At 35.7% G+C, this 288,358-nt stretch overlaps 8 protein-coding genes across 9 annotated transcripts in view; 3 read left to right on the forward strand and 5 right to left on the reverse strand.

Annotated features, from left to right (window-relative positions):
- Positions 1 to 14,455: 14,455 nt before the first annotated feature.
- Positions 14,456 to 180,334, forward strand: LOC132547674 (transmembrane protein 135-like). Its single transcript, XM_060211463.1, has 13 exons — positions 14,456 to 14,602; positions 16,898 to 17,025; positions 30,470 to 30,562; positions 46,082 to 46,115; positions 63,995 to 64,060; positions 120,760 to 120,806; positions 165,656 to 165,694; positions 169,029 to 169,230; positions 172,348 to 172,515; positions 173,723 to 173,863; positions 174,091 to 174,189; positions 175,985 to 176,052; positions 176,463 to 180,334. Exons 1-13 carry the CDS (start codon positions 14,456 to 14,458, stop codon positions 176,593 to 176,595), a joined length of 1,365 nt encoding a protein of 454 aa, XP_060067446.1. The 3' UTR covers positions 176,596 to 180,334.
- LOC132547678 (uncharacterized) lies at positions 64,945 to 102,848 on the reverse strand. Its single transcript, XM_060211468.1, has 5 exons — positions 102,837 to 102,848; positions 102,055 to 102,638; positions 101,372 to 101,875; positions 100,760 to 101,114; positions 64,945 to 65,112 (listed from the first exon to the last, which is right to left on the reverse strand). The coding sequence occupies exons 1-5, from the start codon at positions 102,846 to 102,848 to the stop codon at positions 64,945 to 64,947; spliced, it is 1,623 nt and encodes a 540-aa protein (XP_060067451.1).
- A 1,865-nt stretch (positions 180,335 to 182,199) lies between the features above and the next one.
- LOC132547682 (protein FAM228B-like) lies at positions 182,200 to 198,271 on the reverse strand. 2 transcript variants are annotated; one of them, XM_060211472.1, is made up of 9 exons: positions 198,140 to 198,271; positions 197,414 to 197,563; positions 194,622 to 194,681; positions 193,051 to 193,128; positions 191,896 to 192,093; positions 188,758 to 188,838; positions 188,374 to 188,442; positions 183,548 to 183,780; positions 182,200 to 182,871 (listed from the first exon to the last, which is right to left on the reverse strand). In XM_060211472.1, the coding sequence occupies exons 1-9, from the start codon at positions 198,245 to 198,247 to the stop codon at positions 182,505 to 182,507; spliced, it is 1,344 nt and encodes a 447-aa protein (XP_060067455.1). In that variant the 5' UTR covers positions 198,248 to 198,271; the 3' UTR covers positions 182,200 to 182,504. The 2 variants fall into 2 exon arrangements, with proteins under 2 accessions (XP_060067455.1, XP_060067457.1); XM_060211474.1 differs by lacking the exon at positions 188,374 to 188,442.
- A 372-nt stretch (positions 198,272 to 198,643) lies between these two features.
- Positions 198,644 to 225,091, forward strand: LOC132547703 (profilin-4-like). Its single transcript, XM_060211506.1, has 5 exons — positions 198,644 to 198,690; positions 221,037 to 221,165; positions 221,586 to 221,724; positions 221,880 to 221,972; positions 224,721 to 225,091. Exons 2-5 carry the CDS (start codon positions 221,049 to 221,051, stop codon positions 224,747 to 224,749), a joined length of 378 nt encoding a protein of 125 aa, XP_060067489.1. The 5' UTR covers positions 198,644 to 198,690; positions 221,037 to 221,048; the 3' UTR covers positions 224,750 to 225,091.
- Positions 225,092 to 227,354: 2,263 nt separating this feature from the next.
- Positions 227,355 to 237,967, reverse strand: LOC132547752 (chloride intracellular channel Clic-like). Its single transcript, XM_060211554.1, has 5 exons — positions 237,952 to 237,967; positions 237,259 to 237,452; positions 236,084 to 236,440; positions 231,045 to 231,221; positions 227,355 to 230,773 (listed from the first exon to the last, which is right to left on the reverse strand). The coding sequence occupies exons 2-5, from the start codon at positions 237,334 to 237,336 to the stop codon at positions 230,321 to 230,323; spliced, it is 1,065 nt and encodes a 354-aa protein (XP_060067537.1). The 5' UTR covers positions 237,337 to 237,452; positions 237,952 to 237,967; the 3' UTR covers positions 227,355 to 230,320.
- A 12,615-nt stretch (positions 237,968 to 250,582) lies between these two features.
- Positions 250,583 to 278,023, reverse strand: LOC132547743 (uncharacterized). The gene is made up of 9 exons (XM_060211544.1): positions 277,924 to 278,023; positions 276,870 to 277,006; positions 275,643 to 275,789; positions 275,310 to 275,437; positions 270,882 to 270,948; positions 270,081 to 270,457; positions 267,616 to 267,887; positions 266,822 to 266,978; positions 250,583 to 251,126 (listed from the first exon to the last, which is right to left on the reverse strand). Exons 1-9 carry the CDS (start codon positions 278,021 to 278,023, stop codon positions 251,009 to 251,011), a joined length of 1,503 nt encoding a protein of 500 aa, XP_060067527.1. The 3' UTR covers positions 250,583 to 251,008.
- Positions 278,024 to 281,789: 3,766 nt separating this feature from the next.
- LOC132547693 (U7 snRNA-associated Sm-like protein LSm10) lies at positions 281,790 to 282,987 on the forward strand. The gene has a single exon (XM_060211494.1). The coding sequence runs from the start codon at positions 281,822 to 281,824 to the stop codon at positions 282,290 to 282,292; it is 471 nt and encodes a 156-aa protein (XP_060067477.1). The 5' UTR covers positions 281,790 to 281,821; the 3' UTR covers positions 282,293 to 282,987.
- A 2,080-nt stretch (positions 282,988 to 285,067) lies between these two features.
- The window catches only part of LOC132547667 (cytochrome b-245 heavy chain-like), a 35,453-nt gene continuing 32,162 nt past the window's right edge, over positions 285,068 to 288,358 (reverse strand). Inside the window, exons 15-16 of the mRNA XM_060211454.1 lie at positions 288,203 to 288,330; positions 285,068 to 287,630 (exon numbers count right to left, since the gene is read on the reverse strand). Coding sequence (XP_060067437.1) covers positions 287,507 to 287,630; positions 288,203 to 288,330 — 252 coding nt within the window. The 3' untranslated portion in view covers positions 285,068 to 287,506. The remainder of the gene's footprint in view (positions 287,631 to 288,202; positions 288,331 to 288,358) is intronic.

Raw genomic sequence — 288,358 nt, forward strand, 5'->3', positions numbered from 1 at the left:
GCTGTAGTATTTTTGTACAATTTACTTTGAGCTGTAGTAATTTTGTATAATTTACTTTGAGCTGTAGTAATTTTGTATAATTTACTTTGAGCTGTAGTATTTTGGTATAATTTACTTTGAGCTGTCAGTATTTTTGTATAATTTACTTTGAGCTGTAGTATTTTGGTATAATTTACTTTGAGCTGTGGTATTTTTGTATAATTTACTTTGAGCTTTAGTCATTTTGTATAATTTACTTTGAGCTGTAGTATTTTTATATAACTTATTCGTACCAATTCCCTGCGGTATTTAGTAACATACTTTGTGCAGTAGTATTTTTTATAACTTATTTGAGCTGTCAGTATGCTTATTGTATAACTGACCCCGAACAATAGTATATTGTAAGTTAATTTGAGCTTAAGTGTTTTTCTTTTTTTTCTTCGCGCTGATAGTATAATTTTTGTAAAGCAGACAATTTTAGTATTTTGTATTAGTTATTTTCATTTGTTTATATCGCTTTGTATCACTGACCTTGAGCAATAATACTTATAAAAATACTTTGAGCTGTAACACGTTTGTATGACTTAGAGATGTAACACGTTTGTATGACTTTGAGCTGTAACACGTTTGTATGGCTTTGAGCTGTAACACGTTTGTATGACTTTGAGCTGTAACACGTTTGTATGGCTTTGAGCTGTAACACTTTTGTATGGCTTTGAGCTGTAACACGTTGTATTACTTTGAGCTGTAACACGTTGTATGGCTTTGAGATGTAACACGTTTGTATGGCTTTGAGATGTAACACGTTGGTATGACTTTGAGATGTAACACGTTTGTATGACTTTGAGTTGTTTCTCGTTTGTATGGCTTTGAGCTGTTATCCTTTGTAACAGTTTTAGCCATAATACTTTTATATAACTTTGAGCTGTATTACTATTGTATAACTTTGAGTTGTAATAATTGTGTATAACTTTGTGCTGTCAGTGTATAACAGACTTTGATATTAAAATACTTTGAGCGGTAGTAATTCTACATAATGTTACCGTGAGCTTTGGTATCTTTGAGCATAACAGAACGTTTAACTGTTATGTTTTGATATAAATGAATTGATCTGCAGTTTTTCAGTCGTTCTTTTCAAAACTGTTGTATATTTTGTGATCAGCAAAATTGAGTTGTAATGTTTTTTGTATTACTAATTTTGAGCTGGAGTCTTTGATATAACTAATTTATGTTGTAGTAATTAATATAACTATTTAATTGTTAGCTCTAGTCAATCTGAGTTGCGGTATACTGCACATCATCGTCACTATTTGTATTTGCTAAACCTTAGCTGTAGGGCTCGCATCGGATTTGAAATTTGACACTTCGCTACAACGTTAAACTATATTGATTTTGTTTAACTAAATTTGAGTTCAATTAAAGCATTTTGTAAGACTATTTGAGCTACAGTATTGAGAAAAGCAATAATTATATAATTATAATATGAATTCTTTAACAAAATGTGTAATCATTGAGCTTTAGTATTTTTGTATAAATCATTCTTTAACAAAAGCTTGACTTTAGTATTTTGTATCATAGTATTTTGTATCATCAAGCTTGACCAGTAGTATTTTATATCATCAAGCTTGACCAGCAGTATTTTGTATCATCAAGCTTGACCAGTAGTATTTTATATCATCAAGCTTGACCAGCAGTATTTTGTATCATCAAGCTTGACTAATAGTATTTTGTATCATCAAGCTTGACCAGTAGTATTTTGTTACATCAAGCTTGACCAGCAGTATTTTATATCATCAAGCTTGACCAGTAGTATTTTGTATCATCAAGCTTGACCAGCAGTATTTTATATCATCAAGCTTGACCAGTAGTATTTTGTTACATCAAGCTTGACCAGTAGTATTTTGTTACATCAAGCTTGACCAGCAGTATTTTATATCATCAAGCTTGACCAGTAGTATTTTGTATCATCAAGCTTGACCAGCAGTATTTTATATCATCAAGCTTGACCAGTAGTATTTTGTATCATCAAGCTTGACCAGCAGTATTTTATATCATCAAGCTTGACCAGTAGTATTTTGTTACATCAAGCTTGACCAGTAGTATTTTGTTACATCAAGCTTGACCAGCAGTATTTTATATCATCAAGCTTGACCAGTAGTATTTTTTGTTCATCAAGCTTGACCAGCAGTATTTTGTTACATCAAGCTTGACCAGCAGTATTTTATATCATCAAGCTTGACCAGCAGTATTTTATATCATATCATCAAGCTTGACCAGCAGTATTTTATATCATCAAGCTTGACCAGTAGTATTTTGTATCATCAAGCTTGACCAGTAGTATTTTATATCATCAAGCTTGACCAGTAGTATTTTGTATCATCAAGCTTGACCAGTAGTATTTTGTATCATCAAGCTTGACCAGCAGTATTTTATATCATCAAGCTTGACCAGCAGTATTTTGTATCATCAAGCTTGACCAGTAGTATTTTATATCATCAAGCTTGACCAGTAGTATTTTGTATCATCAAGCTTGACCAGCAGTATTTTATATCATCAAGCTTGACCAGTAGTATTTTGTTACATCAAGCTTGACCAGTAGTATTTTGTTACATCAAGCTTGACCAGTAGTATTTTATATCATCAAGCTTGACCAGTAGTATTTTGTTACATCAAGCTTGACCAGTAGTATTTTGTTACATCAAGCTTGACCAGTAGTATTTTGTTACATCAAGCTTGACCAGTAGTATTTTGTATCATCAAGTTTGACCAATATCCGATGCAAAATATTAAAAATGTTTGTATGCCATGATGATAGACTCTATATGATCGCAAAAAATCAATAATATGACATATGTTTACATCATGACTATTTTTACATAAAAAATGGCACAAAGCATATAATCTTAACACCTTTCATTACAATTTCCGCTTGTATTCAAATCTTATGATATAAAAATATTGTAAATTGTTTCATACAACTGTATGATTTTAAAGAGATAACCAGTGTCTATTTATGAACATTTCAGATTTGAGTATATGTATATCTTGTCTGATATAGGCGTTACGTCACTTGTCAATACATTAGGTTTATGGTATATTTCTCCTTCAATAACTGATAGTTAAAAAGTGTTTACGGCCGTTCAAGCAGTTTGCATTGAACTTAATCGAATTGTTTACTGCTGTGCTTGTGTTAAATGAAGCGATTAATAAAGTTTCAGAACAAATAAAAAAACTGAATTGTGTTTTTATTAAAGTATGTGGTTGCTGAATGCAACGTTTCAAGCTGTTTCAAGATGGATAACGCTATTGTTTGTTGGCGTTATTGTTACTTTTCGACTCAGCAGCGACGTTAGTAACATCAGCTATGTAGCCAGCCGAAGGGAGAGCGACATAATAAACTCATGTTTTAAGATTTTTAATTTGTAGTATTCCTTATATCTTCATTTGAGCAGTCATATTGTGTATCAACAGATTGAAGCTGTGAGTATTATTTTTAACCAAAATTTGAGAAGTAGTTTTTTTTTTTATAAAATTAAGATTTAATATTTTTTTATAATGTTTGGGATGTGGTATTTTTAAGCTGTAGTAATTTATATAGCTAAACTGAGCTGTAGTATTTTGTTTGGTTATAACTGAGCTGTAGAATTTTGTATGGTTAAAACTGAGCTGTAGTATTTTGTATGGTTAAAACTGAGCTTTAGTATTTTGTATGGTTATAACTGAGCTGTAGTATTTTGTATGGTTAAAACTGAGCTGTAGTATTTTGTTTGGTTAAAACTGAGCTGTAGTATTTTGTATGGTTATAACTGAGCTGTAGTATTTTGTATGGTTAAAACTGAGCTGTAGTATTTTGTATGGTTAAAACTGAGCTTTAGTATTTTGTATGGTTAAAACTGGGCAGTAGTATTTTGTATGGTTATAACTGAGCTGTAGTATTTTGTATGGTTAAAACTGAGCTGTAGTATTTTGTATGGTTAAAACTGAGCTTTAGTATTTTGTATGGTTAAAACTGGGCAGTAGTATTTTGTATGGTTATAACTGAGCTGTAGTATTTTGTATGGTTAAAACTGAGCTGTAGTATTTTGTATGGTTAAAACTGAGCTTTAGTATTTTGTATGGTTAAAACTGAGCTGTAGTATTTCGTATGGTTAAAACTGAGCTGTAGTATTTTGTATGGTTAAAACTGAGCTGTAGTATTTTGTATGGTTATAACTGAGCTGTAGTATTTTGTATGGTTAAAACTGAGCTGTAGTATTTTGTTTGGTTAAAACTGGGCTGTAGTATTTTGTATGGTTATAACTGAGCTGTAGTATTTTGTATGGTTATAACTGAGCTGTAGTATTTTGTATGGTTAAAACTGAGCTGTAGTATTTTGTATGGTTATAACTGAGCTGTAGTATTTTGTATGGTTATAACTGAGCTGTAGTATTTTGTATGGTTATAACTGAGCTGTAGTATTTTGTTTGGTTAAAACTGAGCTGTAGTATTTTGTTTGGTTATAACTGAGCTTTAGTATTTTGTATGGTTATAACTGAGCTGTAGTATTTTGTATGGTTAAAACTGAGCTGTAGTATTTTGTATGGTTAAAACTGAGCTTTAGTATTTTGTATGGTTAAAACTGGGCTGTAGTATTTTGTATGGTTATAACTGAGCTGTAGTATTTTGTATGGTTATAACTGAGCTGTAGTATTTTGTATGGTTAAAACTGAGCTGTAGTATTTTGTTTGGTTATAACTGAGCTTTAGTATTTTGTATGATTAAAACTGATCTGTAGTATTTTGTATGGTTATAACTGGGCTGTAGTATTTTGTATGCTTAAAACTGAGCTGTAGTATTTTGTATGGTTAAAACTGAGCTGTAGCATTGACTCTGAGTTTAAGCATTACTTCATCGCTAGCTTTGAGCTGTGATATTGATGAAATTACTGAACTTTTTACTCTTGATTAACGTCATGGAAAAGAAGGGAACCGTTTATCTATTTACTTATGTGTATGATATATATAAAGTAAAATTAATAGAAAGCTATAAATCTACTACTAGTATTAACGATTAAACAGAGACCTAGATACGTGTCTTTGGTGTCAAACTAAATCGCCAGTCATATTCTTTATAACGAATGATCAGAAAAAAACACAGGAAAGGTATTTTCCCGATGTACAAATTCGGGATTAGAAGATATTTTCTTACAGAAAAGTAGACCAAAACACCGAGAGAATGAGTAAGTGCATTGAGGGGTTTTAACCTCACCGTTCTACACCTAGATATTTAGTCAAATTCTTTTACTGCTAAAGACGTGGATGTTTACGTAAACTAATGATGTACCTACTGTAAACATGGCACAACTTCCCTGATGGGTCACAGCTACTTCTGCTATCACATAGCCGTTATTACAGAGAAATTCTGCAATGTCGACTGTTTGACACCGGGTACTTGCATGAGGAAGGGAGTTCATACACTGCTGGAGGTATGGCTATATTGACGAGCCTACAATAAGATGTAATTTATAGTTTTCAGGAATTCTAGGTTCTTAATACACGGCTCACAGAGAGGGGTTGTACATACATAGAACCCTCCAACTCTTAATTCCACGAGCTTCAGAAATAATAACGTAGCACGGCGAGCCGCCCGTCCCACGCTGCTATACAAATAGACACATAAAAAACGAAGGCATTTACTCTTCTAAAAACTCCTATTAAGTTTATGTTAAGGTGCATGTGCGATTGCACGGTAATTACACCAATATGCGCGGCTTAGCCTTTTCGATGATTGACGTGCGCGCGTACTGGTTAGCAGCGGGAGGGAGTTGACAGGACTGTGTGTCTGCGCCCTTTCCTCTTCCACCTCCCCTCCTCACGGCACTCACCCATGTTGAAGTCATGCCGTATGTTACAAAAAATCACGGGCATTAGTACGTGATAATTTCTATCTACGCGATACACTCATTACACTGTTATAGCTCATATTTGCATGCCATTTTATCTTTAGCATTCGTTGCTTTAAAATGGATTGACTCGAGGTAAGTTTTTCTCACTGTTTCAGTAGATCCGCAGCAACGCTTGAAAAGACGCAAATAGAAAGAATATTAGACAATGGGAAAATATGAAACTCAACCTGTGTGGAAAGTCAGAAAAACATAAAAAAAAAACCCCAAAAAACGGGGAAACAAAAAGATGGAACTCCACGTGTGGAAAGTCAGAAAAACATCAGAAAACGGGGAAACAAAAAGATGAAACTCACCTGTGTGGAAAGTCAGAAAAACATCAAAATACGGGGAAACAAAACGATGGAACTCCACCTGTGTGGATAGTCAGAAAAACATAAAAAAAACGGGGAAACAAAAAGATGGAACTCACCTATGTGGAAAGTCAGAAAAACATCAAAATACGGGGAAACAAAACGATGGAACTCCACCTTTGTGGATAGTCAGAAAAACATAAAAAAAACGGGGAAACAAAAAGATGGAACTCACCTGTGTGGAAAGTCAGAAAAACATCAAAATACGGGGAAACAAAACGATGGAACTCCACCTGTGTGGATAGTCAGAAAAACATAAAAAACGGGGAAACAAAAAGATGGAACTCACCTGTGTGGAAAGTCAGAAAAACATCAAAAAACGGGGAAACAAAAAGATGAAACTCACCTGTGTGGAAAGTCAGAAAAACATCAAAAAACGAGGAAACAAAAAGATGAAACTCACCTGTGTGGAAAGTCAGAAAAACATCAGAACACGCGGAAACAAAAAGACGAAACTCACCTGTGTGGAAAGTCAGAAAAACATCAAAACACGGGGAAACAAAAAGATGAAACTCACCTGTGTGGAAAGTCAGAAAAACATCAGAACACGGGGAAACAAAAAGATGAAACTCACCTGTGTGGAAAGTCGGAAAAACATAAAAAAAAACCGGGGAAACAAAAAGATGAAACTCACCTGTGTGGAAAGTCAGAAAAACGTCATAAAAAAGAAAAACAAAAAACAGAATAAAAAATTGTACTCAGTGAAAATCAACGTTATTTTTCGGTTTTGTTTTTTGAAATAGCGTATCAACTTTTAACGTTTAACAAAGGAGATATTTTAATCTTGGTTAAAAACAAATGTCACCAAGAATTCATGTTGAAGAACATTTATAGGTATTTGTCAAAATGAATATGAATCAGTGTTGTGAAAATAAGTTTTAAGAAAATATCATCGACCTAATTATTTGTACATTAAATTGTTAATTCAAAAACGTTAACTGCAGCTTACCGAAAATTTAAAATAAAGGACTTTACAAAATATATCAGTCAGTTGGATTTGTTTGTACTATCGCGACAAGTCTTACAAGTGGTATTTGCCATTTATAGATGAAGCTGTAGCAGGTAATGACACTTCACTGGAATAGCACTTCAACATTGGAACGATTCAATCATCCGCGGACACCACTCTCCTATGAATCTACACAATACAATGACGTACTTCGGATGATCATGTCCACATGTGGCTTTAGCCGTGTACAAATGTAGCATCTAAATAATTATATTTTATAGAAGGCAAATCAAAATGACATTTTTAAAAAATGACTAATTGCATATCATACACATTGTTATTCGATAACTTTGGGCCCAGTTTATAAGAAAATATTTCGATCTACGGAAGTTGACCTTCAATACAGATCTGCTTCATAATCCGAATACCTGTGATATAACACCTACCGACTGTCACACTGAAGCAATCCTCCTTGTCAATTATTCATCGAAAATGTTGTTGATCAAAGTCGTCATTCGTTTAAATTTAGCTGGTATTTAATGTGGAGCCTGTTGTCCTTTTCGACAAGACCACAGAGAGTTTGCCAATCAAACCTATCACGTACCAGACACCATATATTTCGTTTAAAAAAAACTATTCATGTTTAACACAGTCTAAAAACAGTCTGCTTTTAAACAACTTATGTAGTAATATTTCACCCGAAAAGAATGAGAGAAATAAGAAGCTGACACTAAATAGGTGTTTTTTCGTCACCCCCTATACTGGGGCGGTAAGGGGATCCTTGAGTAAGGCGACACCAAAGCATTGTAGGGATGGCCTAGGGAGCGAGATTGAAAGATTCCAGAACTGGATGTACGGATCGAATAACAAAAAAATATAGATGGCCATGTTTTACGTAGTAGATATAATGGACGGTTTCTGTCTGCTATAACACCACTAATTCAGGGTGGATTGATTGATGTACATTGATGAAATCATCCCATTAAAGGTAACAACGAGAGATAATTCGAATATATTTAGAAAACGACTGGGACAATTACCGACTCCAGTATCCGGTTTACGGAGAACGTTTGGGACCATTACCGACTCCAGTGTCTCAGTGTCTGGTGTACGGAGGTCGTTTGGGACTATCACCGACTCCAGTATCCGGTTTACGGAGAACGTTTGGGACCATTACCGACTCCAGTGTCTCAGTGTCTGGTGTACGGAGGTCGTTTGGGACCATCACCGACTCCAGTATCCGGTGTACGGAGGACGTTTGGGACAATTACCGACTCCAGTATCCGGTATACGGAGGACGATTGGGACCATTACCGTCTCCAGTATCCGGTGTACGGAGGACGTTTGGGACCATTACCGACTCCAGTGTCCGGTTTACGGAGGACGCTTGGGACCATTACCGACTCCAGTGTCTCAGTGTCTGGTGTACGGAGGTCGTTTGGGACTATCACCGACTCCAGTATCCGGTATAAGGAGAACGTTTGGGACTATCACCGACTCCAGTATCCGGTGTACGGAGGACGTTTGGGACAATTACCGACTCCAGTATCCGGTATACGGAGGACGATTGGGACCATTACCGTCTCCAGTATCCGGTGTACGGAGGACGTTTGGGACCATTACCGACTCCAGTGTCCGGTTTACGGAGGACGTTTGGGACCATTACCGACTCCAGTGTCTCAGTGTCTGGTGTACGGAGGTCGTTTGGGACTATCACCGACTCCAGTATCCGGTATACGGAGAACGTTTGGGACTATCACCGACTCCAGTATCCGGTGTACGGAGGACGTTTGGGACCATTACCGACTCCAGTGTCTCAGTGTCTGGTGTACGGAGGTCGTTTGGGACTATCACCGACTCCAGTATCCGATGTACGGAGGACGTTTGGGACAATTACCGACTCCAGTATCCGGTATACGGAGGTCGTTTGGGACCATTACCGACTCCAGTATCCGGCATACCGAAGATGTTTGGGGGGGATTTCAGACTTCCGTGTCCGGTGTACAGAGGACGATTGGGGCGATTTCAGACTTCCGTGTCCGGTATACGGAGGACGATGGGGGCGATTTCAGACTTCCGTGTCGGGTGTACAAATGACGTTTAGGACCATTACCAACTTCCGTGTCCGGTGTACAGAGGAAGTTTGGGGCCATTACAGACTAACGTGTCCGGTATACTGAAGATGACTTGGATTATTATGTGTACGCGGGCAATTTGGGTCCATTGCCCACCTCGTGCCGTTTGAAAGAAGGACGATAGCGCTCATATTCCAACACTAGATTAACACACCGTGACAAAACATACAGATTTGACAAGCTTTTATAGATATCCAAATCAATCAGCATTAAACTAATAATGGATATTTTGACAACAGCTGGTGGGATGTTGAAAGGCGTAACTGAGTACAGGAGGAAGGAGTACAAGGATGGTGTGTGGGAGGTATGTCCTACCGTATACCTCGCACTCTGTCACCCACGGATCCTCTTACAGTGCATATCCGACAATGACTGTCATCTATTTGGAATTATCCACAAAATTGCAGACGACAAGGGCGCACTTTTACTTACCTATAACACACACAAAAACACATCATTAACACATCCACCGCTAAAATCGAGGGACCGTTCAAAGATCTATTCAATTTATTTTAGACTTTAATAGTTTTATTTTGATTTTTTTTGTGTGAAAGTAATCGCATTTCGCCTGTAACACGTTCTACGTTGTCCCACATGCGTCTGTCCTGATTGATAAGCTGTGAGACTCATATTTAAGGGTTTGACTTTTGGCGGACATATTGTATTATTTTTCAATAAAATCTCCTTCAGTATTTACACACTTTTACCAGAGATATTTAAGGGCCTCAGTACCACTTTTAAAGAAGAAGTACAAGACTCTAAAAAAAAAGGTCTTTTTCTTCACCTTTCAGAAAATCCTCCACTGCATGTATGACGTCATCATCTGACCGAAAGTGGGTACCGGAAATGGCCGTTTTCAATTTAGGCATTTAAATGATCTGATGGAAAGAGAAATCAGGCGAATAGGGCGAATGCTCAATAAATTCAAGGCTACAATCGTTAATGGCAGCCATGGCCATGACAGACTTGTAAACAGGGGCATTGTCCTGGTGGAACAACACACATTTACTGAATTTACCGCGGCGCTTGAGTTAAATATCTTCTCTTAACTGCCTAGGAAGTGATGCATAATACATGTATATGCCATTGATTGATTGTCCCTTTGCAGATATTCTACCATAAGAATATCATCAACATCCCAGAGGCCACTTTCCAGCTGAAGGAACAGTCCTTGCCTTCTTGGCGGGGTAAACCAGTGTGCTTCCATGTTCAGACTGTTGTTTAACCTCTGGGTTGAAATGCTTTACCCAAATTTCATCTATAGTCACAAACCTCTGCAGAAAGTTTGCAGTATGTGTCTCTAAAAGGTTCAGATTAGCACGCAACAAAGTTCGCCTGGCGTGCTTCTGATCAACTGTCAGAATTCTTGGTACCCTACAGACTGGGAGCTATCTCATTGCTAGATCTTCCGTAAGAATGGAATGTACTCTTTCCTGTGTAGTCGTCAGGAAATAGTAGAGCTGTAAAAGGACATCCCTGTTTACTTTCTTCAATAAAAGGTTCACAACTTATCCATCAGTCCTCGCAGACGAGTAAAGTATTCGGTCATTTTGTTTGAAATGCAGTTTATGAAAAACCGATAGAAAAAAATCGAACCGAGGTCGCGTTTAAGCACTCGTGTCGACGGAACCATAGATATAATCCAGGAACTCGTTGTATATTTTATAAAACAAACGCTATAAATTTACTAGGTACAATCATGTCGCTTTGTCTGGAGGAAAGCACCCTTGGAACTTGATTTGTACATTACACAAATATGAATGTAATGTTTATGAAGTTGTCATTTTGCAGCATTGGGATGTCATATTATGACATTTATAGCCTATATAAACTACACATTTAGCAGGCAAACATCATACGCTGGTACTAACTACACGTTCCAGTATATTCTAATTCGACTGTAACTATAGTTACTCCGCTAGGGTGAACGTCTGACCAGCGCAGTTTGCCGTAACTCGTTATAGTCCATAAAAAGTCACCAATAATCAACGACGTTCGTCGTCTTGGTATTTTCTTCTGTTTATATAAATACATGTATACGAATCGTGTGTGTTGTTTTTTTAAATATCAGATATTTAATAATGACGTCATGCTTGGATCTCTGGCAATTTAATTTATAATTCTTTATACTATACTTCTTTCTGGCGGCATTTCCGTGCGAGTTCAAATATATAGACAATATATACAAAAATTACAAATTCGAATAGTACGTGTATAAACCCGCTGCCAGTTTAAACCAGTTTTATTTAATGAAGACATAGATCAACCATTAAAATGTTCAGAAATAGCAACAAAATTGAACCGATCTCATTAAAACAATTAATAAAGGAAAAAAGACATTTTATTTGGTATTTTTGAAAGCTTCACTAGATATTAAAAATCCTTTCAAAATTTGTCATATAATTTGCGTCATTATGAGTGCTGACGGTAAAATTAAGTCGACAATATGACGTCGTTCGATGCACATGTTCACGTATGTATGAGGCATGTTTACACCATGTGATAACGATTACGGGACTGCCATTTAAAGGTGAAGAGCTTTTTCTCTACTCATTCAAATTTGTGTGAAAAAAATGTGTATTACATAAAAAAATATCATATTATATGAAGTTTAAATATCAGCAATAACTCTGGCGACTTAAATATCCTGTAATTAAAAATCCTTTGAAAACATCGTCACCAGATCGACCCGTAAAGTGTCATAATTTGAAACCAAATAAAAGATTACTGAAAACTAATATACCCGCCCATCCATTTGCATTTAGTTCATGCAAAGCGGCTGAAATAGAATACAGAATTCACAGATGTAAAGCCTTTGTGTCGTATTTAGATTACGCGGCATTAAATTGTGACACTTAATCTGTGCTATTCTTACAAACAACTATTTTGAATGTAAGCCGGGTCGTGAATCTGCCTAAATGTCGGAGACAAAAATGTGTATCCTCAACCAACAAAATTATCAAATAACGGGATACTTTTATTTGAAATAAAATTGCCTCGGTAGTTCGAAAGTGGATAAATGGGAATCAGATGGGATAAATAAAAACACTACATCATTTACTTTATTTCTAAAATGAATCGGTTTTCGGGACTTGATCGTATATACATGTATATGTATATTTGACGATATGTTTGCTCCACAAGAAAAATACAGACCCTGTTTAAATCGATCACATTCGTGTGACTATAAGAATGCCTAAACAGTACATTTCTGGTTTAAACAGTATATGGGCGGTTTAGATAGTACACACCACTTTAGACCGTACATGTCCGTCAAGACATATACACTGTAGTACAAATACTGTTTAAATCGTGCTTGTCCGGTTTATCGGGTTACACATTACATATCCGGTTGAAATAGTATGGCTTACATGACCGGTTTACTGTGTACTGTCAGTTAAGACAGAACTTGGCATGTGGATGATTTCATTCTAGTGAATATATCATGAAGTTTCATGAAGTTGTAGCTTGTACAATTTTTAGGGAAAAAGCACGGCATGTGCTTTGGTCAGCGACCTGTTAACGAAAACTTTCCAGACTGCAAATGGGTTTATGCAAGTATATATTTAATATGCCTGTTGCCATTGCACATGAACGTAATGTGCGTGTTAATGGGAATATATGGAATAAAATGTCTTTCATTACAAGGAGTATATACAAACTTAATTTGAACGCTTACCGATTTAAGGAAACTATGACTGGACGGAAATCAATCGAACTGTTTTGTTTTAATTGAGTATGAAAAAGAAAAACGCACATGATTTCACCAATGATTTAGGCATTGTTTAAGGCACAAGTTAATCTTGTGATCTAATGCAGAACAAGGAGGGCTGGTACAAACAGGTGATAAAGACGGAGTAAACTGGGGGCTGTTCGATAATTACTCAGCTACTGTGCTTTTATTATTTGTATTATCAGATTAGCACGTAAAATAAATTGATTATTATAAACACCTTTATTCCAACATTTGATATTTTTGTGAGATTTCTGAGGGTGATGGATGGTCTGTCAATGATAAGCGCCCAGAAAACAATTTCATAAATATTCCTGGAGAAAGTTACAAGGGGTCTCACATTGAAAGTACAGAAAAAACGGCACTGACTGTATACCAACACCAACGACGAATTAAAATACTATCTATCCATCAATAATAATAATAAAAAAACTAGTATGACAGCTACTGGCACGAGACGTAAACAAAAGATAATAATCTCTACGTCGATAATTTCAATAACGAATTTGGAGTTATGATCTGTAATACTCAAAGGAAATTGTAGTGTTTTCCTATTCGTTGGTTAAATACACAAGTGTCAGTAGGTCGTCATTGATTACAGACAAAGCACCTGTCAGACGAGAACCAGCGCCATTCGAACGCACCGCTGCTCGATCATTACTCTCTCATTACCGCCTTTACACAATCACCAGTAGACCGAAAACACAAGATGCTATGTCAAGATAGCTCCCTCAGATTTATACCCCCGACACGCTACCAAGTTCGGGAAAGAACTATTATACATAGCACGTTTTGCATAGACATTAAGCAATACTTCGTGTAATGGTATATGAAAGTTCAGGAAAGATTACTTAAACTAGTCATTTTTCACATTGGAAACTATACTGATAGACTTAGTCTCTTTAAAAAATATCCGGTATACCATGAAAAATACTACATTAGATTTGAGAGGAATTATATATGTAAACAAGAAACATTAACAAGACGAATATTTCACGACGTTTTCGAGTATGTGGTATCTCTTCTAGAGGTCAAATTATATATCGTTCATATCATGTATATACAAATATATTTATTGATTGAAACACTGGCTAAGATATAGATTTAAGTCCGTGTTTGAATATTTCTCATACATTGATATTCGTAGAAATTCATTGAAGTCTGATTAATTACACACACTATTAAATTTCTAGTTCATCAGTCACGTGCAGAACAAATATACACCTGCTTGTCAAGTCCAAACACGTGCTCGTTTGTTTACAATATTCACTTCCTGGATATTTTGTGCAGAGGTTCACATCAAATATATCGAGGGCGCTGATTGGATAAAACTCCAAACCGGAAGCGGATAAATGAGAATTCAAGATGGTTGTCTTCGGCAAACCGACGAGTGTTCCCTACAGTTGCTATGAACTTGGACACACATGGACACCCTCTTGTACAAAGGCATCTCTCGGAGTATCTCTTGATGTCCTTAAAGAAGCCCTGAAAATATATGGCAGCCTCTATTTGGTACGCTACTAGTCACATAAAGCAAATAAACTTGTACAATCGAATGATTTTATGTCGACAGCAGAAGTCTCAGAGTCCAAAGTCACTACTTTTACCACCACACACCATACAGAATATACACAATAGAATGTTAGACAGAATAAATGTCATGTAGGAATTTCCTAACAGTTAACGAATTATGATCAATACACTGAGATGAATATTGATTGATATTAGCACATCTAATCACGAAGAAAACTTGTGTCCTGTGTATTTATTTTTTATCTGTTTCGGACCCCATAAAATCGTTTGTCAAAAGCTATGCTACGTAGATGAACTGTGAACAAAAATATGCATAAATGTAAAAGTGGATACATGGTTAATACATTTCCCTTGTAGTTCACCATAGTTCTTTGTAGATTTATATTACATTCACTCTTCCGTTGTTATATTCACATCTTCATTATACTATATTGTTTAAAAACAGCACATAGTGCAGCATTGAAATATATCTGTACTGTTTTCCAAAAGCAAAAAAGAACTATTTTTTGCGAATTTTCTGCATACAGTTTCGTCAACAAAGTGTTGACTGTCTATTGTTCCTTTGAATAGGGTCGCCATATAATACTCCTCTGCCATTTGTGCCATACTCTTCTGCCATTTGTGCCAACAGTAGATACAGCTGAATACCATAATAGTTTATTACTTTGTCCATAAAAGTGTCTTCCAAGGCAAATATCACATGAGATTCCCTGACAAAATATCAGATTATGTCATAGAAAGTACACATATGATACTGCTTTTCTGTCTGTGTTTTGAAATTATGACATCTTATACAGCTGACTTTATGTCCCAAACACTGGTACCTGAAGTTGAATTGATGGGTTATTTTATTGTAGCTTGCAGGATATTGTGTAAAAATGTGTAAAGAGGAAAAACACACAAACTTTGTCAACGAAATATATACTCATATTTTTTATGGTAAATGGATTCAATGAGAGCTATGTTTTTCTCCGTAAGTGCTACATGTTACTACATCCATAATCATCCAGGTGCAAGGTAATGCAGGTCAATATTTTATAAGGTACATTTTGCCAAAATGGCTGCTATGCAATGTATAACAGTAAGGAACTGATGTCCAGGCAATACATTCTGTAACTAGTGACATCAGTGGATACATCAGTACTTGTTAGTTTATTGCCACATTGAATGCAAGACATACTTGGTAACACTCAAGTTGGTTAGCAATGATAGCTCTTTATATGGACTGCAATACTTACCTTTAATTAGTACAACATTTCTCCATTTTGTATTGTAGTATATTTTTGTTCATATATTGTATCAATGTGTGTATAAGTATTTCTCATGTTTTAAATAAGAAATTTATAGATTCACAGAAGATTAAATATGTTTTTATTCTGATTGGTTTTTGTCATTGTCATATGAATTTTATATTTTTTGAACTCCACAAGAATGTTTGAAGGCATATTTGGTAGGTGGATATAAATTTTGAACATATCGATTGGTCAGAAGTTTGCAGTCTTCTCTTGGAGAAAGTTCAAGTGAGATAGCTGTCCAAGGCTAATCATATATTCAGTTTGTTGGTTTTTACTGGATTTTATTTTGAGCCACATACAACACCATGATGTGTTGGCTACAAATTAATGTTAAAATGTTTTCCTGGTTATCTAGAAAATATTAACCCAAGTGTACCGAAAAGTTGTTCTAGAACTGTTCCATAATTATATTCGAACAAAAGTTTAAAGGTGCCCCTTGACAATAAACGTGGGAAAGAAATGGGATGTGCATCTCGGAGTCATATAAAATTTTACTGTAAATATTCAAAAAGTGTTCAGACAAAAGAATCCTTTTGTGTTAAGTAATTTACATGAAAAAAGCAATATTGGCTTTTAGAAAAACTAAAAAAGCTCAATCTCCTTACCTACAAAATAAAAAAATTGGCTAACAGAACAAAAAGCCAAGTAGTCTTGATCATGTATTAAAAACCTTCTAATAACTGACAGTGTCTTAAACTGCTTACATTTTATGGACCAACCTCCCATTTCTTAAAGACCAATAATCATCATGACTGATGGATTGTGAATAAAAATGTTAAGAATAAAATTTAATACTTTGAGAAAATTGACTGACATTCTGTTGTGTATGACCTTGGTGATAGTGATTCTGATGCAGCATTTTTTCTGTCTCCTTTAAAGCCTTTACATTGACAGAGAATGTTGTTTGAAATCTATTACAGCTGTTCTGGTTTAAGCAAAAGCAATGCTTTATTTGATTAAGTTTTTTCTTATCCATTAGATTGCTGGAATTGTAAAGAAAAGAGGCAAGAAATATTTTCAGCATAAATGGTTAGCAGAGACCTTTCAGTCAACCTTGTTTCTAACAACAAATGGAACCTTATTTTTGACATTCTTCTGTCTATGGAGGTAAGATACATATATAGCATTAACTAATAGCATTATGAAAACTAATACACATACACTGAGTAATATATCTGGATTGAATATGTATAGCAAATATAGTAAATTCAAGGGTCTTAAAGTATATAGTGAACCCAGGGGACAAACAGTATATAGTAAACCCAGGGGACAAACAGTATATAGTTAACCCAGGGGGTATACAGTATATAGTAAACAGTATATAGGAAACCCAGGGGGTATACAGTATATAGTAAACCCAGGGGACATACAGTGTATAGTAAACACAGGGGACATACAGTAAACCTAGGGGGTATACAGTATATAGTAAACCCATGGTACATACAGTGTATAGTAAACCCAGGGGACATATAGTATATAGTAAGCCCAGGGTACATACCGTATATAGTAAACCCAGGGGGTATACAGTATATAGTAAACCCAGGGGGTATACAGCGTATAGTAAACCCAGGGGACATACAGTGTATAGTAAACCCAGGGTACATACAGTATATAGTAAACCCAGGGCACATACAGTATATAGTAAACCCAGGGCACATACAGTATATAGTAAACCCAGAGGACATACAGTATATAGTAAACCCAGAGGACATACAGTATATAGTAAACCCAGGGTACATACAGTATATAGTAAACCCAGGGGGTATACAGTGTATAGTAAACCCAGGGTACATACAGTATATAGTAAACCCAGGGGTACATACAGTATATAGTAAACCCAGGAGGTATACAGTATATAGTAAACCAAGATTACATACATTATATAGTAAACCCAGGGTACATACAGTATATAGTAAACCCAGGGGGTATACAGTATATAGTAAACCCAGGGTACATAAACCCAGGGGGTATACAGTGTATAATAAACCCAGGGGACATACAGTGTATTGTAAACCCAGGGGGTATACAGTATATAGTAAACCCAGGGGGTATACAGCGTATAGTAAACCCAGGGGACATACAGTGTATAGTAAACCCAGGGCACATACAGTATATAGTAAACCCAGGGTACATACAGTATATAGTAAACCCAGGGGGTATACAGTATATAGTAAACCCAGGGGACATACAGTGTATAGTAAACCCAGGGGGTATACAGTGTATAGTAAACCCAGGAGACAAACAGTATATAGTAAACCCAGGGTACAAACAGTATATAGTAAACCCAGGGGGTATACAGTGTATAGTAAACCCAGGGCACATACAGTGTATAGTAAACCCAGGGGGTATACAGTGTATAGTAAACCCAGGAGACAAACAGTATATAGTAAACACAGGGTACAAATAGTATATAGTAAACCCAGGGGGTATACAGTGTATAGTAAACCCAGGGCACATACAGTGTATAGTAAACCCAGGGGGTATACAGTGTATAGTAAACCCAGGGCACATACAGTGTATAGTAAACCCAGGGGGTATACAGTGTATAGTAAACCCAGGGTACATACAGTATATAGTAAACCCAGGGTACAAACAGTGTATAGTAAACCCAGGGTACATACAGTATATAGTAAACCCAGGGGACATACAGTGTATAGTAAACCCAGGGGACATACAGTATATAGTAAACCAAGATTACATACAGTATATAGTAAACCAAGATTACATAAAGTATATAGTTGTTGGAGAACAGGTTATATTTAATAGATTTCAATGTGATGAAAATGATTTTTATTGTAAAAGATGATGAAATTTGTTGCTTTTTACATGCTTAATTACTTAAACACAATTGCCATATTATAATTAGAGAATAACTGGAATATTCCAGTAAATGTGGTATACATAATCATTTTATGCTTAATAGATATTGTGAAGTCTTCCTGGTTCGAACATGGCTAGAATAATGCTTATAGTATAGATAAGTTCCCCTTCTTGTTTCATGATTACTTACATTCAATGCATCGATAGTCTGTTTTCCTGTCTGTCGTTCGTCCTTCAACAATTTTGAGTCCGCTATCATCAGGTGTTGGGCTACCCATAATGTCCTATTTGGTGATTTACCGGTCTTCCACCCATCATCTGTCTTTCTTCACTCTTTAGATGATTGGTTTTTCAAATTACTCCTTATCTATTCTTAAACATTTCTTGTTATTGCAAGGATTTCAAACCTAGAAGGCATTGATTCAGTGGTCAAAATTAAGGATTCTTTTATGTCTACTTCATTACAAGCATCAAAGTAATAAAAGTAATCCTGGTGGATATTTAGAAAAAGGATAAACTGAAATTGGGCACCATTTTCTGGACATACCTGATAACTCAAAGTTAACACTGGAAGGACATAGCAGGAATCACATAAACTTATAGAAAATTATCTTTGTCTTTGGATATCCTTGTAGTAGGTCAGTAACGAAGATCAAACATCCTTGTCAAATGTCAACAGGAATGGCACTGTTTGTTCACAAATTCAAATTGAACTTTTGTATCAAATCTGTAAATATCTATGCTGTATTAAGATCAGGAAGACTTTACAATACACATTATTTGGGAAGCATGCTGGGTAATATTGCATTATTGGTATTTAAATATATGTGCATTATTGCAACTAAAAATGCTTTTCATTCTGAAAAAATGCATGAGCTGATCTGACATTGCACAAGTTGATGATACTAAGCATATGGCATGTAATACTATCATACTTCCCAGTTAGTGATAATCAGTAATGGTTGTATGACATTGGAGACTAAACTTGATACCTAGTAGTGATGAGTGTGTTATATTTGTAGTATGGCTTCGTTGTATAGTGGTAATTAGTATGTAATTGATAAAATTATTAAGTGGCTGTATAGTTCAAACAGAAAGCCAGCTGATGGAACATGAAACAACCATCTTCTCAACCTTTCATCTGTAAAGGTAAAAAAACAGAAAGAGTTTATGACACTGAGATCAACCTTTCAACCTGTAAACAATTTAACATTTTCGACTTCTCCTCAATCGTAGCCTAAGATAAACCAAAGTAGTGAATTATATGGTTCCCAGTCCATAGGGGCCTGAAGGGCAGGGCAAAAAGTTGTCAAATTGACTACAAACTTAGAAAATCTTCTGCTCAACACCAAAGTATTGTAGAATCAATTGCTCTTCATGAATGGAAGCATCTTACGGTGCTTTGATTACCAAAATGGGTCTTACATTTCTTTCTGGGGAGGAAGGGTGTTAGACTAAAATTTTTATAGAAAAATTGTATTTTTGAGTATAAAGTTGTTTATTTCCCACTGGAAATAATTTAATAAGAATTATAAGTGAAGGATGACAGTTTCGATGGTATGCAGGTATTGACACTGGCTTACTATATTCAATGTCACAATTTCTTTTTCATGACACTTGAAAGCTACTTAACCTATAGGCCTTTTGTCTTTCTATTTGTCCATCATTTGTGCAGTAACTTTTGTTACCATTACTCCTGATGGTGAATGGATGTTGATACAAAGACAGAACTAGTAAGATGGTTGTGGTCCATATATCACTATTCTGGATGATGAATTGATGTTGATACAAAGACAGGATCTTTACTAGTAAGGAGAGTGTGTCCTTGTAGTATCTGTTGGTCTTCTCACTGAACAATATGGAGGAAGTCTGCCAAATACTGTCCTTCAATGCAAATAAGTGTCTGGTCAAGGACACAGACATAACTGCACTGAAAGTTTGATCTTAGCTTCCTGTGAAACACAAACCTGCCATGGCGAGGGTTTGAACCACAGTTCTTCTCTCAGATCTTCACTTGAGAAACACAAACCTTCCACAGGGAGGGATTGAACCACAGTTCTTCACTCAGATCTTCACATGAGAAACGCAAACCTTCCACAAGGAGCGACTGAATCACAGTTAACCTCTCAGTTTTTCAAGAATGAACCACAGTTCTTCTCTCAGATCTGCACTTGAAAAACACAAACCTGCCACAGGGAGGGATTGAACCACAGTTCTTCACTCAGATCTTCACATGAGAAACGCAAACCTTCCACAAGGAGCGACTGAATCACAGTTAACCTCTCAGTTTTTCAAGAACGAACCACAGTTCTTCTCTCAGATCTGCACTTGAAAAACACAAACCTGCCACAAGGAGGGATTGAACCTCAGCACATTTCTCAGATCTTTACCTGAGAAACCCTAACCTGCCTCGAGGAGGGATTGAACCACAGAACTCCTTAGACCTTCACGTAAGAAACACATACCTGCCATGGGGAGGGATTGAACCACAGAACTCCTTAGACCTTCACGTAAGAAATACATACCTGCCATGGGGAGGAATTGGACCACAGTACTCCTCTCAGTCTTCACCTGGATTTGAAATGCCTCATTTAGCTAATCCAGCACTCTGCCCTCCCCTCCGCCCTCACCATTCAAATGATATTTTAAGATAAGTTGATAATAAGTCATAAAAGTATAGTTATTTTGAATGCACTGTTTAATTTTGCTCAAAGATTGACATTTTATAATGGATAAATTCAAAATAAATTAACTTTTTATTTTTAATTTGTGTGAAAAGATGTATAATTGTTGGCCATTAAACTGCATGGCAAATATTGTCTATGTGGTATTCAGATACATGCAGAGATAAGAATGGTTTAATGCCAAAACTAGATTAAAAAAGGCATTTAAATCAATTAGTGCAGCGCCTGTGTTTGTCTTAATGTGAGTTAATTGATCTGGTGTACAGGTAGGGTGATCGCCAGTGTGTCTATGATTTATGGGCATTCTATAGGACACCATTATGACAGGGTGTAGCGCGAGTCGATGATGGTGTTAGGGTTTAACTACCACCATTATATCATTTTTTTTGTTTTGTTTAATGATGATTGTAGTTATAATCAGAATGTTATCTACAGGTAAAGGGGACATTTTCAAGTGTCTTTTTTGTAAGCAGTCTAATGATTAAGTAATCATAAATCAAAACAACATTCGCAGATATTCTCTGTATTGTCATCACTGTGATAACGGGAGTAAATGGGTATTAATCGTGTGTTGGTTCATCGTACCCTTTGGCACAGTTAGTGGACCATCCTGGGTTACGGGATGGCTGTATAAATAGTGGTCTGACAAAAAAAACGCGCAATTGGTTCTGATCACCAGATACACTCACCAATCTATACTGATCTATATTATTTTTTCATACTGCACTGACTGAGGTCACAGTACCAGGCAATGTCAGTAATCATCACTAATTTGTAAGGACAATTATCAATCAGCACTGTCATTAGGGAAGGCTAACAAGCGGCCACTACAGCTGATCAATCAGCATCAGGTGAGAGATGAGGCTCGGGGCAGGAGAAAATAATCCCAAATGAGAGAAATGAGGCTAGGGTGCGAGGAAGTAGTCTCTAGGGAGGGAAATAAGGCTCAGGGGAGGAGAAGTCATCCCCAGGGAATAAGATGGGGCTCAGGTGGGGGAAGTAGTCTCTAGGGAGAGAAATAAGACTCAGGCGGGAGATGTAATCCGCAGGGAAAAAGATGGGGCCCAGGTGGGGGAAGTAGTCTCTAGGGAGAGAAATAAGACTCAGGGGAGGAGAAGTAATCCCCAGGGAATAAAATGGGGCTCAGGTGGGGGAAGTAGTCAATATAGGAAGAGAAATAAGGCTCAGGGGAGAGGGAGAAGTCTCAGAGAAAGAGATAGAACCCAAGCGATTGGAGTATTTCTAAGGGAAAGAGGTGGAGCTAGCCTAGGTGAAGGGAAGTAACCTACAGTAGTTCCCTTCGAGAGAGGTGGGGCCTAGGTGAGGGGAAATATCCTACAGTAGTTCCCAGGGAGAAAGGTGGGGCCTGGGTGAGGGGAAATATACAGCAGTCCCCAGGGAGAGAGATGGAGTCTAGATGAGGGGAAGTATCCTACAGTAGTCCCCAGGGAGAGAGGTGGAGTCTAGATAAGGGAAAGTAACCTACAGTTGTCCCCAGGGAGAGAGGTAGGGCCTGGGTGAGGGGAAGAATCCTACAGTAGTCCCCACGGAGAGAGGTGGAGCCTAGGTGAGGGGAAATATCCTACAGTAGTCCCCTGGGTGAGAGGTGGGGCCTAGGTGAGGGGAAGTACCTTACAGTAGTCCCCAGGGAGAGAGGTGGAGCCTAGGTAAGGGGAAGTATCCTACAGTAGTCCCCAGGGAGAGAGATAGGGCCTGAGTGAGGGGAAGTGTCCTACAGTAGTCCCCAGGGAGAGAGGTGGGGCCTAGGTAAGGGGAAGTATCCTACAGTAGTTCCCAGGGAGAGAGGTGGGGCCTGGGTGAGGGGAAGTATCTTAAAGTTGTACCCAGGAAGAGAGGTGGCACCTAGATGAGGGAAAGTAACTTAACAGTAGTCCCCAGGGAAAGAGGTTGAGTCTAGATGAGGGGAAGTATCCTACAGTAGTCCCCAGGGAGAGAGGTGGAGCCTAGGTAGGGGAAGTAACTTACAGTAGTCCCCAGGGAGAGAGGTGGAGCCTAGGTGAGGGGAAGTAACCTACAGGGATAAGATGGAGCCCAACTAAGGGGGAGTAGTTCCCATGGAGAGAAGTAGGGCTCTAGTATGGTAAAGTAATTTTCAAGAAGAGATAGGGCCCAGGTGAGGGGAAGTTGATCTTAGGAAGGAAATGGAACCTATATGTGAAAGGAAGTTGTCCAAGGAAAGCACTGAAAGAGTAAGAGCTGAAATCAGCAGGAGTATGCCCCAGGGAGGGAGATAGGTCCAAAGTAAAGGGAAATAGGCTTTAATGAGGCAAATTGAGCCAAATAGAATGAAATTATTTCCACAGAAAGAAAGAGAGAGATAGTGCCCTCAACAGGGGTGTACATGTAAACCTAATGGAGCAAAAGGGAAACTATGATCAGAAAGAGGAATAAAAGTGATGGGGTACAGGTAAGGGAAAGTAGGTCCCAGGAAGGGAGATGGGGCTCAAGTGAGGTGAAGTAGACCCAGTGATAAATATGTCAAGGTATAGTGAAGGAAGGCAAAGGGAAAAAGCTTCTAATACATCGTGATGGTAGAGAAAATGACCAGGGTAGGGTTGTAACTGGTACACCCAAGGCTGGGGCTGGTGTCAGAATTGACCCAAGGAAGGATGGGCTGTCATAGGCATTAATTAGGCTAACAGGAGATACTGAGTGTCATATAATGTGATTAGACCCTAGAAAAAAAAATGGAGCATTAGCTGAGGGTAAGATTTAGACCCCAGGGAACATGGTGTCCATCAGGTGGTGCCTATCAGTACAAACAGGAAGGATCACCAGGAAAACATGCATTAATAAGCAAATTGGCAGCAAAACCATGTACATGTATTTATTTGTGGTGTCAATTAAAATAGAATTGAGGGAGCAGAATGCACTGGTAGTGCAGCTGTTGTTATGGTTAAAATGCCACAGCAGCTGTAACCCTGATTAGGGCAGACACAGGCATTGACACACATCACCTGGAGCAGTACTAATTATACATACTGGGGTGGAGAAAGACAGGGGCATTATTGAGGTGAGGAAGAAGGCTGTGCTGGGGTGGCCATGGGGGAAAGACAGGAAGGAGACATTATTGTGCTTGGGGATGGATGGAGGGTTTAGAAATAGGGGGGGGGGGGCATCAAGTTAGGAACAAAAGGTTTAAATGTACAAGGGTGGGGAAGGGAAATCAAGAAGTCCAAGGGTGGGACATCATTTTGGGGCTGGGGACTGGAGGTCATGAAGTAGAAAAGACAAGTCGACCTGAATGTCATTAGGGATGTCTGTAAGGAGATCATTATCTCTTTCAAGGTCAAGTTGTACAGATGGGAGATGGTCACACTTAGCATTATTATTGGGACTAATGATTCATGCATATAAGGATTTGTAAAAGCATAATTTTTTTTCCATTTGTAATTAGATCAATGATATAGAGGCACAGCTAGAAAACAAAATCAAGGAAATTATTGATTATCAGTGTGATATGTAGATTTACAGGACGTATACACATGATGGGAAACATGGCTGACTGCAATTTGTAAATAAACATTGAAGGAGCTTGTAAAATTGTAATTTGAAATTATTATATAGTAAAAAAAGGTAATGACTGATGTTAGACTTGCCAAGTCAAACTTGGAACATTTGTACAAGCAGGAGATGGCAGATAGGTGATGAAAAACAGGTAGCTAAATGTACTGTTAAAGACAAAAAATTAAGGAGACAGAAAGAAATGATTATACTCTATCAATTAGGAAGATGTATAGAGGTAGTGGGTGGACACATTGGCAGATAACACTGATAATAGGAAAACATTGGAAGGAATGGAGAGTCTAAATCACTATATACTCCCACAGCCGTACTCAGGGCAACAAATAAACATTCACATCTGAATATGTGACAGAGAATGGGGTAAAAATGATCGGGGTGGGGGAAAATGATCATCAAATGGTGATTGCAGTAAACAATTACATATGGGGTAAAAGTACATCTGTATACTCTGTGCAGTTGGTAGTACATAGCTGACAGTACGTGATATAACTACAGGTAAAGTGTACATAGCTTACAGTAAAGTATATATAACTACAGGTAGAGTCTACATAGCTTACAGTACAAGTTATATAACTACAGGTAGAGTCTACATATCTTACAGTACAGTATATATAACTACAGGTAAAGTCTACATAGCTTACAGTACAGGATATATAACTACAGGTAGAGTCTACATAGCTTACAGAACAGGATATATAACTACAGATAGAGTGTACATAGCTTACAGTACAGGTAAAGTCTACATAGCTTGCAGTACAGTATATATAACTACAGGTAAAGTCTACATAGCTTACAGTACAGTATATATAACTACAGGTAAAGTCTACATAGCTTACAGTAAAGTATATATAACTGCAGGTAGAGTCTACATAGCTTACAGTACAAGTTATATAACTACAGGTAGAGTCTACATATCTTACAGTACAGTATATATAACTACAGGTAAAGTCTACATAGCTTGCAGTACAGGATATATAACTACAGGTAAAGTCTACTTAGCTTACAGTACAGATATATAACTACAGGTGAAGTGTACATAGCTTACAGGACAGGATATATAACTACAGGTAAAGTCTACGTAGCTTACAGTACAAGTTATATAACTACAGGTAGAGTCTACATATCTTACAGTACAGTATATATAACTACAGGTAAATTGTACATAGCTTACATTACAGATATATAACTACAGGTAAAGTCTGCATAGCTTACAGTACAGTATATATAACTACAGGTAAATTGTACACACCATATAATACAGGATACATAACTACAGGTTAAGGGTGTATACTATGAGGAAACTGTTCATGTTCCAGCTACTTCTAAATTTCCACTGGTGGAATTTAGCTTAAACTTGCCTGAAGTCATCCTAAGATAGTCTTAACCAATTATTGTTGTTATTTTTTGGGTCAGTAACATAACCTTATAAGGAAAAATCAAATTATAAGGACATATGTAAACAAGAAAGTACATGTATGTTGGACCATTTATATAATTATTGATCCTCTTGCCCCCTGTCAAATCCATGGCCACATCATGTTTTATTTTTGTACTTTGGCTAGAAACAATAATCAATTAATGGTGTGTAAGATTTTGTGATAGTTTGTTTTTGCTGCCTCAGTAACGTGTATTTGAAATGTTGAAATGCCTTTACAAAAAATGATTGAAGGGTTTGCACTGGTAATTAGGATTATTTGTTGTTCTGCAATGTCTCAGGGGATGTTACAATTGGCTAAAGGTCATCAGATAGATGATAATTCCGTCAGGCGAGTTCAGTTTTCTGTACCTTGTCAGGGGTTTTAATTCGAGACGCAGTATGAATAAGATTTCATAGATTTCTACGTTAATAATTAATTACTGCTTTCATTGTGCTATTTACCGAGCACTGGATAAAGTTGATTGATTGATGTTAAAATCAATGACTATAGATCGTTCATCATAATTAACACACAATGGTGTCACGATGATCCCTCGTCTTACTTGGGTAAATAATACTTGATGTGATACCAAATACGGGCCAAACATTGCCTACAACAATGATAAATGTATTTCAGGTAGAAGAGATTAGGTGCTATACTATTATATGTAGTATAGAATTTTCAATGGGTGCACCTTCTGACCAGTACTAGTTTGAACAGATATGAATGCCGAGTGAAGTTTACATAGACTGTCAATGCCTGGCCGTAGCTGTCAAGATTAATCAGATGTCTTATGCTTTGAATTATATTTCTTCTTAAAGGAATCAATTGTCATATATGCATCCCACCAATTGTCTAATCAACTGTTTCTTTCCTCTTTGGTGTATTGAGTATCTGTTTCCCCTTATCAGAATTGATCTACGAATAGGTGAAGCAGAAAAATCCTTTGGAATGATGCATGTTTGAAATGTATTTAAATAAGTTGTTTGCACAGATGACAGGGACCTATACTATTAGGGTAACATCTGTTTAACATAAAATCTATAATTCTATTCATATAAAGAAAATTAAGTTGCTTATAGTATATTTGAGGGAAAAAAATATATTATTGATTTTTATTGAAAAGAAAATTGATGTTATCTAAATAAAATCACAGTAAATGATATACTTTGATCATTTGACCATACATTCAGTTTTATTTATTTTCTTTCATTCCAAAAACCTTATATTCCAGTACTGTGTGTGTTGGTGAGATGTAGAACCTTCTAGTCTGACATACCAGACAGTCGTGTTATTGATGTAACCATATCATGTGTGGTACCAGAAACAGCCGTGTCATAAAACCCACATTACTCAAGTACTAAACTAACTTTTTCAGATTAAAAAAATTTAAATATGCTGGAAGTGCAGTTATAAAATTTAATGGATCTGTTTACATTATGGTTTAAATCTATATATGGATGTTTGTCTGGTTTCTCTTTCATTTCTGATCACTACTACATGTATCCCTGATCAAGTTGATCAAGTAGGGTAGTGGTGGACACTGATGTAATATTGGTGGTATGTACAGGTAGTGGTAGACACTGATGTAATATTGGTGGTATGTACAGGTAGTGGTGGACACTGATGTAATATTGGTGGTATGTACAGGTAGTGGTAGACACTGATGTAATATTGGTGGTATGTACAGGTAGTGGTGGACACTGATGTAATATTGGTGGTATGTACAGGTAGTGGTGGACACTGATGTAATATTGGTGGTATGTACAGGTAGTAATGAACACTGATGTAGTATTGGTGGTATGTACAGGTAGTGGTGGACACTGATGTAATATTGGTGGTATGTACAGGTAGTGGTGGACACTGATGTAATATTGGTGGTATGTACAGGTAGTGGTGGTCACTGATGTAATATTGGTGGTATGTACAGGTAGTGGTGGACACTGATGTAATATTGGTGGTATGTGTTTGTTGTCTTCAGATGTATATGGATCTAGTTTATTGTGTCAAAAACTGTACTCCATTATACAGAATTAAATGACTTTAATAGTTTTTACAGTTATTTCCATCAGGAATGTCACAGAAATCAAAAGTGTAATCCAAGTCTACCTATTCATTTTCAATGTACTGCAAAGTCATTTATTTTTATTAATGTTTAAAAAAAAAAAAAAAATACTTTTGAGAACACTTGAGTTTCATGAATAGCACAGTATGTCTTCTTATTCTAAGTAAGGCCAGGTGATTTCTGAACATTTCACTGCTTTAACAAATAAATACACTTATAACAGATAAGATTAAATATAGAGATCCTACTTTAAGAATTAACAAATAAACCCAGTTAATGTAACACATGAAATTAAATAGTGTCATCCTGTTATGTATTTCATCTTCCAAGTCCTGCCTTTGATGAGGATAAACAGGCAAGGAACACAAATGTGTATCATGATGTACTTTAGGGGTCACAAAAGAAACTTTACATGTTTACTGTGATGACTCCAGACACCTTAAAGTATACAAGAACACTATTCTGAGATATCCTAAGATGTCATGAGTACAGAAAGAGTTACTGCTGAATACAGTTGGTAACAGTCACCTTTCCAGGAGAATGATATATATGTTACAGTATTTAAGGGTAGGTAATGTTTGTAAGAACATTTGTGCTTTTACTTATCTTTGCTTTTAAGGATCAAACTACATAATATCATTAGGACATGCATGATACTATATCAAAGCATGTAACTTTTACTGGGTCATTTGCATGACACAATTAACTACTAAATGATATAGTGTGGAGATTAATTATCCTGTATGTCATTAGTTTGATATAGCTATAATGATTCTCTACCAGTCTATACACTGATATATTGATGTAACCAGAAATACAGTTAGTGTGTGATCATCACTATAACATGACCCTGTTTAGTCTCCAATCATAGGCTTTCATTATGTTGAGTAATAGGGCCTTCTTGTGGAGTACACATGTAGTTCCGTGTTGTTCGGTTCAGGTAGTATTCTGGTAGGTCAAAAAAATCCAAATATAAATGAATCCATTTGTTTCAATTTAATATTGAAATGTCATTTTTATTTCAGAAAGTTAACAGGAATTTACATATTCATCAATGCATTCCTGTGTGGAATTCCAGCTTGTGCAATGTCAATTAGCATAGAGAGGAAAGACAGGTATACATATCTCTACAGGGTGTCACACAAGGGAGATAATCAGGACTCAATCCACATGAAATATATAGTAATTACTACATTCTAAATTGAAGCTCAACATTTCTAAAATATTGTATGTTGTTAAGCAAATAAAAAAAAAGATGAAATTTGGTATCTGAAATTTACTTGGTTACTGTATTGATAAATAGTATGTGGATTTGTCATTTTCAACATTGAACATGTGTCATGATTATCTCCCCTTCTGTACTTTTACTCTACTCCCTGCTGCTTTGTGTTTGTATCACTGTATTACACACTAGAATTGCCACTGATCCAAACCTGAGGTACATGTTTGTGTGCTGGACATTTCTTGGTTCTGATTATGTCTGGAAGGAAAGGGATGAGTTCTCCTATTTTATACTCCTCAATCTGAGACAAGCTGGGGTGGTTTTTCAGATGAGATCTTGGATAGGGTGTAAGATCTGACATGAAGCTGGGAAGGGATTGGGATTCGTCCTGGCTCCAGCAGACAACATGCTGTACTGTATCAGGCTTGATCAGGTGCAAGTCACATCTTACATGTCATTCATGCTCCAGGTTCCAAGAGAAGCCTTTCATCCCTCTGTAGTCCAAACAAAAACACATCTTGTCATGGTTCCCTAATCATGATACATAATACAAGTCTTTATCATGTAGATCAGGAAAGTACAAGCTTGGCATTTCTGCAGATTAGGATGAAGGGCTACTCTGGAAAATCTGTGATTGCTGAATATTAGTTGTTTGTCACATAGTAATCACAACAAAGAATTTCTTGATTGACAGAAAATAATTCTGTTGTGGGTATTATTGGCAAATGTTTAGGAAAACTAACCATATAGAATGGTAAGATAAAACTTGACATCCAATATTGTTTTTTGTTGACAGGAAAATCCTAGGCCGATTCTATTTACCTACCTTGTCATTTATTCCTGCTGCAACAGCTTCGTTTGTTGGAATCCTTGTTGAGAGGGCATCCAGGTATTGGCCCTTTATTGTAATGTAACAGTGAGGAAGATTTAAATCCACCAATCATTGATAGTTTATCATTGACCAATCATAAGAAAGGTTACATTGATGCCTTCACAATACTGGTGAGCTGTAGTATGGTATAAAGTGACAATCCATGCTTCAATCTTTCTGTTTGTCCTCCCTTTGGTTTTTACTTGTTTAATAAGAATTAGCTAGCATGTACAATCTTGAATTAAGGCTTAATTCAAAATCAAACAAAATCTACACACATTTAATCAAACAGTTACCATTTAAAATCTATGCATCATAAATTAGCATAACAAACTTATGAACTTCAATAGTTCCAATGGAGCAATTTCTTTAGAAATGTTGTGATGAAGCTTTATAAATAAAATGGCCACATTTTTATGTAAATACCAATTCAGTATGAATTTGTGTGGAATTTAATATTTAGAAATTTATATATAGCTGTAAAGTTTTGAAATGAATTTGAATTTGGGGTAAAAAAAGAAGTTGGGAAATCAGGAGAGAAATTGGAGACTGATATCAAGTATGTGCATTTGTTTATTTCATGTGTGTAAAATTACAAACAAACAACAAGAAAACCCCACAGAAATGGAATACTATAGTGCTAACACACATGACACAATGGATAGGAAAAAAAACAGGTGGACATTAGACAAATACTGTAAATAAAGAGACAACAAAAACTCCTGAAAACATGAAATATCACACATAAAATCAGGGGGTCTTCCCTGAACACCAACTCTGCCAATGACAACATATTTACATAGGAGGTCAGTTGTGATGACAGTGAGTTACAGTCTGGTGCAGAATTGTTTTACAGGTAACTGGTACAGGTAAATCATATCATCAAGTTCTGATAACTGTTCAGAAAATTGTTAATAATTGGAAAATAGATCAATCAAATATATTTCTTAAAACTGTTCCAATCCCAAGCTGTTTAATAGGAAATGTATAAAAGCCCGTACATTTTGGAGAATTATCATATTTCAATCTGCACTTTGAAGCATCAATTTCTCATTGCTTGATTGATTACTTAACTTTTGTCACACATGTAATAATTAATCTGGTACTTATTTCAGTTTAGTGTAAATTTTCATAGCTTTTGTCATATATGTCAGTTATTCTTGTACTCTTTTCAGCTAATGTAAAGTGTGCTTAATTTGAGTGATATTATTATCAGGAGTGCCAAACTATTAAGCATCTTTTATATACCTTTAGGTGAAGGACGAGAGGGGGTGGGTATTGTGATAATCATTGTGACATGCAACAAACGTGGGTATAAGCCTTTCTTTAATCAACATTTGGTGTTTAAGAAGTCAGTGTCAAAAGCAAGTAAAGGTTATTAAGAAAAAAAACATCTACAAACCCTGTTTTGTTCAAACAGAAACTGGATAATGGCAGATGTTTTTTCCTGATCCCTAAACAATTTAAGATTTTCTATGCAGTTAATTGATTTAAATATGCAATTTGTATAATGTTTACATTAATAGAGTTTTAGTTTTCCCCTTCCACCATATTTTAGATATACAGTAACTAGCATATCAAAAATGTAGTCTTTCTTCTAAAAATCTAACAGTATATAGTCTAGGACAAGGCCATATTGATATATTATTTTCACTTGTTAGTTTGTTTTGTTTTTTACCCTTTAGTCATTAACATGTTTTGTATGCTTACTAATGTTTGACAAAATCTTTTGTGATTTGTTAAGATTTCAGATGGTGGTCGGGGCTGTTCTGATCACCTTGTGTATGTGGTCTATGGTCAGTAGTCTGCTGTATGTCCTTCTGTCCATCCTTCTGTCCTTAAACAATTCTTGTTATCACTTTTTCTGGAGAAGTTCATGATGGATCTTTTTCAAATTTTATATGTAGGGACTCTTGGTTCCATAGTTGTCACCTCATTAGACTGATGTTAAAAACATGAGTGATAGAAAACCATCTTGGATTTTGACAGTAATGGTTCGCTGTTGCCTTTTTTGGAGAAGTACAAGATGAATCATTCTGAAACTTCATATATAGCTTTGTGTTTGTCCTTAGTACTTCATAGTCCATTTTGAGGTTGAACAGAAAACAAAATGCCAACAGGTGGCCATTTATGATTTTGATAGAGAAAGTTTGGTATCATTCTTTCTTGAGTAGTACTGGATGGATCTTTCTTTATTTACAGATATAGGGTTTTCTTTAGTTTTGCACTTTTGATTTCGAGACTGATATATTAAAAAAAAAATATGACTGAAGGACAGTCATCTTTAATTGCCTGGTGGTCCTTTCTCAGATTTTATGTAAGTTCCCTTAGGTCCCTAGTTGTAACTTTTTGATGTTAGGACTGATCAGAAGAACAAAATAGTTGACAGGTGGCCATCTTGGGATTTTTACGTTGAAAGTTTGTTATCACAATTTCAGAATTACTGGATGGATCTTTCTCATTTTATACAATCCTTTCTCTTGGTCCCTAGTTATGCCCATATAATTTTGAGACAGACATAATAACAAAATTCCTGACTAATGACCATATTGGATTTGGCAGTTAAATGTTACTTTCACTGTCTCTTAAGAGGAGTTTTCAAATTTCATAAAAACCAACAATTGAGGAGAGAAGAAAAAAGAAGGGATCAGATTCCTAAAGATCAAAAAATCATCTTCAGGTTGTGGCTTAGGGAATCATGGTCATCTGATTGCTATGACTTAGGGAATCATGATCATCTGATTGCTATGACTTAAAGAATCATGATCATCTGATTGCTATGACTTAAAGAATCATGATCATCTGATTGCTATGACTTAAAGAATCCTGATCATCTGATTGCTATGGCTGAGGGAATCATGGTCATCTGATTGCTATGGCTGAGGGAATCATGATCATCTAATTGCTATGACTGAGGGAATCATGATCATCTGATTGCTATGGCTGAGGGAATCATGATCATCTGATTGCTATGACTGAGGGAATCATGATCATCTGATTGCTATGACTGAGGGAATCATGGTCATCTGATTGCTGTGGCTTAGGGAATCATGATCATCTGATTGCTATGGCTGAGGGAATCATGATCATCTGATTGCTATGACTGAGGGAATCATGATCATCTGATTGCGATGACTTAGGGAATCATGGTCATCTGATTGCTATGACTGAGGGAATCATGATCATCTGATTGCGATGACTTAGGAATCATGATCATCTGATTGCGATGACTTAGGAAATCATGATCATCTGATTGCTATGACTTAGGGAATCATGATCATCTGATTGCTATGACTTAAAGAATCATGATCATCTGATTGCTATGACTTAGGGAATCATGATCATCTGATTGCTATGACTTAAAGAATCATGATCATCTGATTGCTATGACTGAGGGAATCATGATCATCTGATTGCTATGACTTAAAGAATCATGATCATCTGATTGCTATGACTTAAAGAATCATGATCATCTGATTGCTATGACTGAGGGAATCATGATCATCTGATTGCTATGACTTAGGGAATCATGATCATCTGATTGCTATGACTTAAAGAATCATGATCATCTGATTTCTATGACTTAGGGAATCATGATCATCTGATTGCTATGACTGAGGGAATCATGATCATCTGATTGCTATGACTTAAAGAATCATGATCATCTGATTGCTATGACTGAGGGAATCATGATCATCTGATTGCTATGGCTGAGGGAATCATGGTCATCTGATTGCTATGACTGAGGGAATCATGATCATCTGATTGCTATGACTGAGGGAATCATGATCATCTGATTGCTATGACTTAGGGAATCATGATCATCTGATTGCTATGACTTAAAGAATCATGATCATCTGATTGCTATGGCTGAGGGAATCATGATCATCTGATTGCTATGACTGAGGGAATCATGATCATCTGATTGCTATGACTTAAAGAATCATGATCATCTGATTGCTGTAGCTTAGGGAATCATGGTCATCTGATTGCTATGACTGAGGGAATCATGATCATCTGATTGCTATGACTGAGGGAATCATGATCATCTGATTGCTATGACTTAGGGAATCATGATCATCTGATTGCTATGACTTAGGGAATCATGATCATCTGATTGCTATGACTTAGGGAATCATGATCATCTGATTGCTATGACTTAGGGAATCATGGTCATCTGATTGCTATGACTGAGGGAATCATGATCATCTGATTGCTATGACTGAGGGAATCATGATCATCTGATTGCTATGGCTGAGGGAATCATGATCATCTGATTGCTATGGCTGAGGGAATCATGATCATCTGATTGCTGTGACTTAGGGAATCATGATCATCTGATTGCTATGACTTAGGGAATCATGATCATCTGATTGCTATGACTTAGGGAATCATGATCATCTGATTGCTATGACTGAGGGAATCATGATCATCTGATTGCTATGACTGAGGGAATCATGATCATCTGATTGCTATGACTGAGGGAATCATGATCATCTGATTGCTATGACTGAGGGAATCATGATCATCTGATTGCTATGACTGAGGGAATCATGATTCATGACTGAATCATGATCATCTGATTGCTATGACTGAGGGAATCATGATCATCTGATTGCTGTGGCTTAGGGAATCATGATCATCTGATTGCTATGACTGAGGGAATCATGATCATCTGATTGCTATGACTTAGGGAATCATGATCATCTGATTGCTATGACTTAGGGAATCATGATCATCTGATTGCGATGACTTAGGGAATCATGATCATGATCATCTGATTGCTGTGACTTAAAGAATCATGATCATCTGATCTATGATTGCTGATTGCTATGACTTAAAGAATCATGATCATCTGATTGCTATGACTGAGGGAATCATGATCATCTGATTGCTATGACTTAGGGAATCATGATCATCTGATTGCTATGACTTAGGGAATCATGATCATCTGATTGCTATGACTGAGGGAATCATGATCATCTGATTGCTATGACTTAGGGAATCATGATCATCTGATTGCTGTGACTTAGGGAATCATGATCATCTGATTGTGATGGCTGAGGGAATCATGATCATCTGATTGCTGTAGCTTAGGGAATCATGATTATCTGATTGCTATGGCTGAGGGAATCATGATCATCTGATTGCTATGGCTGAGGGAATCATGATGATCATTGATTGAATCTATGTACATTTTCTGTTTATGATCATCATCTTTTCTGATCATGTTACTGTTGAATCTAGGGAATCATGATCATGTTGTTGGAAACTCTGATTGTCATCTTTGCTGATGTGATTGTTTGAAACTCTGATCTTACTGTTGTTGGAAACTCTGATCATCTTACTGTTGTTGGAATGACTCTGATGATCTGATCATCTGTTACTGTTGTTGGAAACTCTGATCATCTTACTGTTGTTGGAAACTCTGATCATGTTACTGTGTTGGAAACTCTGATCATGTTACTGTGTTGGAAACTCTGATGATCTTACTGTTGTTGGAAAATCTGATCTGACTGTGACTCTGATGATCTTACTGTGTTGGAATCTTACTGTTGTTGGAAACTCTGATCATGTTACTGTTGTTGGAAACTCTGATGATCTTACTGTTGTTGGAAACTCTGATGATCTTACTGTTGTTGGAAACTCTGATGATCTTACTGTTGTTGGAAACTCTGATGATCTTACTGTTGTTGGAAACTCTGATGATCTCACTGTGGTTGGAAACTCTGATGATCTTACTGTTGTTGGAAACTCTGATCATCTTACTGTTGTTGGAAACTCTGATGATCTTACTGTTGTTGGAAACTCTGATCATCTTACTGTTGTTGGAAACTCTGATGATCTTACTGTTGTTGGAAACTCTGATGATCTTACTGTTGTTGGAAACTCTGATCATGTTACTGTGTTGGAAACTCTGATCAAGTCACTGTTGTTGGAAACTCTGATCAAGTTACTGTTGTTGAAAACTCTGATCATGTTACTGTGTTTGAAACTCTGATCAAGTTACTGTTGTTGGAAACTCTGATGATCTTACTGTTGTTGGAATCTCTGATGATCTTACTGTTGTTGGAAACTCTGATCATGTTACTGTGTTGGAAACTCTGATCAAGTCACTGTTGTTGGAAACTCTGATGATCTTACTGTTGTTGGAAACTCTGATCATCTTACTGTTGTTGGAAACTCTGATCATGTTACTGTGTTTGAAACTCTGATCATGTTACTGTTGTTGGAATCTCTGATGATCTTACTGTTGTTGGAAACTCTGATGATCTTACTGTTGTTGGAATCTCTGATGATCTTACTGTTTTTGGAATCTCTGATGATCTTACTGTTGTTGGAAACTCTGATCATGTTACTGTGTTGGAAACTCTGATCAAGTCACTGTTGTTGGAATCTCTGATCAAGTTACTGTTGTTGGGAACTCTGATCAAGTTACTGTTGTTGGAAACTCTGATCATGTTACTGTGTTGGAAACTCTGATCAAGTCACTGTTGTTGGAAACTCTGATCAAGTCACTGTTTTTGGAAACTCTGATCATGTTACTGTTGTTGGAAACTCTTATGATCTTACTGTTGTTGGAAACTCTGATCATGTTACTGTTGTTGGAAACTCTGATGATCTTACTGTTGTTGGAAACTCTGATGATCTTACTGTTGTTGGAAACTCTGATCATGTTACTGTGTTGGAAACTCTGATCATGTTACTGTTGTTGGAAACTCTGATCATGTTACTGTTGTTGGAATCTCTGATCATCTTACTGTTGTTGGAAACTCTGATGATCTTACTGTTGTTGGGAACTCTGATCATGTTACTGTTGTTGGAAACTCTGATGATCTTACTGTTGTTGGAAACTCTGATCATGTTACTGTGTTGGAAACTCTGATCATGTTACTGTTGTTGGAATTTCTGATGATCTTACTGTTGTTGGAATCTCTGATGATCTTACTGTTGTTGGAAACTCTGATGATCTTACTGTTGTTGGAATCTCTGATCATCTTACTGTTGTTGGAATCTCTGATGATCTTACTGTTGTTGGAAACTCTGATGATCTTACTGTTGTTGGAAACTCTGATCATCTTACTGTTGTTGGAAACTCTGATGATCTTACTGTTGTTGGAAACTCTGATCATCTTACTGTTGTTGGAAACTCTGATCATGTTACTGTGTTTGAAACTCTGATCATGTTACTGTTGTTGGAAACTCTGATGATCTTACTGTTGTTGGAAACTCTGATGATCTTACTGTTGTTGGAAACTCTGATCATGTTACTGTGTTGGAAACTCTGATCAAGTCACTGTTGTTGGAAACTCTGATCAAGTTACTGTTGTTGAAAACTCTGATCATGTTACTGTGTTTGAAACTCTGATCAAGTTACTGTTGTTGGAAACTCTGATGATCTTACTGTTGTTGGAATCTCTGATGATCTTACTGTTGTTGGAAACTCTGATCATGTTACTGTGTTGGAAACTCTGATCAAGTCACTGTTGTTGGAAACTCTGATGATCTTACTGTTGTTGGAAACTCTGATCATCTTACTGTTGTTGGAAACTCTGATCATGTTACTGTGTTTGAAACTCTGATCATGTTACTGTTGTTGGAATCTCTGATGATCTTACTGTTGTTGGAAACTCTGATGATCTTACTGTTGTTGGAATCTCTGATGATCTTACTGTTTTTGGAATCTCTGATGATCTTACTGTTGTTGGAAACTCTGATCATGTTACTGTGTTGGAAACTCTGATCAAGTCACTGTTGTTGGAAACTCTGATCAAGTTACTGTTGTTGGAAACTCTGATCAAGTTACTGTTGTTGGAAACTCTGATCATGTTACTGTGTTGGAAACTCTGATCAAGTCACTGTTGTTGGAAACTCTGATCAAGTCACTGTTTTTGGAAACTCTGATCATGTTACTGTTGTTGGAAACTCTGATGATCTTACTGTTGTTGGAAACTCTGATCATGTTACTGTTGTTGGAAACTCTGATGATCTTACTGTTGTTGGAAACTCTGATGATCTTACTGTTGTTGGAAACTCTGATCATGTTACTGTGTTGGAAACTCTGATCATGTTACTGTTGTTGGAAACTCTGATCATGTTACTGTGTTGGAAACTCTGATCATGTTACTGTTGTTGGAAACTCTGATGATCTTACTGTTGTTGGAAACTCTGATCATGTTACTGTGTTGGAAACTCTGATCATGTTACTGTTGTTGGAATCTCTGATGATCTTACTGTTGTTGGAATCTCTGATGATCTTACTGTTGTTGGAAACTCTGATGATCTTACTGTTGTTGGAATCTCTGATGATCTTACTGTTGTTGGAAACTCTGATCATGTTACTGTGTTTGAATCTCTGATGATCTTACTGTTGTTGGAAACTCTGATCATCTTACTGTTGTTGGAAACTCTGATGATCTTACTGTTGTTGGAAACTCTGATGATCTTACTGTTGTTGGAATCTCTGATCATGTTACTGTTGTTGGAATCTCTGATGATCTTACTGTAGTTGGAATCTCTGATCAAGTCACTGTTGTTGGAAACTCTGATGATCTTACTGTAGTTGGAATCTCTGATCAAGTCACTGTTGTTGGAAACTCTGATGATCTTACTGTTGTTGGAAACTCTGATGATCTTACTGTTGTTGGAATCTCTGATCATCTTACTGTTGTTGGAAACTCTGATCAAGTCACTGTTGTTGGAAACTCTGATGATCTTACTGTTGTTGGAAACTCTGATCATCTTACTGTTGTTGGAAACTCTGATCAAGTCACTGTTGTTGGAAACTCTGATGGTCTTACTGTTGTTGGAATCTCTGATCATCTTACTGTTGTTGGAAACTCTGATCATGTTACTGTTGTTGGAAACTCTGATCATGTTACTGTGTTGGAAACTCTGATCATGTTACTGTTGTTGGAAACTCTGATCATCTTACTGTTGTTGGAAACTCTGATGATCTTACTGTTGTTGGAAACTCTGATCATGTTACTGTTGTTGGAAACTCTGATGATCTTACTGTTGTTGGAAAATCATGTTACTGTGTTGAAATCATGTTACTGTTGTTGGAAACTCTGATGATCTTACTGTTGTTGGAATCTCTGATCATCTTACTGTTGTTGGAATCTCTGATCATCTTACTGTTGTTGGAATCTCTGATCATCTTACTGTTGTTGGAAACTCTGATGATCTTACTGTTGTTGGAAACTCTGATCATGTTACTGTTGTTGGAAACTCTGATCAAGTCACTGTTGTTGGAAACTCTGATGATCTTACTGTTGTTGGAATCTCTGATCATCTTACTGTTGTTGGAAACTCTGATGATCTCACTGTGGTTGGAAACTCTGATGATCTTACTGTTGTTGGAAACTCTGATGATCTTACTGTTGTTACTGATCATCTTACTGTTGGAAACTCTGATCAATCACTGTTGTTGGAAACTCTGACTGTTGTTGAATCTCTGATGATCTACTGTTGTTGGAAACTCTGATGATCTTACTGTTGTTGGAAACTCTGATCATGTTACTGTTGTTGGAAACTCTGATCATCTTACTGTTGTTGGAAACTCTGATGATCTTACTGTTGTTGGAAACTCTGATGATCTTACTGTTGTTGGAAACTATGATTGTCTTACTGTGGTTTTAAACTCTGATCATGTTACTGTGTTTGAAACTCTGATCATGTTACTGTTGTTGGAAACTCTGATGATCTTACTGTTGTTGGAATCTCTGATGATCTTACTGTTGTTGGAATCTCTGATGATCTTACTGTTGTTGGAAACTCTGATCATGTTACTGTTGTTGGAAACTCTGATCATGTTACTGTGTTGGAAACTCTGTTAATCTTACTGTGGTTGGAAACTCTGATCATCTTACTGTGATTGGAAACTATGATTGTCTTACTGTGGTTTTAAACTCTGATGGTTTTGTTTCCTACTCAGTACCACTCAGTAGATTTAGAGAAAGTTTAAAACATTACAGTCTATTGTAGCTCCATCTTTATCCTAATCTTGATATCTATAAAGTAAAATTGTATTCATTGATTGCTGGAAGTAATGGAAATCCTGCCAATATTGACAGTTGATAATTAAGGCCTTACAAAACTTTTTCCTGTCTCATTCCTTCAAGTCTGATACAATAGTAGAGCACCTGCTGGAATGTAATTAAGTATGTAGTAGATGGCATGTTTGTGTTGATTGCTCATGAAATATAACTCCTCATTCACCGGATTAAACATCGGCTTTTGTTGATAAATTTTTTAACAAAATATTTTGTTAATTTTGAGAAAAAAATGAAGAAATGATTCATATTTAAAAAAATACTGGCTTAAATATCCAATTAATTTTGAGATTTTTTTAAAGAAAGAAAAAATGTTTGTCACAGTGGGTGCTTATTGCTTAAAGTATTTATTCAAGCTTTATCAATAAAATTTCAACCCACAGCTCTGAAATCTTTTCATAAACAGATGAATAAAATTCATTTGGGCAAAGCTTGTCTGCTATGATTGGTATAATAATATATGAAAGTTTAAAATTTCAAGTGACAGATCAACACTTTTATTTGACTCTTAATCTGCTGTAATAATAAAAATAGCTGGTAAACCTGTAATTACAGTTGCCATCGGTAGCGAAGAGGCTTTAACATCTAATTATTGAGGGAAATTAAAAATCGGCCTAGTATAAAGGACTGCACTGATTTACTGGCTAGGCTGCTAAGCCTTAACAATGCCTTACAATATGCTTTTGATACCAGAGTTTGAAGCAGAGGCATGCAGGATAATTTGACAGGGAGGAAAAGTTAAGAAAGACACCAAACAAATCAGCAGGGGTTTTACGAATAAGTCTATTCTAAATGTATCTTTTATCCTCTTGGAATTTGGCGGGAATGACTGTTTACTAGACTTGAGACATAAATAATCTTCAAAATTTACCAAGTAGACTTCATAATATTGATGACCATCTCGAGGACTTTGGTTAAAAAAGAGACTGTTCAATTTCATCTATTTGAATTTTCTTTGGTCATTGCAGTTTTTTTAAAGAAAGTAAGAAATGAAGATTCTAAAGTTATGCATAATGTTATTTATTCCCATCCCAACAGTAACATTATAGTAAAGTAACAGAAAGTTGATAAAAACCATGTTCAGTTAGTTAGGTCATATACAAAACCAAGTAAAACATGTACCAGCTGAACGCTATCTCTCTTGACCAGACTATAATTATGGTGCGTCAGTTTTTTGTTTGTTAGATTGTTTTTGTGTGTCTCTGTTAATTTAAGGTCTAACATCACAACGTAATACTTAAATATAACTTGTAGTCATTGAAGTTGCTGGGAGAAATGAGAATACTTTTGTTAAATTATTTTCTGATGACATTTAATTAATGCATGACTTTAGACACCAACATGTCGAAAATAAGAATTTTTTTAATCCACTGAATTTCATTGAACTACTTGTATACAAGAAGTGATGAAATTGAACATATCCATTAGCTGATGGTAAATACATTTTAATACTCTTCCCTGCATTTAAGTGACTTTCTTCTGTTCAGTGAGATTCTGTACTCGGTTGATTAGGTCAGCTGAACTTTGTAATTGTACCTCAGTCCTATATTGTACTGATCAAAGCTTCCTTAGAAGTCAGTAAAATGATATATAAGTATATTTTATGTCATCAATACTTCAGATTGTAGTGACAACTCAGTTACCTGATTACATTACAAAGGTTAAGATGATTGTGACCATAGCCATTCATGAACTGCCTGCTGTGGATGTCACAGGATTTTTTAATCTTTTGTTTTTGGGATACAAAGACGGGTGTAGGTACCATATTTGCATACTAAAGTTAGGGTAATTATTACTGAAATGAAAGAGATATACTACAGCTATCAGAATCAAAGTTCTACAGAGACAATTAGAAATCATTTGAAAGATCAAGCTGACACTGAAGGTAGCTTTATAAATGTGAATAAAAAATCATGTTATCAACAGTCAAGGTCATTGGCCAGATGCATATGATATATATATTACAATGCTGGTAATTGAAATCAGCTGTTATCTAAATGAAAAGTCAAATTATCATTAATTCTGTAATATATTATTAACACTAAAACATTAGTAAATTGAAGACGGGGTTATTACAGTGTTAATTTGTAGCATATTTCCAATTGTGTAAAAACAGGATTGGAGATACAGGTAACTTTTTATTAGCTTGCCAAAAAAACAACAAAGTAGATAGGATATCTGATGCTTTCCAATCTAACTGCGTAATTCTCATTAATATTTTTGCCAACAAAGAAACCTAGTATTTGCAATGAGGCTCAAATAGATATGTCTGTGTCAATACAGAGGTTGCTAAGTGACCTCTCCCACATTCTTATTGTGTACTCCATATAGTGCCTCAGAATTTTCCTCGCAACATAATGAAAGGGTGAATCAACGCAAGGCTAAACAGATCATTCAGCTAATCAGCTTGGAAGTCATGAAAACTATGTCTAAATGTAGACAACCAGCATTTGAGGACGTCAGTAATCATTTAAGGGACCCAACAATCGGGTGAGGGTCCTGTTACAAATGAAAGCCAAGGATTGCAATATCTACAGGACTGCACTCTATTGATTCTGTCTAGCAGGAAAAAAGCGAACTTTGAGACCGTTTGGGAAAATTATCGGAAATGACTCTATCAATTTCAGAGGATAAACATTATGTTGTCAAGGGGGCTATTTTGTCTTCCTGTTATAAATCAGTTTGATTGTTTTACAGGGCCTGGGCTCTAACTCTGTACAATATCTTCCCAATGCTGAATTCTGACCAGACATTCAAATTTACAGATTCTATCATGGTCATAAAAACAGAAAAATAGTGGTCTATAAAAGAGAGTTTGTAACAAATGTTTTAATTCTGATTCCAATCTGGTCTCATTTACATAAACAATTCATTAACTCACCGAGTCAATACCAGTCTGATTAGGCCAATGCTAAATCTTTTACTTCCTGTGTGAATAACATACCAGACTGATATTACGCCAATGCTATATCATTAACTCTCTGAGTCAATACCAGATTAGGTCAATGCTATATCATTGACTCTCTGAGTCAATACCAGATTAGGTCAATGCTATATCATTAACTCTCTGAGTCAATACCAGATTAGGCCAATGCTATATCATTGACTCTCTGAGTCAATACCAGATTAGGTCAATGCTATATCATTGACTCTCTGAGTCAATACCAGATTAGGTCAATGCTATATCATTGACTCTCTGAGTCAATACCAGATTAGGTCAATGCTATATCATTAACTCTCTGAGTCAATACCAGATTAGGTCAATGCTATATCATTAACTCTCTGAGTCAATACCAGATTACGTCAATGCCATATCATTAACCCTCTGAGTCAATACCAGATTAGGCCAATGCTATATCATTAACTCTCTGAGTCAATATGAGATTAGGCCAATGCTATATCATTAACTCTCCGAGTCAATACGAGATTAGGCCAATGCTATATCATTAACTCTCTGAGTCAATACCAGATTACGTCAATGCCATATCATTAACTCTCTGAGTCAATACGAGATTAGGCCAATGCTATATCATTAACTCTATGAGTCAATACCAGTGTGATTTGGCCATTGCTTAATCCTTTAATCCCTGAGTGAATTCATAACAGTCTGATACAAGGCCAATGCTAAATCATTAACTGCCAAGTCAATACCAGTCTGATTGGTCCATTATCCTTAATCCTTCACTCACTGAGTGAATACCTGTCTGATTAGGCCAATGCTAGTCATTTGTTTACTGAGTCAATACCAGTGTGATGAAGGTAAAGTTAAATTATTTACTTGCTGAGTCAATACATGTCTCATTAGGCCATTGCAAAGTCATTTGCTCCCTGAGTTTATGCTAGTCTAGTCAGGCTGAGTTTATACTAGTCTGGTTAGGCTGAGTTTATACTAGTCTGGTTAGGCTAATGCTAAATGTGTTCCTCTGGTCATCGGAAGTAGAAGATTTAGATTCTATGCCAGCACTGAGATTTCAGTTTGCCTTGATGACACTTGTGTAACTAAAACCTTTACAGGTAGAAATTAAATTGCACACATGAACGACAAACTTGGTGACTGTCTCACCTGTAAAAATGTCTTGTGCTCACCTGCTGGGTCTGGAACAAGGGTAGGATGTAGAGAAGGAGGTTAAGCTATTAGGATCTCAGCAGGTTACTTGTGTAACAATGTAAACTAACTGGAGCAGTGCTTTCCACTGTTGTTGTCCAGCGCTGGAAAATAATTGTTTGTTTAAAACTAGTAGGCTGCTCGCTGGGATTCATTTATTATAGATGCTTTAAAATTTGCGTGATTTATAAATTTTTTTTGGTGAAAAGGTACATGCATGTATAAGCATTTTATGAGATAATGATACTCTGTGTCTGTCTGTACTGTAGGTGTCTCCCAAACATATTGGGACATAGTCACATGTAATTTAGGACTTTCTTGTGAGGTCAGAAAAAGTGAGAAATTTCTTTTTTACTCGAGTGTATAATGGCTATAAATTCATTTTATGGTTCAACAAAATTGACATGAGATTGGCATTACTGTGTCATTATCTGTGTAAACTGATGCTTGTCAGAAGTCAGAAAGGCGGACTTATGACACCCAGCTTATTGAATACAATGGATAGGAGGTGCCTATAGCATACACACTCTGATACCTTATACCTGTCAAGATTTGGGGGTTAACAAACTAGATACAATCTATCCCAGCTTACCTCCTTACAAAAAACATTGGCTGGCTTGAATGACTGTGTAAACACTTGGCTGCCGACTGTCAAATCCATTGTAGGTACGATTTATATTAAGGAAAGATAGTCATGAGATAGCTGACGAACCAATGGCATATGTTGAAAGACACTGTGATAAAGCTTATGTCATTACAGTGAACAGGTCCCTGGGATGAAAAATGGGTTGATAAATGTTTGACAAAGCTAACGTTCCAGTGTTTTTGATTGGGCTGGAATTAATTATAATTGTATATTGTTTCTTATCAGATATCATTCTATTTATAAAAGAGTTATCTCCCTTCCTTGTGTATTTTTACTTGCACTCCTGTCCATGTGTTCAGGGTATTTTATGATATTTTTGTGATAAATCTGGAATGTGAGGAGGTAATTAGTAGGTAGACCATATTGAAGTTGTCAGGGGAGGTAAGACAGGTCATTTGTCACATTGAACTTGTCACTAAGGTGGCACACCGCCAATGTTAGGTCAGAATCTGTATAGGGTTGCTAGACAAAGAGCTTGTAAATACTAGATACCATTGATTAAGTTAAATCAAGTCAGACAAAAAAAAAATCTGCTGGATGAATAAATCATGATATAATGAAATATGGGGATTGTTCAAGTCAAAAATTGTAACAACATAGATGTGTTTTGTTTTGTGAAAGGGAAACTTCTATACATGGTAATGGATGCTGGGTTCACATCATGTATAAAATGATCAATAAAGTATTTTGTGAAATTATGATATTTGATAACTTATTCATTTTAATTTCAGGAGAGGCCTTCTTGCTACCTACATGGCTAATGTGGTAAGTGTAAAGTATTTACGATATTGATGAGACATTCAGCTTCATACATTTACAGTAATACTGAGACATTCAGCTTCATACATTTACAGTGATACTGAGACATGCAGTGATACTGAGACATACAGGGATACTGAGACATACAGCTTCATACATTTACAGTGATACTGAGACATACAGCTTCATACATTTACAGTGATACTGAGACATACAGGGATACTGACACATACAGCTTCATACATTTACAGTAATACTGAGACATTCAGCTTCATACATTTACAGTAATACTGAGACATGCAGTGATACTGAGACATACAGGGATACTGAGACATACAGCTTCATACATTTACAGTGATACTGAGACATACAGCTTCATACATTTACAGTGATACTGAGACATGCAGCTTCATACATTTACAGTGATACTGAGACATGCAGTGATACTGAGACATACAGCTTCATACATTTACAGTGATACTGAGACATGCAGTGATACTGAGACATACAGCTTCATACATTTACAGTGATACTGAGACATTCAGCTTCATACATTTACAGTAATACTGAGACATACAGCTTCATACATTTACAGTGATACTGAGACATGCAGTGATACTGAGACATACAGGGATACTGAGACATACAGCTTCATACATTTACAGTGATACTGAGACATACAGCTTCATACATTTACAGTAATACTGAGACATACAGCTTCATACATTTACAGTAATACTGAGACATACAGCTTCATACATTTACAGTGATACTGAGACATACAGTGATACTGAGATACACAGCTTCATACATTTACAGTGATACTGAGACATACAGCTTCATACATTTACAGTGATACTGAGACATACAGTGATACTGAGGCAAACAGTGATACTGAGACATACAGTGATACTGAGACATACAGCTTCATACATTTACAGTGATACTGAGACATACAGCTTCATACATTTACAGTAATACTGAGACATACAGCTTCATACATTTACAGTGATACAGAGACATACAGCTTCATACATTTACAGTGATACTGAGACATACAGTAATACTGAGACATACAGTGATACTGAGACATACAGGGATACTGACACATACAGCTTCATACATTTACAGTGATACAGAGACATACAGCTTCATACATTTACAGTGATACTGAGACATACAGTGATACTGAGACATACAGGGATACTGACACATACAGCTTCATACATGTACAGTGATACTGAGACATACAGCTTCATACATTTACAGTGATACTGAGACATACAGCTTCAACCATTGATTTATAGTATCTGGTAGTTAAATATTGAATGTAGTTTTTTGTTTGCACTAAATAGATAGTTTTCATCTTGGCTTTGTTAGCCTTTCGTCAACTTAGACCTAATACATGAAAAACACAAGATCTTAAGTACATCCTTTTAAAAGCAAATTTGCTTTATCTTTTTCATTGGATCTTAGCTGGACATCACAGTGATGCGTCTAGTTGGTTAATATTACTGTGAGCACAATCTACTTTCAGTTTGAGTGACTTGTGTGAATGCTTCTGCCCTCTAAACATCCATTTTTAGCTCACTTGCCATAGCGCGATGTCTGGCCGTCCGTGCGGCATCCGTCAACTTTCCATTTAAACAACTTCTTCTGAAATACCGAAAGGCGTAAAGTTATCATATTTGGCTGGAAGGTTCCTTTGAGGAAGCCCAACAAAGTTTGCAAAAAAAAAAAAAAAATCTTTACCCATATTCAAGGTCACTGAGGTCAAATGTGTTAAAACATTTAAACAACTTCTTCCAAAATACCGGCCTAGAATTGTTATATATGGCTGGAAGGTTCCTTTGATGAAGCCCAACAAAGTTTGCAAAAAGAAATGACCTTGACCAATATTCAAGGTCACTGAGGTCAAATGTGTTAAAACCTTTCAACGACTTCTTCCAAAATACTGGAAGGCCTAGAATCATTATATTTGACTGGATATTCCATTGATGAAGCCCAACAAAGATTGTGAAAAAAATAACCTTGACCCATATTCAAGGTCACAGATATCAAATGTGTTAAAATCTTTAAGCAACTTCTTTCAAAATAACCAGAAGGCCTAGAATCATTCTATTAGGCTACTATGTTCCTCTTATGGTGTCCAATAAAGTTTGCTAAAAGAAATGACCTTGACCAATCTTCAAGGTTACAGGAGTCCAAATGTGTTAAAATGTTTAAACAATTTCTTCTGAAATACCGAAAAGCCTAGAATCATTATATTTGGCCAGTATGTTCCTTTTATGAAGTCCAAGAAAGTTAAAGAAATGACTTTGACCCAGAGTCAGGGTCACAGGGGTCAAATGTGTTAAACGTGGAACATATGCACAGATATAGTAATGTTGGTCATAAAGATCCAGGTGAGTGATACAGGCCCTCTGGGCCTCTTGTACTGGAAGTTTTCATTTTTTAATATTGACATTAGAAATCTGATTACCAGGTAATACATGTAGTTACAAAATCTAGGTATCTTCTCGCATTATTCCATGGTTTTAAGTATTTGAAACCCTAGTGTTTCTGAATGTTACTTTAACCTGAAATTATGTATGCATTGTTGTAAATTTTGAAATAAAGGACTTTTATGTCAACAAGCCTCCTGATGAAAAATTGACCATGCAGATTAGATATTTGGAGAAATGAAAGACTTTATAATTCAACCAATTTTTAAACTGCTCTGTCAAATGAATCATAATGGCTAGACCTGAGTTTGTATACCCAAATCAATAGTTCTTGTCAACAAAAAAATATAGAAATTGAATTAATTTTAATTGGGAATATGCAAACTGGAGTATTTGTATGCGTAATGTACAGTAGGTTTACGTAAAATGAGCGTTTGAACAAAACCTGTATTTTATTTAATGAAGGGCTTGGAGACTGGTTGTCGCTATAAGTGAATCAAGTCTCCAAGATCTGTGTAGTAGTCAGAGGATATAACAGGCATGATAGTGACTTGTATAATGTTGTATTGTTATAGTCTATGCACTGACAATTGCCAGTTGGTTTTAAAACCCCTGAAATAATTTCAGTGTTTAAATTCACTGTGGAACATTTTCCTCTGATTCACCAATTACCTCTATGTAGAAAATGGAGGTTTCCATTGATTTAGTACATATTGAGAGGTTTCAGGGGTAATTACTGTGCAAGTTGTGTGGTACGTTACGCAAACAATCTTTTGTACCTCAGATTTGTGACGAATGGAATGCAAATATTTTCTAATGGAGTGCCAACCCATATTGAAATGACAATATTTGTTAAGACAGTGACAGGACTTGAGAACGTTTACTTAGAAAGTTTGTGCTGGAGCCTTTACTCCAATGTGTGAACAGAGATAAGGTCAACTAATTACAATATTTTCCTTCTCTCATTCTATTGATGGAGCAACAATGCTTGTCAAAAACCGTGAAAAATAGCAGAACTTGAGTGGTTTGTTGTTAGTCCTGGACTTGACCTTACACATAAGGGCCAAATCTTTGGAGGTCTACTAGATCTGGGAAGGTAGTTAGTAGTTGTCAATGGCGTATTTTTTTTGCAAAGAATATCTTGAAAAACTCATTTTGGGCAATTTATGCAAGCTGTTGAGTGTGATGATGTCTGCTAATCATATGTTATTAGTTTTATTATGTCTCGCCATGTTAGTATGAAAATCTTGTGAAGCTATTTTGCTGTCCATCCGCTGTCTATCAAATTAACGTTTTGTTTCACTTGTGAGGTCAAAAGTCACATGATCTGTCCCTAAAAATAGAAGAATGGTTATTCTGTGCAATAAATTTTGTTCTTCACACCCAGTTGTGACCATATTTGGTACACAGGTTTCTTGTGTGAATTACGAGAATTTGCATGAGATTGCTTTTCAGCTCATGGGTTAAAGGTCATTTGATCTGTTACTAAATATAGAATTATACTCATGATTTGGTTTCCATGCAAAGACCCGTCTTCACAATGGCCATTCATGTTCAAGTTGACACACATATTGCTTCAGAAAATTGCAAAATCATCTGTATGATTTTGTTCTTCATAACAACTAAACTGAGATATCTGATTGGTTGGAAATGCCAGAGTTGCATACTAAAATAGAAATCGTTCATAGAAAGGGGTTAGTAGTTTTAAGGTTGGGAACATTCCTAGTGATAGCCGGCAGTCAAAAAATCTAGTTGCTAAGTAAAAAGCATGCAATGAAGTTAACATATTAGGCTATCATGATATTAAATATGTAGTAACTTGGACATTCAGACAGTTCTGATAACCTGGACAGTCCTTGAATGGTGTTTTTGTTTAACTTATATGCACCTAACATCTGATAATTAAGTGTAGAACATACATGCATTAGGAATTTCCTTTCTATTCCTAATGAGCTAAAATCTCCTTTATGTCCTTGAATTGTCAGACTTGGTTGGAACTATATCAAAACTTGAAAACTTCCATGCATATACTTTTGAGTCAGTCTAGAAATATGTTTTAGGAGCATTGTGTGCAATAAAATAATTTGTTTTATCTGCCATGAAAATTCTTTTGGAAAATGATAAATTTTTAGTGGGGTTAAATTCTGTTTGGCAGTAATACCCTATTTATTCGGATTCTGGGTATCATATCACATAGTTCAAGATCAGCTTTGCAGTCTGTCATATTTTAAAAGAAAGAGGATCATATTGTTGGAACAAAGTTGTCACCTGAGAATGAATTATGGGTATATTTTGTGTCTTTGTGGAGCAGATTTTCTTTCACAATAATCTCCTGCGAGTTTAATATGAAATGTTTCTGAATGCATTTGATTCAGGCTATTATTGATAAGATCTGACCTGAATGCCACGGTCGATGGCACATATGGTCCTTTTTTCTATTTCACAATAATTACCTGTATTAATATCATGAATAGACTTTCGTTCATCACTCAGTGGCAGCAATATCCTTATACACAAGATTTTTATTAGAAAATCTTTTTTGATGCTTAACTGTTTTCTGCATGTTTATGCATACAGAGAGCTTTAGGTGAAGAGACCTTACCAGCTACACAAATAGCTTAGCATGGTAATTTGTTAACGTTTTGTACAGGTACAAAAACATGTGATTAATGAGAACATTTAAGGAAACCAGAAGTAATCGTCTGGTACCTATTGTTGTGTTGGTACTGTATAACCTTCACCCTTTCTCAAATTCGTCTTGACAAAATCTGACATCATGGTCATGTTACGTTTATTTGTCATATTTATGGAAAAAATAGACATTCGTAGGACTACTGAACAGTGTATCTAATGGTGTTGGCTAGAAACACAGAAATTCATGTGTTTCCTTCAAAAAACATTTAACAAAAATAACAAAAATAAGATTATTTATAGCAGTGTCAGTTATGTTAGGAGGCCCATTGTCTGTAGAAAGGTTGTGATTTGTGAGTTAACATACGTTAGTTGACATAATAGGTGTATAACTGATGGCACAGGACACTGATGGTCACACAGAACACTAAGTATGTCAGGACATTCAGGTGTAATTCTGGTTTGGTGTATAACTGATGGTCACACAGAACACTAAGTATGCCAGGACATTCAGGTGTAATTCTGGTTTGGTGTATAACTGATGGTCACACAGAACACTAAGTATGTTAGGACATTCAGGTGTAATTCTGGTTTGGTGTTTAACTGATGGTCACACAGAACACTAAGTATGTTAGGACATTCAGGTTTAATTCTGGTTTGGTGTGTAATTGATGGTCACACAGAACACTAAGTATGCCAGGACATTCAGGTGTAATTCTGGTTTGGTGTATAACTGATGGTCACACAGAAAACTAAGTATGTCAGGACATTCAGGTGTAATTCTGGTTTGGTGTATAACTGATGGTCACACAGAACACTATGTCAGGACATTCAGGTGTAATTCTGGTTTGGTGTATAACTGATGGTCACACAGAACACTAAGTATGTCAGGACATTCAGGTGTAATTCTGGTTTGGTGTATAACTGATGGTCACACAGAACACTAAGTATGCCAGGACATTCAGGTGTAATTCTGGTTTGGTGTATAACTGATGGCACAGGACACTGATGGTCACACAGAACACTAAGTATGTCAGGAAATTCAGGTGTAATTCTGGTTTGGTGTATAACTGATGATCACACAGAACACTAAGTATGCCAGAACATTCAGGTGTAATTCTGGTTTGGCGTATAACTGATGGTCACACAGAACACTAAGTATGTCAGGACATTCAGGTGTAATTCTGGTTTGGTGTATAACTGATGGTCACACAGAACACTAAGTATGTCAGGACATTCAGGTGTAATTCTGGTTTGGTGTATAACTGATGGCACAGGACACTGATAGTCACACAGAACACTAAGTATGTCAGGACATTCGGGTGTAATTCTGGTTTGGTGTATAACTGATGGTCACACAGAACACTAAGTATGTCAGGACATTCAGGTGTAATTCTGGTTTGGTGTATAACTGATGGTCACACAGAACACTAAGTATGTCAGGACATTCAGGTGTAATTCTGGTTTGGTGTATAACTGATGGCACAGGACACTGATGGTCACGCAGAACACTAAGTATGTCAGGACATTCAGGTGTAATTCTGGTTTGGTGTATAACTGATGGCACAGGACACTGATAGTCAGACAGAACACTAAGTATGTCAGGACATTCAGGTGTAATTCTGGTTTGGTGTATAACTGATGGTCACACAGAACACTAAGTATGTCAATACATTCAGGTGTAATTCTGGTTTGGTGTATAACTGATGGTCACACAGAACACTAAGTATGTCAGGACATTCAGGTGTAATTCTGGTTTGGTGTATAACTGATGGCACAGGACACTGATAGTCAGACAGAACACTAAGTATGTCAGGACATTCAGGTGTAATTCTGGTTTGGTGTATAACTGATGGTCACACAGAACACTAAGTATGTCAATACATTCAGGTGTAATTCTGGTTTGGTGTATAACTGATGGTCACACAGATCACTAAGTATGTCAGGACATTCAGGTGTAATTCTGGTTTGGTGTATAACTGATGGCACAGGACACTGATGGTCAGACAGAACACTAAGTATGTCAGGACAGTCAGGTTTAATTCTGGTTTGGTGTATAACTGATGGTCACACAGAACACAAAGTATGTCAATACATTCAGGTGTAATTCTGGTTTGGTGTATAACTGATGGTCACACAGAACACTAAGTATGTCAGGACATTCAGGTGTAATTCTGGTTTGGTGTATAACTGATGGTCACACAGAACACTAAGTATGTCAGGACATTCAGGTGTAATTCTGGTTTGGTGTATAACTGATGGCACAGGACACTGATGGTCACGCAGAACACTAAGTATGTCAGGACATTCGGGTGTAATTCTGGTTTGGTGTATAACTGATGGTCACACAGAACACTAAGTATGTCAGGACATTCAGGTGTAATTCTGGTTTGGTGTATAACTGATGGTCACACAGAACACTAAGTATGTCAGGACATTCAGGTGTAATTCTGGTTTGGTGTATAACTGATGGCACAGGACACTGATGGTCACGCAGAACACTAAGTATGTCAGGACATTCAGGTGTAATTCTGGTTTGGTGTATAACTGATGGCACAGGACACTGATAGTCAGACAGAACACTAAGTATGTCAGGACATTCAGGTGTAATTCTGGTTTGGTGTATAACTGATGGTCACACAGAACACTAAGTATGTCAATACATTCAGGTGTAATTCTGGTTTGGTGTATAACTGATGGTCACACAGAACACTAAGTATGTCAGGACATTCAGGTGTAATTCTGGTTTGGTGTATAACTGATGGCACAGGACACTGATAGTCAGACAGAACACTAAGTATGTCAGGACATTCAGGTGTAATTCTGGTTTGGTGTATAACTGATGGTCACACAGAACACTAAGTATGTCAATACATTCAGGTGTAATTCTGGTTTGGTGTATAACTGATGGTCACACAGATCACTAAGTATGTCAGGACATTCAGGTGTAATTCTGGTTTGGTGTATAACTGATGGCACAGGACACTGATGGTCAGACAGAACACTAAGTATGTCAGGACAGTCAGGTTTAATTCTGGTTTGGTGTATAACTGATGGTCACACAGAACACAAAGTATGTCAATACATTCAGGTGTAATTCTGGTTTGGTGTATAACTGATGGTCACACAGAACACTAAGTATGTCAGGACATTCAGGTGTAATTCTGGTTTGGTGTATAACTGATGGTCACACAGAACACTAAGTATGTCAGGACATTCAGGTGTAATTCTGGTTTGGTGTATAACTGATGGCACAGGACACTGATGGTCACGCAGAACACTAAGTATGTCAGGACATTCAGGTGTAATTCTGGTTTGGTGTATAACTGATGGTCACACAGAACACTAAGTATGTCAATACATTCAGGTGTAATTCTGGTTTGGTGTATAACTGATGGTCACACAGAACACTAAGTATGTCAGGACATTCAGGTGTAATTCTGGTTTGGTGTATAACTGATGGCACAGGACACTGATGGTCACGCAGAACACTAAGTATGTCAGGACATTCAGGTGTAATTCTGGTTTGGTGTATAACTGATGGCACAGGACACTGATAGTCAGACAGAACACTAAGTATGTCAGGACATTCAGGTGTAATTCTGGTTTGGTGTATAACTGATGGTCACACAGAACACTAAGTATGTCAGGACATTCAGGTGTAATTCTGGTTTGGTGTATAACTGATGGTCACACAGAACACTAAGTATGTCAGGACATTCAGGTGTAATTCTGGTTTGGTGTATAACTGATGGCACAGGACACTGATGGTCACGCAGAACACTAAGTATGTCAGGACATTCAGGTGTAATTCTGGTTTGGTGTATAACTGATGGCACAGGACACTGATAGTCAGACAGAACACTAAGTATGTCAGGACATTCAGGTGTAATTCTGGTTTGGTGTATAACTGATGGTCACACAGAACACTAAGTATGTCAATACATTCAGGTGTAATTCTGGTTTGGTGTATAACTGATGGTCACACAGAACACTAAGTATGTCAGGACATTCAGGTGTAATTCTGGTTTGGTGTATAACTGATGGCACAGGACACTGATAGTCAGACAGAACACTAAGTATGTCAGGACATTCAGGTGTAATTCTGGTTTGGTGTATAACTGATGGTCACACAGAACACTAAGTATGTCAATACATTCAGGTGTAATTCTGGTTTGGTATATAACTGATGGTCACACAGAACACTAAGTATGTCAGGACATTCAGGTGTAATTCTGGTTTGGTGTATAACTGATGGTCACACAGAACACAAAGTATGTCAATACATTCAGGTGTAATTCTGGTTTGGTGTATAACTGATGGTCACACAGAACACTAAGTATGCCAGGACATTCAGGTGTAATTCTGGTTTGGTGTATAACTGATGGTCACACAGAACACTAAGTATGTCAATACATTCAGGTGTAATTCTGGTTTGGTGTATAACTGATGGTCACACAGAACACTAAGTATGTCAGGACATTCAGGTGTAATTCTGGTTTGGTGTATAACTGATGGTCACACAGAACACTAAGTATGTCAGGACATTCAGGTGTAATTCTGGTTTGGTGTATAACTGATGGTCACACAGAACACTAAGTATGTCAGGACATTCAGGTGTAATTCTGGTTTGGTGTATAACTGATGGCACAGGACACTGATGGTCACGCAGAACACTAAGTATGTCAGGACATTCAGGTGTAATTCAGGTGATGAGCAAGTTATTATGTTATATTATATTGTATTCTATATATAATATATTGTTATTGTTTCATAGCTGGGGTAGTATGAAATACATTGAATGTAAGATCTCCTTGTAGTAGGGTCAATGTTCTCTGTTATATCATGTTTAAGTGGCTCCATAAAATGACAGGCACTCTAACAATTGTTCAATATTTAATGTAAGATTGCATGGTAGAAAGGTTCACTGTACTCTGTTACATCATGATATAAAAAAGACAGGTACTCCAACAATCATTCAATATTTGTCAGCCTCCATCACAAAGATTAAAAGACTTATTAAAAGATTGAAAATTCAAGTGATTATTGAGTCTTAATGAGTTTTTATTGTTTAATGAGCAGTGTAGATTGTTTACTACATAGAAACTTAATCAGTTTCTATTGTAGAAACTCCAGAAGTACAACAATATTAACACACATACAGAACAATAGTATAGTGGTACTGCTTGTTTTCATTGCCAACCAGAGTTTCAATTTTGAATTGCAAAGAATCTGTATGTAACTGATACAGGTTAGGAAATATATTTTCATCTGTTGGAAGGAGCTGTTTCCTCCAATATATTCTCTACAGATAATTATACATGAGCCTGCCTGTAAAACCAATGACAATTGATAGTTTGACTCATTTATACATATATGTATCCTTCATGGACACAGTTTCTATTAGTTTTGGAAGATCAAAGAGAGAATTTGCATCCGTTCCATTCTTTCAATTCCCTTGATTTTGTGATGGTGTATACAAATTGTTTGTTTTTAACCTGTTGAGATTTAACGAGGTAATAATTTGGGCATTTCAAATACCTGGCCAAGTGGATGTGGTTGTGCAGGTGTGCAGTGACACTATCCATTTGTCAAATGCTCATTAGGAACATGGCAACAAAATGTTGGTAGCTCCTGAAACCTAGTTTTTTTATGGGTTATACCACACAGTGTGAGGTATGCTGGCTACTGTTAGCAATTCTCTTATGTAAGCTACTGGGTGATGAGAGGAGGCTGAAGTCACATGATATTTGTAAAGTAGTTAGAGGGGGAGAAAATATTGTAGGTGGAATAGAATTGGGTGCAGGTAAGGGAGAAACTGGGAGAAGGAATGATAATATTGGAGTTGCAATTGAACCATGTGAAGAAAGATAGGAACTGGAAAAATAGGAAAATAGAAAGGGAGCAGTGGAATGGAGAGGGACAGGGATAAACAGGGAAAAGGGAATTAGGAAAATCAAATACAGAGAGGGGGGAAGGGTGATGTAGGTGGAGTGAAACAGGAGGCAGGGATAAGGTTAAACAGGGAGGAAGGAAGAGTGATGTAGGTAGATGGGAAACAGGAGGCAGGAACAAGGTTAAACAGGGAGGAAGGGTGATGTAGGTAGAGGGAAACAGGAGGCAGGGACAAGGTTAAACAGGGAGGAAGGGTGATGTAGGTAGATGGGAAACAGGAGAGGAGGCAGGGACAAGGTTAAACAAGGAGGAAGGGTGATGTAGGTAGATGGGAAACAGGAGGCAGGGACAAGGTTAAACACGGAGGAACGAAGAGTGATGTAGGTAGAGGGAAACATGAATGGAGGCAGGGACAAGGTTAAACCAGGGAAAAAAACCAGGTTTGGAGTAATATAGAAGAATGGAACCAATGGAAAAGAGGCAGGGCTAATTAGCCTCTGGACTTAGTAAGATGAGGGGGTATCAAGGAATCAGTGTGAATGTGGGATGTTGCTCCATGTATCTGGAAGTTCAGCTAAGTATAGGAGGATGGGAAACGGTAGCAAGAGGGCTTAAAAAAGGAAGTTAGGAAAGACAACAGGACAGGAATCGGCTGAGAAAGGAATTGATTTATTTGTTGGAAAAAAAGAGTTAGGGAAAGGCAGGAAAGTGTTAAACAGGACAAAAGGGAGATTTGTGGTGAAAATGGGAATGAAGAAATATAAGATGGAAAAAGGGAAGAAGGTGTAGAATCCACTGGAGAGAAAGACCACCATCTGTCAGTAACAATATTGACAATTCAAAATAACTATTTGTGTTTCAAGTCTGCAAATTTATTAGTGCTGGCCTTAACTCTTCTGTCCATTGTCAATTAACAAGGATTTTGCTGTACAATTTTGTAACTCTGTCACACTATCTTATGAAATATCATAGAACCTTCAGAAATGACAATGTCAATTTCAATCCACATGTTGATTATTGTTAATGGTTATATAGCTGATTCATAGTCAGATAGCTTCACATTTACTCCCGCTAAAATTCTTATAATCACTAATATTATCTACTTTCAAAATTATCTTCAGTGATAAAAAATTGTCAAGTCGTTGATTTTTTTTCTTCTTTAATTTAGATTGTCTTTTTCTCCTAATCTTAGTTTTTCACTGCAATTTGAATGGCTCCTGAACCGATTAAGATAAGGCTTTAAATATTATGAAACTTTCCCTGTGCAAGTACTCCAACATTGGACTTGTGGGAATATAGAAGGCGGGAGGCCTGCTTAGATAAAATATTGATTAGGGAAGCATGCCATTAAAACAGCCATAAAATCATAGTAAAATATAAATTTAGTCATATGGAATTTAACTGGAGTTAAAATGAAAATCATGGCTGACATTTACATCCTTCTGGAGGCCAGTGCTTGGCCTTCACTCTCGGAAACAGTAATGCTAGGCTCCAGTTATATTTAGATTTTTCCTTTTTCTTTCTTTTTAGATTTGAAATAATTCAAATTGAATTTGAAATAATTCAAATTGAATTTGAAATATGAATGAGTCTTTGTTGAAAATGGTTTTCCTTTATCCAAACCTTGCTTCTAAAAAGAATATAAAATGTGTTGTTCTGTACAAATTTCTTATACAGCAAGCCTTTAAATCATAAACAATTTTTTATCATTTCCTGTGCTTATAGAACAAGTGTGTGATGTGGTGGTGTATCTTAAACTGTGCATACATTTTTTCTCTTACTTCAACTGTTTCCTTTTAGATAGCTTCCTCTGAAACACTGATAAGCCCAGAGTCATACTCTTTGGTCAGCAACAGCAACATTTGGTCAGTAACATGCTATGTTGAATACATTTGGCCAATAACATTCTATGTTGTTGATATTTGGTCAGTAACATGGTATATTGATGATATTTGGTCAGTAACATGGTATGTTGTTGATATTTGGTCAGTAACATGGTATGTGAATGATATTTGGACAGTAACTTACTACGTGGATGATATTTGGTATCTGCTATGTTGATGATTATTTTACCAGCAGTAGGCTGGGATAAATGAGCATGAGCCTCTCTCAAGGTTAAATCAGTTATATTGTATCAGATGTGATAGTTTAGATGTGATTAAAATTTAACCAAGAGAAACATGATTATGATGTGTCAAACTAATATATGTAGATGTTATGGTGATTATTAGTATAGATATCAAGGTTCTCATCTTGAAGGATGATTTTATTGTCATCTATATATATAGATGTAGAGATACTTGTAAAGTAGGAGTTACATGTGTATTAGTGGCAGTACATGAGACAGGGGACAAAGATTTGCTGATAATTCCACTGTCATCCTCAACCTGCCTAGTCTCATTATAGGTATACAGATTTTTTCTGGCTGTGATGTAATATCTCTGTCATCGGTTTGCTGACAGCAGTCATGCAGTGTTAGTACCAATTAGTCATTAAGGCCTTGTTATGTAATGGTGTATACCGCTGTCCATTTTTAACATATTAAAATTCTCTTTTTTTCACTAGTGCAATTCATTTGAAACTTGCCAGGGTGATTCTGAGATGGTTCTTACCAAGTATTTTTATTTTTAGGGTTGGTTCAAAATCCACATTTTAGGCTCTTTATCTCCGACTGCTGCCATTTATCTGAAAAATGGTGGGGATGAAAGGAAGGGGACAAAGAATTCTTATTTTTGGCCGCTTACAAATTGTCCTATTTTTAGGTTGGTTGGAAATTTGATATAGCAACCATGGTTGCCATCTTTAAAAACACACTTTAAACCAGTTCTCCATCTCCACTGCTGCCATTAAAAGATAAAAGAAATAGTGTTAGAGAAACTAAATTGATGATTGTTTTGCTAAGGTAATATCTAACAGAGACTGGTTTTGATACATTCAGCCATCTGCTTAGTCATATGATTGTTAAGGCCCATGGACCTCTTGTTGTACATTCTCACATATATCTGATGTGTACATTATATTTATTGATCCAAACATTTTCTAATAACTAGTCAAATCCAGGCAGAGGTAGATAGAAAATTCTAGATATGTTTTAAAGTATGTTCTAAAGATGAAAAGCACCTAGCTATCTACCCTATAGAAACTAATTGTGTGTGACATACATAGAGCTTCAAGCTTTTAAATACTGACATATTGCATGTGTAGCCTGTACTTCAAATTTCACTAGACCTAATAGCAGTGAACCACGATCAACAGAAAATCTAGGAAGTTACAGTTCTTTGAATGTTTTTAAGTTTATCTAATCAACACTTAGTGCAGGTAGTGCTTAACAAACTTAAAAGGAATGTATGGAGTGTGTTATGGAATTATCTGTTACAGTGAGTTAGTGTCAGGTGTTGTGTAATGACTTGTGAGTGAGAGTTAGTGTCAGGTATTGTGTAATGACTTGTGAGTGAGAGTTAGTGTCAGGTATTGTGTAATGACTTGTGAGTAAGAGTTTGTGTCAGGTATTGTGTAATGACTTGTGAGTGAGAGTTAGTATTAGGTGATGTGTAATGACTTGTGAGTGAGAGTTTGTGTCAGGTATTGTGTAATGACTTGTGAGTGAGAGTTTGTGTCAGGTATTGTGTAATGACTTGTGAGTGAGAGTTAGTATCAGGTATTGTGTAATGACTTGTGAGTGAGAGTAAGTATCAGCTATTGTATAATGACTTGTGAGTGAGAGTTTGTGTCAGGTGATGTGTAATGACTTGTGAGTGAGAGTTTGTGTCAGGTATTGTGTAATGACTTGTGAGTGAGAGTTAGTATCAGGTATTGTGTAATGACTTGTGAGTGAGAGTTGTGTAATCTTGTGAGTGAGAGTAGTATGTGTAATGACTTGTGAGTGAGTGACTTGTGAGTGAGAGTTAGTATCAGGTATTGTGTAATGACTTGTGAGTGAGAGTTAGTATCAGGTATTGTGTAATGACTTGTGAGTAAGAGTTTGTGTCAGGTATTGTGTAATGACTTGTGAGTGAGAGTTAGTATCAGGTGATGTGTAATGACTTGTGAGTGAGAGTTAGTATCAGGTATTGTGTAATGACTTGTGAGTGAGAGTTAGTATCAGGTATTGTGTAATGACTTGTGAGTGAGAGTTAGTATCAGGTATTGTGTAATGACTTGTGAGTAAGAGAGTTGATGTGTAATCTTGTGAGTGAGAGTATTGTGTAATGACTTGTGAGTGAGAGTGAGTGATGTGATGACTTGTGAGTGAGAGTTAGTATCAGGTATTGTGTAATGACTTGTGAGTAAGAGTTTGTGTCAGGTATTGTGTAATGACTTGTGAGTGATAGTTAGTATCAGGTATTGTGTAATGACTTGTGAGTGAGAGTTAGTATCAGGTATTGTGTAATGACTTGTGAGTAAGAGTTTGTGTCAGGTATTGTGTAATGACTTGTGTGAGTGAGAGTTTGTGTCAGGTATTGTATAATGACTTGTGAGTGAGAGTTTGTGTCAGGTATTGTGTAATGACTTGTGAATGAGAGTTTGTGTCAGGTATTGTATAATGACCTGTTAGTGAGAGTTAGTGTGAGATATTGTATAATGACAAGAGGGTGAGAGTTTGTGTCAGGTATTGTGTAATGACTTGTGAGTGAGAGTTAGTGTCAGATATTGTATAATGACTTGTGACTTAGTAACAAAATGTGCTGGGCATGGTATTTGGCAGGTAGATGCATAGGATAATGCCCAACAAAGTTTACAAAAATAAATAACCTTGACCCATATTCAAGGTTACATTAGCCAAATTTGTTAAAACATTTATAAAACTGCTTTTGATGAACTTAGAGGCCTGAATCTCGATGTTTGTCTGGTAGGTTGTTAAGTCAATTAGATATGAATAAAAGAAAGAAAAAAACAAGAACAATGGAGCTGATATTTCTGCTAATGCAGACTACCCATATCAAAGGGCAACATTGAAACCATTAAAATCACTGGATTATGATTATCTCTGGAATTTGTGTACACATATTATTTGTGTTAGTGTATAAGTATAGAAATGGTGATAGCACTTTAACATTGACAAAATGTAAAGCTGTTCTGTCAATTACCATAAGATCTTTATAGATTATCAAGATAAGAAACAGTTCACTATTTGTAAATGTCAACATTTGCTATATAAGTTCACCATTTATAAATGTCTTAGAACAGTTGCTTGTAGTTGGTTGCCATCAGTGCTGAGCAGTCTGTGAAATGTTGCTGCTGAGCATGTCTTCCCTGATCTGACAATATAATCTCCAGGGCCAGGTCCGTTTGTGTCATGTCACTTTGGCATCTTATTATTTTTTGGGTGTATTTTTCTTTTGTGTCAGAAGTGTTATATGTGAGCCATGGTTTTTTATCTTTTACATAGTTTTGATAAAGGAAGAAATCTATAGGCCGCTGAGAGAAACATGGCTGCCAGCCTATTATCATTAATCAAGGGCAGATAATGAGGAGCTAGACCATGTGAGTTTCATCACTGCCAGTGCATTATGTTTGTTCCAATCTGATTGGATAATAGATTTGTGACAGGTGGCGCCACCTGTATTGGAATCTCCAGCATCCCTACCATTATGGGGACGGTTCTGTAACAGCTGGGCTACTGTATGGTACATATGAGGTGTCAAAAACAACCCAACGAACATATTTCTATGGCTTTGAAGTCACAATAGGTCACCCACTTGATCGTTCACTGGGACTGTGTGCAATCTCTCAAAAGGGCCAAACCATCTTGTATGGTCAGAAAGACAAATGTTCTCCATCTTTCAAATTTCTGAAATGAGCACATTTTAGAAAACTGAAATAGTTGAAATAGCTTGTTGTAGCAACTCAAAAAATTTAAATGCAATTTTTTTTCTATCAATGTTCCATTTTAAGAATTCATTGATGTATGTTTAACAGTAAGAAACATTTGCTCATGTTGATTTAAGGTTTTATGTCAGTGTTTGTTAGCTTAATATTTTACAGAAATGCACTTTATAAGTTTGTTCCTTTTTGCTTTTTGTATAGATAGACGGAACACAGTTTTTAGCCCTGTCTGATAACCTTGGTCGCCACCCAATTAACATTATGTAATCCACTCTGTTCTCAAGTTTCCTGTATTGTTTATGTTTCTGTCTCATACTTTGACATCCGTCTCATGTCAAGAAGGTTTATGCCATAAATCTTCATTGGGTAAAAGAGAGATGTTAGCAGAAATAAAAATAATGGCTAGAATCTAGTATAGAAACCTTGGCAAGCCTCGTTATGAATAAAAAGTTCCTGACATATACTTACTAATTTTTCCTCTGTCTGAATGGTTGTGTTTTCCTTGGCAAATTGGAAGCTGATGGTTGACTGTAAGTCTGTTGTTGCTTCAGTAAGTAGGAACTATTAGTGCTCAGTTCCCAAGTCCTGTGTCAAACTTACTAGAGTATCTTGTATAGAGATGTTCAGTAATCCCAGTAACACTGTTGTTGTGTATAAAAATATGTTCAGTAATCCCAGTAGCACTGTTGTTGTGTATAAAAATATGTTCAGTAATCCCAGTAACAGTGTTGTTGAGTATAAAAAAATGTTCAGTAATCCCAGTAGCACTGTTGTTGAGTATAAAAAGATGTTCAGTAATCCCAGTAGCACTGTTGTTGTGTATAAAAAGATGTTCAGTTATCCCAGTAACACTGTTGTTGAGTATAAAAAAATGTTCTATAATCCCAGTCACACTGTTGTTGATTATTAAATGGTGTTTCTTAATCCCAGTAACAGTGTTGTTGATTATTAAATGGTGTTTATTAATCCCAGCAACACTGTTGATGATTATTAAATGATGTTCAGTAATCCCAATCAATCTTATTACTATTTGTTTCTGAGTAGCTATTTTTACTGTATGTAGTAATTGTCATTGTTTATGTCACACAGGCTACAGAGACATTCTACCGAATGGCATTGTCCAGAGGATGGGTCGGTTCTCTTCCACATGGGGAGGTAAGTCTCCATAGAAACATAAACTTTCGATGATTTTATTTCAGCAGCATTGTTGTTGAAAAGTTTTGTAAAAGTTTTGGACGGTGAAGTTGATGTGTTAATTCTGTATAATATGGAAAAGTGCTGTAGTAGTTTTGAGCAGTAAAGTTGATGCGTTCATTCTGTAAGATATTGAAAAGTTCTGTTAAAGTTTTGAGCAGTAAATTTATGTGTTAATTCTGTAAAATATGTAGAAAACTTTTTAAAATGTTTTGTAGTTACACAGAATTGGTTAATTCTGACAATTAACGGTGATTTTTATAGCTGTAGGCTATCACTAAATACAAAACACTGACAATTAACGGTGATTTTTATGGCTGTAGACTATCACTAAATACAAAACACTGCTTACTATTGATTAGTTGATATTTGACTTTGATAAATGAGGTCACTTTTTCATGAACATCTGTAAAGAGTACAATGTGGAACTATCTGTTCTCTATGATGTTCTTCTGGACCAGACACAAGGACTCAGGATATTATACTGATCAGTGGGAGATAGATATACAACACTTTTCATCTTCTAGCTCATTAAGATGGAAAACATTTTGTCAAGGGGATTGGAAAGGACAAAATTCATTTACCTATAATGTTGTACGGTCTGATTCTGTACAGAAGACAAAACCTTGATTGTGTTATTGTGGTTAGCTTCTGTTTAACAAACTCCAGGATGATGTTTTTGACAGAGAAATTACTATGCCAGAGAATGTCCAAGGGACATTAAACATATTCTGGGAAGGTTAATTATGTAATTAGTTGAATTGTAATGCTTCTACACAAAATGTATATTTATATTTATGTAGCAAATAAGTTTATTAGCCCACTGACATCAGATGGTGAGCTATTCAAATCACTCTGCCTCTGTGGTCTGTCATCTGTCCGTCATCCGTCCAACGTCCGTAAACAATTATTGTTATCACCATTTCTTGAGAAGCACTGGACGGAATTTTCTCAAATTGCATATGTAGGGTGCCCTTGGTCCCTAGTTGAGCCCATTTGATTGTGGGACTGATCTAAAAAACAAAATGAGCGACAAGCAGCCATCTTGGATTTTTTAAATGAAATTTTGTTATCGCTATTTCTTGAAAAGAAAGGTATGGATCTGTAGGTTCCCCTTGGTCCCTTGTTGTGTCAATTTGCTAGTTCTACAAAGGAATGTTCAAATGTCTTATCATTAAGAGCAAAGACAGAGAAGAGAAAAGAAGGTTAAAGATCCAACTTTCAAAGAGCATGTAAAGATCAAACAATGATGGGTGCCAAGATCCCTCTGGGATCTCTTGTTTTCAGATATGTTAGCTTTGCCAACTTTTGGAACTGGCCTAAAAATTTAAATAAATACATACAGTCAAAGATAGTCAGATATGCAACATTAACATGCATGGAATAAACAAACCGTTCCCTTATATGAGCTGACAAAAATAGAGTATTCTTTTGTCGTGTAGTTACATGTGGCCACTGCAGTATGAACAAGAGATGCGAGCACATGTTTCAGGGTGATGTAACCACCTAACTTTGGCAATGCATTCATACTGGGATTATGGCAGATTTAAGCAAAATAAATCTTTATCATTCTTAGTTAAAAATGTAAAATATCTCAAATCGTAAAAATATGAAAACTGACACATCGTAATTTTAGCGGTATGAATGGAATTTTTAATGCAAAGTAGTTGAGAATGTTGTGTCTGTAACTCATTCTTATGCAAATTTTAAAAACATTTGATACCTGTTTTGCATAAAGTTGGTGTTATCAGTCTCTTGGTTGGCATGAGTTACGGTGTGTGTGTACACTTAGTATCCTATCTGCTGCTCGCCATTGTTCCATCTAAACGACTTTATGTAGTATTGTTCCTTAAACCTGTAAAGATATTCTCTATGATATCTAAATTTTCAGTTTGAGATGGCAAGTAATTGTACTCTGTGTTTGAGGACTGGCTCATGTCTGGGATATTTGTCACAGTTGTTGTCTGATTTTGGGGTAATTATGGAGTTTTAACAGTTGTTTCCAGGAGTCACATGACTTACATATCATTTTATCTCCTTTATTAAGATACTTCATGCCGTATTTTTTTCCCATTTTTTGTCGTTGGCTGGTGCAGGGCTCATGTGGAACTGGGATTATGTCCGAGTTAGATTCAGGATGGATGCAGTGTATGGTGTATGAATCATTTGAATTATGTTGTTTTCTGGTGACTGCAGGTTCCATATAGAAAGCATGCACGGATTTAAAAAATTTTATGTGATGCTTGTTTTAAACATTTTATGTAACAAATTTGAAAAAAGATAGAAATCTCTGTCACAGCTTGTACTTTGAAATTGAAACTTTGAATGCAGATGTTGAAATTATATGAATCATATAATTTTTATTCTTTATCAAGAGGATAGTAAATTTTCGGAACTAAAATAATTTAAAAAAATATTGAAATATCAAATATGCATATATTTTTACTTTAAATCCTTTACTTTTTCATATTCTTTCATCAAAATTTACACTGAAAAGTTTTACCAAGAAAATAAGCTTTTAAGCAAATTCAGTTTAAAAGATTAGTGAAGAGTTTCGTATACAACATTTGAAATCTATTTAAGTACTGAATCTGAATCCATACAAGGTCATTGAATTTGTAATATGTCTGGAACCTGTTTCTATTTGTCATGGTAGGCAGAGTGTAATTGTTTCAACCATTTCACCAAGGAAAAGACTTTTAATCTTCGAAAAAGCTTTCAGAAAGTGGATTGAGAACTCTGCAGATTTAGATTACAGGAAATCCAATGTGGTTTAAATGTTTTAGAAATAACACTATTCCATGAGGGCCTGTTTGGTAATCTATTGAAGAGTAACACAGATCACTCAGCCTTCCATACACCAGCAGCTTGCTTTGTCTTCATGGCATCTTTATTTGGTGTACTTTAGTGGATCTGCAGTGAGATTGGGGAGGCCTATTTCAAGATATCATATAGAATTTAACAGTGGAGTGTTTGTTGAGACAGTCCTATCGGACACTTTCATCGGAGGGACATGCATTCTCTCGATGATCTTTAGATGCGTTGACGATGATTAATGGTTGTTAGAGTGCTGGGGAGTCGCCTAGTGACACCAAGTCTGCCAAACAAGAAAAATGGACTACAAACTCAATGCAACAATGGAGAGCATCCACTGAAATCTCTTGGCCTGTTATGAAATGATAGGACGACTGTATCGATCTCCTATTTATTGTTCTGGTAATAAGTGTTTAGTAAGATAATAGAATCAGACGTGCCAACACTCGACCAGTGTGTTACCAAGGAATTCTGACAAATTCAAATTAATGTTTGCATAACAATTCATGACCAAATATATAACTCAGAAATTCATATTTTCCTCTATAAAATTATGTTTGATATTATTTGATTTTATTAGCATTGATAAAATGTCATATAGAATGGAAAAATCATCGGCATGGCTATAATAATTGGGATTTATCTGTGTTGATTCTGATAGGTTTTGGACAAAAGTTTCCATCCTGACAGTTGCATTTTGTTCAGTGTGACAATCGATTGCCACATTGGATGTAATAGTCTGGTTTTAATTAATGTGTTAAATCAGAATTATGTCTTGGTAGCTGTTATATAGCCTAAAAAACAATCCGCCATGCCTTATTGTTCCCTTGGAAACACAACAATGACTGGCATTGTGTGAATTATTCAGACACTCCCAATAACCAATACTGACAGCTGAGTCAGACAAAGAATAAGGATGAAACTCTCTTGTCAAATGATAAATTTGCACTTTAAGGACTTGCTGTCTGCCATGTGACAAAGAACAATTGCAATCACTTCTATTCTTCAGTTTTAAGATGGAAATGAGATTTTCAGGACAATTCTTCAGTGAAAATCAGATTGTTGGGTACATATTTGCTCATCACAGACTTCATCCTCGAATTTGCCTGTACTCATTTCTTTTTAAAAGGTGTTGACATACATTTCACAAAAAATGCATTGATTTTTATTTGTTTTTTTTCAACAGTTTTCATCCACCTCTGGACAATAAAAAAAACTATTTGTGTAAATCAAAATTATGGTTAAAAAGAGTTCATCGGATATGTTGGATTTCTTTATGACCTTGTGTTTTCTGATTAACTTAAAAGTGATTTAAACGATTAACTGTTAAGATTGTATTTTATTGTGCTGAAGAGTTGCTGCCCCTGACTATTAGTTATGTAATAGCCCCAGGGGACGGGAGATTTATGAGAGGATGGTATTGGGACGATACAATCTGCTTCTGGGTGATCTGACTCTCCCAGCTCATTGATCACAACACATTACGCCATGTTATATGTTACTAGAGTCACGTACATCAGCAGATCTGGTCGGAGATTTCCGTGTGATCTTGTCTGCGATTTGGAGGAATCTGATGAGTGCAGGGACATTAAGATCGTCTGGGAGGGTTACAAGATCATTGGTTACATGTTGTCTTGGTCTTCCCCCGTGGTGAGATCTACAATATATCTGCTATGTCGACCAATGCACTAATGGTCGCCTCAAGTTTACGGCCCAATTTTCACAGGTCTATTGTCGGACATGTCTATATATCATATCTATTTCTGACAAGCACCTCAGTTTTTGTGTTCATGGCCATATTTGTAGTTATCATTGTAGCCTTGAAATACATCATTCGTCACATGGAAGTAAATGGGTCGCAGGAAAGATTTTTTTAAGGTTGTGAGTTAAGATGATTTTTGTCGTAAATGATTTAGTATTGAAAATGGGATGTTATATCATATTTAAAGCATGTTTTCTTACATCATTCTGTCTTATTTTGCTTAGCAATGTGTTTTTGTACTTTTCTCTATCATGTCCTGTCACATCACATCCCATCCTGTTCCATTCAATTAACCTCTCTACACATTGAGTCATATTTACCCTGTAGTATCATAATATCATGTTCTGCACCTTATCTGATTCTGGTTTTCCTAGGAGAGGGGGCATTCTGGTCTTATAGACATACAAGGGCTGATTGATAAGTTGTGAACCTTGTATTGAAGAAGTTGAGCAGGCATGTCCTTTTTCAGCTCTACTATTCCTTGACTATTTAAAGCTGTTTACCTGAAGACTGGTCAGTTTATATGGAAGAGGTAGCATTCTAAAATACACAAGGCAGGTGACTTTTGCAAAATGGACCAAATAGCTGAAAGATTTGCAAGATTCAATATTTGATATCCATACTGATATGGTAATGGTGCCCCTTCATATGGTTACAGTGAAAAGGTGGGTGGTAGAATTTAAGCATGGCAGGCAGAGCCTTGGTTATGATGCTCGTCTTGGAAGGCATGTTACTGTTGCAACCTCAGAAATGGTCGATAAAGTCCATGATATTGTTATGGCTGACAGGTGAGTTACAGAGAGATATATTGCTGTACAGTTAGGATTTCACAGGAAACAGTAGATTCCATTCTTAAGGAAGATCTTGTAATGATCTGTACGGTTACAAGAATTCTGACAGTTGATCAGAAGCACACCAGGCAAACTGCTAACTTTCTGCAGAAGTTTGTTACTATAGATGAAACAGGGGTGCATCATTTCACCCTAGAGACCAAACAACAGTTGAAAGAATGGAAGTACCCTGGTTCACTTCCACCAAAGAAGGCAAAGACTGTTCCATCAGCTGGAAAGGTTATGGCCTTGGAAATATTTTCTTATTGTTTTTAGACTGGAGTTATAATGCAGTATGTACATACTTATGTGTAGCAATGATATGCAATAGGAATTGTATAGGCCAAAAAGGAACTGTTTGGACTAGTTTTATAAAAATCTCTGAACTCAAAAAGGTCAGTTCCTCCTTTTCAATAAAAAAACTTGTGTGGAGGTCAGACAGACAGGCATTGTTTGTAGTTTTGATCTTTTATGGTGTTGATACAATTTAAAGACTTTAAAAAAGAGTTCTATAGGGGTTAAAAGTCATAACCATAAAGTCCCATCAACAATGTTACCTCAGTTGTTGGAACAATTTTTAAAGTCCCATCAACAGTGTTACCTCAGTTGTTGGAACAATTCTTAAAGTCCCATCAACAATGTTACCTCAGTTGTTGGAACAATTCTTAAAGTCCCATCAACAGTGTTACCTCAGTTGTTGGAACAATCCTTAAAGTCCCATACACAATGTTACCTCAGTTGTTGGAACAATTTTTAAAGTCCCATCAACAATGTTACCTCAGTTGTTGGAACAATTCTTAAAGTCCCATACACAATGTTACCTCAGTTGTTGGAACTATTTTCAAAGTCCCATCAACAATGTTACCTCAGTTGTTGGAACAATTCTTAAAGTCCCATACACAATGTTACCTCAGTTGTTGGAACAATTTTTAAAGTCCCATCAACAATGTTACCTCAGTTGTTGGAACAATTCTTAAAGTCCCATCAACAATGTTACCTCAGTTGTTGGAACAATTCTTAAAGTCCCATACACAATGTTACCTCAGTTGTTGGAACAATTTTTAAAGTCCCATCAACAATGTTACCTCAGTTGTTGGAACAATTCTTAAAGTCCCATCAACAATGTTACCTCAGTTGTTGGAACAATTCTTAAAGTCCCATACACAATGTTACCTCAGTTGTTGGAACAATTCTTAAAGTCCCATACACAATGTTACCTCAGTTGTTGGAACAATTTTTAAAGTCCCATCAACAATGTTACCTCAGTTGTTGGAACAATTCTTAAAGTCCCATACACAATGTTACCTCAGTTGTTGGAACAATTCTTAAAGTCCCATACACAATGTTACCTCAGTTGTTGGAACAATTTTTAAAGTCCCATCAACAATGTTACCTCAGTTGTTGGAACAATTCTTAAAGTCCCATCAACAGTGTTACCTCAGTTGTTGGAACAATTCTTAAAGTCCCATACACAATGTTACCTCAGTTGTTGGAACTATTTTCAAAGTCCCATCAACAATGTTATCTCAGTTGTTGGAACTATTTTTAAAGTCCCATCAACAATGTTACCTCAGTTGTTGGAACTATTTTTAAAGGATTAAAAAATTCCTCAATTTTAGCAATAAGAGTAACCAAACACAGACATCACTTTCTTCATTTGCTTTCTCAATACTCACACCTATTTTTAGATTTGTGGCTCTATAAGAAAAGAAGTTCAAAATGTGTTTTTCAAGATGGCAGTCATGTTATTTCAGACAAGAATGATTTTAATCCAATTGGTGGAATTTGAGAAGTGAAAATAAGAGTTATTTTGGAAAGCTGTAATTGTACAATCATGATACAAAATGGATGTCCTGGCTGCCATTGTCAGCTTCACTTCCTTAATATCGCCCCTAAATTGGAGAAGAAGATTTAAATGTTTTTGTCAAACTGGTAGCTATGGCAGCGTGAAAATTGGATTTTGGACCATCCCAATAAATAACATCAATTGGCAATTTGGACCACCTCCAGATAATGTTCAGGCAAGTTGTCTCTGGAAATTCGGAAGATGTTTAAAATGTGAGAAGTTTTTCACATGTTAGGCTGTGATAGTCAAAAGCACTATGACTATAGGTTATCCTCACCCTTTGGGTCAGATGACCTAAAAATGTTTAAATCATTTGTGAAAATAAAGCAGTAAAAGGGGAGTTTGTGAAGATTTTAAAAAAATGTGAAATGTTATACATGAGCTGTGTGACAGGATTGTGGATTTTGTCACAATTATTGTGTGTATTGATACATTTAATCATCATTGTTAGACAAATTGTTCTCTAAGATAATACTGTCAATATAATCTGATGTTCTAAGATAATACTGTCAATATGATCTGATGTTCTCTAAGATAATACTGTCAATATAATCTGATGTTCTCTAAGATAATACTGTCAATATGATCTGATGTTCTCTAAAATAATACTGTCAATATGATCTGATGTTCTAAGATAATACTGTCAATATGATCTGATGTTCTCTAAGATAATACTGTCAATATGATCTGATGTTCTAAGATAATACTGTCAATATGATCTGATGTTCTCTAAGATAATACTGTCAATATGATCTGATGTTCTCTAAAATAATAATAATACTGTCATATATGATCTAAGATAATACTGATGTTCTCTAAGATAATACTGTCAATATGATCTGATGTTCTCTAAGATAATACTGTCAATATGATCTGATGTCAATATTCTCTAAAATAATACTGTCAATATGATCTGATGTTCTCTAAGATAATACTGTCAATATAATCTGATGTTCTCTAAGATAATACTGTCAATATGATCTGATGTTCTCTAAGATAATACTGTCAATATAATCTGATGTTCTACAATAATACTGTCAATATGATAATAATACTGTCAATATAATACTGTCAATATGATCTGATGTTCTAAAATAATACTGTCAATATGATCTGATGTCTCTAAAATAATACTGTCAATATGATCTGATGTTCTCTAAAATAATACTGTCAATATGATCTGATGTTCTCTAAAATTACTGTCAATATGATCTGAGATAATACTGTCAATATATGATCTGATGTTCTCTAAAATAATACTGTCAATATGATCTGATGTTCTCTAAGATAATACTGTCAATATGATCTGATGTTCTCTAAGATAATACTGTCAATATGATCTGATGTCAATATTCTGATGTTCTAAAATAATACTGTCAATATATCTGATCTAAAATAATACTGTCAATATGATCTCTAAAATAATACTGTCAATATGATCTGATGTTCTCTAAAATAATACTGTCAATATGATCTGATGTTCTAAGATAATACTGTCAATATGATCTGATGTTCTCTAAAATAATACTGTCAATATGATCTGATGTTCTCTACAATAAGACTGTCAATATGATCTGAATATGATCTAAAATAATACTGTCAATATGATCTGATGTTCTCTAAAATAATACTGTCAATATGATCTGATGTTCTCTAAAATAATACTGTCAATATGATCTGATGTTTCTAAAATAATACTGTCAATATATGATCTGATGTTCTCTAAGATATACTGTCAATATGATCTGATGTTCTCTAAGATAATACTGTCAATATGATCTGATGTTCTCTAAAATAATACTGTCAATATGATCTGATGTTCTCTAAGATAATACTGTCAATATGATCTGATGTTCTAAGATAATACTGTCAATATGATCTGATGTTCTCTACAATAAGACTGTCAATATGATCTGATGTTCTCTAAAATAATACTGTCAATATGATCTGATGTTCTCTACAATAATACTGTCAATATGATCTCTACAATAATACTGTCAATATCTGATGTTCTAAGATAATACTGTCAATATAAAATAATACTGTCAATATGATCTGATGTTCTCAAGATAATATGACTGTCAATATGATCTGATGTTCTCTAAAATAATACTGTCAATATGATCTGATGTTCTCTAAGATAATACTGTCAATATGATCTGATGTCAATATTCTCTAAGATAATACTGTCAATATGATCTGATGTTCTCTAAAATAATACTGTCAATATGATCTGATGTTCTCTAAGATAATACTGTCAATATGATCTGATGTTCTCTAAGATAATGTCAATATAATCTGATGTTCTCTAAGATAATGTCAATATGATCTGATGTTCTCTAAGATAATACTGTCAATATGATCTGATGTTCTCTAAGATAATACTGTCAATATGATCTGATGTTCTCTACAATAAGACTGTCAATATGATCTGATGTTCTCTAAAATAATACTGTCAATATGATCTGATGTTCTAAGATAATACTGTCAATATGATCTGATGTTCTCTAAGATAATACTGTCAATATGATCTGATGTTCTCTAAAATAATACTGTCAATATGATCTGATGTTCTAAATAATACTGTCAATATGATCTGATGTTCTCTAAAATAATACTGTCAATATGATCTGATGTTTAAATAATCTGTCAATATGAATGATAATACTGTCAATATGATCTGATGTTCTCTAAAATAATACTGTCAATATGATCTGATGTTCTCTAAATAATACTGTCAATATGATCTGATGTTAAAATCTAAATCTGATAATACTGTCAATATGATCTGATGTTCTCTACAATAATACTGTCAATATGATCTGATGTTCTAAGATAATACTGTCAATATGATCTGATGTTCTCTACAATAATACTGTCAATATGATCTGATGTTCTAAGATAATACTGTCAATATGATCTGATGTTCTAAGATAATACTGTCAATATGATCTGATGTTCTCTACAATAATACTGTCTAAAATAATACTGTCAATATGATCTGATGTTCTCTACAATAATACTGTCAATATGATCTGATGTTCTAAGATAATACTGTCAATATGATCTGATGTTCTCTACAATAAGACTGTCAATATGATCATGTTCTGATGTTCTCTAAAATAATACTGTCAATATGATCTGATGTTCTCTAAGATAATACTGTCAATATGATCTGATGTTCTCTAAAATAATACTGTCAATATGATCTGATGTTCTCTAAAATAATACTGTCAATATGATCTGATGTTCTCTAAAATAATACTGTCAATATCTCTAAATAATACTGTCAATATGATCTGATGTCTAAATAATACTGTCAATATGATCTGATGTTCTCTAAAGATAATCTGATGTCAATATGATCTGATGTTCTCTAAAATAATACTGTCAATATAATCTGATGTTCTCTAAATATACTGTCAATATGATCTGATGTTCTCAATATAAGATAATACTGTCAATATGATCTGATGTTCTCTAAATAATACTGTCAATATGATCTGATGTTCTCTACTGTCAATAATGACTGTCAATATGAATCTAAGATAATACTGTCAATATAATCTGATGTTTCTAAGATAATGTCTAAGATAATGTCAATATAATCTGATGTTCTCTAAGATAATACTGTCAGTATGATCTGATGTTCTAAGATAATACTGTCAATATGATCTGATTTAAAAATCAAAAGGAAATGAAATCACAATAAACAATAGATACTGTGAGATATGTAAGGGTAAGTTTTGGATTTGAAAGTTTGAAATCACTTAATGAGGTGTTAGTGAAGACACCCTACAGCTCATCCACACCACTCTTCATCTTTAATAGCTGTTTGATAGTAGTCATGATGAGTGCCATAATGACATCCTTAAGTATAGGATTACCTCCCCTTCTCACAGATGGTTTTAATCTCCCCTATTTTATGATTCCTGTGTATTGTATTTTCATGTTGCATCATATCATTATGGCTCCACTTTGGATCATAATTGTTAAAATCTATTAAATCTTATACATTACTGCACTTGACATATATGGACTGAGAGGGTTTCAGTTTTTGAGTTAAGTTACCGGGACCCATTCATGCCAGAATCTATAGGTGTGGGATGTATCAGGTTTTAAGGTTGCTTGATGAGGATCTGGACGCCTTGTCTCTCTCTGTGTCACCTGTGGCTAGCTTTATAGTCATGGGGCATAATTTACATTCTTCCACCGTTGCAGACACCGAGAAAATCACTTCCATATTTCATTAAGTCGTGGTTACTTTGTGTAGGATCTAGCTATTTTATGAACCCAATACTACACTTATTCATGTAAACACTGTATTGAAGATGTGAAATTGATGTTTTTCTGCTGTAGACATTTCACATTTCACTCAGAAACATTTATTGTCAGACGTATTTTCTTTGTGTTGATTTGAACAAGTGATTCAAGGCCACATAAATAAGAACATGTAAAAAGGATTGTTTTTATGTGACAGTTATTCTGTAAGCAGACTGTATTATATGCTTATTTAAGGTCCCATTATACTTAGGTACATTCACTGTGTCCAGGTGTGTAACTAAGTGTCATCCTTGTCTGGTATTTATTTCTGATCCTGTAGTGGTGAAACATCCATGGAGGACTGTCATCTCTTGAATGAACTCATATTTTGTTCCCTTGCCCACATAGTTGTTGGTCTTGTTTATTATGCACAAATTGGCTTTTCAGTATGTTCTTAATTCAGTGCCTTTAATCTTCAAACCCATTTCCATCAAATTGCATACGGGTACTCTTCGGCACAACCATTATCATTTCGTGTATACAACCCTGTCTAAAACATTGGTTGGTAATCCTACTGACCAGGCAGAGAAAATGAAAAAATAATGACCTCTAGCTATTATATACATGTTTGTGCTTGGATTCCTATTGTACTAGCTGTTCAGTACATAGTTATTGACCTTTGTTTATTTTGATATGTATTGTTGTCAACATTCTATCAACTTCTCATTGAAATTATACAAAACTTTGTCAGTGTTAGAAATGTTTCTGGTGTCTCATTCAACATAATTTCAGAGTTATTGCCCTTTGTTACAGGTTTGAATAAGAATTGATAACTGAAACTAGTAGTAATATTTCAATAGATGAAGATTTAAAGTACCAATATAAATACAGCAGACAGATGTGAACACCAAGAATTGATAAATATGAAGGAAAAAGAATAAGAATAAGGTGTTTTGGGTATTCTGTCAATTAAATGCTGGAGTTAATCCAAATTGTGTCATATAATACTGCGGAACAAGTACAGTAATTGAAAAAGGATACTGGAGTATGAAAACTCTTTAAGGGAAATTGTAATTTTTCACTTGGGTTGAGGAAACAATATTTTATTTTAGTGATCATGGAATATTGATTTGGTGTAAAGATTTCTGTGATAATACTGACTTGCATTCATTACACCGCACAAGCAATACCAAATTATACACTGCAGTCATCTTCATGAATAATGCAAAAACAATAATCTTTAAAATAGAGTTCATTCAAAAGATGTTAGTCGAAAGCTAAGCACTCCGTTTGCATTGGAACAAATTCAGTATTATAAATTTAGAAGTATATTGAAGACAGCATGTGAGAGGTCTGGCTTCATTGCTGAGACTTTTTAAGTCGATACACTATTTCTACAAAGGTATGATATTAAATTGGGCGATTATAAGAACAAATGACGCGTAGTACAATGTATTAGGTATATTCAGTAGGATTATAAAGTTCCCATCTTACATGAGATTTACAAATGGTTTAAGGAGTTTCTCTCAACTGAAATGAATAACAAACTGTATTAGATTCATTTTATTAATGTAAAGTATTGATATCAATGTTGTGAACTACCTATGATATTATAACTGAAATAGTTATAAATGTATTTGCTTTGTTGCATGGTGTAAAATTATTCTGAAAAACTCCCAAAGTAAGACAAAAAATAAAGGAATTAACACTTGTCAAGAATTAAGTTAGGTTATCATAATCTTAGTAGTGTTTCCCTAATCATCAGGTAAACACAATGATACTGTTGTATGCTGTAAAACCCGTAATTATGATCAGATAGGTAGAAAGGTTTAAAAAAAAAAAAGGATAAAAATAAAAATTTTCAGTTTGTTTGTTAAAGTTGAAGAAGTGTAAAAGTCCTAGGATTTTTCGGATGAAGCTGAAGGATGGGACTGTTTTCCCCAGCTGCGAATGACTCGTATCCGTTTCAACCAGATTTATATATGAAGTTTTAGTATATCATTATTAAACCATATTGAAACTTCATGTGAAGGCAAATGTAAAAAAGAAGTTTGTTGTAATTACAAAGTTTGAGACAATAAATCTTAGAAATAATTACCTTCCTCTTTGACAGGTGGGGAGCTGTAATGAGCTATATCATACTTACTACTGTGGTATTTTGAAGAAGATTCAGTAACACATAACCCATAGAGTTGTTTTTCTTTCAACATTTCACCTGTTTTGGAGGGAGAGGTGATTGCTACTATGGCAGGCAGTGGCAGCATTGACCCTTCTGTTGACCCCTGGCTCCTTACCAAAAAGCCAGACACACATGGTGGCAAGGGAGGAGGGCCACCTGGTAATGTGGAGCACCGTGAAGGGTCTGAATTGTTTGGGGCTAGAAAAGGCTAATAGGGGATTACAGGGGTAGAGAAACCTGTCGATTTTGTGAAAACTTTTCTATTTCTACGCTTTTCTGTACTGTCATGGCTGCTTCTGCTACTGCCTTTGTTGTAATGGTCACTATATGTACCATCATTGTTACTTCATGTACCATCATTGTTACTTCTTGTATCATGTACCGTCATTGCTACTTCATGTACCATGTACCGTCATTGTTACTTCCTGTACCCTCATTGCTACTTCATGTTTTGCCATGGCTTCTCCTTGTACTGTCATGGCCACTTGTGGTACTCTCTTCTCCTTGTACTGTCATGGCCACTTGTGGTACTCTCTTCTCCTTGTACTGTCATGGCCACTTCTGGTACTCTCTTCTCCTTGTACTGTCATGGCCACTTGTGGTACTCTCTTCTCCTACAGTCATGGCCACTTCTGGTACTCTCTTCCCCTATAGTCATGGCCACTTGTGGTACTCTCTTCTCCTATAGTCATGACCACTTGTGGTACTCTCTTCTCCTATAGTCATGGCCACTTCTGGTACTCTCTTCCCCTACAGTCATGGCCACTTGTGGTACTCTCTTCTCCTACAGTCATGGCCACTTCTGGTACTCTCTTCTCCTACAGTCATGGCCACTTGTGGTACTCTCTTCTCCTACAGTCATGGCCACTTGTGGTACTCTCTTCTCCTACAGTCATGGCCACTTGTGGTACTCTCTTCTCCTACAGTCATGGCCACTTCTGGTACTCTCTTTTCCTATAGTCATGGCCACTTGTGGTACTCTCTTCTCCTACAGTCATGGCCACTTCTGGTACTCTCTTCTCCTACAGTCATGGCCACTTCTGGTACTCTCTTCTCCTACAGTCATGGCCACTTCTAGTACTCTCTTCCCCTACAGTCATGGCCACTTCTGGTACTCTCTTTTCCTATAGTCATGGCCACTTCTGGTACTCTCTTCTCCTATAGTCATGGCCACTTGTGGTACTCTCTTCTCCTATAGTCATGGCCACTTGTGGTACTCTCTTCTCCTACAGTCATGGCCACTTGTGGTACTCTCTTCTCCTACAGTCATGGCCACTTGTGGTACTCTCTTCTCCTACAGTCATGGCCACTTGTGGTACTCTCTTCTCATATAGTCATGGCCACTTGTGGTACTCTCTTCTCCTACACAGTCATGGTACTCTCTTCTGACTTCTGGTACTCTCTTACTCTCTTCTCCTATAGTCATGGCCACTTGTGGTACTCTCTTCTCCTACAGTCATGGCCACTTCTGGTACTCTCTTCTCCTATAGTCATGGCCACTTCTGGTACTCTCTTCTCCTATAGTCATGGCCACTTGTGGTACTCTCTTCTCCTACAGTCATGGCCACTTGTGGTACTCTCTTCTCCTACAGTCATGGCCACTCTGGTACTCTCTTTTCCTATAGTCATGGCCACTTCTGGTACTCTCTTCTCCTATAGTCATGGCCACTTGTGGTACTCTCTTCTCCTACAGTCATGGCCACTCTGGTACTCTCTTTTCCTATAGTCATGGCCACTTCTGGCACTCTCTTCTCCTATAGTCATGGCCACTTGTGGTACTCTCTTCTCCTACAGTCATGGCCACTTCTGGTACTCTCTTCTCCTTGTACTGTCATGGCCACTTCTGGTACTTTCTTTTCCTATAGTCATGGCCACTTGTGGTACTCTCTTCTCCTACAGTCATGGCCACTTCTGGTACTCTCTTTTCCTATAGTCATGGCCACTTCTGATACTCTCTTTTCCTATAGTCATGGCCACTTCTGGTACTCTCTTCTCCTATAGTCATGGCCACTTGTGGTACTCTCTTCTCCTATAGTCATGACCACTTGTGGTACTCTCTTTTCCTATAGTCATGGCCACTTCTGGTACTCTCTTCTCCTACAGTCATGGCCACTTCTGGTACTCTCTTCTCCTACAGTCATGGCCACTTGTGGTTTTTTAATTGCCTCTTCCTGATCTGTTAATGTTTCTTCCTGTGCTGTCATGGCTACCTGTGGTATTGTGATGGCTACAGACCTTTTTAATCTACTTTCTTTGTTATTGAAGTTAAAGGTACACATTTCAGAGTTTAGTTGACCGAGTTCCAGTATTGTTGTGCATACTTTTTGTGGTATTAGATACCTGTATATGAAGGCACTGATGTGTTTGTAAACTTCCTGTCTTTTTTTTATCTACTTCCTGTTGATTGTGTAGTATTCATTTGCTGCACTTTTACTGATTAATGCGTAATTAACCAGATTATAGTGACAAGATCTTTCCATGTAATTCCACAAATGTGTCCGTTGTTAAAGTACACCATGAAAGTTGGTATTGATTAATCCTGTACAGAGATTTACTTAAGTTAATGTTTTATTCTTCTTTGTGAAATATTACTTGCTTAGGTACTTATTTCTGTTAATGTGTTAATTAGTTAGGATTTATTATATACCTAACCAGTCGCACTGTGACAGTGAGATGATACCCTGTTGTGATGTAAGCTTCTTTTAATGACAGTGAGCTGATTCCCTGTATGGTGTAAGCTGTCTTTAATGACAGTGAGTTGATTTCTTGTTGTGATGTAAGCTCTGTTTAATGACAGTGAGATGATACCCTGTTGTGATGTAAGCTTCTTTTAATGACAGTGAGCTGATTCCCTGTGTGGTGTAAGCTCTCTTTAATGACAGTTAGTTGATTCCCTGTTGTGATATAAGCTCTCTTTAATGACAGTGAGTTGATTCCCTATTGTGATATAAGCTCTCTTTAATGACAGTGAGTTGATTCCCTATTGTGATATAAGCTCTCTTTAATGACAGTGAGTTGATTCTCTATTGTGATATAAGCTCCTTTTAATGACAGTGTGTTAATTCTCTATTGTGATATAAGCTCTATTTAATGACAGTGAGCTGAATCCCTGTTGTGATATAAGCTCTCTTTAATGACAGTGAGTTGATTCCCTGTTATGATATAAGCTCTGTTTAATGACAGTGAGTTGATTCCCTATTGTGATATAAGCTCTCTTTAATGACAGTGAGTTGATTCTCTATTGTGATATAAGCTCTGTTTAATGACAGTGTGTTAATTCTCTATTGTGATATAAGCTCTATTTAATGACAGTGAGCTGAATCCCTGTTGTGATATAAGCTCTCTTTAATGACAGTGAGTTGATTCCCTGTTATGATGTAAGCTCTGTTTAATGACAGTGAGTTGATTCCCTGTTGTGATATAAGCTCTATTTAATGACAGTGAGCTGATTCCCTGTTGTGATATAAGCTCTCTAATGACAGTGAGTTGATTCCCTGTTGTGATGTAAGCTCTGTTTAATGACAGTGAGTTGATTTCTTGTTCAGATATAAGCTCTACGTAGTGACAGCTGATTTCCTATTGTATTGTAAGCTCTAGGGAGCTTTAAAGTTATTAGAGGTTTACACTAGTACTGTTGCAGTATACAGAATTTGACATGTGCTTAATTTTCAGGATATTGTCTAAGATTTGAAATTCCTGGTTAGGAAAAAAATTAACCCTCTGTTTGCAGTCAGAATAATTACACTTATGCGCCAACACTGGCAGCCATGAAAACTATTGCTACCATGGCGGGCTTTAAAAAGGAAAAAAATCAGTGTTTCTGTAGTCTGTACATCTTTCATAAATTATGAGTGACCATAAATCACAGTAACCTTCACACTGCATTCTGATAATTTACATCAGAATCCTGGGATTGTACGCAAACAACCATTCGCATTCTATCATGAAGGTAATGTCCGGGGTTTCTATTTTTAGCCCTAGTTACACCAGATATATGACATAGCTTATCTTATCATGAAAAAGGAAGTAAGAGGAATTCTGTATGGCCATCTGGGGTAGCAATGGACTCGGTCCCAGGCCATTTCCGATCTCAGGAATTTGACATTGTCGAGGTGAGGATGTAACGGGCCCTGGGAACGCTAAAACACTGATTACATATCAACATTCTAGGGTCCATTTTTTAAGGACGGTGAAAACAGACTTTTGAAACAACATTTTTTTGCACATTTACTATTTGGTGTTATCAATTGTTTTAAGATTTTTAAACATCCTCAGGAACGAAAATAAAAGTAAACATTTGAGTTCCGGATTGATGAAAATTTTGCTTAAATTACGACAGGGAGGAAATTGACTTTGCTTTTTATTGATGGATATAAATAAACAAAACAGTGTAGCCAAGATCTACGGCAGCTTTCTTTATTTTGACTAGATGGTATGTCAAACACACAGCAGTCATGGGTGTAACATCAGTGCAATACCTTTATGTTCAAATTTTACTTAAATATTTTTACCATAACCCTTTTTTTTTCTTCAATATCCTGTAAACATATTTTGTTCCATTGTCATCTTTAAAATGTTCAGAAGTCAGAAAAGAGGAAAAAAGATAAAAATAGGATAAAAGATTAAATAATTTAACAGTTGATCATACAGAGTCTATAGAATTAAGCAAGGTCTCCTCAACTGGTTACACTAGTAGTAAGGAAAGTTAGAATATTTTCCAAACAGTATCTAAAGCACCTTATGTGAAGTGTTTTGAGATTATCTTCATTACCATGTTAAAGTGCTTTTAAGAGGCAGAAATAGTGAGAAAAAATCAAAACTTCTTTCGATTTTCATTTATTAATTTTTTTAAGGAATCCATAATCAGTAATGAGAAAAAAACCAAGACAAAATTTAAGAATTATATTAATTACCATCATGATATATGTATTGATACAGTGACCTGTTTAGCAGTATTATGTGTCTTTTTAAGTAATGTTACACAGAAGTTATACATCTTCAATTTTATTTTTATTCAAAAGAGAAAGCTAGAAAATTGGCTTGAACAGAAGTTAATTGTTGAGCCTTGAAAATTCCAGATTCTGTCAAGTGTAAAAGTTAAATGGGAATTTGGAGGAGACTGAGGTGTACGTGACAAGTAGATTTACTAATGAGTTCATGTCTAAAACACCAGAGTAACTGTCAGGTATGGTCTCAGTTATCAGCTGCATTCATGACAGATGACAGATGTATTCAAAAGTTTTTCCTCTGCACGATGTCTGTCATACTGGAGAGTAAAACATGAGATAATCGTCTTGACAGAAATTTCCTTCATCTACGATATCTAACAGACAGGAATTCCCTGTCACTGGTTTATAAAACCTCATTTCCACAATCATCCAAATCTCCTTGACAGGAATATGCTGTGACGGTTATCGACTGAAGAAGCAATTTATCGCTGCCTTAAAATCTGTCCGATCTTGATGACAGAAATATTTGCTATAATGTTTGAAGTCTTTCAGAGCACAGTTCCTTCAACATTTATTCATTTTCATCTCGTAACCATGGTAATCGTTCGCCATATTGTACCTGACAATTTGGCACAATTTTCGGGGATTTATATATATAGTCATTACTTGGTTGGTATATTAATGTGATTGCAAAATAAGCAACACAGAGAAACTGAAATCATAATTAATATACTTTTAGCACTAAAATAAGACTTTCACTAAAATGTATACTACCTGACAGGAGAGAACTTCTCCCATAGTTAACTAGAGGTTGTTAGTTTTGGTCTCTTGTAATGATATTTCATCAAGACTTCTTATCTCCATATCAGGAGACTTTCCTTTGACATTTCTTATCACTGCAACAGTAGGGCTTCTTCCTCAGATCAGAGTTCCTTTAGTGTATACAAGACCGAATGTATTTTACACGTTTTCACTCTGCCCACTAAACCTGTTGTTTTTGGGAAATATTCATCAATTAGTCGCATGTCTGTCAATGGGGTTTGCCTGTTCTTATGTTTCCTTATCTTAGATAGTATGCAGGCTGTCACTGAGAGTAGCTCCATTGGCTCGCATGTTTGGTTGTTTTGGCAGTCTTAGACAGTGTGAAATCATATAATGACTGCAACAACCCTTCTCCTCCTCAAAAACAAACAAAAAAAATAAGAAAATATATTGTCAGCAGATGGATCTCGTACAATGAAGATTTGTGTGGAAAAAACAACAGTAAAGTGCCAAATATTAGAGAATCTGTGAAATCTAATCCCTGATTTAGACAGAGTGTGAAGAACTCTAGCTGCTTTATTTTGGATTAATCTGCCACAGGATACCCTCTGATAGCCACTGAATGAAGATTACCATCTCCAAACAACAGGCAATATGCAATGTCTTGGTAGTGGGTTGAGTTGCCATAGCTGTAGGCTAGATTCTTCCTAACCACGGGTATCTACTTGGTCTTAACAGATAAGTTTTTTCAAATACGCAGGCAAAATATATCAAAGTTTTTTTTTTCAGGAACTAAACTGATAATTTTAAATATAATAAATAGAATGTATGCTGATATAACTTAATATCTACATTGTGGAAAAACATGAAACATCCCATAAAAAAATTAATTTCTTGTTTCTGTTCTTTTATAGTGTTCCAGTGTTATATATAGTTGAAAAGGAAATGTATGAAACCGTAAAGGATATAATTTTAATATCATGTATAAATGTGAATAAACAAGCAGTTATATAGTCAAAGCAACCTACTGGAAAAGTACAATGGAAGTTTTAAAACTTTAATGACACAGTATGTTGAGATTTCTCTGGAAAGAGTGAGGGAGAAAATATTCAACTTGTTTCAGTAAGAAAGAAAAGAAGTTTGATGGATATTTTAGGATGTTGGAACTGTTTAAAACACTCCCAAAATGTGAAATAAAGTATTTTAAATGCTGAGGGAGTTTGACAGGAAACCCATTATTTGTGCATGAATTTTTGTAAGTAATCTTTCAATGCCATGTAGACTATGAAGGATTGTCAATTAGTGAAGAAACCAACATTAAGGAATGTACATGGGATGGTCAGCTGTCCCACTAACAGATTGTTTCACCATGCCTGGTCAAGCTTCACACCTCCTGTCATCTATCTCACATTTCAACAGTAATTGCTGAATTTTTGACATTCAAAACTTGTTAAAAGGGTTCCAATGGTAGACTTGTTGCTAATGACTTGCAAGTATTTTTGGAGATCTTAAAAGGCAAAAAATGTGAAAGTTTTGCTAGTTAAGAGAACGATATAAAATGCCAAGTGGAGGAAAATGTTAAGAAGTGTTTACAATTATTGTTATGTTAAAGTGATATTTGAAAATATCTTTCAGATCAAATATGAATATGTTTCCTCATCCTCAACCCTGACCTTTAGCCCCACCCCTGATCATCTTTACCTCATGTCATGCCATGTTACACGTACAATAAAACCTATAACAAAGAGATTCACGGCCGTGTTTAAACTGGTACAGAAACTGGTACAGAAACTGGTTAAGAATATCTATTGGGTTTTGATTGTTTATTGTGGACATAAACCCTGTGATGAAGATCTAATACTGTAAAACAGTCTGTTTACCATGATTACAATGTACTGTTATACAAATGGGAGTAGATCACCGTAAATCTAACACGGAAGCAATCTGATATGTGTCTCACTTTGACTTCATGACAAACCTCTATGGAAGTTTTCTCTGATAAAGTGGTCGGATAGTTATGTAACAGCAGATTCTCAGTCAGAAATTTGGGTTTCAGATGAATAACATGTCATTTATACCCCAGTCCTGTTTGAAAAACATCAATAATAAACGAATTCCAAGTGTTTCTATTTCGGCTTTTAACACTATGGCGGATAGGGAGCTGTCAAGTGATGTGACAGCGTGGTGTAGAGTTGTCCCTGGGTTACTACTGCTGCCACACTGATGCTATCACAATCCCAAAGTTTGTAATTTCTCCCTCCTGGGGGATGACAAAGCATTATACATGTTCATTGCTGTAGAATGGCTAGCACCGCTTGAGATCGCCTATTGGAAGTGAAGTATTAGCTGTGTCAACAAGCAAACATCTCAATTTTCCAAATATTTCATTAATTTAGAACTGTGTGGAATGATTTTATGTAATTCACTGTGTTCTAATTTTGATAATGACTGACTGAAATATTCAATATTTTCATCGCCATTTTATGTAGTTGTGTTGTCTTATATTGTTGTGTGCTTGAATTAAATTAAAATCTTTTAATAAAATCAGTTTTTTTTATATCAATCTTATTTTTTTGTGTATTTTGTTTTGCTAGTGGTTATAAATTTGGTATATTAAAAATAAACCCATGTCATATATTTTGAACTTCATTAATTGATTTTGAACTTCATTAATTTATTTTGAATTTCAGTTATGACCTATCAAAAGGATAATGACATCACAGAAATTCTGGCAATTTTTGGATCATTATAATGGGTCCTACAGTGTAACATTGACTAAGGCTGTAAGGCTGACACATATGGTTTCTGATTTCTGCTATATCTTACCTAAAGGCTGACTATATACAATAAAGCTGATGTAGAGGTGCAACCCTGCAGTTGATCATAAGTGTGTGGTTTAGATGAAAATTAAATAATAATTGATTATAAAATATAGTTATTACTCTTGTTGCATTCGTACTTGAAGTGAAGTGTAGCGCTGTCTGAAATTTGAAGTGAAATCTTGATCTACTAGAGAAAATTTCCTCCCCCATCTTAGAAGGAATGGGATTGATCAAAGACACGTCGCACTTGACTGGTATATATAAGTATCTCAGCTCAAGCTTTCAGAAGCAGTCTGCTGCAGCCGACACACTGAAATTATTTCCTTATACAAGAGGACTACTTGACCCTGATTGACCTTCAAGGCTTACTTATCAACAACAGATCAGATAGCCAATTAGCAGAACTGCCTGTTCAAATTGACAGTGATTCCTGGGTCTAATCACATACTGATTTGCATAGAAATATCTTTCCCTGTTACACAGGTCGGTTTGAGATATTTCAAATATCAGTAATTTACAACTGCCTTTCAGAGTCGTCATACTAAGCATTGTGTATACTGTTATTAATTGTTCTGGTAATCGCTTTACGCGAAGTGATTAACAGGATAATCATGGATGATGAGTTCTGGAAAGAGGTATCACTACCATGTTACAGAGAAAACAGCAATAAGCTATCTCGATATGGTCATGACTGGTGGATACAAACAGAATTTCCTTCACAAAATGGATGATAAATGCATATCGAAATGATGATGAAATCTGAATTCTATTAATCATAGTCTTTGAAAGGCTTTCGATGGTGTGATATTACCACTTAATTCAACCCCAATTACAAACTGCAGAGAGAAAATGATTGCAGTAAGATTGTACCCAGTCTTCCTGTCCATGGAGAGAAATAATTCATCTGCAGAGCTGGTATGTTTTCATGCTTAATCAATGGCTGCAGATAAGGTGTTTTCAAGACTGCCAATCTGATTTAGTGATTATATCCCTTCTTGGTCATGCTATTCCTCTGTCTGTCATCAGCAAAGTCATCTCCTTTGTGTTCCCATTCACACTATTGTCCGATTGGGTTATGCCTAGTTTATTGTGGGTCATGTTAGGGCATGTCCTGGAACTTACATTAAACCTGTCTTGAGAGATCTATCTGATTGTAAACTGCTTTAATATGACACTCGTATTATTGATTAAAAAGCAAACTGAAAACGTCCTGCTGAAGACCTGTGTCAAGGGTCATTTGGTCTTCAGAAAGAATCTGTCTTTTAGGACTATCTTTATTGAAAGTGTACCTGACTTGAGAGCTTAAAGTGTCTTGATAAACTATCTGTCTTCAAAATAAACTTGTCTTGCAAGGAACCTTCTTTGAGAATAAAAAAAATTGAAATGAACGATTGCTTTGAAAGATAGTTTTAAGTACCACTTACCTTAAGAGAATACAGTATTTTTGCATCTAAAATTGGGCAGCCTTTGAGATTGTTTGGGGGAATTGCCTTGTTTGAGGTCTTCTTCAAACTGGTAGAGAAGCCATGTTAAATGGTCAAACAAGAATTTATGATGGTATATTCTCACAAAGAATTTCGCATTTTGCAAAGCCATTAAAGTGTTGTACTAGTCTACAGATACAGATTTATATATGATCAAAACTCGCTTCCTAATCAAAACCGATTGTGTATGTATTTTACTGTATGGCCCAATAAGCCGTTGAAGGACAGTTGTATTAAAATAACAAGCCTTTAACATGTCTGTTAAAATAAGTTTTGGGCTTCAATATAATAAGGACTATGAAGTGCCTTAGGGTTTTTGTTTGGCTATATATAGTGATAAAACTTGTAAGTTATCATTTGATTGTGGAAAGGCAATTTGACGCGAGAATAGACTGGTATGAACTTTTTGATAAATAAGTGAATATTTAGTTTTCTGGCCATTGTGCTATTTGTCATGATTTAACACCTGAATTCAGTTTTGTGGCAGTTCCCTTACAGATGTAGAGGAAAGTTTACAAAATGGCAACTGTACAATAAGAAGTAGAGACAAGCAGATTAACACAGTAATTACTGTTGTCAGGTAAGATCCAGAAGAAAAGTTAGAGGGCTGTTAGAGTGGTGATTAACTCTCCATATACTGATGATAGACTTGGAGACTCAGAGTGTAGAAAGGGGAAACAAGCCACTGAGGTGGAGAGGGTGAGGAAAGAAACACAAGAAGGACTCACATACCAAGAGATAAGAAAAAAGGGTTGTTGAAAGGGAGACAATTAAATCACTAAGGTTGAAGTAGAAAGGGAAAGAAATGGAGAAGGGACTGAAATACCCAGAGATAATGGAAAGGGGTGTAGAAAGGGAGACAAGTCACTGAGATGGACCTGGGAAGGGAAAGTAACACAGGAAGGGACTAACATCTCAAGGGAGATAAGATAAAGAGGTGTAGAAAGGGAGACAAGTCACTGAGATGGACCTGGGAGGGGAAAGTAACACAGGAAGGGACTAACATCTCAAGAGAGATGAGATAAAGGGGTGTAGAAAGGGAGACAGGTCTCTGAGATGGACCTGGGAAGGGAAAGTAACACAGGAAGGGATTAACATCTCAAGGGAGATAAGATAAAGGGGTATAGAAAGGGAGACAGGTCTCTGAGATGGAAGTGGAAGGGGAAAGTAACACAGGAAGGGACTAACATCTCAAGAGAAATAAGATAAAGAGGTGTAGAAAGGGAGACAAGTCACTGAGATGGAAGTGGAAGGGGAAAGTAACACAGGAAGGGACCAACATCTCAAGAGAGATAAGAGAAAGGGGTGTAGAAAGGGAGACAAGTCACTGAGGTAGAAGTGAGAAGGTAAGGAACCAAGGGAGACCCACTCACATAGAGATATGAGATAAGGAAGTTACAGACAAGGAGTGAAACCATAGGGCAGAAGTTGGAGGGTAAAAACTCTTGAGAGACTGCATGCTCAGAGAGATCAGCAAAAAAAAGAGTTTAGAAAAGGGCGGTGAAAGGGATACAAGCCACAGTGAGGCCGAAGTGGAGGGAAAATTAAAGATTTGAAAACATTAAAAGACAATGACATGGAGGGCAAGGTGAACGTGAAGAGGCAACAGATGAAAGAAATGTTTGTGTAATAAGCAAGAGAAAACTTGATGGCAGTGTGAAAAAAGAAAATTTGGAAGGAGCACAAAGGAAAACAATAAAAAGCTGGGAAAGAAGGCAAAAAAAGAATTTTCCTTGGAACACCAAACCAATGATAGTGCAAGAATGTTATTGAAATATGTGAATATTTTAAATAACAGCATGGCCAGAAGATGAGACAAAGGAATGTAATTAAAAAAGAGAAGAAAAATAAATGTTTTGTCCAGAAGGTATGAGATAGCACTACAGAAACAATTGGTGGGTTTTAGAGGGTGAACAATATGTTTTACCCGCCATACACATGTTGTATAGGGGAAAAGTCAATCAAGGAAACTGGTGCTGGCATATGGGATAGGTAACCAAAAATATTAGTGATATGAAAAATAGGAACTGACATGGAATAAGATAAGGGAGCCTTGGAATGTGGATAAATAAAGAGTAGGTTTGAGAGGGTTATGTTGGAGATACAGGACATACTTGCCTTGTGACAGCTCTGACGGTGGTATTGAAGGGGATTCCACTCCACTGTTGTTCATTCAGTCTCTCTTGTCAGCTCTGTTTTGGTGAGATGAACCCCCTTCCCCCACCTACAAAAATGGCCTGGTATTTTGTTGTGGGAAAGTTTTAAGCATTGCCTATGATCGCAGTTGTTTTCTGTCTTTCCATCATAGGTATGGCATTTGTTGATAGGGTCTACACTTAGAGAACTTGTTTTTGATTAGGACAGAAACCTGGTTAAAGATTTCTCAAATACAAAATGACTGTTAAACACTGCAGTGTCAACTTTCACCTCGACTGTTTTGTACAGCACTTTCGTTGTTTGTTCGATGACAAATTTTGTGTTCAGTTTGGCCAAGTATAATCAGGAAATAGCCTTTAGTAATTTTTCTGTGCAAATGTTCTGTTGAAATGAATCATCTTAACAATATAAACAAATCTGTAACTGGTGATGTTTAATATTTCTGTCACTTTCAATACACTTATCCTTGACATGAGACATGGTTATGTGGAGCACATGAGGAGTTTAGGTTATTGGCCTGGGCTGGTGGTGAAACTTGACTCTGGGCGGTACTAGGCCTCTGACAGTGGATTTAAGTGTTCTTGTCAGGGACTCCTTTCTGGCGCACCTCTCAGCCGCATTGTGGTCAATTGTTTTAGTTCAGCCTGGTGTTTTGGATGTAGAATATAACTGACAGTACCTGTAGATGTCACAGTACATGTGCCTAATGGTCCTTGTCAGCTCTTGCCCACTCCCCATTTCCAACACACTGTGTTGGACCATGTATAGGCAGTTTCCATCACGTCTCGTGTGATAGTGTTTTGTTAGAGTGTGTATTGATGAAGTGGAAATGTTGTTTCAGTAATGATAAGGCAGATTCATTTAGTACAGGTTTTTTTTTTTTTTTTTTTTGGAAAGTCCAAATTTTCACTGTTTTACCAAAAGCTTATTTCAAAAGAGTGAATGTTTCACTAAAATCATGAAAAAGACTTATTTTTTCTTTGTCATATGTTTTATTTCTCCACGTACCAATTTTCCTATGATTTTATCATGTGCTTGAAATAGAGAAAAAATAAATGCTTTTTTACATTGTTGTAAAGTTCACAGAGTGAAAACATGATTGGCCACATTATTTATTCTAGCAAGTTACTGTGTTCAATGATTAAATCACAGTAACACTGCTGACATATGTAGTTTGCATAATAAATTTGGGTTTAAATATATCTGATAAACTCCTGATCACAACAGAACTGCTGTTTAGATAAACTCAACATCACAAGGGCACAGTTACCCCGATAAACTGAAGGTGACAGTGGCAGATTTACTCTGATAAACTGAAGGTGACAGTGGCAAAGTTATCCTGATAAACTGAAGGTGACAGTGGCAAAGTTACCCTGATAAACTGAAGGTTACAGTGGCACAGGTACCCTGATAAACTCCAGGTGACAGTGGCACAGTTACCCTGATAAACTGAAGGTAACAGTGGCACAGTTACCCTGATAAACTCAAGGTAGTAGTGGCATAGCTACTCTGATAAAATCAAGGTAATCGTGGCAGTCTACAGCTCTCTATCTTCCTGTAATGACTGACACAAATTATCCAAACCTGGCTCCTGCTGTTACAATCATTTTAATTGGTTGTCAAAACAACTCTTTGGATAAGAGATAACCTTTTCATCCGAGTGGCTAATATTTAAGTAAATCACCGTAGCTTTGTACAAGTTCAAAAACTGCTAGACAGTAGTTTTAGGCTGGTTGGCCTAGGTGATATCAATTATTTTAGATCAAATAAATTGACCTTTATTGAGATCAACCGCTGTTTGTGAGATCAACTGATATCAACCTTCTATCATTATCAGCTGACTGTGGAAATCGAATATGTGGAATTGAATTTTTTAGAATTCGAACATTTCAGAAATGAAATGATCAGAAAGTTAATTTTGATATTACTTGCTAGATATGGATAGATTAATATAAAACACAAAATTTAGCCTATCATTTACAAATACCTTAGTTATACAGATATCATCTTCCTTATAACATCAAGCTTTACACTCTACAATCTGTGTCTTTATTTCTTTGTCTACACAAAAATGTTTCACGACAAAAAAAACCCCTAGCACATCAAATTCAAATCCTTACTTGAGGTTGAACCACTCGTGCCATCTGCAACTGCTGTTGTCCAATTTTCATACAATTGGTAACATTTCGTGGCATTGAATTATTCATGTACATTTGAATGTTTTATGAAATGTGAAAGTGAGAGGTATCTGTGTAACTCTGTAGTAGATGGCTACACCAGCCTTTGTATGGACTTAAAGTACATCGAGGGTTCAAAGTGTCTATTGTAGGCGCAGAAAATGTATTTGTTTATATTTAGTGGGACTATTGTGTGGCTTGTCAGTGAACTTAAGGGTCCCCGCATTCCTTGTCCCAAGAATTGGTTACCATGGTAGCATGTTCAGATCCTGTCCTGTCTTCATGTCCAAATGACTCATCTTTCAGTCATTAAAAGCGATCCGATTTAATGGTATTTTAAAGCGATTGCACAGCATTTTGTAATTGTGGAGCCTCATGCAGATCCTTACTGCAGGTAAGAAAGGCGGGAGGTTGGAGGCTATTTTGAAAAGCTGCTTACTTATAGGTATGGCCTGTGTGATTAGTCTGTCAAACCTTTCGTATCAATCAAGATTACCCGCCATTGCCTCCTTGTCAAAATATAGGGAGAAAAAAAGGGAAATTGATGTAAACCTTTCATCCTGGAGATGTTTCTGGCCTCCATATTCAGAATGCTTGTAGATGTGGCAAGAAAAATTGATGGCCTAAACTTGTAAATTAAAAGGTCACCATTCCTTTTTTCGAGATCCTTGTTAGGTGAAAAAGGTTCCCAGGAAGGCTAGAGATACATCCACTTGTGTTTGGCTTGTGTTTACAGTAAAAACCAAGACATTACTAAACAGTACATTTTGTAGATGATAATGTATCACAGGTTTCACAGATTATGAAGTGTTGGACAGAAATGTTACAATAGTATCTAATCTAGGAAAGGTTTCAGAATTTATGTTCTCATATAAAAGATTTTATTTGATTTTTTTTATTTATCTGTGATTATTCAAGCAGCTTGACAGTTGTGGACAAATTGACAATTTCTGATGAAACATGGATTTTCTCTTTCTGAAATAAAAGAAAATAGAGGGAAAAGGGTGTCTTAGAGACAACTAGAAAGTATGGAATAATGTGAACAAAGGCTGATACAGCATGTGTTTTTCTCTAGTTGACCTGATGATCATATGTTAGCATGGACACTTATTCCTAATTATGGAATTGCCTGACACCAATCCATCTCCTACAGTTGTCATGACGACATTGCTATCAACCCCGCCCCATCACCACAGTGATGTCTCTGTTGGCCATCAGGGGGGATTTGTGTTCTAATGTGTGTAGAAAGGGAAACAAAATATAAAAAAGGTTAGTGTTTCTAATCTGGCCAACAGATGCCATGACTTACACATGCATTTCTCTGTTCTAGACGGTTTACATGGATTAGAGGTTGGCCATCATCTATGTCACTTAGATAATTATAATCATTTTCATAATTTGTGTCAAAAACATTGGAGTAATGGACATTCCACATTAATTATACGATAAACCATCTGGCCCTGATGTGAATAGCTTCACCAACGGTCATTTAGAATCCAAAACAAAAGAAATATAAATCATTTTACGCTCAATTTTCATGTATTCAATTTATCCCAATTTTTACTGCTCTGGGTGTCCTTAACTAATTGCCTCATTATATTGGCCGTTAATAGACAACCATTAATTACTCGTTGCCAAACTGTTTTTGGTACATTTGTATGTAAATATCTTGGCCTGAGAATTTCTTCCAATTTTCATGAGATTGTATCAAATTATTCTCCCAATTTTAATAATGAAGTTGCATTGAATGACATGTGCAATATTTATTTATGTTTACGATAATGTGTAATACGCTTGGCATGATAATCAAAGTTGATTGTGTACATAATGTTTCAATTATCTATCATTGTCCTTTGTATTTAGCATTCACGATAGATGGCTGTTTTTGTTTTTATACAGGCCTTCTATAAAGTAAAACCTCTTGCTGCCTTAATGGACATTTTTAACAGAACAAAGTTTGTGCCAATAAATTAAAACTTTGAGGTGCCAAATTTTCCATGGCTTATATAGTGTACAGATGAACCAACCTGAAATATATTATTTGAAAATCCGTTGTAGAATTTAGTTATCCACTTATTTTCTATATAAAAAAAGAAATAAAGATTTTTAACTTTTTCTAAAGTATCTTTATTTCAAAGCAATCAGAAGAATAACTTATCTATTTGAATATTAAAACAAACAAAAAACAAAAAAAAAAAAACTAAAAAAACTTTAAAAAAAAAAAAAATTAAAATGAATTATATGTATGTTTTGCTTAATGTCCTTTCTGAGTGGGTGAGTGACTACAAGCCCTAGCTAAAATGATGGTTAGTTATATCTTTGTCAATTAGACTCATCCTCACTAGTACTTTCAGAATACATGAATATATGAAAGAAAATATTACAATAATTTTTCCTTTTTTCCGCATCAACTGGGATATTGTAGCATTTCAAATTCAGAAGAGAAATTCTGCGAAAACTGCTTCAACAAAGTTTTCATTACACCAAGAATTTTATAGTCCAAGCGGTACGTCATTCAAAATTATGAGTCATTTCAGTAAGATATAAATTCTGTATTTCAATATTGAATGACATGACAAAATAATTTTGTGTAAGAAGAATGAAATAAATTGTAAGTTATATTTGAATGTCAGAAAATAATTCATGAATAAATTTCATTCTGTTTGATTAGTGGATAAATCTCACGCCTAGTTAAGGAAAAGATTGATGGATCAATGCTGTGATTTTATTTCTACAACTTTCGCAAGATTGAAATAAAGACGAATATTTGTATCCATTTATATTCAACATTACACCATTGTGTATTTTTTGCTCCATCACATTTTATTTATTCGATATTGTGAATGGGCCGGCATTGGTTTGATGGTCCCTAGTGGAGGAGTTTCATCATGTTACCGACACACCAGCCGTCCCGGGGGAAATTGACAACAAATAAATCAACATTAAAAAAACACACACTCAAGCCCCTGAGAAAGTTCTTCACATTGACATTATACAGATAGGTGATGATGTATGTATGTGATAATTGGGAGAAATACTCAATGATACAGCTAGATTTGTATTGATTGAGTTTTCAGCAAGGCAAAACTGATATACTCTGAGCTTTAGATTCAAACCACTGTGGAAGGGAGGTAACTTGTGTTAGAACAAAAATAAATGTTTTCATATAACATGACATATAAAGCAGAGACAGAGTTGATTATTATAAGGGACTGCTGTTTATCAAAGCAGCTGTTTAAATCTTAACCATTTAAATATGTCTATAAGTTTAATAGGAGAATCCAATGTCCTAGACAGAGGTCAGGCCTTGCGACTGACAGGGCTTACATCTTCTGTTATCTGGACCTTAGGGAAGGGTTTTATGGTTTCCGAGGACCTTACAGCTGACTAGGAGTCAAGTTTTCTTTTGTTTTGTTACATCTTACTGCTGACTAGGGTGGAGATTTATGTTGTTTTTCTATTTACATGAACATTTGAAATTGAATGTATCACTGCCAAGTTTTCATGTCCAGACAACCTAGTTATATTGAAATCCTCAGGGAATGAAAAAATACTTCAAATTAACCGGTATAAGCTTTTCTAGCACCCAGGCCTTTCCCACACATTAATGATGAAATAAAGCAGATATATACATTCTTTCTAAGATTTCATAATATTTCACTAGAAACAGCTTAGTAGTTTATTTACAGCTTGCATAAGTTCATATTTTTCATCATATATCAGTTGTTTATGCTTCTTGCTGGATGAAGCCATTTTAAAACACCTGTCGCTCTCTTCTACATACAAAGTTAAACTAAACAAGACATTTGTTCAAATAACAAACACAGTTTATTGATTAATACTCGTAATTTATTTCTTTTGTATCATAATTTTACCTGGGGATTGTACTAGAGATACAGAGGCGTCAAAGTGTGACAACATTGCTCGCAGGTGATGGGGTGGCTTTCATAATAAGCGATGTGGAAACAGTTCATTGGTACTGTTTAGGGCCAGTATTTACCTTTCAAATAATGCAGGATTTTAAGTAAACTGATTTCAAATTGAATGAGGTCAAAATACAAAGACAAAGAAGAAATTTTGACGGATTATTTTTTATTTTCAAATTTACTAGTTTTGTAATATAACTGAGTTCAAATTAAGTGGGTTCAACTGTAACTCTTGTGTGTTTGTGTAGAGGTAGGATGGGTGAACTAAAAAATTCTCACTGTATGTATATCAGGTCATGTCACATCTTAAACAAACTTTATAAATCTCTGAAGATGCCAAGGTCAATACCATCAGTTTTTGTTGTCATAGTTTAGTTAACTATATAGAGTTATGTTGATAGAAAATGTCTCTTTACCAAACTTCATAATCTCTGTATAGGTTATCTGTTTAAGGTCAAGGTCACGATTATGGTGTCCATTACACTTTAAACAAAGAAAACATAAGGCAACCTGTTTTTACAATTAGATATTTTCTTATCCATGTCTGTTTAAAATTTTTAAAAAAAATGAAAATTATTTTTTTTTCTCAAATATTCACAAAATGGGAATTATTCTTAAGAGATAATTTTTGTGTATACTGGATTAATGTTATCAAAACATAAGATTCCAGGCCACTGACATTTAAAGTTTCATGAAAACAGTTTCAGGGAGGGTGGCTAGAAGAATGAAGCTAGTAGTTGTTTTAATCTTTGATTTATATATAGAAGGTTCAGTAAACATATATATTACAGAGAAAGAAATATATAAATCATAATTATAAAGGAAACCGGGACTGGGTTATGACATTTTGACTGTAAGGAAGGTGGGGTTATATTTCAGTTCATATCTGTGAGTTTATAGTGTTGTCTGGAGCCGGCCACATATTAGACTGGGAGATTGAAAGATAGCAGTATTGGAGGAGTAGTTGCTTGTCTTACTCCCTTACTGTACTTGCAGCACCCGTTCATATGTTAAATATGATCCCAGAAGGGTTCATCATCAATCAAGTGCCAGGGTCTGTCATTCTGTCAGAGGGGCTGATACCAGAGCCTGCTTAATCTCAACTGTTTCAATACAACTCTGCAATTTTAGAAGAGTTTCTTACCAAGTTTGTCAACATTGATTCCAAATGCCCAGAAACTCCATAAGTCATTTCAATCTCGGGAAAAATGACATTGTGGAAGTTATTGATGATACATATGGAGATTTGTTCATTTTCCTGTTTTTAATCATCAGCTGCGCCATTTTCAGATAATCATTCTTTCTGTTATGAAGGTCATTGGATGCCAGCTGTAACTTAGGCAGTGGATTGTTTACTTCCATTTGGCTATGAAGATATCAAATTTTTTACTTTATATTAAACATTAAGTCAATCACTGTTTTCATGAAAATGATTGCAATTCCAAGGTTTTTGGTTAGGAAGTAATATCAGTTTTGATTAGGTTGGAGTTTCTTTGACAAATCATGTTTTACTTATTTGATTTGGATCTGTAAAGGCATTACGAATAAACAAAAAAATATTATTGATCAAATTTTACACTTTAGTATAAATCAGTTTGAAAGATGAGTTGGCGATAAGTTATAATTAATCTGATTTTTTTCTACAGTTCTCTTGTTCAAAATCTCGTGTTTATTTACATATGATAGATATAGAGTGTCTGGCCCTGAAGCTCCTTCTCTCAGTGTTGATTTATTTCTTATTCTGATAAACACCCAAACAAATGGATTACTCACTATATCAAATGATATGTTAATAATTTACCAGTTAATTTATTAATGATTTAATCAAGGAAATCTTGCTGGCAGATATCTTAAAGCGGTCAAATTTTCACCTGAATGTAATTTAGCATCACTCAGATAGTTGCATACATGCTTAGTTTTTTATACTAGTTTTAAAACTGTACAGCATATATTAGCAATTGTCACAAACAATTACAGTAGGGATATGTAATTTTGACAGAACCATTACCTTACCAAGCTGTGGAATGTTTCTGAAAGATTTCATTTTAGAGGGTATGGACTTCGTTGGTTGTCTCCCCATCTTTAAAGCATTTCTCCATTAACTTCAATATCCAGGCTTGAAGTTTAGAAAATTAGAAGTTTTTTTGCAGATTAATGCAGAGGTGCCAATCGTGGATGTCAGAATGAAAACAGTGCAGATGTTTAAGGGAGTAGATTGCATCAGGTGGAGCAATGTGTTGATGTACTTATCACACAGCCTGTGTCATATCTGTCTTCTATATACCAGCATGGCCACCTCGCAACACACTTTTTATACTCTTTGCTATTTTGTGAAAGAAGTTATTAATTGGAAAGAAATAGCAGCCAAGTACTTAAAATAGAGAAATATTGCAGAGTGTAATATTCTGTGTGGTATGTGTCCTCAACATTCTGACCTTTGGCCTTAGTTACCTCAAGGATAACTAACATTGATATCAAGGATAATAAAACTTCTACTTTGAATATTGTTTACTTTTGCTGAGGGATAAAAAGGACCAATTTAGGACATTATGGAAATCTTAAAGTGTTAATGGTGATACTTTAAACCTCTTACGTAGTTTTGATAAATGTTACTTTGTCAGAAATAGTAATCCCCACTCTATTAGTGTATAAACATGGATGATATAAAACATCTTAAAATCTAAATAAAGCATGCTTAAAATTTCAATTCAAAGTTTTTATTCCTTTTAGAGTTTAGTGATGATGACTCATGTGTCTTGTCACTGTTGTTTCTTCACCACCTCTAGTCACATCAATAACAGGTCCACTGCATCTCTTAAACATTGCTGGTTATTTACAATTTTGGAGACAATTTTTTTCTCTCAAATGACTCATTTGATGAATATTGAAGCAAGAACATATAAATTCTAGTAAAGGATGATAGTGTTCAAAGTGTTTGACACTAATATGCAGCCTGGTTTGGGAATTTAGGACTGAAATCCTGTATGGAGAAAGAAACAAGCTAGAGCAATCTGCTGTAAATAGTGATTATTTTTATTACCCTGCTTAGGAAACATTTTCCCTAGAATTAGAATTTGTGGAAAGGTCAGCATACTATTTATTGACATTTGCACAATATTTGACCTTACAGTCTGTAAATATGTTCTCCATGTAAAGTTTATACAAAGTATTAAAACATTTAGGTAAAGATAATGTGGCAAAAAATTGATAAGAACATTGAAAATGATCAGAACTGGTTTTACCATATTTGTGATATTTGTGGAATCCTTTATTCTGTCAATTAAGGTTTGGATTCAGATTTTATCTCAGATACAAACTTTGTACCCTAGCTAGTGCTTTTATGGGGACAAGGTTTAAGTTTAATGCAAATTTATATGGTAGATGTGTCATGGTGAGTTGAAATCAGAAATTTAACATCAGAACTAAAGAATGTTTTCACTTTTAAAAGTAGGGTATGAATTGGTGTGAAGTTTGTCAATGTCTGATTGGTTATTGGCTGATTGATGTTGTTGTGTTTGTACCATATGTTTTGTTCTGTTGCTTGGTAACTGGTAGAAGCTTGTCATCTTGCAGCGGATTTAAGAATGACTACAATCACAATAATTCATGTGATTCGGCTGTGATATCATGCACTCCCTATTGAAATGGGATGCCTTATGCATCTGAATGACTGCTTTCTGAAGAAATTACCATAAAATACAAATAGATTTGAAGATAGACCTGGGTTTCCAGGAAAACCTTCAGCCGAGCTAATTCCAGTAATAAGACTGTGATATCAGCTTGCATTAAGCACCCCAGCAATTTGAATACCATGTGGACTGTTCAAATTTCGTGTGTTACATAGCATGTTTAATCTATATACAATTCTGTCAATTGTGTGCAATTAACAGTGTGGTAATTACGTAAAGCTGATATTTGCTAAGTCATAAAGTTGCTCAGCCTTCTCTTACCAACCAGAAAATACAATCCATCGAAGTACTGTTTAAGTGTGTTTGCTTCCTGGCCAAAGGAAAGGCGGGCAGTAACTGGAGGAGATGCTAAAAGCTTGCTCATCCTATAAATGCATTTAAGATGACTTTACAATCATGTTTCAGGTCCAAAATTTTGTTTTTGAGAAGCTAATTAGGTAGTTCAATGAATCTTGACATTTGTATGTTTTACTTCATCAGAGCTTGATTGAATGAATATCTTCAAAAGTCTTGGTATGTAATTAGATAAAAAATGTAAATTGTAAACTTAGTGAAATATCTAAAAAAAAAAGGAAACAAAGATGGTAAAAACATTAAAATTCCATTTTGTTTTCTTATATACTGCATGTTAGCTTGGCCAGACTGATCTTGTTTAAGTACTAGCCCATGACTAAATCTGCCACTAGTAGACTTGTAAAGATTTGATACCAACTTGGACAAGTAAGCAGTTATAGAAATTATTTGGTGAAAGGCACTCAGAATTTCAGCAAAAATTGCCTAAAAATAATTGTTCTCATATTATTGTTCCCCCAATTAAAATATTGTGAAAATGATTTTTTTCTTTTATAGATTAGAAGTGTAAAAACATCCTTCTAAATACCAGTAGGTGGTAATACTTTCTGTACTGTATGGTAAGGTGTGGATTTACCACTGGTCTGTACTGTATTCTAATGTGTGGATTTACCACTGGTCTGTACTGTATCATAATGTGTGGATTTACCACTAGTCTGTACTGTATGGTAATGTGTAGATTTACCACTGGTCTGTACTGTATCATAATGTGTGGATTTACCACTGGTCTGTACTGTATGGTAATGTGTAGATTTATCACTGGTCTGTACTGTATGGTTATGTGTAGATTTACCACTGGTCTGTACTGTATGGTAATGTGTGGATTTACCACTGTTCTGTACTTTATGGTAATATGTAGATTTACCACTGGTCTGTACTGTATCATAATGTGTGGATTTACCACTGGTCTGTACTGTATGGTAATGTGTGGATTTACCATTGGTTTGTACTGTATGGTAATGTGTAGATTTACCACTGGTCTGTACTGTATCATAATGTGTGGACTTACCACCGGTCTGTACTGTATGGTATTGTGTAGATTTACCACTGGTCTGTACTGTATCTCAAAGTGTAGATTTACCACTAGTCTGTACTGTATGGTAATGTGTGGATTTACCACTGGTCTGTACTGTATTCTAATGTGTGGATTTACCACTGGTCTGTACTGTATGGTAATGTGTAGATTTACCACTGGTCTGTACTGTATGGTAATGTGTAGATTTACCACTGGTCTGTACTGTATGGTGATGTGTAGATTAACACTGGTCTGTACTGTATGGTAATGTGTAGATTTACCACTGGTCTGTACTGTATGGTAATGTTTAGATTTACCACTGGTCTGTACTGTATGGTAATGTGTAGATTTACCACTTGTCTATACTGTATGGTAATGTGTAGATTTACCACTGGTGTGTACTGTATGGTAATGTTTAGATTTACCACTGGTCTGTACTGTATGGTAATGTGTAGATTTACCACTGGTCTGTACTGTATCACATTGTGTAGATTTACCACTGGTCTGTACTGTATCATAATGTGTGGATTTACCACTGTTCTGTACTGTATGGTAATTTGTAGATTTACCACTGGTCTGTACTGTATCATAATGTGTAGATTTACCACTGGTCTGTACTGTATGGTTAGGTGTGGATTTACCACTGGTCTGTACTGTATGGTAATGTGTAGATTTACCACTGGTCTGTACTGTATGGTAATGTGTAGATTTACCACTGGTCTGTACTGTATGGTGATGTGTAGATTAACACTGGTCTGTACTGTATGGTAATGTGTAGATTTACCACTGGTCTGTACTGTATGGTAATGTTTAGATTTACCACTGGTCTGTACTGTATGGTAATGTGTAGATTTACCACTTGTCTATACTGTATGGTAATGTGTAGATTTACCACTGGTGTGTACTGTATGGTAATGTTTAGATTTAACACTGGTCTGTACTGTATGGTAATGTGTAGATTTACCACTGGTCTGTACTGTATCACATTGTGTAGATTTACCACTGGTCTGTACTGTATCATAATGTGTGGATTTACCACTGGTCTGTACTGTATGGTAATTTGTAGATTTACCACTGGTCTGTACTGTATCATAATGTGTAGATTTACCACTGGTCTGTACTGTATGGTTAGGTGTGGATTTACCACTGGTCTGTACTGTATGGTAATGTGTAGATTTACCACTGGCCTGTACTGTATCACAATGTGTAGATTTACCACTGGTCTGTACTGTATGGTAATGTGTAGATTTACCACTGGTCTGTACTGTATCACAATGTGTAGATTTACCACTGGTCTGTACTGTATGGTAATGTGTAGATTTACCACTGGTCTGTACTGTATCATAATGTGTAGATTTACCACTGGTCTGTACTGTATGGTTAGGTGTGGATTTACCACTGGTCTGTACTGTATGGTAATGTGTAGATTTACCACTGGTCTGTACTGTATCACAATGTGTAGATTTACCACTGGTCTGTACTGTATTCTAATGTGTTTGAGGAAGAAGTGTTGCTACCAAAGATGATTACATTAAGAAAAGATTGTAACTACCATACTTACATTGCTCCTATTTGGCTAGTGATATTTCTGATAAAAAATATACAATATTATATCTATAATGGATCTCTGGAATCAAAAGATCATTTATAAGCTTGTATAGAATGGGAGTTTTAGCATACAGTCGTAGGATCTAGAAAGCTTTAAACCTACCATAAATAGCATTAGTATTACGCAGCAGACATGACACTAATCGTCCAGTCATGGGTCACAATCTCATTGACTTCTGCTCATAGCAGTAAAATTGACATCTGAGATATTTAAAGAAAAAAGAAAAGAAAAAAGAAAGTACATTAACATTATATATAAAAAGTTTTTTTCGAAATTAACTAAGTCTATGAAATAGCTCAGTAAGGGGGAAATTTAAGCGTGAAAATTTGAGATAAACTACAATTAATGCACTTCCAAGCCACAAGTATAAATGGTGTTGGAGATTGAATTATAAAGATAGAGAACTTGTAGACGTTGTGACTTCCTGGTAATTGTTTACAATATTACAGGAAAAAAAAGACATGCCTATATCAACAATTAAATTATAATATCTGTTTTATTTTAGCAGGTCAATTAACTCATGTTATATCCAGGGATATCAGGAATTGTTACCAAGGTGTGTCATTTTGAAAAGGAAGTCATTTGTTAGGTAAATTGGATGGAAATCAAGTGGTTTGCATGCAGTCTGTATTTTTGTGTTTTTTATAACACACTTGTGAATATCATCTTTCAATACAAATTTAAAATGAGTTAAAATAATCTGAAAAATGAATTAAACTACTCAATACAGCTGTTTGATCCTTCTATCACTTGGTAGCGATTCTCAGGACCTAGATTCTGAAATCTAGAGGAAGTGCTAACAGAAATATGTGTTTTTTCAGATTGAACAGTTCATTTCTAGGAGAACCATATCAACAGTTGGTGTAGCCTAACTTTTAAGGAAAATATCCTTATAAGTATTCAAAAGCATTACCATAAGAAAAATTGATATGGTTGGTTTGGCCTAACACTTTTTGAAAAGATCTGTGATATTTGATTCCTTTTTCTTTACTGGTATTTAGGGTGTTATGATAAAAGTGACATGGTAAGATGAAACAATCTGGAAAGGCAGATGTGTGTGTCCTTGTATTATAGTGAGGGCTATAAGTACAGGAATGTATGAAAGAGAAATGAGAAACAATGAAATAGTTGGTAGACAATTATGATGTGTGATGGATCATTCTTGGGGTTAGTGTAGAGAACAAGAAGGATTAGTTGGCACTCAAGCTCTGGCTGGTCAGACAATTACTAAAATGCAAGAAATGTTACCAAGACAAAAACCAATTCCATGTTGTTTAACTTTTTATCCTTTCCTTTTAATCACGCTTCGATTGAGTTCTTCCTGGGCCAGATGTGTACAGATAATTGAAGTCTTTGTATATAGTTTTTGCCTTCAAGGGGAAAAGCGAAAATAAAACCATTTGACTTGATAGAGCCAGAAAGCCTGATGTGAATTACATTTATAATGAGATTTTTGATTACATTCTGTACAGTTAATAATACAAATGACAAATGTCAAGCGTTACCCGGAGATCTGGTAGAACATAACAGATCTTATAACATGATCATAATGTCAAGCACAACATTCACGTTTCTAGATACTCTTACATTTGATGGCAATATTACTCCTGTGTAAACTATCATGTTTACTTTTTCATTAACTCCGAAATTTATATGTCAAGCAGTCTGTAGATGTGCAGGTGAACACCTATTACAGGGGTTACATTTTGTACAAAATAGATACATTTTTGTATCTTGATATTGAAAAATAAATTGGATTTCAGGTAACGGCTTACATTTCCAGTTAAATGTATATCTAATCAAGTCTTCTTTTCTTTGAATGTGTATCTGACCAAGTTTACTTCTAGTTAAATGTATATCTGACCATGTCTACTTCCAGTTAAATGTATATCTGACCAAGTCTGCTTCTAGTTAAATGTATATCTGACCATGTCTACTTCTAGTTAAATGTATATCTGTCTGAGTTTACTTCCAGTTAAATGTGTATCTGACCGAGTTTACTTCCAGTTAAATGTGTATCTGACCGAGTTACTTCCAGTTAAATGTATATCTGTCTGAGTTTACTTCCAGTTAAATGTATATCTGACCAAGTCTACTTCTAGTTAAATGTACATCTGACCATGTCTACTTCTAGTTAAATGTGTATCTGACCGAGTTACTTCCAGTTAAATGTGTATCTGACCGAGTTACTTCCAGTTAAATGTATATCTGGCTGAGTTAACATCCAGTTAGATAATATATCTAGGCAATTCTATTTCTTTCTGTATCTGAACAAGCCTATTTTCAGTTAAACATGATCAGTGTTTGATTGTTTTTAAGGAAAGATGTTGTGTACTTAAGTGAGATAAATTAAATGAATGTAACTCTAAAGTGTTCACATCAGATTGTTATTGATATGTCTAACTGATTTCTATCAGAAACGGATTATACAATAACTCTTGCTGTTCATACCTGAAGGAATTGATAACTGCCACAAATTAAAAATGAAATTTTGTAATGAGTTGAAATATTGAAATATGCCCAAGACCAATTATGATTTACCTGTCTTTGTGTATAGGCAGGTACTCAATACCTGATGTGATTTACCTGTCTCTATATATGGGAGATATACCCAATACCTGATGTGATTTACCTGTCTCTATATATGGGAGATATACCCAATACCTGGTGTGATTTACCTGTCTCTATATATGGGAGATATACCCAATACCTGGTGTGATTTACCTGTCTCTATATATGGGAGATATACTCAATACCTAGTGTGATTTACCTGTCTCTAGATAAGATATAAACAAGACCTGGTGTGATTTACCTGTCTCTATATATGGGAGATATACCCAATACCTGGTGTGATTTACCTGTCTCTATATCTGGGAGATATAAACAAGACCTGGTGTGATTTACCTGTCTCTATATATGGGAGATATACCCAATACCTGGTGTGATTTACCTGTCTCTATATATTGAAGATATACCCTATTTACCGGTCAGTTTGCTGGGCTCAATGACTTGTTCCTCCAGAGTCCTGTGAGGTATATAGTTTTCTTTGTATGCACCTTTACTCCCCAATTTAGAGATGTTATCATAACTTGTTGTATTGTAGTAGTGAAACTGTCAGACTAACCCGCCATCAGAGCAGACTGACACATTCCATTTGTCACACTCCTCTAATCCTAATTCTTTGTAATATTTTATACCTAACATTCTCCAGATATTTAAAGAAATATATGTTTGACTTATTACCTTGTAGGCAATACACAAACAGCCAAGATGGTGTTGTTTTGATGATAGGTGAAAAATAAACCATTTCTACCAGAAACAAATAATTTCTATGAAGCACAATTGTTTTAACATTTTATTGTCTGAAGTAAGAGCTACTTTACTTTAGTTGCAGGATATATAGAAATTCTTTTTGCGGGTCAGCTCAATGAATTTGATTCTAAGGTTCTATCTGTTTATATGCAGTCTGAAGGAGAGGTTGTGGGGTTGGATTTGTATTTGCTGTGCTTCGCTCCATGATTATTTTCCTTGTATTTCCATGTAATGATGAGATGACAGGACAGGCTATTTCTGTAAATGGTGAGATGACAAGAGAGGCTATTTCTGTAAATGATGAGATGACAGGTCAGGCTATTTCTGTATAATGGTGAGGTGACAGGTCAGGCTATTTCTGTATAATGGTGAGATGACAGGTCAGGCTATTTCTGTATAATGATGAGATGACAGGTCAGGCTATTTCTGTATAATGGTGAGATGACAGGTCAGGCTATTTCTGTATAATGATGAGATGACAGGTCAGGCTATTTCTGTATAATGGTGAGATGACGGGTCAGGCTATTTCTGTATAATGATGAGATGACAGGTCAGGCTATTTCTGTATAATGGTGAGATGACGGGACAGGCTATTTCTGTAAATGATGAGATGACAGGTCAGGCTATTTCTGTAAATGGTGAGATGACAGGTCAGGCTATTTCTGTAAATGGTGAGATGACCGGAGAGGCTATTTCTGTATAATGATGAGGTGACAGGTCAGGCTATTTCTGTATAATGATGAGATGACAGGTCAGGCTATTTCTGTATAATGGTAAGGTGACAGGTCAGGCTATTTCTGTATAATGGTGAGGTGACAGGTCAGGCTATTTCTGTAAATGATGAGATGACAGGTCAGGCTATTTCTGTATAATGGTGAGGTGACAGGTCAGACTATTTCTGTAAATGATGAGATGACAGGTCAGGCTATTTCTGTATAATGGTGAGGTGACAGGTCAGACTATTTCTGTAAATGATGAGATGACAGGACAGGCTATTTCCATGTAATGATGAGATGACAGGACAGGCAATTTCTGTATAATGGTGAGATGACGGGACAGGCTATTTCTGTAAATGGTGAGATGACAAGAGAGGCTATTTCTGTAAATGGTGAGATGACAGGACAGGCAATTTCTGTATTATAATGAGATGACAGGACAGGCAATTTCTGTAAATGGTGAGATGACAGGACAGGCAATTTCTGTATAATGGTGAGATGACGGGACAGGCTATTTCTGTAAATGGTGAGATGACAGGTCAGGCTATTTCTGTATAATGGTGAGATGACAGGTCAGGCTATTTCTGTATTATAATGAGATGACAGGTCAGGCTATTTCTGTAAATGATGAGATGACAGGAGAGGCTATTTCTGTATAATGATGAGATGACGGGACAGGCATAATGTAAATGGTGAGATGACAAGAGAGGCTATTTCTGTAAATGTTGAGATGACAGGACAGGCTATTTCTGTGAATGATGAGATGACAAGAGAGGCTATTTCTGTAAATGGTGAGATGACAGGACAGGCTATTTCTGTAAATGGTGAGATGACAAGAGAGGCTATTTCTGTAAATGTTGAGATGACAGGACAGGCTATTTCTGTGAATGATGAGATGACAAGAGAGGCTATTTCTGTAAATGGTGAGATGACAGGACAGGCTATTTCTGTGAAGATGAGGCAGGCTATTTCTGTAAATGACAGGACAGGCTATTTCTGTAAATGGTGAGATGAGGATTTCTGTAAACAGGTCAGGCTATTTCTGTATAATGATGAGATGACTGGTCAGGCTATTTCTGTAAGGCTATTTCTGTGAATGATGAGATGACAAGAGAGGCTATTTCTGTAAATGGTGAGATGACAGGACAGGCTATTTCTGTAAATGGTGAGATGACAAGAGAGGCTATTTCTGTATAATGGTGAGATGACAGGTCAGGCTATTTCTGTATAATGATGAGATGACAGGTCAGGCTATTTCTGTATAATGATGAGATGACCGGAGAGGCAATTTCTGTATAATGATGAGATGACAGGTCAGGCTATTTCTGTATAATGATGAGATGACTGGAGAGGCAATTTCTGTATAATGATGAGATGACTGGAGAGGCAATTTCTGTATAATGATGAGGTGACAGGTCAGGCTATTTCTGTATTATAATGAGATGACAGGTCAGGCTATTTCTGTATAATGATGAGATGACAGGTCAGGCTATTTCTGTAAATGGTGAGATGACAGGTCAGACTATTTTGTATTATGATGAGGTGACACACTCTTTCTGTATAATGGTGAAGTGATGCACTGTTTCTATATCATGATGAAGTGAGAGAACAGGCCGCTTGGGATTTTGGATGTATTAAGGGTTACAAGTTCTAGTTAATTGTGCAATGTAATCGCAATCATCTTTAGCTTCCTTGTCACTCAAACTGCTAAATATTTAGAGATGTTTCAGTGAGTGTTAAAGATTTGTAAATGGAAGAAGACAGAAGAAAATAATCATGGCATTGGGTGAGGAATTAGAATCCCAGAACAGACGAGATGTAAAACTTGATGTATCAACTGTTTAGGGTCAAAGTAGACAAGTTTAGGTTGGATTAATTGAAATAAAGAGGTTTTTGTGACTGAGGTGGGTGGTCTGTTGGGACTGAGGTAAGTTTTGATGGTTATGTTTGTGACTGTGATCCATCACCATGCCGACTGTATCTGGTCCCTGCCAAACAGACTTGGTCTGTGTCTAGTAGAGAAGTCCATCTCCTCTACCTCACTGTCTCACTGCTTGTTGTTCTGTAATTTGGTTTGAAGTACCATTTAATACGCTTATGAAGAAGAAATGTTCAAATGCTATTTTGACTTAATAGTCCTTAAAATGTTCAGATTTTGGCTCAAGATGTAAAGCTTTGTTTTCTCAAATAGCCTAAAGATTTTCCTAACCTGCTGATTTTGCTGTAAGAGATACAGGAGAGTTTATTGGTATCAAAACTTTAAAATGATCTAAACTGTAGTGATCATTTTATTGATTCTACATAAAACACCAGTATGATTTTAGAGAAATGCGGCAAATTATTTTAGGCATTCATATCATGTGTGTTACATTTGCTTTTGTTTTCAATTGATCTAGGTTTTTTTCTGCATAAGTTTTCTACTATTCAATAAATTTAGTCCCTAAGTCAGCACAGAACTCTAGTTACTGAGAAGGGAAAATAACTTGTTGGTACGGAATTATCTCAAGTTAATACATTATGGTGGCCTCCCTGCTGTAGGTCATAAGTACTTTAATCCAGATCAGTAATTCTATAGATGTATGGGTACTTGTTTGACAGAACTACTTACTATTGTAGGGTTTCAAGTGCAAATCACGAGTCTAACTAGCTGTGTGGTAAGGCTGGCTAGTACACCTGGAACAAAACCATGTTCTTTCCTGGAGGTTTACTGATGATGTTTGGCTCACAGAAGGGAGTGAGAGATAGACAGTAGAGGGGAGAGATACAGGGGTGAAGGAATGGGGGTAACTAGGTTGGGATGTGAGGCTTCAGGTCATTGTGGTATTATAGAAGTATTATGGCAGGTCATTTATCATATCTCTATAGTCATATGTGCTTTCTAAATCAAGCAAAATGACATGTTGTATAGATCATCTATACATTACATCAGCTCAAACTTACCCATATATATTACTACTGAACATGTCTATTAACATAGTCACTCATTGACCATGTAGCCGGTGTTTGTCACTCATTGACCATGTAGCTGGTGTTTGTCACTCATTGACCATGTAGCCGGTGTTTGTCACTCATTGACCATGTAGCCGGTGTTTGTCACTTCTTCACTAAATCAATATTATTAGCTCACTGACCATGTAACCAGTGTTGGTCACTCATTGACCAGACAAACAGTTGCCCTAGCATTGGTTCACTGACCATGTAACCAGTGTTGGTCACTCATTGACCAGACAAACAGTTGCCCTAGCATTGGTTCACTGACCATGTAACCAGTGTTGGTCACTCATTGACCAGACAAACAGTTGCCCTATCATTGGTTCACTGACCATGTAACCAGTGTTGGTCACTCATTGACCAGACAAACAGTTGCCCTAGCATTGGTTCACTGACCATGTAACCAGTGTTGGTCACTCATTGACCAGACAAACAGTTGCCCTAGCATTGGTTCACTGACCATGTAACCAGTGTTGGTCACTCATTGACCAGACAAACAGTTGCCCTATCATTGGTTCACTGACCATGTAACCAGTGTTGGTCACTCATTGACCAGACAAACAGTTGCCCTAGCATTGGTTCACTGACCATGTAACCAGTGTTGGTCACTCATTGACCAGACAAACAGTTGCCCTAGCATTGGTTCACTGACCATGTAACCAGTGTTGGTCACTCATTGACCAGACAAACAGTTGCCCTATCATTGGTTCACTGACCATGTAACCAGTGTTGGTCACTCATTGACCAGACAAACAGTTGCCCTATCATTGGTTCACTGACCATGTAACCAGTGTTGGTCACTCATTGACCAGACAAACAGTTGCCCTAGCATTGGTTCACTGACCATGTAACCAGTGTTGGTCACTCATTGACCAGACAAACAGTTGCCCTATCATTGGTTCACTGACCATGTAACCAGTGTTGGTCACTCATTGACCAGACAAACAGTTGCCCTAGCATTGGTTCACTGACCATGTAACCAGTGTTGGTCACTCATTGACCAGACAAACAGTTGCCCTAGCATTGGTTTACTGGCCATGTAACCAGTGTTGGTCACTCATTGACCAGACAAACAGTTGCGCTTTCGTTACTTCAATGACCATGTAGGTGTTGTTACATAGTCACTCATTGACTTTTCGACTGTGGTCACTAATTTTTGCCATTTCACTTTGAACAGTTGTCAAGCTAATGTTCTAGTTATACCTTTGGCTATGGAGAATTTTTCCATTTAAATATAGTTTCTGTTACCATAGAAACATAGAACTTGATTAATACCTTTTGCTCTGCAGAAGTTCATATTTCAGCATGATATTTTTTTGTTACTAAGGAAACAGGCAATACTACATTTTTTTCTATTTCCAGAGTAAAATGTCATAACCTTTCTAGGTAGCCACTGATCATTCTCACACTCTGTTGGTTCATTTTGTGATGGAGGAGTTTTCAGTTTTTCTTATTACTGTGGGACAGATTAGAAACAGATAAGTAACATGGCAAATTTCATGGTTTCCAGAGCATGGAAACAAAATTGTTCAAGAGCTACTGAGACTTTTTTTACACTTTATTTGTACAAGCTAGATAGCACTTTCTTGGTACATTTTGCTAGTTCAGGAGTTTTCATTTTGGATCTTTTTCTTTTTCTGTGGGCTGTCAAAATTGGCATTAATTATTGGCAAATTTATCAAATTTGTTTATATCCCATGATAAATAATATAAAGGTTACTGATTATATAATTATTTCTTTAATAAATGATGCCTTACCATACATATAGAAAGTTAAAAGTAACAAATGATGCCAAACCATACTCAAAGACGTCAAAAGTAACAAATGATGCCAAACCATACTCAAAGACGTCAAAAGTAACAAATGATGCCAAACCATACTCAAAGACGTCAAAAGTAACAAATGATGCCTAACCATACTCAAAGACGTCAAAAGTAACAAATGATGCCAAACCATACTCAAAGACGTCAAAAGTAACAAATGATGCCAAACCATACTCAAAGACGTCAAAAGTAACAAATGATGCCTAACCATACTCAAAGACGTCAAAAGTAACAAATGATGCCAAACCATACTCAAAGACGTCAAAAGTAACAAATGATGCCAAACCATACTCAAAGACGTCAAAAGTAACAAATGATGCCAAACCATACTCAAAGACGTCAAAAGTAACAAATGATGCCTAACCATACTCAAAGACGTCAAAAGTAACAAATGATGCCAAAACATACTCAAAGACGTCAAAAGTAACAAATGATGCCAAACCATACTCAAAGACTTCAAAAGTAACAAATGATGCCTAACCATACTCAAAGACGTCAAAAGTAACAAATGATGCCAAACCATACTCAAAGACGTCAAAAGTAACAAATGATCTACATCAGAATATCAGTTACAGTAGTGGATTGGAGTTGATACCTGTGTAATATAAACATATATATATATATATATATGTGTTTGAGTGTGTATATTCAAATATAACAGCTGAATTCTTAGTGTCCGGTGAAATATATAAGAATAACTTAAAACAACATGTTGAATTAAGCATTAGCGCTTCATTCCCGAGTCTTCATGATGCTTAATAAGTTGCCTAGATACAATGTCTGTGACGTAATAACAAGAGTGATTGTAGTAAGATATATGATATAATAAGAATAATCACTCTTGTTGTTACACCACAGACACTGTACCTAGGCAATTTATTAAGCATCATGAAGATTCAGGAATGAAAGTGCTAATGCTTAATTTGACATGTTGTTTTAAGTTATTCTAATATATATATAGATAATTGTGTGAATTTCTTTTAAACAGGGGAGTGCAGGGATAATGTCATGCTTGGCGTTATTGTCTTTATTTCATGGTATTTTTCGTGTACTAATATAGAACTATACCATATATAGATATCTCTGAGCTACATATGGATCGGATGCATTAGACACTCGTTCTTTGGCAGAATCCTGCTGCTGACACCGAATTCTGAAAAAATGAGCTTGAGCATCGCCCCTGATTGAAATGGGGACAGCATTCTTGAACCCTATTCTATCAATACTCATTTACATAATAACATGCTTTTGAAGGTTTCCAGTTCAATCCATGCAAAATTCATTCCAAAAAACATGAGTCAAGTTGAGCTTTTAGTGTAATGGTGATTGTTTTTTATTTCCAAGTGTCAGGTTGTGTTATTTTAAAACAGTAAAAAGATATAATTATAATCCATTGTAATGATTCTGGTTAGGAACCAAACTCGAGCCTGCTGTTTCCCTCACCATACAAAACTGAAACAATCTGCATTAATTAAGATTCCTAAAAATTTGCATCTTTTAGTGCTTAAATAGGACACAAGCTTTTTCAGAAAACGAGATTGTGATTAATTCATGACTACTTAACTGCTATCAGATCAGTAATATACGACAACAACAGTTTGTATAAATATTCACTTGGGAACATTTTTAAGCTCTTTACATTCTAACAAACTTCCTGGTACTATCTTATTACGTATTATTACTATATTTTACAATAACAATAAGTTTTTTTCTGCAGAATTTTACCATCTTAACTGTATCTATCGTTGGTTTTGACAGAATTAGAAAATTAAACATAAAAAAATCAAATAACTTGTGGTGAAATAGTTCTCAACTCTGGATGTAATCCAGCAAGTCTTTCTTATATATGTAACTCACAGTGAGTTTTACCTCTCACTTATGTAATTAGGTATGTTTAAGAATAAAGAAGCAATGTCCCAGAAATCTTGTTGTATCTCAATCTGACCAGGTAAAGTCAAATCTGTTGTCAGAGTATGGAAAGGGAGATAATTCCAGACCGATCATTTACTGATCTTACATTAATGTCTTACAGAGATGATTGGAAGTAAAATTCTAATTCTGTGTGTAAATTTTTACTGTGGGTTGGGTTGTATTGTTTAGCTATGATATTTCCTTCTGTTAAGGGTTAACTTCATTCTTCGTTATGGCCAGAATCACACTAGCAGTAGATGCTCTTCAGGATGTACTGTACTTCATAGTTTTATATAAATAGATATGTCTTTAAGAATGGTGTAAACCTGATAAACATGTGACACAGTCTATTTATAGAAGTTTTGACATGGATTAGACAATTAAACAGCACTATATTGAAAGAGAGACAGGCATGTGTTAATTTGTCCGTGGATCAGAAACCCATTTCCTGTAGTAATGCTTTTCAGTTCTTTGATCCTCCTTGTACCATCATAACATGATTACAAAATACCAAAATAGAAATTTTAACACTTACATTACATTAAACCTGCAATAGGTGTTAACTTTGTGACAAATAATTGCATATATTACACTTAATAAAGCCTATTGAGAAAGTATGTTATCCAAATATGAATATAAATGAAACATAATATTAATTGCTGTATACTGCTGCCAGTATTATACAGGAACAATGATGTGATGAGCAAATACCAAGGTAGGTAGGACATTGAAATGTCAATACCAAGGTGAAAGGTTCAGTGGTCATACTGGACCACTTCAGAATTAGAAAACTGATTTCATAAACCTCGCAGGGGATTTCTTCACACTTGTGTATCTATAGTAGACTTATCAGCGCTTAGTAAACATCAACATCTAACCCAATAATCACAAAGCATGTTTCAGGAAGAATAATCACATCTTACACTGTTTCCTGACAGAGACAGGAGTATATCTGTGATTGAGCCCTTGTACTGTTTCCTGACAGAGACAGGAGTATATCTGTGATTGAGCCCTTGTACTGTTTCCTGATGGTGGGAGTATATTTAAATATATACTTGTGAGCCCTTGTATATAAATATATACTGAGCCCTTACTGTATATTTAAATATATACTTGTGGTGGGATTGTATATAAATATATACTTGTGAGCCCTTGTACTGCTTACTGATGGTGGGATTGTATATAAATATATACTTGTGAGCCCTTGTACTGCTTACTGATGGTGGGATTGTATATGAATATATACTTGTGAGCCCTTGTACTGCCTACTGATGGTAGAAGTATTAAAACCTTCCATTGTGTCCTAATGGTTGGAGTCTAACTACGTGAAACCTTGCTCTGATTCCTCAAAGTAGTTGTTTGTTTTATATCTTGATTAATTATTGATGAATAAATAAATGACAAATAAGCTGTACTTCATCTTTTATTTATCAGATCCCAAAACTCTACGATGATGACTTGGCAGATTTTACTGAACGATGAAATAAAAAAATTGTCTTCCAATATTTTGTTGCTTGTAGTTTAAAACAGAAGTCTTTCTTGATAACATGCCTGTAAAGTCTGATCTACAACTGTGATATCAACAGGATCAAGCTGATATAAGATAGAGTTACTACACAGTAGTGTGTAAACTTAATTAACCAAACTTAAACATCTGATACTTTTCACCAAATCTTACGTTTAATTAGCTTCCTTGTTTAAATGCACTTTTACATGCGTTAAGTCATCCACAGCGGTTTGTATTTGCACAGGTAGCTATTTGTCGTGTTTCGTGATACCTGTCACCATGTTTACCTGCGCTGTACACCTGAACTGCTATCTGTATACATAAGCACCTGTTTGGTTATATGGAGGTCAGACCAACTTCCCATCCTTCACAAAGTGCGCAAACATGGACTGTCAATATAGGTTCAGGTGAAATCTCTGAATTAACTGTAATAAGGTTGTTTTGTGCGTGACAGTGTGAAAGGCAGCCATTGGAGACACTACACCTGGTTGTAAATATACACATAATTAATGTGTCACACATGTCACAATTAATTAAAATGCCTGTCAGAGCCTGTTGGCGTTTTCTGCTGGCATATGTTTGTGTAGGTTCAGTCTTGCTGTCTCTTATTTCATTGGTCTTTATTTCCACCATATTTGTTTATCAAGTACCTGCTAATTACCTTTACTGTATAATTTGTGTCGCTATCTATTGTCTTGTTTGTTGGAAGAGTACCTGCTAATTACCTTTACTGTATAATTCCTGTTACTATCAATTGTCTTGTTTGTTGGATGGGTACCTGCTAATTACCTTTACTGTATAATTTGTGTTACTATCAATTGTCTTGTTTGTTGGAAGGGTACCTGCTAATTACCTTTACTGTATAATTTGTGTTACTATCAATTGTCTTGTTTGTTGGATGGGTACCTGCTAATTACCTTTACTGTATAATTTGTGTTACTATCAATTGTCTTGTTTGTTGGAAGGGTACCTGCTAATTACCTTTACTGTATAATTTGTGTTACTATCAATTGTCTTGTTTGTTGGAAGGGTACCTGCTAATTACCTTTACTGTATAGTTTGTGTTACTATCAATTGTCTTGTTTGTTGGATGGGTACCTGCTAATTACCTTTACTGTATAGTTTGTGTTACTAACAATTGTCTTGTTTGTTGGATGGGTACCTGCTAATTACCTTTACTGTATAATTTGTGTTACTATCAATTGTCGTGTTTGTTAGATGGGTATGTCACCCTGTGAACCGCCAGGGCTATTTTAAGGTTGGGTTTTTACTTGTAGATGGTTGCTACCTCATTGAACAACATGTGGAAGAACTTGCCACATGCTTTCCAGAGCATTTGAATGAAAGGTCTTTACATTGGGTACAACCACTACACCACAGCAGGAATTGAACCACACACCTTAGAACTTTACAACCAAGGTTACAAACACTACATCAAGGGAGGGATCACAAACAACACACCCACCAGATATGCAACCACTACCTGACAGGGGGGATCAAACCACATACCTTGGAACTTTACAACCAAGGGTGTCAACCTTAGTCCATTAATGTGTAGAAGGAAGGATGTCAACCTTAGTCCATTAATGTGTAGAAGGAAGGATGTCAACCTTAGTCCATTAATGTGTAGGGGGGGATGTCAACCTTAGTCCATTAATGTGTAGGGGGGGATGTCAACCTTAGTCCATTAATGTGTAGGGGGGAGGATGTCAACCTTAGTCCATTAATGTGTAGGGGGGGATGTCAACCTTAGTCCATTAATGTGTAGGGGGGAGGATGTCAACCTTAGTCCATTAATGTGTAGGGGGGAGGATGTCCACCTTAGTCCATTAATGTGTAGGGGGGAGGATGTCCACCTTAGTCCATTAATGTGTAGGGAGGAGGATGTCAACCTTAATCCATTAATGTGTAGGGGGGGAGGATGTCAACCTTAGTCCATTAATGTGTAGGGGGGGAGGATGTCAACCTTAGTCCATTAATGTGTAGGGGGAGGATGTCAACCTTAGTCCATTAATGTGTAGGGGGGAGGATGTCAACCTTAGTCCATTAATGTGTAGGGGGGAGGATGTCAACCTTAGTCCATTAATGTGTAGGGGGGAGGATGTCAACCTTAATCCATTAATGTGTAGGGAGGAGGATGTCCACCTTAGTCCATTAATGTGTAGGGGGGAGGATGTCAACCTTAGTCCATGAATGTGTAGGGGGGAGGATGTCCACCTTAATCTATTAATGTGTAGGGGGGAGGATGTCAACCTTAGTCCATTAATGTGTAGGGGGGAGGATGTCCACCTTAGTCCATTAATGTGTAGGGGGGAGGATGTCCACCTTAATCTATTAATGTGTAGGGGGGAGGATGTCAACCTTAGTCCATTAATGTGTAGGGGGAGGATGTCAACTTTTTTTCTTCATTGTGTACTAGGCAGGGTGTCAAACATTTTGCATTATCGTGTTGGGGGCAGGGTGTCAACCTTTGTCCTTTAATATGTATATGGCAGAATGTCAGTCTTTTCATTGAACTGTGTAGGAGGCAAAGTGACAAATTTGTTCTTCACTATTTAATAGGCAATGCGTCAATTTTTCTCCTTTATTGTGTAAGAGACAAGGTGTCCTTCATTGTGTGAGAGGCAAGGTGACAAACTTTGTCCTTCATTGTGTAAGAGAAAAGGTGTCCAGCTTTCTCCTTTATTGTGTAAGAGACAAGGTGTCCTTCATTGTGTGAGAGGCAAGGTGACAAACTTTGTCCTTCATTGTGTAAGAGAAAAGGTGTCCAGCTTTCTCCTTCATTGTGTAAGAGACAAGGTGTCAAGCTTTCTCCTTCATTGTGTAAGAGACAAGGTGTCCAGCTTTCTCCTTCATTGTATAAGAGACAAGGTGTCAAACTTTGTCCTTCATTGTATAAGAGACAAGGTGTCAAACTTTGTCCTTCATTGTGTAAGAGACAAGGTGTCAAGCTTTCTCCTTCATTGTGTAAGAGACAAGGTGTCAAACTTTGTCCTTCATTGTGTAAGAGGCAAAGTGTCCTTCATTGTGTAAGAGACAAGATGTCCAGCTTTCTCCTTCATTGTGTAAGAGACAAGGTGTCAAGCTTTCTCCTTCATTGTGTCAGAGACAAGGTGTCAAACTTTGTCCTTCATTGTGTAAGAGGTAAAGTGTCCTTCATTGTGTAAGAGACAAGGTGTCCAGCTTTCTCCTTCATTGTGTAAGAGACAAGGTGTCAAGCTTTCTCCTTCATTGTGTAAGAGACAAGGTGACAAACTTTGTCCTTCATTGTGTAAGAGACAAGGTGTCAAACTTTCTCCTTCATTGTATAAGAGACAAGGTGTCAAACTTTGTCCTTCATTGTGTAAGAGGCAAAGTGTCCTTCATTGTGTAAGAGACAAGGTGTCCAGCTTTCTCCTTCATTGTGTAAGAGACAAGGTGTCAAGCTTTCTCCTTCATTGTGTAAGAGACAAGGTGTCAAACTTTGTCCTTCATTGTGTAAGAGGCAAAGTGTCCTTCATTGTGTAAGAGACAAGGTGTCCAGCTTTCTCCTTCATTGTGTAAGAGACAAGGTGTCAAGCTTTCTCCTTCATTGTATAAGAGACAAGGTGTCAAACTTTGTCCTTCATTGTGTAAGAGACAAGGTGACAAGCTTTCTCCTTCATTGTGTAAGAGACAAGGTGTCAAACTTTGTCCTTCATTGTGTAAGAGACAAGGTGTCAAGCTTTCTCCTTCATTGTGTAAGAGACAAGGTGTCCAGCTTTCTCCTTCATTGTATAAGAGACAAGGTGTCAAACTTTGTCCTTCATTGTGTAAGAGGCAAAGTGTCCTTCATTGTGTGAGAGACAAGGTGTCAAACTTTGTCCTTCATTGTGTAAGAGACAAGGTGTCAAACTTTGTCCTTCATTGTGTAAGAGACAAGGTGTCAAACTTTGTCCTTCATTGTGTAAGAGACAAGGTGTCAAACTTTGTCCTTCATTGTGTAAGAGACAAGGTGTCAAACTTTGTCCTTCATTGAGTGGGAAAGATGATATGAACTTTTTTCCTTTATTGTTTTCTGTTTTTGGTTAATTTTTTAATAGCACTAAACATTAAAAAATGGAAATCTGTTCTTTCTCTCCTTCTTTCTTGTCATAAAGCCTTAGTATCTACTTTGTTACATGTATGATCAGGTGTTGTAGGTTTTGTAAGAAATAACTAAGATGACTCATTTTAGTTCAATCACTTTTACAAGCTAATTACATCTGTTTAAGTAGCATTCATGATATTTTAATCAGTCTTTCATTACTGAATTCTTTCCCCAGATCATTACCTCAAAGTCTTGATTTAATCTTGATTACACAGGAAAACAGATTCACTTGATTCCATTTCACACATATTTTTTTGTTTTGTTTCTGAAGCGTGTAAAGAGGTACTTAGATATATATAAAGTAATTTTACAACTGCTGTTTTGTCCAGCAAACTTACTACAATTCAACATTGCATATAATAAGGATTTTTTTCTTGTCTGGTATTGTAACTTATATCTGGAAACAAGTTCTTTTAAATATGTGCTGATACTGAGGTGTTAGAATATTAGATGATGAATTATTTGGTACAAATTAGAGGTTGTCACAAAATGTCACTGTTATACCATAGTCCTCTGGATCTGGATATTTTTTCCTGAAATATAGAACATTTCTTACGGAGAAATGATGTTTGGAATAAGAAAAGTAATTGAGAACATTAACAAGTTCATTGTTTTGATAGAGGAGGTTCAGTGGACATGTTCTATGTTTTATTGAATAAAAAAATATTGAGATTTATGTACTTGATTGATAGGGCTAGGCCAATGAGTACTTAGGTAAAAGTATGTCAGGCACTGTTGGTTCCAATTCCAAATTGTCTGCTGCATTAAGCTGCTCCACCATTAACTGTTAACGACTAAAGGAATTCATGCTGAGAGGTTGCATGTCATACCTGTAAAACATTGAGAAGAGCCGGAGTTGGTCTACAGTTATTTCCGTAGCCCTCCGCAGGAACATCATTCCTGGCTGATTAGTGTACAGTAGGGTGCCTTTGTTTAAACTTCATAATCCTTTTGTTCTTCAACATCTTTAATGTAGAAAAATTGATATTGTCAATAATGTTACGTTCAGGTATTCCTTTTGATGAGACATATGACAATGCTGATGGCGGTATTTGTCTTTGATAGTTAATTAATTCCTCAAAATATGGACGGGGAATCAGGTATCTGACAGGGGCCATATTACTTCCTGTGAAGCCCTGAGGAAGTATGACGACCCTGTAATTAGGAGTGCTTGCTTGTTAAGTAGAATGACAGCGGAGTCTTGCATCCAAATGTTTATTACTGTAATTACTCCCAACCATTACCCAGGCAATCACAAGCTTTTCTTTTGTCTTAGCCAATCAGCAAATGCCTTCATCTCCTTCCAACCAATCATTATTCTTCACTGTCTGATCGCATCTGTCATTTCCTGCAGTCGGGAAGAGGAGTTGATTATCTCTAAAATTTCAAATTGTTTGTGTATAATTGACAGTTGAAAGACCTTTTAAGACCTTTCATACCGGGTCAAAAAGCTATTCACTGGAAAATAGAAAATTTCCGTCTTTAAAATCACACAGGATGAGAAAATAAAATTGTGATTGAGTTTGAAATAGACTGAAAGTGGAGTTTCATTATAGACAAAGGAAGTTTGTTATACTCACAGCAGTATGTCTGTAATTAGGATGAAAAAAACATTTTGTATCCTATTAATGGTTTTCCCCTATTTATATTTTTCAGGTACTGCTGTTCAGTGTTGCCATGGCTATTTATCTTTACCTCTACAAGTAAGTCCAGACTGGGTTTTCCCAAAGACCCTTAAATTTGTGAAATGTAAGAGTCCTTGAACTCATATCATATATGAAATAGTGTTAAACTACTAAGTATGGAGGATGTTTGCCGATTTCAGGAGTCAGAATGAAGGTTTGGAGCATTTTGGAAAAGTTTGCTTTAGATTGTGTTCACAGTAAAGTATCAGTCATCAAGGCTAACAACCTACTCCTATAGGTTGTATCATTCACCAGTGGCTGACATCCTACTCCTGTAGGTTGTATCATTCACCAGTGGCTGACATCCTACTCCTGTAGGTTGTATCATTCACCAGTGGCTGACATCCTACTCCTGTAGGTTGTATCATTCACCAGTGGCTGACATCCTACTCCTGTAGGTTGTATCATACATCAGTGGCTGACATCCTACTCCTGTAGGTTGTATCATTCACCAGTGGCTGACATCCTACTCCTGTAGGTTGTATCATTCACCAGTGGCTGACATCCTACTCCTGTAGGTTGTATCATTCACCAGTGGCTGACATCCTACTCCTGTAGGTTGTATCATCCACCAGTGGCTGACATCCTACTACTGTAGGTTGTATCATTCATCATTGGCTGACATCCTACTCCTGTAGGTTGTATCATCCACCAGTGGCTGACATCCTACTCCTGTAGGTTGTATCATTCATCAGTGGCTGACATCCTACTCCTGTAGGTTGTATCATCCACCAGTGGCTGACATCCTACTACTGTAGGTTGTATCATTCATCATTGGCTGACATCCTACTCCTGTAGGTTGTATCATTCATCAGTGGCTGACATCCTACTCCTGTAGGTTGTATCATTCATCATTGGCTGACATCCTACTACTGTAGGTTGTATCATTCATCAGTGGCTGACATCCTACTCCTATAGGTTGTATCATTCACCAGTGGCTGACATCCTACTTCTGTAGGTTGTATCATCCACCAGTGGCTGACATCCTACTACTGTAGGTTGTATCATTCATCATTGGCTGACATCCTACTCCTGTAGGTTGTGTCATTCATCAGTGGGTGACATCCTACTCCTGTAGGTTGTATCATACATCAGTGGCTGACATCCTACTACTGTAGTTTGTATCATTCATCATTGGCTGACATCCTACTCCTGTAGGTTGTGTCATTCATCAGTGGGTGACATTCTACTCCTGTAGGTTGTATCATACATCAGTGGCTGACATCCTACTACTGTAGGTTGTATCATTCATCATTGGCTGACATCCTACTCCTGTAGGTTGTATCATACATCAGTGGCTGACATCCTACTACTGTAGGTTGTATCATTCATCATTGGCTGACATCCTACTACTGTAGGTTGTATCATTCATCAGTGGCTGACATCCTACTCCTGTAGGTTGTAACATTAATCAGTGGCTGACATCCTACTCCTGTAGGTTGTATCATTCATCATTGGCAGACATCCTACTACTGTAGGTTGTATCATTCATCAGTGGCTGACATCCTACTCTAGTAGGTTGTGTCATTCATCAGTGGGTGACATCCTACTACTGTAGGTTGTACCATACATCAGTGGCTGATGTATCATTCATCAGTGGGTGACATCCTACTCCTGTAGGTTGTATCATTCATCATTGGCTGACATCCTACTACTGTAGGTTGTATCATTCATCATTGGCTGACATCCTACTACTGTAGGTTGTATCATTCATCATTGGCTGACATCCTACTACTGTAGGTTGTATCATTCATCATTGGCTGACATCCTACTACTGTAGGTTGTATCATTCATGATTGGCTGACATCCTACTCCTATAGGTTGTACCATACATCAGTGGGTGACATCCTACTCCTGTAGGTTGTGTCATTCATCATTGGCAGACATCCTACTTCAGTAGGTTGTGCCCATCATTAGTTGCTGACATCTTCAAAATGTTTCCATGGTGGTCAATTTTTATCTACCTAAAACACACCTTATAATCTTGTTTTAGATTTTTAATAATTTTCAGACATATTAATGATTTTGATAAAAATTTAAACAATCAAGGTGTGAAGACAACTGAAGTGAATTATTGTGAAATTTTACTTTTCATGCCAAGAATGATAGTCTTACTTAACAAACCAACAGAGGTTGAAATTCTGTCATACACTTGTTGTTAAATGGTTTAGATGAGTTCAAACATAGGGCACGTAGTTTGGATTTATTTGAGAATATTTTCTGTTTAAAAGCTAGACAACTCTGTGTCCAGTTGGGTCTGACTATTGAGACTGTATAAATGATAGACAGCTCTGTGTCCAGTTGGGTCTGACTATTGAGACTGTATAAATGATAGACAGCTCTGTGTCCAGTTGGGTCTGTGTCCAGTTGGGTCTGACTATTGAGACTGTATAAATGATAGACAACTCTGTGTCCAGTTGGGTCTGACTATTGAGACTGTATAAATGATAGACAACTCTGTCCAGTTGGGTCTGACTATTGAGACTATATAAATGATAGACAACTCTGTGTCCAGTTGGGTCTGACTATTGAGACTATATAAATGATAGACAGCTCTGTGTCCAGTTGGGTCTGACTATTGAGACTGTATAAATGATAGACAACTCTGTGTCCAGTTGGGTCTGACTGTTGAGACTGTATAAATGATAGACAACTCTGTGTCCAGTTGGGTCTGACTATTGAGACTGTATAAATGATAGACAACTCTGTGTCCAGTTGGGTCTGACTATTGAGAATATTTTCTGTATAAAAGATAGACAACTCTGTGTCCAGTTGGGTCTGACTATTGAGACTGTATAAATGATAGACAGCTCTGTGTCCAGTTGGGTCTGACTATTGAGACTGTATAAATGATAGACAACTCTGTGTCCAGTTGGGTCTGACTGTTGAGACTGTATAAATGACTTTACGATATATAATCATGCGTAATTTAGCTGTATAGTGACCATTAGACAGGCTGTAGTGTAAATCACGTTTGATTAATCTCAGAATTCTTCCACCCTAGATACAGATGATGACTTACCTTGGCTCCAGTCATTGTAGAATAAATTCACCTATAAAGTTATCAAGAGTGTACAGAACTTAAAAACAAATGGATTTATATGATCAGCCTCTGTGATACATTACTGTTCAAATATTCGTTTCAAAAGTTACTCTCCCATTGATTAAGTAAATATAAGATATGAATTGATTGTTTGCACTATAAATTATGACAGGTGATTGGCAATTTGTTTACATGGGTGTATTGTTACAGATGTCTAGGAATCCTAGAACTCTGCTCAAGTGTATGTACATTATCTAAAAGTGCTTTTGTCATCCACAGAGGATGTGATTATTAAATAATAGTGTTATCAATGTAGTCAATCTATTGTCTTATAGAGAAGTTCTACCCTTGTGGGAAATACGGTACAGAGTAAACTGTGTTGATGGACTTCACTGGCTATCAAATTCATGATTTAATGAAAAAAGTAATTACTAGTGTGGGTGATATTGTCTTCTGTCCTGAAGGATGAAACATAATCCCCGTGGTACAGACAGGATCCATAGGAAAGGTGGGGAATTTTTAATTAGAGGAAATTTATGGGTTGCTGTATACTGAGGGACCTCTTTGAGCTATAGATGCCAAGACATGTGTAATGGATAGGGTTTTCATGCCACACCTTATGGGCAGTTAAGGAATTCCAGGTATACTGTCCGTCTACAGGTCCACGGGTTGGACAGTACAAGAATTTAATTACAGGGTGGGCAAATGTCAAAGGACTTTATCACAACTCTAAGGAAAGAGAGCGGAAACGTTCTATATATGAAGCCTATATACAGAATACTGATGAGTGGAAAGTTAGAATCAGAAACAGGTTTATCAAATAACTGTTTAGACACAAACATGGCCATATTAACTAATTCCAGTGTTGTCAGAGTTTGTGCTGTCACTACATAAACAAACGACACATGAGGCTTCAGACCAGTATTTTCCATTCCGCTCACACAGCTAAGTTGCTGGGGAAAAGAAAGTGAAAATGGCCTGTGAAGTTTGTTGGTAGTCAGTAGGTTTACAGTAAGATTAAACAACTTGGTAGGAGGGATGTCATTATACTCTTCTATATGGTACTCTATATTATAACAGATAACTATTACCATTTGCATCATCTAAAAATATCAGTTTTAATTATGGAAAATTTCTAGGAAGTGGTAGCCACCAAATATTTTCTCGGCCAAACTTCATACACAAAATCAGTACCAATACCATCATATTTGTTGTAGGATTGTGATTTAATTCTCATTCAGGGTTGGTTTTATTGTTCTTTTTAAAAGTGCCCTTTGAATAATTTCTAGAATAAAATATTTGTACTAAATAAGAAATATATGTACTATAAAATGGGTGTTAACTGGTAACTTGGATTGCAGTTCTAAATAATGAAAATAACACAAGATTTTTTTATTTTTCATTTTGTTCCTTAAAAGTTTTTATTGAATTTCTTCAGAAGAATCTTCCAAGTTTCTGTCTAAGTAGTTGGATAATTTTCTTCAGACCAATCTAGATAAGAAAGTTTGAGCAAATTGTGTATGTGAATCTCTCGTAGTCCCTTTCTCTTGTGATAATCATACAAACATTGAACTTGATCATCAATCAAGCTGGGATCCTTGTCATAAAGCCACTTATTGAATCATGTGTGTGGATTTCCTACACGTAAGGCCATCTTGCTATTCCCAGGGTCCCTAGTTTGGCAGTGTGGCTTGGCGTTGATTGTATTTCCGCACAAGAAGATAGGCTGTCTTCATTGGGCCCTGATAAAACTGTCACTTTTCTCTGCGTTTGGCATCGGTCTTGAGGATTAAAAACTTATCTTTAATTCCCTAGCGCAGTCTCCTAGTGGAAAGAGTTACGATGACTCTGATACTACCTACTTAGGTCGGTATAAGGTTAGGGTCTCGTGAAAGCTGCAGTCACATCATACTATCAATAAACACAATAACTTTGTTCAAAATCCATCAGCTCTTTTTTTTTCAATTCACCACAAAATCCATTTTAAGAAATATCACTGATAAGAAGAGGAGTACTGTCAGGTATGTATTTTTTGTGGTGAATTTACGGTGGTTAGAGTGAAACATTTTACAGCACTCATGTCTGTCCTGCTATATAAAAACTGATGGTATTCCTATCACTGAGTGAGATGTAGAGTGTATTGGGTATCGCACTATTTCCACACCATGCACATTTCCTAAATGTGTCTGAAATCTTTTAGATCTTAGCATTTTACTTCTTGTCCTTGATTTTTAAAAGTTTTTTTTCCACTGATTTTTTTTAAAAAAAAAACCTTGATTCACTGACATTTAAATCTAAAACAAAATTTAAAGACATAGGAATTTTAGAGGCTATTAAGTATAGTGCTTTATTGATATGTATTACCGTTTTTTATTTGCAAAGTGCACAGAAAAATGGTGGGATGTGATTATCATAGCATCCTGAAATTGTTTCAATATTGCAGTGTGGTTTAGTAGATAGGGAATTATACAGCACTTAAACATTTCTTTTACAATAACGTGTAATTCAGAGAAAATTCAGAGATAAATTCAATATACTATGATGTTTGTCGAGAGAAACATTAGTTAATTCATGTACCTTTAGTGCAAAAGAGACCTGAATCACAGTAAAATGTACTTCGACAAAATTTTTTAATTGTCAAATTTACTTGTGGAACTTCAAGTTTAATATTGACTTGAATACATTTTACAGGAAGTTATTCAGATCAAATCTCGAGACTCATATTTGTTTTAGAGTCCAGTTCTTTCATTTGTGTCTCTCTGAAACCAAACGTTCACATAAGGTTTAAGAGGACCAAAGTATTTTACACAGATCCTGTATTGGGGTTTCAGAACTCCTGGCTTTATACACTGAGCCCAAATGACCCCTCATCATTTTCAAAATTGAATACTGGCACTGTTGGACACATGTCATAATACCACAAGAATTAATTTGGTATAAATCAGAGAGCCACAGGACTGTAGTATTAATCTAACCCTACCACAACACTAGAATGACTCAGTGTGGATCGCTGCACCTGAAGTTATCTTGAAATGATTTGAATAAGACATTTTTTATGTTAAGGAATTCCTTCAATCCAATATATAACTAGTGAAGATGACAAGGGCATTTCTGATAAACTCAAGTGTGTGTTGAGGTAAAAAAACTTGCTATCTAACATAAGTTGTATATAAATAATGAAGAAGAGTTGGTTAAGACCCTAAGTTAGATTGCTGTATGACTGACAGCCAGTACTGGTTAGATTTTTTTAGGATACTGTTGGTACTTCAGAAATGTTCTTTTATCCTATTAGATCATTACAGGTCACATTGACTTTGTCGTGCTGTCGCTATTTCGTTTAAAAGAGATATCTTTATGATTCTGGGATGAATTAGAAAAATAAGAGACAGTTACACTGGGATATTCAGCTAACCAGTTGAAAAGAAAGAGACTTGTGTCTAAGTGTGCCAACAAACTTGACTGATAGTTGTTCCCAAACAGGCATTACCGGGTCTTTGATCCAGTGATTGTGTGTGTTACCTGTGTTCCAGTACCCTGACGACTGCGCCACACACCGGTATTTGTGGGTACGCACACGACACTCTTGTTTTACCTTTTTTCCTGTTAGAGGGTCCTTGCTACACGTATAGGTTCTCAACATAACATAAACTTTCCAATTTGTCATCTCAGGCCCTAATAAGTGTTTGGTGACCGTTTGGCAGTTGACTCTTGCCTGACTGTTAATTGTCATTTATCGAACCGTTGCATTGTTGTACCACGAAAGTTGAGCTGACACAGAGGACACTGCATCATGCAAGTCAATGGCATTGTTTACAAATGTGACAGAAGTGTGATATAAATTAACTTGTAAGTGGTGTGGGAAAGTCTAAGTGGTCCTGTTTGAAAGTTTAGGATTAACTACAAGTAGTAATAACAGATAGAAAAAATTAAACAAATGTTGTATTTTTGTTGTCTCAAGTTTGGTCCAAGAGGACTAGTGGCTAGAGCTGAGAGGGTGTGAGAGGTGCTTTGTTATTAATGGAGTCAGATAACGAAGGGTGACACAGCAAGCTCACGGCCCACTCCAATATTGTCTCGTTTCTTTGGGCAGGATCCCTGTCGCCATTTTAAAATCAATAGACAGCTCTTAATCAATCAGATCTGTAGTCTGTAGGAAGGTTACCCTCCCGCAGCAATAGTTGATGAAATGGACTGGCCATCAAATGGAGGCAGCTTTGGTGAATTTGACTGATAACAATCGCTGGTGTATGTTGTTTCACTGCGTCGGTAGTATGTATCATTGATGTGGCATTGATCTTCACAGTATATTAATCTCTGTCATATTCATATTCTACTCTATAATAACACCCTTCCACTAATGTACAGCCAGACCCGAAACTTGATGTTGTATTGGCATGGAGGCAAATTGCATTCCATCCGATACATTGTAAGTTTAGCCATCAGACTTAACACAATTTACTTTATCAAGAACATTACACAGCCGTCTTTAGTATGAGATTGGTCAGTAAAAATACATTGAGGTCTCAAAGTATTATGACATCGCCAAAATCATCATGCATTTTTAGTCCACCATCATCAGAAGATGGGCTATTCAAATCATCTATCCATGATCCACAATCTGTCTGTAGACAGTCCAGGATATCACTGCTTCTTGAGAAGTACTGGAGGGGTATTTCTTGATGGATGGCCATCTTGGATTTTGACAGTTGAATTTATTATCGCTAGTACTGGTGGCATATCTCCCAAACTTGATATGTAAGTTCCCCTTAGTCCCTAGTTATTCTTAGTGAATTTTGGGACTCATAAAAAGATGAGAATTGCTCACAGGCCTGTATCATGGTTATAAGAATTTGTTAATACTTTTACTTGGGGAGAATAGAATGGAAAGTATTGGTTGCCATGGTAACCAGTCAATATGAATAGCATAAAAAGTTTTGTCTGGACAACTCCACCTAAACTAGTGGGTCATATAAATCAATCTAAATTGCAGTATCAGTATTATAAAACTGTATTTTGCAAATAACAGGTTACATGGGTACACAGCAACCTCACTGGTACAGAAGCCATTGATTCTGGAAAAAGAAAATGGCATCATAAAAAAATCCATGATTCTGACTAAACAAGTTGTTTATTTCTTAAGTACAAATGAGATAATTTAAGATAGACTTTTATCAAAGTTATCTGATGTAGGTTTTCTCGTGGTGGTTGTACCACCTACACACATTTGTTGTCACATTTTTTGTAAGTTGACCATGTCAGTAGATACAAACAAGACATTGAAGATCAGTACATGTATATGTAAAGTCACACTCTTTATTGTACTGACAATCCAGCTTCACTCCGACAGTTAAAACACACTAACAATGTCCCACTAGATACGAAGCCGGAAACATGCTGGGAAAACATCGCCATCATTGACAAGTTAAATTTAGAGCGGGCTGCCCCCTGGTGTGCTGCGGGGAGGCGCGGAGGATAAAGTAGCCGTAACGACTGATGTATTCATACCTGGGCATTGTTACACCTGGTTCTAGTTACCTGTCGTTAATAATATGATGTCGTCCCTAATGTAACTCAACACGAATCCTAATATTTTTTTGCTTTTTGTTCATGCCAAAATATTTTGGCAAAACAGCTTAAGGATATTGTGTTTGGATTTTTTTGTGTTTTTGAACATTGACAAATGAGGACATGTCAAGTTGAGCAGCAGTGTAGGGTTAGGAGGCAGAACTGATATGTGAAATTCTTTGCTGTTTGCAATGATTTGTTGTCCTCAGGGATTCTACATTTTTCAGAAAATTGCTTAAAAATACAATTACTTTTGAATTCCAATGTTGTTAATATGAGTATGGAATTCTAACAAAATAAAACTTTGTAGCACAGGAACACTTATTAACAAATATCAGCTATATTCTAGGTCATTTTAGAGTCTGGATAAAATTGAGTAAAACTTCGTATCACAGGAACACTTATTGACAAATATCAGCTATATTCTAGGTCAAGTTAGAGTGTGGATAAAATTGAGTAAAACTTCGTATCACAGGAACACTTATTGACAAATATCAGCTATATTCTAGGTCAAGTTAGAGTCAGGATAAAATTGAGTAAAACTTCGTATCACAGGAACACTTACTGACAAATATCAGCTATATTCTAGGTCAAGTTAGAGTGTGGATAAAATTAACTAAAACTTCGTATCACAGGAACACTTACTGACAAATATCAGCTATATTCTAGGTCAATTTAGAGTCAGGATAAAATTGAGTAAAACTTCGTATCACAGGAACACTTACTGACAAATATCAGCTATATTCTAGGTCAATTTAGAGTCAGGATAAAATTGAGTAAAACTTTGTATCACAGGAACACTTACTGACAAATATCAGCTATATTCTAGGTCAATTTAGAGTGTGGATAAAATTTACTAAAACTTCGTATCACAGGAACACTTATTAACAAATATCAGCTATATCCTAGGTCAATTTAGAGTGTGGATAAAATTTACTAAAACTTCGTATCACAGGAACACTTATTAACAAATATCAGCTATATCCTAGGTCAATTTAGAGTGTGGATAAAATTTACTAAAACTTCGTATCACAGGAACACTTATTAACAAATATCAGCTATATTCTAGGTCAATTTAGAGTCAGGATAAAATTGAGTAAAACTTCGTATCACAGGAACACTTACTGACAAATATCAGCTATATTCTAGGTCAATTTAGAGTGTGGATAAAATTGAGTAAAACTTCGTATCACAGGAACACTTACTGACAAATATCAGCTATATTCTAGGTCAAGTTAGAGTGTGGATAAAATTGAGTAAAACTTTGTATCACAGGAACACTTACTGACAAATATCAGCTATATTCTAGGTCAAGTTAGAGTGTGGATAAAATTGAGTAAAACTTCGTATCACAGGAACACTTATTAACAAATATCAGCTATATTCTAGGTCAAGTTAGAGTCAGGATAAAATTGAGTAAAACTTCGTATCACAGGAACACTTACTGACAAATATCAGCTATATTCTAGGTCAAGTTAGAGTCTGGATAAAATTGAGTAAAACTTCGTATCACAGGAACACTTACTGACAAATATCAGCTATATTCTAGGTCAATTTAGAGTCTGGATAAAATTGAGTAAAACTTCGTATCACAGGAACACTTACTGACAAATATCAGCTATATTCTAGGTCATTTTAGAGTATCTGGATAAAATTAAATTAATTAATAAGAATTACTCAAATTTGGTTGTTTTACTGAAATAGAATAAGTGTTCTAAAGGTAGCATGCATAGCTGTAATAGTTGTTATTGATACCTTAATAAGGTGTTAATGAGGAGGTAGTTTTGATTCTATTGGCCATTCCAGACGTAGCTAACAGGTGTTGATTTACAAAGTTTAATAATAGTATTATGTTCTGGCATGTTACTACTTAACTGGTGCAAATATTGGTTTAGATTATAAAGTTCCTTCCTGTCCAGAAACTTGTAGGTGATTGACAACATATGTGGCTGTTGTTTTGTGGAAGTCTCAAACTAGGATGAATTTTCTGTCAGGATCATAACACTCAAAAGAGGAAGTGCTTTTGATATATTTATACGGATATAGTGTTCATTTTATCAGAGAAAGTTACATCTGTAGATCTCTTACAAAGTTAGAACTATCTGATGAAACTGTTGTGAAGCACTGACCAGTTTGGTTGAAACATCACAATATCAATGTCATGTGGGACCAAAAAGCTGATAGTAAAACAGTCCATGGTTGTATGGCTGCCCACTGGGAACTTAGGCTGGAAAATGTTTCATATACCCAAAATGTCACAGAGTTGTATACTCCTGATAAAAGCCCTAAACACTGGCTGTTAGCCAATCAAATCTGACGCCAAGGGCTGATGTATCGTTGTCACGGGGACACAGAAAATGGAATATGGGACAGATTCATTTGCTAAAGGACATTAAACATGTGTCTTTCTCAGCTCCAATAATACCTAACTGGCTTCGACATATAGATATCAAATTATTAAGTATGGTCACTATTGTAATGTCAATACTGCAACGGCTGCATAATTTTTATAACACGTTTGTGATGGATGACATATTTACAACTGCAAAGGTTCCCAGAGGCTCTCAGGGGTTCCCATGCTACCCTGTCTTAAATTGAGATGAAAATGATTCATAAATAATTTGAAATTTTGTATTAGGAACAAAATTGGCAGCTAATGATTCTGACCTTTAGGAATGGATTTTGTTACACAGGGTCCCAATGCTGTGTTCTATGGGAGAAGGAAACCAGCCAACTAAGGGTTGCCTGTCATAGTTTGGCTCTGATGCTGTCATTTTATTTTCCTATATGTTGGTTGTGGCTGGTTTGTTACCTTACAGCTGCATTCTGTACATGTCAGATCTGTAGAACCATATTTATCCTGTCATAAACATCTGCAAATATCAGACTTGATGGAGAAGAAAACGTAGGTCTCTTAGAATAAGTAGCTGGTTAGTTGATGGTAGTTTTCACTCCATGTTGGTCAGGCTTATCAGTGGAACTGGTTAGTTGATGGTAGTTTTCACTCCATGTTGGTCAGGCTTATCAGTGGAACTGGTTAGTTGATGGTAGTTTTCACTCCATGTTGGTCAGGCTTATCAGTGGAACTGGTTAGTTGATGGTAGTTTTCACTCCATGTTGGTCAGGCTTATCAGTGGAACTGGTTAGTTGATGGTAGTTTTCACTCCATGTTGGTCAGGCTTATCAGTGGAACTGGTTAGTTGATGGTAGTTTTCACTCCATGTTGGTCAGGCTTATCAGTGGAACTGGTTAGTTGATGGTAGTTTTCACTCCATGTTGGTCAGGCTTATCAGTGGAACTGGTTAGTTGATGGTAGTTTTCACTCCATGTTGGTCAGGCTTATCAGTGGAACTGGTTAGTTGATGGTAGTTTTCACTCCATGTTGGTCAGGCTTATCAGTGGAACTGGTTAGTTGATGGTAGTTTTCACTCCATGTTGGTCAGGCTTATCAGTGGAACTGGTTAGTTGATGGTAGTTTTCACTCCATGTTTATCAGGCTTATCAGTGGAACTGGTTAGTTGATGGTAGTTTTCACTCCATGTTTATCAGGCTTATCAGGGGAACTGGTTAGTTGACTTCATCATTAGGGAGTGATGTAACGTTAAATTGACGATTCAAATTCACAGCAATGAAGCGCTAATTAAGCTTGTCAGTTGACTTAAATATTTCAAAGTTCTGAAATGCTAGTCAAGTTGGTCACTGCGAGGGAGTGCTGGTCAATTGACATCAATTTTAGGAAGTGTTTTTCAGTTGACTTCATTGTTAGGGAGTGCTGGTCAATTGACATCAATTTTAGGAAGTATTTTTCAGTTGACTTAATTGTTAGGGAGTGCTGGTCAATTGACATCAATTTTAGGAAGTATTTTTCAGTTGACTTCATTGTTAGGGAGTGCTGGTCAGTTGACATCAATTTGTCACTGGTTCACATCAAGTGATGATTGGTTTGACCAGATGCAGTGTTAAAGAAATGAGCTGGACCATGTCACTGTAAGGTTGTAAAAAACAATCAGAGTAGCTTGTCCACATGATTGTGAAATATTTCATGTCTTATACTACACTGTTGATAAAATACATTAAGATAGTTTTCTTGACAATATTTCAATGTATATACAGCTCATTGTGCTATTTCCCTTTTCCCATGGTCCAAGCTTAGCCTTAAACTGATAGATTACAGAGAGTTAACCTTCTAAGTGGTTGAGTAAGGTAGAGGTCTTTAAAGGAATCCGAGACAGGGCCCAAAACTTTAACACTTTCTATTGGCTAATAGTGACACATCAAACATTTTTGCCCGTAGCTTTTTGGAAATGGGCATACATTACTTCAATAAAAAATGACAATTTAATATTTCAGTAAAATGTGGTGTCACGTTGTGGAAACATTAATTATGTGATGAATATTATTTTGATTTTGGAGGAATTATGAGATAACGCTCAATAAAACAGCCAGGATTTGCTGAAGTCAGTCCAGGGTGTCCTAATGAAGATACATTGATTTTGAATGTATCGAAATATTAATTTGGTAGTGTGTTATTGGCTAGGGCAAGCTCACAGGGTAGTGGAATAGGCAGGTTACCTTGGTCACCATTGATCCTGTGTATTAACATGCCAGGGTGGCCACGAACTTTTGAAATGACAAATGGGTGCCTGATCCCCTGTCAGTGAAGGGAGGTCACTCCGGTCTCAAGTCAAAACCAATCAAACATCTGTTACGGAAGCCAAAAGTACATGTCATATTTGTCATATTGATAAACAGGGGAAATGTCAGATAGTGGAAAGTGAATCAACTTGCTGTGATTTCATATATCATGTTCAAAGAATGAAGGTTAATCAGATGTACATAACAGTGTTATACATAAATAACATGGAATGCATTGTTATAATGCAGAATCTTTAACAGGAAAAAAGTTACTGGGAAAGTCAAATTAAAAAATAAATCGAGATTTTTCTGTATTAACTAAATAGGTTTAAATTAAGCGTGTACTGTATACCATAAGTTTAATTTGAAGTTAAAGATTTACAAAAACGAAATGTTAAAGATGTTTGTACTGTTTAAATAACCCAGTGGCAATGTGCTTTACTATTGCAAAATCTATGAAGGAGGTTTAATAGTGAAGGGGAGGCAACCTGCATGGCGGTCTCTGACATGTTTATGTGAAGAATTACATGACATGTGTTTTAACATAAATCACGCTTCCTGTTTGACTGTGACACATGGCAGATAACAGTTAATAAGTGGCTCCACCTGCCAGCAGGCCAGTGTGTGCTGTGTATTGTATGGCGACTAAGGCATCTTAGCTCTAATTACAGTTTCATTCCCCAGTTAAAGCTACCACCGGACTCACCACATAGTTTCATATCATTTAAAAAGTATATTACAATCCTTTATGGAATGTCAACTTAAGTTTTTATTTACAAAAAGGCCCTGATTAATTATCCTCTCAGAAATAAATGATGGAAATTTATAAAATTTGATATCAGTAAATTTTGACATCTCTGGGTAATTGTATTTGCCAATCTCTGTACCAGATGGGGGAGGTTTATATTGAGCGGACATTAATTTAACATGTCACACAAACATGACTCAACACAATTTTACTTATTGAATTTGGTTTTTTATGTAACAAAACCCGTCTTGTTTATTTGTAATTTAATATCTAGCTGCTTCGCTCGATCAGGTGTGTTGTTGAGACTAATCTGTAAGCTGAGTTGTGTCAGGAAATTTGATGCAGAAGTATTTTAAAATTAGAAAATTGATCTTTATATCCTGGCTGGATCCTATTGAATGTGTTTACTCATCTGATTGTGAAAGTATGAAAGTAATTGATTGAAATGGTTCTTTGAGAAATGTTGTTTTTTTTTTTGTCCTTGGGATGACATCACCGCTACTTGACTAAAAAAAACTTGTCAAAGAATTCCTATATTTTCTCACCTTTTACATTTGCACTTTGTTCAAATTCATGGTGAAAAACTTGAAAGCTTTTAAAATTTCCATTTTGCTTAATTTATTGGTAATAGTGGCAGTTATTTATTTCTGGAACTGCCAAATGGCCATTGTTGTTAATTTTCCACAAGGAAATGTGGAATTTGTCAAGAACTAGAAGAATGTTAGATATATTAACTGTTCAAGCGTTGTCAATCAAAAGTAGAATTTGATTTCACTTCTGAATCAAAACACAGCATGTTCCATGTTGATAATAACATATATTTTTCCTGATAATGCTGATTTGTCCTTTGCAAGAAAAAAAGATGAATAGCTTGGTTCGAAGATACCTGTATGCGAAAAGTTGACAATCATATTACCATATTGATCTGGCAATAACCCCAGTTGATGGTAACTATTGATGGTGACTGGATAGAGACAGGAACTGAGGGGGTAGGTAATGGTACCTGTGTATGGTGACAGGATAGGGACAGGAACTGAGGGAGGTAGGTAATGGTACCTGTGTATGGTGACAGGATAGGGACAGGAACTGAGGGGGGTAGGTAATGGTACCTGTGTATGGTGACAGGATAGAGACAGGAACTGAGGGGGTAGGTAATGGTACCTGTGTATAGTGACTGGATAGAGACAGGAACTGAGGGGGGTAGTTATGGTACCTGTTGATGGTGACAGGATAGAGACAGGAACTGAAGGGGTAGGTAATGATACCTGTGTATGGTGACAGGGTAGGGACAGGAACTGAGGGGGTAGGTAATGGTACCTGTGTATGGTGACAGGGTAGGGACAGGAACTGAGGGGGTAGGTAATGGTACCTGTGTATGGTGACAGGATAGAGACAGGAACTGAGGGGGTAGGTAATGGTTCCTGTTGATGGTGACAGGATAGAGACAGGAACTGAAGGGGTAGGTAATGGTACCTGTGTATGGTGACAGGATAGAGACAGGAACTGAGGGGGTAGGTAATGGTACCTGTGTATAGTGACAGGATAGAGACAGGAACTGAGGGGGTAGGTAATGGTACCTGTGTATGGTGACAGGATAGAGACAGGAACTGAGGGGGGTAGTTAATGGTTCCTGTTGATGGTGACAGGATAGAGACAGGAACTGAGGGGGTAGGTAATGGTTCCTGTTGATGGTGACAGGATAGTGACAGGAACTGAAGGGGTAGGTAATGGTACCTGTTGATGGTGACAGGATAGAGACAGGAACTGAGGGGGTAGGTAATGGTACCTGTGTATAGTGACAGGATAGAGACAGGAACTGAGGGGGTAGGTAATGGTACCTGTGTATGGTGACAGGATAGAGACAGGAACTGAGGGGGGTAGTTAATGGTTCCTGTTGATGGTGACAGGATAGAGACAGGAACTGAGGGGGGTAGGTAATGGTACCTGTGTATGGTGACAGGATAGAGACAGGAACTGATGGGATAGGTAATGGTTCCTGTGTATGGTGACAGGATAGGGACAGGAACTGAGGGGGTAGGTTATGGTACCTGTGTATGGTGACAGGATAGAGACAGGAACTGAGGGGGTAGGTAATGGTACCTGTTGATGGTGACAGGATAGAGACAGGAACTGAGGGAGGTAGGTAATGGTACCTGTGTATGGTGACAGGATAGAGACAGGAACTGAGGGAGGTAGGTAATGGTACCTGTGTATGGTGACAGGATAGAGACAGGAACTGAGGGGGGTAGTTAATGGTACCTGTGTATGGTGACAGGATAGAGACAGGAACTGAGGGGGTAGGTAATGGTACCTGTGTATGGTGACAGGATAGAGACAGGAACTGAGGGGGTAGGTAATGGTACCTGTGTATGGTGACAGGATAGAGACAGGAACTGAGGGGGTAGGTAATGGTACCTATTGATGGTGACAGGATAGAGACAGGAACTGAGGGAGGTAGGTAATGGTACCTATTGATGGTGACAGGATAGAGACAGGAACTGAGGGGGTAGGTGATGGAACCTGTGTATGGTGACAGGATAGAGACAGGAACTGAGGGGGTAGGTTATGGTACCTGTACATGGTGACTGGATAGAGACAAGAACTGAGGGTGGGTAGATCATGGTACTTGTGCATAGTGACTGGTTAGAGACAGGAACTGAGAGGGTAGGTAATGGTTCCTGTGTATGGTGACAGGATAGAGACAGGAACTGAGGGGGGTAGGTAATGGTACCTGTTGATGGTGACAGGATAGAGACAGGAACTGAAGGGGTAGGTAATGGTACCTGTTGATGGTGACAGGATAGAGACAGGAACTGAGGGGGGTAGGTAATGGTACCTGTGTATGGTGACAGGATAGAGACAGGAACTGAGTGGGGTAGGTAATGGCACCTGTGTATGGTGACTGGATAGCGATAGAAACTGAGGGGGTAGGCAATGCTACCTGTGTATGGTGACAGGATAGCGACAGGAACTGAAGGGGTAGGTAATGGTTCCTGTGCATTTTGACTGGATAGGGACAGACATAGAGGAGGGCAGGCAGTGATGACTGGATAGGAAAGACACAGAGGAGGGCAGGCAGTGATTACTAGATAGGGACAGACACAGAGGAGGGCATTCAGGCAGTGAGGGACAGATATGGACAGACACAGAGGAGGGCAGGCAGTGATGACTGGATAGTGACAGACACAGAGGAAGGCAGGCAGTGATGACTAGATAGGGACAGACACAGAGGAGGGCAGGCAGTGATTACTAGATAGGGACAGACACAGAGGAGGGCATTCAGGCAGTGAGGGACAGATATGGACAGACACAGAGGAGGGCAGGCAGTGATGACTGGATAGTGACAGACACAGAGGAAGGCAGGCAGTGATGACTAGATAGGGACAGACACAGAGGAGGGCAGGCAGTGATGACTAGATAGGGACAGACACAGGAGGGCAGGTAGTGATGACTGGATAGGGACAGACACAGAGGAGGGCAGGCAGTGATGACTGGATAGGGAAAGACACAGAGGAGGGCAGGCAGTGATGACTAGATAGGGAAAGACACAGAGGAGGGCAGGCAGTGATGACTAGATAGGGACAGACACAGAGGAGGGCAGGCAGTGATGACTAGATAGGGACAGACACAGAGGAGGGCAGGCAGTGATGACTAGATAGGGACAGACACAGAGGAGGGTAGGCAGTTATGACTGGATAGGGAAAGACACAGAGGAGGGCAGACAGTGATGACTAGATAGGGACAGACACAGAGGAGGGCAGGCAGTGAGGGACAGATAGGGACAGACACAGAGGAGGGCAGGCAGTGATGACTGGATTGGGACAGACACAGAGGAAGGCATTCAGGCAGTTATGACGGGATAGAGACAGACACAGAGGAGAGCAGGCAGTGATGACTAGATAGAGACAGACACAGAGGAGGGCATTCAGCAGTGATGCCAGTTATCAGTATTTTAATGTGCACTATCCTTCCATTTTCTGTGTGGAAAATTTACATGAAGGTTTTGAATTTCTCTCACATTTTTGTTCCCAAGCTGACACATTTACAGTCAGACATCCATTGACAGACAGCAGGAGTTGTTCACATAGAGTTGAGTAATAAAACTTCTCCATCATTAAAGCTTCTTTGCAGCAGGTATTACGGTGCATAACCAACCTATCGCTGATTGTTAACACATAGGACTATTTCTTGTCCAAACATTCACACAAGTCAGATGATACATTTGATTATGAAATATTTTATTGTATCATTAGTTCAGTTTTTGCAGATGATAAATGAACTGAGTATGTATGATATATGTAGTACTGTCAATATTTTAATTGTTTGTAGAACTAAACATCAATTTTGTATTTGGTGTACAGTACTTATAACTTGCACCAACTTCTTTAGGTATGTCTTTTCTACGCATCTTCTATTTATATAATCGTTTGAAAATGTTTCTATTTGTTTCATCCCAGGCCTGTAGTTGGTCACTCTGAAATGAAAAGTTTTACCAATAAATTGCTGTCTGACCCCTATCTTGATATTGGATTATGTCCCACCTGATCTGTGGCCCCTAGCCTTAGAAGAATTCCCCATTTATTCCTTGCTACCTGTGTAGTGACAGGAGGCCCAATCCATCTTGGTAACTAACGACTGTACAGGTATCTTACGATGGAGACAAGGTGATTGGGGATCACAACCTGAAACATTTGCTCCGCTCTAGCTGTGATTGTTAACCACAGGAAGCACATTAAATCCTTACTGATGTGCCATATTGGGAATTTACAGGGAAACAGCCCGGGGAAAGCAGTGAATAGGAATGAAATGGGGACAGAAAGTATAGAGATTAGGGCCCATTTAATTCTTACTAGCTTTTAGATTTTTAATGAGGATTCAGTACTAATATGTACATGGGTGTAATTGTCTTATGACAAGTGACTGGCATGTGATAGCAGTAAACAGAAAGTTGAATAGTAGACAGGAAGTACACATGTTAGGACCACAGTACCAGGTAATTTATCATGATAAAAAGTAGATATCTGAAATATATTACAAAACAGGAAATGTGTGTTTTATAATAATACATGGTAAACAGGAAGTGGGTGTTATTATACAATGGTAAACAGGAAGTGGGTGTTATAATACAATGGTAAACAGGAAGTGGGTGTTATAATACAATGGTAAACAGGAAGTGGGTGTTATAATACAATGGTAAACAGGAAGTGGATCTATTATAACCTTAGTTAACAGAAAGTATGTGTTATATATCATTGGTAAACAGGAAAAATGTTCTTCCTAGCAAGTATCAGGTAAACAGGAAGTGTAGGCTAATACCAATACAAACAGGAAGTATATGTTTTACTAGCATCGTAAACAGGAAGTAAGCGTTTTATTAACATGGTAAACAGGAAGTATGTGTTTTATTAACATGGTAAACAGGAAGTATGTGTTTTATTAACATGGTAAACAGGAAGTATGTGTTTTACTAACATAGTAAACAGGAAGTATGTGTTTTATTAACATGGTAAATTAAAAGTGGTTAGTTGAGCTCCATAATTATTGATTTAGGTCATATTGAAGTTTATTTTTGTTAAAGCATTAAAGCTTACTTAGCTAAATGTATTCACATTTTTTTTGAAACATTTGGTTACTGTATTATATTTTAAAATATTGAACTTCAGATGAGGACTTGCTTTGTAGTATACTTCATCTCATTACCTTGGTTTTGTATTGAAAGTAATTAAAAGGTTATTGAAATTTGATAAAGATCTTATGTTTTTAAATTTGTAGGAGCTCTAACATCAACCTAGACAAGCTTGATCAGTCTTTCAAAACATAAGTATCCCAATGAAGCAATTTTACCTCAATGATCGTCACAAATTTGTCGAAGTAAGTTTCTATTATACTTTTAAAGTAGGTGTTTTGAGAGCGGTGATGGAAACATACTGTCTGTGCCAAAACAGCTATAGAGTAAATAAAGAGGAATTTCCTCTACCAGCTTTACAGCCAGTCTGTAAATAGATGAGTGAGTTTTTGTTCACATTTGTTTTTACCATGGATCTGCTTCCTTTAATCATTGAGTGTTTCATTTATCACCTGACAATAGGAAGATAAAGAGGTCTAAGTTATGGAGCCCTGATGTGGTGATGTAGATTCTACCACAAAATTTCTCATCTCAAATGGTATCGGGATCCTGCCAAGAGTTCTGTACAACTCTGGCCAAAGAAAACTCCATATTTCTTTATCCAATCATGTAAAAATGACAGATGCCCTTCACTGGAGGGATGTAGAGGATCAAACATGAAAAATTAACTAGCTTGCCCAGCCAGGGTGACAGTTTGGATGGATATGCTTTGATGGATAGATTCCATTCTGTTGTTGCTATGGGGATGGTACTAGATGCCAGGAAAGAGGTGAAGAGATAAGTGGGCCGGCTGTTGGTTTTGGGGATATCTCAGCTGATGATGAAGGGGATGACTGAAACCTACAGACATAGACTCCAGGGGTTGGTGTGACCATCCAGTGATTAAAACAATGGTAGCCACATCTATATCATATCTACAGGTCCATTTGTTACACCTTGGCTAGCAATGCCAGACAAATGTAGTCCATAAATCATAAAATGACAATGACCAGACTAATCTAACCCATAAATTGTGATCCTGTTAAGTATGATGACCATCAGATTTTGACCAGACATTTGTGAATGTCTATAAATTACCGGCTAGCAAGACCGGCACAAAACATGTAGTGATGAATTCCCACATATATCATACATAAATTCTTAGAACTAGCTGAACGTTTAGACACATAGAGTTAGTTTTATTGTTAAGAGAAATAACATAAATACCAAAGAACATTAGGTAACACTTCATTGTACAAATGTACTACATCACAAATAACTAACAAATCTGACATAATTGTGTACCCTATCTAACATGATGGAAGTTGGTAAATTTATGCTCTCTTAAGACACAAAAATATCTACAATACATATTACTGATTGTTGTCCAAATTGGCCACAATGTTCACTGAACTCTCTAATAAATTTTTGGAGTTCAAGTTTATCATCAAAAGAAGGAAAATTTCTTCAATTGTATACTACTGCTGTTAATTGCTAACAGTCTCAAATTCTATCCCCAAACTTGGATAAACTCATTCTCCTCAATCTCAAGCAAACTGACTGTCCTTATCTCAAGCAAACTCATTGTCCTCAATCTCAAGCAAACTCATTGTCCTCACACTCAAGCAAACTCATTGTCCTCAGTCCCCAAACTCAATCAAACGCATTGTCCTCACACTCAATCAAACTCATTGTCCTCACACTCAATCAAACTCATTGTCCTAACACTCAAGCAAACTCCACCAAACTCACTGTCCTCAAACTCAAGCAAACTCCACCAAACTCACTGTCCTCAAACTCAAGCAAACTCCACCAAACTCACTGTCCTCAAACTCAAGCAAACTCCACCAAACTCACTGTCCTCAAACTCAAGCAAACTCCACCAAACTCACTGTCCTCAAACTCAAGCAAACTCCACCAAACTCACTGTCCTCAAACTCAAGCAAACTCCACCAAACTCACTGTCCTCAAACTCAAGCTATTGATTTATCACCTAATTCAAGCATTATTCACACTTTTGGAAATGCTTCAAAATAGAATTGGTTACAGAGAGTTTGGTATATTAGCAATGATGTAGATAGATAATGAAGGTATGCAATTTCTACAGACAGACAGATACAGGTACAGATCTACTTTGTAGATAGTTTGGTACAGGTCTACTTTGTAGGTACAGATCTACTTTGTAGATAGTTTGGTACAGATCTACTTTGTAGATAGTTTGGTACAGATCTACTTTGTAGGTACAGATCTACTTTGTAGGTACAGATCTACTTTGTAGATAGTTTGGTACAGATCTACTTTGTAGGTACAGATCTACTTTGTAGATAGTTTGGTACAGATCTACTTTGTAGATAGTTTGGTACAGATCTACTTTGTAGGTACAGATCTACTTTGTAGATAGTTTGGTACAGATCTACTTTGTAGATAGTTTGGTACAGATCTACTTTGTAGGTACAGATCTACTTTGTAGATAGTTTGGTACAGATCTACTTTGTAGATGGTTTGGTACAGATCTACTTTGTAGGTACAGATCTACTTTGTAGATAGTTTGGTACAGATCTACTTTGTAGGTACAGATCTACTTTGTAGGTACAGATCTACTTTGTAGATAGTTTGGTACAGATCTACTTTGTAGGTACAGATCTACTACTGACTGATGTCACTCAGTCATCAGTAAGTCTTATACAGACTGATGTCACTCAGTCATCAGTAAGCCTTATACAAGTACTAACAGACTGATGTCACTCAGTCATCAGTAGGTCTCCCTCTCCCTTAACTCAATCAAACTCACTGTCCTTATCTCAAGTAAACTCACCATCCCCAAACTCAAGCAAAGTCACTGTCTCCAAACTCAAGAGAACTCACTGTCCTCAAATGTCAAAGTGTGGCTGTGGGGATCTGAGTGCTAAACTGGTAGGCTTTGGTCGAATCAAGGTGATGATGGATGAGTTAGAGAAAATACTGATATTTTGATGTCAATTATCCTTGTCATCATCCGCAAGAATCAAAGTATCATTGGCTGGGATGACCCCTGACATTTCCCTACTGTACCTTAATCCTGGTAACAGGTCATGATTAACTCAACCCTTTAAACCTCAATTCTTTACTTAGGTTACACCCCAGCTTTGATCTTGACCAGTCAAATGCCAGCTGTTAAAATGGATTTGAAATTAATGCTCAGCAACCACCAATTTTTTTTTCAGCCCATAATCAGATGGTGGTTTATTCAAATAGTCCTATGTCCATAGTCTGTTGTCTGTCTGCTGTCCATTTATAAACAATTACTGTTATCCCTATCTCTTAAGAAACGCTAGATGGATCTTTCTCAGCTTTCATTTGTAAGCTCCCCTTGGTCCCCACTTGAGCCTGCTTGATTTTGAACCTGATCAAAAGAACAATATGGCCGACAGGCATCCATGTTGGATATTAGTAATGAAAGTATCTTACTTAGATATCATATGTTAGTACGCCTTGGTCGCTAATTTGCCTTTTAGAGTTTGAGACTTATTAAATGGCCAGCAGGTAAACATCTTGGATTTTGCACTTAAAATGATTGCCACTGTTACCTAAGGGGAATTTTTAAATTTCATGCCATTAAGAGCAAAAATTAGAGGAAAGAAGACAAAAGTAAGGAAAATATCCAACATTTAAAGAACAAATGAAGATCAAACAATGGTGGGCACTAAGATCATTTTAAGATATCTCATTGAGGTTCTGTATTTAAAACTGATTGGAAAAAAAAATTCAAGTTAATTTTCAATGTTTAGCCCACAGCCAAATGTAACTTTTAACACTTATAAATATGAAACCTAGAACATAGGAAACCTAGAAGACAAAATGTAGCTGATTTATGTTAGACCATTACTAGGCCTACAGTCGTCTGACCCAACCGTTTCACAGAAAAATCAGATGAAGATAAAAGAATATGCTTTGTGTTATCTTGAAGCTTGAAATGGTGACCTGTCACAGATGTCCAAGGTCCTCTCTGTGTTTGGCATGTCAATTAATTATGACAGTGACCTTCCAGTTGTAATGTTCACCTGCAAAATTCTGATCTCACTTCAAAGTTTTTGTTGTTGTATGAGGGTCGAAGATTAATTTTATTCCCTGTCCAGTAGTGAATGCCGACAGATTCATTTTTCATATTCTGCATTCCCTGCATTACTGCATGCTCCTACTATGAAACCTTGTCTCTGACTGGAATAACTTCTACTTCCTTATCTATGAAACCTGTCTCAGGACTTTTAAGTCTTTATTTTGGACCGCTAAGTCTCTGTTCAGGACTTTTAAGTCTTTATTTTGGACTGCTAAGTCTCTGTTTGGGGACTTTTAGTCTTTATTTTGGACTGCTAAGTCTCAGTTCCAGGACTTTTAGGTCTTTATTTTGGACTCTGACTCAGGACTTTTAAGTCTTTATTTGGGACCGCTAAGTCTCAGTTCCAGGACTTTTAGGTCTTTATTTTGGACTCTGACTCAGGACTTTTAAGTCTTTATTTTGGACCGCTAAGTCTCTGTTCAGGACTTTTAAGTCCCTATTTTGGACTGCTAAGTCTCTGTTCAGGACTTTTAAGTCTTTATTTGGGACCGCTAAGTCTCTGTTCAGGACTTTTAGGTCTTTATTTTCGACTCTAACTCAGGACTTTTAAGTCTTTATTTGGGACCGCCAAGTCTCTGTTCAGGACTTTTAAGTCCCTATTTTGGACTGCTAAGTCTCTGTTCAGGACTTTTAAGTCCCTATTTTGGACTGCTAAGTCTCTGTTTCAGGACTTTCAAGTCTTTATTTGGGATCGCTAAGTCTCTGTTTCAGGACTTTTAAGTCCCTATTTTGGACTGCTAAGTCTCAGTTCAGGACTTTTAAGTCCCTATTTTGGACTGCTAAGTCTCAGTTCAGGACTTTTAAGTCCCTATTTTGGACTGCTAAGTCTCTGTTTGAGGACTTTTAAGTCTTTATTTGGGATCGCTAAGTCTCTGTTCAGGACTTTTAAGTCCCTATTTTGGACGGCTAAGTCTCTGTTCAGGACTTTTATGTCCCTATTTTGGACTGCTTAGTCTCTGTTCAGGACATTTAAGTCCCTATTTTGGACCGCTAAGTCTCTGTTCAGGACTTTTAAGTCCCTATTTTGGACTGCTAAGTCTCTGGGACTTGTAACAGTTCCTGACCATAACATCTCTTGCTGTGTTTTCAGTGATACTATAAATCAATGTTTCTGGTAGTAATACATCACACTTGACATGTTTTAGGATTGGTATAGTGTTTTGTTGTGTTTATATTGATCAAGTCTACAGCAAAACACTATTTTAGGTAATGTACAAAAATTCATTACCTATCAAATTCCAAATATAAGTGCCTCACAATGCTTGACATCCATTGTCTAGGAAGATGTCATATAAAAAATGAATGATATAAAAAGCCTGGTCTTCCTTTTATAGTTTGTAATGTTCCTAATTCTTTTGTAACATATTGGACTAAAAGTATCAGGTTTATATACACCATTTGTCCTAACTGCCATGACACTCATTCTACCCGGTATTTTGACATGCATTAACATGGTGTGATAAATGAGCATTAGTGTCATTTGTTATGATAATTGTTAAATGCCTTGTCAGATCATCAGAATTACTAGCACTTTTTTTCTAAAGCTGAATTTATTAGTTTTTGAATGATTCTAATACAAATATCGCTAATACAAACCCTATAATTGGGATCTTTGTTCAGTATATGGCCACTAATCATGCGTATAAAAAAAGAATCACTTTATTTTTACCCACTGAACTTGTCTGTGTAGATGACTTTACTTGTATCTAGATGCCTATATACCTGAGGATTTCCAGTTTCAAACTGCTGTATATGTGTGTGAAAACTTATATTCCTATAAATGCTTGCATTGAGACACAGGAAAATAATCAAGTAAAGAATTGATGTGATATAAAATATTGTCATGCTGGATGAAGACTGTGTCACATATCTTACCACAATATCAGGGAAGGTTTCTGTATGATCCTGTTCAGATCTTAAGGAGCCTGTTAGGTTCATATTAGCATTAGCAATACATACCTGGTATGTATGCATGCTGTAAAGTGAGCTACAACAGTTTTCAGCCCAAACATAGTAAAGTCATGGTGTTTAATGATTGTAGTGACATTATATTGAGTCTTGATAAGAGTGTCACACATGTGAAAAATCAAGTACTTATAAAAGCTTGTCATAAATGGAAAAAATCAAGTTCCTGTGAAAGCTTGTCACAAAGGTAAAGAACAGAGTTCGGTAATAAAATCTTGTCACACAGATAAAGAGTAAATTCCTATAAGAGCTTAATTTTCACATAGGTTCCTTTATTTATTTTTTTGCCTGGTTTGTCACAATTTCAATAATCAGGGTCATTTTGAGGTGGGTTTCCATGTTGTAATTGGTTGTAATCTCACTGAAAACCATAAGGGAGGTCTGTCCCTTGTCATCCAGAGCAATTGAAGTAAAATATCTTGCCCATGGACACAACCACAGCAGATAAAGAATCAAGCTCTTATAAAAGCTCACACAAGTGATAAAGCAAGTTTGAAGGATTCAGAATGCAACACTGAAGCTATACTGAGACAGCTGGGGTACATATGTGGTAGATGTGTATCCCATCATTGCTACCACAGTCGCTATCAGTCCCATTACTGACAGCTAGGTCCTTATACGCTATCATCTCTTGACTGATCAATACCTGTTTTTTAATGATAATCATAAGTGAGGAAATCCTAAGGGGCCCACTAGAGTGTTGATGGGAAGATTGCCTCTGATAAGGGCTGTTCATAGCTCCTCTTGTGTATTGATGTAGGGATGCTATAATATACCACACAGGCTCATAATACTACACTCTAGCCAGTTAATGCCTCAAGATGATTGGCACCTGTCAATCATATAGCTTCAAGTATTTAATGAAGCACATCAAAGTGTGACATATGTGTGATAAACTTCAATTGTCATCACTTGTTAAAACTGCCTTATCTTCTCCTTATTTGTATGAGAGTATCAGAGTAAGGGAAATTCTTCCCTAGTGATCTGTGTGACAAGGAAGATACAGAGATGGGAACATTTCTTACTTCATCTGAAGCCAGCAAATCATCAGAGGTTTACAAACTTAGGTAGAATAAATTGGTGCAGCACGTTTTGTAAAGCTCAATACTTGACGTTCTTTTGAAATTATCAGATATATGAAAATTCCAAAATTGATTGAATTATGGAGCTTGTGGTTGGTACTGTGTACAGAATAGAAGTTCCTATAACGCAATCAGTTGAAGATATAAGTATTTAGCCGAATCAACTATCATACATTGTTACCTTTTTATATATGTTTTTTTGTATAACATCTTGTCATTGTATTTTCTACCTAATTGTATGCAGGATTATAGTAAAGCCGAAAAAGACGGTCTGTTGTGAACCATTTTGTTCACTCCATTCATCAGTGCTAAAAACACTTCTTATGTTGGTCATTTCTCTGCTGAAGGTCGCTGTTGTAATCAAAATGTCACACTTAAATCTTCTACTGGTTGTGTTGTAAGAATATCTATTCTATTGTTTCTTTCAGGTTGTTTACAATGTCAAACTTATCCAAGATCAACTCTGCTATATCCAGATGTTTATTAATGCTCCCTAAATATATTAGGTCAAATTAGGTCATAGACAACCTTCCACATATGGTAGCTGGCATTATGATACTAAACAGTAAATGGTATATAATTTGGAAGATTGGCAATAAACATGTTGTTGGCAAATTCACTCAGTTCAACTTGATCAGTTGACATTTTAAACAGCAGAGTCTGTAGAAATGGCACAGCTTATTAGAAAGAGGAATGCTTTTAATGGTGCCAAACTTTCGTGATCGGAGTATTTCATTGGGTGATTTATTACAAAACACTTTCTCAAATGAATCGGATTATGATCTTTTTATATCATAATTAACAACTCGGAGCTCACTGTTCATTTTATATAGATGTAAGACCTTGACACTTTGTTCATTGTTATATAGATGTATGACCTTGACACTTTGTTCATTGTTATATACATGTATGACCTTGACACTTTGTTCATTGTTATATACATATATGACCTTGACACTTTGTTCATTGTTATATAGATGTTTGACCTTGACACTTTGTCCACTGTATCATGGATGTATGACAGTGACACCTTTGCCAACAGTATCTTAAGTGTATAATCTTCACACTTAACTTTTTAATAAAGGTTTATGCATTTGACACCATTTCCCATTGTAACATAGAAGTATGACCTTGACATTTTTTATATTTAAACATAGATGTATGACCTTGACACTTTGTTCATTGTTATATAGAAGTATGACCTTGACATTTTTTATATTTAAACATTGATGTATTTCCTTGACACTTAAATAATTGTGATACATCCTTTGCCCATTGTAATACAAATGAATGCCAATGGCACTTTGCCCATTGTGATATAGGTGCATGCACTTGACACTTCAATTTTCCCCATTGAAACACATATTGTATACTGACACTGTAACCTTTCCCATTTGCACATGTCTAACAGTTATCAATATAAGAACAGAGCTGGGGTATGGTGTTTGTACTGGGAATATACAGATCTGTGGAAGACAATTTCAGGACATTTCAAGGTCACCACAGAAATACTATACAGTCCTAATCATTGAGGTACAGGGCACACATGTATGGGTAGGAAACATTTCCACATATTATGATCAGTCTGTCTATCTAAAGGCCATCTTTTTATGAAGGTAGAAATATAGGAGAATATTCTCTACATTTAAATCTAAGATATGTTTCAAATTCCAAAAGATGAGTAATGTTTAAACTTTTTCTGAAGAGAAATCTAGGTTATCGTGTATTTGGTTACAGGCTTGGTTCTATGTGTACTAAGAAATAGATATAACATTTTGATTATGTCTTTGTTTACCCTTAAAATTTTGGCCTATGTCTAAACTGGCTGATACTGTTGACCCCCCAAAACTCCTATTCCAGTGCAATAATTGTGAGATATATCTGGTGTGTTGGTGGATCAGCACTGAAGTCAGGATGTCTGGAAGCTGAGAGCCTGTCAGGCTTGGTAAATGCCAGGCCCCAAGGAAGCTAGCACAGTCTCTAATGGCAGCCATTAATGTCTCCCAGAGTTTCCTCCCCAACTCCCCACAATTTACTCGGAGTGACATCTCACGATTTTATCAGTTTCCAATTTCAGAAGTTGTGCAGGCAGGCCTCTGACCTATATATAACCATCACTTACTGCTGTAGTGTAAGTGTTACCTAATATTGTGTACTGTAAACTATTACTGATGATAAAAGAGAAATCTTTTTTGTTTCTTGTAATTCTTTGTAATTTATAAACATAAAAATTTGTTTCCCAGATCACTGACAATAATAAACTATCTAACAGGTTCTCTTATAATACTTTGTAATTTATAAACATAAAGACTTGTTTCCCAGATCACTGACAATAATAAAATATTTTAATTTTTTATATTAAAAGTCAGATATTGGACTTGTCCAGTTTACCATTGGTTATAGGTATTATCAACCAGTTTAACTTTGTATAAGGTTTTGTCTACCAGTTAACCTTTGGATATAGGGGTTGCCTTCCAGTTAACCTTTGTATGAGGTTTTGTCTACCAGTCTACCTTTGTATAAGGTTTTGTCTACCAGATAAACTTTGTATGAGGTTTTGTCTACCAGATAAACTTTGGATAAGGTCTTGTCTACCATGTCACCTTTGGATATAGGACTTGTCTACCATGTCACATTTATATAGGACTTGTCTACCATGTCACATTTATATAGGACTTGTCTACCATGTCACCTTTGGATATAGGACTTGTCTACCATGTCACCTTTGGATAAGGTCTTGTCTACCATGTCACCTTTGGATATAGGACTTGTCTACCATGTCACCTTTGGATATAGGACTTATCTACCATGTCACCTTTGGATATAGGACTTGTCTACCATGTCACCTTTGGATATAGGACTTGTCTACCATGTCACCTTTGGAAAAAGGACTTGTCTTCTATGTCCCCTTTGGATAAGGTCTTGTCTACCATGTCACCATTGGATATAGGACTTGTCTACCATGTCACCTTTGGATATAGGACTTGTCTACCATGTCACATTGATATAGGACTTGTCTACCATGTCACCTTTGGATAAGGTCTTGTCTACCATGTCACCTTTGGATAAAGGACTTGTCTACCATGTCACCTTTGAATATAGGACTTGTCTACCATGTCACCTTCGGATATAGGACTTGTCTACCATGTCACCTTTGGATAAAGGTCTTGTCTACCATGTAACATTTGGATATAGGACTTGTCTACCATGTCACCTTTGGATAAGGTCTTGTCTACCATGTAACCTTTGGATATAGGATTGGTATACAAGTACCTGATATTTTATCAATAAATGAGGTGAAAATGTAATTAACAGAATACTCTTTGTTTCTTGATTAATCAAAGTTACAGATATCAAACTTTCTGCCCTACGAGGTGAAATATAACTTGTAGTCATTAAGAAACAATCTGACTTCATACTGATGTCAAGTATTTAAAATGTTATTTATAGAACATCAATTCATCACTCAACAGCAACTTATAAGGTCAAGTTTGAGAATAAGATAATAGCCAAGTTCATTCTTAGTATTCCTGGTTTATAAAGAGTTTACAGATTTAGTCACCACTCCAGTCATTTCTTGTTTTAAGCTGATTTTGTTAAGGTTTCGTTACCAATTTACACAGGTACAAAATACTTTGGTTTAAATTTTGTGTTGTTTGGTGGATGATTGTTGCTGTAGTTCACCAATTTGGAATAATCATCGTGGCACTTCTTTATAATTTTTCTTTTAATTAATACTGATTTTATTCAAAAATTGATAGTGATAATTTTGTCAAAGTTCTATAAATATTTTTTTTCTGTTTCAATAATGTAATGTTTTGTGTCTGGTACCTATGATGGTCCTTGATGACATTGTAAAATGTAAAACAGAGCCTGAGAAAACATTACACAAACCTACAGAGAAGCTATCATACAGAAGGGTTTTTTTTCACTTTTTTAAGAAATGTTGGAGTGATAACTAGAATTATCAAAGTCTTGTAAGGAAATGTACAACAATGAATCAATATGGAGGTTGTCATGCATGGTATGCTGGTGGAAGGGAAATAACTCTTTTGTCAGGATTTTCATTGTGAAAAACACTGAAATATGCAATAAATTTGCTTGTTTACATGTTCTCATTTTTGTGATATCAGGACTTGTTTAATAAATGTGTATTTTTGCTCTAAACTATGAACAATTTATGACAGTTTCCATTTAACGGCAATTTAGTGAAAGCTTGGGGTCAAGCTCTCGCCATACATCTCCAACTGATTCTGGCAGGCAGGCACTAATAGGGGGTTAGGTTTACGAGAACAATAATTGTTATGGCAGTTGTGACAACAGAATTAAGGATTGTAAATGGTCCCACACGAGAACCATTGTCCCCTTGACCCCTGGAATATGTCAGTGTTGGCTTCTGTACCACATGATTGCTTTTTAACTACACAAACTTTAGTCAATTTTTAAGTTTTTTTTACGACATTTCAGAAATGATGTATAATCATTGCCGAATAAACAAGAAAACTCATAACAGAAATGCTATAAAAAAGCTCATGTGCAACAATAATAATCATCCCCCACCCCCCCACCCTCCCACCAAATACATCTTCATTGTGACAGAATGAGGCTATATTGATAAAACTTACTGTTGAAATCAGATAATATAGGGTTACTGACATGGTATGGCTAAATACTGATATCAGATAGTATAGGGTTACTGACATGGTATGTCTGAAGGTTGATATCAGATAGTATAGGGTTACTGACATGGTATGTCTGAAGGTTGATATCAGATAGTATAGGGTAACTGACATGGTATGACTGAAGGTTGATATCAGATAGTATAGGGTAACTGACATGGTATGACTGAAGGTTGATATCAGATAGTATAGGGTTACTGACATGGTATGTCTGAAGGTTGATATCAGATAGTATAGGGTAACTGACATGGTATGACTGAAGGTTGATATCAGATAGTATAGGGTAACTGACATGGTATGACTGAAGGTTGATATCAGATAGTATAGGGTTACTGACATGGTATGTCTGAAGGTTGATATCAGAAGGTATAGGGTTACTGGCATGGTATGACTGAAGGTTGATATCAGATAGTATAGGGTAACTGACATGGTATGTCTGAAGGTTGATATCAGATAGTATAGGGTTACTGGCATGGTATGGCTAAATACTGATATCAGATAGTATAGGGTTACTGACATGGTATGACTGAAGGTTGATATCAGATAGTATAGGGTAACTGACATGGTATGACTGAAGGTTGATATCAGATAGTATAGGGTTACTGACATGGTATGACTGAAGGTTGATATCAGATAGTATAGGGTTACTGACATGGTATGTCTGAAGGTTGATATCAGAAGGTATAGGGTTACTGGCATGGTATGACTGAAGGTTGATATCAGATAGTATAGGGTAACTGACATGGTATGTCTGAAGGTTGATATCAGATAGTATAGGGTTACTGGCATGGTATGGCTAAATACTGATATCAGATAGTATAGGGTTACTGACATGGTATGTCTGAAGGTTGATATCAGATAGTATAGGGTAACTGACATGATATGACTAAATGTTGATATCAGATAGTATAGGGTCACTGACATGATATGACTGAATGTTGAAATCACAGTTAGTCTTGGGCTGCAGTATTAAACAAATGTCCACCAATAATAATTTGTTAACTTGGAGCAGGTTTTTTTGTTAATAAAAAATTGAGAGAGGGAGAAGGGAAATATGAATGTAAATTGTAGTTTCAGAACGTTAGATATTATAATAGATGTGGCAATGTTTTAAGTGTTAACCTGCATGACCATGTCTGTCACTATCCTGCTCAATAATAAGATTTTGTCGAAGCTGATTTTTTTCCTGGTTACATGGCTAGCTTAATCAACAAATTCATGAGTTTTTGACAGGATAAATAGAGTTGAGAATACTTTTTATCTTAACTCTGTTGTTAAGTGTTATTTATCCTTGAAATCAGTTGTCTAGAAAAATATAACTCTTGATATGCAAAATCACAAAATTTGATTCCTATGAAGATATGATTTTATATGTTCAGTACTCCCTCCTGCCTTGTCCAGCCTACCTACACCCAACACAATACCATTACAATGGTAAGAACTTATTTGAACTCACCACAGTACAAACCTATATTCAGAGTGACCAACTGAATGACATGTGTTGAACAAGGATGCTGTTTTACTGGACATTCGATAGGGTGTACCACCACTGGCACCACTCTAGGGTCAAGGGCCAACGATAAGTCTATAGCTGGAACAAGGGGCTTTTGAGCCTTTAATACAGTGTATCACCTCACCTGACCTTTTTCACCTTCTAGCCAGTTTATGAGCAGTGATTTATTTGTAGAAAAGCATTTTTATGACATTTACAGTTAAATAGTGATGTTGATGAGGGGTAGATAAATATGGCTGTCAGAATGTCATACTTAAATGATCCAAATTTATGGTTAAAGTATTGTCTCAAGTTGGTCAGTTAAGATAGCCATCATTTCTGTGACTGTTATGGTGTTTAAATGACCCCTACACTGCGATGGCTATTTATTGTTTGAGTGAATTACATGTCATATAATGTTCTTTCTTTGGTGTTAACTTTCTTATCATCAGACAATATTGTTTTTGATATGTAGAAAATTGAACACATTTGGAAAAAGTTCATTCTAATGGAAATTCCCAAAGATGATGAAGCCACGTTTGTGTCTCGATCAGTTCAAGCCAAGGAATTATCGAAAGAAACAAAAGAATCTCAATTTAAAAAACATCTGTGATCTTAAATAACTGAAACTGTTTTAAATGTCTAACAATGTAAGACACTTAGCTCTTAATATTTAGACGTGAACAGTTAGGGAAAAAAACATTTTTTTTTATATAGAATACATGTTTTTCCGTGGTATTCTATTGTTACACTTTGTAAAAGTTTTGTTGTAAAGCTACAGAATGCTGAGTCCTTGAATGTGATAAAAAAGACAACTGAAATATTGCAAATTGGTTTTAAAATGTTTGATAAATGTGTTGCTGTGTGTGCTCGTTGTGCTATATGCAGAACAAACTCTTTGGTTTACTGGCGTCTATGTTTCCAATTAGCTGCTGTAGCCATGTATAATTGATATTATGTGTGGAACCAAGTCTGAGGCGGTGAAAGAATCCAACTCGTCATATTTCTCATTTCAGCAAATATCATTTCAAGAGAACTTAACCGTTCCTCTGTATTATAATGATAACCTGAACCAGACCCTGTTAATAAATTGAACGTAAAATGCAACAACCCTTGTTTATGAAATGGCCCTATATTTCAGGAGTCATCTACCACCCAAATGTCTGTCAGTAAAAATGTAACACACTGACTTTACACACCAGAAACTGTACCTCACCAAGTCGTCCTCCTCCTCCACGGCTTGATGAGGTGGAGTCTTTTATTAATGTTTTGTGATTAGGTATTACCTTAGTAACACCCTCCAAATGCTTGTAACCCTCTTCACAACACTAGTATTAGCAATTACTAAAGTTAACACATTAAATTGAGTATATTTTATATGCTCGCTTAATAGCACTTACATAAATTCATCTTTATTGCATTTGTTAGGATGCTGTTTACTAGAAAATTAGTCAGTGTTGTGTAAGGGTATGTTAGTTAGCGTATCCTGTGGAGGTAGAGCTTGATGTCCCTATATATGATAGTCAATTTACACAGGAGATCTGGGCACAGAGATCATTGATAATGTCATTCTGAATATTTTTAATGATAAATTAGATAATTCTAAATCTAGAAGGGATGAGTGGAATGAAATAACCATATTGAAACTGATGTAATAAGAGAGTAGACACTTCACTGAGGAGAAATGTGTGTAGTGATGAAGGATAATGCTCAGAAGGTGAAATAGAAATGGAAGATTTCATGTCTAGTATTTCTAGTATCTGCTGAAAATGGAATATCACAATGGGTGACAGAGTTATTCTCATCACAACACAATAAGAAGAAAAACCAAGTTATACAGTCAAAAAGTCAGCAGATAATGTTAGTATTTTATATAACAGTCTTCAATACAGGAAGTCATGACTGACTTTCAAGATCATGAGAGATGTCTACCATAGGTCAGAGGTCAACTGTTTCTCTATATAAATGTTGTACATGTAACATCGAGGACAACTGTTTCTCTATACAAATGTACATGTAACATTGAGGACAACTGTTCCTCAATACAAATGTTGTACAAGTAACATTGACGATCAACTGTTTCTCTATACAAATGTTGTACATGTAACATCGAGGACAGCTGTTTCTCTATACAAATGTTGTACATGTAACATCGAGGACAACTGTTTCTCTATACAGATGTACATGTAACATCGAGGACAACTGTTCCTCAATACAAATGTTGTACATGTAACATTGACGATCAACTGTTTCTCTATACAAATGTTGTACATGTGACATCGAGGACAACTGTTTCTCTATACAAATGTTGTACATGTAACATCGAGGACAACTGTTTCTCTATACAAATGTTGTACATGTAACATCGAGGACAACTGTTTCTCTATACAGATGTACATGTAACATCGAGGACAACTGTTCCTCAATACAAATGTTGTACATGTAACATTGACGATCAACTGTTTCTCTATACAAATGTTGTACATGTGACATCGAGGACAACTGTTTCTCTATACAAATGTTGTACATGTAACATCGAGGACAATTGTTTCTCTATACAAATGTTGTACATGTAACATCGAGGACAACTGTTTCTCTATACAAATGTTGTACATGTAACATCGAGGACAACTGTTTCTCTATACAGATGTACATGTAACATCGAGGACAACTGTTCCTCAATACAAATGTTGTACATGTAACATTGACGATCAACTGTTTCTCTATACAAATGTTGTACATGTGACATCGAGGACAACTGTTTCTCTATACAAATGTTGTACATGTAACATCGAGGACAATTGTTTCTCTATATAAATGTTGTACATGTAACATCGAGGACAACTGTTTCTCTATACAAATGTTGTACATGTAACATCGAGGACAACTGTTTCTCTATACAAATGTTGTACATGTGACATCGAGGACAACTGTTTCTCTATACAAATGTTGTACATGTAACATCGAGGACAACTGTTTCTCTATACAGATGTTGTACATGTAACATCGAGGACAACTGTTTCTCTATACAAATGTTGTACATGTAACATCGAGGACAACTGTTTCTCTATACAAATGTTGTACATGTAACATTGAGGACAACTGTTTCTCTATACAAATGTTGTACATGTAACATCGAGGTCAACTGTTTCTCTATATAAATGTTGTACATGTAACATTGAGGACAACTGTTTCTCTATACAAATGTTGTACATGTAACATTGAGGACAACTGTTTCTCTATATAAATGTTGTACATGTAACATTGAGGACAACTGTTTCTCTATATAAATGTTGTACATGTAACATTGAGGACAACTGTTCCTCAATACAAATGTTGTACATGTAACATTGACGATCAACTGTTTCTCTATACAAATGTTGTACATGTAACATCGAGGACAACTGTTTCTCTATACAAATGTTGTACATGTAACATCGAGGACAATTGTTTCTCTATACAAATGTTGTACATGTAACATCGAGGACAATTGTTTCTCTATACAAATGTTGTACATGTGACATTGAAGGACAACTGTTTCTCTATACAATGGTTGTAAGATTAAGGGAGTAGTAGATATAGAACAGGTTTATCTAGCTACAGGCATCAACAACTTCTAATCAAACATCCAGTTGTATTTTGAGCCAGTGTAGACATCCAACGTTCCCTACAAATTTAGATGAGAATATTACATGTGAATGATGACTATACAGTAGTTGTATAAGGTATCTCTATAGAAAGGCTACCTACCTAAGGATTGTCAGGAGAATCTGTATGTATATGGATTAAGTTAAAATGCCCTTTTTTGTAAATAGATGAGCTAATATTGGCATGTTAATTAATTATTGAAGATTTCCTGTGTCCAAAGTACAGCTGTATATTACCTTAACCAATTGGCTAACTATTCATCTTTTCTTTTATTGATTGTCCTGAAAGTTATGTCCCTTTTATGATATTGTTTTTCTACCACAACATATCTTATAAAACACTTATATTTTCATAACTATGCTGGCAGTTTATTTCTAATCATTTTCAGTCATATAGATGTCTTTAAGTATCCAGAAAAGATGTTTTTCCAATAAAGTGCTGTTTTTAATGGTATAAGAATTGGTTGTAGTGAATCGCTTATCTGTACATGTGTTTGTTGTGTATGGTTTACCTGTACATGTGTTTGTTGTGTATGGTTTACCTGTACATGTGTTTGTTGTGTATGGTTTACCTGTACATGTGTTTGTTGTGTATGGTTTACCTGTACATGTGTTTGTTGTGTATGGTTTACCTGTACATGTGTTTGTTGTGTATGGTTTACCTGTACATGTGTTTGTTGTGTATGGTTTACCTGTACATGTGTTTGTTGTGTATGGTTTACCTGTACATGTGTTTGTTGTGTATGGTTTACCTGTACATGTGTTTGTTGTGTATGGTTTACCTGTACATGTGTTTGTTGTGTATGGTTTACCTGTACATGTGTTTGTTGTGTATGGTTTACCTGTACATGTGTTTGTTGTGTATGGTTTACCTGTACATGTGTTTGTTGTGTATGGTTTATCTGTACATGTGTTTGTTGTGTATGGTTTACCTGTACATGTGTTTGTTGTGTATGGTTTACCTGTACATGTGTTTGTTGTGTATGGTTTACCTGTACATGTGTTTGTTGTGTATGGTTTATCTGTACATGTGTTTGTTGTGTATGGTTTACTTGTACAAGGTTAGATGTACACAATTGTTTAACTGTACAAGGTTAGTCGTGTATGGTTTACATGTGTAAGTGAATGTTGTTCTGTAACTGTGCAGGGCTGTAGATAGTTGACAGGACAACTAGGTGAGAGATAGAATGATGTGACACTGTTATGACAAGTAGACATTTGTCTTACTGCTTACCTGCTTATGACATTTATGAAATATTACCTGTCCTCGCACTAAACACTCATGCCAGGTGGGAATACAACATGGTAATGAGGTCTGTTATAATAGAATCTGACATAGGGAGGAAGAAAGATAACTCTTCCAGCTGAAGTGCTGACTGCAAAACCAACTTCGTGTGAAATTTGTTAATTTTGTTACCTTCATTCAGTACGGTAATAGAAAAAGATTTTTGTTTAATTTGAACTCATTTTGTAATTGAAAATTAAATTTTACAAGTACAGTATTGGCAAAACACACAATACACTAGGGCTATATGCTGTCCCTATTTAGGACATTTTACATTTGATAAATCTGTTGTATATACATGACTTAATCCCTGATATTCCAAGTATAATATTACATATGACAAATCTGTTTTGTCTGTACAGTACAATATTACAGATGACAAGTCTGTTTTGTCTGTACTGTACAATATTACATAAGACAAGTCTGTTGTTTGTGCATGACTTAATTCCTGATATTCCAAGTACGGAACATATTACTTATGGTATGATAATATATAAATGTATGGTAGATACCATTCATAAATCACTCTCAATAAATATCAACAAGGACAAAAGAATTTTTATGTTGTTCCTCAGACACAAAATTTTAATTCAAGACTTTGTCTAGGAAGTCATTTTTCTTCATTTATCGGTTTCAGCAGTTTGACAAGGGTTTTCCATTTATGAAATAAGGGCAGGCCTGCTGACATTTTTTGGCTTGTCTAAGTAATTTAGAGACCTGTTTTGTTTGCAGATCCAACTTTCTTGTGTCCTGTTCAGTTTATCCACATAAAGGAACAGGTCCCATGTGGTGAAGGGAAAAAAATTAATTTCCATACATAACATGTTGTTAGAATGCTGGTATTTATTTGCTGCAACCTTAGAAAGGATGATCTTGGCAAAGTAATTACTGTAGATTAAGCGCCATTAGGTGTAACCGCAGGCTTGTTTTTAGTTCATTGATATAGACAGTTTCAGGACAGCTTATACTTTATCTGGTGTGTTGTTACCAGCACTCTGCTGTACATAGCAACAAAAAACAAAAGTTTACTAAATATTACATTGAAATCCTATAATTCCACAATCAAGATTTAGAGACCGTTTGGTTTGACAGATCACTGCATGTTGTCTGTAACTCACCACAGCAGCTTCATCATAGTGCTAGATCCCAATCAATACTTGCCTGATGGTAAAAACTGCATGTAACAATTGAAAACTTACAATTTCCATTATATTGTCTGACTGACTTTCAGACTGTAAGTCGCTGGTGTTCTTTATTGAGGGGAGAACTATAGCCCCAAGTCTGACAACTTGCTTGATTTAAGATCACTATAACACTACTGCATTTACTCTAAAAAAGGGGAAAAGTTTTTGTCAGAATGAAACACAACATGTAAAAATAGATTTGAATTAACAAATTAGGAGAGATTATTCAGTGTTAAGTAACAACCTGATTGTTCTGAGCCCAGGATCATGTGATCATTTCTTGCTGTGCTAATGTGATAAAATTAATTTTTATACTTATTATCAATGAATGAGTAAGAATTAATGACTGGAATACAATCATTTATAAGTTGGTACTATTTTAATTTTTTAAATTTGCCCACCATCATCTTATTTCTTGCAAAGTACTTGATGGGTCTTTCTCAAATTTCATGTGGACCTCTTGGTCCCTGGTTTTGGATTTTGGGACTGATCTGAAAAAACCAAATGCCTGACTGGTGGCCATCTTTAATTTGACAGCCAAAGATTATTATTGCTATTTCTTAAGTGGAGTTTACCAACTTCATGCAGTTAAGATCAACAAATAAAAGGAAATATGATGATCTGCAGGAATCTAAGGTAATTTTTTGGTCTTGAGGAACCAAAAGTCATGTGATGGTCTGTAAGGATCAAAGGTCATGTGATGGTCTGTAAGGATCAAAGGTCATGTAATGGTCTGTTAGGATCAAATGTTGTGTGGTGGTTTGTATGAGATAAAAAATCATTTGATGGTCTGTATATAGATAAGAGAAGATGTAATTATCTGTAGCGATTCAACGTCATGGTGTGAAGATCTGTTGATATCAAAGGTCATATGTATGTCTTTTTGGTTTAAATGTCATGTAATGTTCTGTAGGGATTTAAGGTCATGTAGTATCAAAAGACACTTATGATCTGTAGCAATCAAAAGTCATGTAATGGTCTGTAGGGGTCTAAAGCCATGTGATGGTCTGAAGGGGTCAAGGGTCATGTGATGGTCTGTTTGGGGTCAAGGGTCATGTGATGATCTGAAGTTGTCAAGGGTCATGTGATGGTCTGTTTGGGGTCATGTGTCATGTTATGGTCTATTTGGGGTCATGGGTCATGTGATGGTCTATTTGGGGTCATGGGTCATGTGATGGTCTGTTTGGGGTCATGTGTCATGTTATGGTCTATTTGGGGTCATGGGTCATGTGATGGTCTATTTGGGGTCATGGGTCATGTGATGGTCTGTTTGGGGTCATGGGTCATGTGATGGTCTATTTGGGCAAGGTTCATTTATTCATTTCGTGCCTGATGGTGATTTGTCACAAGTAGGGTTAGCGGCTGGCAGCTCTGTAACCATTCTAATTTAATTACAGATTTGAGATGTAATAAATCTCTACTTCATTGTCATATTGGTCCAGATGTGTGAGAAAATTCTGTGGAGAAGAATCATTTTTCACCATTGTAGTGATGAGTTTGTGTTAGACATGAGCCTGTCTGTGATTAATGCGAAATGTTGCTGAGCATCCCCTATAAGAAAGCGTTGGTAGCCATTGTTTACGGTGATGTAATAAAATAAAAACTGCCCCATGAGGATTCTTGGAGTTTAGTTTTCTGTTTCAGTTGGTAATGGATTATTGTGCATAAATGCTTTTCTTCATGCATATTATAACTATCTCTATTAACAGTTGTAATGTGAGTCCCCGGGGTCCACTAGGATACTCAGCAGCAGTTATGGATGGAGCTATGTAATGTTATGTCTGTGTACAGTGGCACCAGAGTCCTGCCCGAACCATAACTCACATCTCCCTCCAGTCACGTTAGTTGAACTCCACTAACTTGGTTTTTCCTCCAATGCTTCCCCCAGGACATACATCAGTATTTACTGGGTCCTTGTTTGTTTTTAGCTCCAATTATTTCTCAGTGGTTGATTTCTTGATTGGTGTAAAGCTGATGTTTTGTAAACATCAAGTTAAGGAATATTTGATATCTTGAATGCTATATGTTTTAAGTTGAATATCATTTGTTATTTAGTAATTTTTATACTGTAAAGTAATATGACTTGAAAATGTTATATCAGAAATCAATCTTTACAAAACATATTTGTCAGAAAACTGTTAGAGCAAATCTGTCATGAGGAGTATAAATAGAAGTTATATTTCATATGTGACTTATTTGTGTATCAGGATGTGAATTCAGTTTATCAGTGTATAGTCAATGCATACAGTTTGTAAAATTTGGTAAATAATATGTTAGTTATGTACAGTTTATCTGTAAACTCTAGTCATAAAACATGTTCTCTAAGACAAACATTTTTAATATACTGGTATGTACTATGTAATGATGTAATATTGGTAGGTCCTTTAGGATAGGTGAAAGGTCCTGTAGGATAGGTGGCAGGTCCTGTAGGATAGGTTAAAGGTCCTTTTGGATAGGAGATAGTTCCTGTAGGATAGGTGAAAGGCCCTGTAGTATAGTTAACAGGTCCTGTAGGATAATTGACAGGTCTTGTAGTATGGGTAACAGGTCCTGTAGGATAGGTGACAGGTTCTGTAGGATAGGTTACAGGTCCTGTAGGATAGGTGACAGGTCCTATAGCATAGATGAAAGGCTCTGGAAGATAGGTGATAGGTCCTGTACGATAGGTTGTTTGTTAGCTATCAATAGTAATATCATTGTGAAGCTAGAGAAAAACTAGCTAATTGATGAGCTGTTTCTCCTAATAACTGTTTATAGGAGGGAACATGAAGAACAGATGCTGGTCTTGTTAGCGAGTTAGTGTGGTACAGAGTCTGTGAGAGGAGGCTGACAGAGTGTTGCTACAGGCGTGAAGAGATGGGATTAACATTAGATAGTTACTGCTGGAGCACCCCACTTACACAAAATCTACCATAATCATCCTAATTTTGGGAGATAAGTTTCTACAGCTGCCTATCAGAGATTCGAATAGAGTAATATTTGTAGCCCTTCAAGTAAAGTAATTGGGCTTAGTTTATGAGATTGTATTGGATTCAGTGGTGGAGATTCATCACAGGCAGTGTAAGTGATGGGCCCTACAGACATACTACTCTCAAAAAGATAGGTACGATCAGGCAGAGACCAGTGTCAGTTTGAGTTTTGCACCAGACTGTTGATAAACATGCTCCCGGACATGCTATATGCTGGGAACCAACTGCCATAGGTTTTGTTTTCAAGTATACAGATTTCTGAAGAATTTATAAGACAGGTTCTTACACACTACACACTCTCAGATACATAAAAGTGATATGTACAGTTGAGGTCAATAACTAGGGGGATAGGATCTGTGATTAAAATACAGAAACTGTCACACTAGTCCAGATTTGATAGATTTTTGAAGAATCTCTGAAGCTTTATTACATATAAACTGAAATGAAAAAAATCTATTTTAATCTTGATTATCAATTTTAAAAGTTATGTGATAACATGATCAGATGTTTACAATTTGTTCTGTCATAGGTCAAAATATGACAGTTTCATAAGCAATATCTTATCTTAAATATCTATTATAAAACAATATAGGATCCTGATAATGGTGCTTATACATAATACAATCATTGAATTATCATTGTTCCTTGTTAGGGCTTTCATTGGCAGGGAGGAAATTTTCTTGGTGGCAAAGGGAGAGTTATGGGGGAGAAGACTGTGGAGGGTAGAACTGGAAAGCAGGCTGTGGTAGGATAGGGTTAGGGGTTGATTGGGTAACAAGTAAACATGTTGAAGGTTTAGGAAGATTTCAGGTAATGAGTGATGAAGCAGGCAAGAAATGAGTTAAGGAAGGATATTTATAGTGTACCTCTTCTGTCTAATAGGCCGAGGGTTAAAGGGAAAGCCGTACCTGGGAGCTTTGGTCTGTGGTGAACGCAGGCAGGTGCATAGTAGAGTTATGGTGGAGGACTTAGCAGGAAAAATGTTTGAAGAGAAGGGGGATAGACTTAGAGTGAGAGAAAAGTGTTTTCAAGGGCTGTACTCGGTAGTGATGAAGTGAAGGGGGTGTGGTAACCTGTAGTATTTGGGGGGCAGCCAAATTGTGGCTTTAGCAGTGTGTACACAGCTTCCTGATTCTCCAATTACTTATCTGACTGGGCTCTGGGCTCTGGGCTTACCTTGTATCAGAGGACATGTGTAGAGGTAATTGGCAGGACTTGTCGGTGCTGTAACTGGGATTTATGAGGAGGGGGTGAAATGTTGATATGTACAGGGGCGGTGGTGATGGATGTCAGAGAGATATTATGACACATTACTTGATGAAGCACAAAGATTTTCCACAAATATATAATCTGGAGTATCCCTGGATGTCGGCTACATGACTACAGCATTCCAGCTCTTAGAACTCAAAATGTTGAGTGATAATGACATTATGTGAAGTAAGTGCCAGTTATAGACCTGTTGTCACTCACTTGTATCGACTTGGTCAAGGTCACCAGAGTCATTCAACTCACCTTACTAGCATGTCAAGGTCATTGCTTAGCTACTAAGTTGATATCATTGCTTTATTGCACTGTCAAGTTGATCACTTCACTGTCATGTTACAACTCAAGGTCAAGGTCACCATTTACTGGATTATCATTGTCATGACTATATTCTTTTGTCAAGGTCATCACTTTACTGGCCTGTCAAGGTCATCACTTTACTGGCCTGTCAAGGTCATCACTTTACTGGCCTGTCAAGGCCATCACTTTACTGGCCTGTCAAGGTTATCACTTTGCTGGTGTATGATATGCTGGTAACTTAGAGTCAGTCAAGCTCATCACTTTACTGGCCTGTCAAGGTCATCACTTTACTGGCCTGTCAAGGTCATCACTTTACTGGCCTGTCAAGGTCACCACTTTACTGGCCTGTCAAGGTTATCACTTTGCTGGTGTATGATATGCTGGTAACTTAGAGTCAGTCAAGCTCATCACTTTACTGGCCTGTCAAGGTCATCACTTTACTGGCCTGTCAAGGCCATCACTTTACTGGCCTGTCAAGGTTATCACTTTGCTGGTGTATGATATGCTGGTAACTTAGAGTCAGTCAAGCTCATCACTTTACTGGCCTGTCAAGGTCATCACTTTACTGGCCTGTCAAGGTCATCACTTTACTGGCCTGTCAAGGTCATCACTTTACTGGCCTGTCAAGGTTATCACTTTGCTGGTGTATGATATGCTGGTAACTTAGAGTCAGTCAAGCTCATCACTTTACTGGCCTGTCAAGGTCATCACTTTACTGGCCTGTAAAGGCAGACAGTTTGGTAACTTAGAGTCAGTCAAGGTCATCACTTTACTGGCCTGTAAAGGCAGACAGTTTGGTAACTTAGAGTCAGTCAAGGTCATCACTGGTGTATGATATGCTGGTAAAGCCAGCAGGTTTCTGTACTCTTATCTCAATTAAAGTGTACTTTTGATGAATCATCGTCTCTATTTATAGGTGTTCTATCTCTGTCAGTTACTGCATTCCAGTTGTAAGATCCCATTAAACATTCATTAGTATGATTAGCTTTCTGGACTTGCTGAAGTTTCATGGTTAATAATTTGGCTTTTAAATGTTTAGATAAAAAATTACTGTCTCACACTACCTGTAGTTACTGTTAGTACACATTCACATTGATATATGAGGTATTTGATCATTAGAATCTGGATAGATTTGATAAATGACCATGCAGTTGTACCAGTGAGGTTCCTACCTAATGCTTCTCTTTTTGCTAAATTTGTTACTGAATACTGTTTACAAGAGAAATATTTACCCTCCCAGAAGACTATTTGTCCAGTGTTTCCTCCCATTATCGTATATGTAATGACAAATTCTTCTCTTTTTTAACAGGAGAAATAGCCTGCCAGCATCTGCAATTAAAGCATTTAGGTAAATATATTGGAATTCAAAACATTAAGTATAAACTGACCATATGGTTTCTGTGCATCTCACTCTATGTATAGGTATAATTATATGTGTGTGGGTATTACTGTATGGTTGGGGATAACTGTATGTGTGGGTATAACTGTATGTGTGTGGGTGTAACTGTATGTGTGGGTATAACTGTATTTGTGTGTGTATAACTGTATGTGTGTGGGTATAACTGTGTGTGGGTATAACTGTATGTGTGTGGGTATAACTGTGTGTGGGTATAACTGTATGTGTGTGGGTATAACTGTATGTGTGGGTATAACTGTGTGTGGGTATACCTGTATGTGTGTGGGTATAACTATATGTTTGTGCTTGAAACTGTATGTGTGTGGGTATAACTGTATGTGTGTGGGTATAACTCAATGTGTGTGGGTATAACTGTATGTGTGGGTATAACTGTATGTGTGTGGGTATAACTCAATGTGTGTGGGTATAACTGTATGTGTGGGTATAACTATGCATGTGGGTTTAACTGTATGTGTGTGGGTATAACTGTATATGTGGGTATAATTGTATGCATGTGGGTATAACTGTATGTGTGTGTGTATAACTGTGTGTTGGTATAACTGTATGTGTGTGGATATAACTGTATGTGTGTTGATATACCTGTATGTGTGTGGGTATAACTATATGTTTGTGCTTGAAACAACTATGTGTGTGGGTATAATTGTATGTGTGTGGGTATAACTGTATGTGTGTGTGTATAACTGTATGTGTGTGGGTATAACTGTATGTGTGGGTATAATTGTATGTGTGGGTATAATTGTATGTGTGTGTGTATAACTGTATGTGTCGGTATAACTGTATGTGTGTGGATATAACTGTATGTGTGTGGATATAAATGTATATGTGTGGGTATAACTCATTGTGTGTGGGTATAACTGTGTGTGGGTATAACTGTATGTGGAGGTATAACTGTATGTGTGTGGGTATAACTGTATGTGTGTGGGTATAACTGTATGTGTGGGTATAACTGTATGTAGAGGTATAACTGTATGTGTGGGTATAACTGTATGTAGAGGTATAACTGTATGTGTGTGGATATAAATGTATGTGTGTTGGTATAACTGTATGTGTGTGGGTGTAACGGTATGTGTGGGTATAACTATGTGTGTGTGTATAACTGTGTGTGGGTATTACTGTATGTGTGTGGATATAACTGTATGTGTATGTACACATGTAATTGTATGTGTGGGTATAATTGTATGTGTGTGTGTATAACTGTATGTGTCGGTATAACTGTATGTGTGTGGATATAACTGTATGTGTGTGGATATAAATGTATATGTGTGGGTATAACTCATTGTGTGTGGGTATAACTGTGTGTGGGTATAACTGTATGTGGAGGTATAACTGTATGTGTGTGGGTATAACTGTATGTGTGTGGGTATAACTGTATGTGTGGGTATAACTGTATGTAGAGGTATAACTGTATGTGTGGGTATAACTGTATGTGTGGGTATAACTGTATGTAGAGGTATAACTGTATGTGTGTGGATATAAATGTATGTGTGTTGGTATAACTGTATGTGTGTGGGTGTAACGGTATGTGTGGGTATAACTATGTGTGTGTGTATAACTGTGTGTGGGTATTACTGTATGTGTGTGGATATAACTGTATGTGTGTGTGGGTATAACTGTATGTGTGTGTATAACTATGTGTGTATGTATAACTGTATGTGTGTGTGTATAACTGTGTGTTGGTATAACTGTATGTGTGTGGGTGTAACTGTATGTGTGTGGATATAACTGTATGTGTTACTATATGTATGAGTGTTACGGTATGTGTGGTTGTTACTATATTCTGGGTGTTACTATATGTATGGGTGTTACTATATATATATGGGTGTTATTACATGTATGAGTGTTACTATATGTATAGGTGTTACTATATGTATGGGTGTCATTACATGTATGAGTGTTACTATATGTATGAGTGTTACTATATGTGTGGGTGTTACTTCATGTGTGGGTTTTATTATATGTATGGGTGTTACTATATGTGTGGGTGTTACTATATGGATGGTTGTTACTATATGTGTGGGTGTTACTATATGTAAGGGTGTTATTACATGTATGAGTGTTACTATATGTATGAGTGTTACTATATGTAAGGGTGTTTATATATGTATGGGTGTTAATATATATGTGGGTGTTACTTTATGTAAGGGTGTTTATATATGTATGGGTGTTACTATATGTGTGAGTGTTGCTATATATATGGGTGTTACTATATGTGTGTGTTTTACTATATTGTGGGTGTTACTACATGTATGAGTGTTACTATATGAAGTGGTGTTACTATATGTATGGATGTTACTATATGTGTGGGTGTTGCTATATATATGGGTATTACTATATATATGGATGTTACTATATGTGTGGGTGTTGCTATATATATGGGTATTACTATATATATGGATGTTACTATATGTGTGGGTGTTGCTATATGTATGAGTGTTACTATATGTAAGGGTGTTACTATATATGTAGGAATTAATGTAGGTATAATTTTCTGTAGTGTGAATGTTACTTTATTGTGGGTGTTACTATATTGTGGGTGTAACTATATGTGTGGGTGTTACTATATGGATGGTTGTTACTATATGTGTGGGAGTTACTATATGTAAGGGTGTTATTACATGTATGAGACATGTATGAGTGTTACTATATGTATGAGTGTTACTATATGTATGAGTGTTACTATATGTGTGGGTGTTACTATATTTCTGAGTGTTGTGTTACTATATTGTGGGTGTAACTATTTGTGGGGGTGTAACTATGTGTGTGGAGATATATATATTCAACATTATATGATTGCAGTATTGTTTTATTGACTTTGAAATTGATATTTGTTGTAAGCTTATTATCTTCAGTATGTTATCAGATTGTGGGATGTTCAAGTTGCCTACGTCTGTTGATAGGTCAGTTTTGTGATTAATTTGAAAATAAATGTCTGATAGATAGCCGATTCTGCTACAGTCACCTTTTTTCAGCATGTACAAACACTTTGTCTATATGTTGATTTATAATTTTTAAATTTCATGTTTCTTTTGTTTATTGATGTTACAATATTGTTTATCCAGCTGTCAATACAGCATTCAATTAAAAAAAAGAAGGAAAAAGTTTGAACTTATATAAACAATCAATAAACACCATATGGTGGTGGGTGCCATGATCCCTCAGGGCTCCCGTGTTTGTGAAGGAGTCTGTTAAAAACTCCTAATTATTTGTGTATACAGTATAATTGTCTGTGTATCAATTTTGTATGTATGACTGATATGTCACTCAGGTTTCTGGTGGGTAAAGAGGAACTTCCAGCTTCTGTACTGGACGAAGAGCCTACAGTCCAAAAACGCAGTTCCTCCAAGTCAGGTCAAGAAGCAAAGGGGACTAAATTCAGTACTCTCCGATCTGTCCTGTCCTGGCTTCAAGGCCAGTCCAAACATCGTTTATGTAAACATCAACATAGCTGTGTTTACTATGTAATGCAGGTATGCATAACGTCACTAATTGATTTACTTTCTAAAATGAACACACATAGATTACAGTCAAACTCAAACCATGTAAAACACAATAAGCATATGTGTTAATGATGTCAAGCCAATCAAATGGGTTAAATATTAATTACCAATTAAAACCTGTCTGTGATCTGTTTACAATCAAATCTGAATAGCAGGGAACCTCATGGTATAATCGAACAGAATCAAATGACCATGGTTATCTGTATAGCAAGATTGAGAAGTTATGATCTCCGCATCAGAACTCTGTCAGCTGTTTTAGAGATTTTCATGTGCATTAAGTTTTGTTTCGCTTTTTCACTGTGTGCTCTGTCTTGTAGCCTGTGGATCAGTGTAGCACAGAACAGTTTTTAAATTGATAATTTTTGTTCCATAAAAGTTCCTAAAAGTGTCTTTTACTTTTCTGTGCAAGACTGATTTTTTTGTCATTGTTTCAAAACTTTTCTTTAAAAAAGATGTTTTAGGACTGTTCTTGAATAAGTTCTAAAACCAATCAAGAACTTTGCCTCATGTAACATACTTGAACATTTCCAGAACTGTTCAAGAAATATTCAAGGACAGTATTTTGTCTAGTCGCATGTATTTTGAACTCTCAGGAAGAATGTTGATGGTACAGAGAAATTGCCATATCATCTAAACCATTGCTATAGATAATATTCCCCTGTAATTGAATGCTGGCTTCCATAGGGAATTTCCTGTCATTGCCTGAATGAATTGAAATCCGACTTGAGACATAGAATATTTACATAGCGTCATTAAGGTTTTGCCAGCCTTCTTGAGCCATTAGCATCATAAAGCCTTGTAATTGTGGTGTTTGGGTAGGATGTACTTTAGTATAGTAGTGGGTATGTAGCTTGTGAGTTAGTGGGTTGGACCTCAGTGTAAGGTGTTGTCACATTACCACACGTTTTATAGTACTTCATTCTTGTAATCAATGACTACACAGAATCTTAAAACTCTGGCTTTATGGATTAGAATGGAAACAGTCAATATCTGTAGCATACCTGTCAGTGCTGACTTTGTGTGTGAAGTTGGAGACAGTTACTAATGCACTGAATGCTTGATTAGATCCAGCTGCTGGATTGTGTACATTAATGTTGAGATGATACAGCAGAAAAGTGGAATGATCAGCTCTGTGTAGACATTTACTGCTTAAGTTTCAATAGTCAGAAGATTTGTCAGCCCTCCTGTCCTAGCCGGACTAAAGACATGTGACCAATGTGTGCTGACAACTTTCTATTATATATTGATGGACCATCCATTTGACCATGCAGTAATAAACCTAATGGATACACATCCGGAAAATTGGCCAATGATAATGTTTGAATCAATATTTATGTGTTATTGTCATGATGGGGCATCATTATGCCATTCTGTGTCTATCTTTACTTACTGTCACTGCAATTAGAGGTTGTAATATGTCCGGATCAGCTGAGTCTATATAACACAACTGTACTTAGTGGCGTTGCACATGCAGCTCCATTTCGGAGAACTGTTAGGTTTGTGTTGGAAGGGAGACAACTCCTATAGCAACACTTGCCTTTATTAAAATGAAGTTTGTTTTATTGTTGCTTTGATTTCCTTGTTACAAATTACAAAAAGCTTTACAGATGTGATTTTTGTTTTGTTCTCATAAGCTGCAACCTAGTAAAGAAAAAAAAAAAAGGAAAAAATATGTAGGAATTTAGAAAGATACATGAAAGCAATATGTGAAGAATATTTTAATTTGTTGACTCAGACTAAAACATTTGATTGCTGACAGAAAAGTGAACATGCTTTGTGATTACTGTAGAGTTATATATTTTCATAGAATTCAAATTTTGTGGTTTTTTCCAAAAATATGCATTTTCATTTGTATTTGATTTCATGGATATATCACAAATTCACTAGTTCTATAATTCATGCCAACTTTGATTTGTTTATCATTTCATTGACATATAAATTGGTGGATTTTTAAGTATCAGAGTTGGTGGATTTTAAGTATCCATGATTCAATAAACATATATCTAACATGGAAATAAATTACAGTATGTCACACATTTCTTAAAGCATTCTTCCCTGAGATTTGAATTGATGTGTAAGCATCAATTCCATCTCATCCTTGTTACCTACATCTATTCCATCTCATCCTTGTTACCTACATCTATTCCATCTCATCCTTGTTACCTACATCTATTCCATCTCATCCTTGTTACCTACATCTATTCCATCTCATCCTTGTTACCTACATCCATCCCATCTCACCTTTTTATCTACATCTATTCCATCTCATCCTTGTTACCTACATCTATTCCATTTCATCCTTGTTACCTACATCTATTCCATTTCATCCTTGTTACCTACATCTATTCCATCTGATCCTTGTTACCTACGTCTATTCCATCTGATCCTTGTTACATACATCTATTCCATCTCATCCTTGTTACCTACATCTATTCCATCTCATCCTTGTTACCTACATCTATTCCATTTCATCCTTGTTACCTACATCTATTCCATCTCATCCTTGTTACCTACATCTATTCCATTTCATCCTTGTTACCTACATCTATTCCATCTAATCCTTGATACCTACATCTATTCCATCTCATCCTTGTTACCTACATCTGTTCCATCTCATCCTCCTTACTTACATCTATTCTATCTCATCCTCGTTACCTACATCTATTCCATTTCATCCTCGTTACCTACATCTATTCCATCTCATCCTTGTTACCTACATCTATTCCATCTCATCCTTGTTACCTACATCTATTCCATCTCATCCTTGTTACCTACATCTATTCCATCTCATCCTTGTTACCTACATCTATTCCATGTCATCCTTGTTACCTACATCTATTCCATCGCATCCTTGTTACCTACATCTATTCCATCTCATCCTTGTTACCTACATTTATTCCAACACATCCTTGTTAGTTAGATTGGTTGGGTAGGATCATATTTCAAGGCTTTAAAGTCAGAGTAAGTGATATAAACTTTGTGTATGTTTTGTCAATTTGACAAATTCACACATCACAACATACACATTCCATGTCTTTTTTTTTTTATTAACTATCATATCCATTTCTCACATTTGATATTTTTTAGGGGTTCACTAAGATGTTTGGATTAGGCTTTGTGATCCAGGGAGGAATCAAGCTTGTCAGTGCCCTACCAAGACTTGTCAAACAGCCAAATGCTTTACTACAAGCAGTTAAACACCGTGACAATTTAAAGTTAGCAGCATTCTTTGGATGTTTTAATGCAATCTTCAAGGTATGTTGTTACAGTTTTCTCTTTATAAAAACTAGATATGTATTTGGAGATCATCTAGTATGAGAGGGAATATGTAGATCTAGTGTAAGGGGAAGTGTCTAGATCTTGTGTAAGGGGGAGTGTCTAGATCTTGTGTAAGGGGGAGTGTCTAGATCTTGTGTAAGGGGGAGTGTCTAGATCTTGTGTAAGGGGGAGTGTCTAGATCTTGTGTAAGGGGAAGTGTCTAGATCTTGTGTAAGGGGAAGTGTCTAGATCTAGTGTAAGGGGAAGTGTCTAGATCTTGTGTAAGGGGGAGTGTCTAGATCTTGTGTAAGGGGGAGTGTCTAGATCTTGTGTAAGGGGGAGTGTCTAGATCTTGTGTAAGGGGGAGTGTCTAGATCTTGTGTAAGGGGAAGTGTCTAGATTTTGTGTAAGGGGGAGTGTCTAGATCTTGTGTAAGGGGGAGTGTCTAGATCTTGTGTAAGGGGGAGTGTCTAGATCTTGTGTAAGGGGAAGTGTCTAGATCTTGTGTAAGGGGAAGTGTCTAGATCTTGTATAAGGGGGAGTGTCTAGATCTTTTGTAAGGGGGAGTGTCTAGATCTTGTGTAAGGGGGAGTGTCTAGATCTTGTATAAGGGGGAGTGTCTAGATCTTGTATAAGGGGAAGTGTCTAGATCTTGTGTAAGGGGGAGTGTCTAGATCTTGTATAAGGGAGAGTGTCTAGATCTTGTGTAAGGGGGAATGTCTAGATCTTGTGTAAGGGGGAGTGTCTAGATCTTGTGTAAGGGGGAATGTCTAGATCTAATGTAAAGGGAAATATCTAGATCTAGTGTAAGGAGAATACCTAGGTCTTGTGTAACGGGAAATATCTAGATCTTGTATATCGCAAAATATTTAGACCTTGTGCAAGGGGAAGCATCTAGATCTTGTGTTGGGGGAAATAACTAGATTAGTATGTAGGAAGATATCCCAAAGTTTGTGAAATATCTAGTTTTATTGAAATTTTCTGAAGTTATTTGTTTGTCATGATGATAAGGGGAAATAACTGGACATAACAATAAAGAAAAAAAAGGCAACCATTGCAGAACTGGAGATAAAGATTTTAAGAGAATTTCCTTACTAATGGAAATGAGTCTTCATAATAAAGCCAAGCCTTGCTACATATTTATCATTGTTTTCAGTGGGGTTTCTTCAAAAGATTGTTGATTTTAACTCGATCTTGCTTACAGGCAGTAAACTGCTGTTTGCGACATGCCCGTAATAGTGACAGTGATTTCCATGGTCTACTGGGGGGATTCTTGGCTGGTTGGTCTATGCTGTGGTACAAGAGTGTCACTGTTGCCTTATATACTGCTTTTAAACTTGCAGAGGTAAATATACTTTTTTTTTGTTAGTTTTCAATTGATATTTGAACACAACTTTCAAAAAAATAAAAAAAACCTTGCTAAAAGGTTAGAGATTGGCATTCTGGGATAAATTAGAGAGAAAATGGTTTATTGTGATATGTTTTTAAGGTATATTTAGTTCAAATAATCTGCGACATTAAAATTCTACACAATTGAGATTGTGTACTAATGATGGATTTCTTCTATTTCAGGTTCTGTACTTTAAAGGAATAGAGAAGAATTTGTTGCCTTATATAGCATGTGCTGATATTATAATATATTCCATTTCTACTGCCTTTGTCTTTCATACTGTAAGTATGGTTCATTATCAGGTGTTAAAGTCTTAGATAAATTCCTTTATAGCTCACTGGTTACAGGCAACCATGACATCCCTCCAATGTTTGCATTGTTATCATCATCCCACCCAAAACTTTCAAGGTTTCCAAGTCCAGAGGTCTTCACCCTACACCTTTCCTCTTTAGCATATGCAGTCATTCCACTTATTTCTTTAGTGAATATCTCAGGAGTGTAAGATCAGGATCCATTGTTCCTAAGATTGAAATGTGAAAGATTTAGCTTTAAAAATGTTGAAGTTTACCATTCTGTCCCAGGTTTTAGAAATATTACATTTCTACCTGTCTGTCCCAGGTTTTAGAAATATTACATTTTACCTGTCTGTCCCAGGTTTTAGAAATATTACATTTCTACCTGTCTGTCCCAGGTTAAGCAAAATTAGATTTGCTCCTGTCTGTCACAGGTTTAAAAGAATTACTTTTATACTGTCCTAGGTTTTGGTAGAATTAGATTTGTACTTGTTAGTCACAGGCTTAGAAGAATCAGATTTGTAATTGTTAGTCACAGGCTTAGAAGAATCAGATTTGTACTTGTTAGTCACAGACTTAGAAGAATCAGATTTGTACCTGTCTGTCACAGGCTTAGAAGAATCAGATTTGTACTTGTTAGTCACAGGCTTAGAAGAATCAGATTTATACCTGTCTGTCACAGGCTTAGAAGAATCAGATTTGTACCTGTCTGCCACAGGCTTAGAAGAATCAGATTTGTACTTGTTAGTCACAGGCTTAGAAGAATCAGATGTTTACCTGACTGTCACAGGCTTAGAAGAATCAGATTTGTACTTGTTAGTCACAGGCTTAGAAGAATCAGATTTGTACTTGTTAGTCACAGGCTTAGAAGAATCAGATTTGTACCTGTCTGTCACAGGCTTAGAAGAATCAGATTTGTACTTGTTAGTCACAGGCTTAGAAGAATCAGATTTGTACTTGTTAGTCACAGGCTTAGAAGAATCAGATTTGTACTTGTTAGTCACAGGCTTAGAAGAATCAGATTTGTACTTGTTAGTCACAGGCTTAGAAGAATCAGATTTGTACTTGTTAGTCACAGGCTTAGAAGAATCAGATTTGTACTTGTTAGTCACAGGCTTAGAAGAATCAGATTTGTACTTGTTAGTCACAGACTTAGGAGAATCAGATTTGTACCTGTCTTTTCCTGGTTTAAGAGATATCAGGGCCCCACAGGAAAGTGTGGGTGCCGTATAGTAATCAGTGTCCTCCTGTCTGTCCCTCTGTTTCTTCATCTGTCTGTCTGTCTGTCAGCACTTTTGATTCTCTGCTATAACAGTTTCGCCTTATTGAAAGTTTGGGTGTGAGAACTTGAGTTTGCTTTGGCCACTTTTTCTGGAACTTCATAAAGTACTTCCTTACTGAACCTGTCTGTCATGGGTTTAGAAGTATTAGATTTGGACCTGTCCCAATCAGTTTTAAAAGTACTATATTTAGATAAATGCATGCAGTAGCTTAAAGTATGATTTGGCATGTTGATATAACTCAAATGAATGTGAAAATGTTTTGCATTATCCCTAGCCTTGTTTTTGAGAATAAGGGGATAGATAGGTCTTGAAATGGCTTACAGGTGGCCATCTTGCATTTCGGCCATTACTTTTTACTAATTCTGAATGGAAAGTCATACTGATAAAGGCCTAATCAAGATACAGAAATAGGTGCCAAGATCCCTCTCATGTCCCTAATTATATTGTATGTTATAAGCTTTAACTATCTCACACAATATTGGATTTATTTGTCATTACAGGCAGTTGTTGAGCCCCACAATCTGCGACCAGCATACTGGAACTTCTTACTCAGAGTTACAGGCAACAAGTAAGTTACATTACCTACATCTCATCAGAATTTTGATACCTTAAATCACCGACAGGCCCAAAGATGTTCTTTAAGCCCTTAGCTGCATATCTTCTTTAAAACTAAAAGCACAAATTCAAAATTGTAAAAAAGAAAAATCACATGTCATTAAGGCCTGTCAACCTGTTTGTATTAATCAGATCCCCTCTGCTGTTCTGTAATTAATCAGCTGTTGTATATCTATAAATTAAATATACAGAAGTCATCACTCAATGTATCATTTAGTCCAGCCAATGTTAGTTATATATATAAATTTATAACCAAGTTATGTTTTTAACTACCTTTAAAGATTAGATACTGATTTTTTATTTCGAACATCTTGCAGATTTGCATTGATGAACATACATTTGTGTATTTCAAATGTTTTGCAGGTTTGCATTGATGAATAGACAGCTGATAGAGCCGTTTGTACCTGGTTCCGCTAAACTTTTCCCTGATTTCTGGCCAAACTATGATTCTCGCTTCACAGATCTTGTTCGTCCAGCAGAATTAATTACTAGCTAACCTCAGGAGATTTCTAGGGAAAAATGAAAACCCTAATGACCTCACATGGAAATGCACAAATGCTGATATCAGTAAAGGGTACTGGAGCTGTACATGTTGGCTTCAACTGAGGACACACAAGGACATGTTGACCTCTAATGATGATACCAGGACATCTTGACCTCTACTGATGATACAAGGACATGATGACCTCTACTGATGATACAAGGACATGTTGACCTCTACTGATGATACATTGTCATGTTGACCTCTACTGACGATACATTGTCATGTTGACCTCTATTGATGATACATTGTCATGTTGACCTCTACTGATGATACAGTCATGTTGACCTCTACTGATGATACAGAGTTGTGTTGACCTCTATTGATGATACAAGGACATGTTGACCTCTACTGATGATACAAGGACATGTTGACCTCTACTTATGATACGTAGTCATGTTGACCTCTACTGATGATACGTAGTCATGTTGACCTCTACTGATGATACAGTCATGTTGACCTCTATTGATGATGCATAGGCATTTTGACCTCTACTGATGATACATAGTCATTTTGACCTCTACTGATGATACATAGTCATGTTGACCTCTACTGATGATACATAGTCATGTTGACCTCTACTGATAACACCAGGGACATTTTCACCTATACTGACAACACCACTTGTGACTTATTCTGTTGATATATGAGGACAATTGGGTCTACTTGAGTTAGCTGCCTATGACATATGCTGATAATCTGTGATGGTGTATATGGTGATGATTCCTTAATTCAGGTTTTGCTAGTCAGGGTATTAAACCATCTTTTTGGTTGAATGTGATTTGATCAAGATGAGGTATTTATACTATTAACTTACTGTATAATTGTGATTGAGTGTAAGTGATGTTTCTTTTTATCCCTCATTTGACTTTACTTTGGTATAAAAAGTCTAAAGGACTTACACTGATACAGTGTTATTGATGTCTGCAAAATGTGCTATGAAAGTTTTTCGTACTGTCAGCTTACTGAAGGAGAGTGTGTGTTAGAGAGGGTGAGCTAGGCTGTCAGGGTTGTATGTTAGAGTATAAGTGTTAGTGTTAGAAAACATGTGTAAGGGTGTGTGTTAGTGTTGTGTATTAGTGTACATGTGTTAGAGTGTGTGTTAGTGTTGTGTATTAGTGTACATGTGTAAGGGTGTGTGTTAGTGTTGTGTATTAGTGTACATGTGTAAGAGTGTGTGTTAGTGTTGTGTATTAGTGTACATGTGTAAGGGTGTGTGTTAGGGTTATGTATTAGTGTACATGTGTAAGGGTGTGTGTTAGCGTTATGTATTAGTGTACATGTGTAAGAGTGTGTGTTAGGGTTATGTATTAGTGTACATGTGTTAGGGCGTTTGTTAGGGTTATGTATTAGTGTACATGTGTAAGGGTGTGTGTTAGGGTTGTGTATTAGTGTACATGTGTAAGGGTGTTTGTTAGTGTTATGTATTAGTGTACATGTGTAAGGGTGTGTGTTAGTGTTGTGTATTAGTGTATGTGTGTAACGGTGTGTGTTAGGGTTGTGTATTAGTGTACATGTGTAAGGGTGTATGTTAGTGTTGTGTATTAGTGTACATGTGTAAGGGTGTGTGCTAGTGTTGTGTATTAGTGTACGTGTGTAACGGTGTGTGTTAGTGTTGTGTATTAGTGTACATGTGTTAGGGCGTTTGTTAGTGTTGTGTATTAGTGTACATGTGTTAGGGTGTGTGTTAGTGTTGTGTATCAGTGTACATGTGTTATATAGTCCTCCATTAGTACTACTGGAGGGACTATGGGTTTGATTATATACATGTATACTGGGTAGTTATGTTCTGTCTATCAGTCTGTGTCCTGGTCACTATGAATGCAGAGTTATGGCCCTTTACATAGCCTTTAATCTGTTTCCTTCAAGCCAAATTATGTCTACAGATTCCTTAACAAAGATTGCAACCAACATCCACTCAAAACCATGATTACATCAAACATCTAATCAAAACCAAGATTGAACCAAACATCCAATCAAAACCAAGATTGAACCAAACATCCAATCAAAACCAAGATTGCACCTAACTTCCTATCACAAAAAAACTTGCGTTGAAATTTTTTTAATGCCAAATTATATTCATTTTTTTCACAAAGTATGAACTGATAGAAATACACTTGTAGGTTATCTTGATTTAGTTGTATTAGCTAGACAAAGTTCTTCAGTTCATAGAAAAGTCTTTTTAGTGAGCTATATAAAGAATGAGTGTAGCACATGTGTGTTAGTATACAAGATAACAGATATAACTGTTCTGTGATTTTTTGTAATACTTCAGTCTTATTATTCTGATATATATTTTTTCCAAATGTCACTTTTCGTATATTTCTATATTTCAATATTACATGTGAGATACAATGAAGCTTATGGAACCTGTTATATATCCCTGTGCTTATTGAAAATTGTGAGAACAAGAGCTTGAATTTTGTTTGGTAGAATAATCTGATTATGATAATCACATTTACTGAAAAAATAATCTTTTTTTTTTTTAAATCAAATGATTGTTTGCAATAATCTTACAAGACTAGTTGCTGACGGAGATTACACAGTATGAAGGGATGGTATTAGTTGGTAAGTCTAGTTTACAGAAGTCCCTGTTATAATCCTTATTTATGTGCTTTAATATCTTGAATGTCAACTACAGTTGACTTTAAACAAGTCCACATTTTTGTTTCCTTCTCACAGGAGTGACCTAGCTTTGTACTAAACTATTGCCCAGTATTTAGGAAATCCCATCTCCTTTCTTTGAGTTGGTCCAGAATTTTTTGGTATTTAAATCCTGTAATTTTTGACAATCATACCTAGTCTGTTTTGTAATCAAAGTCTTTTGTGTAATGGATTCATTGATGGAAGGGAAGTAAGTCTTTTCATTTATTTATCCTTTTGTTCTTGTGATAGATGGGCAAGTTTGCCGGTATTTTATACATGTATAAGATGTTTTTAGTGTTTTATGTCTACACCTGTGTACCCAAGTCCACCATAGGTGCATGTTTTACCTTTTCTCAAGGGATGGGCTTATTACAGGACATTGATTAACATCTCTTTGTAATTCTTCTGATCAACATCATATTATATGTGGGGGTTTAAAATCTGATTTTATTACTCGGCAGATTTGGTGTGTGCTAAAAATATCACAAAACTGCACATAGATGCTAACCTTTATAATAACCAATTACTATATGAACCTGTATCTGATGTTTGCCCTGGCTAAATCTACCTACTTCTAATGATATCCAAACAAAGTTGTTTTAATCATCAATACAACAAATTATTGATATCAAGGTTTGTTGAAATTGACTGAAGCGATGCCATTGTTCATCAAACTTATGAAGAAAGCAACATGGAAATTCTGTAGTTTGTTAAGATTGAAATTATGTTTTTGTATCAGATATCTGATTAGCTACTGACCTTAAGCAGGGTTCTTTGACCATTGGCCTGTGTATCTGAGGCCAGTCAGATAGTGATAACCTCTCAAGTTATAGTTTGTTAAGGTTGATACTCATTTGTGTAGAGAATTTGTAACTATTGACAGTATGTATATGTGTTGTAGAATACAGTGGGTGATCAATTTGTGGCAATTTTATTATCATGCAATCGAACAATATTTTTGTATAAAAGAGGTTTGCTTTACAGAACTGTTGTAAAGGGATCAAGAATTCTATAGAACATTATTTTCTAAATAAATGATTTGACAAAATCTCTGTTATTTGTGATGTCTTCTAGTTACAGTTATCTCCCTTGAATGTTACATTATTTTTATATATATGTAAAGTTTAGGTCCAGGTTGCACTTTCAAATAGTAAACCAAAGAAGTTTATTTTTTTCCTTTCTGCCTGACAATGGCAAGACATAGTTATCATAGTTTGTTGTTTGGACAACACTTTGTAACAAAACAAAAGGAAACATTCATTTCATTTCTATTTGGAGCTTTCACCAAAGTTACTATACTGATCTTTGGAATACAGAATTTTGTATTCATCTTAAATTCCTTAACTTTCTTGTTATATTGCCTACATGTTCCCCACTCAATATAGAGTTATGGCCCTTTGTTCACACCTTATACCAAAGTTTGTGTACATCAAACTGAACCCTGTGTGTCATATATTAAGTTTGGTCTTGTTTATCAAGTAAAGCAACAGACTTAATTAAAATTTACTCTTTTATTTACCATAAAATACTCAACCAGCGACAAGCTAGTTGACATTACACGTATCACAGATGATCAATAACAGCAATGCATAGATTTCTAACACTGACAACAATACCACAGCAATTGATCCTGCTGCCATCAGTAACAAAATACTCCTACACAGGGAAGCTGTTATGTAAGGCAATACTGTCACACAGCGAGATTCATCAGGAGAAAAAAAAATAGAAATTTAAATAAAATAAGCATAAAAATGTCCTTGAATTATACAATTGTATCAAGAAATGGTTATCCTAGTACAGTCAGAAATACACATCTATTCATCATAAACCATGGGAAAATAAAGAAATAAATCAATATATATATAATTTTCAAAAAACCCAGTTATTCCAACATACAATAGATCTACCACACCATATTTTATATATCTGTATTATAAAAACTGAATCATACATTACTGAGACGTAAGTGTATTATGCACCAATTGATGGTTAACTTGATAAAAACAATATCTTGGTGTTTAGTCAGCAAACATCTAGGTCAAATTTCAATGAATTCCAATTGATGTACAATGTACATTGATCTAAAGGGTGAACTTACATGTGACTTCAGGAGTCCAAACCAGGAAGTAAGATACAGTAAATTTCCAGTTATTACCCACTTAAGTATCATATCATATTATCAAGTTCTTAATGTTAGAAAGTACCACCCATTCACTTGGTGTTACATATATGATGACCCTTTCATTATCTCGCGAGGACCTTTTCACCGAGACAGAATGTTAAAATAGACATCACATTGGTGTGTTTGTATTGATAATTTCCTAGACTTGTTCCCAACACAGTCAATTCTAGTGTTGTACAACATGTGAGCAAATTGTGTGACTGGGTAAACATAAACAATTTATAAATCAAAATTTAAAAGGAAAACAACAAAATAACCAGTTAGATGAAGCTCAATTCATACCCGTCTCATTCAGAAAATTTTTGAAGAGTGAATACTTTTGACAAATGTACCTACAATAGTCAACACAAAAGACTGAAGAATGAATTAATGTATTTCTGTGCTCTAGGAGGTTTTGAAGTAGTAAAGAGACTGGTGACATAAAAAAGCAAGCTGTGACAGTGGTTGGAACGTTGAGTTAAGTAATGACTAGTACATAGCACCGTGCTAACTAACTCAACACATATACTGATCTACAGAGCCTCTCAGGGAGGCCCTCTAACTACTATCTAATCTAATGCTCTAAATAATTTGAAAGCAATTTGTGATTTCCTAATTATCGATATTTTTGATTATTGGATTAAAATTTCATGTTGCTTTTCAATTATTTTGCATTTATAACCCTTGTATTTGGCTAATTCTTGTCTGAATATTGTAAGCCCAACCCCCCAACACCCCCCACCCAACCCTTCTCCTTTTTTTCCTTTTCCTAATATCAAGAAGTTAAAGATTTCTACATAGTGCATTGTCACCTCAAACCTAGAGAAAATTTCAGAGCATTTAGCTCTCTACAATGGACGGATTTAACATATATAAACAAAACAAGAAACAGCACTAAAGCACAGAGACAGCAGGTCTATGTGTTGTGCTGCTGGCTAGGAGAAAACAGATACAGAATACTATACAATTTAAATCTGATGATAATGTTTTGGTGTAAAAAATGCTTTAAACAGAATCATATAACAGTTTTATAGTGCATTAAGTGCATCACACATCATTAAGAAGACACGGCAGCTGTTGGTACATTGTCAGTGAATTGTACAGCTTTGGTGGCCACTGTTTCTGGAGGTGCCATAGGGCATGGCTCAGCGGGTGGGTGTGGCTGTACTGGGGGATGTGGCTGTACAGGAGGATGTGGCTGTAATGGGAGGCATGGCTCTGTGTGTTCACGCCGTAACTCTGGAGAGGAATTTGGAGGTATTATGCGCACATTCTTTTTAGATTTTCCAAAAGGTGGAGTTTCCTGGAATATTCGTTTCCTCTGTATCTGCATTTCTTTATAGCGTTGGTGATTGTCCTGGGGTGTCTTTTCCCAAACGCTATAGTCCAAGTTACTGGTGTTAAAGGTGCCTCGCATTCTGCGCCTACAAATGCAATTTTCATTTTCAAAAGGAAATTTTACATATTATATACAAATATATATTATCAAACATCTACTGATACAAGAGGAAGAGATTAAGGTAGGATGTGTAAGTGTACCAAAAGTCAACATATTTATCTATCTGTTTCATCATACGACATCACCCTCTACAAAGTACATATATCATGTACAGCCCACAGGACAGTGCAGGTTAAATGGTAAAGGACGTTGAAGACTTGGCTACCAAAATAAAGGACAGTAAACTTGTTTTCAGTGGATAAGATGAGAACAAAAAAATTTTTTTTAAAATAATATTATTAAGAAACATGATGAAAAGTGCATTTGAAAGTTAAAAGTAAAATTTGGTGCATTACAAGGCTGGGGATATCAAGCGAGCAGGAATGTCTGTTTTAAACAAGCCTAATATTGGACTCGTCATTGTTGTTGTGACAGATTTAAACTGAACAAAAGAGAAGAAAGAATGAAAATTCATATTAGTCTGCAGGTGTATTTGCTTGTCAATAGGAAAAAGTATGACTGTTTCTAGAAGTTTATGTGGATAATGAAATCCTTGATTCAAATTGAAAATTTCCCAAATCCTGATGTTTTTGAAGATTTTTAGTTGTTTGAATTCTCTGAAATTATGACAAATCTATAAGAATTTTTATACTTGTTTGTACCTGCTGGCCATGCGAGGGGTACTTTCTATGTTGTGTAAAGGCATTTCTAGCCACTTAAGGCTGTCCGTGCCATGACGACCAAGTGGCACCAAGGGCAGGGGAGGTAACTTCACTTGTTCAAGATCCTTGTCTGTGTAACTACAGCCAGTAATACATCGAAGGACAGTCCTGTCTTCAGCACTGCGCTGTCTCCCTTGTGACAATAACGGATCCCTCAGGGCAGCTGTAGATACCTGGAGTGAGTTAAGGGTAGTGATAAAATATATCATAAAAATCTACATCTGAGCAAGTAAGGCTTGTTTTATCACGAGGAATGCTTATTTCCTGAAATTAGATATTCCCTTAGTGAGTGAGAATAGAACTAGAGAGTAACTCTACACTACAAAGTATTCCAATGAATCCCAACATGTTTACATTATATCTTAATAATTAAATTTAGACAAGAGTGTATGTTATATAGATACTACAATAACATTTTTCTTTAATAGAATAATTATATGTATAATTTCTAAACTCTACGTATAAAAAACTTCAATCTACCATACACTTCTATATTCTACATGTAAATAAAAATAAAATCATGTTTGGACTATGAGAGCTACTGTACTAAATTCTAGTGGCTGAATTCTGTGTGATATACAGAGTGAATGGTGATGAGTACATACATTATAAAAGCCAAGTGATACACAGATTTAGGAAAATAACTGTGAAATAATCCAACAATGTTAATGGGCAAGTCTCCTGAAGCCAATCAATATAAACCATGAACTACTGTTGGTAAAATCTGGTGACTAACACATGGAACACAGATCACCACCACCAAGTTACAGCTCCACCAATCAGTTAGGTAAAACAGCACAGTTCTATCTGACACCAGATATACATGTCTTCAATCTTCCTAATTTAACTGTCAGATTGAATTTGAAGGAGTCAGATAGAACGTATAATACCACAAAATTTTTAAAATCCCTTTTGGTTTGGAAAATTTTGTAAAAATCTACAGAAAAACAAATGTTTGTACCAGAAGAAACACTCTAAACACTGATACAGGGTACGCCATATCATAACATTGTCTATCTTTCTAGCACTATTATAAACAGCTTAATTATCATTTAGGCTCATACAATGGTAAAGTTAATAAGAAAAAGTGTACAATTTATACTTCTATCTGTCAGTTCTATCTGTTATCTGAAACAATGTTCAGACAATTTTGAACCTTTACCTTGTTCTCATTTCTGTACCCTGCAATGTTTTGAATGTTTCGTTGTACAAATTTTGTTTAAATGTCTAATAATATAATAAATTGATATTCATTTTTCCTATCTTAAAATCATGGTGTATATTACAGGGTGTCCTTACAGGAGTCAGTAGTAAACAAGGTACATGTATCTGTTAAAGGATGCTCTTAAAGTCAGGTGTTTGTAAAGACAGGTTTCACCTTGCTAACTCAGTCATAGTCCTGGTATGTATTACAGGGTGTCCTTACAAAGTCAGGTGACTGTAAAGACTGGTTTCACCTTGCTAACTCAGTCATACAGTCCTGGTATATATTACAAGGTGTCCTTACAAAGTCAGGTGTTTGTAAAGACAGGTTTCACCTTGCTAACTTAGTCATAGTCCTGGTATGTATTACAGGGTGTCCTTACAAAGTCAGGTGACTGTAAAGACTGGTTTCACCTTGCTAACTCAGTCATACAGTCCTGGTATATATTACAAGGTGTCCTTACAAAGTCAGGTGTTTGTAAAGACAGGTTTCACCTTGCTAACTCAGTCGTACAATCCTGGTATGTATTACAGGGTGTCCTTACAAAGTCAGGTGTTTGTAAAGACAGGTTTCACCTTGCTAACTCAGTCATACAGTCCTGGTATGTATTACAGGGTGTCCTTACAAAGTCAGGTGCCTGTAAAGACAGGTTTCACCTTGCTAACTCAGTCATACAGTCCTGGTATTACAGGGTGTCCTTACAAAGTCAGGTGCCTGTAATGACAGGTTTCACCTTGCTAACTCAGTCATACAGTCCTGGTATGTATTACAGGATGTCCTTACAAAGTCAGGTGTCTGTAAAATTAGGTATATTAGATTGACATCATTGATGTCAGCTATACCAAATGAGTATTTTTATGGTTTCATTGTATTAGCTAGACTTCTGATAACATCATAATAAGTCAGATGTCAATGTAGGGGGAGGGCACTGTATAAAATGTCTTTCACATTCACCATGTTTATCAAGAAAAAGTAAAACTTTTGTTAGACCTGCAATAAAGATGTTAGTTCAGTACTAGAAATCACTCTTGGTACAATTGTTATGTTTTCCTGTAAATAAATCACAGGATAACACAATTTTGTAAACAATAATTTTGAACTTGTAATTTGAAATTTCAAGGAGGAGTTTGCACTTAATTTGTATTTCAGATATAACAACTGTACTGTCAAGTGATTCTCAATCTAATCTACTCATATATCCATCATTTCATCTACAACTGAAAACATTTTGGGTTTTATTAGCACCTGGACTAAATGTTAAGGAAGTTTCCGTTTATAATGTGTACTGATATATGGAGCCAGAATAGTTAACCTTAATGTTGTAAACAAGTACTGAACAATCATATACTTTCATGGGGCAAACATTTTGTGGAGCTTCGAGAAGATACCATTTTGTAGGCATTTGATTTCAGTAATTATTGGTATCCTGATCACCATATATAAAAGATTGATATTTAACATATTACTAATTTATAGACATTTAAATTCATTTATTAGGAGTAATCACGAAACGAATTAAAACCCCACAAAAAAAACAAACACAAAAAAAAAAAAAAAAAAAAAATGAAATGGTTTGCAGAAAATTCAGCATTTATGGAATATACAATTTTTTGAAACCAGTAAAGAATTCACATTAATTTTGTCGCTCTGAGATCAAATTTGAACTGTTAGACTAGTTGGTTAGCTAGAATGGCTCCTGGGAAAGGATGAGGGAAGGTCTACTCCAACAGAGAGCATACCATAGTTTAAAGGTCGTCTTGGCTAGTGGGCCGAGGGTTATTCAGGGAGTACCCTGTTTAAGGTCCATTTTTCCCCACATGGCTGGCTTGGTTATATAAGCATTAAGTATATACTGCCTGCAGCCTGCCAAGGGCTGGTACAAAAACATTACAAACCTGAGGTACATCCTCGATGTCTTGTAACACAATAGCCTGCATACACAATATGTATACAACTGTAGTATTAATTATCACAAATATTCACATATACAAACATCTTTCTAGTGCTGAAAATCAATTTAGTTTGCTAACTTCTCTTTTCTCACATTCAAAGTCACAGAAATAGACAAAACATGAAAAAGTTACCATAGTGTGTTGAATTGTTCACATGAAAAAATGAACTATTGTTTTCTTCTGACATCTAAATTAAAAGTTATAGGATCTTCAGATCTAATTTATCTCTCTATTGTTTGTTAGTGCTAACCTGAAAAACAAAACTAATCAGATGGTGATCGTTTACCTATAGATAAGTAGCTGGGAGTATTCCTACAACTGTCAACACTGCAACCATTGTAGGGGGTGGCAGGATGACTATGTAATACAGAGTAGGACTGGGTAATTTATGTAGTGGAGGGAGGACAGGACAGTTTATATAGTAGAGCGGAGGACAGGATCATTTATGTAGTGGAGGGAGGACAGGGCATTTTATGTAGTGGAGGGATGACAGGACAATTTATATAGTGGAGGGAGGACAGGATCATTTATGTAGTGGAGGGAGGACAGGGCATTTTATGTAGTGGAGGGATGACAGGACAATTTATATAGTGGAGGGAGGACAGGATCATTTATGTAGTGGAGGGAAGACAGGGCATTTTATGTAGTGGAGGGAGGACAGGGCATTTTATGTAGTGGAGGAATGACAGGACAATTTATATAGTGGAGGGAGGACAGGATCATTTATGTAGTGGAGGGAGGACAGGGCATTTTATGTAGTGGAGGGGGAGGGGGACAGAGCAATGTCTGAAGTGGAGGGATGACAGAACAATTTACGTAGTAGAGCGGAGGACAGGACAATTTATGTAGTAGAACGGAGAACAGGACAATGTATGTATTGGAGGGAAGACAGGACAATTTATGAAGTGGAGGGAGGACATGGCAGCTTATGTAAGTTTTGGAGGAAAACACCTTCTACTGTGGAGACGGAGTGACCTGTCTAATTCTGAGCCATTTAAGGGTGACATCCCAGTCACAAGTTTCATAAACTCACTTCATAATGAGGAAACATAAAACATCAAAGAATTATCTAGAATCAAAATATAAACAGCTTACCATTTTTGCCCTCACTAGACTAATGACAAACTCATGCATTATTCCACACCTACTTCTGTAACATGCATCAATTAGCTGGTCTAAATAACTTCTCACACACCTACACATGTGCACACTTGTGACTTTACGCTTTCTTTGATGATACATGCACATGTGTCACATGCAACTATCAGTTATCATTAACAGCAAGCTCATACAATGTTTAGTGGGGACCAGAGGTATAAAGACATTATCTTAAGTGATTTCTCAAAAATATTGAAAAAAAAAACAAGAACAAAACAAAGAAAATGTGGGAATATTTGGCTGATATTCAGATCACCACTGCTGGATAGACCAGTGAGTAGTTATGGTTTTAGAAGGATTTTTGAGCGATGTGTGAAATTTAACAAATGGTCACACACAAAAATTGGTGAATTTTTAAAAGTTTTTGAAAGACCTCAGGTCATGGGTGAAGGGGTGACAGGTTAGAGGTCAGGTGAAGCACTGGTGGACAGGCAGCACAGTTGACCTGTTACCTTGTAATGCTGATGGTCAAAATGTTTCTTGGCTGCTGCTATCCGCTTGTCCCATTTAGCACATGCATGCTGAGACCAACAGGTTATAAAATAGCATTATAGGATTATTGCTTTAAATGCTTCATATTAATAAGGTCCATTATGGTGTATGAAGGTATATGACAATTTTACTAGTCCATCCCTTTTTCCAATAGCAAATGAAAATGCTGTGAACTGCACCAATATATGTAAACATTATTTATGATGGGCAGTATAATAGTGTATTTTGATACCATTAAAGTGTATTTCAGGTGCCATTCCAGTTTATTATCAATTTGCCATTTATAAAGATGATTATAATAGTCTGTACATTTATACATATTTTGTTTGACTCGTGAAGATTACCTTGATAGGTGCAGGACGGTGACCATTTAGTGCCTGGGCATAATACTCCTCTGGATCCATAGTATCTAGGAACACATGACCCTGTGTCAAAGAAATCCAGATATGTCACATCATTATTGTAATTAAAGATCAATTAGTATAATCAAAATGTGTCTCTTTGTGTAGGATATTTACATATAGAGAGGTACTGTTTTGTCAAGTCTACCTTTTCATTGGTAAACTCTGGGTATCCTTTGTTAGATTTATACTTCAAAGCAATGGATCTTAAATATACAAGATGCTGATAAAGATAACAAAACAGTAACTCAATAAATGAATAAATAAAAATGGCATACAACAAAACCTTGACAAAAACTTGTTTGTTAACATAGCCATCAAAATGACATATTTCCACAAACATTTTGATGAATAGAGTAACTGAAGAATTATTGAAAACTGATACAACAACAATAACACATTAAGAAGAGCCATGCTAATAAGTGACAGATTACCCCTTCACCACACAACCTGCTCTTTGCTGCGGGACCAGATCTGTTTTTAGATTTCAATTCCTAGTGGAAAAGAAGTGCAATACAGTGCATAAGGAGATCCTGTTAAATAGTGATATACATGTACAAGTAATTACATGTACCTGTGGTGAGACTTAGTAGTACCAAATTTATACAGACAGAGCTGTGGACATATCTTCTGAATGGTAAACTACAGGTACTTTTTGTAGACATACATATCTCCCTCCTATAGTACCTTGTGACTGGTAAACTACCAGTACTGTTTGTGGACATACATATCTCCCTCCTGTAGTCCCTTGTGACTGATAAACTACAGGTACTGTTTGTGGACATACATATCCCCCCTACAGTACCTTGTGACTGGTAAACTACAGGTACTGTTTGTGGACATACATATCCCCCCTACAGTACCTTGTGACTGGTAAACTACAGGTACTGTTTGTGGACATACATATCCCCCCTACAGTACCTTGTGACTGGTAAACTACAGGTACTGTTTGTGGACATACATATCCCCCCTACAGTACCTTGTAACTGGTAAACTACAGGTACTGTTTGTGGACATACATATCCCCCCCCTACAGTACCTTGTGACTGGTAAACTACAGGTACTGTTTGTGGACATACATATCCCCCCTACAGTACCTTGTAACTGGTAAACTACAGGTACTGTTTGTGGACATACATATCCCCCCTACAGTACCTTGTGACTGGTAAACTACAGGTACTGTTTGTAGACATACATATCCCCCACTACAGTACCTTGTGACTTGTAAACTACAGGTACTGTTTGTGGACATATATATCCCCCACCCCCTACAGTACCTTGTGACTTGTAAACTACAGGTACTGTTTGTGGACATATATATCCCCCCACCCCCTACAGTACCTTGTGACTGGTAAACTACAGGTACTGTTTGTGGACATACATATCCCCCCTACAGTACCTTGTGACTGGTAAACTACAGGTACTGTTTGTGGACATACATATCCCCCCTACAGTACCTTGTGACTGGTAAAATACAGGTACTGTTTGTGGACATACATATCCCCCCTACAGTACCTTGTGACTGGTAAACTACAGGTACTGTTTGTGGACATACATATCCCCCCTACAGTACCTTGTGACTGGTAAACTACAGGTACTGTTTGTGGACATACATATCCCCCCTACAGTACCTTGTGACTGGTAAACTACAGGTACTGTTTGTGGACATACATATCCCCCCTACAGTACCTTGTGACTGGTAAACTACAGGTACTGTTTGTGGACATACATATCCCCCCCTACAGTACCTTGTGACTGGTAAACTACAGGTACTGTTTGTAGACATACATATCCCCCCTACAGTACCTTGTGACTGGTAAACTACAGGTACTGTTTGTGGACATACATATCCCCCCTACAGTACCTTGTGACTGGTAAACTACAGGTACTGTTTGTAGACATACATATCCCCCCTACAGTACCTTGTGACTGGTAAAATACAGGTACTGTTTGTGGACATACATATCCCCCCTACAGTACCTTGTGACTGGTAAAATACAGGTACTGTTTGTGGACATACATATCCCCCCTACAGTACCTTGTGACTGGTAAAATACAGGTACTGTTTGTGGACATACATATCCCCCCTACAGTACCTTGTGACTGGTAAACTACAGGTACTGTTTGTAGACATACATATCCCCCCTACAGTACCTTGTGACTGGTAAACTACAGGTACTGTTTGTGGACATACATATCCCCCCTACAGTACCTTGTGACTGGTAAACTACAGGTACTGTTTGTGGACATACATATCCCCCCTACAGTACCTTGTGACTGGTAAACTACAGGTACTGTTTGTAGACATACATATCCCCCCTACAGTACCTTGTGACTGGTAAACTACAGGTACTGTTTGTAGACATACATATCCCCCCTACAGTACCTTGTGACTGGTAAACTACAGGTACTGTTTGTGGACATACATATCCCCCCTACAGTACCTTGTGACTGGTAAACTACAGGTACTGTTTGTGGACATACATATCCCCCCTACAGTACCTTGTGACTGGTAAACTACAGGTACTGTTTGTAGACATACATATCCCCCCTACAGTACCTTGTGACTGGTAAACTACAGGTACTGTTTGTGGACATACATATCCCCCCTACAGTACCTTGTGACTGGTAAAATACAGGTACTGTTTGTGGACATACATATCCCCCCTACAGTACCTTGTGACTGGTAAACTACAGGTACTGTTTGTGGACATACATATCCCCCCCTACAGTACCTTGTGACTGGTAAACTACAGGTACTGTTTGTGATCCCCCTCCTACAGTACCATGTGACTGGTAAACTACAGGTACTGTTTGTAGACATACATATCCCCCCTACAGTACCTTGTGACTGGTAAACTACAGGTACTGTTTGTGGACATATATATCCCCCCTACAGTACCTTGTGACTGGTAAACTACAGGTACTGTTTGTGGACATACATATCCCCCTCCTACAGTACCTTGTGACTGGTAAACTACAGGTACTGTTTGTGGACATACATACCCCCCCCTACAGTACCTTGTGACTGGTAAACTACAGGTAATGTTTGTGGACATATATATCCCCCTCCTACAGTACCTTTTGATTGGTAAATTCCAGATATTGTTTGTGGAGTTCCCGTTTCCGCCTATCAAGTTCGGGCCAATCATCACTGTCCATAGCGTCAATAATATTTTTTCTAAGAGGCTCAAACACTCTGTCATTCCATTTCTTGTGTAACATTTCCTTCTTTCTCTGTTCCATGACATCTTTATAAGTGATGTATTCTTCCAGGTTCTGGAATTAAACATAATCAACAGCTCTCTAAGATATGTATCCCCATCAGTCTGTATAATTACATATTCATTGATGTCAAACATCCCTGGAGAATATGGTTTGAAATGGTAAAAGAAATTGAACATCAGAATGTTTACATATATAATGCCGATATGTCATGTATAGATGTATACCTGTAAATATCAAATACTTCGATAATAATTTCTATGCCTATTGACTAAATAAATAACTGTTATTTATTGTTCAAATTGAAAAATAACGAAGATAACAGCAATACTCCAATCATACAGGACCAGTTCTACTTTTAAATGGTGTTAGTGTATTGTCTGTATTGTTTACCCTTACTGGGTGTACTAGGTATGTCAGGTGGTATAACATAACCAAACATCCTATTCCACTGTGAACTATATGAAAATAAGTAGAACATACTTATGATTCTTGGACCTTGTTATAGATATTCCTATTTTCAGGGTAAAGTTTGTAACCGTCTATGAATAGGGTAATAATTAAGCTACAACTTCTGTTGGCTTTGAAATTCATCCAATATTAGGTTATTTGGTAACCTCTTAAAATTAGCATATCATGTTAATTTTCAGTCAACAACACAAACTCTTTAATATCAACTATACCTCAAGTGCAAGTCTGTTGACTAGAAACCTATATCTACTTTGTATATGCACAAGAGGTACTCTGAGATTTATTAAACAAAGCCACTTAGTCATGAAATTACCCTAAAATATAAACAATTTTTATTCACATATCCCTCTTATTAATTGAATTGGGGGAAGGGGTAGGGGGGCTGCCATCTTTCTATTTATATACTAATGAATATCCTTGGTTTCAGAGTTAAAATCAGAATTTGGAGATTTGGAGAGCAATGTAATATTGACCAGCATAGAGGTCTGTATAACTTAAGTTAGATGACCTTTACATATACACTGTGGCCTTGACTTTTACCTTGACAAATGTGTCCTCTGTCTGCAAGAGAGGCTCATACAGTTTACGAGCTTCTCTAGTCTCTATATCTGATTTCTCCTGAAAAAGGTATAAATGTCAGAATTAGTTAAACATTTCACAGTAATCTGATATTTTAGTTACCAGTCACTTTCCCACACCAATTATATAAATAAGTTCTTCCACCATTGTTATTTCATAACCAATCCATTAAATTATTTTACAATTTATTTCTTCTATAACAATACAACATACACTGAAACAATATCAAACCAACAATAATAATGAATTCTTCTGAATTTTTTTATAAAATATATTTCTAGGCTTCAAGTTATTTTTTGAATTGATTTGGATACTGCAAAGAAATATTTCTATCTGAAACAATGATTATGCAAATTTCAAAATATGTTAATGATTAATAAGTTAACCAGCCAACTCCAGCCCTTCATTAATAGCAATTAGGTGTTCTTTTATAACACAAAAATTCTATCAGTTGAAAATCACTAGAAATCTATCTACAATTTGGGAACAAAATAAGCTGGTAAACAAATCTAAAATGCTTTTAAATGCATGCACAGCGTATCTGGAGATTCCTATAGATCAGGGACGAATTCATTGTAGAAACAAAAACATGTTCAATCTCCTAAAGTCCGAATAACCTAGTACACTTTCAGCAGAATTAAAAGTATTTTTCAGCTAATTATTTTAACACCAAACAATGATATCACTAATGATACCTGGTTAAAAAGCTTGGGAAATGCAAACTATTCTAAAACAACACTGGATACAGCATATAACTTTGGTAAACTGAGAGATTTCCTTAATCACTAATCAAATTTAATTTCATGGCCAAACATTTTCTAGTTAATGAAGTGAATAAATTTGCTGCTGACCTATATCTATTTTGTTATGAATGTAATTTTCAATGTTTTCCATGGAAGGGATTCTGACACAAAGTTATCTTTATCCTGGCTATGAATCAAGCTAAGGGTGCCTATGTCATCCCAAAATTTCCTTATTAAAGGAAAGAATCCCTTTTTGAAAATTCAAATTCCATGAAGATCAAGGCAATCAATATCATAATTATTCCCGAATGTGCTTACTTAGGGAATATTTCATTACCCCTGTATATAAATACTTAAAGTCTATAAAACAGTAGTAACATCATTCAACCCTGAATACACAAAATCTGTAAAGATGGTCATAAAACTTCAAATTGTACTGCACTTAGCTACTGAGATATCTAAAGACAACTTCATACTACTTTACATTGATTTTCCCTTTTTTCCTTATTTTTTTCGCTACAGGTCAACTCAATTAAATATTCAAGCAAATCTTAGGGTGGGGGGAGGGGGGTGGGGAACTCAGCATCATATGTTAATAAAAAATAAATTTTGCATGCAGCAAAACTTGACAAGCAAAAACAGAAATTATCAATTTCATTTGTTAATATAAACATCATAATGACATATTTCAACAACATTTTGACAAATAAAGTAACTGAAGAATTATTGAAAACTGATACAACAACAATAACACATTTAGAAGAGCCATGCTAGTAAGTGACAGATTACCCCTTCACCACACAAACTGCTCTTTGCTGAGGAGACAGATCTGTTTTTAGATTTCAATTCCTAGTGGAGAAGAAGTGCAATACAGTGCATAAGGAGATCATGTTAAATAGCGATATATGTACATACATCAAATAATTACATGTAACTGTGGTGAGACTTAGTTACGAACATCATGTATATGGTAATGAATTCATACACATGTTCAACCTCGTACAGTTATTTATTACAAAGAAAGTTTAAAGTACTGTCATTAACATTATAAGAACATAACATATATTTACACAAAGTGATGTACCTTCATTTTTTTCACTTTACACACCATTTCTCTGAAGAAATGAGAAGCTATGCTAATTTGTACTTTATTCAAATAATGACTTTATTCTTTTACAGATGCTTACATAAATACCGGTAGATAATAATAGCTTGTGCCAAGTCATTTAAATGAGACAAGCATCATTAGAAAAAATGCCATTGGATACAACAGGGAAAATACTTAAAATGAGGTACATCACTGTACATTGTGTATGAAGTGATCCAATTGATGAGTGGTGACACGGTGAGTTAGAAGTCCACATGCCCCTACTACTGACCCTGTCATGTGACACGGTGAGTTAGAAGTCCACATGCCCCTACTACTGACCCTGTCATGTGACACGGTGAGTTAGAAGTCCACATGCCCCTACTACTGACCCTGTCATGTGACACGGTGAGTTAGAAGTCCACATGCCCCTACTACTGACCCTGTCATGTGACACGGTGAGTTAGAAGTCCACATGCCCCTACTACTGACCCTGTCATGTGACACGGTGAGTTAGAAGTCCACATGCCCCTACTACTGACCCTGTCATGTGACAGTGAGTTAGAAGTCCACATGCCCCTACTACTAACCCTGTTCTGTGATATGAAAATGTAGACTAGTAGACTCCCTGACTAGAAAAGTGATGTGCAACAGTAAACCTCTATCATACTTGATATAATGTTAAATCACTGATATATAATTGGTGGTTAATTTAAGTCAATATCTGGAAGGATCTTCATCATCTCTGTTCACTGAATGTGGGGACTTTTTGGTAAAACACCTTTAGAGACATCTCGCATATAAATTAATCGACCAGTGACATGATCATGAGCAGATACATTATTTCTGATAAACAAAACATGACATACAGACTTTAACATTAGAGTTATTATCATGGATACATCAGGGAGTTTACAAATAATTATACACAAATTGTTGGTGAAACGACAAAAGATAGAAAAATTGACTTTGTATCAGGTTCACATTAGGAGAGGATATTTTTTGGAAAACACTGCTGTTTGAATTTTTTAGAATAAAAAGACAATCAACATATTTACACAACAGCTAGTAAAAAGAGTTTCAGCTTTGGAATCCCTACAGTCAGTAAGCACAGAGAATTGCTACAAGCTGATATAGTAAACCGAAGAGAGAAAAGATAGAATTTTTATATACATTGTACCTGTTTTTCTAACCATGCATTGGGTATAGAGAACTGTAATATAAAATAGTACTGTGCAGTCGTATTTCCTTATACAACATCTAGGAATGCTTCAAAAACATAGGTCAGTGAAATCCAGTAACATAGAATCAGTGTTAAATGTAGACTGTAGACCAGTCATTCTAAGCATGTCTCAACTTAAATGGTAAACATGTTAAACTCTGCTGATATCCGTTTACCGCAATGATAAATACAAAGATGTCTATATATGAAAACATAGAATAACTTCTTTCATTGAAATTCAAAGATTATTTTTTACAAAGAAAATGGATACTTAATGACAGGTAAGAAGAAAGGAACTACTTGTTAAAATCTGACTATTTGTATGTAAACATTTCAGTACTTCCTTACACAATGTAATTTCATACCAAGAAAAAAAGGTTGGAAATAGAATGATTAAATAACAACTAAACTTTAACTTGAGAGAAACTAAGAACTATCAGTACTATCATAGTCTATGACAACTGTTCTACCTGTATGATTAGGGGATGAACAAATGTTCAATTTCATATATGTAGAATAGTCAATATGTATTCTAATCTAAAGTAGGATATAACACTAACTTTATTCAAACCACAGCTGTACAGATTACAGTTATTCTTGAGCTGATCATTTTAACTTTTTTTAATACATCTTTGATTAAATCAAATTCTAAGTGGCTATTACTTCATGGCCATTATTTCTAAAATCTTTATTTTTCAACATCATAGAATTAATAGTAAATCTTGACTGTAATTACTGTATTTATTGAACTAACTTGGTGGTGGAGTTGCAATGGTTTCAATACATGGTACCTATCATTGGTTAAAGTAATTGCTATAATAAAATTAGGGTCAATATTAAAACAGAAATGTTCAGTTTTTTATATTGAAAATTATTTATAGAAAAGGGAGTTTAAAAAAGTGATCTGGTATCAAAGTTACTGAATCATGATAAAAATATGTATGTACTAAACACACAGTACAATGATGCTTATGACTGGTAACAATATTTCTTATCAATTGGAGTAAGGCTTAATTTACATAGATAGAATTAAATACAGTGTATTGAAATAAGTTCTGTGAATCAAGATACAGATAAATGAGTTTGATAACAAAACATTTATAGCTTAAAATCACAATGTGCATTTTTGTTTTCAGATAAAGAAAATTTAAAGACCTTAACATAATGTTTAAAATGCTTCACAATAAGGGGCAATCATGATTAAAAAATGTTTCAAATCAAAGATAATGATTAAAATCTCTCTTCAAATTTTATAATTTACAAAAAGCTTACCTGTAGTCCTTTGACTGTTTTCTCATTTAGCCAGTCCTGTACCCTCATGGTCTGTCCAATGAGACTTTGTGAATCCATTCCTGCCTCTCCATTTGTGGTCTCTACTGCTTGTCTGGACTTTCGGCCTTTAGTTTCTATCTTGTCCATCAGCTGGATGCAAAACAGTTAATTAAAGATGGCATATAATCATGGTAACATGTGTCAGCTATTATATGTACTAAATCAGTACTGTACACAGTTTAACTTCACTAAATTTTTAAATAAAAGGCTAACAATTTAAGAGATTAATTTCAACCGAACGAAATCGCATTTTGTAATTATTGATACCATTATTACAGTTACATGTGGACTCAATTTCAATTGCACTTGAAAATAACAAACCATACAATAACCTTATAAAAACTAAGATTAATGTTTCGTTTGTTATTTTAAGTGCTATTGAAATTGAGTTCACAAGTACCCGTAATCATTACCCAAGCAATGTCGTTTACAATATGCGAAAAAGTGTACAGTAGTTGAATATTCTGTAATATCATGCTTAACTTATATGTACACCTTACGATTTGCCTATATAATTCAAGAATTCATTTAAACGACTGACATGTTGTTCAAAGAAATTTACTACAAAACTACAAAAAATAATAATATAATAAAATTCATTGGTTGGAATGTTTTTTGTTTTTTTTGTGGCAGACATAAATAACTCGCGTTACAGTGGCAACTTACAACAGACATAGTGTGATCCTGGCTATCCACAGCTAATTCCCGGATCACATCATTATCGTGAATGTGTACACTACCACCATCCTGCTTTAAGCAAAGAAGCGACGACATTTTGCTCGCCTACGCCGCTACAGGCGAGCAAAACTCCCAAATATCTTCTTGAACCTACAAAATGAGTCGCTATCAGATTGGCAATCTTTCTCTTTCCGCCATTGTGAAACAATGTGACGTCACATGGAGATCAAAACAGTGAGCAATAATTTAATTAGCTGGACAAGAATGATTAGTGTTTACCAATAACGCCAACGATATACTTGTAAATATTCGTTATCTGAAAGTAGGCATGCTAAAAATTCAGTTATAATGTCAATTAAAGACTAAATAACAATAAAACCGATAGTTCCGCGAAGTAAGGCTTCCCTAGCAATGTTTCATATCCGGTAGGGGAGACGACTCGAAAAAAGAAAGAAGCACACCAACCATTATTCCAGGGAAGACAAGCTAAGGATAGCTTTTATCATTGCAAACATCACTTAAGGGCGATTTCTAAACCGGTAAGTCGACAGTACGCCAGTCAATCTCACTGCTTCATGAATTGTCCTTATCCAAGGATAACCGGATCTATTTTAATTGTCCAATTAAATTTTGAAAAGCCAGTCAATCTGACAAGTTGCGAAGTTTAAAGTTTGTAAAATTTTCAAAACTCGATGTTGATTGTTATTTATTTTACGAGTATATGATGAAGTTTTTTTCACGTTTTAAACTAATATAATGTCTCCGTGACACGACATGTTTTGCTCCTCTAAAACCACAGAGCAAAATATATGGTATGAAATCATTCCAAACATCAGATGGTGGATTGTGTATACTCATGCCCAGGTGCGAGACGTTACATTTGACATGGCTAGGTGGTGTGCCATTTTACACATACCTATATGTATGGGATGTTATATTACAGGGGCCTTTTTAAGTGCAGGATGTTTTATTACACATGCTGAAGTATATGGGATATATTGCGTAAACATTACAAATGGTCTAGTGCGAAATGTTACATTACACTTGCTCAGACATCAGATGTTATATATAACACTTGCCCAGGGATGGAATATTACACATGTATAGGTGGTGGATGTTACATTGAACAAAGCCTGATATGGGATGTTGCAATACTTATGTCCAGTATATGATGTAATAGTACCCACACCTACATGTAGTTGGTTGATGTTATGTAACACATGTCCAGATATAAATTAGATTTATTACAGATGTCCTGATGTGTGTTGTTTTATACTATTCAAGTTAAATAGTGTGGTTTTTTTGTTTGTTTTTTGTTTGTTTTAAAACAGTCAGATATCTTTGTTAGAAAATGTCTTTAGCCTCTGTTACATTATTGGACAAAATATAAGATATGGAATCATTACACATGGCAGGGTATGAAGCGTTTTATTACAGATGGCTTGTGTAGGATGTTGTCCAGATGATGGACATGTTATGTTACACATGTCCAGGTGTTGAATGTTATATTGCATTTGTCTAGGTGTGGTATGTTATACACTATCTACAACATCTTACCGATAGAATAACAGTCTGTTTTATTAGTAGATAATTCTAATGCAATACTTGTAATAATCCAGATATTGACTGATTCAAGGAGCCACCATTACTATATCACAGCCAACTCTCACACCTTAGGACATACTCAACCTTCATATGAAATTTTTATGATAATCTTCAGAACAATGACATTGGCAGTTAAAACAAATATAACCTTATTTGTGTGCTTAATTTACTTACAAGGTTCCAATGACACTTTAAACCAAAGGAACCATGTTAAATTTTAAGTGTTTGATTAAAGCTTTAAACAATGCTAAGTACTTATATTTGGTTTCTCGTTGTAATATGTGGTATACTTGAATTATCTCCCCTCTACTTTTCAACATTCTCAGACAACACTTATCTCTATTCTAGTGAATATTTTTCGTTTTAACGTAGTTTTCATGTTTGACTGTGTTTCTGGATACTGTACATGTGGTGCTCAAGCCTGTAGTATATATGTATATATTGGAACAAAAAACCCAGATATTTATTAATTTTGAAAAGAGATGGCAAAATTTCATTTAACTCATCTGTAGTTGTTCATGTATTACACACTTCTATTTATACACTAATGAGGACTTAAGTGATAGTATACATGTTTAAAACTTTTTGTTGGTTGTGATAGATAAAAGAACCATGACCAGGTATATATTCTAAATAGGACCTACCTTTATAGGCCTAACCTGACCAATAAATGAAACACTGATGGCCTGTAATAAGGGAGACCACTCTTGCATGATTGGGAATAAATTCCTCAGTCCTATGTTGGTTAAAATAAGGTTATGTATATTTTTTCATTGACAGGCAAGAAAGACTTGTTTTGGGTCTGTTTTTATGAATGGGAGAAATGTGATACACATACTTGCCAAAAAGAAGAATAAAGACTATAGCTGAATATTAAAGGAAGTCAGAAAGATGAGATGAATTGAAACTCAAGATTGCGATAATCATTCCAGCAGTATTAAGCAGTGATTTGTCATTAGTGGCTGGTGGTGTTTTTTGACAAAAATAATTAAAAGGTAACCATGGATTTATCTAGATAATAATTATCTTTATAAATTCAGAAGGTTAAACAAATTAATTATCATATGCAGTATCTGAGGGATGGGAAAACAGGCTTCTTTTGGAGTCAATGAGCAGCTTGCAGAAATCAGAAATCAAGCTTCCTCTTGAATTTGGTCATCAGCATGCAACTCAGAAAACAAGCTTTCTTTTGAGTTTGATATTCAGCATGCAACTCAGAAAACAAGCTTTCTTTTGAGTTTGATTTTCAACATGCAACTCAGAAAACAAGCTTTCTTTTGAGTTTGATATTCAGCATGCAACTCAGAAAACAAGCTTTCTTTTGAGTTTGATATTCAGCATGCAACTCAGAAAACAAGCTTTCTTTTGAGTTTGATATTCAGCATGCAACTCAGAAAACAAGCTTTCTTTTGAGTTTGATATTCAGCATGCAACTCAGAAAACAAGCTTTCTTTTGAGTTTGATATTCAGCATGCAACTCAGAAAACAAGCTTTCTTTTGAGTTTGATATTCAGCATGCAACTCAGAAAACAAGCTTTCTTTTGAGTTTGATATTCAGCATGCAACTCAGAAAACAAGCTTTCTTTTATGTTTGATATTCAGCATGCAACTCAGAAAACAAGCTTTCTTTTGAGTTTGATATTCAGCATGCAACTCAGAAAACAAGCTTTCTTTTGAGTTTGATGTTCAGCATGCAACTCAGAAAACAAGCTACTTTTTAAGTTTGATATTCAGCATGCAACTCAGAAAACAAACTACTTTTTAAGTTTGATATTCAGCATGCAACTCAGAAAACAAGCTACCTTTTAAGTTTGATATTCAGCATGCAACTCAGAAAACAAGCTACCTTTTAAGTTTGATATTCAGCATGCAACTCAGAAAACAAGCTACCTTTTAAGTTTGATATTCAGCATGCAACTCAGAAAACAAGCTACTTTTTAAGTTTGCTATTCAGCATGAGACTCAGAAACCAGATATACCAACTACTCTGTCTCATATACCTTATCTGATATACAATTATACAAATTACTTTATCTCAAATACTGTATATACAAATATACATATAATCCAATACTATATACCATACCTTATATACAAATAAACAAATTACTTTATCTCAAATACTTTACCTGGTAAACAAATATACCAATCACATCACTCATTATACCAATCACCTCACACATTATACCAAACACCTCACACATTATACCAATCACCTCACCCATTATACCAGTCACCTCACACATTATACCAGTCACCTCACACATTATACCAATTACCTCACACATTATACCAATCACCTCACACATTGTACCATTCACCTCACACATTGTACCAATCACCTCACACATTACACCAATCACCTCACACATTATACCAGTCACCTCACACATTATACCAGTCACCTCACACATTATACCAATCACCTCACACATTATACCAGTCACCTCACACATTATACCAATCACCTCACACATTATACCAATCACCTCACACATTATACCAATTACCTCACACATTATACCAATCACCTCACACATTATACCTGTCACCTCACACATTATACCAATTACCTCACACATTATACCAATCACCTCACACATTATACCAATTACCTCACACATTATACCAATCACATCACACATTATACCTCACACATTATACCAATCACCTCACACATTATACCAATTACCTCACATTATACCAATCACCTCACATTATACTAACAACCTCACACATTATACCAGTCACCTCACACATTATACCAATCACCTCACACATTATACCAATCACCTCACACATTATACCAATCACCTCACATTATACTAACAACCTCACACATTATACCTCACACATTATACCAGTCACCTCACACATTACACCAATCACCTCACACATTATACCAACCACCTCACACATTATACCAGTCACCTCACACATTATATCAGATGCCTAGCTCACATAATCACATCTTTTTATAAACCACTATGTTAGGTGTGTAGAATAACTTTGAATGCATGAATCAATATAAATCTGTGAAGATATTTGATACCTTGTGACTCCAGTGAATGTGGAGATTTTCTCATTATAAATACAGAACGAGTGAAGATTTCTCTCACATCAAACAAATCAGTGGCATGAAAAAGGAATTACGATGTGGAGCTGAACGTGTACCAGATTATGGTACAGATATTGAGTTTTAATTAAATATCAGAGCCTGTGAAAAGTTACACAAATTTTTACTGGGAATCACAACATCTGTGGACCAATAAAATGTATTGAAATGATGTTTGATGATTCTACGTGATCTGTCTAAAAGCTTTAGATGAATTACACATGATTTATAAGCCTGAGGTGATCAGAGGTTGACTTACAGAATTACTGGTAATAACAGTCTTACGTTTGGTGTTTACAAACTGTCTACTGGGTTTTTATGTTCGTTTAATGTTTAGATATTCTGTTTTGATTTAGATACATGTACTTTATATATTGACATCTACATTTTAATTGTCATTTGGTTCTCATGAATTTTATGTATTTAAGTAACTTTGTTTAAGTAACTTTTTAGATTATGACATGGTATAATAGATAGACAATTCTATAAAAAAAATACTGTTTTGTCTTGGCATGAAAATTTTGATAAAGTACTTTTTTTTCTTTTTTTTTAGTGGGAATATCAGAATATAGTCTATAGAATGGGATAATTAAAACAAAAAAATGGCATATGTCCAAATGCTTGTTCAATTTTTCATTCCTGTGTTCTGGAGATTGAATAATTATCTCCCATTTGGTGATGATGTCACATAATCGTCTTGGTTATGAAGTCATAAACCACTAATAAGTAACAATGGTTTCTGCACAATTTATGCCGTTAAGTATCATGAAGAATCAGAACTGAAAGCCCTAATGTTTTAAATCTGTATTCTTCAAGTTTATTTTGATAAATTTCACCAGTCACTGATTTGCTATTCTGCTTTGATATATAGTGGTAGGTTGCCTCTAAAATTTGACAATTCACCTGTTTGTACTGTCATTGTTACTTCATTGATCGTATATCTATCTCAGTAATACACATCCAACGAACATTTGTTCCAGTACCAATATTGGACCATACCGTCGATATTACTTACTAGATTCTATATATAGAAGATCCAGTACCAATATTGGACCATACCGTTGATATAGCTTACTAGATTCTATATATAGAAGATCCAGTACCAATATTGGACCATACCGTTGATATAGCTTACTAGATTCTATATATAGAAGATCCAGTACCAATATTGGACCATACCGTTGATATAACTTACTAGATTCTATATATAGAAGATCCAGTACCAATATTGGACCATACTGTCGATATTACTTACTAGATTCTATATATAGAAGATCCAGTACTAATATTGGACCATACCGTTGATATAGCTTACTAGATTCTATATATAGAAGATCCAGTACCAATATTGGACCATACCGTTGATATAACTTACTAGATTCTATATATAGAAGATCCAGTACCAATATTGGACCATACTGTCGATATTACTTACTAGATTCTATATATAGAAGATCCAGTACCAATATTGGACCATACCGTTGATATAACTTACTAGATTCTATATATAGAAGATCCAGTACCAATATTGGACCATACCGTTGATATAGCTTACTAGATTCTATATATAGAAGATCCAGTACCAATATTGGACCATACCGTCGATATAGCTTACTAGATTCTATATATAGAAGATCCAGTACCAATATTGGACCATACCGTCGATAAAACTTACTAGATTCTATATATAGAAGATCCAGTACCAATATTGGACCATACCGTCGATATTACTTACTAGATTCTATATATAGAAGATCCAGTACCAATATTGGACCATACCGTTGATATAACTTACTAGATTCTATATATAGAAGATCCAGTACCAATATTGGACCATACCATTGATATAACTTACTAGATTCTATATATAGAAGATCCAGTACCAATATTGGACCATACCGTTGATATAACTTACTAGATTCTATATATAGAAGATCTAGTACCAATATTGGACCATACCGTTGATATAACTTACTAGATTCTATATATAGAAGATCCAGTACCAATATTGGACCATACCGTTGATATAACTTACTAGATTCTATATATAGAAGATCCAGTACCAATACTGGACCATACCATTGATATAGCTTACTAGATTCTATTCATATATTAAAAAGATAAAATCAACTTGGTAGTTCACACAGGGTATTTACAAGTTCAATCTTTTATATACATGTTTATATACTATTACACTATCACATATGTAAACAAATGAATATATATATATATACTATTACATATGTAAACAAATGAATATATATATATATATACTATTACACTATTACATATGTACACAAATGAATATATATATATATATATATATATATATATATACTATTACACTATTACGTATGTAAACAAATGAATATATATATATAGATTTGTGTACATATGTAATAGTTGTAACGTTAATTATATGTCATACATATAATACTCATTTTGAAACAATATCTTATATTTTTACAACAATTGCACAAGTTTTTCCAACTTGTATTGATAATTTTTCTTGGCCTGATTTGAAGTGTGTGAGGGGTATTACTGTTGTAGAAAACCAGAGAGAAGTGCCCAGGGAAAATCCATGTAGTTGAACAGGGAACCCTTTGTTTTTACACATCTGTTTAGGAATTCCAAACTTGGATGCCTGAATGAAAGGCCAGTGTGTTACTACACCACCACCTGACTACCCATTACATTACATGTCTGATATTTATAATACAGTTGTAATACACTGTATTCATGTGTCTTGTATATTCTTGTTATGTTCATATTTAAATCCATTAAACATCATATTTTACATCATTTAACACTACTTTTTGATTAATGTTGAATGGTTTTACAGAAGTGAATTTTAAAAACCTACATTGAAATCTGTACAGTAACAACAGATCATATCAACAGTCACAACTAACAATGTGACACACTAAGAAGGATATTTTCACACACTTTATAAGACAACAATTTCGGAAATTAAAACTTCAAAGAAACATACATATTTCCACTGAAATGATATTTTGAATTATTTCTTTGTTGAGAATGAATTTGTTTTAAAAAGACCTACCTGGGTGTGGACTGGCAGTTCTGAAGTGATTACAAGCCTAGGTCTAACCGTCTTATCAGATAATATAAATCCCTAGTGTAGGCCATTTTAATCTGCTCTCCATAGTGTTCCTTCCTAGTGACCTATGTACAAATCCTGTCAGCCTTCAGCTCAACAGATTCAATGGTCTTGTATACCTTGTAAAGGCTTAGACTGACAGATTTCACTGATTGGTCAAACATCAATTACATCAATTTAAATTTGATATTGTAGAGAATATTAAACAAATGTCAGTCAAGAATTGGTTTTCAAAGTCCATTGACAGCTGTCCTCCTAGAATTGGCTTTTACAGTCCTTTGACAGCTGTCGTCCTAGAATTGGTTTTTACTGTCGTTTGACAGCTATTCTCCTGTCATTGGTTTTTACAGTCCTTTGACAGCTATTCTCCTAGAATTGGTTTTGACAGCTGTCCTCCTAGAATTGGTTTTTACTGTCGTTTGACAGCTGTCCACCTAGAATTGGTTTTTACAGTCCTTTGACAGCTGTCCTCCTAGAATTGGTTTTTACTGTCGTTTGACAGCTGTCCACCTAGAATTGGTTTTTACAGTCCATTGACAGCTGTCCACCTAGAATTGGTTTTTACTGTCATTTGACAGCTGTCCTTCTAAAATTGGTTTTTACTGTCGTTTGACAGCTGTCCACCTAGAATTGGTTTTTACAGTCCATTGACAGCTGTCCATAGAATTGGTTTTTACAGTCCTTTGACAGCTGTCCACCTAGAATTGGTTTTTACTGTCGTTTGACAGCTGTCCTCCTAGAATTGCTTTTTACAGTCTATTGACAGCTGTCCTCCTAGAATTGGTTTTTACTGTCGTTTGACAGCTGTCCTCCTAGAATTGGTTTTTACAGTCGTTTGACAGCTGTCCTCCTAGAATTGGTTTTTACAGTCCTTTGACAGCTGTCCACCTAGAATTGGTTTTTACTGTCGTTTGACAGCTGTCCTCCTAGAATTGCTTTTTACAGTCTATTGACAGCTGTCCTCCTAGAATTGGTTTTTACAGTCCTTTGACAGCTGTCCACCTAGAATTGGTTTTTACTGTCGTTTGACAGCTGTCCTCCTAGAATTGCTTTTTACAGTCTATTGACAGCTGTCCTCCTAGAATTGGTTTTTACTGTCGTTTGACAGCTGTCCTCCTAGAATTGGTTTTTACAGTCGTTTGACAGCTATCCACCTAGAATTGGTTTTTACAGTCCATTGACACCTGTCCATAGAATTGGTTTTTACTGTCGTTTGACAGCTGTCCACCTAGAATTGGTTTTTACTGTCGTTTGACAGCTGTCCACCTAGAATTGGTTTTTACTGTCGTTTGACAGCTGTCCACCTAGAATTGGTTTTTACAGTCCATTGACACCTGTCCACCTAGAATTGGTTTTTACAGTCGTTTGACAGCTGTCCACCTAGAATTGGTTTTTACTGTCGTTTGACAGCTGTCCTCCTAGAATTGGTTTTTACAGTCGTTTGACAGCTGTCCTCCTAGAATTGGTTTTTACAGTCCATTAACAACTGTCCATAAAGTATTGGTTTTTACAGTCGTTTGACACCTATCCACCTAGAATTGGTTTTTACTGTCCATTAACAACTGTCCATAAAGTATTGGTTTTTACTGTCGTTTGACACCTATCCACCTAGAATTGGTTTTTACAGTCTATTGACAGCTGTCCTCCTAGAATTGGTTTTTACTGTCATTTGACAGCTGTCCACCTAGAATTGGCTTTTACAGTTTATTGACAGCTGTCCACCTAGAATTGATTTTTACAGTCCTTTGACAGCTGTCCACCTAGAATTGGTTTTTACAGTCCTTTGACAGCTGTCCACCTAGAATTGGTTTTTACTGTCGTTTGACAGCTGTCCTCCTAGAATTGGTTTTTACAGTCTATTGACAGCTGTCCTCCTAGAATTGGTTTTTACTGTCGTTTGACAGCTGTCCTCCTAGAATTGGTTTTTACAGTCGTTTGACAGCTGTCCTCCTAGAATTGGTTTTTACTGTCCATTAACAACTGTCCATAAAGTATTGGTTTTTACAGTCGTTTGACAGCTGTCCACCTAGAATTGGTTTTTACAGTCTATTGACAGCTGTCCACATAGAATTGGTTTTTACATCCTTTGACAGCTGTCCTCCTAGAATTGGTTTTTACAGTCGTTTGACAGCTGTCCTCCTAGAATTGGTTTTTACAGTCAGTTGACAGCTGTCCTCCTAGAATTGGTTTTTACAGTCGTTTGACAGCTGTCCTCCTAGAATTGGTTTTTACAGTCGTTTGACAGCTGTCCTCCTAGAATTGGTTTTTACAGTCGTTTGACAGCTGTCCTCCTAGAATTGTTTTTTACAGTCGTTTGACAGCTGTCCACATAGAATTGGTTTTTACAGTCGTTTGACAGCTGTCCACCTAGAATTGGTTTTTACTGTCGTTTGACAGCTGTCCACCTAGAATTGGTTTTTACAGTCGTTTGACAGCTGTCCACTTAGAATTGGTTTTTACAGTCGTTTGACAGCTGTCCACTTAGAATTGGTTTTTACAGTCGTTTGACAGCTGTCCACTTAGAATTGGTTTTTACAGTCGTTTGACAGCTGTCCACTTAGAATTGGTTTTTACAGTCATTTGACAGCTGTCCTCCTAGAATTGGTTTTTACAGTCGTTTGACAGCTGTCCACTTAGAATTGGCTTTTACAGTCTGTTGACAGCTGTCTTTATACCATTACAGTATTCAGCAGTGTTGAGTTTTTAGTCGCATTCCTAGCTTGTTTTCTGGTCACTTTAAATCTTAATCGGCACTAACTGTTGTTTAGAATTGATATGTTGTTACATCTTAGAATTTTTGGCCAATCAGATTTGATCAGTTTGATTAATCCTGAAGAGTTTGTGATCTATAATCGGGCTCTATCTCAGCTGTCAGTGTGTTGACATGTATTTTAGGAGTTGTCAGATGACAAATTCATGTGTGTAAGGCTGAAGAAAGGATACCTGTGTTACTTTGTAGGTACCTGTGTTACTCTGTAGGTATGATAAGATACTTTAACCTGGAAATATCAACTAATAATTGTTTGCATCAGGTGAACTGAACAATGAGTAGCTGTGACTCAGGTGATATGAACCCGAACTGACGGAACACGGTTATCAGAACGATTAAATCACTTAAGCATATTGTACTTGCATGGCCGTTATTGTGGTCGCTAATACTTACACATGGAGATTAAGGGTCAGGCCTATTTCTGGCGTTTCTGATGTATCCTGTACTTTGATGTAACCTGTTTGTGATACCTGGTGATATTCGTGGTAACTGTTCTAAACACCTGGACTGACGTAACTACTGTCATACACTGATAAACATGGGAGAAGATTTTCGTAAGCAAAACAAGTTCCAACTTACTGGATTACCGGTAAGTGTTTGTACAGACAATCTCAAGTAGAAATAAATGCATTCAGTGTTGTACCCATTTACCAATTCAGTATCCGTGATATGGAATAAGGAAAAGACATTCATTATCCTGGGATAACATCATCTTATATAATTCACTTTTCTTTCTCAAGCTAGTTAACTTTGTGGTGAATGAATTGGAATTGGCTGCTAAACGTAGATTGAATGAGAATTTGAACTGACTGAAGGAGTTATGGTGAATGAAACATCAAACTGGATACAGAACGTTAATTGTGTGAAGTATAATTGACTAAGAAAGGTAGATTGAATTAGAATTTGAGCCGGATCTAGAAAGTGGGTTGAATAAGAAAGGTGAATTGGTTGAGATAAATGGTTTGAATGAGAAGTTGAACAGATGGGGAAAGTAGATTGAATGAGAAGTTAAACTGGCTGGGATAGTACTTTATTGATTGAGAAGTTATTCTCGCTGAGGAAAGTATTTAAACAAAGAAGTTGAACTGATTGGGAGAATGTAGATTGAATAATTGGAAATTGTTTGGGATAGTATGTTGAATGGCAAGTTGAATGAGAAGTTGAACAGGCTGAAGAATGTAGGTTGAATGAAAAGTTGAACTGGTTGGGAAAGGTTGACTAAATGAGAAGTTGAACAGATGGGGGAAAGTAGATTGAATGAGAAGTTGAACTGGCTGAAGAATGTAGGTTGAATGAAAAGTTGAACTGGTTGGAAAAGGTTGACTAAATGAGAAGTTGAACAGATGGGGGAAAGTAGATTGAATGAGAAGTTGAAATGGCTGAAGAATGTAGGTTGAATGAAAAGTTGGACTGGTTGGGGAAGGTTGACTGAATTCAAAGTTGAACTGGTTAATGGTAGATAGAATGATAAGTTTGACTGATGTTCCTGAACATCAGTTTTATTTATCTGTTCCAATTATCTGTGACATGCAACTCATCTCCTTAAAAAGTTCCACACTAAGGTACAGAAGTAAAACATTAACCAGCTGAAATAATACAGCTAGAAGATAAACTTGATCAAGAAAATTCCTTATTTTCCCACAGTTATTGAATGATTTAAATCTCTAGAACAGTATTAATGTGTCAGGGTGGACCCAGGTAGGTAAAAGATAGCGTGTGTCAGAGCCCCTGTAATGAAGTCCATGTATTACCACAGACAGTCTGTATTGTAACGTCACGTGCGCCCACTGTTTACATGTTAATGTATGACTAAGTTCATTCTGATGTTCTTTTCCAGGACAATGATAAAATTCGGTGAGAAATAATAATGAATTCTAATTATGTATGAGATAATATCATGTAAATCTGTAAATAGAATGAAGACAAACAGGTTGTCTTTTTATAGCCTGTAATATTTCTTTTGTTTGGATATTGCCATAGTATATATTTAATTAATACCTAGAACACACTATTGTTTTACCATACATTGTCTACCTGTCTCACATGTTGTAAGTATTTATTTATGTATGTTGGTTAACAGCTGTTTGTTGTTGAGATGTTTACCTGTTGATTACAGGTAGAGAGGAAGCGAGGTTTATTTTAAGAACGTCCTGCACTATTTGAATTGTTAAATAATTAACTATGAATCTTGATACACCAGTACATCTGACTGGCGACAGTCCAGAAGGCTTAACAGGTCAAGTCAGAATTAATGGATTAGAGAGTTCATCTTTGTCTCACTTGAATAAGACAAAGAGGAAATGAACTTCTGTCTGCTATTACAATATTAATGATCACTGTTTACTGTTTATTTAGACAATAACAAGGTACCCACCATAATTTTATGCAGTGTTGTCTGGAGTGCAATTTTGCAGTAGGGAATATTTGCTCATTGCACGATTTACCTGAGACTTCACATCAATGGTCTCCATTTTGACATCATAATTAAATTTGCTAAATGTGTGGTATCATTTTCTTATCATTTACTGATGTCATAATAGATCATATCACACGAGAATAACATGTATATATATAACAGGAATATATTCACTGAATAATGCTGCAACTATGTGATAAATAGACTTTGTTGCCATTTCTATTCTAACTGCTATAGATCAATTTATGTAGACTGATAATCAGATATGGGCTGATTACATGATAGATACATTGCTAATCTTCCTTTTGAGGACATACAGAGAGATTCCTGAGGTCAAAGGAGTTACCATTGGGAAAATGAATTACCCTTTTGTTGGTATTGTATCCTGGTGTGGCTACTCAAGCATTCAACAGACAACGGGTATAATACTACATTAATAATCTTACTGAAACATTCACTAGAGTTGAAAAAATTCCTTGATTTTCAACGTGATTAAAATCTCAGATTAGGAAACAAATTATCTGAGAATTCTTTTGGTTCGAAGGTCAGAATATATTTCATGTACATAACTATACAAATGCCTTATTTATTTGGTAAATGTAGTAATTTCTAGCATAAAAGAATTTCAAATCAGTGCTATTTCACTATCCTTTAATAAGCCCATCCCCTGACCTTAGGTAAGACTTTGTACATTGGTTCCCTGGGGTATATATATAATTACAGTTCTGTAGTAAGCCTATCCCCTGACATGAAGTTAAAAAAATTGTCCATGGGTCTCTCTCCTTATTGTCCTGTAATAAGCCTGCACCTGACTTTGAGTAAGAATTTGAGCTTGGGCTTACTGTCCTTTAATAAGTCCAATTCCTGACTAGGTAGGAATTTGTACATTGCTCCCCTAGGCTTACTGTCCTTAAGTCCAATTCCTGACAATAGGTAAGAATTTGTAGATTGGTCCCATGGGCTTACTACAGGACAAATATAGTAACTTCAAATCTTTGTTAAAGAAAAGTGAGCTGACATTATTACAGCAAAAATCAAATCCTTTGCGATAGATGTGGTTTCATGATGACTTGAAAATCTTTAGAAGCTTTGTGAATATTGTAGATTTTCATTGCCAAGATGATATAGGCAGTATTAAGAGCTTGATTAAAAAAGCAAAAAGCACTGAAAAAGGTAAAATTCAAAATCTTACTTAAGCACTCTGGCATTTTTGTAGGTTGTTGAAAGTTCAGGTAAACAATTGATATCTTATTCTAGTCTTATCGCAAATGTCTTGAGTCTGAAGTAAAACTATCATAGCTAACAACTTTCACCTGTCAAAATATTAATATAGTCAATTTGATGAATTAAAAGAACACAAGTATATTTACTTCAAGGCCTTATGTAAAGTTTACCTCTTGAGAAGTAGACTTATAGACTCTTAGAACATAAACAAATCCTACAGCCCATCAGCTTACAACTATTAAACACAAACATGGCTCTCAGACCTTTAATTCCTAGCATCAGATAAACATACTTTAAATGAAAATCATGAGAACATTCTCTTTATAAATTTGGTAGTTAGTACTTCATAACTGGAGATAAATCTTTACTCTGAAGGCTTCTGCAATTCTGCAATTTCATTTTGTCCTTATTGAAAATTATGGACCTTGAACAGTGAATGCCTTCACATTACCATGGTGGGCTTCATTACATTACCATATAAAGAGGAGTTCATTTCATCATGGTGGTGAAATGAACCACGGTTCACTTTACCTTTGGCTTCACTTTATCGTACTACACTGGGAGCATTCATCAGTGTCACTAATACTCTTGTTTTGTCTGACAGCACTGAGATACTTTCTCATTATGTGAATATTTGTAGATGTTGAAAAAGTTCAAACATTCATTTTTTCTTCTTTTAGACAGCTATTCCACTGCTACACTAAGTCATTACCCTTGATGTGAAACTTTTAACTTCAGCAAATAGATTCATAGAAGGGAAATAACTCTTCCACAATCAAGTCTACTCCTTTTCCATATACCAGAGGGGAGATGTTAATCAGATATTATCATAATTGGTGGTAAACTGCAAAATATCTGTCAAGGTTTTTTCCTTTTTATAAATTTGTATCACTGAGTTTTATATGGTATTATACCTGGTGTCTGTGTTTCAACTGGTGAGTGTTTTGGTAAAATAACATGGTCAGGTGTTACACATATTGAAGTTTAAGATTTGACAATTTTACATTAATACCCAGTTGTAAATTTTGTTTATATGATTTGGGACCTGAGAGGGAGAATGTCTTTGATAATTATCATTGACATGTGATTTAATCAAACAATGACTGTTCAATGAACATAATTATAGTTAGGATGCTGGTAAAAGTGGATAAGCACATCTGGATACTGGCAGTGCTGCCTGGTTTTAAGTAATATCAGGAGTGAGAGTCGTGATGAATACCAAATAGTATAATGATATAATTTAATTCCTACTACGAAGTTACTCAAATGATATTATATATGTATCAGATATATTTGTTAACCATATATACATAGTGATGGTATATTTATTTACCTAGCAACTGTTTATCAAAAGTTTGAAGTTTTTTTTAAAGGTATTATTTAAATGTTCCAAGCCAGTGCTAATATGTTTAAGACTATATTACCTGCAACTCTACTACTGTTTGAAATGTTTGTATTTCACAATGTAAGTAAGAGGATGTGTAAAGGCATTGCCTGTTGGCCAATTAAAATATTTTGAAATGAAATAGCAGATAATGACAGAAGTTCCTGCAGCACACCTCTATTATACCTGATGTTTTATTCTTGTTTAGGACATGGTATTGTACCTATATTGTACAAGTGATGATAACTTACCTCAACATGTTTCTGCCACCTGGTCTATGGACATGATGAACCTGTAATATAATAGGATTGGTTATAAACTACAATACTCTGAAATTAGCATTATAACTTTTTTTATTGACCTACATCAGAAGAATAGAAGAGAAGGCTTAACTCGCCTTTGGGCTGGAGAGTTTTTGGTAGCAAAATTATAAATACCTACAACTGTTACCAACATAATATGTTATTTCCCAGATGTATACAAACCATTGAATACTGTCGTCAGAAAACTATCTCTATGTATGATACTAAGCTAAAGAGTAACTAATTGTGTTCACACAAGTTGTGTCGTGGCAGATGTTTTTCACAACTATAATTTATTCAGAATTGAAGCCTGCATGTCCAAGTGCTTGTTCTGTGAGACTTGATTCTACCGTGGTGTTAGTGTGGATAGACTGCCACATCTACAATGTTGTTTGTGTGGATAGACTGCCACATCCACCATGGTGTTAGCGTGGATAGACTGCCACATCTACCATGGTGTTAGTGTGGATAGATGCCACATCTACCATGGTGTTAGTGTGGATAGATTGCCACATCTACCATGGTGTTAGTGTGGATAGATTGCCACATCTACCATGGTGTTTGTGTGGATAGATTGCCACATCTACCATGGTGTTAGTGTGGATAGATGCCACATCTACCATGGTGTTAGTGTGGATAGATTGCCACATCTACCATGGTGTTAGTGTGGATAGACTGCCACATCTACCATGGTGTTAGTGTGGATAGATTGCCACATCTACCATGGTGTTTGTGTGGATAGACTGCCACATCTACCATGGTGTTAGTGTGGATAGATTGCCACATCTACCATGGTGTTAGCGTGGATAGACTGCCACATCTACCATGGTGTTAGTGTGGATAGATGCCACATCTACCATGGTGTTAGTGTGGATAGATTGCCACATCTACCATGGTGTTAGCGTGGATAGACTGCCACATCTACCATGGTGTTAGTGTGGATAGACTGCCACATCTACCATGGTGTTAGTGTGGATAGACTGCCACATCTACCATGGTGTTAGCGTGGATAGACTGCCACATCTACCATGGTGTTTGTGTGGATAGACTGCCACATCTACCATGGTGTTAGCGTGGATAGACTGCCACATCTACCATGGTGTTAGCATGGATAGACTGCCACATCTACCATGGTGTTTGTGTGGATAGACTGCCACATCTACCATAGTGTTAGTGTGGATAGACAGCTACATCTACCATGGTGTTTGTGTGGATAGACTGCCACATCTACCATGGTGTGAGCGTGGATAGACTGCCACATCTACCATGGTGTTTGTGTGGATAGACTGCCACATCTACCATGGTGTTTGTGTGGATAGACTGCCACATCTACCATGGTGTTTGTGTGGATAGACTGCCACATCTACCATGGTGTTAGTGTGGATAGACTGCCACATCTACCATGGTGTTAGCGTGGATAGACTGCCACATCTACCATGGTGTTTGTGTGGATAGACTGCCACATCTACCATGGTGTTTGTGTGGATAGACTGCCACATCTACCATGGTGTTTGTGTGGATAGACTGCCACATCTACCATGGTGTTTGTGTGGATAGACTGCCACATCTACCATGGTGTTTGTGTGGATAGACAGCCACATCTACTATGGTGTTTGTGTGGATAGACAGCCACATCTACCATGGTGTTTGTGTGGATAGACAGCCACATCTACTATGGTGTTTGTGTGGATAGACAGCCACATCTACCATGGTGTTAGCGTGGATAGACAGCCACATCTACTATGGTGTTTACACAACAGTCTTCATTCATGATGTTTTTGTGGAAAACATGATTCTACACTGGTATTTATACTGGCTTGACTTTACTTGACTGTTGCCCTCATAATATAAGGCCGCTTAAATTGATATTGAAATATTATTTTCTTTCTCACGCCTACCTCCAGCCAAAACTCCAAATTTACTGCAAATTTAAGAATTTGTATGTGAAGCTTTTATCTATCTATAGTATACAAATTTGAATAAGTTATGTACATCTCAAGATCTGTTCATATACCAGCTGGTAATGGTTTTAACAGTCCTGCACGCTACCAGACATTTCTTAGTCTAGCAAATGGACTACTTATCTTTGACAAATATCTCTCCGAACCATAGCATTTATGTTTTGATAATGTAGAGCATTATTAAATATATTAAATTAAAAGTGTTTTGTTAATGTATAGAGCACATACCTGTACAGAGATGAATACCTTTCTGTATTCCATGTTCTAATGACTGTTTAACTCAGTATTCCTGACTGTTATTTACCTGTACAAGTTGTCGTTCCATAGATCAAGATTGCACTTTCAGAGGTGTTCATTGGATAATAAATCACATGTCTTTCTAATTTGTCACCTCATGAAGTGAATTTACCTCCAACTTGTGGTGTGAACAAAAAGTATTTAAGTATGGTATCAGTCCAGTGGGGGATCTGTCTCCGATGACTCAAGATTGCATCCAAACACTCACATTTAAAACTCTATTTATCTAAAACATTTCTTTACAGTTTGGAATGATTTAATTCTATTTGCCAAACCTTTCGTTTAAAAGTTCGCCTGTTTGTACTAGTATTTGGATACAAAAGTAAAAATTCCAGTCTAGGTTTGTTGGATAAGTTGTAGTGTAAACATGATACTAGGCAACAAATCCATCGTAGACTTGTAGAGCGAGGTCACGCCACTGAAATATTATTGAACTGCAGGGACTGCTTAACATTGGAGAAAACAACATAAAACAATTGTGTATTGTGAATTGTCACTGGGACATTTGAGTGAAGCTCCAACAATAAAGGCATTGTCAGACGGACAGCTCGTCAAGTATACCACTACTGTTGGCCAGGCGAAGACGGTTTAATGAAGAGTGAAAATCATTATGCTCTGTGTTGAATAACAGCCGTACATCCATAACTGTCGTTGGGTTAAAGGCATCATAGAATTTTGAAGACAATATCAAATACTATCATAAAGGCACTGCTGAAACCTGTCGTCAACATTTTACGTGTGGATAACTTAGTGAATACCTGAAAATGGTTGATATATTCCGAGGAATGGCGGATAGTCCTGACATTGATCCAATGGTAGAGTATCATGCATTACTGGTATCACACACAACATTTGCTATAGAAACAGGTGTTGTTACTACATTGACAATGATTGTTGTCAATCTGTGATGATGAGCATATCTTCACCAGAGGCTGTTTAGCCAATTACAGCATCCTGACATCAAACTTACCTTTTATCTTTATGTAAATAATCTTTATACTTATCGTTTATCTTAATGTAAGGAATCTAGATCTGTGGCTGTACCTGTGAAAGTTGCACTTATAAAACTCACCTTTTATCTTAATGTAAGGAATCTTCAAACTCACCTTCTATCTTAATGTAAGGAATCTTCAAACTCACCTTCTATCTTAATGTAAGGAATCTTCAAACTCACCTTCTGTCTTAATGTAAAGAACTTTCAAACTTACCTTTTGTCTTAATGTAAGGAATCTTCAAACTCACCTTCTATCTTAATGTAAGGAATCTTCAAACTCACCTTCTATCTTAATGTAAAGAACTTTCAAACTTACCTTTTGTCTTAATGTAAGGAATCTTCAAACTTACCTTTTGTCTTAATGTAAGGAATCTTCAAACTCACCTTCTATCTTAATGTAAAGAACCTTCAAACTTACCTTTTATCTTAATGTAAGGAATCTTCAAACTTACCTTTTGTCTTAATATAAGGAATCTTCAAACTTACCTTCTATCTTAATGTAAAGAACCTTCAAACTTACCTTTTATCTTAATGTAAGGAATCTTCAAACTTACCTTTTGTCTTAATATAAGGAATCTTCAAACTCACCTTCTATCTTAATGTAAAGAACTTTCAAACTTACCTTTTGTCTTAATGTAAGGAATCTTCAAACTCAGCTTCTATCTTAATATAAGGAATCTTCAAACTCACCTTCTGTCTTAATGTAAAGAACCTTCAAACTTACCTTCTATCTTAATGTAAGGAATCTTCAAACTCACCTTCTATCTTAATGTAAGGAATCTTCAAACTCACCTTTTGTCTTAATGTAAGGAATTTTCAATCTTACCTTTCGTCTTAAAGTTAAAAAATATTCAAACTTACATACCTTTTTTCTTAATGAGTGGAAACCAATACAAAATCAGAGAGTTGTCCACCGAATGAGCCGCTGCAAAGTTTTAACATAGAGGAATGAAAACATGGTCAGTAAGGTAGCGTTCCTTTTGATGTGCAAGGACTAGTGAAAAACACATGTGTTTCACCACCTAAGGTATAATATTCTGTAATATAAGATGTAGTTTTGGTTTGAAAAGTCCAGAAGTCTTTATTCAGTTAACCTTGGAGTTGCAATTTCTACCTGTATTAGACTAATTACTTGTTCCACCTGGGCGACTAAATGCAATTATTGACTCTTAATTCTGGAATGTGTGAATTTAAGTCGGCCTAATAACGGTAACATATTCTGTCAGATAAAAGGTAAAGGCAATAGAGTCTATTAAGTCTAAATGAGAAAATTGTCAACAGAAAACATGGAATTGTATTGAATGCAATACACAGAAAGGCAATTTACTTACCATCACACTTTTTTGTTAGTAGATGTAAGAAAGGTAATTTCATGTCCAATGAAAGGGTTTGGGGGCCTGTTTAAATGGCAAGAACCAGGATGTATGTGTTACATACTGTTATCATGGTTGGAGTCTTACTTTACAAATCATTGCCTAAGATTTAATGTAATTTGCTCTGTGGTGAGCAAGTTCATCAAGCTCATTAGAAGGACAGGTATGAGCACACCTGTTCTCACCTATCTACTTGTGTCTACCTATGTGTACCTGTGTCCCAGCAAGAATACTGTTACATACCCCAGTTGTAGAGAAACACTACGCAGCGCAATATCATCACCAAGATGTCCAAACCATTCAACCTGACCGCTCACTTTGAGACCAAAGGGCTAGTGCAGCGTGTGAAAGCCATGGAGACCTTGGTAATGGATGTCTCCTGTTTCTAGAAATGTCAAAATCATTTCAGGTTATACTTATGTTAATGGAACAATACCTAGTGTTTCCAGCCAGAACTCACTCAGATTTCATGTACAATGTAATGTCTGTTCAGTTTACAGTTATATGTTCAATTCAACCGTCGGGGAAACTACTTATAATGTTTTATTGTAGTGTAAATATATGTATGTTTAATTGTACATGGCATAACAGACCAGATTGGTAACAAATGGATATGTAATAAATTTGTACAATGTAAATGATATTTTATATGTTTCCATGGTTACAGTATGTTGATTATACAGGTATGATAATCATAACAAAACTGGATGAGGGAAAATCCAGATCTTGATCTGGTGTTCTCTGATAGTGCATAATTCTATGAGTGAAAAACCTTTCTAGTTTTCCCCTGTATTTATCTGTTTACATCATCCCTTTGTAAACAGCAGACTGACTTTTTCTTTAGGTTATACTGAGGAATCTTCCTGTTACACAAGTGTTATAATACCTATTTGTTAGCTTATATACTTGTGTCTCCTCATAACTTTTGATGCTTCAACATTTGCAATTTTAATTACCTTGATCTGTCTCTATAACTTAATTCCTTCAAACTGGGCACCTGTTTTGTGGTGCTTCTCTGTACAATTTCAATTTTGTAAATGTTCTTTTCTAGATAAAGGATTCCATATGCTAGCTCTGTACTCTCCAGGTGTGGCCTCACTATATCTTTATACTAGTAGCTAAAATGATTTTCATCTAAATATGTAGCCCCAAACTCCAGGTGTGGTCCCTATAGATCTTTATACTAGTAGTTAAAATGATTTTCATGTAAATATGAAGCTCAGAACTCCAGGTGTGGTCCCTATAGATCTTTATACTGGTAGTTAAAATGATTTTCATGTAAATATGTAGCCCCAAACTCCAGGTGTGGTCCCTATAGATCTTTATACTAGTAGTTAAAATGATTTTCATGTAAATATGTAGCTGAGAACTCCAGGTGTGGTCCCTATAGATCTTTATACTGGAAGTTAAAATGATTTTCATGTAAATATGTAGCTCAGAACTCCAGGTGTGGTCCCTATAGATCTTTATACTGGTAGTTAAAATGATTTTCATGTAAATATGTAGCTCAGACCTCCAGGTGTGGTCCCTATAGATCTTTATACTGGTGGTTAAAATGATTTTCATGTAAATATGTAGCTCAGACCTCCAGGTGTGGTCCCTATAGATCTTTATACTGGTAGTTAAAATGATTTTCATGTAAATATGTAGCTCAGACCTCCAGGTGTGGTCCCTATAGATCTTTATACTGGTAGTTAAAATGATTTTCATGTAAATATGTAGCTCAGAACTCCAGGTGTGGTCCCTATAGATCTTTATACTGGTAGTTAAAATGATTTTCATGTAAATATGTAGCTCAGACCTCCAGGTGTGGTCCCTATAGATCTTTATACTGGTAGTTAAAATGATTTTCATGTAAATATGTAGCTCAGAACTCCAGGTGTGGTCCCTATAGATCTTTATACTGGTAGTTAAAATGATTTTCATGTAAATATGTAGCTCAGACCTCCAGGTGTGGTCCCTATAGATCTTTATACTGGTAGTTAAAATGATTTTCATGTAAATATGTAGCTCAGAACTCCAGGTGTGGTCCCTATAGATCTTTATACTGGTAGTTAAAATGATTTTCATGTAAATATGTAGCTCAGAACTCCAGGTGTGTCACCTGTGAACACCAATTAGGTATACTGATGATTTTATTGTTTCCAGTTAATTATGATAAACATTTCAAATAACAGTCCAAGGACACTGCCCTGAGGAACCTACTAGATAAAGTAATGATGTTCAGTTTTATTGTTTACCTTAGTGATATCAAAGTTACCATAGTTACAGGATGGTTTTCCACATGTATAGGATGATTGTTCAATATTTGTTTCTATGGTTACAGGATGCTGTGAAGATGAACCAGCTCCAGAATTTGATACATGATGCTCTGATCTCCACGGATCATGTCCAGCATTGTGCCATTGTCAGGCGAAAGGACTGTAATGTTCGAGCTAGCTCTGTCGGCTTCAATGTAAGCGAGTTAAAGTTCACCTTCATAAAAAGTTCACCTTCATAAAAAAAACTAAAAGAATTAATATGTGTTGATATTTCTGGAAGATCTTATGCTGAATGGAACATTTTTACTTTATTCTAAAACCCTCCAAGTGAAAAGTTGTCCATTTTTCAGATAGTTTTAAACTTACCTGGTCTGAAGCATACTTTGGAAAAAGTATAAAGTATGAACAGTTAACCTGTATAAGATATATATCTCAGAAATGGTTGGTGGTTATGTTGTATATATAGGATAGACGATTGATAAGCATCAATTTTGACTTATAAAAAAATATGTGATTTACCTGCTCTTTTGTATCATCAGAAGAGACGGCTGTTGAGAAATAATTATGCTGTACATGATGGAGGGTTTACAATGTGAGGATTATCTGTATTGTAGCTATATCCAGACCAGGTACAGATGTTGCTGGATGCCTTTAAGAACCCACCTCAGACACGAGAGGAAGGTGTTTACTTTGATGACAGGCAGTACAAATGTGTGAGAGCAGATAAAAACTCTATCTATGGCAAATGTGTAAGTAAATAGATCTAGGATGTCAGTTGTTACTTAGATAGAAAATATAGTGGCCATAGAAACACTAGAAATAAGAGAAATCAAACATCTGTTATTGGAAAAATTAGGTGTAGGTGTCAGACAGCAATACATTCTATTTTTATTGTGCTATTTGTAAAGAGATACTGGTAAAGACCCTGTCCATGCTTGTGGTGGCGACTTACACAGAAAGCATGTACCCTAGTGTATGTGTGGAGGCAGTAGAGAAACTTGGTAAGGACTATTCTATTACTGGATTGTGTATGTGTGGAGGCAGTAGAGAAACTTGGTAAGGACTACTTTATTACTGGATTGTGTATGTGTGGAAGCAGTAGAGAAACTTGGTAAGGACTATTCTATTACTGGATTGTGTATAAACACTAGAAACTGGATTGTGTATGTGTAAGAGAAATGTGTCAAACATCTGGATTGTGTATGTGTTATTGGAAAAATTACTGGATTGTGTATGTGTGGAGGCAGCAATAATTCTACTTATTATGGATTGTGCTATTCTTTTGTAATTTTCACAAAAGACTTCTTGTAAAGAGAATGGTGTTTTGTGTATGTGTGGAGGAGAAGAAGGGATAACTGGATTGTGTATGTGTGGTAAAGACTTGGTAAGGACTACTTTATTAACTGGATTGTGTATGTGGAGGCAGTAGAGAAACTTACATTTATTAACTGGATTGTGTATGTGTGGAAAGTAAGGACTACTTTATTAACTGGATTGTGTATGTGTGGAGGCAGTAGAGAAACTTGGTAAGGACTACTTTATTAACTGGATTGTGTATGTGTGGAGGCAGTAGAGAAACTTGGTAAGGACTACTTTATTAACTGGATTGTGTATGTGTGGAGGCAGTAGAGAAACCTACTTTATTACTGGATTGTGTATGTGTGGAAGCAGTAGAGAAACTTGGTAAGGACTATTCTATTACTGGATTGTGTATGTGTGGAGGCAGTAGAGAAACTTGGTAAGGACTACTTTATTACTGGAATATGTATGTGTGGAGGCAGTAGAAAAACTTGGTAAGGACTATTTTATTAACTGGATTGTGTATGTGTGGAGGCAGTAGAGAAACTTGGTAAGGACTACTTTATTAACTGGATTGTGTATGTGTGGAGGCAGTAGAGAAACTTGGTAAGGACTACTTTATTAACTGGATTGTGTATGTGTGGAGGCATATATATTTATGAAAAAACATTCTCATTGTTCTTCAGTAAACATGATTTAACCAATGTCAGTAAGGGACATAACTCTTACACAAGACAATGAAAGGATGTAACCTTAACACATCATAGAAAAGGTGCAGTTAAGTTAGAGGCTTTGGAGTTTTTTTGGTTTTTTTTTTGTTTTTTTTGTCATATTTTTTTCATTTTGAATATTTCAATTTCTGCAATATAATATCTTTCTATTTTGAACAAAAATAGTGTAGGTTTCAGAAGCTCATTTAAAATGATACTTCATCAGATTAAAATGTGAGTATCTTGTCTTTTTGATCAAGACGGACTTCTGATGGTTACACTGAGAATGCATGTAACCATTAGCTAGTGTACCATAGTAAACTACCACTTGAGATCACACCATAGGCCCCAGTGTTCATCAACAAAGTTACAAGGATCAAATTTTGCTATTTTGCTTACCTCTCTTTTCAAATATCAATTCATGAAATAAAATGCCAATAAAATAAATGAATTGAATTTTAATTTAGTGTTATTCTGAAAGAGCAGTATGTTTAGAAAATGTAGAAGCATATTTTGAAACAGCCTTGGAATTCAATTCTGAATTTGCCTCCTCAGGAACATGAGTTGTCTACCCATTATATCAATTTTAAACACTTGACTTACATATTTGAGTTGTCTACCAGTTATAGTGATACATTTTTTCTTGTTTTGTTTTCAAACACATATGGGACTAAGTGAGTTATCTGCCCTTTAGGTTTACTTGTTGTCCAACCTTTAAGGATGTACTCTTCCTTTGACTGGAAGTAAGACATATTATTATATATCAATGAATTCCAACATATCTTGAAGTTTCTATATAATATGTTATATACTTTATTTTGTTGGAAACTGGTGATTTATGTTACATTATGAACAAATTATCCTCATGGACTACATTTTTTTATGGTTTAGTTAACATGTGATTCATTTAATAGCGTCAACAATTTCACCATTTTCTGGTTTTTAAGGTACTTCTCTTAGGTTTTACCTGGAAAGTCTTTGGTAGATTTCAACTATATTTTACATTAGTTATCACCACAAATGACAGATTTCAAATTTGTGAATTTTGACTTTGTGACCACTTTCCCTGTTTTTTTAGGACATGAAAATAATTAATACAGTTGATTTCTTGATCGTGGAAACACTGGCTGTTTGGGTAAAAATTGTAAAAAAATAAAGCACAAAAACCCTTCTTTTTCCATTATGAAAAATATGTTCAAAAATTTCTCTTTAAAAAAGTTCTGTACTAGAAAATGGTCTATTTATGTCATTTCAGAAAAAAAAAAATCATTTTTTGGTTGTTATGCAGTTTAAGCTTGTTTATTCGAATGAAAACGTAGCATTTTCACATCATTAGTTCTCAATATCCAAGTATCATACCCTTACTTTGTAATGAAAAAATGAAAATATCAATTATTCAAGACAAAAAGTAAATTAATTTCCTGTTACACATATTCTGTCGCCAGTACCAGAAAAAGTAGTGCAGCAATATATTTATTTTTTGCTTGTAATCTACTTTCTAAAATCAAACCTTTCAAAAAAACATCAGAAAAAGTTTATTCTAGAATTTTTTTACTTCTCAGAGGTGTACATCCTTACATGACATTGATTAATTTCCTCCATGACACTGGCTGAAATAACTGGTCAGACACGTACTGTAATGATAGGTCACTGATGGAATCAGGACACAATATTGTTTACAGATAGTGATATTACTGTATAAGCCTATTTCAACTTTAATGGTTTGTCTTATTTTTTCAGCTGATTATTTTAAAGAGAAAGGAAAATAGATTTGCTGATATATGATTTGACTGCTGTCCAGTTGAATGACAAACTGAAGCCAACAGATTCTTCACACTGCCAAACTGAATCCGTCCACCTAACTGGGGCTGACCCTATGCCTGAGTGATTGCGTTTGCTTATAAACCTGGGGGGAAACTGCATGGCAGACTCTTACCATTATTTTTGTATGGTACATAACATCAGTGTATACTGTTTAAAGATATTGATGCCATTTTACATGCCTCTTAATCCATTGAATAACATGGTTATACAAGATTTATTTTTGAATCAAAGTTTTTGTAAACTATGGATCGTAAGTTTTAAAATCAAACCTATTTTTACACTTAACATTCCTCAATAGTAACAGAGCCATGTTTGTAGTTCATGATTTGTTGTATTTCTTCAAACATGGACACGACATCTTTCGTAAATCTCTGTATCATCCAGTCTTGCCTAAATAATAAATATTAAAGTTCTGTAGGAAAGAAATCAGGTGTGTGAGGGTAAAGAATGCAAGACTAGATAGATATGGACAGTTGTTTATGGGGTTTTTCATAGCGATGTTTCATACACGACACGAGATATGATAGTTGTATGATAAAATAGAAGTTATGTATGTACAGGATGAAGTGTAATGAATGAAATTGATTGTGAACGTAAATGTCAAAATGAGATATTTTTCTTTTTTAAATGTGTAGTATGAATGAACGATTTTACTTGTGAATACAAACATTGTTGTACTATATATTTTGAAGTGGAAGTGGATTAGTTCAGATCATATATCTCTATTTCTTAATATATGTGTGGAAAATCTAGCTTTTGTGAATGAATGAATTTGTCTGTTAAGTTTAACATAAGCTTTTTCGTAAGAAGAATTTAATTCTCAACAAGAGTGAGATCAATCTTAACATTTGTTTCCATTTCCAAGAAGATGTATAAAAAAATTCTCACTGAAATGTACATACCGTAATAGTCCTATTTACAGATATCCGTCCAGGTATACTTTTTCTTGATGCATGATAAAATTTCATAAAGATAGCATATACTGTATTCATGTGCCATATAAATAATTGTTCTGTATAATCACTCTAAAAGATATCAGATATTAAATTTGATCTTGTGTCTTGTTTAAGTTACCAGTCATACAAAAAGATTTATCAAGACATTTTGAGGTAAATAATCTCAGATCATTTGGAGTTATGTCCCTTAGTGTCCTTGCTGATTGAACGTGCAAGCAGCTTTTGCTACATCAGAACTTGGTAACATCCATGTTTTCATAACTATGTTTTTGAATTCTCAGAATTTTGTCATATTTTTCAATTTCCTTTTCTGCATATGTATATTTAGTGAAATAAGCAAATAAGAAAAATATATTTTCAATATTTATATATTTTTTTAATAGTATTTGTTTGAATGTCATTTAAATTGGAGTTGAGTAAAACCAATACATGTATAGTAATAATTAACACCTGTGTTTATTTTCTGTATTTAATCATATATCATTTCTGTATCACAAATCTCATTCCAACAATGTATTATTCTACATGAATTTAAATTTAGGTATATCTTTCAAAGTCGACGGAACTGAAAACTTTTCAGTGTTTGACAAATTCCTGAAGTTTTATTGTTCCTGTGTACATACAAAATACATGCAACAAGATAGTTTTTAATTTTCCCTCTGCTTAGGCAAGCAGTGAGAGTAATTCATATTTCTTAATGGCAATGAAGATTAACGTTTCTGAGGGTCTTTATATGATAGTTTATAAAAGATTAGCAGAGTTTTTGAAATCATGTACCGACTGACTCGCGTTCAAGACCGAGTTACTTTTTTCAGTACAAGCATACATTTCTCAGCATGCATGTATATAGGTAAAATTTGAAATGGCATAGAGTTTGTTTGAATTCTACCAAAATGGCATTAAAATATCTTATTGAACATCATCCCTTCACTATATACCCACATGATAACATCCTATACTTTCTAGCCTTCCACAGATTTTAGTACACTGTGACTAAGCAATGTGATCTCTGAAAGGTTGCAACACTGTTATGTAAAGCAGCAATTTCCAAAACTGTGCATATCAAGTTTACACAGATCAGTTCCAACATCCAGTACATGTGTGTTTGTGTATTGTGGAGTGGAATAATTCTAGACCACCTGAACCGTTTTAATAAGGTTACATGGAACTGGCCTAATAGTTTCACATAAATTTGTTCTGAATTGCCCTTATCATTAAGATGCTATATAATGTTTTATGCTACACTTACTGTCTAAGAAGTATTAATCTTTTCACACATTCATGAATAGGGAAAAAATCCTCACTTGATCCTTGGGTCACGATGAAGAAAAAACCATATCTTTAAGGACAGTGACCATTATTCATGTAATTAAAACTGTTGAACAAAGCAAAAATGTTATTTTTGTAAATACAAAATCTAGAAATGTCATGAAAATTTCAAGATTGTTTCCAATTATCCATGATTTCTTCATTAATAAACAGCTCAATCATTTAAGTAAGGGAAATAAATAAAATTTGAATAGGTGAATCATAACTAGCAGAGTTTATTCCCTTGATAGAGACCTGCATCACCAAACAGAGGCAAACAAAGCTGTTCTGTTCACTATCTTTATTTCATAATTCTATCATATATAAAGATTACATTTGACAATGATATTACAGAGGTAATATAACAAATGCACCCACATCTGGCATATTTGTAACAACTTTCATCTTTTACATAAATGCTAATGCTTTGCCTTGAATTAAGCCACATATAAATTGTTTCCACATTTAAATAAGGAATTGAATTACTTCCACAGTTAAAGAAACATCAATTTAATGCCAACTATTAAAGCTGTTTCAATATGATTGTAATTCCTGGAAGCCAACTGTAGAATGGAACAAACAAGGACAAAGGCCAACAGCAATTATATCCAATTATTATTGATATTATTTTATAACAATTTGATCAACTTTCGAAGTGATGCCTTCCATAATAAATTTCCTAGAAAATTTTCATTTACATACCATGTACAAAAGCTGCAAAAATTCATTATAGAATGTGATCTCACAGAATTCAATGGTGAACCTTCTTTATCCATGTAGCTATTGAAACAATGTTTGTCATTTTAATGGGAAAATATTGCAATCAAATGTGACACAAACTTGTAATCCAAACAAAATGTATTTGTAAAAATGGAGATTACTGATAAGAAATTCGGTCATTAATACAAGTATTTAGGTTTCTGACTTTAAATCAATCCAATTTTTCCAGATCACAGGAATATACATGCAATGATTAGTTTTTCTCCGAATCAATCCAATTTTAGTAAAGTAAATTACAACATAAGAGTTATGAAGAAAATACTATTTTCAACGGGACTTACTGGTCCTGAAGTTAGCTGCATAAATAAGTAGGTAAAAAGAGACGTATACCTCAAAAATAGACCAACATATAGTGTGTACAAACTGCTAAGCTTCCTTTTAACAAACATGAAAACAAAATGCACAACTACATCTCTCTTCTAGCCTTTACAACAGTCAAGGCAAAGCTCATTTCAAAAGACAAATGATCAAGGACATTAACAACATCTGAATGGTTTCATTAGTAAGATACCATGATCACACAACAATCATTTTATCCTCCTCATTGCAATTTTTCAATAAACAAAATCATCATGTAGTTGTTTTTTTTTCAACTTTCAACAATTTTAATTTTTATGAAAATATATTTTTTCTTAAAAAATTAATTTTTGGTTCTATCAACATGTAATTTATGAACTATACATAAGTAGTCTGGTCTCAGGTGTATAATCACCATAAATACGTATATACATATTCATAAACATGACAAAATGTTTATCAAATTTGTTATCACACTATTAAACAACAGTCCAACCTCTCTGTCCTCAAACCATGAGCATACACTTGACTTCATGAACAGTTCATAGTTGTAGCTTTCTACTAACACAGTAAACAACCAATATCTACATATCTCTGCATGGAGAAAATGTCTTCTTCTGTAAAATGATAAAGTGTGCCATTAGACAATTTACATCTATATCTTTCATACACCATCACTTATAGTAGTGTGAAATAAGATACTATTTTCATATTTAGTGTTTTAAGTGATAACACACTATTGTCTAGTAAATTTAGGTAAATACTTATGGTATATTGTTTATGTAACATACAATAGCAGATTAAGTTCATCACAAATCTGTGAACATTTTTATAAATTCTTTTCAAATTTTCTTATCAGGTTATTATAAATTACATATATATATATATAGGATAATAACAATTGAAAAGTTTGAAGACAGATTTAAAAAGAAAAAATTTACTTAATATAATGTAACTTTTCTTGTTGGTTAACAATACATGTAACCGCACATATTTGTCAGCTTTTGAATCAGAATTCTACTGAATCCATTGATCTAGCCATGAAGTTGTGAAATATAGACGAGGACAATGTAAAGACTACAAAGTACCTTAAAATAACTTTTTTTCAATAGGAAGGCACAGTTGAAATTTTGTATATGTAGGCACATAGTCAGTGGACGGTGCTTACTTTTGAAAGACAAGGACAAGTCAGAAAAAATTAGATTTGCTAGCTTGTTGGTATATGTCTATATAAATCCACCACCACTCCATTTACATAGACTGAAATACAGTGTAATCAGTTGCTAAGCAAATTGTTGTTTGCTCATGGGTAGCTTTCATATAGAATAAATGATTTCCATTTACAAGAAATACCTATCATTTATACAGGATGCCAAGCCCTCCGAAAAATATCACAATACAATCATAACAGTAAACACAATGTATTACATTTAAACAGTTTAAAATGATTTCTGCCAAAAACATGAACAGGACAAAACACTTATCTAAAACATGTTTTTTTCTGAAATCTGAGTAATATTTTGACTGTAATTTACAACTGTATGTATACATAAAGCTGAATCATTCACCATACAAGGTTATGTACAGTATCTCAAATAACCACTAGCCATAGTGAAGTGAAGCAGTTCACATTATGGAAAGCCTCTTCTTCATACTTGTGGTGACTCCATAAAATATATGTTTTTTATGTCTAGACTATGAAATATGAATTGATATAAATATATATAAACAATACAAGGTTAACACTTTTGATGTTAACAACATATTCATAATCTTATACTCCATTTCTTGGAGGATATGAAACACATCAGAAACATTTGAGAATTTTGTCATCCTTTATTCTTAACTGAAATCATGTTTTACATTATGTTTCAATTGTTTTATTTTTAGGAGCAAGAGCCATGCATTACATATGGAGACTGGTGTTTTGTATCTTCCAGGCAGTTTATGGAAGAAGCATTGAACGAAGGTTCAAATTGAATACACTTGTGTATAACATTTGCAATGGCTACATATAGACCAGTATATGGATGATTTCAAAGCCTTATATGTGCCTAGATCAGAAATGCACAAAATCTCTGTCTTTGACATGTTTACTCCAGTCTCATTTAACCTTTGAGATGAAGAATCTAGAGTTTATTTTTCCCCTTGTCTGTATAGCTGAGTTACCTCCCTTCACTCATCCAGATTGTCTCCATTTGTACAAATTTCCTTCGGTGTTTCATCATTTTCCAAGACCTGTTGTTCTTCATATACCTCCCTGTTCACTTCATCAGGCTCAGGCATTGCGTCCTCGTCATCTCCATTCTCTCTACTTGGCTCCTCTTCTGGCACCTCAACCTCGTCCTCTTCTCTTCCATTGTTGATCACTTGCTGTTCCTCTTCCTCTTCTGGGACCTGAACCTGTTGATCATCTTGGTATATCAATGGCACAGAAATGGTGGGGGGCTCCAGCTTTTGCAGATTTGGTGGCTTAATTCCACCCACATTTTTCACCTTTGATATGTAGTGTGAAACCACTTCCCTGTCTCCTGGTAATGTCTCCAAAAAAGCAGGAATTGCGTATGCATTTTTTAAGTATCTCCAAATTCCTTCAAATTCCTCTGGAATTTCATACTTTTTCAAAGCCTAAAAATTAAAACAAAAATCAGAGTGACACCATAATCTAGCAAATATAGGTGGTATTAGGAGGAAGATGAGAGGTGACCTAATCCTCATTAATTATTGTATAAATATAATTTACCAGTACAAGTATTAAGTGATGAAATATTCATTTATGAAACTTAAAGTTACCATCAATTTTATGCTAAAGTAATGAGTACTTGGAATAAGCAATAAAGACTTCTAATGTATAACCATCCTAAATATTCAAATATCAAAAATTGTACAACACACTTACAGCACCAGCTATCCGCACATGTTGCAGTTTTGGCAAAAGACAACAGTCGGCATATGATAAAGAACTCCCACACAGGAACTTTGTTTCTAATTTGCGAAGGTGTTCATCTATGGTTTTAAGGTAAGCTGTAAACTTTATTCCACTATTGTCTGGAGATACTAGAAATAAGTTAAATTTCTGAAAATGAAAAAAGAGTCTCATTAAAACCATGTTAACAATCTCATGGTTAAACAAATATGTAGGCAGTCCTATCCAATAACATTGTTGCCTAAATAACAAATATGATAGCATTAATGCACAAAATACAAAGCTTTTGCATAGTTTTTTTCATTATCCATGTAAGTCCTGATTTAACATCTCATTATTTCCTACATATCTTCATTTTTCTATTCATGCTCTCTTCAACTTCATATATGTCTACACATCAACTACTTTTAGAAACATCTTAATTCCTTCTATAAGATGATTCATTAACAATGACAGCTGGTATTTAGCAAACCCACAAATGCAAGGGGCAAATTAGTGTCTCTGCTCACCAAAATTATTCTGATGCATCAATTTTTTATATCAGTCTGGTGTCAAACTCTAGACCGACATTTAAAAGGTGATGATATACAACATCAGAATAATTTCGACTCCTCCTTTATTTACAGTCAGGCATTTATTACATCTTAAAAGACTTTTCTAATATCTTATTGTATCAAACTTAGTAAAAATATGAATATCAAACACACCTTACACCTGAAACAACAGGCCACAAATCCAATGGATCAGATGAAACGACATATCAAATTTCTCAGTGTTCAACTTCTTATTATAAATCAACTATATGTTTGTTCTTCTAAGTTTAAAATAACACATATTTCTAAAACTCCTTCCCTTGCTCACTGTAGACAGCAGACAATAAATAACAAAATAAGTCAAGGGAAATAACTGCCAAGCAAATTAATCATAACACTGTATGTCTCTGTCCTCTTATTGCTAAATTTTATATCATAAAAGTTCTTCAAATTGACTTTGATAGTTAAACATGTTTTCAGGCATGTACACAAAGTTTTATTTATAAACACATAAGCAAGCTGCCATACATGTGTTTCAAATTAAGTTTACTCTCACTTCCAGGCCAAGTGTTATATGAATCATATGCCAACGAGTTCCAGCTCATGCAGTCAAACAGTCGACCAGCAATTAAAATAGTTTTCACATTGAATCCCAACCCTCTTAAATTATGTCGGTCATCCACTAGTAATCCCTCAAATATATTTACATGTACAACATACTAAGCCTTGACAAACCTTAAATTCAATGTATAATAGTTATAATTCAAGAAAAAATAGCCTTTTTACCAGTATATGAATGTGTCATTCTATCATATAATGAAGGTCAACTTCCATGCTCTCAATGTCAGTGACGTTATATTGTGTTGAGAAAGCCAACATCCATGCCACACATACATACTCTCAATGTCAGTGCCACTATATTGTGTTGAGAAGGCCAACGTTCATGCCACACATACATACTCTCAATGTCAGTGACATTATATAGTGTCCTGAAGGTCAATGTCCATGCCACATATACATACTATGTCCATGCCACACATACATACTATCATATGGATAAAGAAACTCTCTGTATTTGTTTTTGTTTCATTTCTAAACACCATTTACACATTCTTACTGTAAGGTGTCAGGCCTCTTGATCTATATACATACAACAGGAATGCAATCAAATGTTATTACAGGTTTGATATTTATACCTTCATTCCTCTTTTCTTGTTAAAATCCACCACAGGAAGTCAAGAAGCCTTGTACTGTATCTAGTGATCGTTTATACATTTATTGTATGTACTTGCTAACCTAAAACCTGTTGACCGGAGGAAACACCTCCCTCACCCTTTGACAAGTACATCTGATTGAAAAGTTCTACATGTAATGTAAGATTGATATTTTCATTACTGTAAACGCAAACAATGAAGGAAAACTCTGTGGATGGGGTAGGTCTATCAAAGTGACTTAAGTCTCACCTCATCATCATATATATAGAAATATATAGAAAGTCAAAAAATTACTTTTTTTCTCAAATAAATCTGATTGGCTCAACTCATTATCACTATAACTTCATCATGTCAGGGGATATTCAATTCAGGGCTCCAGTCATTTGGGAATGGGCCTGTATTTCATTTTTGGGGAATAATTACCAATTGAGAGGGAAATTTTTGGAGTAAAATAAACATTATGAACTTATCATGGAAGAAATCCATTTGGGAATGGGCCCTTATCCCCCTAACCCTGAGCCCCTGGAAAATAGAGAACGATGAGATTGTTTGGTTTACTATATTATAGCTAAGATGTTGGTGGACTTGGCTAACTTTTATTAGAGTTGAGTTGCTTTGTTTTCATCCATAATTCCATATTAACGTATACATTAAAACTTTTATCAATTTTACATTATGAATTTAGTAAAACAAGAAAAAAGCTCATTACAATATGTTCTTCCAACTTGAATTTTGTATTTGTAATAACTGAATTTTTATCTGCTAGAATCGCAAGACTTACTTATTCTACCTCCGTTACAATTTTAATGAAGTTCATAAAGACACCTGTATATTTAAAATAAAATTAAATCAAAGCATTTGTCAGAAGTGTACTGTGTAACTGAAATAAGTTTGACTAGAATACTTCCATGAAAATTCACCTTCAGATCCAGTATGTTCTTAATTATACTGTTTAGTTTAATTCACCACTAAGTGCTAGCTATATTTGAGTTTGTACACCTCAGGTTATAAGCTTCATGACTTTTGAAATTTGACGTTGATAAATGTTACTTAATTCAAATTACCTAATCGCAGATTCATAAATTAGACCTGATATCAACAATTATACTAAGGATGACACTAATGTTATCTTATTCAACATACATCTGTATGTGTATACACATGCATAAACATGGCTCTCGTACCTAATGTTTATGTGCGTGTCCAACAACTTAATCAACCTGATAAATAAGTTTTCTAACTCTGACACAATGACGACCACACATTGATGTAGCTATATAGATACATGGTCCATTGTGGCCACATGATGTAATGCTAAAAGACTATGAATAACAATTCTGACACTTCAGACACGCAAAAATTCAATTAGTTTACGGTATTAAATGGTGATATTATACAGGATCACACTACTCATCTAGATTTGGTAAAAGTTACATATGCTTATAACGGATTTGATACTTCCATAAATACTTTCAAATCTAACATCCAAAATCAGTCACAACCAGGAAATGACCAAAAAGGGAAGTTTTTAAGTTCCTTAGGAGCATAAATAAGAAGCTACATTTAATGTGTGTTACATTTATGACCTATATTATATTATCAGTGTGGACAAATTCATTACATGGCAAATTTTTAAAGCAACTTTCTATCTTGATCATATATGTGACCAGTAACTATCAAACGAAACCAGGAATGCTAACAATGCTTAAGTCCAGGTCAATTATTGATATGTGTATGAAAACCAAAGTCTACAGGTAGTACACATTGCATGTTGGTTGGTAGTTGAACTACTGCCTCAACGTCAAGTGTCAGACAGTGCAAACAAATACAGCACTTGAACTTTTATGAATGGGGCACAGTTACTAACATAACTCAAAGATAATTTGTACATGTCAAAAACAGCAGACAGTACAGTGCCATCAAACAACGATGTAGATATTCTACAGTATCTTACCATGATCAGGTATATCTTACCAGGATAGACAATCTATTTTTTAGGTTTCACAGTTCACAATACTAGTTGAATTGATTGACAGTTAGGGGAGGGGGATCCTCTGTTCCTGTACATCAATAACTAAGTACTATTCTTTCAATAAACAATCAAACATGGAAAATGTTCCCATATTCAAAGAACCACACCATCCATTCACAAGACCTCTGAAATCTTAAGTTTATCAACTACAAAAATTATTTTCTACATTTAAATAAAACAAATATATTATAATTGTATTGGTTAAGTTGATATTATTTCAATAGATAATTAAGGACAATTCAGTTAGGTAATCTAATAGTTGATAACATAATGGCTACATGCATGATTTCTACATACATACTGTAGTGGTAGTTTCATACAAGACTTTGCTATTTTCTATGTTCTTTCAAAACAACATGGATAAATATTAGGAAGAGAGGTTGGGGGTGAAGACATGGTTATCTTTTTTCAAACTGGCTTTAAAATTATTTCAAATCTGACTTAACCAATACCTGAAGCATCCAATATCTTTTCAAAATTGAAAACTAAACTTAATAACTCTTTAAAACATCTATTCTGAAGATCACTTGGGAACCAGTTGAAGCCTCCTACACGAATTCAGTCCTAAAGTATATATATCCAGATGGGCGGACCCCACTAAGTATATCAGTACGTAGACAGACAGTGAGATAACACATTTACCTGAGAAGACGTAGGACACACTGTCCTATCATAATTCCAGTGTTGTGTATCAGCTGTTTTTCTATAATGATTGGCATGCAACAGGTATTCAATAAGATCGCCCAAGCTTGATGTGCTCTGTTTACATTCAGACAGGGCACATCAGCAAAGGGATGCAGATTTAAACTGAAAATCACTTGCCTTACATATCAAGTTTACATTTTTTGAAAAATTCAGTTTAATTGTCTGTAAGTCTGGGTATTTCATATTATATTACAAAAATGTATGAACAAATCTGATGTTCTGGATACTTTAAGGGCTATTCATGTTTGCAGACTAATGTAAGTAAAATACACATGCAAGTACTTTGGAGGATGGCAGATCAGATTCATCAAATGGTTTTTCATGTGGAAAAAGGCCAAAATGAAACAAATTTTAATACTGATATCATTAAATCAATAAAACTGCAGATGAATAAAATAGTATTTCCACACTTGACCTTGGAATGTAATTCACCCAGATAAGATGAAAGACTTGTTCATAATTCCTCACTGAAGTATATAAGCATGTAATCTAAATGAGAAAATTCAAAATTTAACCTTGAACCCTTACTTTTGACAAGTCTTGAAATAGCCGCAATGCATTCAAATTATTTGTGGTATTCCTTTTAAGATCCGGAAAATATGGATTCACTTCTTCAAAGAACCGTTCCACATCATCAATGGTTTCAACGACACGGTTTTCTAGACTTTGGTTATTGCTGTCCTCACCACCAAGTCCAATGACTACTGGGTACTGTGAGGGGTGCGTGCTTTGCAACCTTGCACTAAATGGTGCCGGTGGCGTAGCGGAGCACACCGTATACACACGGAAGCTGACACATTGTTTCTCTGCCAGTATGTAAGCCAACATGAACCACTGCTGACATATTGGGCATGATCCTTTGACATTTGCGTCTATCGTTGAAGCCTGAAATAGTAAAATATAAAATAAACTTTAATAACTAAACTTCCAACGAATATGGGTATGGTAAACAATTTTGCATAATGACAATTGATAAATAATGTCCAAAAAACGTTATGACTAGTAAAACACCTTTTTTCAAATAATTTTTCACGCAATTATTTTTTTATTTGAAATATTCTGGGAAGCCTGCTACCTTTTATTAATTGCCATCATTTATTGTTGTTGCCTACAGAATATATGTTTTTCAAATGTAGGTGAAAGTACATACACTAGGTAGTACATAGGGAAAATCACTGAAATTAGTATATGTGTAATATTGTCGTGTAAAAAAGTGTGTCCTTGACAAGCTTGCTGACATGTTATAAAAGCTGCTGTAGAAGATATCATTTCGTTCTTGGAAGTCACAAAATCACTGAACCGAATATTTGATATGAAATTCTTTAATTTAATCCCTTCATACGATAATTACATTCCGACCTATCCCACTGTCCTTACCTGTACAGGTACACAAGTGATACACACGTGCCTGTGTCACTGTTCAGTGGGCCTTGCCCCCGTTTCACCAATGTTTTGCGTTATGAAGAAATACAAAATACGTCAACTGTCCAGAGTTACCAGTAATCATTTATTTGTAAGAATTTTTAATTGTCATGCAATTTGTACATGGTTGGCTCTAGCAGAAGTAAATGTTCGGGTACTATCACCTGTTGAAAAGCTTACCTGCAACATTACAACGTACAGCCCATTAGGGCGGCAACAGAAATTCACTTCACGTTTTCTCGATGTGTATTTCAAAAACAGTACACATAAAATATATTTACCTTAATATATAATTCAAAACTCGGCTTCTTCTTGTCTTCGTCAGCTTTGGGCTCGAAGAAAGAAGCACTGTCACTCATTTTGAAGCAACTTTAGGAGGAAAACTCGGTGAAGTCGCTCCTCTGCGAAGATACACACAGACCTCGCCCTGGCATAAAGTATCCAGTACGCATGCGTGAGCAAGGGGCACCTTGTCCTGTCACGTGACATGAATTAAAACTTGCAACAACACATGAAATGCATTTCCTAGCATAGTATTCAAACATGTTATCAGAAGTATTTCATTTTTTCTCTTTCATACTTTGTGAAACATTAAGATGAATATATAAAGAAAGTTGTTTGAGAAATGCAGGCATAGTTATTTTTCTTCAAAAACCTGTATGTTGTTTTTAGCACTTGGTTAGTAGGAACATGTGTACACACTGTAGATTTGACATCTTTCTTTTAATGAGGTACAGACGTGAAGTATTGAAAGGTTCAATTTCAAGTAAATATATGGTGACGTTATAGGACTGAAAAATAACAATATAGATTAGACTGAGTTACATGATGTGGTGGACTGCAGACTTAAGATTGTTTAAATGAGTTTATTGATATTTTTTGTAATAGAAAGATCCTGGATTATATGACATAACCAAATAAATAGGACTATATACATATGATAATATATATATTTATGGGACAGGTTTACATACCTGATTGCAGAGATGGTGATGAGACTTCACTGCAATATACATGTAACTGTTCCTGTTAAGTAATGGAAAATACCAAACTGAATCTATAGTGATATTTCATACTTATTATATTTCTCTTCTTCCCCTTTTTTTTTATTAAATTTCTCTTTTTTCTTTTGTGATAAGGTTTTGTATTTAATTCACCTAAAAAAAGAGAGGATACATTTGGTATGTGCAGCCATTTCCTGCTCACTTTACAATTCAATGTCAACACTGCCTTCAAAACTATTGCAGAAATAATATAACATCCTCACAGACAAATAATGCTTATGAATTGTATATTTTACCCCTAGACCTTCCCTCCAGTAAAACCTTGATTGACATTGCATTCTAAAGGTATGGGTAATGGTCAGTTATATGACTCGGGCGATCACAGATCAAATCTACATAATTGTATGTCTTATATCTAAGCCAAATAAGGCCAACTTGTAACATTCCTATATCACTGGACCACAGTTCCATAACATAAACATGATATATATACAAATATAAAAATTTGACTTTTTTCAAACCATACATGTAGCATTGACAAGTCCAATGGAAAGGACCAGAATGATGTCTATAAAAGCATCTATTGTGAAGCTTAAGAAAAGTTATCTGTTCTTTCATTAGCTCTTAAAGATGACAAGGCTTGTGCTTAAATCCATGTTATATAATATCTGATTACATAGTACATACACATAGTATACTTTCCTATCAGATTACAAAACATGTAATATTAGTTATACAACATAATTGAGACTCTAATTGGTAATCATCTTTAGTTTCCAGCATTGTCATCTTTCCTAGCCATTGAGGATTTACAAGCACTTTAGTGCTAGAGGAGTGCATGAATTGATCATATTCTTTGGCTAACAAACATGAAATATTGTAATATCAAACTATTTTTTCTGTAAATTAGGAAAGGAATAAAAAAAAACAAAGACAGTAAAAATGTTGCCAAAGGAAAGTATGATTTGAAACTACCATTTTAGATAAAATATTTTAATCAATGCCACCAAGGATAAAAGTTTTCAGGTATAAAATGGCATTCACAAAAAAGACTGTTTGCTTCCAGTTCACACTTTGTACTAAATTTTACCTAAAACTGACATTTTAATATCAACAAACTTAGCCTATCTTATTTTAGATCTTTCAACTACATGTAAAGATTCCTGAAAAAATTATGATAATTTTCGGTCGTTCAGCCTAAAATATTGTAAGGTAAAGCCTTAACCTACATGCTTTTTCCGGAAACAAAATTTTGTACCTACTATGATGTACCTGTTATGTGTATACATATCATTCTATCTATCAATACTGAGACAAGTTACCTGGTGAAGGTATTTTGGTTTCAGATCTGACCTTTACACTTGAATTGTTTTGAAAGTTAAATGTTTCTTGCATTGAAAAACGCTTTCAGAGCAGCCTGAGCTGTTTAGAAATCTGTTGAGCTATTTGTGTGTCTGGGTGTAGATTTACAACAGATATACACAGTGTGGAACCTGTTTAATTGATACCTATCTTCATAGCTCTTCACAGACAGTTATTTACTTACAATGCTGTGTTGACTGTCACAGGACATCTTGGTAACACAGTAAGTACTAGACTTGCAGAAGTTCTAGATATGAAAATAAAAAATCTTCATGCCTTCAATCCTTGCTTAATTCCTCTTAGATCCAGGAATAGCATTAACATTTATTTTCAAGTTTTTGTCTATTTGGAGTTTTATATATGTTTCAGCTATAATTTCTTCAAGTAAATATTTCTTGACAGCAACAAAGTTTGAAAACAATGTTTACTTGACTCATATTGTATTTTCATATTTGAATACATAGCATAGCTTTTTGATAAGCAATATTTACACGGAAGTGGTCAAGTCAACTGAGTATAGCCAATACATAGTCAGACTAAACAAGCTTTTGTTGATTACACAACTGGGTCTAAATATATTTTAAAAAGTAAGGCATTATATTGTGGTGTAGTAAGAGGACCAGACAATGGTGTGAACTTGGTTATCACTTTAGGAAGATTATCCTAGAAGACCTTGTATAATTCCAAGGGTGACGTTGGGGAGGGGGGTCTCAAGTACTCTCAAAGTAGTCTCATATTTTAAGGAAACACAAAATAAACAAAAGAGAAAACAGAAGAGGTTTGTACCTGATGCCTGTCTGGACTGTATTACATAAATACTCTAGGTTGTGCAGCTAGCAAGCTGTAAATTACAGCTACAGTCACAAGGAATGATTCAATGGCTTATACATATCATATATTAAATATGGTCTCATTTTACATCACTAAGGAAATATTTAATATCCAGCTGGTTATACTAGTCCTTCATCACTAAATACCATGTGTGATTCCATGTTTTGCTCTCTATCACAGGATATTAGAAATCTTAAAAAGTTTCAGTAATCAAACATTTTACCACAGGAACACACACCATTGATCAGATGTCATCACTGCAGAATTCTGAATCAAATCATCTCGGCTTTCTTTCCTAGGCAGATGAAAGCCAAAAAAGTATATCAAATATACAAGAAATACGGGCACAATAATATAGGTAGTCATAAAAGAAAATCTTTACAGTCATTTATAGGGTGAGATCAGGTAAAATCAATAAGTCTATAGGGGAGACAAGAAATTAATGGCCTGTTAAAAAGTCGGTAAGATAAGCACAGATGTTGGAATTAGACAAGGTGAATGTTTGTTACAGGGAAATCTGAATGTCTCTGTTAAGTGTACATACAATACAAAAAACATGTGTCAAACACATTATTTAGACCTCTGGTGTAAATGCATTGCTTCTGAAGTATGCCTGTTGCCACTTGAGAAGTGCAGTTCACAAAAAAGGCCTATTGGGCCTACCAAGATTGTAATTAGTTACAAAATTCAATGACTAAAGTTTGTGGACAGATTATTACAGTTAGCTGAATCTATTTGCATCCCCTTTTGGGACTAGACTAGACTGGCTCCTGTCTCCAGAATCTTCAATTATAAATAAAATTGAGTTTTATAATTCTCATCTCTTTGATAAGTCTGATTCTGAATTTCTGAGAGGAGAGATCAGCCAGTAGAAAAATGTAGAGTGTAATTTAGTGGCTGGTAGCGAGTCTGGAAAAGGACATTTCAAACCATTTTTTCTACTAAATATTGCGACATGTCACTCTTAATCAAATGGTGTTTGGGGGAAAAATAGTTTAAAAAAACAAAGGTTAAAATAAGAAAACAGTTATAGCCACAGAATATGCACTTATTGGATATAAAGCGACAATGTCAAATGAGTTGTCCGAGCAGCAACTACAAGCATTCCAATTAAAGCAATTAGTGTAGCATTTAATACAAGTATCATCTGTTTCAAGATCTCCTTTCCTGGTTTTGATGATCCTTACAGAACTCTCTATATACTGTAATTAACATGTGTTCTTGAATAACAGAGGTAATTTGAGACCCTGAAAAGTGTAGGTCTCCTCATTTTAGAAAATGTAATAAAGCAAACATTGTTTTCAGTGGATGGCACCGTTGAATGTAAACTCTTGTGTATCTCCAAATCTGATATACAGTGGATATTCAGAAGATCTGGAACATCATGTGTATTACATGGCATCAACAGGTATCCTACGGTCAGGTTAACAAGTAAAAATTCTACACAACAAACTTTACAAAAAGTTTATAAAATATGCATGCAAGCACTGCTTATGTTCCTTATGTGTGCAATCAAGTATAAATGACACACGTGTCAGAAAATATTTTTTATCCTTGAAAAGACAGTGTGGTTTCATTTACTACCAGTCATCCCTTTAATTACTGTCTCTACATTCACAATGATTGTCCCACTTGTCCTTCATAATACAAATATATTGTAGCTGGCTTTTTAATTCAACCATGGGCATAGATATACAATCTATACAAACCTAGGAATTATAAATGCCAACTCTAAAACCTCAGATTCTCAAGCAATCTCTGTAGTTTCTTTTCCAATTGTGAATTCTTCTCTGGTGTAATATCTTGAAAACAAGGTAAACTTTTAAGACAAGAGGCATATAGAATAGCTTGGTATTGCTAACAATGACAGATATATGCTTCAGAAATTGATCCCTGTCATCTATTTTTGCAACAACAAAAGTTTGGTTAAAAACTGACCAACTCTTTCAGAGGAGATATTTGCTTTTACCTAAATTGTCCTCTTTTGAACCTGCATGCACACAGCCACCTTTGCATAAGATCACTGAAAAGCATAATTACACTCCCATGGATTGATAATGCCTCTGCTAAAATCTTTAGCTACCTGTGTCAGCAATGGATCATGTCATTTAAATAAAACTGACCATTTTGACCCCCTACATTTCACCAAGACAGGAAGCTTTTTATTTGCAGAGCTTTTGATCCCTGTAACCTAAGAATGGTATATGAACCACACTATTTTTGGGTGTTAGCTGTTACAGCCAAATATGAATTCATTCTCAAAAAATTAATCAGGACTCTTTTCCAGGAAAGTAAGTCCCTCCAGTGTACATTTTGATCCCAATAAGGATGCTACATCTAAAATTAGAATTGATCTAGCTAATTTGACCTCACTTGACCATGCCATTTCCTCAGCTTTTCTGTGGTCAGAGCCTATTTCATAAATTTTCATGTCATCAGTTAAATGATGGCCACTTGTACCAAATTGTGGTTGTGGTTTGCTCTGTGGGTTTCTTTTCATGCTGAAGTTGACAGACAATAGAGAACAGACAATAGGTAGCTGAATAAACACTGTACCACTTCATCATTGTTCTTCATACCAGGTAAGGTAATAACAGGGTTTTTAAACATTCTGTATCAGAGATGTTAAGATAACATATAAATTACTTTACAATTCATAAAGATACAAAGATGTCAGCCTTGTGCTGACACGTAGAACACTATCAGTACATCCTTGTTGTCAGTGTGTGACCCTTGTCACAAAGTGTACCCTATATCTCCATAATCTACATAAATTACTTACCTTGTTTTATGCAAATATGACATGTCAGGCTTTTTGTGTTTTTGATGCATTACTTCACTAAACTGGTTTAGTATAACACAGGTTTTGTTAAGTATATAACAGGCATAAATGGCCTACATATCAGGAATCCAAAATACTGATGACTTGAAACAGAACAACTGTACATCCTTCCATCACCTGATAAGAATATATATACATAATAGTGTGTGTGTTTTTTTTTTAATCTTACATAATTTTTGTGGTGGTAGCCATGCACTTTTCTCTAGAGCTGTGTATATTATTCTACAGTGATCACTTATACAAGAAGCTCCTCCCAAGACAGAATGAATCATGATCTGAGGTCAAACTTAGAAAGTCATTTTAAAATGTCACATTTAGAATTACTACATAGATCTTGCATCATATTGCATCCAACGCTTTTACTAAAGGAACTTTCAGATAAAAGAAAATCACAATGAATTTTTATGTTCAAGTAAATTTGAACTTGATGGTGAGTGACATTCTATTTTCAAATTGTATATATTTAAACTTTCTTATTCTTTCTTATAATGTTATGGAGTGACACAAAATCTATAAATCTTTCTAGTATACAGGGATGTATACATAGCGCTAAGATGTTGTCTAGCATACAGGGATGTATACATGGTGCTGAGGTGTTGTCTGGTATATAGGGATGGATACATGGTGCTGTGGTGTTGTCTGGTATATAGGGATGGATACAAAGTGCTGTGGTGTTGTCTGGTATATAGGGATGGATACATAGTGCTGAGGTGGTGTCTGGTATATAGGGATGGATACATGGTGCTGTGGTAGTGTCTGATATATAGGGATGGATACATAGAGCTGAGGTGTTGCCTGGTATACAGAAATAGATACATGGTGCTGAGGTGTTGTCTAGTATACAGGGATGGATACATGGTGCTGAGGTGTTGTCTAGCATTATACAGGGATGGATACATGGTGCAGAGGTGTTGTCTAGTATACAGGGATGGAGACATGGTTCTGTGGTAGTGTCTAATATACAGGGATGGATACATGATGCTGAGGTGTTGTCTAGTATACAGGGATGGATACATGGTGCTGAGGTGTTGTCTAGTATACAGGGATGGATACATGGTGCTGAGGTGTTGTCTAGCATTATACAGGGATGGATACATGGTGCAGAGGTGTTGTCTAGTATACAGGGATGGATACATGATGCTGAGGTGTTGTCTCGTATACAGGGATAGATACATGGTGCTGAGGTGGTGTCTGGTATATAGGGATGGATATATAGAGCTGTAGCAGTGTCTGGTATATAGGGATGGATACATGGTGCTCAGGTGTTGTCTAGCATTATACAGGGATGGATACATAGTGCTGTGGTAGTGTCTGGTATATAGGGATGGATACATAGTGCTGAGGTGTTGTCTAGTATACAGGGATGGATACATGGTGCTGAGGTGGTGTCTGGTATATAGGGATGGATACATAGTGCTGTGGTGTTGTCTGGTATATAGGGATGGATACATGGTGCTGTGGTGTTGTCTGGTATATAGGGATGGATACAAAGTGCTGTGGTGTTGTCTGGTATATAGGGATGGATACATAGTGCTGAGGTGGTGTCTGGTATATAGGGATGGATACATGGTGCTGTGGTAGTGTCTGATATATAGGGATGGATACAATAGTGCTGAGGTGGTGTCTGGTATATAGGAATGGATACATAGTGCTGTGGTAGTGTCTGGTATATAGGGATGGATACATGGTACTGAGGTGTTGTCTAGTATATAGGGATGGAGACATGGTGCTGTGGTAGTGCCTGGTATACAGGGATGGAGACATGGTGCTGTGCGAGTGTCTAGTATGGTATAATACAAGTGGTAAAACACTATCTAAAAGTGTGCAGATATGTGTTCCGGCTAATAAGATGCTATCTGGGTCATCAGCTGACAGGGTAAGAACAGACATGCTATTACCTACACAGGCATATAGCTTACTTACATAGACCCATACCTGTGTACCTATCAACCTATCTACCTGTAAGTGGGATTCAACACCCATCATTCCACAGGTACTATCATTCACAAATTTTATAGAGGGTAGAAACTAGTGTCAATCATTCTCAAGTAGTGAGGTTACTACTGGATAATATTCACTTCAATAGCCATACAGATTATCAGAATTTTATGCAAATTCTGTTTGTGCAGTCAACAAAATATTAAGAAAGGCAACGTTTCATCAAGGAGGACTTTAAATCTGCTATTCACAACATATACCGTGAGAGAGTTGACCTAAATAGTTCTGTTTTTAAGTCGTGGCCGTTATATCTAGCTTGATGTCTTGTGTCATGGGTAGGAGGATGAAAGGCAAAGTAAGAGAAGTATTCTCTTTACTTTTCTCATACAGATGACCTAGTATTTTGTCTAAACTCTAAAGCCTTCTGTGAAAAACATTTTGGTGCAATAGGATCCTTTTCAAATTAGACGAGGTCCTTTCTTATACTTTGAAAAAGAATTCCTAAAAATAACAGAGCTTCCTTTCAGCCTGCCATCATCAGATGGAGAGCTGTACACAATGCAGGTATCTCTTGGTCCCTTGTGCCTTTTTAATTTTGAAAATGATCATAAAGTCAAATGACTACCAGGTGCCCACCTTAAGTATTTTATCACTATTTTCCTGAGATATGCTAGATGGATAATGCTCAAATTTAATATGTAAGTCTCCTTAGTCCATTGTACATGGTCAGTTTTGGGACTGATACAAATGTGGGTGACAGGCAGATATCTTGGATCTTGACAGTGAGTTTTTGTTATTAATATTTCTTGAAAAGTACTGAATCAATCAAGTTTATTTGTATGTTCTACTTGGTCTCTATAGCTAGGCTAGTTGCATGTTGTCCATTTTGTAACTTTGACCAACCATCTTGGATTTGACAGTTAAACGATTGTTACTGCAATAACTGAGGTGTATTCTCAAATTTCATATAATTACAAACATGTAAGAGGAAAAAAACAGCCAATGGTAGGCTCCAAGATCCCTCTCTGATCCCTAAACTTCTCAACAGAAAATGTTTGGAGATTGGTCAGGGATAAAGATTCCATCCATCTTCTTAAGGAAGTGAGACTTGGATCTAGGACATCGGCGTTGGTTACCTTAACATATGGTTCAAAACAACTGCATTACAAAGACATTATAAGAATGATTGCTTGGCAGTTTGTTTTGTATGAAGATTAACCTAAATCTCTAATAGAAACAAGCTGCAGAGTAATGAAAGTGATTCTAGACGGGATGAGGCATGGGTAACACTGCCATTCTATTATTCCACATCTATTTAACATTTTCTTTCTGCCACACTTTTATTGGACATCAAATATAGATTTTGTATCAGCCACACTTTTTTTGACATCAGTTTTAGATTTAGTTACTTCCATACTATCATTCCAAGCAAGTATTCTTTCATTCAATATCAATATTAGGTTACCGTAAGTCACTTTCATACATCGTTCCACACCAGTATTCTTTTATTCAACATCAGTTTTAGATTTTGTTACTGAAGTTGACTCCAACATCTATGAACACATTTCTTTTTTCCAGTAGATTTCTTACTACTTTGTTGTATAGTTAGCTACACATGCCATATCTCAGCTTGATCCGTATCTTGCTAGCTTGCACCGTATCAGTCCTGATCATGTCATATCTGCCCTGCATACAGCATATCCACTCCACTACTGACCTCTTCCCGATTCATCAGTCAGATTTATCAAGTTTGACATTTTAATACGGAATTTGTTAATCATGCGGACATTGATAGTACATGTTAGCATTCAGGATATCATTGTAACCTGTAAGCACATTACTATTGATATGCAGTATTTCAAAAAAACATGTTTTCTTTGTGGTTTCATTCACTGTAAATATACATTTCAGCGGTAATCTTTTTACGGACCTTTTCTTGCTTAAAGTACCACTAAATGATTCACTTTCATGGTAATTTATTTTCATTAATTTTATGTGTATTCTTAATCCACAATGATTATATATGTTATATAGGACTAGGAGTTAAAACACTTTATCTTAGTATTGTGGATGTCAGGAGTATTACTTATCATCCACAAAATCAAGTGTGAACATTTGGGACAACACTTCTAAATTTGAACCCTAGGTGATACATTATTTAAAGCATTACAATAAACAAGAGGCACACTGGACCTGTATTACTCACCTTGATCTTAAAGCCCAGCAATGTTATACATGCCTATAGGTTGGGTATTCCAAATATTTCTAAATCAAAGCTTGGTCACTTGACCTCTTTGATAGGGGAAGACCAATGGGTAAATTCTTATATCATTACTCTTTCTCTTTTGATTCACAGTAAGAGTTAACATGGTTATTGTGTTGGTATCTCAACTTTATCATAATCATGACCCATAAATGAATTTCCTTGAGGTGTGCCACATCCAAGGATCACTTCTTACATAATAAATGTGTTTGCCTCTTAATGTCAAGCAATTTGAGATATATATAAGGTTATATAGGTTGGGGATTTCAACTGTTTCAAAGATATCACCCAGAAATTAAGTCCAGAGGCCTAACATTGCTATATATGGTTATGGGGTGGGGATCTAGACTGTTTTCAAATACATTTTCTCTATTACGTCCCTCCCCTCCTGCCTATCGGGGCCGAGATCCATCATTTATACAACACTGTTTCCTTTCACCAAAACATGTTTCCATCATTTCTATAGGAGGAGTAGGATTTTAAAAAATTTGCTCTATATCCCCTAATGGTCCCATCCTTCGCTCCCCCAGACGGCAGGACTAATTGTTTATATATAATTGATTCCTCTCCACCTAAACATGATTCTGACCAATTTCGGACAAAATCCAATCTTTCCTACAGGAGTAGAATTTTAAATAATTTGCTCTATTTCTTCTATTGGGCCCCATCCCTTCCTCCCTAGAGGGCTGAGATTCACCATTTATGTAAAATATATTTCCCGTTCCCCTAAAGATGCTTCTGATCAATTTTGGGCAAAACTTCATCTTTCTTAAAGGAGAAGTAGGATTTTAAAGACCTAGCAAAATTCCACCATTTGCCCCCCTCCCTCCACCTTCAGGCCCTAGGGGGCCAGTACACACCATACACACACCATCCCTTCAGGCAAGGTGAGCTAAAAGTGATTGTGCTAACTGAAGTTTCCCTATGAAGTTTATATAGCAATTGCTTTGGTTTGGCAAATTCATCATTGCCCTGATTTTCCCAAAATTGATCTTATGCTGAAATTTGATTGTGCCAAAAAAAAAGGTATGTTTACAATATATAAATGTTACAGACAACAATCTTGTTTCCAGTTAGTTTTAGATTTTGTTTACACAGATTATCTGTAAAACGGAAATGCAACCTTAACACCAAAAATCTTTTAAACAAACATGTAACTGTATTAAAATAAAAAAAAAACAAAACCCGGTATCTTAAATAACCAACATCATCACTAGAATATTTCTATTGAAGGGTAACTGGGGTCTTCTATCAAGAATTATACAATAGTGAATTCTCTTGATGACTTTTAGAATCATGGCAGGAAAAACGTGATAGTCCTGTAACAGATATAGTAACAGCTGAAATAAACAGTGACACTGCATGTGAAAAAGTCCAGATGCATGAACAAACCTGATAGGCTTGATGGCTCTGCTACAAAAAAACTCCAAACCTATAACATGGAGTATTGCATTAGGTTTGGAGTTGAAATACTGTTGTGCTCTGCTTACAAAGATTAAAGAGACAGTATATGCAATATTATAGCTGGGTATGTGTTAAAATTACTAGGTAGAGAGTATTGTTTTTTTCTTATGTATATTAAAACAAAAACAAGAGGTTCAGTTGGCCTGTACTGCATTGGATATTCAAGCAATAATGCCAAAATGATCATTGTGTGCCTATAATCCTTGCCGATGTATATTACAAATGAGATACAGTGTGTCATTATATAGTAAAAGATCATTCTAAATACACCGGTTTTCAAGAAAAGATGTTCGATCTTTACCAAATCTGGCCCTTATGAACTTGAAAGTAATGAGTTTGTGAAAATTCCTTGAAAACAGGTCAAGATATTTATATGAACAAACTATAAAGCACTTAATCCCAGATATAGACTAGCCAAAACAGTATCCTGGATATTATGAGACTTATAAGGAAGATTGCAAGATTTAAAGCATGGAAGATTTAAACATATTTGATAACTGTGACCTTATAACAAGAGGTCAAGGGGGCCAGTATCCCTCACTTGGATAACTTAGCCATAAATGCAAAACTTTTCATTTCTTTAGAAGGAAAATACTTCCCCTGATGTGCCTCAACTCACAGATAGAGCTTCAAATTCCCTAGGGGTGGGGACAGAGATCAATTGTTATCTCTTGATGTCAAGCAATTCTATTAAATTTTGGAATGGTAATATCAATGTCTTCAATGATATAATCTGCCCTAGGATGGGACCAGACCCCAGTTATGATTGTGTTTATCTCCTGATGCTCAGCAATGCTATAGTTATTCAGTCGGGATCAAAACTGCTTCAAAGAACCAAAGATCTGAATGAAATGTTAATGGTGCAAAGTGGACAATATTCTGTAACGCCTTAATAACATGATAGATTTTAAAGAAATTCATAGATTTTCCTTGTTAAGCCCTCCCCCTCTGACCAAATCTGGACATTATCCTGCAATTCCTGAAGAACAAGATAGATTTCAAAAAATTGACAGATTTTCAATATTGGGCCCCACCTCTTTACTCCCAGAGGACTGAGACCTATGATTTATAAAAAAAAACTGATTTTCCTTCACCCAAGCATCTTTCAGACCAACTTTGGACAATATCCTGTAATTCCTAAAAATACAAGACAGATTTTAAAGAAATGATCGAGCCAGGTGGAAATTGGTCAATGTCATTTATATGACAAAACTTTATTGTGCTCCATCACGGGTACCTACAAGCCAAATATCAGTACCATATGCATGGATCTTATGACACTGAATATTAAACCTTTTATCCGATGCCTTAAAAAATTGGTCAGTGTAATCTCTACGACGAAACTTTATAGCTCACCATAGCATGTACCTACTGGCAAAATATCAAAATTCTTGGTCTTATGAAACTTAAGAAGAACAATTTTTAAATTTCAAAAATATAGGATATATGCGATCTTTAAAGTAGGTCAAGGTATATATATGAGGAAACTTTATTTTGCTCCACCCAAGATACATCCTACAAAATATCAGTAATTCTTTGCTCATAGATTTTGAGGTGAAGTTAAAAGCAGGCAGATAATGAGATTGTGCACTTAACCATAACCTCAATTATTTCATGTGTCATGTGAACCGAAAAAAAGAGGACATTTTGGCATAGAAATGTGCAGAGAAGGTGAGACATTATATGGAAATAACGTCACTAGAGCCCTGTAATGATTTAATGAAACAGTGTGTAATTCACTAATTTACTTCAGTATGGGCATGTGATTAAAAAGTTATGCAGAATTAAAATGCAACACTTCTGAAGGAATATTAGGGAGACTTTATTTCTTGGCAGGTAGGGACATTGTATTTTTAAATAGTCAACACAAACACAACAAACCCATTCTTTGAAAGCCCAGTAATACTGTACTGTACATAAATACAACACAAGATGGTCAAAAACAAAGCAAATGCTGATAGAGCTCTACCAGGTGTTTTCCAGTTGTGCATCGGGTAGACCTGTGATCAAATGCATGTAAAACTTGGCTCCATATTCTGTGGTCAGCTAGCTGACTACACACCTACAAGTTGATCAAATACATGTAAAACTTGGCTCCATATTCTGTGGTCAGCTAGTTGACTACACACCTACAAGTTGATCAAATACATGTAAAACTTGGCTCCATATTCTGTGGTCAGCTAACTATACATGTTGCATATTCCCACTACAAACAGACCCAGCTGGTTGTCCCACCCATACATGATCAAGAAAGTATTGTAATAATTGAACAAGTAAATGACCAGGTGTGTTATATCACATTCCTCATTACAGATGTACATTTATTGTTAAGACCTAATCAGTGTCTCCAGGCATTCAACATCCAGTTTTAACATCTGATGGTCATTCACACTGTCCCATACCAGATCCGCTGACCCTTGGTCGGTCTCTTCAGTATCCGATGACCTGTAACATCCCAAAAGATACACAATAGTAATAGATTAGAAATGTTTTACATATGATAAGTGGTCTTTAAACACTGGTCAAGCGTCTGGAAACATTGGTCACTCATAAACGATGGATATATACATTGATCAAACCATGTTATAAACCACAGAATATCACAACACAGATATACCAGTCAAAGAAATCACATGTTTTATAAAATAGTGACTTGTTTAAGTCCCAATAAAATTCATTACACAACATTCACAGGTCTCTTTACAGTACATAGTATCATATGTACATCCTAGTCTTGCACAAGTCCTTGTATAGGTAGAAGCAAATATAAAGTTATTGTCACTGAAGTGAAATACTTTGCACTGTATTTATAGTTACAGTATCATTGTATCTAATTACTTATTCACTGATTCTCCAGCTAGAACAGCACTTAACTTCCTGCAGCAAACTGATATAAGCGACTGATAAATGTGCCAGATTCTTCTGTTTGTATACCAATCCATTACCACAAATCTGATACCCTAGCTAGAAATCTTTTGTGTTGTTAACAGGTAAAACATACAAAATCATTATCCTGACTCATTCACATCTATGACTTTTGATGTATTTGTTATTTTTGCATATGCCTTCAATAACCAAAAAAGACCATGATGGTACTGTACAACGGCTGATTTCATTGCAAGGAAATTCCATCCTTTGATGTCAAATCCAGAATGTCTAATTGTTGAGTCGTGATTTTGCTATTGAAGGACAGAAACTAATATTACATCATATTACTTTCTCTGTTTCATGCTTGCTATGCAAACTTTTGGTGAAAATTAACAAGAATATTTGAAGCTAATAGGAAAAAAAATAGGATACCTTATATTCTAGTATATTAGTATGTGTACATCATTACTTTTCCCTAATTTAACAGAACAATTTCACCTGACACTACTAAATCTGACAAAGACCTTCAAGAAATACAACAATTTAAGCTAACAGCAAAATACTCTGTATCTATTGAATTCTTGAATATCATTGACAAAAAAAAAAGAACAGAAAAGAAAACTTTGGAAAAACAAAATGTTATTTTTCCTGACATAGTTTCTTATTCCAGCTTTCTTTACTATCATTTCATGGAACAAGGTTTATGCCGTCTCATAACGGTAATTTCTTAGTTTTTTAAGAAAAAGGCCTCTTGAGTAATAACATCAATCTTTTTCGTTTTTTTATGTAGTTCCTAAATACATATCATATACAATAATATACAATATAAAAAACAATTATTGAATCAATGTCAAGTATCTGGTTCTGTTTTAATTGGACACTTAATTATACAATGGGACCAATTATCCCTAGTCACATAAGATACGTATGTTTGAAGAGAAGTGATCCTATCCTACAGTCTGTTAACTTGTATAAGACCATGGAATTACTGTGTTATGTATGGTTTAGATATCTCATCGTCATCACATTACTTTCAAACAATTATTCTTAAACAGGCCTGAATCTCTACCCCTGGTGTATTAATGATGATCACATACAAACCTTTATCTAGATTTACATTCAGCAAGTGACCTAGAATATAGAGAGATCTTATTATACCCCATACAAATCTATATATAGAGTCTTTAACTATCTAATTACCATAGTATGGCTGGTTGTAGAGAACAATCAGGAAGTAAAAAACCACCTGCATTATGTTATATATAACAAGGGAACGTAAATACCATTCCTATCAAGGCATTTCTGTTTTATATCAAAATAAATATACGGTACAAATCTTACATTTTCTACCACATATATGAAGGGACTCTATCATTCAATAACCCTGATTGCCAATACAATTAACAGTATTACAATATGATGACATGTAGTGAGACAATAAAATCCTACTGTTAAACATTGCTGTGTTACCTTACTGTAGACTGATATATCCAGTGTATTGACAACTGGTTTAATCAACCTATTTTTGATGAGAGTTCAACATTAAAAAGAAGTTGTTTTACCAGGTAAGATGAACGAGATAGATTCTAGACAACTCACAGATCATAAACTTGTATAGAACTAGATAGGAGCAATGTAATCCTACAGTAAACATAACAAAGAAATAAAATGAACACATCATACATACAGTGAATGATGCGTTACTTTTCAGAAAATCAACACAGCATGAAAATATTCAATTTAAAATTCTGACTTTAAGAGAGTGTATGAGACATGGGAGAATGAAACATGCCTTAAGGAATCTTATATATACAGCATGATAACATGATATACACTTACATACTTGATCAATGACAATGTGGATATAGATCTCCCAAACACATGAAGGGGTAAATGTTCTTCAATTAAGATGTAAAAAAACTTTTGAATTTCTTTACAAAATCAGATAACAGATTTAATTATCAGTAAGTTTATGATTCAAACACAATCACTAGCGAGTAGACAGAGACAAGGAAAAAACACTGGTTTTAATTTGATATTTAGGTGATTATGTTAGTGATCGCCAACTTTGTAAGGTTTTATCATGCTGACAGATCTACAGGCAAAACAGCCTAATGAAGGTTGTAACGATCAGGTGTTACAGATTAATAGGTCAGATCATACCTGCAGACTACTCATGTGTAAATCTCTGTAACATCTTCACTCTATATAACCTCCAGTTATCACACTTTTACTGGCTAATGTTCGGTAAACTACCAGAGATTTCCTATATATTTGTCTCTAATCTCTCTTGGCACATTAATACTATCAGAATCATAACTCTTTCAACAAGTTTCAAATGTCAATAAGAGAAAATTCTGATAAAATCATGCACCACCAATACATTTACTGATCACTACAAAGAATATGTCTATTAGGAATCACTGAGAAAATATATGATAGTTAGGGATCCTATTACAAAGATACATGAAATGTATGTTGTATATAAAACTACAGGAAAACAAACCTAAATCACAGCTCATCAATAACTCTCATCACAAACTAGTACATTATGTATTCAAATTAAGTGTTGGAATTTGCTAGCTGATATTTTTGTGTTATATAGTAAGGGTACTGCATTGACTATGAGTGACCAGGCACTATATCTCAAACAGTAAAGCGTCAGTGTAGAGGTCAGAGGTCAGAGGTCCAAGGTGCAAAGCCTGGTCTGTGTTCAGGATATTGATTTATTTTCCTGCTACAACATCACACCATATCAGATATAATATTACCACATATAAACTGATACATTAAGTACACACAAACTGATCTGCATGTAGTACTATACCAAAACCTTGCATTGCTCATCAACCACCCAACTGATTAACAAGTGACGACATCCTCCTGGACGTTACGATAACAGAAACAGGACTTACACACATCATTTTCACATGTGAAACAACATTCTTAACTTACTTATACAAACAACTCCATTATAGCCCCAATGATTGAGTGTCAATGCTCTTTCTTTCTGCTAATGTGTAGCTTCCTTCTTGATTTTTCATAAGTAGCCTTTACAACCATTCATAGTATGATAGTTCAAGTAACCTTTACAATGTCCTCATTCAAGTTCTTCGGCCACTTATACGTAATAGTCTTGTAAATTTTGAACTACTAATATCTTGGTAACCTTGAGCAATATCTTTAAATCTAACCTTTCCTACCACTTAAGGTTCTAATTTCCAGATAACCTTAACCAATATGTCCCTGTCTAACCTCTCCTACCACTTAAGGTTCTAATTTCCAGATAACCTTAACCACTATGTCCCTGTCTAACCTCTCCTACCACTTAAGGTACTAATTTACAGATAACCTTAACCACTATGTCCCTGTCTAACCTCTCCTACCACTTAAGGTTCTAATTTACAGATAACCTTAACCAATATGTCCCTGTCTAACCTCTCCTACCACTTAAGGTTCTAATTTCCAGATAACCTTAACCACTATGTCCCTGTCTAACCTCTCCTACCACTTAAGGTACTAATTTCCAGATAACCTTAACCACTATGTCCCTGTCTAACCTCTCCTACCACTTAAGGTTCTAATTTCCAGATAACCTTAACCAATATGTCCCTGTCTAACCTCTCCTACCACTTAAGGTACTAATTTACAGATAACCTTAACCACTATGTCCCTGTCTAACCTCTCCTACCACTTAAGGTTCTAATTTACAGATAACCTTAACCACTATGTCCCTGTCTAACCTCTCCTACCACTTAAGGTACTAATTTACAGATAACCTTAACCACTATGTCCCTGTCTAACCTCTCCTACCACTTAAGGTACTAATTTACAGATAACCTTAACCACTATGTCCCTGTCTAACCTCTCCTACCACTTAAGGTTCTAATTTACAGATAACCTTAACCACTATGTCCCTGTCTAACCTCTCCTACCACTTAAGGTTCTAATTTACAGATAACCTTAACCAATATGTCCCTGTCTAACCTTTCCTACCACTTAAGGTTCTAATTTACAGATAACCTTAACCACTATGTCCCTGTCTAACCTCTCCTACCACTTAAGGTACTAATTTCCAGATAACCTTAACCACTATGTCCCTGTCTAACCTCTCCTACCACTTAAGGTTCTAATTTACAGATAACCTTAACCACTATGTCCCTGTCTAACCTCTCCTACCACTTAAGGTACTAATTTACAGATAACCTTAACCACTATGTCCCTGTCTAACCTCTCCTACCACTTAAGGTACTAATTTACAGATAACCTTAACCACTATGTCCCTGTCTAACCTCTCCTACCACTTAAGGTACTAATTTCCAGATAACCTTAACCACTATGTCCCTGTCTAACCTCTCCTACCACTTAAGGTTCTAATTTACAGATAACCTTAACCACTATGTCCCTGTCTAACCTCTCCTACCACTTAAGGTACTAATTTACAGATAACCTTAACCACTATGTCCCTGTCTAACCTCTCCTACCACTTAAGGTTCTAATTTCCAGATAACCTTAACCAATATGTCCCTGTCTAACCTCTCCTACCACTTAAGGTTCTAATTTACAGATAACCTTAACCACTATGTCCCTGTCTAACCTCTCCTACCACTTAAGGTACTAATTTACAGATAACCTTAACCAATATGTCCCTGTCTAACCTCACCTACCACTTAAGGTTCTAATTTACAGATAACCTTAACCACTATGTCCCTGTCTAACCTCTCCTACCACTTAAGGTTCTAATTTACAGATAACCTTAACCAATATGTCCCAGTCTAACCTCTCCTACCACTTAAGGTACTAATTTACAGATAACCTTAACCAATATGTCCCAGTCTAACCTCTCCTACTACTGAATGCTTTAATTTCTGTTAATCTTCATTCTTAAAAAATTTGAGAGAAAATCTCTAAAAAGAAAAACAATCACATTCCTATATTATAAGTTTGACATGTAAAATCACAGATTTATGTAAACTTAATTTGTAATGTTGAACAGCGCTTCTTAAACTACCATCTGGTAAGCCTTACATTTGGTAATTAACCGACCCTTAAAACTTTCCTAAAACTCAGACAGTGCCAGCATCTGACCTCAATCATATACATGTGTGCACAGAATGCATGTATGTTAACACTAGAATGAAATGAAAGTTTTCTGTAGAATAAATACACCAGATGTTTTTCAAATGGACAATATCCTTTCTCATGTGTTTACAACTAGTCTAGCCGAACAATCTGGAGTGTTTTAGACAAGATTTGTATTCTGCCAAAATTATCAGTTTTAAGGAAATCAGTAAGCTATCACACTATGTCGTAGTATAGTGTTGGAAAATACACATGTATTTCAATTACATGTTCAAATACAATATGTACAGAATTTGAATCTTAGTTTAACAGTGTATACAACAAAGCCATCAAAATCATCTGAATACACACATACAAATAAAGATACCTAGAAATATATTGCATTATCTAACTATAATGGCTACTTTCTATTACTCTGTTATAGTAATCTGAAGTCAAACCACAAAAGACCATGTACAGAATTTGGTGGACAGAAAAGGATTGATGCCATTGTAAAAAATGTTTGAATTTTCAGTAATCAGATAATCAGAGTCACCAAACAGTATAGATTTTTTCATGGTTTTGTGGAAGTATAACTCTACTTTGTGAATGACCATACTATCTATAACTATGATAAATCAATTTATGACAAAAACAATCAGGAAAGGAATCGGAAATCTGTAAATACAAATTTATCTGAGGAAAATCTATTATGTATAGGCAAAATATATAAGATAGCATTACATCTCTGACAACTTAATCAGTGTGGAGACTAGATTGTAATGTAAACTGGCCTGACACTAGCTGTAATGGAACCATGCCTGATGACAGCTGTCTCCATCTCTCCGGGATCAACCATTCGTCACCAAACCTATAACGTTATGATTCAGAGTTTGCAACACCTGGTCATGAATAGGCAGATTAATACATATTACATATCTCCACAAAAACCCACACATATATCCTACATCTCTCCACAAAAACCCAAATATATCCTACATCTCTCCAAAAAAACCCAAATATATCCTACATCTCTCCACAAAAACCCACAAATATATCCTACATCTCTCCACAAAAACACACCCACATATCCTACATCTCTCCACAAAAACACACCAACATATCCTACATCTCTCCACAAAAACACACCAACAAACACACCAACATATCCTACATCTCTCCACAAAAACACATTATTTTATTCTGTACTACATATTTCAATACATGTGCATATTCTTGCTTTCAAATCCAAGTTTTATGAAGAGATTTGTTTGAATTCATTGTATAAACAATGACCAAAATTCCTACAAAATATCTAGCAGCCCTAAGTGTATCGAACCAGGACAAATTTCTAACCGAAACAAGAGTACCACAGGACAGCACAATACATTGTCAGGGAATGCATTAATGTATTGTAATGAATGGAACTTTAGAAATTGGTTGAAAGTTAAATATTTCAAAACTTATCAAGTCAAAATGCCTTTTGAGATTTTCATTTTTGTTTTAAAGACAAGTATTACCAGTTTAAAAAAAAAATTGGTCAAAACCTGAGAAAAATCTCTTGACAAAACTTTAAATGCTGAAAAAAACAAAGGGCATTAACTCCTCTAAAATTGGTGAATCTTCTTGTCATACAAAAATGTACATGTAAAATCTGATGCCTCGTTAACAAGTTTGAAAGAGGATGCTTGAAAACCAAAAGAGGTGAAAAATAAAGGGGCAAATAACTCAGAAAAATTCAACTTATCGTCTAAGTGATCAGTCTACCAAGTTAGAAGAAGACTGAGAGATGGTGTCTGGACAAATAACAAGTCTTTGACTGGCATAAAAAAAGTAATACACTTAATGAACAAGTTTATTTTCAACTGAGATTACCAATTACATAAATGTCAGGGTAAAAATGTTTCAAAGAAAGACTACAACAATATGACACCTGATAAAACTTGCAACAATTACATAAATGTTAGGGTAAAAGATGTTTCAAAAAAAGACTACAACAATATGACACTTGATAAAACTTGCAACATTTATATGTGTTGTTTATATAGTCTGTATTCAAAATTCTGAAGTGAAAACTATCTCTATAATATAAAGAAAATGTTGTTTTTTTATCAATAGTAATGTCTCGTCTAACACCACTGACCATGTTTTTAGTTTTGAGAATCATGAAATAAACAGAAGGTTGTAAATTTTTACACAGTCCCTGTGAGATTTATAGACTTGAACCTGACAATGGTTTGGTATGTTGGACTGACATTATGGTGACATTCTATAGTTTATTGGGTGAGGTAGTCGTATAATTACATGGTCAGTCAGAAGTTAAAGTCTGGTAATGTCTGTGTCCATATTCCAAGGGTGTTCAGGGTCTAAAACAAACACTGGCCATGGCTTGGCCTTAAACCATACACAGTTCTATACTGTACTAGTCTCACAAAGTCAAACATTCCATCGCCATCCACATGTGTTAAGTACCACTACTTTGTGTGTACTTTGAACTTAGAGCCTATTTCCGACCCTTCTGTTGAAGACTTTTGTAAGACTTTTTAACTGATTCAAATTTTATTTCTTAAAAAAATAATTGGAATAAAGAGAACTGCGTTACACATACTTAATGTTCAAGATTAAAATCAATACTTTCTAGGGGCTCGAATTTCATAGGCTTTTAAAAAAGATTAATATTTCACAAAAACTTGATTTCATCGAAAAACAATATAAAAAAATCAATTAATACTAATTTTAACATTCAGTTCATGTACTTAAAACTTAATTGGTGGACCACAAAATCAACAAAAATAAACCCTCCATGAAAATTTCTGTCTTCACAGTAATGTTTAAAGTCATTAGTTTTTAATCACTCACAATACAAACCACACTCTATTTCATGTCTAAATATGGTAATACCATAACAGTGTTTTCATTTCTAAAAATATCTGGCTTTAAATTTGAAATGATGTTATAGCAGTTAATTCATTTGATAAATCATTTTGTTATATTACAGCCAAATACCTTTACCCATATATGGCACGCCTAGGAAATAGATTAAGTTTCAAAACCATAAACTTTGGTAGGTGTAGCCTTTATATATAAGTGTCCTATGTAGTTCAGAAAAAGGTATTGAAAATATATGGTACCCCTTCTATAAAGTAGCGTAGTTAAATTGATGGGCGTGGCAATGTGACCAGTTAGCCAACAGCTCACCTGTAGCAGTTTGAGTTGTGTATGACTCAGCTGAAGAATACAGGAAAGTCAATATTTGTCTGTCGGAGTACAAGGGCTTTACTCAGGTAAATATATACCTATTCACAACTCGGCCCTTCCTTGTCACAATTCTTGCAAAAAGAAATGATGGATGACTGCTATCTGATTGTTTCAATTTTACCTGAGATTCACCTGTGTAGGCTATACATACATGTGTATATCTCCTAGCAGTTAGATAATTTGGCTGATGTGATGCAGTTGAGATGAATATGTCAGCCAAAAAACATATTTAAACAAATATGTCACCAAAAAGGCTGACATGAATTTACTTAAATATATAAGTGGTTAACCGTGATGATTTTTTGTAGGTGTCACTTCATATTTGTTCTACTAACTATCAGGATGCTCTCCGGAATACAATGTATTTCTTAAGTATGGCAAGGCAATCAATAAGTTACACAAAGTTGAATACAATTTAACATGTTCTTATCTCTAAAGAACTAAGTTCACAACTTCACAACACAGGCATTTTTCAAGAGGCTCCCTGGGGCTGAATATGGGCCTCATTCCTGATTGGATTTATTTCATATGGTCAAACTCCCAACATGTATAATTTACTTCTAAAATTTCCTTTCACTTCTTTTTTTTTTTTACAAAATGAGCTAAAAATGACAATTCCAAAATGAACGGGAAAAGCCCTACAAAAGCATAAGGAACAATTATGTTTAAATCATTTCCTTGGAACGTTGGTGTGTTCTTTCAGATAGATTGACCCGGACATGGATATGTTATGATATAATGGTCCGTTCATTTAAATGTACTAAACATTTGTGGGTGTGTCTCACATGGAGGAATAAAATCTAATAAAATGACAAGATCACTGTGATTTGTACAATAATTTAGTTGTGACACAGGTAAAACAAGCTGCTCCTAGACCCTAACCCTTGGTTTTTTTCAGTAAGAGGACTAATAATCTTTGATACCTTTACAATAGCCAGTGGGATTCAGCAGGTCTACCCTAAACCCAGTGTTAACTGGACTAGGCTGCACATGCAAGGAAAAGTAGGAGTCAGTCTATCTAAGATGAAGCTGTTATATAGGTGTTTATGGAAGTCTCTTCAGAAAACATATTTAACCTAACTAAAAGGTTTTAAAATTGGTATGTTTCAACAAGGGAAGTAACTACGGTGAGCAGTAGAGACACTATCTATTACCTTTATATAAGGTAAGCTTTTGTGTGGTTCACTCAGGAACATCAAAAGAAATCAAAGTGCACCATATAAAACCATGTTATGGTGGTCTATCAACCAGTAATCAACAATTTCCATCAGTCAAAAGAGGCCAACATAAGATACATGTAGGAGTGTATTACACAATACACCTCATGTTAAACAGGTGTAACACCTTATCTCTGTTTTAATGATATTATTCTAGGCAACATATTAAAGTCAGTCACAAGCAGATTTATTGTTTGAAAAATGACCTACATACACTATGCTGTTTTCACTTGAATGTACTACGAAGACTGACAAATAACGAAATGACGCCATGTTTAAGTAATTTACATTAAAACTAAACTTGCAGTGTTTAATCATCAATTACTTATAAAACTCCGTATAAATTTCCCTGTATATTCACTGTATATTACAACTGTTGTCATTACTAAGGACAATTCATTTCCTTTCTCCTCAGGTGTTGATTCTTGCAAGTGTGTAATATTTCTGGTGACCTGTGATGACCAGTTTGGAACAAGCTGGTGAGGACATTTGATAACCTCATTTATATAGTGATCTTACTCACTTGTCAATGATATAATTTATAGAACACCTTTACAAACACCATTTTAGCCAAGATCTGCAGCGTAAATCATGTTATTTATGGATACAAGCTGTCATTACATGGAAACATGAGAGTTGGTACAGACGTATTAGCTTCAGTATGTTTACTCTTATTGTCTCACTGTTGCTATGGATACAAAAAAATATTCCAGGGGGACATCATTAAGCTTTTAAATGCAATGTAATTATGAGTATAATGAATGTTTTGTTTTTTACACAGTGCTAGCAATATTTACTTGGATTCGATGTTACAGATAGACAAAACTGGCGATAATTGTGTAAGATATACAGATCAGAGTCCAGGCGATACTGGAGTTTGACAAGCGGCTTTCTAGGTATAGCTGTTATCTCAGGTAGAGGTCAAGTCAATGAGGGGAGATCACAACTGACTGGAGCATATAGCATATACAGGGTAACCAGTGATTTATATTCTCAACAATCCAGGAGACTGACATGCAAGCACATGCCTTCGCCAGCACAACACCTCAGTCAGTATTACATTCCTGTCTGTCCACAGACACCATAAGACTTTACTCAGGGCCCATTAATGGACAAATGTTGGCCATTGACAACTAATCAACATGCCTAGAAGATTCCTTCAGTCTTACAGACGCCAACTCCTAGTCTGTAATTGATATCATGCCATGCAGTACAAATTTATTATTTTACATCAAACATATTCCATTCCATCATCCATACAATCCTGTTATTCATTATTTCATGGATCTCCATCCTTTGTAATATGTATTTTCTTCCTTAATGTCCACATCTCAAGCCAAAAATCCATAAAAAATCCTCATCAAAAACATTTCATTTCATCCTGGAGACAAATTCATAAAAATCAATCATAGGGCCAATAAAATGACGTCATTATTTTATGATAGTCATTCAATAAACACATACTACAAGGTGGAAAAAAACATGAAAAAAAAAGTCCAGCCATATGAACTGGTTCTGAGAATGGACTCCGCCATGTGTACAGCGGAGTGTACATTTACAGCTGATAAGAGATGAAAATCAACAAAACAATATCTTGTACAAATATACAGGACAAGATGTCCAATGTGTTATCTATATATACATATATCAAAGTGCTAAGAAGGTAAAATTTCAACATTACAATTCAACTTATTATTTCAACAAATATTGAACACATGAGGCCAGACAGGCGATGACATGTAAATGCTAGTGTACGTTTCCTATCCAATTTGGTAGCTGACAATGACACATGGCCATCTCTTGATGTACCCAGCAGACACCTGTAATCACAAGCCATCATCTAATACACCTGATAACACTGTCCTCCAGGGGTCAAAATGTAAGTAGGGCAGGAACAGATAACAAAGTACCCTACTCATCAAAGGTTTAAATAACCCTTCCATCACAGACAGGGTCTAGAATGGACACTATATGTTGTGTATAGGTTTTAGACCAAGAATCCATACTACAAAAAAAAATCTGAACTAAAACACTGATCTGATATAGATCTTGTGTTTTCAAATCTTCATTCATTATTACCTAAATATCTTAAGGGTCATACACATACATGATACAATGACCTTACCCTTGATATAAAGTGACCTTGACCCTTGTCCCAAGTTACACTGTCCTGAATTAGACATTGAGATAACATAAATGATGACAGGGATGATTGATGGGCATAATCCCAACAACCAACTGGCTACAAATCTGAATGAGAATGCTACAAATACTTATGATGGATTGGTAGTCATGATTTAATGGTCTATCAAATAGGCCTAATGATAAAACTACTGTAATTCCCAGAGAAGCAGACACAACAAGGAAATGATGGAAACAGTCTAAACTTTTCACAGTGTAGGCCAAAATAAGACAAAGGTAAATGAAGTCCAGTTCCTATACTTCAGCTTTAAAAATATCAAAATGTCTATATTTCATCCTTGAACACCTTCCATGTCCCGAGGTTAAAAGGAACCCAAGGCTAATGTTGATCTATACTTTGAAAGTTGTATTTCCAGTAAATCTGTTAACTACATATTACTGTCATACATATATATGTATCACATTATAAGGTTAGAGAATTACTGATTCACTGGTCAAGAAACAATCAGGTATAGTGACATACAATGATGATTGATCGAGAGGCCTGCTGTACACATAGACCTTATCCAAGGTTTAGTCAGAGTCTTGGACAAGCATACCTGCAAACACATTGCTGATTCTCTCATGTTCTTCACACCAATCTATTTCCTGTTTAAAGGGTTTTCAAGTAGTATTGATTGGACATAGGTAAAATTTTTACAGCAGTGAAAAATATGAAAATAATTTGGATTCCCAAAAGTTATATACAGCCATTACACACACTAAACCTGCACACATCAGTCTAATTTCACCTATACCAAAAGTTTACCTAAAGGAAAAAGAATCATTAGTTGAACTGATTAAAACCATTTTAATCAAGCAAAACAAGTTATTATAAAACTTGATTGTTTCCTTGTTGAATCAGAGGAAGTGATGATGGGTCATCATCCTCACACATTCACATGCTAAACAGGATTCAGCATGACCTGTTAACCTCTAAACACGCCACCACTGATAAAACATCCCTCTTTGTTACTCAACCAGACCAGACATGTTGTTGAGAACACCTTATCTTACAACACACCTTTGATGATACTGAAAATGATAAAGTATTTTCCTGTGTAAAAGGCTGAAACGAAAGAATTTCCACTAGAATTATACCCACAGTAAAACAACCATGGCATCTGTACGTACCTATGATGAAATAGAACTTTATACCACATGGGTAACAGGATGTGTGTGATAATCAATAGCTAAGTCCAAGGTCAATCACTTCAACAAAGTCTGTCACCCTCATATTTCAAGGTCAAGGTCACTTTTATTGCTCATATATCAAATAATTGCAGTGCTAGTCTAGATAACAGCTATTTGCAGTTGGATGCCAGCAAGAACACTAACTTTGTCATGGAATTTTGGCAATTTATTCTATGGCTGCTTTTGAAACTTGGCAAGAACTTAGTAACATTAAACATTGTCCAATAGATTTTCAAATGACAAATGAACAAAAAAAGGAGTAATTTGATATAGGATATCTTTCCAAAACTGAGATTTTAAATTTATGTTGGCCACATCATATACTTCTATAAAATTTTGTCACATAATGTTTAGATACATGTAGTTATCTATGTACATTTCAGGCCCAAGGATGGAAACAAATATTTGTAATATAATGTTGTGATGGGATTGAGGAATCATAGTTGTTGTTAATGAGAACAAGCACCTGTGAGAACCAGAGGTCAATACACTGATACATAATTATGATCTTCTGTTGAGTCAGAGATGTAACAGTCAATAGCAAACTGACATTATGACAGAAAAAACAGTTGACCTGAGGCCATTGTCCCGCCTAGATCAGAGTACATGTTAATTACAGGAGGAGGATGCTAAACCTGTCTATATACCTGTAACTTGGACATGTAATGGCTGTGTTGTACATGCCACAGGGCACTCCCACTTGTGAAATTCTTTAGACAGTGTGCTTAATATGCTGTAGTAATGGAGCATTAAATCTAATGTCTTGTTAAGTGAATAACAAGATGTCAATAAATCTAGATAACTATCAGTCAATTATGGTAGACGTCACAAGATTTTGATAAGGAAGCCCTAGATTTCCCTTAACTTTGCTAATCTACCAGTTGTGAATACCACCAGGATATCACATCCCAACAAAGCAATATAGATACCACTTAACTCTGATAGTACAAATAAAAATGCCAACAGCAGTAGATGTTATTTCTTTTGATAAACCTTAGAATGTCATTTAGAGGCATGAAAAGTTTCTTTACAGATTTCACAAGATTTTGATAATCTTCCAGTAAAGTCAGTGGATGGACAGTTACACTTCTGTGTAGATATCACTTGATTTTGATAACCCACCAATCAGAAAGGTCAATGTATAGACAATTATACTACCAGTCAGGTCAGTGGATAGTGTAGCTTGTAGATTCCATAATGATTTTGATTCCTAATCAGTTATTTTTCTGATTCCAATTAAGAAAAATAGGGTGAAATCCAGTGCAATGTATATCCTGAAAATAGGATTACAGACCACTTTCAAAACTAAAGAGTCTGTAGAGTGAGCATTTTCAGTACGTATACTGGGTTATATGTGAAATTGTGAACCCTCAAAAAAAAACTTGTAATTCCTACATAATGTTTTGGATTTTCATTGTTATACCAATGAACATATTACAAATATGCGGTCTCCTTCTATTGAACAATTTTCAAGAAATTTTCTTTATTTTATAGATAATTATTTAGATAAAAGTAAAAAACTGCCTAATGTTTGTAGATTTAGATGACCTTCTAGGTTGTCCAAGGTCATAGAGTGTTACATCATCACATCTGGAAATGATCTCATTACAGCTGTCTTCAACAGAGTTTGCAGAGTTCTCCCCCTTGTTGTATGCCCTGATTACTGACCAGTCACCCTTTATTCAACACCAACACCAAAAATAAAATCTTTATTAATGTGCACAGTGTGATTAGATTTGCTATTGCCAAAATACAAGGACATGTTGATGTTGACTTGATTTTTCACATTCAGAAAGATTTAATTCAAATTCAAAAATTCAAATGAAAATTATTCATTTTATTTTAGTTTTTTTTTATAATATTCAAGTTACATACAATTAGAAAGACAAAAATTCATTACTAAAAAAAGTGCTGCAAAAGTAACAAAAATTACAAATGCAAAGTGAAAATTAACCATTTCCTGTTACCCATTCTGATGCCTCTATTGGAAATAGTAGTGCAGCAACATATTGATTTTTTGCTTTCAAGTTACTTTCTTGGATTTGTATCTGTCAAAAAAATCATCAATAGAACAAAAGCTTGATAACAGAATGGTTTTTCACTTTTCATAGGAGTAGACAGGAGAGTATCACATACTACACATATTTAGCTGACCTTGTCCTCTGGTACCTATGGCATTTCAAAATCTGAAGTATAATGTAAGGAAGAGTTGTGTGAAGTTCCATCAAAATCGGTTAACTGATTTTTTCCAGAACAGAGCACATATGTTGACATACACATACAAGTACACAGAGGCAGAAGCGTTGCTAGGCAACTTGTTGCTTGTGGATAATGAGATGATATTTAGTATAAAGTATCAACCTGAGCTGTTGTTTCTTCCTCCTGAGAATATTAGCCTGCTGAAAGCTGTCTGATCCAACACCTAGGTGCCTGTACTTAATCCAGGTGGTCGCACCCTCACGCTCTCTCTGTACTAACCGCAGCACAATGGTCAAGTTGTACATAACAGTTTCATTGTCTTTAAAAAAAAGAAAAAAGAAACAAACATATTATGTATAATTGTTTAACATACAGATTGTCTGATTCCTTCCAGAAATCCCAAGAAATAGAGACAAAGTATCACTGATATGATTATCTAACATTCATAAAATAGCATTGGCAAGCTCGGAGTAGATCCTTTATAATATTCAAAGGAAAGATATCAATGATTGGTCAAGTTTGTATGATCATTGAGAGTGAAGCTATTGGATTTCAAACTCAAAAACTGACATCTTGCACTGTTGAAAAATCATCAGGTATGCATTATGACGAGGGTTTTCACTGAGCTCAACCCTAGTATGATACAAACTTTCTTGATAAGCTGTACCAGGAAAAGTGCTAATAAACATGTTAAAGGTAAAGGAAAACCTTACTGTACTACAGCTACAATTAAATGATGGGCTGAAAACTGGCAAGTATCAAAAAACCTCAGATTTGAAATTGATTCAGATTAAATTTTGGTGATTAATTAATGTGATATTGAAAATTTTATCACAAAGCATACAGATTTCTGTAATAGAAGTAAGAGTTATGTACCAGTTTTGTATTATTGTACATATGAAGTGTAAAGGAACTGGCCTCCTATATCACATTACACACGCTATCATTTTAATTACCTGGATGAAGTTGAAGACTGACTCTAAAGTAATGTAATGCATCTTTATGATTCTGACTCTGAGACTTGGCTACTGCTAAATGGTTGTACACCTCGGCAGCTGTACGCTTGATTGAAAGGAGTGGAAGACGTCCACTGTGTGGAGGACACTTGCATGGTACTGCAGTGCCATCCGAGTCCAGTCTCTTTCTTTTGCTGTGAGGTTCTGACCCTGCATCACTTTCCTGAGATGATGGAGTGTCAATGTTACAGGGAGACAAAGGTTCCTCTAATCTGAAAATGCAAATATGGAATAAAGTACAGGCATCAAGCCACATAATCTTCACGAAAGATTAATCTTCAGAGCAAAGGTGTGAGTGATCTAATACTCATCATAAAGCTGATTTGATAATCCTAGGCTAAACATTACTGCAGTCTGATGTACCCCACACAAGACATGTTTGTAGTGATGATTTAAGTTTATAGAATGAGATATCATAAACATACGAGAACAGCAAACCTCGCCTATAACATGTTATAATCATGATGATTGTCACGTAAGCGTGTATATTGTTGGTAGTATTTTTAGATGGTTGTATATATGTATCTTGTCATTATCATTATTACCAGGGTAAGTATCCTTAATTGTTCAGCACCACTGTTGGACAGAAATATGTCACGGATAGACATACATGAGGTGAGCTGTTTACGGTAACTTTGTGTATTTGCCTTGTGTATTTGATATGAATTTATTGCTCTTATAAGACATGTGAATCAGACAAAGAGGACAGACTGTGGTAACTTAACTTTCACTCTTTCTCCATTCTGTTTTAGTTGGTATTAATGTATTGTATTATAATATCACAGGGTTAACGATCTAGGTATCTGTGGGCTCCGGTCAGTCCTGACCATTGTTTATCATTTAGGTGGAATAAGTGATACTTATGTTGTTTGTTTTATGCCAATTTTATAAATCATGTACATTTACTATTGTATATGGACTATAAATACCGTATTCGACCCAATAAGTGCCCCCTCCCCCCTACAGATATCTAAAAGTCTTGATTTACTTACGTTTTAGTCACGATCAAGAAGTGTTTTAAGTCAGTTAATAAGGAGATGTACTCAAGAAATCGTAAAAAAAACAGTTAATTTTCAGTCCACCAGCAACAGAGGAATGTAGATAAGTGTCCTCTGTAACTACTAACACAATTTTCCGACCATGGCTGATGAAAAAATAGCTGTTTCTGACAGTTCACTTGGAATGTGACCCACTGTTTTCCCTTCTTTCACAACTCTGATTGCAAACGGATTATTATCCTCAATTAGACCATTCACTCACGTGACTTCGTGAAGTCATAGTGAAAGGTCTTATGAATGTATCAAGGCACTGCCTTATGAATTGTTTCCAACACTCTCTATAAACATGATATACCCTGACCACAGATGGATATTCATACGTAAAAGACATTTTTTTCACACATTCCTAAACCACGTGGTAGATGACCTTTACCTTGTGTACCTTGGTGACGCGTGCTCAGCCCAGTAACAACAACTGAATAGGCATAGTCCATTATTTAACAGGTAAGATGACCATTGATACAGCAGATTAAGAAATAATATTTTCATGTGTGATAGATTATCTGACAGAAACAAATGAAGCAGTTAGATATCAAATGACAAATAAAATAGTTGTGCTAAAACAGGCAAGTATGAATGGAATTTTATATCTTTATCATAAATAAATTCCCTTTTGTGTCATCATGTTAAGATGTTCTGAAACAATTTATCGACGAGCACATAATGACAGAGTGCACCTTGTTACATAGAGGTTGACACTAAAATTATGGCAACCACAGACACATCACAATCTCACAAAGGGGGCCGCATCAAGTCGTATGGAATTTCTTTCAAGTTAAAAGTTGTGGAGTTTGCCAAGGAATGGGGAAACAGCAAAGCATCAAAGCAGTACAGTAGAGATAGGAAGCGAATTTGCGATTGGAGACAAAAAGAGAGTGAATTGAAAACCTCTTTACAAAACACCTCAAAAAGGAGACGGAAAGTTCCTGGTGGAGGCAGATTTTTTAGTACTGAATGTGTTTCTTTTACATCTAAGATAGTCTCTAATAAGCGCCCCCCTTAATTGCAATTTTTTTAAGCACCCAGGGCGCTTATTGGATCGAATACAGTACATACTTGATTGTTGAATATGTAATTATGTAGTCTAGATTGTGCATTTAAAATTATAAAAAAATGTATGGAAGCCCTGTTTGTCCCAGTGTTGAATGTAGTGGGTATGCATGCAGGTGGAGAAAGGTTTTTTTCATTTTTCTCTCATTGTGCCCAATGCTTTGCTGAGTTGACATGACGTCAAAGTTATGAAAAAGGAATCCCTGGTGTCAACCCTTGGATGAGACAAGAAAATATTACAAATAAAATTGTGAATATACTATATTAAATAGGCTATTACGAACATCTAAATCTCACCTTTCTAGGCAGATGGCAGCACTCTCTAACTGTCCCAGATGTACTAGGGCATCAGCCTTATACAAAACGCTCCTGGTGTCTTCCTTAGCAACAGGAGCAGACAACTCTCCACTGTCAGACCTCAACCTCTTCCTTTGTTGTGACCCAGACAAATGAAAAGTTTGGGTATTTTGAAACATCTGTGAGCTTAACATTGACTGGTCTTGTGACTGGTCACTATGGTAAGCTGAGAGACCCTGAGACTGAGCATCACATGAGAGAACTCTATCACAGACAGTGATACAGTCTGTGTAAAGCTTGGCATGGAGTAAGGAATACTCAACTTCCTGATATATCTGTACTACTGATGGTAATCTCACCTCACTGCTACCTCCTGCCTGTATCAAACAAATTTTATTAATTAAAGAAAGCTATCTACCTTTTAAAGAATTTTGTATTCAATCAATCTCATTAATTAGAAACATTATCAACAATTAAAATTTCCACAAAACCTTACCTTTCAACATTTGGTGCAAAACTGTAAAATGTTCCAAGCAAAGAAAAACACAAATCATGAAAAAGCATTGGATCACGGTAGCCACCCTTTTTATTACAGTTAATAAAACTGTTTAGAACAGGGGAAGAAAAACAATATAAAAGGACTCCATACAGAGAGGCCAATTAGACATGACTCGATGAGGTTTTGGTGACAAGAATATATGAAATGTTGCTATGAATAAGGTAAATATTCTCCAGAAAATTCTAGCTCTTTTAAATCACATGACTTTTGCTCAATTTGATCAATAAATCATAAATGCCTACCTTAAAATTATCAATCTGATGCAAGCAACTTAATAAGTCAAGATATTTTTGACAAGCGGCATCAAATCTGAAAAAAAAAAAAATCAAAAAAATCTAATTACTGCACTTCTGAACTTTTAAGTAATATAGAAAATATTAAAAGAATACATATCAAATTTGGGGATATCCCAGACTTATTTTTGACAGAAAATTTTCCAATGCATCAATTAATTTACATATAGAATTGGTTTTTTACAATATAAGCCCTAAAAAGTACTTTTCATTGTTCTCAGGTATGAAAATATGTTAACATGATTAAGATACATCGCAGATTTTACTCTACACTTGGCCTGGTCACACTTACCATATAAGATGTTGACTGTAGACAGCCAGTATATACTGGGCCTGGTCACACTTACCATATAAGATGTTGACTGTAGACAGCTAGTATATACTGGGCCTGGTCACACTTACCATATAAGATGTTGACTGTAGACAGCTAGTATATACTGGGCCTGGTCACACTTACCATATAAGATGTTGACTGTAGACAGCCAGTATATACTGGGCCTGGTCACACTTACCATATAAGATGTTGGGCTAACAGTATATACTGGGCCTGGTCACACTTACCATATAAGATGTTGACAGTAGACAGCCAGTATATACTGGGCCTGGTCACACTTACCATATAAGATGTTGACTGTAGACAGCCAGTATATACTGGGCCTGGTCACATTTACCATATAAGATGTTGACTGTAGACAGTCAGTATACTGGGCCTGGTCACACTTACCATATAAGATGTTGACTGTAGACAGCTAGTATATACTGGGCCTGGTCACACTTACCATATAAGATGTTGACAGTACACAGTCAGTATACTGGGCCTGGTCACACTTACCATATAAGATGTTGACTGTAGACAGCCAGTATATACTGGGCCTGGTCACACTTACCATATAAGATGTTGACTGTAGACAGCCAGTATATACTGGGCCTGGTCACACTTACCATATAAGATGTTGACAGTACACAGCCAGTATATACTGGGCGTGGTCACACTTACCATATAAGATGTTGACAGTACTTACAGTTGACAGTAGACAGCCAGTATATACTGGGCCTGGTCACACTTACCATATATATAAGATGTTGGTCACACAGTATATACTGGGCTTGGTCACACTTACAATATAAGATGTTGACAGTACACAGTCAGTATACTGGGCTTGGTCACACTTACCATATATATAAGATGTTGACAGTACACAGTCAGTATACTGGGCCTGGTCACACTTACATATATATAAGATGTTGACAGTAGACAACCAGTATATACTGGGCCTGGTCACACTTACCATATAAGATGTTGACAGTAGACAACCAGTATATACTGGGCCTGGTCACACTTACCATATAAGATGTTGACAGTACACAGCCAGTATATACTAGGCTTGGTCGCACTTACCATATAAGATGTTGACAGTACACAGTCAGTATACTGGGCCTGGTCACACTTACCCTATATATAAGATGTTGACAGTACACAGTCAGTATACTGGGCTTGGTCACACTTACAATATAAGATGTTGACAGTACACAGCCAGTATATACTGGGCTTGGTCACACTTACCATATAAGATGTTGACAGTACACGGTCATTATACTGGGTCTGGTCACACTTACCATATAAGATGTTGACAGTAGACAGCTAGTATATACTGGGCCTGGTCACACTTACCCTATATATAAGATGTTGACAGTACACAGTCAGTATACTGGGCTTGGTCACACTTACAATGTAAGATGTTGACTGTACATGGCCAGTATATACTGGGCCTGGTCACACTTACCATATAAGATGTTGACAGTACAGTCAGTATATACTGGGCCTGGTCGCACTTACCATATAAGATGTTGACTGTACACGGCCAGTATATACTGGGCCTGGTCACACTTACAATGTAAGATGTTGACTGTACACGGCCAGTATATACTGGGCCTGGTCACACTTACCATATAAGATGTTGACAGTACAGTCAGTATATACTGGGCCTGGTCGCACTTACCATATAAGATGTTGACTGTAGACAGCCAGTATCTCCTGGGCTTGGTCACACTTACCATATAAGATGTTGACTGTTGACAGCCAGTATATACTGGGCCTGGTCACACTTACCATATAAGATGTTGACTGTAGACAGCCAGTATATACTGGGCCTGGTCACATTTACCATATAAGATGTTGACTGTAGACAGCCAGTATCTCCTGGGCTTGGTCACACTTACCATATAAGATGCTGACAGTACACGGTCAGTATACGGGGCCTGGTCACACTTACCATATATATAAGATGTTGACAGTACACAGTCAGTATACTGGGCTTGGTCACACTTACAATATAAGATGTTGACAGTAGACAGCCAGTATATACTGGGCCTGGTCACACTTACCATATAAGATGTTGACAGTAGACAACCAGTATATACTGGGCCTGGTCACACTTACCATATAAGATGTTGACAGTAGACAGCTAGTATATACTGGGCCTGGTCACACTTACCATATAAGATGTTGACAGTACAGTCAGTATATACTGGGCCTGGTCGCACTTACCATATAAGATGTTGACAGTACACAGCCAGTATATACTGGGCCTGGTCACACTTACCATATAAGATGTTGACAGTAGACAGCCAGTATATACTGGGCCTGGTCACACTTACCATATAAGATGTTGACTGTAGACAGTCAGTATACTGGGCCTGGTCACACTTACCATATAAGATGTTGACTGTAGACAGCCAGTATATACTGGGCCTGGTCACATTTACCATATAAGATGTTGACTGTAGACAGTCAGTATACTGGGCCTGGTCACACTTACCATATAAGATGTTGACTGTAGACAGCCAGTATATACTGGGCCTGGTCACATTTACCATATATATAAGATGTTGACTGTAGACAGCTAGTATATACTGGGCCTGGTCACACTTACCATATAAGATGTTGACAGTACACAGTCAGTATACTGGGCCTGGTCACACTTACCCTATATATAAGATGTTGACAGTACACAGTCAGTATATACTGGGCTTGGTCACACTTACAATATAAGATGTTGACAGTAGACAGCCAGTATATACTGGGCCTGGTCACACTTACAATATAAGATGTTGACAGTAGACAGCCAGTATATACTGGGCTTGGTCGCACTTACCATATAAGATGTTGACTGTAGACAGCCAGTATATACTGGGCTTGGTCGCACTTACCATGTAACATGTTGACAGAACACAGTCAGTGTATACTGGGCCTGGTCACACTTACCATATATATAAGATGTTGACAGTACACAGTCAGTATACTGGGCTTGGTCACACTTACAATATAAGATGTTGACAGTAGACAACCAGTATATACTGGGCCTGGTCGCACTTACCATGTAACATGTTGACAGAACACAGCCAGTGTATACTGGGCTTGGTCGCACTTACCATGTAACATGTTGACAGAACACAGCCAGTGTATACTGGGCCTGGTCACACTTACCATATAAGATGCTGACAGTACACGGTCAGTATACGGGGCCTGGTCACACTTACCATATAAGATGTTGACAGTACACAGTCAGTATACTGGGCTTGGTCACACTTACAATATAAGATGTTGACAGTAGACAACCAGTATATACTGGGCCTGGTCACACTTACCATATATATAAGATGTTGACAGTACACAGCCAGTATATACTGGGCATGGTCACACTTACTATATAAGATGTTGACAGTAGACAGCTAGTATATACTGGGCCTGGTCACACTTACCCTATATATAAGATGTTGACAGTACACAGTCAGTATACTGGGCCTGGTCACACTTACCCTATATATAAGATGTTGACAGTACACAGTCAGTATACTGGGCCTGGTCACACTTACCCTATATATAAGATGTTGACAGTACACAGTCAGTATATACTAGGCTTGGTCGCACTTACCATATAAGATGTTGACAGTACACAGCCAGTATATACTGGGCCTGGTCGCACTTACCATTTTCTATGTTGTCATTAGTCTTGCTGTTTATAGTGGGCCTGGTCACACTTACCATATAAGATGTTGACAGTAGACAGCTAGTATATACTGGGCCTGGTCACACTTACCATATATATAAGATGTTGACAGTACACAGCCAGTATATACTGGGCCTGGTCACACTTACTATATAAGATGTTGACAGTAGACAGCCAGTATATACTGGGCCTGGTCACACTTACAATGTAAGATGTTGACTGTACATGGCCAGTATATACTGGGCCTGGTCACACTTACCATATAAGATGTTGACAGTACAGTCAGTATATACTGGGCCTGGTCGCACTTACCATATAAGATGTTGACTGTACACGGCCAGTATATACTGGGCCTGGTCACACTTACTTTTGAAGCTGCAGACAGCGTTTTGCTAGCAGATATTGGGCCTGGATGAGTGTGATCTGTTGGTGACAAGGACTCAGGCAGCGATGCAGCAAACACTGTCTCTCTTCCTGCTTCTCATTTTCCAAAGCCTTCAAGATAGAAGAATCATAAGACAATTAGCCAGGATGTTGAAAGGAGATAAAGCTATGAGGATATTGAGGGGACATACAGTAACAAGGCCTTAAAAATCAATACCTTCATAGGATAGCTACAAAAAATAAATGTGACAAATGTTCATGAGCAGACTTAGGAGACATACAAACAGTACCATGAAGATTGAAGAGACATACTTACAGTAATGAGGAGATTGAGAGACTCCAGCTCAGCGTCATGTAGACCAAGACTCTGGTATTCTTGGGACAGACAGTATAGTGGCCAGAGGTAGCTGAAATCCTGTATGAGGGCCTCCTTGTACTTCTCTATGGCACAGTGATGCTTATTCTAAACAACAGAACAAAACCTTGGTTTCCATGATACTGTCATATCACTGATTATTATACATCATACCCTTCACTTAATCAAGAGATTCCAGATTACAATTATTTGTGGCTAGGGATGTTTTTCATACTCTATTAAATAACTGGGTTGAGTGGTCCTTATCCTAATAATCAGACATTTAAGAATGAATTCATTGAGCTTTAGAGAATTTGTTTCCTTCCTATAAATATGTTTTGATCTAATATCAATAAAGTTTCATGTATGTACCATTTCATTTCATAACTGACATTTATCAAAATCACTTGAACATTACTGTGGTATTCATATCGCACCATGCTTTCTTGTCTTTTTTTTATCTGTACCAAGCTTTTTTTTCGTTTTCTTTTACTTCTTTCTTTTTTTACTCCAGCAAATTTCACATTTTAAATAACTTTAACCTCTTGTTATTAAGGATGGGATACACATATATTGTGGTTTTCCTGGGGAGGTAAATAACGATATATCACAATTTTTCATTCTAGCATAATTCAATAATTTTTTTAAAGAAAAAAATATGTACATAAACAATCACTAGCTTAATTTGATAAAGTGATGTACTGAAAACTAAATACCTTTGAAGTTATATAACACCACACAAATTTAACAAAACATAACAACACATCTAACAAGTAGAATTTGGTTTTCAATAAAAAATTTTGTGCAATGTCATCCATTAATTACCTACCTCTATCATGAATACAAATTTTTTTCAAAGAAATTCTCTTCTTAAATTTTGTTTTTAAAGAAATAACTAAAAACATGAAATTGTTATAAAAAATCCTCAAGCTGAATACAAATTTACAAATTTTATTCTTTTTTCACAAAACATTTATTCATGATTATATTGGCAGACTGCCAAGGTTTTGTTGGGGCCTTCGGGTCAGCCTTCATAAACATTTTTTTTTTAATTCTACATCAATAGCAAAACAAGCAATCACCAGAATCACTCTTTTTTGTTCAGATTGCAGTGTGTTACTATTGTGCCATCAAACTACATATTAGTGGCATGTCCACAACTTAATATTGTTCATACTCATTGCATACCAGTTTTGAGAAGCAAGCTCCTATGAGACTGGAATGAAGAGACTTTAATTTGACATTGTCCACCACTACCGTGTTTGCAGCTTTCCCCAGCAGCATCAATGCATCAATATAATTGCCATTTTCATACTCCAGGCACGCTGTACAGAAGACAAACACACTCATGCATACAGATATTCCAGCATATTGTAGAACAGGTTCTAGATTGGTAATTCAAATAAAATATGCAACGTTAATATGATAAAAAGTTATCTCAATTTTGATTGTTGTATGATGTAATATCAGTTTTCATTGTCAGATGACTGATCAACAAAACAATTTCATTCCTTAGCACTATGATCATCCTCCTGATAAGCTTAATCTCAGAAAGCAATTAAACACAAGTCAAACAGCTGTTGAAAATGTTAAACAAAGCACTATATAAACATGTCCAACTAATCAAAAGTTATCATTTCCCATACAATTTTACCATTTCAACCAAAGAGCTTCTTGTTATTTCTGCAAAATCAGATTTCAACATTGAAATGTAGGTGCTTTTCTGACATCAGCCAAACATAGAATTGTTATGGGAGTGTCAGTGTATTCCTGTCACTTACCCAACATATATTTGGTGTAAGACTACCAATGTGTTCCTACCACTTACCAAACATATATTTGGTATCAGTGTGTCCCTACCCCTTACCAACATAAATTTAGTACAAGGATACCAGTGTGTTCCTTTCACTTAAACAACATATATTTGGTATAAGACTACCATTGTGTTCCTGTCAATTAAACAACATATATTTGGTATAAGGATACCAGTGTGTTCCTGTCACTTACCCAACATATATTTGGTATAAGGATACCAGTGTGTTCCGGTCATTTACCCAACATATATTTGGTATAGGGATACCAGTGTGTTCCTGTCACTTACCCAACATATATTTGGTATAAGGATACCAGTGTGTTCCTGTCACTTACCCAACATATATTTGGTATAAGGATACCAGTGTGTTCCTGTCACTTACCCAACATATATTTGGTATAAGGATACCAGTGTGTTCCTGTCACTTACCCAACATATATTTGGTATAGGGATACCAATGTGTCTCAGTCACATTTTGCAGGACAAGTTTGCTTTGTTCTTGCTTGCCTGGCATTGAGAACATGAACATTGCCATCAGGAGGTGTACTTTATCAGTAACAGATGTTACCCAGTCAGTGCCACAAACTGTCCTTGGTGTCAACATTAGATGGAATGGAATTATAAATAATCCACAGGTCTGGTCAATCTGTGTAAATGTCAAATATAGTGGACAAATTTTATAAATAAACTTAATTTAACAAGAGTTATAATTTAAATGTTATGAACTACTTGTAGGTGTCTTTATATTTGAAGAAAAAGACAGTATCTAAAGAAAACCCTTAAACCAGCTTTATTTCTATGACATAGAAGATAAACACCTTATAGAAAATACCATATTTAACATCCATCAACTGTCATCTAAAGAATGGAACAGTCAGGTTAACAGTATGTGCTTCAAATAAGTAAGGTCAATGCCATATGAATATAGCCCACCTGTATAAGATGCACTGGACAAGGTGAAAGGCAGGATATTGCCTTTGAGATGTCACCAGCCACATTCAGTAGGACAGAACAGATACAACACAATGACACAATGTCAGTTGTATTCACAGGCAATTCTGAGGGGAAAAGGCCAGATGTCCAAGAATGAGTTTAAAGATTCTTTTAACGTTTTTGAAAAATAGAAAACCGAGCTTGCTTAATATTATTCTGTACAAGTGTTCGTTTATCGATGAAATACATTAGAAATAAATATAATTATTTATACAGTGAAGACACCTGTAATTCCCAATACAAACATCATTTTGACAATCTATCTACTTGTAGGACCAAATTTTCTTATTCTGGATTATTTTCATCTTAAACTTCTCAGTAAGAAATATTTTAGTATAGACTAAAGTTATGTCATATAGCTAAAACAGATATACAGATATTGCTTTATGTGTAGTATTTATAAGCACCAAAGCAGATTACCAGGTAAAGAGCATCTTTTGAATATAACTTCGAACAAACATTCAAAATCAGCATTCGATGTAGAGCAACTGTCTTCTTCTTGTCCAAGATGTTTTAGAACTGAAAATAAACAAATTATATATGTTTAATAAGTGAGGATGACAATAGTGTTGCCAACATAGAGAATGAAGCAGTCACAAATCTGGTCAATCTAAGTATCCATAGCCTTTAAAATCAAGGGTAAAATGGTGTTCATCCAGGTTGTGATATAATTAAGGTTTACTTAAAAAACAATCAGGTAAGTTGGCAATACTCTGTTAAAGCAAACCACCTAATTCAATTTCTATACCGTAAATTTCCACGCATAGTGTGCACTTTTTCAAGCTTAAACTGTCGTGTCAAAAAGGGGGTGCACATTATACGCAGGAACATGCCATTTTGGGGTTATCGTTCCCAATTTCTGTGTCCGCCATATTGGATTACCTCCCTTCACATAGTTGTATGTAAAAGTCGTCGGTCACATATGATAGTTTGGAGATAAAAACAAAATAATAATAAAACAAATTTCGAATGTTTTAATCATCGGCCATTCACGCTAGCATTACGGTGAATCTAATTTTTAATTTTTTTAATAATTGAAAAAAACATTCAGCCCCAGTACCCACCTCTCAGTAGAGTTCTGCGTATATGTTTTATACAACTGTCTACAAGAACTGGGAGATGCTCTGCACACCTAAGTGACTGGAGGATGAGGTAGTTACTGAGAACTGTAATCTCTACAGAAACACTTCTATCACTGACAGGAAGACCTGCAAGTTAAAAAGTATAACTGCAGTTCTTTGGATCTGTCTGTCCATCAATGAGCTAAAAACTGTAATTATAGAAATACAAAGAATTATAACTTATCAAACTTGCTCAAATATAAAATAAATATTCCTACATTTGAACTTCGACAGGTGATGATTTTTTATCCAATGTGGTCTACGATCTAAGATGATTTACCAGTGTTTATCTTAGATTTGTAAGGGGAATCTGGATTGTTTTGTATGATAAAAAATTGGGATATTCTTAACAAGAATAGTGAAATTACAAAAATCAGTATCTCATATACACAAATCATTTACTTTATGCACAATACAGGATACATACATGTATATCTTTAAACATTATTGTGTATGATAGTAATTTTTTACATATTTTTCTGGTGAGCCCAGAGTGCCATTTCCCAAATTTTGATGAGTCCATGTACAAAAAGATATTGTGGGTTCTGAAAATTTGGATGAGTCTCACAGGAAAAAGTATGAACCCAGGACCCGGATATTTGAGTCCAGCAAATCATTGTATGTCATTTATAATGTCACTGATATAAAGTATGACATATATAGACCAAGAGCATAAAAAAACTTAACATTTTTACCACAAAGAAAGTACAAGGTACCTATAAAAGTGTAGTCTGAAGGATTCTGACTATCTGCAATTTCATTCTTGTGTGAAAAAAAAGGGAAAACACACATTCCTCTTGAGTGCCCCAACCAAGAATCGAAGCGAGATCTATGGTGTGATAATCCACCAGCTCTACAAACTGAGCCAAAGAAGCATGCTCCATCAGCTGAGTGACGGAAACAGTATTTAACACTATGAACAAGCCACATCAGCCTGCTCCTATTACACTACTCCCCCACTTTTCTTGAGATTTCCTAAATCTCAGCCAAAGACTCTGAATGCCACAACTTGTGGGATTTCTTTGGTGCCAATGTGAAAGAACAGAGAAAATACACATTCCTATCACCTGCCCCGATCAATAATCAAGCCGGGGTCTCTGGCGTGATAATCGACCAGCTCTTCCAACTGAGCCAAAGAAGTATGCTCCATCAGGTGAGTGACGGAAATAGTATTTAACACTGTATACAAACTACACCAACCCGCTCCTATTGCACTTAAAAAAACCACGAAAAGAATCAAATAACTGATAGATAGTGTACTAACATGTGGCTATAGGTAAAAACTACTTACTTCTTACTTTATTTAGTAATGATACAAAATGCTGTGAAGTAGATTTAATAAGTCCGTCCTCAAGTACACCACAATTCTTTTCAATATCCTACAACAAAATTGATAAAAAGACAATGTCACTGTTGTTGGATACAACTTATACAATGCATAATTAATGTTTATGCAGCTTAAATGTTTTCTTGTCTTGTACGGAAATGGAATGTGTGAACTGTGTGCATCTATATAGATCCATGAACCAGTGCACCCTGGACCCATTTGCAACTGACCCCTCCCCCAAAAATGCAAAAATCAAGCATTAATCAACTAGCCATCTATATGAATCTTAGATATGAATAACTTGTTAGTGAAGAAAGATGTTGGGATATTGTATCAATTTATATCTGTACCCGTAAAAACACCGTAACCATCTTGTTATTTTCAACATTCCATTTGTCTGGAGAATCAAGTTTCGAAGTTGTGATTTTATCAAGTTCATTCAAACATATATCGAATTTTCCAAGACGTAAATGGCCTTCACACATATTAAGCATTGTGTTCAGTGCCATAGTGAATGTTTCTGATAGTTCAGTAGCATATAAACACTAATCAATTTGGCAACAGACGAATCAGCAGCAGCAGATTCTCATTTCTATTTCCCGCGGAGACCGCTTAAGTAATAACTAATAATAATATTGATATTCTGTTGGCAAGTTTGAATGAATATATATATGATACATTTAAACTAAACATTTAATATTTATATCCTGAAAGTACCTTGAAAATTGTATCAATATAGTTTAAATTGTATTGTTGTTTCACTTTTCGTTTTTTTTGCGACCGCCAATAAAATGTTTTTTGAAGAGTATAAGCGACTGCAAAGAGAGCGATGTACTTTCTCTTTCACTACCTAAATATCATCTGCTGATAATTCTTTTATCAAAGGATGGCCACGGACAGGGAGAGATATAAGATCAGAAATTCTCTCATTTGTTTACTTAAAGCAGTCGAAGGAAAAGTGACAACGGTCGAACTAAGAAATGAAAGCACAGTTTCGGGATTTGTAGAGCATGTGGATGCTTACATGAATGTGACAATGACTAATGTGAGCTTCAGAAATTATAAGGGAAAGGTCTCAAGCTTCGACCAGTTTTTCGTGCAAGGTGTCAATGTAAGATTTGTACAAATTCCAGACGAAGTAGATATGAAGAAAGCCATCGAATATTATGCAAATATTGATAAAAATCGTGCAGAGGAGATCAGAGAAGATTTGAGGAAGGCAACCAAGTTGAAGATGCAAAGAAAAGAAAGAAACTTCAAGAAGCTACAGGAAAAAAGAGCAAAGAGTGAGATGAAGTTGCATAAAGAACAAGGAAGCAAAATATTTAATGATAAATTGAAGAAAGATAATGGCTGAAACTGCACTAATTTGGAATTTCCTGAAAGAATGAATATAAAAGCGAGCCGAATATGAATGACTGTTGGTAAATAGAATGTCAAAGGACATGAAACTCACGGACTAAATATTAAGAAATTTCCATTGATCCTGCATTAGAAGTGTAAGGAGCTTGGACTTAGTACAGTTCAATTATGTTTGTTCGTAATTTATGAAAGAACTTAATTATTAAGATGCTTATAGACAAGAAGTAGCTTCAACTTGGGTAACTGCAAATCAATTATGTGAATTTGTAGTTGTGGAAACCGAAAAAATGTTGTGAATTGAACTTCATCATAAGATTTCTATTAGAAACATACTTGAGCTTTGATTTCAGCTGATACAATGTTAATTAGAAAATTTGAAACCAGAATTTTTTTATAAGCTGGTATCAGTTTAAGTGTTACATGTACTATCATTTGGTTACAGTCAGTATTAACTAAAACTGAAAGTTGGTTTTGAAATATATTTTCTTCTAGGCCACTTTTTTCAGCTCCACTATATAGTAATTCGTATTCATTCAAATACAATACATGTACTAGAAAGACAGTTTTAGAGGTCATGAAATGCTGGCTTTATGGTCACAGAGAATTTCCAATCAAATCGGGCATCAGATAGCAGAAGTAATGCTGTTTCTCATGTTAATTAAATAAAACTGGCCTGAAAGCCAAAAAATATTCACCTGCTTTTTTGTATTTTGGAAATGAAGCTTTATTTTTTTGTAAATATTTGTCTAGCAGTTTTCAAAAGAATTCCCAATAAATGTGTATATTTTTTAGTGTCGGGGGTTGCTCAGGTAAAAAATTAAAGGATGCAACAAACTTCAAATCGAGATTGAACATGTCCATAATGTTTCAAGGTAAAAGGTAACCAGTAGCTCATAAACAGCAATAGCAAATTGTGGATGTCAAAATTCAAAATGACTGCTAGTGGTCAAGTTGAATTTGGATGAGGTTAAAAATGTGGTGTGCATAATGGGGAAACCACTTTTGCTAAGCTAAGACAAACGTTTCAGTAATTGTTGAGAAAAATCTGAAACAAGAAATATCTTTTTTTACAAGACAGATGGACAGAGAGAAATTAATGGAATGATCACAAATGAAGGGCGATCTAAAAGGCCCGCTTTATCAATTCAGATGGCAGTTATAGTGCAACTTTGTTGAGAACTAGGGTATGAAGAATTCCTGTTGATTTCTGAATATGAACACATAATTTTTCAGTATTTTGAATAATGATGGTGAGTTAGGTGAATTGTGAATGGTTATGATACAGAGCTGAATTTGTTTTGAAAATGTCTAATAATCATCCTGGGTATCACCATGTCATTTTGTGAATGGTTGCACTGGTAACAGTCATTCAAACTACTTTGTCATAACAACAGGATTTGACAACCTGAGGAGTTCATGTTTAAAATCTATATGAAAAAAACAAACAACAAAGATATGTATGCATAAAATTTATTTCTATATAACAATACATGTATCATTAAACAACAGAACAAATATCAAAAAATATAATTGATATAAATCTTTTTCTTCATATAAGGTACCTGTACCTATCATCCATACATATGTAACTAATGCATCATACATTTCAGTGTTTAATTTAAGCTGTCTATTACTCTAACAGGTAGATGATGTATTATTCGTATATAAAGAAATGAGCATTACTATAACGTAAAATAGTTGAATCTATTGATTCTCTGTAACAGTTTGAGTATTTACTTGTGTTTATTATGCAAAAGTCCGAAGGGAATATTTTCTATATTCGCTCGTGTTAAATGAAGCTTTGATGGATTCCTCTTTCGTGTATCATACCTTTATGTATAAACATACATAAACCACACTCTCTTTATATATGTGCTATGGACACTACACACAAATATAGTGTACAATCCACATTAATCCACACGTATATCAAATATTCCACACATAAACATTATCTAGTGTACACCCCACACATATATACATTGTAAATACTATACACTCCATATATATCTAGAGCACACACTTTCCACATACAGTATAAACTGTATGCATACTGTGTACACTCTGCACAAATATGCAATATAATGTACACTTCACAGATATATACAGCATGATGTACACTCTATACAGATATGCAGCAAACTAAAAAATATACTCCACAGAGATATGCTACACAAAGTATGCTTCACACAGATACACAGCATATACTGTACACTCCAAACACAGCAGATTTGTACAGAAGAAAAAGTTATCCAAATCTGTATGGATGATATCGTACGTATTAATGATCTTCTCTATATGACTATATTTCAGGGATCTTTGCACAGATTTACTTTTTATGAGATATTTGGGGTAAACATGCATTCACAATTCATATATTTGTGAGAATTATTTCCGAGCATTACAGTCTAACAAATATCTTAAAAACATTTTCCAGGAAATATATCTGACATTTAAGTGTCTTTAGTATGTAGGAATATAGTTATATATAACAACTGTAATATTCATATGAATAAGTATTGTTTGAAGTAGTGATGTACCTATAGCACAAGCTTGCTCCAAAATAAACACATTATTCATCATTGTGTTGCTCATAATAAGAATCATGTGACAAAATCATCACTATCAACAAATTGAAGGAAATGTAGATTATAATATAATGTGGAGAAGATTAACAGAGTACTTAGGTAAATTTATCAAATATGAATATCATTAAGTAAAAAAATGTAATAAATATTTAATACAAACAAAATAATTTTATACCTAAATATTGATATTTAATATATCTGTAGAATATAATGTTCATTCCAATATTAAGAAAATAAAGGGAGCATCAAACATCAATATAACAACAAACACTTTTGGAAATATGATGAACAATTTTCTTCTGGAATAATAAGGTTGTTACGATCAAGTTTAGCTTCCCACAAAACCAATAAAGGAGGACTTTGATCACACATCACCATCACATTATCACATTCATTTTGTCTAGCTTCCCAAAAAACCAATAAAGGAGGACTTTGATCACACACCACCATCACAGTATCACATTCATTTTGTCTAGCTTCTTACAAAACCAATAAAGGAGGACTTTGATCACACACCACCATCACATTTATCACATTTGTTTTGTCTAGCTTCCTACAAAACCAATAAAGGAGGACTTTGATCACACACCACCATCACATTTATCACATTTGTTTTGTCTAGCTTCCCAAAAAACCAATAAAGGAGGACTTTGATCACCAGTACATTTATCACATTTGTTTTGCATATAACATTTAATTTAGGAAAACTGGTCTGATATCTGCAAGTAATGAGTACAATATTTAAAGGCAACCATTGTATTTAAACTCTTCGGAGGTCATGGATTGAAATTTAATTGATACCATCTGCAATCTAACCCAAATCACCTTGTACACTAAAGCAAAAACAACGGTATCAAGTACCAATCTGTTCATTACTACATGATTCATATACAACATGAATAAACAGCTAACTGGCCTTTCTTCCCTCACACTCGGTTAACGCAATTACTGGTCTGTTAAATTTAACTACAAATGTGTATCATTTACATCTATGGGGAAGTAACTCCATTTTTCATGTTTTCTTCCTACCAGCTTGTTAATGTAGATAATTTGACATGTTTTTAACATTGGCCTCTACATTGAAGCTGAATAAAATGGTGGCATCAGACACTTGAAAACATTTTATTTGATCAGGAAACATCATTTACATCCAATGTAAACTGCAACATAACATGAAGATGTACAATCATATCTACCCATACAACAAATAGATTACTTTCTATCTTGTAACTAAAAGTACTTGGAATTCATAGTTCTGTAATATTCAGCATAAAATATGGAATGTACATGTGAATGTAAAATATGTATTAGTAGACACAGGCACTGCCCGTTTCTATCTCAAAATAATTGGGTATTGTGAGTTATAAGGTAAAATCTTGAAGTGATATAAGTTAAAATCTACAAAAGCTATCTGATCCTTCAGAGGAAGTACATGATTTACTATTTGAGTAAAGCCATTTTCTTAAAAAGGTGTTTCTTTAACTTTGGCAAAATGTTGATTGTTCTCAACAGAACTTTGACAATCCTTTTTAAACCAACATCAGTAAGTTTAACATGTCTGTGGGTACACATCTTTTTCTGGAGATGAGATAAAAACTTCAGTTAACATATTACTAACAGTAAGGGGTAAGTAACTATCTTATAATAACGTACAGTTACTATCATACAGTTGTATCTCATAAAAATACATGGCACATGTTCTTTCATATTAATCCGAGTCAAACAATCCAATAAAGAGTCAGAGTCAGATTTAAAGCATCAGGTGGATTTTCCCCCTTACTCTAACTTGGACACTGATGTCATATACATGTACCACCAGTCATAAGTTAGAATTACATTGGGAAAATTGAAATAAAAAAATTCTTCTGCCACTGCTCATGTGTATCTCTGACATTTCTAATTATACAAATAGTCACTTAAATTTACATCCCTCATTTATACACGAAGGTGGCTTCAATGACCTGCAACTATATTTTTTCATTAAAAAAAAAAGGTTCATTAGGTCATTATCACTCAACTATTTCAATTTTCCCGAGAGATTAGGAATTTTGAAGCTTAAAACTTAATTCCAACAAATATCTTCATTCCAGAAGAAAAAGTACATTCTTTCAAACATTGAAAAAAAATTTAAATGGTTCCTCTTTTTTCCGTATTGGGTCCCACCCTCTTGTTCCATGGAGAGGTCAAAACCCTCTCTTATACAAAAGAGTCGCCTTCATTCAAGGAAGCTTCAGATCAATTTTGGACAAAATCCTGTTTTTCCTACAGAAGAAGCATTTTAAAGGTAAAAAGGAAGCTTCTGATCAAATTTGTTCAAAATCCATTAAGTTGTTCAAAACTTGTCGAAAGTTGACCGACGACAGACTCCCTGGTACGACATAGGCTCACCAGTCCTTCAGACAAGATCAGGTAATAATGGCGAGTAGTAATACTTATTAAACACCAAAAAGACAAAACTATATAGAACTTATATGACTACATTGATATATAATGAAAATATAAATAGGATAGATACAATCTGTGTGCTGCCGGTGACAAGTAACACTTGGTGATTAAACTAAGGAGACGCACAACAGGGACTGGTGGTTCAGCTCTTTGATGATACTGAGAATTATGTCACATCAGAAGTTTTCTTTGTTGTAGTAGAACTTGGTGCCTGCGTTGGCATCTGAATGGTTGTTACACATTTGATGGAGAGTGTTTGAAAGTCCGCTTGGACCACAGAAAAATGTACCTATACTGGTCCTGAAACAGAAATGTCAATAAAATTTTACAATTCTCTCATACTCTAGGAATAAATGCTTCAGACTTACAGGAACCATCTTTTAAAGGTCTTCATGTATCAGATTTGGATTTATGTTATATAAATATCTACCTATATGGTATTCAAGCATTTATTCAGAGACTGAATATAGTAAAACCCATCCCAGCTAAAAGCACAAAATGACCAGTAGTTTAACTATATACATGTTCCATAGTGTTATCATCACAACTGAAACTAGAAACATGTATGTGTGGCCTAATAAGCTAATAAATCTCTTATTTACAACAAGAACAAAAGTCTTAAGACATCAATATTAGGCAAATGTTGAAATATGGGATTACATTCATCAGCAATAAATGGTGACAGCTGTATCTCCCTGAAACAGGCCAAAGAATAAGCGCCTTCAAAGTTCCATATGCTTTTACATGCACTTGATAAAAAACCTTATTATATGACCTTCAATTGATAATGAAACTTGCAAAGACATATCAAATAATTACTGCTCTACAACATCAACTTTCTTCACTGATAAACACATAGATATGATAATTACCCTTTGTTTTCAGCAGCTAAACCTCTGAATATTTCATTCCAGTTAGGACGGCCATAGTGTGTTTTCTGTTGCAGTCCTGTTACTGGGTCATTCTCATCCTCATTCTCATGTAGTATGATATTCTGGGCCTGCAAGACAACACATTTAATGTAAATT

Source organism: Ylistrum balloti, unplaced genomic scaffold (assembly GCF_031769215.1).
Source record: "Ylistrum balloti isolate Yb309-2 unplaced genomic scaffold, AGI_CSIRO_Ybal_v1 Utg369972, whole genome shotgun sequence".
Taxonomy (NCBI): domain Eukaryota; kingdom Metazoa; phylum Mollusca; class Bivalvia; order Pectinida; family Pectinidae; genus Ylistrum; species Ylistrum balloti.

What these genes read in the sequence shown, in the direction of transcription:
- LOC132547674 (XM_060211463.1), top strand. Translation starts at nt 14,456, where the DNA reads ATGGTTGTCTTCGGCAAACCGACGAGTGTTCCCTACAGTTGCTATGAA. An exon ending in CTTGTTGAGAGGGCATCCAG is followed by an intron (nt 30,563 to 46,081) that starts GTATTGGCCCTT and finishes TTTTAATTTCAG; the next exon opens with GAGAGGCCTTCTTGCTACCT. An exon ending in CTCAGAGTTACAGGCAACAA is followed by an intron (nt 176,053 to 176,462) that starts GTAAGTTACATT and finishes AATGTTTTGCAG; the next exon opens with GTTTGCATTGATGAATAGAC.
- LOC132547678 (XM_060211468.1), bottom strand. An exon ending in ACCATACAGTACAGACCAGT is followed by an intron (nt 101,115 to 101,371) that starts GTTAATCTACAC and finishes ACCGGTGGTAAG; the next exon opens with TCCACACATTATGATACAGT. An exon ending in CCATACAGTACAGACTAGTG is followed by an intron (nt 65,113 to 100,759) that starts GTAAATCCACAC and finishes TTTGTTTTTTAG; the next exon opens with ATCAGTCCCACAATCAAATG.
- LOC132547682 (XM_060211472.1), bottom strand. Translation starts at nt 198,247, where the DNA reads ATGTCGTCGCTTCTTTGCTTAAAGCAGGATGGTGGTAGTGTACACATT. An exon ending in AGGATCACACTATGTCTGTT is followed by an intron (nt 197,564 to 198,139) that starts GTAAGTTGCCAC and finishes TTTTGCATCCAG; the next exon opens with CTGATGGACAAGATAGAAAC. An exon ending in GCAGTTTGTGTGGTGAAGGG is followed by an intron (nt 193,129 to 194,621) that starts GTAATCTGTCAC and finishes TACCTTTTTCAG; the next exon opens with GAGAAATCAGATATAGAGAC.
- LOC132547703 (XM_060211506.1), top strand. Translation starts at nt 221,049, where the DNA reads ATGAACCAGCTCCAGAATTTGATACATGATGCTCTGATCTCCACGGAT. An exon ending in TATCTATGGCAAATGTGTAA is followed by an intron (nt 221,725 to 221,879) that starts GTAAATAGATCT and finishes CTATTTGTAAAG; the next exon opens with AGATACTGGTAAAGACCCTG. An exon ending in GGAGGCAGTAGAGAAACTTG is followed by an intron (nt 221,973 to 224,720) that starts GTAAGGACTATT and finishes TTATTTTTTCAG; the next exon opens with CTGATTATTTTAAAGAGAAA.
- LOC132547752 (XM_060211554.1), bottom strand. Translation starts at nt 237,336, where the DNA reads ATGAGTGACAGTGCTTCTTTCTTCGAGCCCAAAGCTGACGAAGACAAG. An exon ending in GTTTTGAATTATATATTAAG is followed by an intron (nt 236,441 to 237,258) that starts GTAAATATATTT and finishes TTACTATTTCAG; the next exon opens with GCTTCAACGATAGACGCAAA. An exon ending in TATTTCAAGACTTGTCAAAA is followed by an intron (nt 231,222 to 236,083) that starts GTAAGGGTTCAA and finishes TTTCATTTTCAG; the next exon opens with AAATTTAACTTATTTCTAGT.
- LOC132547743 (XM_060211544.1), bottom strand. Translation starts at nt 278,023, where the DNA reads ATGTTCATGTTCTCAATGCCAGGCAAGCAAGAACAAAGCAAACTTGTC. An exon ending in CTATACCAAATATATGTTGG is followed by an intron (nt 277,007 to 277,923) that starts GTAAGTGACAGG and finishes TCTTCTGTACAG; the next exon opens with CGTGCCTGGAGTATGAAAAT. An exon ending in AGGAAGAAACAACAGCTCAG is followed by an intron (nt 251,127 to 266,821) that starts GTTGATACTTTA and finishes GGGATGTTACAG; the next exon opens with GTCATCGGATACTGAAGAGA.
- LOC132547693 (XM_060211494.1), top strand. Translation starts at nt 281,822, where the DNA reads ATGGCCACGGACAGGGAGAGATATAAGATCAGAAATTCTCTCATTTGT.